Here is a 286,182-nt window from a genome sequence, read left to right as displayed (position 1 = left end):
GGGTCACAAGGCACCATTCGGTCACTCATCTTGTCCAATGCACAGATGGGTCTCAGGAGATACGGAATCATAAACCTTTCTGAAGCAGGCTGCCTTCTTAAAGAGTAGAACTACAACTAACCTGAAACAAGCAAGCAAGCAAGATTTCACACAACTTGGGTTTCCACTTTTTTTTCTGCCTGAAAATCTCTATAGATCACAGCAACACGTATGAGTAATATATGTTACAGGTAAGCCTCTCAATACATCACAGCCTGCACCGCTTCACTGTCTCTGCTAGTGGCTGTGATAAGAAGGATGAGGCTATCCAGTCTCAGAGTTTGAGGCATTCAGTTCCAGAGTTTGAATGTATTTAACCTACATTGTGCAGCTTTCCTAATGCTTAGCTGAGAAAGAGGCTTTGATTCATCTGGCCATCTGCATCAGTTAATTCAGATACGGAAGATGATAGGATATTATAAAAAAAGTCAAAGGAAATGGCAGAAGTCATACCTGCTCTGTAATTTTTTTATACTAACATTTGCAATTACCTGTATGTTTTTAGCTTTTTCGCTCCTTCAACATATTCAAACAGTTGTGGTAGGCAATGGTAAATTTCATTTACCAGTTTTTGAGGTAAGCGGCAAAAGCTGTTCCTTTTCCAATTAGACATTATTTATTACCTCTCGGCCAGGATAGACTGCAATCACTCCAGTGAAACACACTCTAGTGAAAGACCACTCTGAAATTGTAACTAATGAAGAACAGTGCTGCATGGGGGTCATACTTTCATTAGTTTGAGTACTACCTTCTTCTCTGTGTAGCACCACTGCTTTCATCCTGACTGAAATGGCTCAGGAGGGCAGTGCCCAGATATAAACGTGGGACAGGGTATTCTTAGAAAAGAGACTCCCCAGCCTCAGACCCATCAGTCTCCCTAGTTATCAGCAGAACAGAAGCACATTGGCTTCTGGGGCACAGTGCAGGTTTGGTCTAATTTGACAAGGGAGTTGTCTGAGTGCCAGAGAAAAAAAGTCGGAAGCTCTGAGTGACAGGGCAAGAAGCACTGTCAGAAGCTGAAGCCCAGTGGAAATACTTGTATTTACTGACTTGTCTGTTGTGCAGAGCTCTGGAAGGGTAATTTTAGGAACTCCTATATATTATTTTTGAAATTATTATCCCTTTAAAGCATGAATTAGTACTACCAAATATCTCTCATCCAAGTACCACCTGGATTGCATTTATTAGTTAAATCTGAGTATGATGCCACAGAAATAATGTCTTAATGCATAGGACAATGGATAGAAGAGCAGTATATACTACATACTTGTTTATATACTCTCAGGTCACTGCTAGGGTGATAAAACACTCATAGGCTGCTCTCTGGTTCTGTGACATGACCAGAGCTCTTTTAGTGAATTATGATATTGTATTAATTCATTCCAGGTCCAGCTGTTAGCCAGCACAGCTACAGTTCCATTTTGATGTTCTGAGGTTTGCACATGTAATAAATCACTGTGGCAGCACAGGAATTTATGTGAGCAGTTCCTCATGCACTTATACAAATACATACACCTATCAAAGGGTCTTGTTTTGCAGCTCACCTCAGACACCACCTGCAAAAGCTTGCTAAGTTTCAGGATCTGACACATTCATTGGGTCAATTTATGCAACAAGAGAGATTCAGTAGGTCCAAAGATTCACAGGACCTTTTGGAGAAATGCTTAACATGGAGACTCTTATTGTTACCTCCTTGTTCGCCCTTTACAGCCTCAAACACATTCAGTACACTCATGTACTGAAGTCAGAGTTACAGTAACCTATGCATCTTGACTGTCCCCACATTTTAAGGCATTGACCATGTCCCAGTTACACTGGCATGGCAGTTTCAAGCAAACAGAAGAACTAAACACGTATTCAGCAAAGCTGATGATACATAGAAGAAAGAAATTCCTCCTGGCTCAGAGTTATGCTGAACAAAAGGGCCAGGACAGGATTTTCAGAGAAGCTCAGGGCTCTGGACACCCAAATCCCATTAAAAATTGGCTGACTTCATCTTCTTTAAAAATACTAGCTGTAATTATTCAAAGAACTCATCAGTTAATACATTTGGATGTCATGACTCTGGTTCATAAAAATAGGGGCCTAAATCAGGCTCCTGAGCCCATACTGAGGCATTGAGGTAAGCATCCTGGTTTGCAGAAGTGCTGAATACCAGCCACTCCCACTGACTCACCAAATGTGCTCAGCACCTTGCTAGCAAATCAGGCTCAAATTAGAGCACTGACACAAAGCTATTAATCAGCCAAGTCTCAAACCAAAAACAGTTCATCAGGGGAAGCAAGGAATGGAGAAAAATTAAGACTACAGGGAAGAGTGAAGAGATTGCTCTGCAAAGCAGCTTTAGATTGTTCCAGGAGATTTTCCTTCAGAAGTTTGACATTATTAATGCATGTAACATAAAACAGATCCACAAACAGAAGCTCCTTGCTTGAGTCTGCTCCGACAACAATAACACCAGTTTCATATAATGCACAAGGCTTCCCCAGAGATTTGCACTAAATCATGTTGACAAGAAAATCAAGATAGAAACCATGTGGAAGAGCTTTGAAAAATAAATCAAAAAGGCTAGGCTGATTCTGCAGCACAGCACTGTGCATAGATAAGCCAGCTTTCTCCAAAGTCATCTTGGATTGCTGCTATGGCGTGTGAAAATATAGAAAGACAGGACAGGGGCAATGTAGAGATTACATGTCATTTAAGGCTATGAAAAAGAAATAATCTTCACTTAACAGCTTGGGAATTCTGTCCTAACTACATCAGCACCACTGTTGCTTCAGTGATGGCAGGATTGGGCCCCTGTTGCTGAATATAGCATGTTCCTTTAAAATATTTGAACTACCACTAAATTAATTTTATGCTTTCTAGAAACAGATTTTCCCAAACAATGTATTTTCTGATTTATATAACAAGTTTTCTTTACAGATTTATGTGCTTCCCACTTACCTATTTCCCTATCTTGCCCTAATATAGTTTTATAAAAGGGTAAATGTTTGGCCCCTTTCCAGAGACACATGGCAGCCATAAAGCTTTCCTGATATGTCCCTTGAGAAGTTTCTGGACAGAAGAGTCCCACATGGGACAGATCTACCAGAAAAATCTGTGTCACACCATGCCCCATTCTCAGGCACCAGTACAGGGGGTTTAGCCATATGAAAGAGGATAAGTCCCAAAAACGTCAGAGCTCTGATGCACCCTGAGAGCTGAGAAAGACAAGAAAATTCAGAAAAGCTTCAAGGTTACCCTGAGTTAGATGGAGGCTTGCCTAGCTTTGAAGTTTGTGAGTGATTTAAGTCACCAAAGTCCTTCCAGTCTTTGGCTGGAACAGTGATTCTGGCCTATACATTTTGGTAGATATGTCTTCCTTTGTAATTCTATTTGATATAATCTTGCTTTGACAAATACGCACTCCAAACATATTATTTCTCAACATATTTTTCTCAAAGTTCTACATCTATCTTGCACCTTATATTCATTATTTTAGGCAGTTCCTACCCCAGACTCTTTGCTCTCCATATTCCCAAGACAAGAAATGGAATGACTAAGGGAAAAACCTGTGAAAGAAGGTGGCATGAATAACAACGAAGATGGGTGTGCTCACATAAATCAGCAGTCACCATGGTCACAGATGGCCTCCAGCTTCAAGACTGCCAGGTGACAGTGATTTGTAGGCAGTGCAGCAAAGACGGGCCTTGAAGAGGCTTTTGGAGGACAGTTAGGGGGTAGTTGAAGTTTGGCAGAGGAGTTCCTCCCATTTACAAGAGAAGGTGCCTGAATGGAAAAATGCAGGCAAATATTGGTGGAATAAAGCAGAGGCACAGGAAATCAGGTATTGCATTACATAATGGATGAGGTCTTAGCTATGAAAAAGAAACTGCTCCTTTGGCTTTGTTATAAGTACCAGAGCTGCTATTTTTTCTAATGAAACATGATTTTTGGTTTGGTTTTAAGTGTCCAGCTTATACTACCTTAACAAGCTTGTTGGGTTTTTTTTCCACTTGGAGAAATAATGAACACCTACATTCTAAAAACAGTAAGAACTTTCACTGGAAGAGTGGTGGAAGGCCAAGTATATTTAGTGTATTAAGAACCATGGTGCACAGGAAATCAATCCGATACAACAGAATTTATACTTTGTGTCCCTGCTTAAACTGATCCTACCTTTCACTAATACCATGTTTTAGTAGTTCTTACTGAATCCTAGGTAGTCACTAATAAAATCCTTCAGGGCAAGTTTTGTAGGCAAAGGTAGTACTTCTTCCTAAATTAACTGATACAGTTGAGAAAAAACAGACAAGCTTCTGGTAATGTCTGCTTCCTAAGTCTTTGACAGAAACAATCCATCATTCCCAGTGGATTTACCTTCTCTGACCCTCTGACATAAACATTTGAATATGCCATTTAACTTACTAGTAACATAACTACAGAGAATAACAGTCTTGGGTGAGACATGGACATGTTCAGACTACTTTACTTCTGTGTCAAATTTGTTCTTGCCAGCAGCTGTTCACTGAAAGAGTTTGTTCCTAAAGACCTACCGTCTGAGGAGCCTAAATATGATGATCCCAGTAAGCATCATTCTAGGACAAATTTGCAAGCCTGGATCCCAGCCTGTTTAGGTCCTGACAGAGACCATGCCTTTCATTTGCATCTGGAAGTGATCAAGAAGAGGGAGCACTTGCAAAGACCATTGAAGTATTATTGAAGATCTAGCAAACTATTACTCAATTTCTCTATATATCAGTGGAGAAAGGGGGGGGAGGGGGTGGAACTATTCATTGATTTCTGTAGATTTCTAGGAAGGCAAAGAGAAATTTCATACCACGTATTGAGGGCAAGTATCCAAGCATAAAACAGTTTTAGGAGCCACTCACTAGCTCATTGACTTGTCCCAGTATTATGCAAACCTACAGAACCAGCTCTGTCTTTGCAAGATGAAGATTCTGCTTCTGGGCATGTAGCTGACTTCAGAAAGTGACTGTTTAGAGCCTGAGTGGAGTGTAACTGTTCAAAGAGAAACTTCAAATAAGCTCACTGTGTTTGAAATATATACACTGTACACCGTTACCTAAAAAAAAAAACAAAAACCAACAATACAAACAACAAAATCAAAGAAGAGAAAGAGTGCCTAACCATTAGTGACTTGGTAAGAAGGACTCTTCCACTAGCAGGTATCTGGTGTTGTGACTTAATGACCAACCCTAACTTCAGCACTTTTAATGTGGGAGATGAGTTATAGATCATTGTATTGGTCTGTTATGAGTGGGAGGAAGCAGGAGCTCCCCAGGAGGGTGCCAAACCACAGGCTCCTCTCACATATTCAGGGCACAGAGCAGGAAGGCAGGGGAATGCAGGAGATCCCTGTTCCATTTGGGGGGTCCAAACTGATGCTGAGCAATTCACAAATGCTGTGCAAGGTTCACAGACTATTTGCTCCCTCCTGCTCCAGTGAGGGAAGATCCTGTAGGTCCCTGGGGCCTGAAACGCTGAGTCCATCTACTTTCCCTGTCCCTATTACTCAGTACTTATAGTTTTCATGAACATAAGTAATTATGACCTCAAGAATCCCAAGAGAAAAGTTCAAACAGTGAATGCTCGCTTTTTCCTCACTATAGTAGAAGCGGCCATATAATTGCCAAGTAATGGCTAGCGTCTTAATTGCTTTTATATAAATGACATGTTCTGACTCTTCTTTCATCTTTCTTTTTTTCCTGTTTCCTTCTATACCAAAAGTCATGTTTGCTTTCTGCCACTGCCTGGTCTCCTCAGATTGGCTTTTTCATGGTGCTTCTGTACATAACAGCACTTCCTTTATTCTAACAGAAAGAATTTTGTCTCTACCTGCAAACTCTCCTAAATAGAACAGTCTTGCTCTCTGCTCCATGTGATTATTATTTCTGTAAAAATGAGATCTATGCAATATAGTTGCATTCACATTTCTGACAAACATTTCTAAGTACTCTTGCAATTGCAAGAAGGCATCTGTGAAGCACTCAGCACAGAGGGATGGCTTTGCCACTTGCCAAGTTTTTCTTTTTTACATCAATAGAGAGGTTTTTTTGCTTTAAAGGGAGAAGATAATAAATTTCACACAGTGCAGGGTCAAGCGCACAAGAAGCAAGTGATCTATCACACGTAGGCTTCTTTTTATGTTCTGTTATCAGATCTATCTCCTTCAGAAGCTGCCAATGCTGTAGATTCCTGTTGCCAAAATATAAATGCAGGGCTACTTAGTTCTGCACCTCGAAACTTAGAGCCTCTACAGCATTTCAGCCTTAAAAAGTTTTCTTGTAATCACAGATAAAGTAAGATTCTGTTAATTACTCTTGTTGACAAAGGAGGAAGCCCTTAAAGAAACAGGTGAAACTTGTTCAAAGCCAGTTGGTAAGTAGCAGAGCTGCAACAAATATCTCCTGACCTCTGATCATGAACCTCAAAACTCCTCCCCCTCTACTCTGCCCTGGTGAGGCCGCATCTGGAATATTGTGTCCAGTTCTGGGCCCCTCAGTTCAAGAAGGACAGGGAACTGCTAGAGAGAGTCCAGCGCAGAGCCACGAAGATGATTAAGGGAGTGGAACATCTCCCTTATGAGGAGAGGCTGAGGGAGCTGGGTCTCTTTAGCTTAGAGAAGAGGAGACTGAGGGGTGACCTCATTAATGTTTTTAAATATGTAAAGGGCAAGTGTCATGAGGATGGAGCCAGGCTCTTCTCAGTGACATCCCTTGACAGGACAAGGGGCAATGGGTGCAAGCTGGAACACAGGAGGTTCCACATAAATATGAGGAAAAACTTCTTTACAGTGAGGGTGACCGAACACTGGAACAGGCTGCCCAGAGAGGTTGTGGAGTCTCCTTCTCCGGAGACATTCAAAACCCGCCTGGACGCATTCCTGTGTGATATGGTCTAGGCAATCCTGCTCCGGCAGGGGATTGGACTAGATGATCTTTCGAGGTCCCTTCCAATCCCTAACATTCTGTGATTCTGTGATAACATGCAGGCTCTGGTTAGTCTGAGCTGCAGGTCAGCATATGCAGGCAGAGCATAAACTGTAACCAAATGTGATTATAGTTTTATTTTGCAAAGAGCATTACACAGTGAGCTCTCTTTTTCAACGACTGTGTATCAGGATAATTCAATGGCTGTAGTTTCCAAAAATCAGTGTTGTTGAGTAAGGTTTTTTTAATAACACCCACAGCTTTCTACAAAGTATTAAAATGAGAGGTGGTTATTTAAAGCTGACACTCTGAATGCACAAATCAAGTATCTCAGTGACATAACTGTCAAATAAATTAAATGTGGTGAGGTAGAAACATGTCCTGTAGCGTTATTTACATGACACTAGGAATGCAGTAGCATGGAAGTTAACAACAGAGCTGTACTATGTAAGGAAAAGCAATAAGACTAGAGAGAATAGCAGCAAATAGAGTGAAAATTGTTTTAAGTGATTGCTGATTGCAGGTGCCCAATTTTAGTTTTCTTGGGCCTATATTTTTTCCTCACAAGTGCTGAGTGTCGGCAGTATGCAGCATTTTTGAAAACAGCTTTTAAGTTATATGGATTTCAATTTAAATATATCAGGGGTGAGGATTTCTTCAAATGATGGGTTTTTTCTCCCCAACCCTAACATCAGTGGAGTCATCCTTAGCAATTTCTCTCATCTATTTATTTAGTTGCTCTGACAAAGAGACATTACTTAGTTGGAGCTCAACAACATTTTGGTGTCCCTGATTATGTAACTAAATGGACTTAAAACAAACCAAGGATGGGTTCAGCACAGGTAACATGGAAGGGGGAAATGAAGCTGATCTGCCACTGCCTTTTGGGTGACAATGGAAAAGGCCATTCCCTGTTCAACTTCTGCCTTTGCATAGCGCTGGTTAAGGTTTATTCCTCCTTTGTAATGCTTGGGCAGACATGGTTTTTTTTCTTCCCCTCACCCCTCTATGGATAGAGCTAGATCTCACACAGTATTCTGTTCATAGATTCTTCTGTTTCAAGGCTAAAACATACTTCAGGAAATAATTTCTGTTAGCATTTTTACGGAAGGCAGCATCAAGGGCCCTGCCTGGTGGTGCCAGAGTGCAGGGTCTCCTTGTCACAGCCTTCAGGTCACATCACACAAAGCTGTAGCATAAGGAGAATATTGAAGTTGCCCCAGAAAAGCCATTTGATCACAAAGCAGAGTGTATATCTCACAAAACCATCTCTTGATTTACAGAAAGTGCTGAGAAAAAGCTAGAAAGCTCCAGTGCTAACCTATTTTCATCTACTCATGTTTAAAATTAATTTTAAATTTATATATCAAAGGCAAAGTCATCCAGTAACCTATTACCACACACCCCTATCTCCCAGATGCACACCTTGTTTTCACTCAGATAATTGCTACATAAAGACTCTAAGCCTCCCAAATACAATAGGAGTGGGAAAGATAAATATCTAAAAGTCTTGTTTCAGGGGAAGGGGGTTATTATGCATATGCTTTTATATTCCAAACACCATCTAAAGACTGGACTGTACAGATGAAAGAGTAATTGTTTTTAGCTGTCACATCTCACACATGGCTTCTCACAATAAGCACAAACTTCCTTAAAAGTAATTGCAACGAAGAGCAGATCAAGCACCAATCTGTTTGCTTTGTGCTGATCCATACTTAGTACAACACCTAATAAGAAAACTTTTTCTCCAACTTCTGGAGAAAAAAAAAAATGCACTTTGCAAACTTGCATTTGTTAGAAGTTTCTGTGGATTTCACAACCTGAATGAGAGCAGTAGTACTTGAATGAACTCTAGCAATCTGTTCAGAACCAGCAGAGGAAAGAAACTTGTTTCCCAGGTCAGTGCATCGCTGGTGTGATGCTGATGCTGCAGCCTCAGTTCTGGAGGGGAACCTGCACAGTGAAGGGTAGAGTACATCTGAGTGGACGGTACTGGTCCAGCAAATTCAGGGTTTTCCTCTTAGTGAATGCTTTGTGCAGCTACTCAAGGGCCTGCTAGGTGACTGCTTACCTTCTAGTGCTCCAGCCATCACAGCTGCTACAGACAGAGACCTCCTCTCTGACAGAAACATCATAGCCCAGTGTCTTCCAGATAAAAAGGACCAAATCCTTAGGGAGTGTAAATCAGCTCTATCCCACTGAAAGCTGTCCTCTTGATAGATCCTCTAGGAATCTGTTCACACATAAGCAACTTCAGCAGTAATGAAATTCATAGCATAGATGGCATGAACTTTGCCACTATAGTTTATATAATTTTGCCAATGTGCATATCCAATCTCAGCTTAAAAATCATCTGAAGCTTTCAAAGCAGTAAATCACTGCAGTATGAGACTGCTAACATTGACAAAGAGGTGTCAGCCGAGTCTCTTCCATGGGAATTCCAGAGACCAAATCTCCTCCTACTGCAGCATGTCCCAGGAGGCTGCCGAGAATTGCTTTCCCCAGCAAAGATGACCCTGCGTCTGCTCAACAATGATAAGAGTTCAAACCATGGGCAACCTTTCCTGTGTTGCCTTTAGCAACACTGATATCAAAATAATGTTAGATACTATGATGATAAGAACACCTGGAGTCCTGGCTGGGCTATTTTAAAAGAGAAACATGGCTTTCTATTTTGCTAGCACAGATACAGCCCAAATAAAGCCTTCAGCAATGATACTTGCATTTCTTTCAAATGGGCGTGCTGGGAGCTTGCCTATACTGTTCCTATGCGCTTCTGCAGCAGCGTTAGCTGAACATTGCCTCACTCTGTTTAAGCTGTCTGACTTGGGTAATGGGGCAGTCAGTGTTTTTGTAGCAATCTCTTCTGCTCCCTCCCAGTCATGACGGATCTTACAGATACGCTAGCAGGAGAGGTGATTCACTGAGGTCCTCCCACCATCATGTATTGTATTTCCCTGTTGTGACTGGCTTGCAGTCTGGTTTTAGGCAAGCCCCTTTGCCCCATGCTCGTTTCTCTTCCATAGTTCACAGGACAAAAGATGGGATGAAAATTACTGTCCTAAAGACCTTCACGTTGGCCCAGGCCTGGCACAGCATCTCTCAAATGAAGCCACCAGGAACACTGTGCAAGGCCAGCACAGTTTCAGGTAACTACTAGTGCTGTCATCAGGACTCCATCCACTGTGCACTTTCTGTAGCCACATGTGCTGCCACAGCAAAAGTCTGTTTGGAAATCTCTCATCTGGCATGTCTTGATCTGCATTACAAAGTGTTTCATAACAAGAGCTTACAGGAATTAAATACCAGAAAATGTGTGGGCATCATATTGCAGTTTGCTACCACAATAATTATGTGGCTTGCACTGAGGTTTTGCTACTACTTTCCAAGCAAACTACCAGGAAACGCAAAGGAATTTTCTATACTTAAGCAAATACTGTTCAAGGAACAAGACAACCTCCAGCAGGAAAAGGAACTACTGCAGTATTGGCTGGGACAGATGCAACAGTATTTTATTTTGTTAAAAGGAATGGAAATTCGGTGATAATTTTTATCACGTGATCTGTATCCAAACACTAATTAAAATGTTAGTTGTTCAAAACACACAATAAAATTGCAACACTTAGCACAACCCATTTCAGTTGCTCTGACCAGTCTTCTAGAATCTACGGACTTGTTAAAATGTTTTCCAATACGCATAAATATTCTATTTTCATTATAGTTGTTAACTTAGTATCAAGCCTCTGCTGAACATTTTTAAGCCCAAAGATCTGTACCCAAAGAGCAAGGATGTAGGGGCACTGCTAGAGACTTCTCATTTCTAACAAGCCAAACTAACCTCTTGAAGACACAGCAACTGCTTCTGCATTTAGTTTCTGCCACTAATCTCTCTAATTCTTTGTGAAACAAACCCAGTCAATATTATTTATTTTTAATAAAGAAGAGATCACTGGGAATGATAGAAGAAGAAACTAAGGTGAAATAAGTACATAGTGCACATGGATAGCTACTTAGGTCACTGTTAGGAACAAGACAGTCACACAAGATCTAGAGAAGGCAAAGGCAATACATTAAGTTATTGAACAAGACTGTTTACAGTTAGATGAACAGTTTCAGGAAGAGGTTATAGTTTCATACAGTACTCAGGAGGATAAATCCTTTCTGGGGGACAGTAGAGCATTCCTGTCAGAGAGGGCACTATTTACAAGGCCTAGAAACCTCACAGTTATGGATTAACTGTGCTCAAGAACTCTAACCCACATACATAGCGTCTAACAGGACGCACAAGAACTATGCACTGAAATCCATGAGAGGGGAACATCAGAAAAGGTATCCTAGCACAACTTCTCAGAAATCAGCTGTTCTGTATCTAGTGTTATCTTTGAAAGACCCAATTCTGTAGCTGTTACAGCTGCCCTATGTCTGACACTCTGCACTAAGTAGGCTTAAAACCTAGTGAATCCACTCAGCAGGGGATTTTTCCAATGAGAGGGAATGCTTTTGTAGCATAAGATAATTGTAGCTGTTCCTTCCTCAGCTCCTGCTATAGGAAACGCAGCTGAGAAAGTTAGCAAGGCCTGGACAGCAACAATTCCTCTGTTCCCAGCTTCTGGAATAATGGGTTCGCAACCATTCATTGGTTCATTAGCACAGTTTACCACAAAACTGGGAAACTACTGTGTTCTCTGCACCCCTAACCTTGCCCCCAACCCCATTTCCATCTGCATCCAGCACTTAACTACCTTTGAGAAAAGTCATGTAGGATGCCAGTCTTTCAGGGAGATGGTGTTTCCAATTAATTCAGAACCTCGCTAGATAACATCTGTTCAGTGTTACAGTGGCTGGCACAGAGCTCTATGCTTGACTACCATTTCAAATGCATATGCCAAGATCTTCTGCAGAAGGGAAGCAGAACATGATTAAAACGCTCATGAATTTTTTCTAAAATTGGAAGACCCATTTCACAGACTGTAGATAAGCATTTGTAGATATGCCTGTACAAAGAGGAGCCCTGTTACCTTATGCTGGATGACACTCAGAACAAAAAGGCTTGCCCTATTTCTATCAATTAGTCTAAGTGATAGGCAGGGGATTTTGGTAATGTTTTTAAAGATGCATTTACAGCAATAGGGAACACACTACAGTCTTTGGTCCTCCTTATCTCCTACCCATCACTCCAATATGAATATTCAACATCTGCGCTTAACCAAGGCAGATTGTGGGGCTTTGCTCAATTTCAGTTTTCTTAGTTCTCTTGACTTGGATCCAACTGCTTAGGAAATACTGGAGTATTCAGACATGAATTCAAGAAGGGCACTTGAGAAGAAGGGGCTTAAGTCTCAGTAAAGTCAATGGGTCTAAGCACCTGGGCTGTTGCAGCTTTGCTTATCAGCATTCATTCAAGAAACTATACAAGCGATGCATTTAGGCACACCAGAGTTCCTGGTGCAGCATTCTAGTCATGCTCCTGGAATACACAACTGGAAGTCTAGCAAAATTATACTTCTCAGACAGCTAAGATTATTTGGAATGCCAAGACTCTGCAAATTGAGGCTGCTGGTATCCATCCGTCTTAGCTTAGACAGCTCTCTTAAGTAGTAACTTCCCCTCTACTTTCTTCTCTTACATTGCCTGCAATGCAGAAAAAACTCTGTGCAGGATTCTGCCAAGAGCACAAGCAAAACACTAGACAGGACAAGATACATAAGACAAGAAAGTTCAAGCATTTGACTTTTTAAAAAGTGTTTTCAGCTAAGGCGTGGATTAGCCCTTCTTTGACTTAATCAGCCTTTCCATGGTGTCTATGGCAGTCACACTCTAGCAGATTTAAGACAACACATGGGGAAAAGAGAACAAATTCACTTGTAAAGGAACTCCATGAGTGTCTTAGACTAATTCACACCTAGAATAATAAGTAGTTTATCCCCAAGCAATTTCCATTTTCAGACTCCTGTGCCAACTAATACTTTGCCAAAAGCAGAAAACTGACTGCCAAATCTTATCTTGTAGTTAAGCACAGTGCTGCATCTTGAAAACCCATTTTGGGAGAAGGGCTGGGCTTGGAGGTGATAAACAGGATAGGAGAGTTCAATGCTATGTGGCCGCTCCTCAGTTCCTTCCAAAAATAAGCTACTGCACCCTTTAAAACAAAACCTTGACCATGCAAGATATTAAAGCCCTTAGCTCAAGCACTCTTTGTACACAGCAGGAGGAGATGTTATCAGGAGCAGGCCAGCCAACAGAAACAACTGCTAAAGCAAAATCCTTTTGTGACTGGTCCATTGTTTCTGAACACCCAGCTAGAAGCAAAGGGTCTCCCTCACTGGAATGGAACAACCCTGTGTAATAGCAAGAAGTTTTGCAAATATCATTAGCTACTATTCAAAATGGCAAGACAGTGAAAAAACACAATGCAAGGGCTTACATACGCTTTATCGCTTCTCTGCCATTCCCTCTCCCTATGCATAACCACTGTCCCAAACCATAAAACAGAAGGAGGTTGCTGTCTAGTGAATAGAACACAATATTACAAGGCAGGACCTCCTGGAGCCAGGCTCAGAGTTAAGTGCAAGCCGGTGCGCAGCAGAAGCCTGCAGTCAGACTGAAGTTCTGGCTACGCTGCTGTACCAGGGAGCAAGGACACACAATGACATCTATCATGCCTTGCACAGATGATTTACGTTTGGAATAACACTGCCGCTTTATGCATCTGGGCAGAGACAGACTTTGGCCCATGCAGGTGCACTAATACAGAGTCAAAAGCCATCCATGCCATTTGGAGATGACCATTTCCTCACTGGGGTTCCAGAAACTCACAAGTGTCAGATTTGGTGACTGGTCTTTGGCACATTATCCACAGAACAACCCTCATTCAAAGCACATGAAAGAAGTCATATAGAGGACAAACAAGAATTATGTTGTTACAGCTGATACAGCCAGCGCGAGAAGATGTATAAAACAGGAAAAGTAGCTGGTAGGAGAATGTAAGAAGATACGAGATAGTGCAGTCCCACCCAATGATGTGCTGCCAATATTTTAAAATAACAGCTCCCAGAAGCATCTCCCCATCATGTGATGGATCCCACAGAGCAGGAGTGGCTGTGCTGCAGAGAGAAGTGCTGGGTGGGTCAAGGAATCTGTTTGCTCTTCTCTTGTTTTCCCCATTTAAACAATGTTTTCATAAACACAACCAAGGAGGGAGGTGGCTCCACTTGGCAGACAGGCTTCTCCTGAGTAAATTTGCTGGAAGTGTTTATTCTCTGCTCCTGAAAGCTGTACTGTGCATACTCAATAGCTGTGCACAGAGCTCAGCAGGTACAACACAAAGCCTTTCGTGTTGTACCTGCTGAGGGAATGAGGTTGATCCTTCCTGCAATATGCCTCCTTTCCCCTTCCAAAATACCTGCTCTTCCAGTATAAGATGATGCATCTTAGAAGTAATATAGTTTTACTCCCCAAAATTGCTTGCATGAATCTCAAAATGGGGATGAGTAAAAACGAGAAAATGCAATTTGGCATGAATCACTTTCCTCTTCAACAAGAGCTGGTTCCTGAAATTCCAGTGATCATCCTCCCAACACACAGTTGTCCCAAACCTTGCAGACTTCCACAGATTTACCAAGTGGGATAAGTATGCCTTAGATTCTTTCCCTATAATCCCCTCCTTTTAGGTGCTCACTTCTTTCCTGAGCACTTTTTGAGTCCTCAGAAACAGAAGAAATGTAAAAACCACTGCAGTGCAGCAAGGCTCACCCCTGTTCTCGCTAGGTGATGCAGTGTGGGAGGCACTTGCTTTTAAATCACCCATTTCAGTCCTCTTCCCCGCCCCACATATAGATGACGCTTAATTATAACTGACACATATTTCTGCTGCAGGGATTGCTTTATGTATTTCAGTTACCTAATGCTAAAAAAGCCCAATCTTATTTTAGTCCCAGACAGGGTTCCCAAAAATCACAGCTAGCCAGCTCATTTTATGCTCGGTATGAAGGAGACAAATGTATCTACCTTACACACCTCTGTCTTTTCATACTAATAACCAGGTGTTGTCCTCTAGGGAAGAGTCCTGCCAGGGCTGAGAGACTGAGGTATTACAAAGCTGCTTACATTGAGGCCACTCATGATTTATGTGCCATATGATTAGCCAGAATCAGTCTCTAGGGTGAAGCTTGCAGATACTAGTTTGGCATAGACAGAAAAAGTAAGTGATCTAATCAAGTATTTTGCTATTTATGTGTAGTCTAATTAAGATATTATAATATATTCAGGAAGTAACATAAGGTCCATGCCCTGTAAGAGATTTCTTGTAATACGAGAAAATCACTTTTTTATAGGTTTGGAGTGATTAATGAGAGGAAACTAGCATTAGAAAAATAAATAAATAAGAATCAGAAACATGCAGGAATGTTGGCAAAGAAATACAGAGGCCCATCAGCAAATAAAAGCAGCACTGTGATCTGGGCTGAAAATAGTTCCCGAAGTAAATTTATCATCTTTGGTACATTAATAAATCCATGTGGATGGCATTTGGAAAATGGAACACAGTGCTAAAGATGCTGAAAGTACTGGTAAGGGAAACAGTCTGTGTTACTGTCGGGTATTTAAAAGGGCCAGGTTCTTCACTCTAGGGTGAAACAAAGGTGATCTTGTTTCAGAGAAGGCAAGCCAAAAATGGATTTGTACTCTGCGCAAGACTGCTATTCATTGCGGGCAAAACATAGTGACAGCAGGCGAAGTCCTTAGTTCCAGTAGCTTAAAACATAATCTCCTGTTCTAACAGGCTGAACTTGTCCAAAGGGTCTGAGTGAGGGTGGGAATCAGAATCCATTGTCCGAGAGGGCTAAAAGTCAGCTCAGCATCCTTATCAGAGGGTTCAGCCTTGCTCCCACTGGAGCCAGAAAAAGGAAACCTATCACTATAACATACCGCATCCACTCCATAATGCGTGTCTAAACCCAGCTACAGTGCAGCCTGAAGCAGGCACGGAGTTCACCTTGCCTAGACAGCTTCCCCCCGCCCCCTGTGCGAGGACTCACATCAGGCCATGACATTCCTCATTTTAGGACTCTGACCCCTCTGGTCTGTGGTTTGGTTACAAACCACTATTGACAGCCGGCAGCCAAGACCCCCAGTGCGCAAGTAAGTCACACAAAAAACACGAAGCAGTCTCCAAAAGGTGTGCTAATTTCCTGTACTTCAAACTGCAGAACATCTGTATCTGCAGGAGGCCACAGGCTAGGTAGCTAGGGACAAACCACAAAACCGAATGAGAAGACTAATGTGCAGTTTCCCATGGCTGGCATCAACTTAGGCAAACAAAAATTACCAGAGCGAAGCCACAACACTTCTTTGGTATACCATAATCCAACATTCAATCTTTCAGGGAATCACCTTCCCCCACCCCCTTAATGCTGATAGTGACACTGTTTTCCAGGGGGTCGGTGTTACATGACTGCAACACAAAAATACCATGCACTCACTGTTAAGAAGAAAGACGACAATAACTCAACTATTTGAAAACTTTCAAGTGAGAACAAGTCTTGATATAAGGATGTCAAACTATGCAAAGTCCACTGCATTCTAGGCACATTTTGCAATTGTTCATTTATCCACAGTATTAACAGTTTACCTATCATTTCTAGCTTAGATTTGCTGACCTCCACTTACCACAACTATCTCTCTGTGCTTTAGTCTGAGCTACCTAGATTGTTTTTCCTTTGTGAGATATTTCACTCTGCCAACTTCAGCTAAAACCATGAACCCCAAGCATATTTCATTATTCAGACTGCATCAGATTTGTACCTAATGTAGAAAATTTCAGAGCCTTACTGAAAAAACATATTCAGTTCATTATATTTTGTAATAGCAGTTGGTAGGAACTCTGACATATAGCTGAAGAGCAACTGGTTTTTTTTTTTAATCAAGGGGTAAATTCAGCTGCAGGAGCAAGATAGAAACTGAGTTCTGGCTTATTTTGGAGACTCCACCTCCATAATTCCCCCTGCAGGATATGGAATGGCTACAAACAGGACAAGTTCAGTGCCTGATAACAGCATTAGATTAGAAAACGTTACTGACTGCATATCTCTATGCACAGAGTAGTGTTATAGTTGTGGGGGTTTTTTTCTTTTAAATACAGTGACCTTGTCTAGTTATCACTTGCCTTTCAAACTTTCTCCTTAAGCTTTTGAATCCTCAGTTGTCTTCATCAGACCAGTAAGAGGCTTTCAGTTGGTTTGCACTTTTTTTAAATTAAACTGGTCACCATGGTCAGCTTAGAAGCTTTACCCAAAGTATAGTTTAACACAATTACGCATGACTTGCCAGGTCTTAGTAACTCAAAGGCAAAATGTTTAAGTCAATTTTCTTCTTGAGAGATAATCCTGTGGTACATGGTGATTATCATGGCTTACTAGACAAAAGGAATGTCTAGTAAGTGTCACCTCATGATCTAAGGTGTTTTGTATTTAGGATTTTAGTCTTGAATCATTTTTCAATGTTTCAAATGCTCAGAAACACATTTAACAGGCAAAGGAATTGACACTTGAAAATTACAAAAGACAAGAAAAAAGTTTTCATCTATTGCTTTGTGCAAATTCTGCAAGACAGCAGTGGAACATTCTTGTCAATGGTGCTCACTGAACATCTTTTGCAAATAAAAGGTAAAATTAAAAATGGCCATCATTTTACCCTCATCACAGATAATGATACAGCGACTATTAGCACTAAGCCAGTCTGAGTGGCATGTTGTAGATAATGAGGCCAATCTCAATGTTATCAGCATCTCAGTGTTACCTCACGTTAGAAGTTAAGGAATGAGTAAGCATATTAACATAGTCACATATTTTTTAAATATGCATTTTAAGTGTTCCCTGAGTCTAGTAAGCCTTAAGTAAGCAATCCCTGTAGAGAATATTCTGATAGCTGTTTCGTGCATTGATGTTACTAGGCAACATTCATATCATCTTACGCAGTTGGCCATACTGTGCAAGATCACGCAAAGAAGGACGACATTGCAAAACCGTAGGCAGAGCTGGATCGAGACACTGAAGACACTGGAGCGATGCAGCAACATGACTGTAAAAGTATTATGTGACTGCCAGTTTGTGTGCATTAGGTAGTACTATAGGAAGCCTATGGACTTTTTAGTCTCCCACATCCTTTCTTCTGATAAATTTACACCTACTTGTACAAAAAAGACTGATTTCTCACAGGCTGTCTCTTGTGAAATCATTTTTGCCTCTGCAGTTGAGTACAATGTGACCCTCTTTTTAGGCTTCCTATTCACAGCTGCAAAAAGGTGCTAGCACATTAGATTCAGAGAATCTCAGTGAAGCAGGTAAGAAACATTTTTCCCAGAACTTTTGCATCACTCTTGGGCACAGGTTTTTATGACCAGGTAAAGACAGACATCTGCACTCCTTAAGATTCAGCTTTAGAGAATGTAAGGTCAACTCTTATGGGAATGTGAAGCAACATCCTATGACAAAGTAGCAGCAAGTCTGTAATGTTACTGTTACAATGTACTTTATGTGAAAAGCATGGAGAGAACCAAAAGAGTTTATAATAAATCGCAGTGAGTATAGAGGATGCAATGATCACAGCAGATCCACACCCCCTTATGCCTGCAACACTTGTCTCAATCTGATGTTGCACACCTGTGTTTAGCTATAGCATTTGAAACATTTTCTTACAGAAGTCTCAGCATTAGACCATATTTTCATTATTCAATAAATGATCCTGTTGAATTCAGTGGAACAGTTCCTGAAAAGTGGTCCACTGCATTGGGAATGATAATAAGAGTAAAAATCTGTTTCCAAAAGTTCTTTTGATTCAGATTTTTAAGTGTGCTCTTCTACGAAGTCATGGTTCTAATAAATTTTGCAAAATATGCATGAAAACTGATGTAAATAATTGCTCACAACAGAAATCTTCAACAAACATTTACTATATTTTTTTGTAGAAAAACATTTGACCAGACTTTGAATTTAGAAGCATGTTCCTTATTCATTGTTTGAACTCCTAATAGCACAAGTAAACTGATGATTTTATGCCAACCAACTAGAGGCTGTTTTACATCAATCACCCACCATTCATGTTCATTCCCCTATCCTATATGGTATCTATTTGTGGCTCACTGCATGATTCAAGTCATAGTGACTACACAAAATCATGCACAAGTACTCAGCAAGCAGTTTTTGCAAATATTTTAGTCTTCTCTTTCTAGGAATGTTCTTGTAAGCAAAAGTTTACACGGATAAATACTAATAGAAAGCAAAGTAAGATTCAAGGGTTGTCAGGGGGGTTGTTTGTTTGGGGGGGATTTGCAGGTGTTCGCCAGCCTTCATTCTTGCAGAAAAAAAAATTGTGGCATTTTCCTATTTCTGCCATGCATGTATTTATATCCTACACCAATAGAAGTATTACCAGATGCACAAGTGCAAGCTGGGAGTCAGCTGGGCTGTGTCAGAAACTAAGCTGGTAATCATTGCAGCTCTTTTGACTCAGCTGAGGGGTAAACTAACATCAGATGAGGATCCGTCCCTTTAAATGCTGTCAAAAAGGGAGCGCTGTGGAAAGTGATTCCCACAGAATCAGGTTTTGTGTACATTTCCTGCCATTCTTTATCTGTAGTTTTCCATTGGTCTAGTTCATAATTTTATGAAATGTCCCTCCAATTATATTTGTTTTTACAGTCATACAATTCCCCACACCCTCCTCCACCCCTGAGTCCACTTCTGCTAAAGATTTAAATAAAAATAAACTCTGGAAACTCTAGAAACAATTCTCTAGCTTTTAGGCACTAAGGAATTACATTCCCTTCTATTGCATGGTAACTAGCTGGGCTGTCAACTGAAGAGTTAAAAACAAAAAAAGAGAAACCCAACTGCAGACAAATAAAGGTTTTTGAATCTTCTCCTGTTGCAGCACTTTCACTATCTGTCACAACAACAGAAACTAGTCCAGACTTGCTAACTCCAGTAGCATAAGTGTTCACTGTTATTGCTATGCAGATAATCAGATCCATGAAGACAGTAAGATGCGCTATGCTAAAAGGATATTTACCACAACAGTTTCATACACTAAGAAGTCAATGTCCCACTCCTGCAAACTGCATGTCTTCTGCAAGGCTCCATAAAGAATCAAAGACTCAACTGCATCAATTGTTTATATAGCAGAGCCCATTTTTTTCCTGGATTCATGTCCTAGGTAGAACTATGGCCTCAAAAGAGACCGATATCTCCGTCCACCATATCCATTAACTGCAGCTTTAATGATTTTTTAAAATTATTATTATTTTACAAGTCTTTGTTAAAGGGTCTTGCTATAAATATATTCACTTTAGGAGTCTTTAGGATTTCAGCCTCTTTAAATGCACAAATAATTTTCCAAATCTTCTGACCTAGCCAGCCAACCTTATTAAACCATCAAGTTCAGAGAAATAAAGGAAACAAGACTCATGGGGTCAAGATTAGAATTCCGCGTGATATGCAGAAAGGCTACAGAAGCAAATTCCAGATTGAAGAGAACTGGCAACTACCTTATGCCAAATTCATCACTGGCATAAACAGATGCAATTTCCAAACTTACACCAAGTTGCAGCCACTTATTCTGAGAACATGACCTTTTTCATTTCAGTTATTCCTACCTCCCCCTGCCTCCCAGTCCCTTCTTTATTTTGGCATACAGCCCAAGACCACATGCACCAGTTGTGTTTTTATAATAGTCCAATCTCAGTTTCCAGTAAGAGGTAAGAACAGCCAAAATGCACATCACAGGGCCTTATAAATAGTTAAAATCTAAACAACACTCTCAAAAGAAGAACAGATTGAAAATGGCAGCAAGAGGCTAGATCTTACAACTTGTAAAAATGCTGAAAATTGAGGAATCAAACTTAGTTTGACTGAGGAATCAGGGTGCACAAGATAGTGCAGTTTCAAATATGATTCTGCATTGATTAATATCAATGAGCTCAGCTATGTATTATTAGTTTGGTCAAGCACAAAGCACTGAGCACTTGTAATATCTAACTGAATCCCTGTTTAATCTTTAGCATGCTGTTTAACACGTATTTACTACACAGAGACCTCATTAATCCATGGATGTCTCATCCAGATATCTAGGTATCCAAAGGCTTAAAGTGCAAGCAAACCAATAGGTCACCAATGTAGGCTTTTCTATTAACCTAATAGGGGCTTTAAAAGCTATCTGGATTAGCCAGGCCTGGCTGTCTAGTCATCATTTAAAGATTTTGCTGTCTCTTTTCTTGCCAAGTCTCAGATTTCTCCAGGACAAAACTGCTGAAAATAGTAACTTTGAACAAAGTTATGGCTAAGGATGTTTGTTGCTTGACTTCAAGCTCACTTAAAGGCTGGATCAAAACTCCTCTCTTACATCCCTTCACTTTCAGTTGAACAAGGATTTTATATTCTCTGTTGCAGTAAGTCACTTCAAAGTTATTTTAGTTTTATATCCTAGCACCTTAGTAAGATCTCTATTTCAAGTGACTTTACACAAGAAGTATTGGACTAACAGCTCTGAAGACAAAAGACCTGGCTACAGACAGCACACACCACAGTAGCAGAGCAGCCTTTCATCCCCCTAACCATGATCCAGCTGGTGGATATAAAGTTGGACTTTATATAAATGTGGACTTCAACTTCAGCAACATGTCTCTCTGCATATTATAATGGTAGTCTCTCTCAAAAGCTATAGATGTCTAATTTGCAGATGCACTGAGCTGAACAAACCCACGGGTGAGAGCAACGAGATGACACTGAGACTTAAAATATTGTCCTAGAAATGGAAGGTCCACATGCTGCCATCCATCATTTGAATCAGCTAATTGTTACCACATAGAGGGTCACTCTAGATCCAGTTTAGGAGCTGAGCTGTGGAAGCTGGTGAATTCAGCTATATATAGCTTTTAAAGAGTGAATTGAAGTTGGCCTGTGACTGCCAAAGCCATTTGGATGCAGATACTAAATACATAATTGCAGCCTATTACTCCTTACATATACCTGCAACATCAGGACTTGGAGTGACGACTTGTGTGGAGTGATCCCTAGCAGCTAGAACAGCTAAAGCAAATGCAGAGTTAACCACAAACAACCCATTTCCAGTGTTAATCAACATTAGGAGGACAAAAAAAAAAAAAAAGAAATCGCATCACATAACTATTGTTACAACTAATGTTGCATATAAAGGCTTAGAGCTAACAAAACGTCATGGGCTGCATTCTTCAGCAAGTTTCAGTTCCAGTTTCAGAAGAAGTTTCTATGGCAACTGAATTGTTAATCTACGTGGTTTATATTACAATTCATGCTACAGATCACGTTTGACAAACCTCATAAGCTATCAATTTAGGTCTAATTGATTCCTTGTTTGGGGATCTAAAGTGCCATTTGCTGGGCTGCAGGGATTACAGGGTTTTTGTATTTTCACACACTGCTTCTTTAAATTACAAAGATGAAAACCCAAATATTTTAAATGGAACTTTAGTAATGCATCAAAGTACAACTTAAAAGAAGAAAACTGGTTCAATATTTGTGATATTGAGTGCCTAGAGTGTCCCTGCATTACTTTCCCTGCTCGTTTCTTCTTGCATAGGCATCAGCAGGCAATCATTAGCAGTTGTTCTAGTATGAGCATGTTTCTTTAAAAATAAAAGGTGCCACATCTCTTTTAAGGGATATTTTATAGCAAGTGTACTCCCTTTAAGAAATTACGGTTATTTCTCCCCATTCAAATGTCTTTACGAGCTTCCAACTATGAATTATTTTAAAATATTAAAGTTCACCAGTTGTAACATTCCAAAATATTGTAATCAATTTCATAAGACTTCTTAAAAGTGAAGTTAATTTGAAGCTCAGTCTTGAAAAACAATATTTAGCAGTTTTGAATATTTAGCAGTCTTAAAATTAGGACTTGTCCAATTTTTCCAATAATTAGTATTTGTAGCATAATTATAGTTTGTCTGTCATTTTAGTAATCCTTTAAGAGCTTAGCTGCAAATACAGAGTCCTTATACAATGTAAAAGAATGTTTCTAAACAGTGGAAAACACTCAAAATCCCTTCAGCTACGGTTTAAGAGATCCCCATGGGTGTGGGGGAAATGGGGATGAAGACAACACACACACATCATTTCCAGATATTCAAAGCCTGCAAAATGAAGTATAATTTGAGATCACAGTCAAGTGCCTCCAGAGAGGCTCCATCATTCAGAAGTTATTTGGGATATCAAACATTTGGTACTTTCATCTTTCCAAAACTTATATATAGCCTGCTTCTCTGAATGTCCTCAAAGTCCGACTTTCAGCTCAGCTCAATTTTGGAGGAAGCAATATTGTTTTCCCGTTCTATCACTTGACCCTGAACCTTTTCCTCAGTTCACTTGTTATCAGCATCGTACCAATACTTATCGGTATTACCTCCCCCAGAGGTAGTTTTCCCCTGTGATAGCCTCTGGACCCAGACAAGCAATTCCAGAAGGCCTCTACCTAGAAACTCTGGCCCAGTCACGTAAGTTATTGCAAACTCATGCCTCCAACAAGCCCTATCCTGAACATACTATCAGCTGAAAGATTTGAGGCATATCAGTGTCTGCCTGCCGTTTACATACTCATTAAAGAGCTTTTTCAGAAGTTTGTACACAGTATGCCATTTCTTTGTCTGAGTCACAAGTACAAAACATGGTATTAGCCTGACTTGTAATTTCAAGGGCAAAGTCTCAAATACATCCATGATTTATTACCCCCACACAATTTCTACTATTTTAAGTGTAGTCTTCAGACAACATAAGAGGAATACTTGAACCTAATATAGGTAGTTTTATTAAGATCAAACATAAGGCTTTTTCAGGCAGAAATCTACACTGTGTGTTCAGTAACTATATTCCTTAGTGGTTTTCTGCAGAGTTCAAGCTACTGAACAGCTAAGTCATTCATTTAGCATGTGAATAAGAGATATCCCTTAAAATACAGGGCTTTTCATGCAGGCCAGCTTAAAGCTGTGGGGATCCATTGGGAAGTCTGTTCAGAACTGTAGTTAAATTTCTGGGACAGCTCTGTTTTCATGGAGTGGAAACTACATTAACAAATCCAAGGTTCAGTACTTTTGTTCCTTCCTAGTCTGCCATAGCTCTTTTAGTTCAGTGCCTCTCCAATTTCAACTACAACATCCTTCCAAAAGCAACATTTCTGTGCTCATATTTTTGCATGCAGCATCAGTCCTTTAAATGCCAAAAACTAAGAATTTAAATCACACTGCAGAAATGGAAAAAGTGTTCTGCAGAACTCGGGAGTAAAAAAAAAAAGGATTCCTCATATAGCTTTTCAACACAGCTATACAATTTGCAAATCAATTTTGTCATGCCAACCGCTAATTTGTGCTTTTATACTGTGATATTATTCCGCAGTTGCCAGCCAGCTTAGCAAGGCAATGCTTCACCACCTGGTCAACTACTTTAGAAAAATAACAGCATCAATCGTTTAAAATGGACAGTAGATTACTTAGTCTTGGTATAATTTCGGACATTTACTTCACAACAAATATTTTCAGCTGATATTCCCCCTCAATTTCCTTCTCCACATAAAATGATGCATTGAAGACAAGGGTTCGATCTTTGAATGAAAAGGCAAACTGGCAGTTTAGAGCTCTGAGAGACTCTCCTCAGTCTGTGGAAAATATTGAGAGCCTAGTAACAGTAGAAATCACTAAACAGAAGGTCTGCTATGTTATAGGGGAACCAGGCAATTTTATGCTCACCAGCAAGTTAGAGTTCATGCTGCATGATGAGTTTGGAAGTATAATTTCTGAGAAGGGGAGGAGATTTTGAGTATCAGTAACTAGCTGCAGTAAGTGTTCTCAATAGTCCCAGCTACTTTTTCTCTTCTGAAAATAGAAAAGGGGGGATGAAAAATCCACAAATGGTATTAGTTTTTCTAATAGAATTCAACAGATTTCTGGAAAATGTTAAATAGGAAAAAAAACACACTTACAGTAACTCTAAAGCTCATAAGCAGAGTCATCTCTGTGCCAGAGTTTCCTTAAACTGCAGTACATTAATAATGTTATGTACAATGTTATGTAAGGTGTGACATAAAAAAAAAATAAAAAGAACACAGCACCCTTTCAAATTTCAGACCATGCTAAGCAAGCATAGATATCAGTAAGTGTCTTCATTTAGCCCGCACCCAGGGCTAAAAAATAACAATAACAATTTTTCTCTCACCCAATATCCCTTTCCCAACTGAGGAAGGAAAGTGGGAAAAAGAGGGAGACTCGTGGGTTAAAATCAAACAGATTTAATAAAATAAAGAACCTAACATAAATGCTAACACAAAACACACAAAAGTATACTTAGCTACCGGTTGCAGCAAGTTGTACAGGAATAACAATCACCAGCAATGAGGGAAAAACAGACACCAAAAGAAAGAAGAACAAAAATAGCCCCACCTCTCCCCAGCAAGCCCTCCCTTTTATAGTGAACTGATTGTTAATGATATAGAATACACCTGTGGGCCAGCCTGGGTCAGCTGCCCTGCATTTAACTGCTAAAGGCCTTGATCACCGTGGCTGGCCGCAAACTGGAACCAAATCCCAATGAAACCAGGACAGTAAGGAAATGCTATTCAGCATTCAATGCTTAGCCTTTATTTCTACATGTCCTTCTCATTCCTTTCCAGCTGCCCACTTGGGACAAGATTGATGAGGGAAAGCTTAAAAGTAAAAGAAATCAGAAGGAAAAGCAAGAACAAATTACCACTTAGGCTACTTCTGCAGTACGTCTTTCACTCACATTGTGAATTTGGGCAACTCAAGATCTTGCTAAACTGGGGAAGTGTGGTCTGGATGATCGGGTAGTGAGGTGGATTGTGAACTGGCTGAAGGAAAGAAGCCAGAGAGTAGTGGTCAGCGGGACAGAGTCCAGTTGGAGGTCTGTGTCTAGCGGAGTTCCGCAAGGGTCGGTTCTGGGACCAGTTCTATTCAATATATTCATTAATGACTTGGATGAGGGATTAGAGTGCGCTGTCAGCAAGTTCGCTGATGACACAAAACTGGGAGGAGTGGCTGATGTGCCGGAAGGCTGCGCAGCCATTCAGAGAGACCTGGACAGGCTGGAGAGTTGGGCGGGGAGAAATTTAATGAAATATAACAAGGGCAAGTGTAGAGTCCTGCATCTGGGCAAGAACAACCCCATGTACCAGTACAAGTTGGGGACAGAGCTGTTGGAGACCAGCGTAGGGGAAAGGGACCTGGGGGTCCTAGTGGACAACAGGATGACCATGGGCCAGCAGTGTGCCCTTGTGGCCAAGAAGGCCAATGGCATCCTGGGGTGTATTAGAAGGGGTGTGGTCAGCAGGTCAAGAGAGGTTCTCCTCCCCCTCTACTCTGCCCTGGTGAGGCCGCATCTGGAGTATTGTGTCCAGTTCTGGGCCCCTCAGTTCAAGAAGGACAGGGAACTGCTAGAGAGAGTCCAGCGCAGAGCCACGAAGATGATTAAGGGAGTGGAACATCTCCCTTATGAGGAGAGGCTGAGGGAGCTGGGTCTCTTTAGCTTAGAGAAGAGGAGACTGAGGGGTGACCTCATTAATGTTTATAAATATGTAAAGGGCAAGTGTCAAGAGGACGGAGCCAGGCTCTTCTCAGTGACATCCCTTGACAGGACAAGGGGCAATGGGTGCAAGCTGGAGCACAGGAGGTTCCACTTAAATTTGAGGAAAAACTTCTTTACTGTAAGGGTGACTGAACACTGGAACAGGCTGCCCAGAGAGGTTGTGGAGTCTCCTTCTCTGGAGACATTCAAAACCCGCCTGGACACGTTCCTGTGTGATATGGTCTAGGCAATCCTGCCCCGGCAGGGGGATTGGACTAGATGATCTTTCGAGGTCCCTTCCAATCCCTGACATTCTGTGATTCTGTGATTCTGTGATCTTTCTTAACTCATGCCACTGTCAACTACCCTAGATAGCCTTTTTCACATTAGGCCTGCAGAAAGGCTGTGCAGATATGTACTGCTGCCAGACTGGTTTCCAGCTCCTTTCGGGCAGTACATGCAGATCACCTAAACAGGCATCCAGGTAGACCTTAAAAAAATCTAGTGATGACTTACTCAATGTGCTACTCTGGGTTTGCTGTGATGCATCCTGAAGTATTCTGTAACAGCCTTTATCCATCTATTTCCATAACTAAAGCTCCCTCCAACACATATACACTACTTCCTCCAAAACAAAAATCAGCTCACAAGAAACTTGTCTCTTATTATCTACATTGGCACTACCTTAAAAATCCACAGAGGGGAGACACTTCTAGATCTCTAGATACTGCCCTTTGCCTTTTGTTATAACAACTGCTCTTAATATGCCCTTGGGACTGCTCAGCAGTGGAGGAAGACACTCGTGGGGGGCTTGTCACAGCATCCTTGTTTGGGAATGGGGGACTGGGGGTGAGCAAGAGGGGGCTCAGTGGGATCCAGCCTCTCCAAGCGGTTGCTGCAGTGGAGGGAGGGGATGTCTCTGCTTCTTTGCCCACCATCCTGTTTTAAAGGGGCTGATGGGAAGGTGGGAGTGCTTGCCCGGCTCCCAGGTGCCACGCTGAGACACTGCAGAGAGCGCCCTGCTGCACGCTTGCGAGTGGCGGCGGAGCGGGGCGGGGGTGGGGGGCTGGCCCCTTCCCAAAGCCCCGAGCAAACCCCATTGCCTCCCGAAACAGGGACCCTGGCCGGGCCTCAGCCCCTGCTCCGCAGAGGGCAAGGTGGTTTGCAGCCTGCAGCTCTGCATCCTTCCATCCCTGCACCCCCGCGCCACTGAGAGGGGGGGTGGTTTGCAGCCTGCATCCCTTCATCCCTGCATCCTTTCACCCCTGCATCCCTGACCCACAGAGGGTGAGGTGGTTTGCAGCCTGCATCCCTGCCCATGGCAGGTCCTGCCCCTGCCACTCTGGTCCTCCTGTTTCCTAAGGATTCCCTAGAGCTGGATGAGGCTCAGAGTGGCGCTTCAAGGATGTTCCGTGCAGGGAACGGCTGCAATCCCAGAATCACAGAATGTTAGGGATTGGAAGGGACCTCGAAAGATCATCTAGTCCAATCCCCCTGCCGGAGCAGGATTGCCTAGACCATATCACACAGGAATGCGTCCAGGTGGGTTTTGAATGTCTCCAGAGAAGGAGACTCCACAACCTCTCTGGGCAGCCTGTTCCAGTGTTTGGTTACCCTCACCGTAAAGAAGTTTTTCCTCATATTTATGCGGAACCTCCTGTGTTCCAGCTTGCACCCGTTGCCCCTTGTCCTGTCAATGGTGGTCACTGAGAAGAGCCTGGCTCCATCCTCATGACACTTGCCCTTTACATATTTATCAAGATTAATGAGGTCACCCCTCAGTCTCCTCTTCTTCAAGCTAAAGAGACCCAGCTCCCTCAGCCTCTCCTCATAACGGAGATGTTCCACCCCCTTAATCATCTCCGTGGCTCTGCGCTGGACTCTCTCTAGCAGTTCCCTGTCCTTCTTGAACTGAGGGGCCCAGAACTGGACACAATATTCCAGATGCGGCCCACATGGATGAAGAAACACCGAGGGGAGATGATAGAAGGTTAAAATATCCCAAGCGGCAAGGAAAGGGTGAGAAGGGGTGACTGTTCCTGCCACCTCCAACCCAAGCGCGATTGGGGCAGCAAATAGAGACTGAAGGCGGAGACGCGAAACAGGCGGCATAGGTCACACAAGGGCTCCCCACAGGACTCCCCACTGCAGGAGGCCCCAGGTGCTCGGAGGTTTGCACGTGGCCGATAAACAAGTGGACAAAGTCATGGAAGAAAAATCCATGGAAGTCTGCTAGATACAAAAGCTCCGATGTCCCTGTGCTGCCAGTGGCCAGATGCTGGAGGACCACCTGGTCAATCCCACCCTGCGGGTCCTGCTTCTGCACTGCTCCCTGCACATCTGGGAGACATCCAAGCTGGCTACCATGGGGCAGTGGTGGGATGGACCTCTGGGCTGCCCCACTCTACCCTTCTTCTCTTCTCACAAAGTCTGGATTTCATGCGGCCCTATGTCCTACCAAGCCTCCCTCCACATTAAAAGCTAATGTGATTTGCTGGGCTTATTTTTTGCCCCTAAAAGAAGCCAGTTGCTCCTACATGGGAATACCTGTCACATCTGGCCTCTGGGTTGCTCGTTTTCATTGCATGAGCGAAGGACCAAGAAATAGACCATAAAAATAACTGTCTGCAGCTGAACCTGTCTGGGAAGCTGGGATACACAAAGGAGGTGGCTTTAGGGGAAGCCGGTTTCATAGGATCTAGACTACAAACCACCTCCTTCCACTGCAGGGACAGAGGCCAGCATTTGTGCAGAGAAAAGATCGGTGCTGTAGTTCAGATGCTCTTGCAATTGCAGAGTGTGTCAGCACTGGGAAATCCCCAAAGCCCATTGCCAGATTAAGAATTATCTCCAGACTGTAGCAAGACGGATCGGCATCCCGGCACGGTACCTTCTGGCAGCCCGTTGTAGCTGGCGCTACGTGATGCGGTTGGTCCCCACTGCCTAAAGGAAGGAAAAGTTGGGGTAGGAACCGAAACAAGCAGCCAAGGAAGCAACACCATGCCCTCGGAGTCTGTCCTGATCCTGATGGCCCAAGCCCTGAGCTGGTCACCAGCAGCTTGATCCTTCCTTTAATGCTGCAGCCTGGTGCCCGCACAGGGCTGCCTGGGGGGAGCCGGCTGTACCTGGCTGCCTGCTTGCACGGATGTAGTTGTATCCACCTTGGCTTTGCTGGCTGTGCGTTGTGTTTCTCACCTTTCCTGGTGATGAAGTGCATGGGGCAAGGAGAGAGAAAGCTTCATGCTAAGTCACTCTCCCCTGCCAGCCCATGCTGCCCAGGCACCCTGGCAAGCCTTTGGCCATCAGCTTGGAGGCCAGGAATAAGAAAGCCAGGCTCAGGAGTGAGAAAGGTCCCCTGGGGACAGGACTGGGATGACAAAGGACACCATGGGAAAAGTCACTTTGCAGAAGGCAGCGCTTGGGAGGACAACGGCTGGCGTCACGGCGAGGGAGCAGGCAGGATTGTCCACGGGCTGTGTGTCCTCTCTGAGTAAGAGCCCTCTTTGCTCTGAGATCCCCTCCATCCTCCTGCCCTCTCCAGGGCTGGGACACAGAGAAGGTTTGCTGCAGTTTTCCTTGCAGGATTGTTGGCAGAAAATTTTGCCCAGCAGGAAACTTTGCAAGAGCCCACGGAGACACACCAGAGCAGGCAGGGAGGGGTGAGGGACATCCACCCCAGGGGCTATTTGGCCCCGAAGAGGAAGGAGCCCACAGAAGGCCAAGCAGACCACCCTGTATGTGGGCTCTGGTGCCCCAGGCTACCATCTCCTGTTTGTAGAAGACAGCCCACTGTCCCGGGCCTGCTGGCCTCTCCTGGCAGGCCAAGGCACACTGAGCCCAGACGGGCTGTGATCTGAATCACAACAGCCTCCCGACTGCCTGCATGCATGGGGAGAGCAGAGGACACCGCTTTGCCCTCCTCTGGGCTCCCCAAGCTGCCAGGAGATGCTCTGGGCTTTTCCTCTCTCTTGTCTTCACCCCCCCCACGTGACTGCTTGCAGCTCCAGGCTGGGAGGTTCCCACACACCCTTGGTCAGCCTGGGGCTGAGGGATTTGTTCTGGAAAGGACCCCCTGTCCTTTTTCTTGCCCCATTTCTCGCCCCACAGTCTGGCCAGGTGGCAGTTAAATAGCACACACACCCCATGCTTGCTGTGCCACAAGGTGCCCATGGTGTCTAGTCCAGTGCTGAGACACCCCAGGGAGATCATGAATTTGAGGATCCCCCAAACAGCCCGGGGAAAGGGGGAGAAGCTCCAGACTGGGAGGTACCTGTGCCCCAGTGCTGCCCCAGCCCAGCAGATACAGCTTCAGGGAGAGGCTGGAGCCACCACAGAGACCTTCTTGGAACCCAGACAAGTGATGCCACAGACATATGGAAGACAAGTAGAATTAAAGTCTCGGGCTGAGAAGTGAAAAGTAAAGAGAGATGTTTAAATAGCCCAGGAGCTATAGGACATGCTGTGCTTTGTCCTGGAAGAAAGGATGGGAGATGCAGTGGTGAGGCCAGGTGGGATTTTGAAGTCATCTGACAAGAGTTTGTTGGTGTTAACACACATCAGTATGGTGTCCATGGAAGAGAGTCCAAGAGGGATTTGTAGAGACTCTTCCAGTCCCAAAAGAAAAGGAAGAAGGTGTCAGACGTGACTGGCTGCGTTGGCTTTGTCAGATGAAGCCCTGGGCTGTGCAGGAGGCAGAGCTACACAGATCGAGGCTCTGCTGGTGACTGCCATGGCTTTGAGACAAGCTGGTGACAGTCTGAGGAAGGATTGGGCTGACAGTGCAAGTCAAAGATGCTGAGGAGATAAAAGCAGTTGAAAGACAATGTGTTATCAACAGAGTGAGCCCATGTGGCAGAGGACATGGCTGGAAGAGATCTCGGTTGCATATATCGCATATACGGGTTCGATTTGTGCTTACCAAGCCAAAGGAACGGGAAGCCCTCCCTGATGAGAGAAAACTTGATGCCATTGGTAGGAATGAAAGCCACTGGTATGGTTCACATGAGGGGAACTGTTTCAGAAGGACAGTCTGCGTGAGAGCTGCATGAGAGGGAGCGCTTTATGAATGGGCTGTTTCCTCAGTTTAGAATTATTGATAACTGCGAAGTGCGAGATCTGGATTGCACGTGCAGCGACATGCTAACGCCAGCCCCTGAGAGTGGTCCTGACTGCCAGGCTCTGCACCAGGCAGCTGAACTGGAGAGCAGGAGCAGTCCATCACTCCTTTGCCTGCCACCAGAGGAACTGGGATAAAACACACTGGGTTGTTCGGAGAAATTACACCTGGGTGAAGACCATCCTGAAGGTCTTACATGTCCACTAGTAAAAAACAAAGAAGGAAGTGGCGTTCCTCAGGGGTCGGTATTGGGACTGGTCCTGTTTAACGGCGACATGGACAGTGGGATTGAGTGCGCCCTCAGCAAGTTTGCCAACGACACCAAGCTGTGCGGTGTGGTCAACACGCTGGAGGGAAGGGATGCCATCCAGAGGGACCTTGACAGGCTTGAGAGCTGGGCCTGTGCAAACCACGTGAAGTTCAACGAGGCCAAGTGCAAGGTCCTGGATGTGGGTTGGGGAAATCCCAAGCACAAATACAGGCTGGGCAGAGAATGGATTGAGAGCAGCCCTGAGGAGAAGGACTTGGGGGTGATGGTTGATGAGAAACTCAACATGAGCCGGCAATGTGCGCTTGCAGCCCAGAAGGCCAGCTGTATCCTGGGCTGCATCAAAAGCAGCGTGGCCAGCAGGTCAAGGGAGGTGATTCTGTCCCTTTACTCCGCTCTCGTGAGACCCCCCCTGGAGTACTGCGTCCAGCTCTGGGGCCCCCGACATAAGAAAGTCATAGAGCTGTTGGAACGAGTCCAGAGGAGGGACACGAAGATGATCAGAGGGCTGGAGCACCTCTCCTATGAAGACAAGCTGAGAGAGTTGGGGCTGTTCAGCCTGGAGAAGAGAAGGCTCTGGGGAGACATAGCAGCCTTCCAGTGCCTGAAGGGGGCCTACAGGAAAGCGGGAGAGGGACTTTTTACAAGGACAAGTAGTGACAGGATGAGGGGAAATGGTTTTAAACTGAAAGAGGGTAGATTTAGATTAGATCTTAGGAAAAAATTCTTTACTGTGAGGGTAGTGAGACACTGGAACAGGTTGCCCAGAGAAGCTGTGGCTGCCCCCTCCCTGGCAGTGTTTAAGGCCAGGTTGGATGGGGCTTTGAGCAACCTGGTCTAGTGGAAAGGTATCCCTGCCTGTGGCAGGGGGGTTGGAACTAGGTGATCTTTAAGGTCCCTTACAACCCAAACCATTCTGTGATTCTATGATTCTGATTCTAAATAAACAGTTGGTTTACAAGTCTGCAGGAAACTCAAGATAATTCTTCACAGAGCTGTAAACACAATGCTTTCCTGCATACAAAAATGGTTTGACAGAGGCAGAATTTTCTGGGGAGCAGCAAGTATTCTAATTAGAGGATTTAGCAAAATAGATACACTAAGACCAACTTCATATTTCTTAGCCATGTCAAGGATTCTTGCATACCTCCATCTCGTAGCTTTGTATGTTTCCTTCTTCACAGATTTATCTTCTTGCTGTTAAAAGATTCCCAACAGCAATGGAAACTGGATCTTGATGTTCATCCAGAATCTGACAAAAGCAATCTTGGTTACAAGTTCTTTCATCTCTTTTTGTACTCTTTTTGCCTTTACCTTAGCACCTGGGTCTCCATTGAAACCAAGAAGAAAGCTTTCTCACCAGATATATTAAGACCTTTCACAAACGAATGCCCAGAGTGCTTCATTTTGATGTCTTAACACTAGCACCATCACTGCTACCTCAGTTATTCATTAGACTGGACACACTTCCTCCAATTCCTGGCTTGCTCCTAACCCGCAGCTCTCCAGGAAACCCTTTTATCCCTTCTCTATCCTAAGAAGCAAAATGGCCTACTAGGAAGAAAAATTACAGTATACATCTTCAAAACAATGGCACTGTACATATGAAGTTGACAGACTGCAACATCCTACCTTTCTACTATCATAGCTGTGTTCTCTGCTGTAACTGCCCTCATGTATTGATTTTTAGTAGTATCAAATACCATCTCAACAAAACTGAGGCCCACTGAGCTGACTGTTGGTCTCAAACATCTGGTGATGCTTTGAAGATCTGTCTAAATATTTCTAACAGTGCCTGCCATAGCTAAAACCAAGCCTCACAAAATGTGGATAAACAGCTTAGCCTTACACACACAAAGCACAACTTAGAAGGTTCTTCATATGCTGCAGATCAAATCTCTCAGTGCCTCTGGCTCATTATTACATCTGCCAGCTCAGCCTTGCCGCTCTCTGCTGCAAGTATCCCTTCTTGTGGGACCTCAGCAGTGCCACACACCACGGTGTTCCACAGTACTTTGCAGAAGAGATTAGAAGGCACTCCTATTGCCCTCCCTGACGTGTAGAGAAGGCAGCCAAAATTCATCAAAGTGGAGGCAAAAAGTTTGGTCTCCTTAGGGAGCTGAAAACATCAAGATCACCTATGGGAAATGCTTTGAATGCCTGCATGCTCAGGTTGCATGAGATTGGGGAGTGTGCTCCCAGAATTGATTCCCTCCCTCTGAGCACAGGAGAACCACCCAGAGATGTTTGGATTGAGGGTGGATCTATCAGTTATTCAGATGTTCAGGGAGCCATTCCTCAAGCTGCATCACTCAGTTTGAAAAGGCAACAGATGACATACAGTGGAACTTGTTATTTCCTATTAGTTTTGGTGCTTTAGATAACATTGTTTTATTCCTTTGGGAAGGCACTTTCACAGCACAGAGTACCTTCCCTTGCAATGGTCAAGAAGGAATTGCAGGTATGTATTATTGGAGACAAGAGTGCTGGCCTGTAAACCCAAACCAACCAAACGTAGTTCCTATTCACTTGCTTGCTCTGCAACTTTCGTCTAATTCAGTCATATGGGCAGAGAGCTAGAGAGCTGACATATAACTCTCATTATTTTCCTGCTACAACTAAAAGTGACTTAAAGACCCACCACATGAGGCTGTTGAGTTACAACATAAAGGAAGGTAAACTCCTTAACTGATCCCTGTAGGACAGAAATTCCACTGAAGTCCATCAGGAAAACTGAAACCAGGAAATGTCAGCTAAAACGGAGGATGCAACACAAGCAATGCCATTAAAAAAAAAAAAAGAGACAAAAACCTCAAGATAAGTTTCTCCTAAGTAAGAAACAGCTTTTTTTATTCAATGCAATCTCACCAGCTGACTTATGCTGATGTTGTATTCCCATAGCCAGGTAGAGGTACGATAGCTTTTCATGGAAACACATAAGCAGTTACACATAGAGAACACTTGTACGCTTTTGACTAAGTTAGTGCTCAAGGAACATGTTGAAGACCCCAACAAAAGCTTTAGAAGATTCAGATGAGTAAGCCCAGGCCTTCAAAAATCCTTGTATTGGAACAGGATACTTCAGAAGTAAGATTTTGGAGACTTAAAAGCTCAACTAGTTTTCATAAAAGGGGCAAGTCTTAGATCAACCAAAAGCTGTTGAAACTCTGTTATTGCTTAGATAAAGATCAGCTGGTAGTGCACTAAGGACTTCACTACCCTAAAACACATTATCCTATTCACAATAGCTAACCTTATGTAGGTATCTCCCACTTACAGTCAAAAATTGCATGAAGATAATCAGAAAAAATGCTTATAGGTACGTTTGTTATTAGCTTCTCTTTAAGAGAGAAAGAAATTGGTTTAATTTGTGTCATACTAGAGTCTGTAAATATGCCCTGTCTTGCTATGAGCTACAATAGCAAAGCAACCCTTATATTTATATGTTTATGCATCAGTGTCCTCACCCCCAACTCACGCACCAAAACCAGAGAGCAGAACAGGATCACAGATCCCCGATACAAGTGTGCATCCCAAGTCAGGGGCATTGCTGTATTTAATTCTTCTCCAGTTGCCAGTGTGCTTGTCTGTGCTAAATTTCAATCCAATCTCAGGACTGAGAAACCCAAGCACCTCTTCAAGGAAAAACACATATAGGACATAGAAAGCAACAACAGAGCTGGAGTACAGATCTGATTTTAAAAAGGAGCCTCAAATGGCTGAAATCTCTGGATTTGGCAGGGAAAAAAAAGCAAAGCAGATTTTTGTTACCTTTTTGGACAGCACAACACATCCTGTTACAGTTCTATGTACACACAATATGTCTGTTTCGTCAGTTGCTAGAGGACCACACAGCAGGTAGGACCTCACTGGTAGATCTGGTCAAAAATTAAAATCAAAAGTAGCCCTGTCTACTCTGATTTCTAGTCTCCTCTGACTAGTCTAGTAATCTAGTGCACTAACCAGGACTACAGACAGTTAGGCCTTTTAGGCTTCTTTTCCAAGGTAACCTACAACCTAAAGAACTCAAAGCAAAGCACAGACTCTCTGGGCTTCCAGTGCTCCTTCTACCAAAGCAGAAGCTCTGGGCTGGAAACCTCAAAGCTTCCAGATTCTAATCAGCTGTTCTGCCTAGCTCAACACTTCATTGTGTAATAAGCAAACAAGTGATTTAAATCAACAACTGCCATTTCCAAGAGGATATGTAAAAATTTCTGATTTGCAGATTACTGCAAGCAGCATTTTTATTCTGAGCTGGGATAAACTTGAGTCAAGATTTTCTATGAGCCAGAAATACTGCAAGTTAATAATGCTCAAGAATAAACAGTGCTTGTAATTTGGTTTCGTAGAGCATCAGTAAGTGTTTGGGGCATTGCAAATGACTTCTTAAGGCTAGCACTCGAAAACCCCACAAACACACCAAAGAAGTTAACCTCAGCAATTCAGGTTTTGTTGAATTAAAGTGTTTCCAATTTCAGAGGTGAACTGGAGAGAAAAACTGAAACGAATGATGCAGGCATCATTTAAAAGATGATGTCTTGGGCTTACAGATCACCAATTCTGATAACAGAGTGAACAATCAATCTGAGGTCAAACCAGACTGAAAAAAAAATTCCTCCCATTACAGAGAATAACATGCCTACTCCTTGAGCCACCAAATTTTTTCATGGCATTTTCTATGAAATGATCAGCATGTCTTTCTTGTTGTGATTTTGTCTATGCTTACAGAGAGACAGCTGGTTTCAGATTAGTCCCTCTGTGAAGATACAGTTCCTTATAGTTACATTAAAGCAAGCACATCTAGCTTCTGCTAGATGGAACCTGAATTGCTTATTAAGGTCCTAGACCCCTCACTGGTAAATGCAGAATCTTAGCCAAACTTGTAAGAGTTCTTTATAATCAGGTATTTGAGGTTTATTCCCACTTTCACAGAGATTAAACAATTCTTGATATATAGCCTGTCAACTGCTGCATCCCACAGCATGTTGCTATGGTTTCATTAACCTGAAACTGAAGCCAATACCCCAGTTCATTAGAGCAACCCACTAGGGCTTCTTTAAATATAGGATGGAGAAAGCCACCTCTTCTACCAGATCTCATCAGATCCGGACCAGTGAGCAAAGCAAAGCTCACATGTCCCCCAAAAGCAGTTCTAGCCAAGCCATACAAACCAAGCAGTTTGCAGTGCAGTGATCTTGTTCAAGATGCGGCCAAACTTACTCCTAGGAAATACTGGGAAAGAGATTTTTCTGGCCGTGCTCTTTCCCAAGATGTACTCTTGGTAACACAGTGCCGCCACATATTTAGTACAAAGTCAGAATTCTAGGGACAGTCAGATACTCTTAGTCAAGTTGAGATTTTTCAATGGATTTCCCTGGGTTCTAAGTTCCCAAGAGCTTTCCCTGCTATCACCATGCTCATACCACCTCATATCAAGATAATAATTTATCAGGATTGTGACAAGCCCAAGTCAGTGCTTTTGGAACCCTCTTTGTCCTATAAAAGATATCGAAATCAGTGTGAGCCAACACCTTCCAAAGGATATCTTCTGTTCATTATGAGTACTTTTTGGCCACTAATGTTGTCTTAGTCTGTTATATATTTCTCCCACCACTATTCTCCACTGCGATCCTGGATTTCAGATGTTAGGAGTTACAGTCATGGAATGAGATTACCTGTTCCTTGCATTCAACCATGCTGGAGTTTATGAAAAGGAGCATCAGTCATATTGTGTTTTTTCCATGGGCACAGCCTTCACAGGAGCAGTTAAGGCAAAGCTCCTCCTGAATTGTGTCTAGGGAAGAAACCCAGAGTCAAAGCCAATCTAAATAAATAAAGCCACATACACAAACACACACCTGCTCCTTTGAATTTAGAGGTTTATGAACAGAGCTGGTGTCCTCACCACTTGCTCTCCTCTCTGCCTCAAGCTTTAGAAAATTTTAATTTCACAAGACACCCTAGTATCAATTACACCAGATAGAAGGCCTACTCCAGGCATGCATCAAAGTCAATGAGATAAGAATCTGTCCCAGCCTCTACCACAGCATGCAGCACAACTAGAATTTATTTAGCTTTTCCTTTGAGCACTGACACTTGGTATTTAACTTGAACAAAGCTATCTAGACTGACTGACTGTTTCCAGAAGAGCAGTATTAGCTGCTTATATCCTGGTGATAGGTGATATCTGTGACTACAGCCTGACTTAAGAACCCAGGACTTCAGTTCTGGTTATGGATCAGGCATCTCTGTACCCCAGGAAAGCTGTTTAGCTGGTTTGTCCTCACCTCTTCTCACTGCCAGGATCTGGAAAATGGCCAAGTACTTAAGCTGCAGTTTCACAGAAACCGTCATAGAACAGCATCATCAGGCAGTACTTTTACAACAACCTGAACCAATCCAGCTGCTGGCCACCACAGTCCTGCTCTGTCCTTGCCTCAGAGTCCCACACCTCTTCTTTGCATTAACAGAAAAGACACCAAGAAAGTTATTAACTTTCTCACCAGATCTGAGAGCAAAGACAGCATTACATGTGGATAGATAAAGGCCAGAACCAGCAAATGGAAAAGGAAGGAGGACTGTGTGGCCAATTAGATCAACCTCAGTCATCATAGGAGCACAGATTTTGCAATTCTCCAATCTCACTAGCATCTGAAACTCTTTTTTTTGCAAGTTCAAGTATTAGACACAGTATGGAAAGTGTGATTGGAAGGCCACAGCAGAGCCTCTTGATCCAAAGAGTTTTCGCTATTCAAGCTAAACAGAGGCCATTAGGAAAGGACAAGATTAGACTCCTAGCTATTATTAACAGAAGGAGGCCTATTGTTGACTACAGCAGTAGTTACAGCAAGAAACGGATTAAGCCCCAGAAGCTGAAGTGCGGTGGCAGACAGACGAAATAGATAGACAGGTCTTCCAGTTGGCAGAGCGCTAGGACAGAAGGGGTGCAGCTTGCCCACACAGCAAGTCAGAAGCAGAACCAGCTAGGTGCCCTTCGCTTTTCCTGTATAGTCTTTCAACAATTTTAGCCATTCAGTCTAGTGCTTTCTAGGCTAAGCATCTGCTAGAGCTTGTTTTGGCTCAGCTTCAGGTCTCAGTCTTGTTCTTGGGAAGGTATTTTGCCAAATGAAATAGCAACCTTTTGGCTCCAGTGCTTGTGAGCAGATATTTAAAATATTGTTTTTGTCAAGGACAACTTCTTTTGATGGGCTGCAAAAGAGCCAAATTCAACTTGAGACATTATTATAATCCCTTACAATCCCTGGAAGCTCTGTTTTGCATTTGATTAAAGTGCAATGGAAACCAAAGATTTCATTTTAATGGAACAATCTTGAGCCTTTGCAAAAGTTCTACCCAAAAACCAGAAGAACTTCTCCTGTGGTGACACAAACTGGACATACCACTTAAAACAATTAAGTACCATGTTCTGTTTGCATAGCACACGTCCCGTAATTTGACTTCAGCTGACAAAACAAATGCATTTAGCAGCAATTAAGATACACGAAAATCAGTACTGTTATGAACCCATGGTCAGGATTATGTCTTAGGAAAGGCTTGCTATTACATGGGAAATACAATTCCAGTTCCCATGCTGAACAAAGATGATAAAGACTGAAGAGTATGTTATGTAAGCCCTGTTAAATACTATGCTACAAGTCACTAGCTACGCAGGCAGTCATATTTGCTTTGGGTACCTCAGTTGAAATAGAATATTGAACTAAAGTTTTCATTTGAAGGGATACTCTTCCAATGCTATTGACATGAAACATAACAGCATAGAGAGCTTCCATGAGAAAGCAGAATGAAAAAAGCACACAAAATTAAAAGACTTTAAGGAAAAAGAATAAAAAGAGAAGCAAGAAATGTTCCAGCCTAAAAAAGGTTTCTGCAAAGCTCTGGCTAGCATGCAGTCTCATCACTTCTGGAGAGTTCTGTTATAGGATTCACAGTTACCCAAGGGTAACAAGCACATCAAGGTGAAGCTTTGCTAATTTGCTGTAGCCAACCATCAGCAGCCCTACAATTCTTAAACAACAACTTTGATATTTTTGTGAGCCTTTGTATACCTGTAAAAAAGTACAAGGCTCCCACAGAAATGAGAAGTACGTTCCAAACACTGCCTTTTTCCCCACAGCCCTCGGACCTGCTGTAGATCGTAGTGTGACTGATGATTTGACTACCATCTGTCCAACATCTGCTTTTTGGGGAATCTACCCTGCAAATATAATTAGCTTGCTCTAAGCTAACATTATTCATAATGATACCTTGTCATATATTGAAGCTATCAGTAATGCTGTTCCCTTAAAAAGATTTAGCATACTGACTCAGGGCCTGGGATCTCTGTTGAGGATGTTGTTTGTTCCCGTGTGCATGTCCCTCTGTGACGTTATATGCCTGCATTACAAACATTGCCATACAGTGATAGCTGTGGTACCTGAGCAAGTGAGCTTGGGTATGGGAAATAATACAGCTGCCTGAGCACAGAAATTAAGTGGCCCCACTGAGAAGGGTGTATTAGTCCAGGGAGACTGCTGTACTAACATGGCCTTAGGGCTTGTCGTGTCTAAACTATTTTGAGTGTGTCTGCATATCAACGTATTTGCCATGTATTGGTCTAACTTACATAACACAAATACATGTACGTTTGTGTTTTAATTGTTATTACCTTCTTGACAGTGATGCTCTATTGTGATCAGCTTTCAACACTCAAACATCCTATGTAACGATCCTCAAAACTGTGGAAGTCGTTTTAAAATCTGAAGAAGTGCGTGAAACAAAAACAATACTTGATACAGTATTCCTATAGACATAATTTTCTTTTGTAACATTGAGAATTACAAACATAATATAAAACATTAAAAGCTGATATTAGCACTTACTTTAGGACTCCAGTAGCTTGTCTTAAAAAAAAAAAAAAAAAAGAAAACAAAACCAAAAGCCAAACCCAGCAATTATTGCAAGGTGTGCAACAAAACGTTGTGTTTGGCATCACACTTTTGGTGGCAATACAGTAGCATGGCCCCTTACACAAGAGAGAGAGTTCAGGGCTCAGAACAGCCATGGACAAAACTGCACGTGCTTCAATCATTTTATTGCCCAGAGGTTGCTACAAACTACATTTAAGATTCCCCTCCTCTCTCCTAAAGGCATAAGTAAGCTCAGCCAAACCACTGACTACTCCTGATTTCTATCTGGACTGCAGACTCTTTGGAGCTATATATCTTTTTGTGCCTGCATAGCTCCATCTGAACAGAAATAATAATCCAGGCTGCCACAAACCCAGATCCCAGACTCAAGAAAGCTACTGAAGCTTTAAGGTGCCATGACCCAAATTCTGCTTGCAAAGTGATTTTCTTGCAAACTCCCTCTAGACTCATAAATATAGTTCTGTTTCCAATAACGTGTTTCTATTTAACATGTTTTCTGCATTTAAAACCATAATCCTTTGATAACTTTGGGAATATTTGGAAGATATTAAAGAAAAAAAAAAGATTAAAAAACTCCAGAAACCAGTTGGACATCCCTGAAGTTGATTGTTTATATGAATAAGCCAAAGAACAAATAAAAGGCCAGACTGACCACGGTAATAACTTCCAGTGCTGATTCAAAGAAATTAAAAGCAGGCCAGGAAGCTTAAATCTAAATGTGTTTTCAATTGATCTTTGTTCCTGACTGTGTTTAATGGTTAGCTGTTTGAGAAACCCTCTAGGGTTCTACTAGTTGATGTCAAACTGAGGAACAGCAAACAGCACCATAGAGAGCGAGATGCTTTTCTTTTCAAGAGAGTGAATTTAAACACTGCTGAAAGGTTGCAGACTGCCAGTCTCAGAAATGTTTTACGGAAGAAATACAGAGAAGCTTTTTCACTCCCTTTGTTTATCTACGGTACTCATACATCTCCCAGGACAGAATATCCAAGCTTCTAACAAACTAAAATAATTGTCTCCATAATTCTCCTGCAAAGCAAGGTGGTGTTATTATCCATAACTTACTCTGAGGCAGAAAGCCCCTAGGCTATATTCACTATTTCATTCATGCCCCTAAGCTTGGTGTTTTCTACAGGCTAGGTATCTTTGAAGGCCACATCAGACAATACAGTGCTCAGTGCAGGGACTGACGTAAAACCTGACTCAGTTCCAGTGGGCACAATGTGCTTCTAACCTCTACCACTCTGAGAGCATATGTTTCTAAGTCCCATGCTCTAGACTTTCATTTTGCTGGAGAGATGCTGTGCTACCCCCAAAACTAGTCTTTAGCTTCTGATCTTCTGCTTCTAATCACTTCTTCAATTCTTAAAAAATAAAAATATTTTTAAAAATTTTAAAAATACAGAAACAAACAAAGCCCTTCACCAAAAATCAGATCCTTGATAGAGATTTTTTTTTTTTGCTATACAGAAAAGAGATATTTGAAGCCATAGGGGCAGGCATGCTCAGAATGAGACAGAATACATTAATGAGCTGGAGCACAGCGATTAGAGTGCAGAAGCAAGAACAGAAAAGCCAGCTTCTAGCCCAGCCTCCCCATTCCCAACTACTCAGAATTCAGCTACGCCACTGCTGGCCAGCAGTGTCTCAAGCTGATGCTACCTCAGTTCTTTGTGCTGTAATCTTGTTTTCACAGGTTAGGGCTCTGATGAGATGGCTTGCCTTAAGCAGGTAAATTAGATGCTTACATTAGACATCTAGGCTCTGTGGACTCTCCATACGATCAGTACTCAGAGTGACAGTTGCCTTAAGACGGCAACTAAGAGCATCTATATTAGACTTGAGCACGGTGACTGAATTGCCTTCTGGAGGTATGTCCCTTACCATTGACCACAGAGGGAACATACAGAGTCCAGGCTCCAAACATGGGCAATCACCCAAGACAGAAGACAGACTGTGGAACTACTTCCCATGCTTATGTCCCTTGGCCAGAAGTTAGAAAAACATCACCTAGTAACTTTTGGCTACCTGATTTTTAAAACATCAAATGAGGTACAAGAGGAATGAAAACTGAATAGTACTCTTAAAGGCTGCAACACCTACATATTCTTATCTTTTAAAGCCATTGGGAGACTTCTTACTAGGAAGTCAAAGCAATGTCTTTTTCTGGGTAGGTTTCTCCTACCATTCAAAAATCCTTTCTTTCAGAAATGAGGAAGGGATTTGCTTCTCGTATTTGCTAAACCGGGACAAGACATTAAAATGCAAAAGGTTGTGTCTTTAAGATAAGATGTACTTACTAAACCTGACCATTCTGTTAATAAACTCTACAGAATATCCCAAGCCATATACAGATGAAGTGTGAGATACTGGCACATTTAAAAATGAAGAAATTTATTCCTATTTGGTAAGAAAAAATCCTAACAACAAAAGGATCTGAGAGTGAAGTTTTACAGTATTTTCAGAGAGAGACAGGATCCGCTGTAGACTTCAGAGGGCAGAGAATGAAAAAGAAAGATTTCTAGACAGAGCTAGCTAAGGGAAGATGACTGAGCATGGTGAAGGATATCTTCCATAAATTCTGCCAATAGCAGAAGGCAGCCTTGCTGGCAGTTATGGAAACAAATGACTGAGATGATATTTCAGTGATGGATCAGCTCTTGTTATTTATTCCCGTGCAAAAAAAAAGAGATGCAAGGGGTTGTAATTCAGAATAGTAAGTGGCAAATCCCAAATGTTTGACAGAATTAGAACAGAAAAACCTCAGAACATCTAAAAACAACTCTGGAAATTCTGAACTTTTCAGGTCAAATTACACTGGGTGAAAGAAATCAGCTGTGAAGTTGTAGTTGCAAACAGAAATTTGACTTTTCAGAAGGAGGCTGGAAATCTCACCTGAGCAGCCTAATTAGTTGTGTTTATGTACTCCCCTATCTGCCACAATAACTCAAGTTGAACAGAGCTGTAAAGGCTTGTGATTCAGCTGGAGTACTGGGCAGCTTGGAATCAATTCTCTGTGCAGACCAGTCCAACTATGCTGTTCACTCAGTCAATGCTGTATCAAGCTTTCTGATGCAGAAAGACAAATTTGCAAACAGAATATAGAAGGCGAATTTATGTATCAGCACTTGAGGTATTTCAAATCTACAGACAGATTGGTTAGGACAACATTAGCAAAAGCAGCCCTTGCAAATACTATAGTATAGTCCAAGCTTTCACGATGAACAGGTTTGCTACAAAATGCAATCAAATTTTGCTGCTACACCTGTCATCTCAGCAGCATGAACTCCCCTCAGCTAAAGAATTATTTCTATTTATTATTGGAAAATGGTACAGAGACAGTTACTGTTCTCCTTCTGCTTAGGCTAGTTGAACACTTCCTCCCTCTCCAAAGAGCACAGTCTCTGGGTCAGGAAATGCACTCTTCAGCTTCCTCTCAAAGATGATTCCTCAAAGGGTAAGGTCTTTCCTGCCTTTCCTCATCAGACTGTCTGTGCACATCCTATATACAACCCCAGCCACTACAATATCATTAGTCATGTTTTGCAGAAGTGGAAAACTGAGATCTCAATGTTAAATGTTTTCCCCGAAGTCAGTGGCACAGATAGGAAGAGAATAATACTATCTAGTTGTTATCAAACACTTCACATTGGAAGAGCTACAACACTACCCAAAGCATGTCTCTGTCATTACTTGAGTTGTATGGATGACTTGCTTTAACATCACCCAAGATGCCAGTAACAGAAATGCAATGGGCCCTCAGGTCTCCCAGGCTCCTACACAGAAAGTGTCCCCTCGATTTTATTACTACTGTTCCTTTCTAGCTTGCATTTCTATATGTAAATTATTATCTTCTTACCTTCTCCCTCACTGCCCGCTTATTCATCCAACACATCATGATGCAGCTGCCTCGTACCGGAAAAAAAGCACAGAACTGTGAAGAGACAGACAACACGGTCAGACTCTGGTGATGTAAAATCATATAATCCTTGGAGTTCACAAAATAACATTTTTGCCATTCTATCTCTTGGCAGGCTTCCCTACATCATCAAATGAAATATGTATTTTCCAGTCTAGTTACTTCACCTCTGCATGCAGATTCCATCTCAAGACACCAAAGCAAATGTTTGCTGAGTGACAGCTAACAGCACCAGTCCCAAAGGTCTAGCTCAATGCTTCTTGGAACACATGCAATTTTGGTCTGGGCTGAAATGTATGGAAAGTGGTGATTTGACCCATGCTGTAAAGGACACCAAGGAAAAGACAACCTTATTGATAAGAGAAGTAAAGGTTTAAAGTGATTTTATAAGAACAAGTGACTGGGAGAAGAGATTATTTTCCCAACAAATAGCACACTGATACATTAGCTGTTACAAGTGTTAGTAAATTTTCATATTTGAAATCTGCCTGCACAAGAACTTTCATACTTATCTGCTATCAGTGACATTACACTTCATTTTATTTGGATGTCAGTAGATATTCAAGGACACAGCACTGCTCTGTTACAAATGGCTTTAAGTCAAGCACAGTAGCAGCAAGTTACCAGACAAAGGGATACTGTGTTAAAGGCTGCTTGCCAGAGATTACTTATTCAAGTTGATTACACGGAAAGGACAGTAGTGCTGCCACACTTCTGCCCCATACATCCTGGGAAAAAAAAAAAAAGAAAAGCCAGGAGTCATAGGTAGGTTTTGTTCAGTTCTCATTGCATGGGGTAGGCAGGAAGAACGTAATATAATATAATGACACAAGGTTCAATCTCGCAAGGCAGTGTACCTAACTGTTTTGCTAGGTCATTGCAAGGACATTCTTTCTTAGTTTTAAGTACAAGTAGTATATAAAATGCCTCTCACTTGAAAGCTGACTCTGAACATGATTTGAGTCAAAAGCAGAAAATACTCACGATCATAGATCATCAAGCAGGAATGTCCTGAGAGGTTGGAAAGTTTGTGCTTTCATCAAAGACCCAAAATACCTTTCATTACCACATATTTCAGTAAAATTTGGGGTTGTACAGGACATCTTAGGATTGCACTGCCGTAACATGCATAAGTGAAGCCCTCTGTGACGTTCTTATGTGAAATGGCACAAAAGAATTAAGGTAGAATTGAGGCAAAATTAATGAATTCCACCTCATTTACTCTACCTTAATCTTATTAAGTGAAGAGAGAAACTGGCACGTCAAATACATATAATAAATATCGATGGGAAAAGTACTACGCACAAACTCCCACTTACACTACTTACTTCAAACCAGGCAGAGTTAAGTCACTGCTTAATCAGCATTACGTGATTACGAAGGATGTGGTTTGTAGACATGACTATCTAATTGCTTTAGTATCAGAGGAAAATAAAATTGCATCTCTCAGCAATAATCAGTAACTCCAATTAAGCGTGAAACTCGCGTGCAGGCCGCGGGCGGCAGGGCTGCCGCGAGCCACCCGGGCCCGGCAGCGCCTGCGCGCCCGCGCGTGCCTGCCGCCCCCTGGCGGGGAGCCGCCCGCTGCAGCCCCGCCGCGACCGGCCCCGGCCGCCGCCCCGCTACCGAGCCGGGCCCGCTCGGCTGCGCGCCGGCAGCCCAGGCCCTGGCAGCCCTAAGGCCGTGGCCTTGTGTCAAAGAGGCCTTCGGCGGTGCTGGGAAGCGCGGCACAGCAGGCTCTCGGTCTGCAAACGTCAGTGGAAACACGGAGCAGGAAGCGGCTCCCGCGTCCGTCCCTGGAGGGCCCGCACAACCAGACCTGTCCGAGAGCACCGGGATGAGTTACCTTTCCTCTGGCCGGTGGGAGAGGCAGTACCTCTTATTACATCAATATCTTGCTGGAAAGAAAAGCAGGCTGCCTTTCCAGCACGTAAACACTTATTCTAGGTCTGTCTTATGGGAGCCGCCACAAGATCTGTCATTTCTTGGGTCATAAATCTCACATCTCAAGGAGCTTCACATTTCCCAAACATTCCTATTTCTGGTTATCCAGTTTCTTTTTTTTCCGTGTCCCACATATATTATTCTTATTTCATCCTTTCATTTCCTTTCTTGCATTTTTCTTACATTTTCAAACCCAAACCCTAGACAATAGCACACCTCAGGTAAGATTCTGTTTCTGATGTCTTTCTATCCACGTACGTGTGGCACTCGTGATGATCTGCACAGTGTGATTTCTCATTAAATGTCTAAAATGACAAAAATGCCTCATACACAATTGGTCCAAAAAGCAGGAGTCTGCTCTAGGAACATCTGGCAATAGCTCTCTTTATGCAAATCTCTGCAATATGCACACGTAAGCTGGGGCATCGCTATTAAATATTTCTGATTTTCCTCAACAAATCGTGGTATGGCAGTTGCATTAAGCGGCAATGCCTGCACAGGCATTATGCCTTGTAAGCTCTTCCATTATTGTCTGAACAGCTTTCATCTTGCCATGGGTGTTCAAATATCCTGCAGCCAGTAGAGAGAACGGGGTGACAGTGGATGCAGGACTACCTTTCTATGCTCCTCGATTTAAAATCAAAGAATTATATGATCTTGACGCGGCCCTGAAAACAGCTGAAACAAACTTCTCCAAAAATAATCTAGCCAAGGGTGTAGCCTCAACAGTATAAATATAAATTTCATAAGGGCTTTTATGAGTTTAGTCACCGTTTTCTATACACAAATGTGATGCGGATCTTCATGATAAAACACATGCTTGCTTTTATATAGAATATTAGGGCTAGCATTGTCAGTCAAACTCATCTGGGAAAATAGGGTGAACACACGATTGTACATACTCAGGGAGAGGCACCGTATGAGACAACAGGAGACTTTTGGAATATTCTATAAACATTTGGAATAAAAGCAGTTAGCCATTGATCCCAACAGTGTGCACTGAATTAAAAAAAAAAAAAAAAGCACACCAAAAACCATCCTCTCTTCAGGAAAAGCCTGTTCCAAGTTATTATGATACATTCTCACTGAAGTCTGAGGGGTTACGGTACTGCAACAACAGAAATCTGCCTTTTAGATCAAAATGGCTTTTACTTGTAGTTCACCTCTCTTTTTTGACAGATCTCTCACTGGTCACCAGAAGCAAAGGAACTGATACATACAAGAACCATGAGCAGCTAAATAAATTGTTTTGGGACATATTTTGACAATTTAAAATTTTCAACACTTGTCTGAGCCAATTAGTTTCTATCATTTGAGGGTTGCTAATGTTTGGGGGTATTTTTTTATTTCCACAGCCATCCTTTGTTCAGTACACGTCTCTCTTCCCTTCATCAATGAGTAAAATTCTGACCATGAAAGTATCTTTTGCCTATACATGCCAGCCTGTGGACATTTCTGTCTGTTACTTTTCACTGCAAGTTATTCTGTGAAGTTACTTGTACTTTAGATTGGACTTCTGTATTTCCATATAGCAACTGAAAAGCATATGGCAGTCCCCAATGTGCTATTTTTGAACATCTGATGATAACCTCTATTGCCACTCTCACTTTACAGAAGGTACACTCTTCTATCAGTGTGGTATGCAATTAACACTATGCCTCATTATTTTTATGTAGTATTCGGATTTTCACTCTAAGCGTTACCTCAGTAGTCCCATGTATCAGTGTTATTTCTCTGATAATTACAGTAGCCCCACAAAACATTACACAAAAGCAGGGAAGGGCTTGAATCCCTCTTGCTAATATGAAGCTGAATCAACTGACACATTACGCTGGGAATTGGCTGCTGCCAACAACTGTCTTTCATCTACTGGCAATCCCAAATGCACAAGAAGCGGATGAGTATCTAAGACATTCCATTAAGACTAAACAAGGGAACTATTACTTTTTTTTAATAGGGAAAAAAAAAAAAAACAACCTGAAAGCATGCACATGACCACACCATATAAAATCCTGGATAGAAGGCAGAAGATATGGATCCTGAAAAACACAGATAACCAGTAGACAACTAAAGTGCTGGTAACATGACGGAGAGAAGGTGAAGCGGGAGCTCTGTGAGCACAATGAAGGCTGGAGACAGAGACCTGAAATTCCAGGCAGGGAAACAGACTTCTGTCCTTTGATCTCAAAATTATTTGGAAAATGAGACCTGATATTAATTTTTTCCTAAATAAGCATGATTATAAAATAAACATTAAGTTCAGTGACAGATTTTTCTCTTGGCAGAAATAACTAAAAGACTCTAACAACTTCTTAGACAGAATGCACAACAGAAAATTATTTTTATAATAAAGGAATAAAAATGTCAGATTCAATCCCATGAAACTAACCAGATAAAACTACATTTTATTTTACCTGGAATGTAAGAAATATTTTTCCTTAGAGCAAGAGATGATTTTGCTTCCAGTAATACAAGCAAGATGAGAGGATAGCTACTGAGAAAGAAATTATATATCATCTGTGAAAATGCAGCTGACATGATAGCAAATGCAATAATAATGACAGAGTCACATGTAAGGATTATAAAGAGAAACCATACAAGAGCAGAGTTAGGAGGTTAATTATATTCACCCCAAAAGTTAATTATATTAACCATGCAGGGAAACCAAGCAAGGAAAAATGTAAAATCAGAAGGCCCTGAGCTACCCTGCTGATCCATGTTCATGTGCAAATGTGTCTTCTGTTTCTCCTCCAGGCAGATAGATTTTGCTCTAATGGGGAAGTATCTAAACATCTTAATCATCTCACTAGATGGATGCTAAGTTTTCAACAACAGGCAACATTAGTATGTGTCACTGGTAACTATTGTCCTCTAAAAGTAAACTGATAATATGTGCAACAATAATAATTATGAAGGTCTCTATTTTTCACTAGTCATTCAGCAAGGAAAAAGTTTTGTAGCTTGAACACATCTGCTCCAAGCACTATCACATGATTGATTTTCTTATAATTAGACAAAAAGATTTATACAATCTTTGTATTAAGTGGGCTTTGCATGAGCCAACCACTGGCTCAAACTGATCTTTCAACTTTTGAGATACAGGTTATCCGTCTCTACTCACTACATACACTTTCCGGCATGCCATCCAGCAGCTTGATGTGAACGTATTAAAAGGTTATCACAGTTGCCAGTTTTGAAGCACAACTGCGGCTCCGTATTAAACTGCCCAGTTTTAAAGGAGACAATGTAAAGGTATAATGGGCAGGTCTTAAAGAGCCTCGCTTGCTTCACCTCAATCTGCAGCTGACTATGTTAAATTAAGCACCAAGGGCAGTTTGATGCAAGGAAAAATGAGATGAAACAGCTGCTCTCTAACAAGAATGCCTCACACATTAGACTTCTCAATGACACATCAAAGCTCCAGGAACAGAAACATTTTAAAGCTTTATGCAATTTGACCCAGACACACCCACAAGAAATGAAGGCTGCAAGGTGAAAGCCTAAGAACAGGAGATCCAGTTTTTACTGGTATACAGACTAGGCAGTGCTTCTATGAAGAGACAAGATCCGTTTGTGTTCCCATGCATTAGCTCTGCTTTGTGGCTTTGACAGGTGTTCCCCACTTATGTAAAAGAAGCAAATTGCTAGTACATGGGCAGAATGTATTATCTTTTTATTGAGCTGCTTCTTTTGTACTCAGGAGCCTGTCTTCAATGACTGAGGTGAAACTGCTCATCAACTGATGATGTTCACCCCTCAGCTAACGAAGCTGAAAAAACTCCAAAAGTCACCAGTCATGATAAAATTGGGGGCTTTTATGTTAAAATTACTTTAACTGGTAACTAGTGTGTCAGGAGCCCAAACTGGATCTATAAAAGAGTAAAGATCATTGCACCTGAGGAAGTAACCACCACTGCACTTTTCTCTTTGCTACACCTGGGAAACAACTACCTGGAAATGTTCTCAATTATTCAAACAGCCACCTGATTGACAAAGTGGTGTCACAAAACTGATTCAGTTTTTGACTGACATAGTTTCACTGGAGTAAGCATTTTATCCAGAGGTAAGACTTCTAGATCTTCCAGTGTTTATATATGCACATACACACACATACAAACAGTTTACTTGTAGGAAAAGAACAGCTTGAGGCCAAAAAACATCCCAAACATTTTAAAGATACCTGAAGTTCTCCCTTAAAGTTTGTCAAACTAATATTAAAAACTGTGGTAAAAGGTTTTGAACTAACAGACTTAAGAGGCAAGTCTGTCACTATGTTGCTACACAACTGTTAAGGTAACAGCTGCAAGCATGCAGCCAAGAAAGGGAAAAGAAGCTCCAAAAGAATCCAGTCTCCTTACCAGTTATCAAAAGCATACACACTTTATTTTACAACCATACCTGCTCCACCCACACAGGTTTGTTGCCTGAGTCACACAGGGCACTACAATTAATAGGCAAATTAAATCCAAGAAGTCAATTTGTTGGGTAACCATTAAGCCTCGGATAGAGGCAACCAGCATTTGCTCTCTACATGATACTTAGCAACTCCTTACTCTTCTGTACCTCATTGGCAACAAAGACCTGAAGAACACAGCTACCACCACCTCCCTGCCTCACTTGGCCAATACTGTACGGGCTGCATAGCCCTCACATACAGCACTACTGGGTAACCTTCTTCACTGTGGGGGCAGCTTGGTGCCATGCCTGGGCAGCAGGAGAAGAGCTGCTGCCTCTACCCTCACCTTAGGCGGGCCGAGGTGGGCAGCAGCGGCCCTGCCACCACCCAAACGCCTCAGCAGTGGCCCACAGCTGATGGCAACGCAGGCCTGAAGCATGACCGGGAACGCGCCAGAGAAACGCAGCCAGCTGAGGCGGCCCCGCGTACGGCAACACCCCCAGGCTACTGAGGTGGCGGAGCCTGGAAGGTCACGGTGAGCTCCGGGACACCCGGCCCTGCTCAGCCCCAGGCACCGTCACGCCTCCCCGCTGCCGGACCGGCCGGGCGACTACGCGGCGCTCCACAGACAAGCACAAACCCTGCCTCCACCTGCCATGCCACAGCCAATAAATAAGCCTCCCAGCCCTGACAGACAGAACGTAGAGCGGTGCCAGCCAATGCGAGAGCAGATAGGCACGGAGGCGGGGGACGCGAGAACTCAATCAAAAACCTTTCCGCCCCCGAGAGGGTGGGAACAAGAGTAAGCTTCAGTCACCTACGGTGTGCTCTTCCTCCAACCAGAGCGTCTTCCTTCATCGCTCTCCCCAGATTGGTTAGCAGATGGCAGGAGGGCCTTAGCACACCGCTTTCCCCAATAGCAAGGTAACACTGCGTGACAGGCGTTCAGATCAGCCAATTACTGCCGGCGCAGACTCCCCCCACCCCTCTCTCTTGCAAAATGGCGGCGACAGCTCCTGCTCCGGCTCTGGCTCCTCCCGCGGCCGCCCCGGCGCAAAGCCTGATGGCGGCTCCCGCCACACCGGCGGGAAACGCTGTCCCCGCCGCCGCGCCGCCCCCGCCCGCCGCCCAAGCACCGCCGCCGCCGGCCGCGCCGCTGTCGGCCGCGCTCTCGGGCCCCTTCCCTGGCGGCCGCGTGGTGCGACTGCACCCGGTGGTGCTCGCCTCCATCGTGGACAGCTTCGAGCGGCGCAACGAGGGCGCAGCGCGGGTCATCGGGACGCTGCTGGGTAAGAGCCGCCGCCCCGTCCCGCCCTCCGCCCCCAGGGCGCCCACCTAACCGCACTGCCCTCCCGCAGGGATCGTGGACAAGCACTCGGTGGAGGTCACCAACTGCTTCTCCGTCCCTCACAACGAGTCCGAGGATGAGGTACGGGGAGCGGGACCGCCCGCCCGCCCCACCGCGGAGGCGGCCCCGGCGGTGGGCGGCCGGGCGGAGCGGGGCGGGCGTGCCGAGCCCCTCGCGGGGGGCTCCGCGCCCGCTCCGGCCGAGCCCGCCTGGGGTGTGCCGCAGAACTGGCGGCGGGTCTCTCGGCGGAGCGGCGGCTGCCGAGGGGTGCGGCCCCGGTGCTTGCCTGCACTCCCTCTGATGGCGGCGTTGGGGCTTGTGCCCCTGTTGTCCTCCGCTAAGGGTTAAGCATCCCTGTCACCAGCTGACTTGGCCCTCTCCCGTTTCTCAGGTGGCAGTCGATATGGAATTTGCCAAAAACATGTATGAGTTGCACAAGAAGGTGTCTCCTAGCGAGATCATCTTGGGCTGGTAAGTTTTCCTTCTGCAAGAACATGCAAGCAGTTGTGTCAGTCCCTTAAACTACTTGAAATACATACTTGAAATTTGCCTTGTCACAGGTTGAGAAGCAGAAGCACTTAATGCTTGTGACAGTAAGATCTTGCAATTCTTGTAACAATTGTAAAGGTCCTGCAATTCATAATGGGAACAGATGGTATTGGAGACTTACGGGGTTTGTTTTTTTTTATATCTAGCAAAGGTATCACAGAGGAGCGATGAGTTAGAGAATGCTTGCACGGATTTGTTAGAAGAACTTAGCCACCTATCATACAGCCTGCACCATAGCAGGTAACTGGTTAGAAAGAAGGGAGAACACAAAAAGAGTAGTTCTAGGTACTGAAGGCCTCAGGAGGAATCACTGATACCAGCTTGAGCATGCAGAAGTTCTCTGCTGAGAAAAGAGGTGGAAGTACTTGTGTGGGGGATGCGAAGCAAGATCAGTAGGGTGTTAAGGGAACAGTCTGTCTCTGAGTGTGTGGATAGATAGCTTTATTAGTCTTTTCATGCTTCTCTGATCCTACAAAATAGATAAGTTGTGTACCTGTGGAGCAAACTTCCTCAACAACCTAATTGCACAGCAAAGTGCAGTTCTAATGTCAGGAGTTTTTCTTTGTATGTGAGCAGCTAATTGCAGAGCAGTTAAAGGAGCTAGATTAACAAGTTATACCTCCTGCCAAGAGATGTTTGATTTGTGGAAGATCACTTGGTTGGTCCAGATTTGTTTGGCATGCTTTGACTTACACAGAAATAAAGAGTTGGTCCAGAGCATAGTGACAGATAACTGAATCTTGGGTGTCTGATGTCAACTGTACCGACGCTTTATGCCTAGTACTACAACACTGGCCCTGTGTATATTTTGGTCATGGCTGTGCTCAGCCTGTGATTCCTACAATTCTAGGACAGCTGGCCATAAAGCCACAAACTCCCTACTTAAAACACTTGTATTTAGCATGCTTCTGCAGCTCAGTGTTTGGAAACCAGTGTTTTAGGATACAAACCTGTTAAAATACCAACAATACCGAACACTGGCCACTTGAATGCTGGAAGAATGGCTCCTCAACCTGTACTCTTTTGAAGGTATGCAACAGGTCATGACATCACGGAACACTCTGTCCTGATCCATGAGTACTACAGCCGAGAAGCGCACAATCCAATCCACCTCACTGTGGACACGAGTCTCCAGAACTCACGCATGAGCATTAAAGCCTATGTCAGGTACTCAGGGAGGCTGCGTTTCTGGGAGGGGAGCTGTCTGAATTACTGAGAGAGACCACGCCAGGGTAATGAGAAATGTAGTGGGCTGCAGTGTCCCATTTTGGATGATAATGTGCAGTAGCTAAAACACAGCAGGGAGCTAGGGATCATAGCTTACTTCCCATTGGAATGTCTTGACCATTGTATGTAAAAGTTGAAAGACCTAATCTTTCATAAGGTTAGGTACGTCTTTGGGGTGGGGAATTGTGACTTAATTAACAGTGTTCTGAACATCTTTGTGACATTTCACTGACATTAAACTTCCATTACACTGTCTGAATGCTAGCCTGTAGTCACTGGGCTTTATTGCTTGGCAGTTTATTTCTACAAGCTTGAGGTTTAGTGCAGTTAAAACATAATTGAAACAGCATCTTCTTGATCAGTCTTTCTTCCCCTCAACCCCTTCCATTTTTATCAGTTAATGATGGAGGTTAAATATTGAGAAATGAAACTATTCCACCTCCCTGTTCTTCCCAGCACTGTCTGAAGAGCTCTCTTAAAGGATACAACCCTAGCCTTTCTTTGTAGTGGATGCCTACTGCTTCTTGACTGTGCATCTTCAAAAAGGAAGCTGTTCCATGACATCTTACTTAAAGCATAAATGAACTTCAAATACTTTGAATAATAGGAATAATAAAGGTGCTGAAAGTGCTTTGTACTTTAATTTTTGTCATACTTATGTTTGTTCCTTAAGTAATTTCTCAAAGAGCATGGAGTATTTCAGGATGGAAGAATATCTGCTCTCTAAGCAAGAAAGAACTGTGGCTAAGAAGATAGTACTTAGCTCTTCAGGCATTCATTCTGACAAACGTCAGACCAACTACAAATATTCGTGGATGAAAATGAGCAATTAATAGAATGTCAGGTCTGATTTCCTGTCCTCATCCTGTCAGATTTCCTCATGGTCTTAATATTGCTGATTTTGGTGAGAATGAGTAACCTACTGAAGTTCACACTTCAGTGCTAACAGAGATCATTGAGATGGAAATCTATTACTTCCTCCCTTAGATATGTCCATGCCGAAATGATTTTTTGTTGTTCTTTTTTTTTTTTCTAGTGCCCCAATGGGAGTCCCTGGTAAAACTATGGGCGTGATGTTCACACCTCTAACAGTGAAATATGTTTATTATGATACAGAGCGGATAGGAGGTGAATGTTTTCTTCCTATTTTGGTTATAACCACTGTTGTGACACCATTTAAATGCTTTTTTTACCCTGGTAAAATTGCCATCCTACTGGGAATTAGACTGTCTCGCTGAGCTGTCGTAAAAGTCTTCAAGAAATTAAGGATCTAAGCTGTTTTCTGTGGCAGTCAGGTTTTTTTCACTGATCCTCCTTTTGCTTTCAGTGGATCTTATCATGAAGACTTGTTTTAGCCCTAATAGAGTGATTGGCTTGTCCAGTGACTTACAGCAGGTGGGGTCAGCATCAGCCAGGATTCAGGATACCCTGACCATGGTGCTCCAGTATGCAGAGGATGTATTGGTAAGGCCAGCTTTTTATGAGTCAGCTGATAAGTTTGATGTAAGGTTGTGCATCTTGTTTTTCTTTTTATATATTCTCTTTCTGGGCCATAAACTTACTGAGTTTTACTTTACATACTGAGTGTATGTTTTTTATGCTTAGTCTGGCAAAGTGGCTGCTGACAACACTGTCGGGCGATTCCTGATGGATCTTATTAACCAGGTGCCAAAGATTTCACCAGAGGACTTTGAGACAATGTTGAACAGCAATATCAATGTAAGTTCATCATCTGATTTTTTTCAGTCTTTTGCCAGCAATTTTGAAAATTTGTCATACAGTCACAAATTTGTCTGTGATCAAAATAATCTGTCTTTTCATACAAACATGTTAATAGAAAATACAGCCCTTTCTTGACAGTAATCTGATGTTTTAAGAGCTGAAGGTGGTTAAAGGAGCTCACCTTAATAATCTTGCAGGCAACTGCAAATGAGAGAATAAGTTTTTAGAGTACTTAGGAATTAAGCAAGTAATTGGAAAGCCAGCACCAGTTCTTTTAGAGTGGTTGGACAATATGAATTACCAAGCTTAAAGCAGTATGGATTTCAAGGACAACTGGTGACTTGCCAGCTTCTTTTGCCTGAGCTGAAGTTCTGTTTCACAGAATCACAGAATGTTAGGGATTGGAAGGGACCTCGAAAGATCATCTAGTCCAATCCCCCTGCCGGGGCAGGATTGCCTAGACCGTATCACACAGGAACGCGTCCAGGCGGGTTTTGAATGTCTCCAGAGAAGGAGACTCCACAACCTCTCTGGGCAGCCTGTTCCAGTGTTCGGTCACCCTTACAGTAAAGAAGTTTTTCCTCAAATTTAAGTGGAACCTCCTGTGTTCCAGCTTGCACCCATTGCCCCTTGTCCTGTCAAGGGATGTCACTGAGAAGAGCCTGGCTCCATCCTCTTGACACTTGCCCTTTACATATTTATAAACATTAATGAGGTCACCCCTCAGTCTCCTCTTCTCCAAGCTAAAGAGACCCAGCTCCCTCAGCCTCTCCTCATAAGGGAGATGTTCCACTCCCTTAATCATCTTCGTGGCTCTGCGCTGGACTCTCTCTAGCAGTTCCCTGTCCTTCTTGAACTGAGGGGCCCAGAACTGGACACAATATTCCAGATGCGGCCTCACCAGGGCAGAGTAGAGGGGGAGGAGAACCTCTCTCGACCTGCTGACCACACCCCTTCTAATACACCCCAGGATGCCATTGGCCTTCTTGGCCACAAGGGCACACTGCTGGCTCATGGTCATCCTGTTGTCCCCTAGGACCCCCAGGTCCCTTTCTCCTACGCTGGTCTCCAACAGCTCTGTCCCCAACTTGTACTGGTACATGGGGTTGTTCTTACCCAGATGCAGGACTCTACACTTGCCCTTGTTATATTTCATTAAATTTCTCCCCGCCCAACTCTCCAGCCTGTCCAGGTCTCTCTGAATGGCTGCGCAGCCTTCCGGTGTGTCAGCCACTCCTCCCAGTTTTGTGTCATCAGCGAACTTGCTGACAGCGCACTCTAATCCCTTATACAAGTCATTAATGAATATATTGAATAGTACTGGTCCCAGAACCGACCCTTGCGGAACTCCGCTAGACACAGGCCTCCAACTAGACTCTGTCCCGCTGACCACCACTCTCTGGCTTCTTTCCTTCAGCCAGTTCACAATCCACCTCACTACCCGATCATCCAGACCACACTTCCCCAGTTTAGCTGCGAGGATGCTGTGGGAGACCGTGTCAAACGCTTTACTGAAATCGAGATAGACCACATCCACAGCTTTACCATCATCTATCCACCGGGTTACGTCCTCATAAAAGGCTATCAAGTTGGTTGAGCAAGACTTCCCGTTGGTGAAGCCATGCTGAGTGCCCCTAATGATCCCCCTATCCTTGATGTGCCTAGAGACAGCACCAAGGACAAGTTGCTCCATCACCTTTCCGGGGATGGAGGTGAGGCTGACCGGTCTATAGTTACCCGGGTCCTCCTTCCTGCCCTTTTTGAAGACTGGAGTGACGTTCGCTTTCCTCCAGTCCTCAGGCACCTCTCCCGTTGCCCACGACTTAGCAAAGATGATGGAGAGTGGCCTAGCAATGACTTCCGCCAGCTCCCTCAGCACCCGCGGATGCATCCCATCAGGGCCCATGGATTTATGGACGTCCAGGTTGCTTAATTGGTCCCTGACCCAGCCCTCATCAACCAAGACAGATTCCTCCTCTATCCTGACTTCTTCTGAGGCCTCAGGGGTCCGGGGCTCCTCAGGACAGCCTCCAACAGTATAGACAGAGGCAAAGAAGGCATTCAGTAACTCCGCCTTCTTTTTATCCTCTGTCTCCAGGACCCCCACCTCATTCATCAGTGGGCCTACATTGCCTCTAGTGTTGGCTTTACCTGCAATGTATTTGAAGAAGCCCTTTCTGTTGTCCTTGACCTCTCTTGCAAGGTTTAATTCCAAGGAGGCCTTAGCTTTCCTAGTTGCCTCCCTACATCCTCTGACAACAGACTTATACTCCTCCCAAGTGGCCAGCCCCTCCTTCCACGAACTGTACACCTTCTTCTTCCACTTGAGTTTGCCCAGCAGTTCCCTGTTCAACCATGCAGGTCTCCTGGTACCCTTCCTTGACTTCCTACCTGTTGGGATGCTCTGATCTTGAGCTCGGAAGAAGCAGTCCTTGAATGCTAACCAACTATCTTGGGCCCCCTTACCTTCTAGTACCCTGTCCCATGGGATTTCCCCTAGCAATTGCTTGAAAAGGCCAAAGTTGGCCCTCCTGAAGTTCAGGGTTGTGATTCTGCTAGCTATTCTGTTCCTGCCACATGAGATCCTGAACTCTACCATCTCATGGTCACTACAACCAAGGCTGCCCTCAACCTTCACCTCTTCAACCAGACCCTCGTTAGTGAGGATCAGATCCAGCAGCGCTCCTCTCCTAGTTGGCTCATCCACCATTTGCATCAGAAAGTTATCATCAATGCACTGGAGGAACCTCCTGGACTGGGGATGGCTGGCTGAGTAGGCCTCCCAGCAAATATCAGGGTAGTTGAAATCCCCCACAACAACCAGGCCCTGTAATTGCGAGACTGCTCTCAGCTGCCTGTAGAAGGCCTCATCACCCTCCTCATCCTGATCCGGTGGCCTGTAATAGACACCCACAACAGTATCACCCCTGCCAGCCTGCCCCTTAATTCGCACCTTGCGTAATACTTAGCACACTAAAACCTTGTTCATGTCCTACCTTATTTCTGTAACAGATTTTTAGAAAGCGAAAGCTAAGTTTCTGAATGTGCTGTTCACCTACACTCTGCAAGACCAGAAGTAATTTTTAATTTTCCTTATACCCTTTGACTTGCCTGGTTAACATGCATGAACTCAAAGTTAAAATTTCACAAGCAGTGTTTCATATTCTAGAAATATCAAAACCTTCCTGTGAGGGAAGCATTCTTCAGGATAGGACTTTCAGGACTAACAATATTTCTAGTAGCTGATTGTAAACTGCTTTATAGGTGTTAAAAATTCAACTCCCTAATAGGCTACCATCTTTGTTAATATTTCTGATCACTTTTTTCTTCCCCTCTCAGGACCTGCTGATGGTAACCTACTTGGCAAACCTCACACAGTCACAGATTGCTCTCAATGAAAAACTTCTGAGTTTATAAAGGAACTTCTGGCACTCTACACTTCAAAGAGCCTGAAGAATGAGCAGATACACTTTTCTATGGTGGTGTTACAAATTGCCATGGACGATAATTTAATTACCTAGATGACTTGGTTTACATCTTTATTTCCATTGCCCTGAAAAATCCCTAACATGGTTCAGGAAATGAATTGGAAAAGCTGCAGTCTAGTTGAACCCAGTATTTTACAATGGAATATGTGAGTCTTTTGTCTCCTGGGTTTACCTACTTGTATAACAAAATGCAACTTTATTGTAAGCATACATTTGAAATAAAAGTTCCGTTGCAAGGGCAAGAATGCCTTCTGTCCAGAAAAAACTGTTCTCATTTATTGTATAATGAATCCCCTTTTGAAAGAAAGGGGGGATAACATTGCATCAGGAAGGAGAACTAGAGTGGATGCAAGTCAACTCCAGTTCTGCAGACTTCTTTGCGTTTATTTTTTGCCACCTGTGTTAAAGCACACAAAGCATGGCTTCTTGTGTTGCACATAATATGCTTTTCCATAGAGCACTACAGAATGGTCACTGGCTTATTAGTGCTGCTGTGTATATGCCCTTCTTCAGCAGGGAACTGACAGGCTATGAGACAGTGAATTCAGTTTGCATTGTGGTGTTTCTATGCATATCTGATCCTTTGGGAAATGAAATCAAGGTCAATAGCATTAGCCCCTCATAAAGTGCGGGTTCAGAGAACTAAACTAGCAACTGAGTTCACGGTTAAAAGGGCTTGAAAAGCATTTGTGGCTGAACAAGTGGGGCTATGGAGTTGCCAGCTTTGCAAAAGAAAAGCACAGAAAAACTACAGGAAGTTTTGAAGTTAAAAGTTGCGTGTCATCAAATAAGAATTTTCTATTTTGTGACCCTGTAGTGCTGCTAAAATTAAGTGAACAGAAACTTCCATTTTCTCCCCAAAACCTATTTCATGTTAAATGAGTTCTAGCTGAAAGAAAGCCAATACCAAGCTGAGCTGTAACTTTTTACAGACTTGGCTAATACCATTACCCTTAGAAGACTGTTCAGCTGTACTGAGGAGGCTTTGCCTAATAGAGTGAAAGTATCCCTCTTCTACAACGTAACTGTTACCACCTAGTTACTAATGACTGTTTCTGATGCCTCACATCTGTTTTGGTAAATGAATTTGAAATGTTCAAGAAGCCTGCAAAGCCAGTGTTCCCCAAAATAATTTTTTGTGCTAATTTTCCAGATAAATCCAAGAATGGGACTTAGGTTACAGATCTGTAGATCCTGTACTGGTTGTTCCAATCTGGAGAATTCCCCCAGTGACTCAATGCTGAATTCTAAGCTCTGATTGCAAGGACAAGGTACATGAAAACTGAAATATAGCAAAGATTCTAATCTCTGAAAATGTTATTCTTGAACATTAAATAAGTGTTAAAACTCAGCTCTTGATTTTTATTAGTCTGAATAAAAAGGTTTTGTTTTCCCTTGTCTTCTTTAAAGTTACTATTTGTAACTTTAGCCATTTAACTATTTCACAAATTTTCAGGTTAAGGTGTTTAAAAAAGTAAGCCTTGAAATAGGTGGAGGAAAAGAGCAAGTAGCAAAGCTGGCTAAGTCTCTCAAAAAAAATTGCAGGGGAGAAAAGCATAATATTCTTTCCCTGATCTCTCCTCTGCAGTAAACTCCTGCCATTCCCTGTTAGGAAAACTGATAAAGTGTAAGAAGAAAGATTTTAAATGCTCTGCAAGTTGAATAGCTATGCTATTTAGTAAGCTGCTATGCACAAAATGCAAAGTTCTGAAAAGAAACATCAATTTGTGATCATTAATATAGAAATGGTATTGTGGAATTTGCCAGTCCTTACAAGTACTTAGAGACTAATGATGTGTCATAAGGGACTAAGGTTATGTCTTCCTAGGTAGAAAGATTCACTGCAAAGTAGAGGTGTCAGAAGAGCCCACAATCCATAGGTTCTGTTGTATGCCAGACAAGAGTGACAAATGCTTGAAACTGGAATAGGAAAAAAGTTGCCCTTTTTTAAAAACTACCCGATCCCATCCATTCTGTCCCTTTTTACTGGCTGAACAGCACATCGTGAACCTTACTTTAACTGGAATTTTGAATGCCTGATTGCGAATTCCAGTGGCCACTCTTATGACGGACAGTATTGCAAACACAAACGTAATGCATCATTTTGCTTAATTGTAAAGCCAGGGCTGTATTATTACCTAGCAAACTGAGGCATTCCTTCTCTGGAGTCTGAAAATCTAGGCAGGAATTCCTAAAGGGATTTTATTCAAATTGTTCCACTTTACAGAAATCTAAAAACATGAAGTTCAACATCTGGTGGGAAAAGCTTGGGAGTTGAGAAACACCACCAAGGATTTCAAGCTTTAACTTGCTATTGATTTGTAAATCAGAGACTGCTTGGATTTATTAGGGGACTTTTTCCCTTGTTTTTGTTTGTTTAGGATGTGTTGCTCCAAATAACTTTGACAAAGTCTAGCTTTGTCAAGATAGATAGTTCTCTGGGTATGCTTCTATATACACTGTATATTATATTTAGTCATATTAGTGCCCTCACTAATATATAAAAAACTTTTCTATCCTCTGTGACACGTTCAGTCTTTTTCTTTTCTTAGATGGCTTCTCTGAATGAATACAACTTTACTGGACATTATTGTATGACATGTTTATTTCTGGCAATGTGCATGTTTTCCTGGTAAGTATTAGGCTTTAAAATACCTTGCTGAAATGGCTCTACCACTCAAGTATTTAATTGCTCAAATGATAAGATCTTCTTTTTGTATCCTGGTGTAGTTGAGCTGATCTTGGGTTTTCACCTCAGCATGAAGTGCTCCTTGAAAGCTTCTTTTCCTCAATATACACAATATTCAGAACAGAGTTTACTGTCACAATTGATTCTCTTGTTCCCTTTGGGTATACTGTGTACTTAGAAAAGTTGGAGGAATATATAAAATCAGTCCACCTTGCTGCCTTGGACCCTTCTCAGACATGTGATCTCAGCCTTAACAAAGGAATGGAGTTGCAGCAAAGCATCTCTTTTGGCAGTACAGAGGCAATGAAACCTTGTGTTTTTTCAGTGAGCATGGTGACCTCTGACAACCCACAGTTTAGTTAGCATGCAGACGTTACGCTTTGTTCTGACACCTTCCTAGCGTAGTAAGACTGTGCTTATTCCCATCTTTGAGCAAGTGCATGTAAAACCCACAAGCACATGAAAGTACTCTGTGTTACTTTTCAGAATCGATACTTGAACGATAAACTATCTTTAACAGAAATGCCTTCTTAAAATTGCAGGAGGGAGCTGGTAATGCTCTAGTATTTAACTGATAACAGTCTCAGCAGTAGAAAGGTGGAGTAACACAATGGAAACTGCAGATACCTGATGGTAATTAGCTTCCCTGTGCTCTGTTGTGCTGCACATCTTGCAGATGACATTTAGATGATTCTTCAAGGCAGTACGCAACAGTCAGGTTTCCTATGACTGCTATCAGGTACTTAGGATCGATGCTGCACAGAACAGTTCTGGTGGTAACTAGGATTAGAACAAGATCCCAAAGGGAGTCCTTGCAGACTGTATTGTGTTACTGTCTGCTGGTTAAGCTAAAAAGCAATTGAAATTTGACATTCTAAATTCATGTGACTGAAGAAAAGGGTTAATACTATGTGTTTCTCTAGGTAGGAAAAGAAGTTTGTGCTGCTCCTCTGGTTCCCTGGGTCCACTAACTTTACCCTAGACGGGGTCTCCTGAATCACAAATTCAGTTCTTTCCTGTCTTGACCAACCATATCTTAAATTCTATTATAAATATACCTAAATATAACTCCTCTGTCCTTACTAAAGTTCTTGTTTCATACTCTTCCTGGGATTTATACATAACCTGTTATAGGTAGCCATCATACTGTAGCTTTCATTTTACTAAACATATTAAGCTTAATCTCCTTTCTTATGACGCACTGTTTATGCCTTGATCACTTAGCTGCGCACTTTAAACTTAATTTCAGTCTTTCTTGAACTTGAGTTGGTAAAGACCATACCCATATCAGCATAAAGATCAATGAATATAAGAATATATTAATACTTTCCTCTTATAAATTCCTTGTTCAGCTCTTGGTGTCTGTCCTGTATTGTGATTGAGCACTCCAATATCTTGCCCCTGCTGTCATTTGCAGCAGAACTCCAGTTTGCTAGGAAAATTAATTTAAATGCATGACCTGGCACTATAGAATCATAGAATAAAGATCATCTAGTTCCAACCCCCCTGCTGCAGGCAGGGACACCTTCCACTAGACCAGGTTGCTCAAAGCCTCATCCAACCTGGCCTTAAACACTGCCAGGGAGGGGGCAGCCACAGCTTCTCTGGGCAACCTGTTCCAGTGTCTCACCACCCTCACAGTAAAGAATTTCTTCCTAAGATCTAATCTAAATCTACCCTCTTTCAGTTTAAAACCGTTACACCTCATCCTGTCACTACTTGTGCTTGTAAAAAGCCCCTCTCCTGCTTTCCTGCAGGCCCCCTTCAGGTACTGGAAGGCTGCTATGAGGTCTCCCCAAAGCCTTCTGTTCTCCAGGCTGAAGAGCCTCAACTCTCTCAGCCTATCCTCATAGGAGAGGTGCTCCAGCCCTCTGATTATGACAATTTTTAATAAAAAAAAAATTTAGATCCACATACATATCTCCTGGTTTGGGTTATTCTCAGTATTGGTGACACCTCACAGTTTTGTCAGCGGGTATCATTAGCTTATTCCTGACTTTTGCACCCTACTCAGTTAAGAAAAAAATTAGAATTGATCCCTGACCAACTTAACAGAATTCCACAAATTCCCTTTTCAACACAGCCTTAGTTCTTTCTTACAAGTTGTTTATCCTTGCTCATGCTAACTCCTGTTTTCTGTAGTTTAACTAATTATGGGTTCTTCTCAAGCCTTCTGTGGACATCCAAGTGGTTTATACTGAATTCCTCATTTAGAATGTACATTTTGTCAAACTGGCCCAGTATGTCCAGTCATTGATCTTTGATAAAACATGTGTTTTGATTGTAAGCCTTGGAAAGTGGAGACAAGACTAACTGTTCTATATCCTTGAGAATACCAAACTTTTTATTTTGCTATCTGCAATTTCATACTTAAAAAAATCCTTGCTGCCAGAATTACAATTTCATTTGCTGATTATTTCCGTATACTGGGATGAAGGTCACTAAGTTTGCCTTGTTAGCTGAGTCATTTAAGTTTCTTGGCAGAATACTTAAGTCTGCTGCAAAGAGGAAGTAGTGTTTTGGTGTGTGATTTTGTGAACCTGTGGACATATGCCATCTATTAGTAACCAATCTGAAATGCATGGGTTTAATCATAGGGATTAAAAAGTTGATGGTGAAAAACGTTGGACACACTGCTCTTTTAAGTAGCATAGCAGAACAACCTGCTGTTCTCCTTCTGTGCTTTAAGGGTGAAGCTTCTATTTTTAGTGTGATTCCACACAACAGAACTGGTTGCTGGTGGCAACTCAGTTGTAAAGTTTGTGTGAAATCTTCATGTTTGGACTACAGTGGCTGGAGCCCTAACATGATTTACAGGGTAGTGACTCTCACTTGAACAGCTAACCAAACACATGGCTCTGAGTGAACTGAACTTGCTCTGCTCCCTCTGCACAGGGAAGGCTAACTCAACAGCTAACTTTGACTATCTGCATTTTAATTACTACAGTCACAAGGTAGTGTAACAGGAAAAGTATTTAGTACAATATTTAGACTTGGATCACTGCAGTATCCTGTTGGTTTGTTATACTTTGACCCACGGTTCAAAGCTGACCAGGTCTTGTTGCTTACGACAAACTGTGGGAAAGTTGGTTGTGTTTTTTTTTTTTAAAAACACACTTAACTGTATTGGCTGAAACAGAACATCAAAAGTAATGTTTCATATTATTTAAGTGGGAAGCAGGATACATGGCACAGAGAAGCAGCAATGCTTTGGTGACCCATGTCACCAACAATAAATTACTCTGAAAAAAGGTTTTGTTTCAGCTCTATTGATAGCAGTCACTTAGCATGACTATGTAGTTGAGAGCCAAGTCCCTCCAGACCAGAATTCTGTCCACTATCATGTCTTAGCAGGATACTACAAAAGTGGGGAGCAAGAGTTTGTCTCCCAACTTCACTAAAACTAAATTTTCTAATAGTGAGAAGTTGCCTTAACTCTGCATAGGGTTTTGGAAGCTTTCCTAAACGTGCTGGCTCTAGCTATAGTAACAAGCCAAGGGATTTCTGTCGATACAGGCAGTGAAACTAGATGATCACAATAGTTTCATTCCATGCTTTAAAAAAGTCATTCCAGATATTCTTGTTAACATATAAGCATGCAACACATTTAAAATAGATTCTTCAGACATATGCCATTTTATTTAAATATTTTCTCTTGTTCTTTTCCCACTTCTTTGTGAAAACAGATTGTTCCTTTCCTGAACAGCTCAAATCCAAACAGTCCACTAAATGGAAGAGATAAAGAACTGTGTATTAAAAGTCCTTGGTTCCCATGGAAACAGGGATTTAAATATATACCTGTCCTGAAAGAAATGTGCATAACAGAGGTGAAATAGAGTAGACGTACACTAGGAGTGTCAGCTGAAGAACGCTGTGAGGATTAAATTCTTAAAGCTACTCCTGATGTGTTCTGGGCAAACAAGGAAGAACAAGCCCAATTTTGCTGAAGACGATAGGTCATTTATTAGATTCTTTATGTGGCTTTAGGTGCTCTTCATTTGAAGCGGGCAAGCATGGTAAATTATTATCCACCTATTTTCTGCTGCCTGCACTTAATGCTGTTTTACAGACAGAGCAGTGGCAGTTGTTTCATCTAGAGCTCAAGTGCTGCACCAGGTTACAGGAAAAAATTGTTTGCATTTTAATGATCTCTGAACTGCTAACATGTTTATCATAAAAAAGTAGGATGTTATTTTGAATAATCTCAAGTAACCAGTGCATAACATCATGGGTAGATACTTCGTAAATTGTAACTTGCTGGTCCAAATCTCTTAGGAATAATTAACCACCAGGTAAAGGAAGGACTATGGATATGTAGCATCTGTTCTAACTATAATATGAATAAACATCACAATAGACAGAAGCAAAACACTAAGTGTACTTCCTACAATTGCATACAAATGACTATAATTAAGATTTCTTTCTAGAGAAAGGTATGTAGCAGTCAGAACAATCTTACCTTTATGCCATCTTTTGATCTAGATCCTGATCTTGAGTAACTACATAAGAAGGCGCAACTCCTCCAACTCCACTTATGTCCTTTATATACTTCGCCTGTTACACACTGTTCTGGTGGCCTAGATGACTTGGCTGACTACCTGCCAGCTACTGAATGATCTTCATCTAAAGACTCAGTGTTACTGGATAACAGACTCCGCTTAGAGCTACATGCATTAGGGCCCAACTCCATTGCAGTGGTGCCGTGGAGAAACGGCAGTGTGGACTTCTCCTTTCCTTTCCTCGGTGGGTGGCTAAGGACTCCCGCGGGATGGCATCGCCTGGCGCTTCCCGGGCTGGATGCTTCCCCTGACAAGCCGCTCTGTGTTTCTGGGGCACTTGTGTCTTTGAGCTTACCTCTCTCTCAGCCGTTTTGAAGGAGAACTGGGCATACTGCAGCTTTCCTTCAGCAAGATGGGGCAAACCTGCACAGACAGGAAAGGGGTCCCGGGTTAGCGGGGCGGTCACCACCGAGAGCCGCTGCCGGGCCTCGGGCGCGGCGCTCTTGCCCGCGGGGAGCAGGGCCCGTGGGCCGGGCCGGGGCGGGCTCGGTGCCGGGGGCGGGGCGGGTGCCGCCCGGCCCCACAGCCTCCATTTTGCGGTGTAGCTGCGGGAGAGAGGCCGGAGGCTCCGCAGGGTTCCCCTCAGGTGAGGCAGCTGGAGGGAGGGACTCGGCCGGCCGTGACTCGCGCGCCCCTCGCCTCAAGCCTCGGCCCGGCCCCGCCGCCGCTCCTCACACACCGCCTCTGGGGGGGCTTGGCCCCAACCCGCTGTCCCCTGCAGCACGGGCGTGCTGGGGCCCGGGGCGACCCGAGCAGCAGCTCTGGGCCGGGCTCCTGGAGCCGCGGCCGCCCGCCACCTCGGGGCTCGGCAGGTGTCCGGCCGAGGGAGGCGCCGGCCCGCCCCAAGGCGCCGCACCCCCCTGGCCGGGGGCTGCCCTGGCGGTGCGGAGCGGGGACCAGGTCCTGGTCGCCTCAGGAGAAATCAGTAGAGTAATACCTGCCTCTGCCCGCAGCCGTGCCTCGCCGGAGGGCTCGCCGCGCCGGCCCGGGGCTGGCGGCTGAGGGAGCGGGGAGAGACGAAGGCGATACGTGACCGCCCTTCCCGCCCCGAAACAGAGCGGGGCGGTGGCGCGGGCGGGGCGGGGGATGGTGGCGGCCCCACCGGGGCCCTTTAAAGGCTCCGGGGGCGGGTGTGGTGCTGGCGGGGGCGTCCTCGGCTGGGGCCACAGGTGTGCGCCGGGCGGGGCCAGGCCGGGCGGTGCCTCCTCCGTCCCGCCGCGTGCGGAGCTGGGTGGGGGGGCCGGGCTGCGGCAGCAGAGGGGAGGCTTCGGTGTTTTTAGCTGCGGAGCTCCAGCCCAGCGCCGCGAGTTCAGCGCGTCCGCTGATGTTACACCGTCTGAGCTCCATCTGCCCCACAATAAAAGACCCTCCCCTCAGATCTCGATGTCAGCCCGCAGAGGAGAACCGGCGGGTGCTGGCGGGTGTTGCGGCCCGCAGCCGCCCTTGGCCGGTGCCGCCGCTGACTCACCCCCGGGCGGGCTGTGACAGCGCCCGGCCGCGGCTTAACCCGCCCGCGGCCGGGGACATGGGGTGGAAATTAAAAATCTGATGGGGAAAATCTGTTGTTATTTTGGTTCTAAAAGCAGTAATATCAGAGCCTCTGTTCTGCTTGAGGATGCTTGCGCTTGAGATAAGCGAGGCCATGCGCTATGGCAGCGGCAGTCCAATGTTTTACTAAGTACTTCATATTCTGTAAGTGACTTAATTTATCTCCTGGAAAACCTATCTACATACTGAAAGAGGTTTCAGTAAATATTGCTGTCTGGTCATAGTCAGTTTTGAAGAGACTCCTGTAACTGGTGTCAGATGCAAGTCTGAAATCCCAATTTAGCGTCGTCCATCTAGTTATAAAAGGCCTGAAGTAATTGAAGCAGTGGTCCTTACTTGACACTTTTATTACTCTAAAACTATCATTTTTTCTAATGAAAAAGAAAAAAAAAAGATCATCTAGATCAAAGAAATGCAAAGAAAACATTTTTATTTTGTTTTTATAATTCAGAAGAATGACAAATAGGAATCAAGGTCTTGTTAAGAGCGGGATGATTAAATGAAATACCACGATTTCCAGTACTTGACCCAAAAGAACTCGCATCACAAATTGAATCCTAGAAAAGGAACCAATACAACAGAAGTAAGGAAAGTGTTAAACAATTTACCAGTGCAGCGTAAGTCAGAGGTTTGCACAGGTAGTTAATTTGCTAATCAAAAATACAACATAGCCTTGATGGCTTGTTTGCTTGAAAATGAGATGTTGGAAACTCATGCCTTAAAAACCTTTTGCCAGAATGTGTTTGCTAGTAAATCAGAGACATAGCTGAAAACCTAAATTCATTCTAAATTAAGTATCTTACCAATCAGTCTAAAATTTGGTATATTTTAATACGGTTAAAAGATTGTTAGGTCCCATTTATTGTACAAATGAAACTTTTTACAGCTGTTGAAACAGCTGAGTTGCTGTCACCAGCTGTTGATTTTGCATAATGAAAAACATAGTAAGTTGTAGAGTGGAAATGATACAGTGCACCTCAACACGAGTTTTACAGGCTTTACAATCCTGTCTTCTTAATGGTGTAACTTCAGTTGAATTACATGAAGCTGAAAAGCTGAAGAAGTGTTTGTTTGTTTGTTTGTTTTTTGATGTTCCATTTTGCTGACACAATATTTTCCTGTAAGTGGAAAGAGTGAAACTGAGATCAGAAGGAACTGCTGCTGGTCATCTTGTTCCTGAAAGGAGTTACAATTAGTGTTAAAGTCAGAAATACCAAAAGAAATGTGCTGTTGAAAGCCAAATTTAAAGTCCATTCAAGGAGCTGTCAGTAATAAATACTGTACAGGTACTGGTTTAAGGTGTTTCTTCTTAGGGAAATAAGTAGCCGCTAGCAGTGTTTATGGTTAAAGCATAGATTTACAAATATGCTTCATGTTGTTCTTCCCCCTTTATTTATTTGGAAGTGATGATCCAAGTTTATCAGTGAGACTGCATAGCTGTGCTTCTTTGCAAGTTGTTTTTGGCTCTTATTTGAAGTAACCTACACAAAGTTTTAATGTTTTCCACGTTAAGTCTCAGATGTTTAATTCTATGACCACCTGTTGCCTTAATGGTCCAATGCAGTAAGAATTCTGCTTTCAAATCCATTTGGTTTGCCCAGTGAATACCTAGAGATGTGAGTAATCATTCACTGTATTGCATTCATTTTTACATTTCCCATGTCCTTTGATTTGTGCAGCTAAGGTGCATATTGCCTTAGAAACATGCCGTGAGTAACTTCCAGGCCCTCCATCAGGGAATCTGGCTGGTTAGTATTAACATGATTTTTCCTCCTGCCATTGAATGTTTCGTAACCTGGCTAATGGCCTCAAAACTCCCTGCCCAACTGGTTGGCAACATGGGGGATGATCTCTGTCCTGTTCTGTTCTTACTCCCCAAGCCCCTCTATTAAAAATGGGACCAAAATAAACAGTTACTGGCAGGAAACAGAAGTCTACACAAATGAAGAAATGCTGGGGGATTACACATTTCTATTGAATTATCATTTTACACAGGATAGATAAGGTACTGCTCTTCTCACAGGAACTACCCCTCTGAGCGGAGGAGCGCAGGGTGATGGGAGACAGGTGCTTGGTGCAGTGCAGGACTAGGGCCCTGCTCTAGCCTGGCCCTGCTGGTTCTGTTCTGGCAAAGGGCTCAGCCCCCTCCTTCTGGCACCTCGAAGTGTACCCTGTATTTCAGAGTTCTTTTTTGGAGGTTCAGGCCTCTTACCGTGCTTCAGTGTTTATCTGACTCTAAATAGGAGTGGTAGTTAATTACAAAGTTGAAGATGCTTCCCTTCTGAATCCTGCTTGCTATGGTCATGTGTAGGAAAAAAAAGGAAAGGTTTTGTGGGTTTAATAGCTGACAAGTACTCCTGAGCAATTCTAAATCTACTAAACATACTGTTCAAGTGATTTAACAGGTAATTAGCAAGCAAATAACTACTACAAATGCATATATAGTGCCTGGACAATGAAAATATCTTTTTTTTTTTCCCAGAATGTCATACCCAGGTTATCCCCCTTCGGGCGGCTACCCTGCTTTCCCTGGTTATCCTGTAAGTATGGCTCTTCAGTGGGTTGCATTCCTAATGTATTTATATTCTGTGACTACACCTTCTTACTATGCTCTGTGTGTGTGTGTAAGTAGTAACTGTCAGTTCATATACAGTATTCTCTAGAGATTATTGTCTTTGGTTTTGTCTATATGTCCCTGAGGATGACTTCACAGTTGTAAGAATTCCAAGAAGGAAGTTTAAATTTTTTTTTTAATTTTGCGTGTTGTTCCAGAAAGGTTTTTTGATTGTTTGGTCTTGTTTTAGTTTATCTTTGACTTGTGAGTTTGTTTTTTTTAATATAGCTAACTATCTCAGCAAATCATTTCTTTAAAGTATCAGTAGTTCTTACATAACTATGAGGGTCTTTAATGTTTATTTCTATGACCACCTGCTGCCTTAATGGTCCAACACAGTAAGAATTCTGCTTTCAAATCCATTTGGTTTGGCCAGTGAATACCTAGAAATGTGAATAATCATTCACTGTATTGCATTCATTTTTACATTTCCCATGTCCTTTGATTTGTGCAGTTAAGGTGCACACAGGCTCAGAGGTAATCTCTGAACGAGTCTCTACCACAGTGTCTACCAAATATTCCACATATCCATATCCCAGGATTTAAAGAGATGCTGAACAAACTTCAGTGGCCATTGCCCTCAGGAAGAGCTTGGAATGCTTTACTCAAGTAGCCCAGCTTTCATACGACACCAAGTAAATATTTTTCTGAGGATAAAGGACACCGTATCTTGACTTTGACCCTCTATCCTTCAGCTGCAGGACTTTGTTCCACCTTCAGCTCATGACTGAATGGACTGAAAATTCCAATGAAACTTAATGGAAGGCTGGAATGTATCAGGTGTGGCTGATACTGCAGTATTTTTGATAAACTAGCATCGTTTTTCAAAGCTAGATGCAACTGTGTGCTTTTATTCGTGTGGCACTGATCATACTGTAATTGTGGGAATTTTATATGGTCTGTGTTTTATGTAGTACAGAACTAGACTTAAGCATGGAGCTCAGCCTGGATCCCATTAAGACACTGAAAAGCTATAAATACATGCAATAAACTCTCTGATTATTTTGCTTTCCAGTTTACCCTTACTCACTCTGAAAGACTAAAGTCAGCCAAGCTAAAGACAAACATGTTAGAAACCAGACTTTTTTAACTCCAGGATTTCTTTTCTCCCCTCAAGGTTCTGCTGAACCCTCATGATGGTAGCTGTGATTGCTTTTTAACTACATCTGAAAATATTTTTTTTTCTTAGCTAGCATCTAACATATAGCCAACTTCAATGGATGAATTAAAAGACCCTTTAGATTTGATATCAACGATTCTAGGCTTCCTAGTCTCATTGATGATGCCCAAAGTGATAACCAGTGCAAAAAACCAATGCGAAATTATTTTCTCCTGCAATAGTGATAGTTATCTGAGCAGGGCTTTTGAGGATCCTAATTTTGGATTTGTGAATCTAAATTCCATTAAAATCTTTTTGCTGAGTCTGGCAGAAAAGATTAGACTGTACCACTGGGGATGAGAGTATTATATAGCCTGGGCACAGTAATTGGGGGGTAGAAATCTTGGGGCAACCAAATCTGAGGAGAATGTTTTGAGCTAGACTTTACTGCTTTGCAGTTTATTTCTGTTTTCTGGGCTCAAGAATGAATGTGTACTGTATGTAATGTGTGAGCCATATTTCTAAAGCTAGTTGGTAAAGATGATTCCCAGCAAGTGAGTAATGAGTCCATACATTATGCTTTGTTATGAAGCTGATTTTAAATACCTGAGTTTTAAGATCAAGTATATGACTTTTATAGGGTTTTCCCTTAGAGATCCTGGTCAGTCAAGTAAATATTTCTAATGTACGTTAACGCTAATAGCAACCTTTGTGGTGTGGCTGGTAAGTCATACATGTAGCAGAACAAAGGCATACAGATGTTTGACTTGTTCATTTAAAACCTGTAATAGGTGTTCAGTTTGACTCAGTGGTCCAGATTTAGTCATTCACTGTCCATGCTTTATAACCTGGATTCCAAAGGCAATGGAAAAGAAAAACCCACCTCTTGTAAGTTCTCACCATGTAGCATTTGAAAATACTGGTTGTGCAAGAGAGGTAGAAGTTTCCAAGATATTAAGCTCTTAAGAGTCCTATAAAAACAGAAGGTGAGCGCCTAATGATTCATAGAGAGCAAGCCTAGCTGAGCTCACCTCTTACTTATGCAGGATAGAAGTAGCAGCTTTCCAGTAAAGGACCAGGTGTCCTGGTGGTTGACAAGTTGAATGTGGCTCAGCAGTGTGTGTCCCCAGGACAGAAGGCTAATGACATACCAGGCTTTAGCAAAAGCAAAGCCAGCAGGTCAAGGGAAATTATTACTCCTCTGTGCTCAGTGCTTACGAAACCACATCTGGAATCGGTGTCTAGTTGTGGCCTCCCGGTACAACAGAGACGTGGACAAACAGGAGTGTGTCCAGGGAGGTCTGCTCGCCTGGAGAAGAGAAGGCTAAGCGGAGATCTGTTCAGTCTTCTGCTATGTAAGGAGGAGTGATAGAGACATTGGAGCCAGACTCTTCTCAGAGGTACACAGTGAAAGAGCAGCTGGCACAATCACGGGTTGTAATTGTAATTTGATTTGAGGGAAACATTTTTCACCATGAGAGTAGTCAAACACTGGAACAGGGGCCCAGAGAGGCTGTGGATTCGCTGCTCCTTGGAGATACTGAAAACTTGACAAGGCCCTGCGTGACCTCATCTAACTCTGAAGCCGGCCCTGCTTTGAAGGTGGATGGGATCAGAGGTGCCTTCCACCCTGTAGCACCCTCTGATTCTGTGTCAACATGAGAGACGCATCAGAAAACCCAACCAGGAGGCCCCCATCCAGGCTTCAGGAATTCTGCTGCTGCCACTTGAAGTGCTGAATCTAATTATATAATTCACATTATTATACACGTGGACATTTTGGTAGCTTGAGAGTTTTTACTCTAATGTCCTGTTAGCAGGTGTACAGACATCCCATTTTTGTTTTTCAGCCGACAGGACAGGAGTCTGTCTATCCACCAGCTGGTCAGTACTCCTATCCCGCTGTTCCTGGAGTATACCCTCCGGCAGGAGGAGGGACCTATCCTGCAGCACCACCGAGTGCTGGGTATCCAGAGGCAGCAGGATATCCTGCCCCGGGGGGCTTCCCTGGAGTTCCCCAGGCTGGAGGAATGCCACCTTATCCTGGAGGTAAGATCCTTTGTTAGAGTACCCCTCGGGAGTGATTTCTGATGTCACCATTCCCTGTGCTTGGTAGAAGCAGTAAAGAAAAGCAGCTTTGTTCAGTGATCAGTTTAGGCAGCTGCATTTAAGCAGCCAGGCAAATTGCTGCCTAGCAGTGAACACCTGCTTGCTGATGGCAGGGCCTTGACGGTTTTGGGCCACTGCACAGACAGAGAAATTAGTCTCTTGCATAGCTTTGCTCAGTAACCTGGCTCATGTTATGTCAGAAGTCAAGTACAAAACATTAAGTGTGCTGGTGTCCTTCTCCTAGCTCCTGCAGGCCCTGGATTTGGTGTGCCTCCCGCTGGCCCTGGCTTTGGTGGCTATCCGCAGCCTCCTGCCCAAAGCTACGCTGGAGGTGGACCAGCACAAATTCCAGGTACGTCATATATATGAAACTTTAAGCATCCGAGGTTAAACCAAGAGATCCCAGGATAGGTAGTAACAAATCAGGCACTTACCTTTGTTACTTTTAGCTGTTGAGGTTTGCATGCTGTACACCTCCTACCACCCTTCTTGACAAGACCACTGAAGAGCTGATGAGAACCATCTCTGTGGGTGCTACATCCAAAAGGGATGGCTGTCGCTGATTAATGGTCATCATGTAATGGTTTAGGTGCTTATCCTTCTTCAAACTGCAAGTATCTGATGAGAACTGTGAAATCCAGAGTCCACATTCAAGAGTATCTAGCTGTTCCGTTAATGTCAAAGAAATGAATGCATTTTTCAGATCTGAGTGTTCATGGTGATCCCTGGCATAGTGGGGGAAGTGGAAAGGAGAATGACACAGTTGCTTAAAAATGGTGCACTGTTTTTAATGCTTTGAGTGGTCAGTTACCACCAAGATGATTTTTGTCCTGGTATGTGTCAGTTTGTGTTTGCAAGAAATTCAGAGCAGAAAAGCCTTTTTTTTTTTAAGGATTGCTTTGTTAACTCTAATAACTCTAATAATAACTAACCTGCTGTTAAAATGATAACAATTGTAGATATGTATTACAGATAAAAATAAAATTCCAGTACAAAAAAATGTAATTATAGCTTTTGTATTCACAGTGCACAAAATGAGATTCCTTCAATTCTTGATCACTAAATGAGATTCCTTCAATTCTTTTTGCACCAATGAATTCTTAATATTTATCCTTTATATGCTTGACATTTTAAAGTGTATAACGTGACTTTAAAAGAGAGCACAGGACACACATTCTTCATTTGCATGGGCTATCTTGCCTTTGTCAAAGATAGATAGCAATATTTAATAAGAGATCCTTCCAGTTCCCACAGCCCCAGAAATTTAGTACTTCTAGAATTGCCTTGCTAGTGTATGTACCAGCAATATGATTGCTTCTTCCCATCATTCCCAAGGGCAAGAAGTTCAGTTACTGATCATGATAGGTATCATTACTTAGGAAACAGGTTTTGTGCAGTGGTAGGTCTGTAAATGGCTTTATTTTCAGATTAGATAGATAGCATTTACCTAAGAAGAGGAGACCTAATTGATTCCTTTTATCTTGTTCTTTATTTTCAGTAGGGTATGCTGGTGGACAAGCACCATCGCCAATGCCTGGTCCGGTAGGTGCTCTATCCTCTTCTACAGTCTTAGGAGGCTTCTGTTTTTACAACTGGTTTTTAACAATTTACAGTGTGTTCTGCATCAAGAGCTCCCAGCTACACTCAGGGTACAACCTGAAAAAAATCATAACCCTGTATCTGTGTATGCTCGCTTATCAAGTAGATTTTCATCCATACAATTGGGTAAAACCTTCGATTTGGCATTGGTGGGCCAAAGCTGTTCAACACAACTAAATGTCGCCCTGATTCTGTGTTAAGAGGAAAAATGGGGAACGAATAGACAACTCCTTCTGAAGTACTGATTCCAAAGTTGTGATTTTAATTTGAATTTATATTGTGCAGGACAGCTAGTTACACGACTCTTATTTTCAGCCTGCAGCAATGATTCAGTCTACCCAGGGCACAGTTCAAGCTGCTCCAAACTTTGATGCTGGAAGGGACGCAGAAATTCTACGCAAAGCTATGAAGGGGTTTGGTAAGTAAGCAATAGAAGCTTAAATTTCTATTGAGCTAACTTCTTAACGCCATTTTGTCCTTTTCTTCAATTTTTATTTAACCATACATTTTTTCTCCCCAAGCTTTTCAAAAGTCACACTTTCAAAATGACTTGGGCAATTTAATAGGAGAAGTTACACAGAAAATTTGGCAGACTTAAATGGTAGTCATTTATTATGCAACTCTGCCCAAATGCAAGATTATAAAATACATAGTCTCAGAGGGCTTATTGCGAGTTCTTACATGAAATTGCCCTTCTGTTTCCAAGGAACCGATGAGCAGGCTATCATCAATGTTGTTGCTAACCGCTCCAATGATCAAAGGCAAAAAATCAAGGCAGCTTTCAAGACTATGTATGGCAAGGTATGTTCACTAGTTCTTTCAATCAGTAAACAAAACCGAACTTCCAGCTGCTGCTTTAACTGCCTGATTGCATTTTAGTCTTGGGGAGTGGTTTGGGCATTTTTAAAATGCACTTCTTTTGGTTACATTCCTTGTGTACCGGGGGACAGCTGGTATTTAACACAGTGGTGTCCTGATACCTGGCAGACGCAGGGGTGGGGGAAGGTTGGGGGCTGGTTCTGTCCCTGACCAAACAAGAAGCTTCTCTGCTTTTGTAATGCTTGATAGATAGAAAATAATCAAGCTTAAACTGTCCTTGTATTAGTGTCTGAAACTACTGAGTTTTCTACGCATACAAACCAGCAGCTGAGAAACTGGTTGAGGATTGGTTAGTCAATAAAAGGTGGAGATAATTTAATTTCTTCCCTCTGTCATTTTTGGAATTTAAAGTGAAATTTTACAGTCGTGGCATTTTTCAGGACCTGACTAGGTCCTAATTAGTGAGGAGATAATGGAGAAGAGCTGAGCTGTCAAAGTTTTGTACAGAGGGTAGTTCTTTATAAGAAATAAAACAAAGCTTTACAGGAAAAACAGCACAAAGGTAGAAATCCGTCATGAAAGTAAGTTCTAGTTTGATCTTTTTTCAGTATATAATCTACATGGCTAACACTCTCCAAAGCCCTTTTTGTGTTTATAATTGAACAGGATTTAATTAAAGATCTGAAGTCTGAATTAAGTGGAAATGTGGAAGAATTGATTCTAGCACTCTTCATGCCTAGCACCTACTATGATGCCTGGAGTTTACGTCATGCAATGAAGGTATGGTTTTTATGTGAACGAAATAAGTTTAAAACCATCTTAAAACACTCATCTAAGAAAAGGGAATACCTGATCCTTGCAGCGTTGAAAAATCCTGTAGTGGCCAACAAATGTGGGGACTGTGGGGCTTAACATTCTTTTCTGCTGCGTCCCTCAGTTCCAGTCAATTTCTGCAGGATTAGCCAGTTCAGAGCAGCTGTCCATGCAGCAGAGGATGAAACGCTGCAGGACGGAACTTTGCTCTCTGCCACTTGGTCATAATTTCTGCTAGAACCTAGGAAGGGCCATGGTGCCATTAAAACTATAACCACTGTTTACATTGAAGGTATGTACTTCTCCTTACTAGGAACAAACCATTGTTACTGAAACATATTTTCAGAGTATCCCAGTTTTTTTCCAAAAGGACAACAATGAAAAAATATTTTCTTAAGGTCTGATGATGCATGTATCTACGAAAGTATTAAGACTGCATTAGAAATTAGGTGAGCTAGTTGCTTTAACCTTTTTAACTCAAGTAAATTGGTACATCCAGTTTATCAGAATTTCCTGCTGCTTTGAGCTGCAGCAGCTAGCAGGTGGCTGATACTGGAAACACGTAACTTAACCCTCATATGAATGCAGACCTTCTAAAGAATGGGGAGCTTAAATAAAGATCTGGCTTTAGTGGAGGCAACAGCCACTCCTGACCATTTTAAAAAAATTATAATACAACATTACCTAGAGCCTCACAGAGATCCACTCCTGTCTAGTCCTTGCCTGAATAGAGATGACAGTGCCAGTAAGATCTCATTATACACAGAACTCAAGAGTTAATTTTTACTCTGGGGAGAGGGAAGCATCTATGAAAAGTTCCTGCCGGTGCTCCATGCTGAGGAAGCAGACACATTTGGAATAGGAACACACCTGCATGCTGACCAAAACAGAATTTACATGTGTCTTTGGCTTTAATGATTATCATAAGGCTCTACCTTCCTCCAGTATGTTTCCAGATAAAGGCTGCCAAAGAATTTCCTTCCTAAACTATTTTCCAGTTAACTTTGGCTGATGTCACTATTGTGTGGATGTATAGTTTTGGGTTATTTTTTTGAACTGGTGCAGAATCGAATGTTTGAGAGGAATCTTCATTCCATTTTAAGTATAGAGAAGATCGTGTGCTTTCACACTGCAAGGATACTGTGCTTAAAATGTAGATTGTATTAGGTTTTGCAATAATAGATGACTGCTTCATTTCACAGTTGAAGAAAACTGAATAGGTAGCGCTTTGTAGTTATGCCCTCTTCTCCTCTGCCTACAGGGAGCAGGCACTCAGGAGAGAGTGCTGATTGAGATCCTTTGCACAAGGACAAACCAGGAAATACGAGAAATAGTGAACTGCTATAAATCAGAATTTGGAAGGGACCTCGAACAAGACATCAGAGCAGACACTTCAGGACACTTTGAACGATTACTTATATCTATGTGCCAAGTGAGCTTTAATTTTCTTTTTGGGGGTAAGATAACGGTGCACAGTCTGACTTTGATGCATGTAGTCATAATGGCTCCATAAATAGCCTGTGTATGCTTAGCAAGAGCCAGGTTTTGAAGAAATTAGTCCCAGGCCATTAATTTATTCCCTGATGACAAGATATGACACTTCAGTCCCTCCTCAAGGAAGAGATACTTCCTGTCTACACATCTATGATGAATTGTGTGACCTAATTCAGCACCCTGTATTCATCTCAGAGAACTTATGTGTAAATACTTTATTGTGCAGATGCGATCAAGTGGTACTGTAAAGCAGTGCTCCACACTGCTGTTCAGGCAAGATGCTTTTTATTTTTTGCATATGTTAAGAAAATAATTTGGGTGAATCAGATAGGATAACCTTTGTGGTATGTAGAATACCTGTGAGAATCCCTACAAACAAGCTGAGAGGCACGGCAGGGCAAAACCTATCTCCCAACTTACACCATACTCCCTTCACGTCACCAGAATTCGGGAGGTGCTACTATTGAATTCAGGTGAACACCGGAGCTTGCTTATCCCATATCATTGACTAGGGCTCTTTTTGCGTTGCAGAGTAGTAACTTGCAGTTATCCATGTTTAGGAAGAAAGATGTACTAATGCAACTTCCCACATTTCTCTGATCAATCTGCCTATTTGCTGTTAGAATTTCTATGACACTTCTCTATCTCCTTTGCCTCTGCCTTTGTGAGAGTTCAGCTATGCAAAAATCCACAAGAAAGAAAACCTTGAGAAGCTCATGCTGCTAATTTTATTTTGATAAATCCAGTACTTTACAATAATTGACAACCACATCATTTAAATATTATATTAACCACTACAGATACAACAGTACTGAAAGCATGTATTCAGCCTGATCAGCCAGTGTATTTAGCAGTATCCATCCATGCACTGGGCAGCAAAAAAAACCAAAACCAAAGCACATAAAATGTCACATAAGCCCTACTGACATATTACAACTATAGTAAGTGCTTTCTGGAGACATTCTTACTTGAAATTAGCGAATTCTAAACCAAATAGAAGACCTGAGATATTTCAGGTGTGCATAATTCAGTAATTCATTAGTTTGGGAAGATTCTTTGCAACTTGATGCCTAGAAACAAATCAAGAGAAAGCTTACATTATTAAGTAAAATAGAGCATTAAGTACAGTACTTAATTAGAACTATGAGATGATATGTATGGGTGAAATTATCTGAGTCAGTGTATCTACAGTTTAAAGCATGCCCTACAGATAGGGTTCTGGGCCACTTTTGCATTTGTTCCCTGTAAGAAATATTAAACCACAAAGTAGTTTTAAAGCAATGTAATGTATTTCAAACTGGTATTACTTTCTGCTTCAAGCTTTGAAGATACATGCTTGGCGTCTACTGCATGGCCTTCTCTGTGTAGTTTCATCTGACATCTGTTGTCTTTGCTTTTAGGGTAATCGGGATGAGAATCAAACTGTGGATTATCAAAAAGCTCAAGAAGATGCTCAGCGTCTGTACCAAGCAGGTGAAGGAAAACTTGGGACTGATGAATCTTGCTTTAATATGGTTCTGGCAAGCAGAAGTTTTCCCCAACTGAAAGCAACAGTTGAGGCATACTCCAGGGTAGGAGTTCTTCACTGAGTTCAAATGAGCTTGGTCAGTGTATTTTAAATTAAGGTTCCATTTGTTACTGCATTTCATTATCCACATATTCATCTCATTTATTTGTAGATTGCTAATCGTGATTTATTAAGCAGCATTGACCGAGAATTTTCTGGAAACGTGGAACGTGGTTTGAAGACTATTTGTAAGTGATATGTTCTTCCCTCCCCTTATCCCTTAGGAATTAAACCTTCTAAACGTAATTGAAGAATAATCCAGTTCAACACTGGCCATATGGCAAATGAACGCACAATCCGAGACTCTGCTAGCGCAAAAGTAACTTCAATTATTCAAATTATTCACTTTACACTTAATAGGAGAAAATAAGCATCCACCATGAAGAATTCAGTTTGAAACAAGAAAAGGCTCCATAGAAACTACTTGTCACTTCTCTGGGAAGGCAGGCAACTACACAGAAACAAGGGTCACTGGTTTGTGCTTGTAGCTCTATTTGTCAGAGCCCTGCAAAATGATGCAAGTGTAACACAGCCAAGACTCTGGTTGTGTGGCACCTCCACAGAGACAGCTGAGCCACCCCCATACATGATCTCAGAACCAACATGAACCTACTTGAGGCACAGTTCCCTTTCCACCCTCTTCCCCACCACCACCTACCCCCAAAAAGCTCAGCATTTGCTAAGGAAAACTTCAGCAAAACAGAAGAACTGTTTTGAATTAACTTTTTCCTGCTGACTTGTTATAGTAAAGCAGTTCAAATTTAGCACAGTTTGCTGATAGTGAGCATCAGTGTGATTTACTAGTAAATCTGCAGACAGCCGTCTGCAGAGTTTTATGGGAAAAATTCAGCTCCGAGAATCATGTAAAAGTAAAAAGGCTCGTCTCCGAGAGTGAACAACCTGAAACAAGATCCATTCTGTAACTAGTAGAGTGAGAACTTTTTACAGTTGTACTTTTCTTAGTGAGATTCTAGCAATGGAACATGAGGAAAATACCTTGTATCCCAGTACCAGCTATCCAAGGAGAAGAACGGTTTTTAAATTACCTATTTGAGAATTAAGGTTTCAGCCCCCTTTGCAAAGCACTTCCAGAGAAGTTAACTGCTAATAACCACAAGTTTTCTTGTGAAGGAATAACTCATTTGGTCAGTGTGAAAATAAGCTTAGGTCTATAAACGAGTTTCTGTCACCCACAGTAACTGGATCTTCATCAATACCTACTTGTAGCTGTCTATAGCAAAAGTCCTGAATTGATCCTAAAAATGTACTTTATTGCAGTGCAATGTGCTTTAAACCGCCCAGCCTTTTTTGCAGAAAGACTTTATTATTCTATGAAAGGAGCTGGCACGGATGATTCTACCCTCATCAGAATTATAGTCACTCGCAGTGAGGTAAGAAACTTTCTCCTCTGTGAATGTCACATGTAGCAGAAAGCTATCCACCCTAACCAGCTTTTCACTTAGTCCTTTCACAGCTGCAGAAATCATGTATTGCAATGAAGCTTTTATGGGGTTCAGATTTAGATGAATGTATTAATTTGTTTTAAAGCTAGCTTTCATATAGTGATTTAATTATCTTGGGCTAATAGCAATACTGCTTGTCTTCCTTTTTAACTGTGGTTGCCTGTCCATGTAGCAGATAAGCACCTTAAGTTCAAAGGTTCAGCTGAGTTAGGATACTACAGTCCTGACAAAGCAAGGAACAACTGCTAGACTCTCGGCTTTGGGAGCTGCTCCTCAGTCCTTAGAGGGACCAGCTGGCTTGTGAGACATGCCGAGTTAATCAATTGCACGTTTCACCCTTGGCATGTGTTTTGTAGTCCGTGAGGGAGGAGATGCAGGGTGACTGTCTAGGGGTTAAAATCATACACTGTGTTTAAATTTTGTGCTTTTTTTTTTTTCCCTTTGCATAGATTGACCTTGTGCAAATTAAACAGATGTTCACACAAATGTATCAGAAGACTTTGGCTACAATGATAGCAAGTGATACGAGTGGTGATTATAGGCGTTTGCTGCTGGCAATTGTTGGTCAATAGAAGAGGATTATCTCGTTTTTTGTTTTCTTTTTTAAAACAAACTGAAGGACATGTAACATGCTTTATGCAGACACTGACTACCCTTGTGTGTAAAAGAATAATTTTAAATTTTGTATAATCAAATATGCCTTCTTGATGATTCAATAAGCTTGTTCCACTTACAATTGCCTTAATTTACAGCACATAATATTCTTTATTGTATAATAAAAGATATATCTTGTCCATTAGCCCCTAAGCCGTAGTCCTTTTGACCCAGACAAAACCTCTTCCCCTCTGCCAGAAGCCCGCATGATGAAACTGTTTGTCTCAGACAAATCTCCAGCACAAGTTTCTTGAAATACCTAAATGTAACTGCTGAGCTAACTGTGGATGACAAAAAAAGCCTGAGGCTGTGATGTCAAGCATTTTACACCCCCCCTTTAATGTCTTTCTATCGTAATGTTGAAAAACATGCAAGTGCTCGGTTTAAGTCATATTACACTGACAGTTTTTCGCAGAATCTGACTGTACCCCCCTATTTAATTTCTTAAATTAGTTACCATTAGTGGTTTGTTACCATTATGCTTAAGGCAGCAATGGAAAGGAGAAGTCATCTTGGATCTAATTTTGAAGTATCTCCTTGTAAAGGAGCGGGTTATACAGCACGTGGCTGAGAATGAAAAAAGCCAGTATCTAAATGCTAACACTATGGAACACGTGTAAATCCAAACTGAAAGCGATCGTGACCTAGACAATATAAATGACTATGTGGATGTTTTCAAAGGGTTTAAAAAGAACAGCTTTGAATAGCACATTTGGTTTTTTAGAAAGCCACAGGGAATCTGTCCCCAGCCATAAATGTAACAGAAGCTTCAAGTCCAGCAGCTAGGAAGGTGTTCCCTAACATTCCTGAGCAATGCTTTAACAAGTAACAGTTGTGTTATAGGACACCCTCACACAAACAGCAAAACCCTGTTTCTATTATCCCTCAGACAAAAACAGCTAGAGCTGGTAGAGTCGATTCTAGTACAGCAAACCTTTCGCTCTTACACAGCACGTACATAAAGGTTTTTGCAAAAGAACAGATACCAAGTTTACCATACCAAAAAAAGCTTAAGTACTTCACATACATCAGTGTTCTGCAACCTAAATCTGACTTTATAGTCTAAACTTTTTCTGATATTAAACTTAGAAATACAGTTCAATTTAAAATCCCTGGGTCAGATTAAAATTAATTATTTCAAATATGAACAACAGACAGAAGTTGATTTGGGGAGACTTAAGACGTTCCACTCTGCATTACTTTGGTCATCCTTGGTGCAAATATCCACTGATCTATATATACACACACACACATACACGCATATAGATGTAGCTGTCAATAGCTTTCCAAGCTTGACCAAGATTCTCATAAGCTTTGGTTCTTGTTTCTTTTCTCTTGAGCAAACTTCCTTACAAGTGCAGAGGCTTAGCATTTAATAATTAAAGCATATTAGTGCAGCTCTTTTTACCTGACTAAAAAAATCCCCACCACTTGTCATTCAAAGCAGAGTATCAATGAAGTCTGACACATACATACTACTACTCACAAGAAAATGAAGAGAGGAATAGGGTTCTGAGTTCTATGTCCTAATGACATTCACTTGTTTTACGGCAAAAAGCTATTTTCATTACATGCTAGTAACAAAAAATTGTTACATGGGTAACAAGAACTTAATGATTGGTAATGAAATTGTAGCAAAAAGTAGGCAAGGAAAGAATGAACAGATACCATCTATCCTGCCTCTGAAAAAGCTTTATTTTTCCACGTAAGTAACATAACAGTGTTTCAAGATTAAATGTTAAAAGAAATAAAGCCATTTATGAGACTATTCCCCTCAAGAAGTGTTCAGACTGAAACCAGAACAGACCTACCTCTTTCTAAGAGAAAAACAGCCCCAATCCCAACTATTTCTCTTTTTGCTAGAGAGGCCAGTCTTCACAATTCAATAGATACGACTACAGCAATTTTTCCATTTCACAACTGGAATGTAGTAAGGTTTGGAAGAAAGCTGTTGTTTAAGGCTATAAATAATTCTGGGTGGTGAGGCCGTGCATTCGCCATGTAACTGAACACAGGCAGGCTCTGTGGGCTGGGCTGGTCCCCCCAGTTCGGCTCAGCAGGCGGCAGCAAGCTCCGGGCAGCCCCAGTCCCCACCGCACCAGCAGCCCCCAGACCCCTCCCTCAAGCGCGTGCTGTGCTGTCGCTGCGCAGTGTCACTAAATGCACTTACACTCCTCGGAGCAGTCAGACCCCACAGCCCAACGCTGAACACCCCTCCGCCCTGCGCTGCCCTACGGGTAACAGCTCTGCAGCTGATGGTTTAATCCAGCCCTTGAGGGAAGAAGGGGCCCGTTCCCGGGGACCCCCATGGTGCCTGCTGAGCAGCGGGCAGGGCAGCAGTGGCTGCTCCCTCAGCTTCTGCTACCTGTGTCCTTTGGCTGACAGAGCTGTTTCCAAGCCTTCTCCCCTCCCTACCCAAGAACAGACTAAGGACACATAGACTTTTTTTTTTTTTAATCCCCTCCTTACAACGCTGAAAGCATAAAACAAGCAATGCAAACTACTTACAGTTTTCTGGGAGGGAGGACGTAATTTCTTCTCCCCAACAATGCAAGAATTAGAGACAGCTCCAGACTCCACCTTTCAGAAACACAGTAGCAAAAAATTAGTAGCTACCTTCTAAACAAAGAAAACCCACAGACAGAATCCTGTTCCCTGACTACTTGCTTAAAGGGTGACAGGAGACACACAGCATGAGAAATCAGGTCAACAACTGCCCAAGACATTCTCCTTTATTGCAGATCTGCCTTCATATCTGGCAAAACCTACTACAGACAACGGATACTGCAAGGGAATCCTCAAGGAAGCAAAATGTTTATTGCAAGCGAATCCTCAAGGAAACAAGCATCATTGCAGCTGGGCACTTAAATGCCATACAAGTGTCAGAACCAGTTCTCTCCAATTTTAATGAGGTCTTTCCAGACAAAGATTGAATCTGCATTTTCTCTACATACACAACTCCAGCTAGTCAAACAGCAATCTCAACTGAGTATCAACTCATGAAAAATACTGTCTTGCAAGGTTGAGAAATTTTCCACTAGCGCTTACAAGGAGGAAGGTGCCATCATAACATTCACTCATGTTTGTTCTGCTCTAAACAACATCATACATAAGAGTATACAGTCTAGTATGTAGACTAGTATGGGAGTGCTTGATTAAAAAAAAAAAACCAAAAAAACCACAAAACCAAACCAAACTTACCATTTTTTAACTTGATCTTCTGCACTCAAACTTGGAGAAGAGTTTCCAATCAGAATGCATCTGCAATAAAGTAAAATCAAACATTAAGACTCCATTAGCAATAGTGTGTTTATTATTTTTAGTGTGCTTATTATTTTTATCTTTTATCTTAATTCTCATCCTCTTCAGCAGCTTGTCCTTACTTTCAGAAGAATACACCAGAAAGACTAAATCAGGTATCTGTATTGACTGTCAAAACAGTCCGTCCTCCACCTCTGCCCATAAAGCAGCCCCAATACACACCAGTGTCTTCAATGTTTTGTTCAAATGAACACGTAAGACGTAGCTATACCTAACAGCCTTTCTAGAATCAACTGACCCTGCTCTTACAAGCTTGTACAAACCAACAGTGGATGTCCAGTTTAGTGGACAGAAAATATCTAGGCATTTTATTTATGAGAGAGAACTCAAAAGCAAAAAAAGAAGCAGCAATAACAGTTAGATAGCATTTACATTAAAGTAGTTCTCTGCAAGCTATATCTGACCTTTTTTTCAATAGCTTAAATTTTGAAGAGTACTTCTAAACAATTTTCAAGGTCAGATTAGACCTACGTATGCCAAATAAAACCAATACACAATGATAGGAGCCGCAGCCCATGCACAAAATTTATTGTGTGCTACTGTTTATAAAATACTCGAATAGTTCAGAACATGCATAAAATTTCCAACTTAGGGGTATGTACAGATTGTACTTTATGGCAAACAAAAAAAAAAAAGGGAGATGAACTCTAGTGACATTAAGTTTCAAGTTGTGTTCCAGGGGATGAGAAGGACATGTAGCAAATGTCAAAATAGATAACAAAGTACAGTGGCAATCAGTACAGTCCATTATTTGTGAACAAATTAGCATAGGGCTTCAATTTTTATTTTAACCAAGCAGTCCTGTAGATACCAAAATACATGCAGTCTCGAGTTTACACTTTCACTAATGCCTCAGCAGTTGAACAGAGCAATTGCTTACGCGCCGCTTTGCCTAAACAAAAATATGTCCGATACAGATTCAGTTTCCTTTACAGATTTAAAAATAATAAAAAGCTTGCAGCTATGCAGCCCAGTGATTATTAGCTATTTATGCAACCGTAATACTCACAATAAACTGAAAGTACCCATAACATCTAGGTAACCTATAGATGTACATCATAGGTCTATATATTAAATATTTGCAAAATGAAAACATGCATACACAAAATACAATGCCAAGCTTTACAGACTTGATATGAATCAAAATTTACTTAAACAATGTACAAAGTTCAATTAAAAGTACCTTAAAATTAACACTTCCATATTTTTCTTACTTTTAAAATTAGTATATATAATAATTTTTTTTTTAAAATTCAAGGTGGGGAAGAGTCTTGAAAAAGCTGGGCAAAAAAGTTTCTAAATTAAATATTTCTTTTAAATCTGTGTTCAAGTAATAAACATTCCTACATAGAAATCTTCTGACAAGCTGTAACTAAAAAATACAGTGAATACAATATAGAATTAGCAACATCTAAGGAGTAAACCTGAGGTCAGCGTTTTACAGAATGACCAACTGCGATTTTTTTTGGCATTTTTTCTGTCTATTGAAAATACAGTTTTTGCAGCCTCAGATATCTTAAGACCATTCTAATCTATCATTTTAAAGACATTTCATGAAACCGATGTCCATTAATAAATAGTTAGCTCTTAGGGTTGTATTTGAAAGTCTGATTTAAAAAAAACAAACAAACAAGCTACCTCTACTGAAAGAAAAATCCCATTTGTAAACTTAAAAGTGTTGATAATGATAAGCGTAAGATGCTAGTCTAGATGTGCTTTAGCGATAACAGCCCAATTCTCTCCCCAGATCTCTTCTGAAGCTTCAGCAGCCAGTGATGGACTTTGTGTAAATAGGCAAGGCATGCTCCCAGGAGGTCGGGTCACCACGTAAAGAGAGGGGCTGTTGTCTCAAAAGCTTTCTTCAGCGGGATCAGGTCCGACAGTTTTCTACCTCCTATTAAGTAGTCACTTCAAGCGATCCCCCTGGCTATTTCATCTGTTGTCACATCAAAAAGCAGTAATCTAGGAATTCTCAGGCAAGACATGAGTGAGTAAACCAGAAGCTGACGTGGTCACTGTGCATTGTTGTTGCCAGTTCCATTGTTTCCATTGGCATTTGTTGTGTTTATAGTATTAATACCATCTTGCTGAAGAGCATCTTTTCTTGGTGGCATTCTCTCATTGATCCTATCCAAACCTTTTGCTTCTTCAAAACTGCAGATTTTATGTTGCGGAGAGAATCCTCGTATTGCTTAACAAAATGCAAATTTGATATGTCAGTAATGGAAAAATAAGTTGAAAGCATATACTTTTTCTAACAAATGATGTTTAAAAACAGGTAAGAAATCAGTCAGAGAAACTTATGGCTCTGCATCTGTATTAGTAAAAGCTTCTCTAACCTGCTTTCCTGCAATGTTCAACAGCAATCATGATTTCAGTTGGTAACAAAAAGAACAAAGTATGGCAAATATTCTGCAAGTAGGAATCAAGGGGTTTAAGCCCAGTTGATTGCTTCTGCATGTCCCTGGCGTGGCCAGCTATCAACACCAACTGCTTTTGCTGCCCAGCACGTCAGGCTTATCTTAACATCCCCCTTCTCTTTGGTGGGATGTCAGTAAGACCTAAGCAGCACAGCAAGTGCAGCGGAGGCAAAGCAGCAAAGGGTTACAAAAGTAAGAGTAGGTTTACATCCTGCACACGCATCGACGGCCCGATCCTGCAGTTTTCATGCAGGCAAAACTGCGGGATGTGGTTCACGTTCTGTGCTAATTGTGCGGATGACGGAAACGGACACAACCACAATCGCTGAGTTAGCACTGTGGTTAAACAATGGTATCACTTAAATACAAATGTATTTAAAGTAAGTAGAGAAAATAGGTATTATTCTGCTACTGATTATTTTAATGAATGAGGTCTGTAGTTGAATTTAGACCTGAAAATGGTTGACCACATAATAAGACTGAAGTCTTTGGGATGAAATAATTCTTTGGAGATTTAAGTACAGCCTTCCACTCAGAACAACGGGACCTCTTGCACGTGTGTGTGAGAACAGAATATGGCACTTGTTTATATTTTTGGAGATCTGACTTCGTTAATTAAAAAACAAAGAATACAATCATTAAACGGTGCTTTGCGACCAAATCTGAAAAACTCCGAAGGCAGCTCTCTCAACTGCTATGCTGTCTGTCATTCACTTCACTGAATATTGAGCAAGAGGAAATTAAAGTATCTCTGAAAAGACAACGATCTGACGTTGAATACTCTGAACACCAAATAATTTCATGGCATTTTGCTCAATACCACTAGCAAAGGACGTATATAAAACTTATTTAGCACAGAAGCACTGATAATCCATGGAATTTAATATGCCTTCTACTGGCAGGATGGCATATATACTGGAAATAAATTTGGTCAACTAGTTATGTTGAAAATCTATAGAAAAACGTAACATTTATACATCTTGCACTACCAGATGTGTTACAGAAAGTTTTAAAAAAATATGTTCAAAGCCATTAAAATAGATTTTACGAGAAAAGGCATGCATAAACAATCCTCCTTCCACATATAACCCACCCACAATCAAACAAAACCTTGCAGTTGAATGCAAAAAAAAAAAACACTAAACACTACCATTTTTAAGGACTTCAAGACAACACCACATATCACAACATGCTACTATACAAAAAACCTACTGCATATTTTGTAAAAACAAATAAAAAAGACCAAAAAAACCCCAAGAATTTCCCTAAAATATTAGAGAATCATCATCCTAAAGCCAGAAATGAATGTTACATGTAAAGGGGATGAATCAATGTCGTTGATTCATCTCTGCTTGTGCAAGTTGAAAGTAAAACACACCCACACAGAGTACTTTTGAATTCCCTCCCAGACACCACAGATCTCTGCCAATGGCAAAGACTCTGATCATACCTTTTTCAGCCTCAATTGCCTCTACAGTGGCTGTACAGAAGTGAGCAGATGCATGCAAAATGAATGAGAAAGATGAAGAGTGTAATATCGCATAGCAGAAAAGGCAATGATCAATTTAATATAGTATGCTACGCCAGATTAGATTACAATTATTTAAAATGATAATTAAGGTTTTGGGGGGCTGTTTTTTAAGTTTAAGTGAAACTTCTCCTAAATTTTAACTAATACAATTTATCAACTAAAAGTATATCAAAGCAACACTAATTAACTGCACATTTCTAGAAGTTTTTTGGTTGGTTTTGTTTTTTTTAAGACAGCAACAGAAAAATTCTACTGATGTTAAAGTTGTGGTATGGCTTAAAGAATACTAAAAATCTATTTCAGACTACTATTTCTGAAGATTAAAATGCATTAATGAGCTTCATTAAATTACCAGGAAGGACACTATAAAAATAACACTAGCAGTGTTCTAATAGTAAGAAATTATTTTTCTCTTTATGTTTAGCTCCCTGAAGTTTTACTAGTACTTCAATTTCTCACCATATTTTAAGCTAAAATGCGTATCTCTGAGAACTGAACTGTGAATTTAAACCATAAAATACAAATCTAGCAAGTCATATTTACAAAGTCTCATAAATTGTTTAGTTGAATCAACAACAAAGTCTAGAGCAGGAGCAGGTCTGGATTTAACATAGTCTTGGTGGGTGAATTAATGTGAATACGAAAAAATCTAGCTTACTAGTTGCTTTTTGAACTAAATAACCATGACATCTGCTGTAATTTTTTAGATGCAAGATCCTTCCCAATTGTTTTAGCTCTAGAAGTCAAAGCTTTAACATAAGATTAGGGTACCAAAATGAAAATAACCTTCTGTTAGGGCAGACTTGCTAAAGAAACCACTTTGTAACTATGCCTTAACGTGTAGCTAAGTTTCAATAATGATAACAACTTTTTACCTCCCCTACTATGTGCCATGCTTCTAATATCATAATTTCAGAAATATTAACAACAAATAGCATACATAGTGGTAAATCTACTTGGGTAGTGCTTGATACATATTGTTAACAACAAAAATCATAAGTAAGTAAAAAAACCCCACACTGTAAAGACTCAATTTGGAAAATGATTTTGTTGGATTCTCTTTTGCAGGTACATCTAAATTAAAACTATATTCTTTGTAAACTCTGATAAACCTCAAATAAATACTGTATCATATGAATGTAACAGGTAATCCTGAAGTCTTTGCTCAGAAAATTCTGGACTTGAGTGCAAATTTTAAGCAACAGGGTTCAATGGCATTTCCATCCTCAATTCCAGCTCTCTCCCTGCTTTACTTAGGGGACAGATCTGATACAAAATCCTTGCCAACTTTCAACATAAAACCAAAAAACTACCTTACTGCCCCTCTGACTAACAGCAAGGGCAGCAATGAAAGATAAGTATTTGGCCAGTTCAACTGATTTCCATGGAAGGACTTACAATTTTTCATTTAGGCTTGTGTTTACTATGTTGCTGAATAAGGCTTTAGGTGTTTGGAGGGTTTTTTCAACAGATGTTGACTCAATTTGGGAAATAATTTTCTTGGATTCAGTTCACAGAATATTCAGTTCACAGAATAAGTCACTAGGACATGCTACTTTAAAGAACAGTACTTAATATGGTCTTTAATGCTTCAGCTACTATAATGCAAGCAACATAAATAATAAAACCCATAAATCTACATTAAAAAAAAATTTAGAAACGTACAAAGGCCATGATTTCCCAAAGTCTATTTTTATCCTAGTATATTAAAGCTACCTAAAAATAATCTATGATTAGGTTTTCAAAAATAATTCCATATATTTCTAGAAAAAAAAAAATCACATATTGACTTCTTCCATAGGATGTAGTTTTGCACTTTTCTCCAAAATTAACTGACTTTGTCTTTCTTTAACCCTTTCACTACAGTTAGAATTTGTATTTCACCCTCAGACTGCTCTGTTTTGCAGTAAGAATCTGTTCAAGAGTTGCCCATGAAGCAGTTGTATTAGACTGACTAATGCGTTTGGTGCCCTGCTCTGCATTACATCAATGCCAACAAGCTTCTCCCCTCCGAGAATGGCCAGTATCTCCCAAAAGATAGCAGGTGTGGCTGAACAAAGTCCTGAAACAGTAGTGGTATTTGCTAAGGTCTAGTATAGAACATGTTTCTGACATTAAGAATTATAACAGGCATATATGCAAAAATTGCATATGCATTGCATTGATGGTGACTTACATCTATATGTCTATATACATACTTGGCCTGATTAAAAAAAATTTCAAGCCCAGCCCTCTAGAGAAATGTAGATATACACTCCAATTTCTTAGAGCTTTCAAATCTTAATAGATTTAACAGCAACCAGCACAACTAGACCTTTTCTCAACGTGCCATTGAAAAATGAGCACTTTTAAGACTGAAACCTGGAAAACCCATAACATACTGGTCAGTTTTGTGACTTTTCAAGCAAACAAAAGAATAGAATAAAAAAAAATGCTACAATTATTATGTTGTTTTATTTTCTCAAACCTAGACTAGTTGAAATTATTGACAGTATATTGATCAACAGAGTACAATATACTTCAAAAAGTAATTAAATATTTGTAGTAAGAAATCCTACTATACTACCAGTGACTACATTTTTGCCAAGAACATGAATTCACTGATATTCCGATGGTTTATAAAAGTGTCAATTAGTGAAGTTTTATTTAATTTTTGGTTTACTTCTAGCTTTGCAATTGAGCATAATTATTTGAAAACTTCTACTTTTTAAAGACTGAATTAATAAAATTCTTATCAGTAAAAAGAAGTTACTGCAATTTAAGGAGAAGTAACAGCTGGCATGAGTTATTTTGAACAACCAACATGACTAAAACAAATGAGATATATTAATGTAGTGCATCAAGGAATATTGCCATCAAAAGTTCTAGTCAAGAAAAAAACACACCCACAAAAATCCAAAATGCATTTTTCATACTTTCCAAATGCCCCACATTTTCAGTAATGGTAGAGAGTCATATGTTTTATGTTAAAAGAATTTTCTAGTCAGTTTGATCCTCTCTGATATTTGTAATGCAACATGGATAAAAATCTGTTAAACAAGTGAGAGGAATGCAGACTCATTTTTTTAAGCATAATAAGGTACCTTATTAAACAATGAAAATTAAAACTAGAACATATGCTTTTGGAATAGTTGGATGGATTAGAAAACACACACCATTTCTTGTTATAGACATTCACAAAACAATCACATACATACACTGGACATATAAACTTACTCGTAGACATTATATGTCCACTGAAAAATGACTTAAAATGTGACATTCATGTTTCAAAGCTATTAAAAAACAGCTTTGAGAGTTTAATAGAAAATGTAGTGAAAGACTTTTAAAAAACTACACAGAAAATTTTAAAAATTCAAATAAACAGCCTAAATCACAAGATGAGAGAAGCAGCTACTCTTGGAAAATAGATTGTGTAATAAGTGGTATTCATATATCACAATCTTTCAATAGTTATGAAATTCAGTGGTCCCATACAACAGTTTTATACTTTCTATTAAAGCCTGAAGATGGCCAATAGAAAGTCTTTGAAGAATTTATGTTAAGAGTGCTACTGATATGAAGTCCAGTTTCAGACTGGTATATTCTAGTTATCTACCATTGTGAACAGAAACCTGGACTTCATTCTTTTTATACATTTGGTACAATCGCATAGCATTCTCCCTAAGCCTAGTTAATCATTTATGGGCCTTGTGAAAAATATGATCCAATGATCCAACAAACTAAAAAAAGAAGAAAAACCTTTTACAAAATATTCAATGAGCCAGATTACAGGTATATTTTGTATAGAGTTCTTTTTATTTTCATGCAAAAAAATATATGCACACTTAATAACACCCTTTTATTTGGATTTATTTACAAGTTTTAAATTCAATCCCTTTATTCTCAACTGATTTTATAACAATTACTGAGTATTTTTCAAGTACATTATTGTTCAAAATGCACAGACAATGTGCAGCAGCAAATGCAGCAAACCTCAAAAACAAGGTGCTACAACATTGCTTCTACATCAAGAGACAGACAAGTGTCTGGGATAGTGGTTTAATTTTAACACTTATACAGACATACATCTATACCTAGAGAGAGACAGACAGATCTAAGAAAGCAGCTACATCTGCAGAGGAAGGAAACAGCATGTTACAAGGACAATTCAGGGAGGTCAATTATACATAGAACATTTGACAAACAACATAGAGAACAAACTTTGGCATTAATTACCAGGGTACAAAACGTAGCACATTTCAATCTATCAATGGACTGTAATATGTAATGCTGCAGCCTGTAGCTGTTTGTTAATATTAATATCAACAAGTATTTGACGTAGTCAATGAAAATACTAACACGTCTATAATAAAACCATTTTAATGGAAAGCAGACAAGTAATGATGCAAAATTACATTGCCATTTTTGTATCTGTAATGATCAAATGCCTCAATACCAGATCTATAAGGTCACCCCACTTCAGGCATCCGCGCCACCTGAAAAATTGTAAACTAAGGAAACTCAAAGTCTGAAACATGTGGCCTGATACTGCTGAACTCATTTGCTTTTAGTTTTATACCCTGGTTAAGTATCCATTTCACATTGCCTGATTAACACATAACACTATGCTTGTATCAGCCGCTAAGACAAGAACTGAAAAGCATAAGAAATTCCCTGCATGCATTATGTGCAGTGTTAGCAAAAGAGTGAGATGTGCCCCAGTCCATCTGAGGCACAGCAAGTTGCATAACATCATTACCACTTTGCAGGGTCTGTCGTCCTCCAGCCAACACTCCACTAGGTAACATTCCAGTGGGAGTCAAACCCTTGAGTGTCAGCACACTTTCACTCTCCTCCCTGGTGTGAGAAAAAAACAGTAACAAACCTTAAATTTCCATTCATGAAAACCTGTATTAAAGTAAAATAAGGGATGGGGAGATGGAGAGCCTATTTTTGCTGTGCTTTATGCATGTAAAGACTGAATGTAAATTCAAACTCAAACAACTAGAAAGGGGAAAATATTTCTATGCCATACCAGTCTTTCCTCTGCCTAGGAGTTATAAACACTGATTACGTCTGAACCAAATTCTGAGCAATTATTCACATGCAGGCTCATTAGCTTTGAAATGAGCACTGAATGCCTCATGAGGTACTGAATATATCTCAGTGCCATAAAACAATTCACAATTTTGTTCAAAGTGTCTATGCTTCAGGAAATATAAACTTTAAAAAAAATATCCCTATTTGAACAATTATGGTCTGTGGAAAACAATACATTTTGGGTAAATGTGATACTGAAACCTCTAGATCTAGACAGGTACAAGAAAATGGTATTTTTTCAAAAGCTGAAAACAAACAAACAAACAAAAACCTGAAACAAAATCCCCCTAGTCCTCAACTTTCTGGTATGCCAGAAATTTTCCAAGCCAGTCCTGACCTCCTCCATTACACCCTTGATTTCAATCTCTCTATTTTGATATTGTCTTTCCAACATTCATAGTTAATGGCTGGACAAATAACTTGTAAACTAAAGATCATGTTCTCTAATTTCTTGAAACATGTCTCAAACATTACTTAAAAATATTCTTTAACCAAAAATACCAACATCAGTGAGGTGCATCAATATGCCAAACAAGATTCTGATGCATAATGATCTCCCTGAAAAATGTTTGGCATCTATTATATGTTTTCCTAATATACATAATAAGAGAGGTTTTAGGAATGCAAAAGTCATGCAAGTACCTGAGAACAGAGAAGACTCTTGCCATCTTGCCAATTGCACGGATTTTGTTTCTGATTATTTCTTTCCGAGCAGCAGCTGTACCTACTTTCAATGGAATAAGAGAGAGTCTCAAGCTCATGAGTATTTACAGGGTCACCATTTTAAAGCGCATCGAATTCAACACAACTGTTTAAGTTCAGTACTCTTCACAGGAGGCCAGTACCCAAACACTTTAGGGCACAAAGCTACAAAATTATGACTTCAGAATGCCATCAAAGCCACCATCACCTCTGTGTCCACAAAACAAACACAAAAAAGTTTAGGATGTTCACAGTGATTTCCTAAAGCTAGCAAGCATCTAAATTACCGCGAAGACAGCGTAGTAACTATCATAACTCATTTGCCTAAATTTTACACTTGAAATTCTTCATTGACATCTGTGTCTATCAAGATGTAGGCAGGCAGCCCAGTATAGAAGCCAAAGAGATATTAAAGCCACAAAAAAATAAAGATATGTTGCTAATTCTTACACATCTGTCTGAGAGAAAACAGTAGTCTGCTTGTTTTTATGTCAACTCCCCAAAACACACCGCCACAAAATAAAATGCCAAAGAATTGCAGTGTTACCTCCCCTACCACCTAAGCCTGTGTTGCGTATCATCTTAGGTTTGTGTCATCTGCAGAAATTACAAATACCAAAGATCTGGAGTAAATACTGCATATTCCACAGAGCAGAGAGATACCATTTGTGACAGATAAAAGTGAAGACAAAACTCTGAAGAGAGGCTTGTGATTGGGAAGGAGAGCCAGCTTTGCCTGCCTTGACATCATAAAAACGGGAGATCCATTCTCCAACACTAGGTGTTGCTCGTTTGTTTCAATGTATAAAAGTAAAAGCAATCCTTCCCCTCATCCTCCTTTCCTTTTGCTGACTCCTCAATTCCACTGTAACAGTACAGGTAGATGAGGAGATATCAAAACTAAAATCCTCACTTCTCCTTAGCCATTGGGGAAGGAGAGTATAAACCACTGAGTTAAGAGTAACTTTGAATTCAACCACAGGGGACCAACAGTGAACAAACTCAGACAGCTCTGTTAGGTATTCCAGATCTTCCATATATCATTGTTCTTCAACCCTGGGAGAAAGGTACTCATTAGAAAGTTGCCAAACTAATTTGCAAGAGTGTAGAAGAGAGGATCACAGAAGTGGGCAGAGGAAAGCTACATATCCACATATTTGTCTACTCACATTCAAAAAAAGGCAGCTGTGGAAGAAGCCTTTTTTCATCCCTGCTCACTAGCATTTACCTTCCACATGAGAGTACATATACTCTAGCACAACAGTCACCCTTTTCAGACCACAGCTGCAAGAACGCAAGGCCTTCTGTTGCACAAGAGTGGGTAGACTTCCCACCCTGAACACCGAACCGAATAAAATACAAAATATAAAGCATATGGGGCAAACAACAACAACAAAAACACACAAGAAGGAAAATGTATAGTAGCAACAAAGAAAAAAGGGAGCAAGAGACAACCTCTGGATGAACACAACGAAGGAATCTCAGGGTATGACAAATATCTGCCAATCCATTTAAATAAAATGAAAAGGCCAGGAACTACCGAATAAAGGTTTTTTTAGAAAAGGAACAACTTTAATGAACTGCAGACACTGAATTAAAAAAAAACAAAACCAGAAGGCTCAGGAAAAACTTTGAATAGGATAGCCTGAAACATCCCATTTTTACTGAAAATACTTTATGTTAAATTTTAAATTTTAATTTTTAAAGGTCTAGAAGTTTTTACTTTCTGTCTTTGAACACTATTAAATAAGAGCTTTACGATCCAGAATGAGAAGGGAACTCTTTCAGAGTTTTTGAAAAGGCTAGGGCTAAATGAGGGACTATCAATCTTTTCCTAGAAGTCCCTCAGTTTTCCTCCTACCAACACCTATTTGAGGGCTACACTGCTGCAGAGCTGTAACATCCAGGCTGAAATGATTTCAGGCAGTGCTAGTACCCATATCTCAACTCTGGAAGGTCCCTGTGCCTTGAAAGGAGAAAGGCTGGTTTTGGGTAGTTTTGGTGTTTAGTTGGTTTTTGGTTTTGGGTTTTGTTTTCGTTTTTTTTAACATGATCTTTCATTGTCCCAGCCCTTCAGAAGCAACATAGCCAAGCCAAAAGCTCAAACGCATTACTCCAGACTGCAGCACTGCATTAATATGGCCATTGAATCCTGGTTAGTTCAGAGAAGACAGTAAGGTGACATCTGCTTGAGAAGAATGTCTTGATTACACCCTAAATTAGAGGAGATATGACAAAGAACTCTCCCATTCCCCATTCCCTGCACAAGAAAAAAATTCTGAAACCCTCATACTATTATGCTCCAAAGAATTCACATAACCTTTGGAAACATCTCTATAATCTAATACATTCCCACGTATTAGAAATATTCTCTGGAAGTGACAAATTTATACAGAGAGCAAATTGATTATTAGCTAAGTAATGGTCAGAAGAATTTTTCTGCACAGGAGTATCTACCCTGGGATTTCTGAAAAACAAGTGATAGACCATGAATTTAAGACCATGAAAAATGTAGGCTTCTTTTTACATTTTGTATCCAGCTATCTTCAAAATTGCGCATACAATCAAAAAGTACCTTTTTGACATCTTGAAGGAAACTAAAAGTACCATACAAACCAGGTTTTGGAACATTGTATAAACACAGTCCATGCACAACCTTAAAAAAAGCTCATGATAAAAGTATTAGAAAGCAAGACAGACAACTGAACGCTCCCTACACATGCAGGGCCAAAGATAAAATTTTAGAAATAGGTAAAAGAATGAAATTCTACAAAAAAAGGAATGGAAGAAAGGAGGAAAAAAATTCATGCACAGAAAGACAGATGTCTTGGAATATGACTTCTGATAACAAAATACACAAGCCTTTATAAACATCCCATTAAAATGGGTAATAATAATAAAATGCTACATATGTCTCTCAGCAGAAAGGTATTTTCTGCATTAATAATTATACTGCCAGGTTCCATGAAGTCATATTTCAAAACATTCCTACTCTGTCTGGTCTGTACCTTTTTTATTGCCATATATGAGTCGCTCTTCAGATGGAGAGTCCAGAAAAAAAGGAAGTGAACGATGGAGAGAAAGGTGAGTGAGACAAATAAAATAAAGATATTTAACTTGGCAGTGGTAATAAGGAAGGAATGGAGAAGAAATGTGAAAAAATAAAATGGAAAATTGCAACACTTAAAAATGCATTCATCAAACAAGAAGTGGAATTGTTGAGTATATTTTAAAAATTGATGATAAACAAGTGAAAGCTTGAAAGTCAACAGGTAAAAAAAAAAAATGCATTCACATAGAAAGATAAAGCATAGACAGTACCTAGGTGGCATTAAGAGATGCATCAAGCAAAGAAATTGTTAAAGGAGACAGAAGAATAAAATAATTCAAATTAGGAAACTGCAACTATTGTACTAAAGACAGGGCATATGCAATCAACTGATGACTGCACTTACGCTGGACAATGTAAATCCTAACGTCTCAGAATACCACCTAACCCTACCCTGCAAATGCTTGGTGTAATTGCTTCATGCTCAATTTAGTAGGATTACTTGTATGAAAAACATAAATTGTTTGCAGGCTCACATCTGAGACGATTTCTAAGTTTTCACATTTCTGGCAACAATCTAAATGGCAGCAAAGTCCAAGTGGCTCATAACCAATGCATTACCATCTAAAACACACAGCTGCTTAGCACAACACTATTCTCCTACTGAATTTGAACACAGTAGTTATCAACCATTAAGAATGGAGTCATGTCTCGAATATCGTTATAAATGATCTTTAGTGTTCCTCAAAGGCTGCTGAAAATTTCCTTCCTCCTTTCCCATCATCAAACAATCCACCAAATCAGTTCCGTTATTGGATAAAATGAAGCAAGTAAATGTAAATGTAAAGTCTGAGAAACTTGTAGGTGTGACATTAAGCACTACTGTAAAAAAACCAACAAAACAAAGTGCGATATGCTAGGTCTTCACGTTAATGTTGCTTCTTAATCATCATGCTACAAACATCTCCTTAACAATCTACTGTATCATAGTTTAAAATACAGAAAGATGCTATAATTCGTTACATACATATTATACAATGTACATACAAAAGTTCTCCTTTAACTTTTAAGCTTTAAGCTCAAACACCAAGACTTAAACTTGTATTTCATACTTTATGTATAGTACTTTGCCATAAGAAGTATTATATCTTTCACCTACATCACCTCTTTCTTGAAAAGCAATCATTAGAAATTTAAGATCTTATAATAGATTTATACTAAGTATTAACAAAGTAAGTTTAATATGTTTCAAATTTGAAGTGCCAAGAAATTCTGACAATTTTCCACAAAAAAAATCAGTTTTAAACAGGAATCAGATATGAATATTTGCAAAGGATACCATTACTGCTTCTTCACCACAAACACAAAAATACAATTCCCTTCTCTGCCCCCACAAAGTGTCATTATCTAAAGAAAAATCTGAAGGCAATTTTATTCAAATTCCAGGTAATTTTACGTCTAAGTTAACTACTGTTTCACAAGTTATTACCATTAAAAAGATTTATATATCTTAAAGTAACCCCTACCGTCAAACTGATCTTCTCCCTCTGTCATCAGTTCATCATCAGAGCAAATGCTCAAAACATTCACCAACATTTCTGTTACTGTACAGGAAAAAATAAATCTTACTTAATTCCCTGTAGAATTTTAAGTATTTCCATGCACACAAGATATAACTAGTTACCAGCAACTACAGTGAATGAACTTCTCACATTATAGCCATTGCTCAGTAATCTGGTTTCAAAAATACATCTTCTTCTTGATGTGTACCCTTCATAGAATTATACCACCTAACAATCAAAGAACACAGCAGAGCTTTCTCTCCTATCTTACAAGGAGGTCTTTTAGATAAGAATTATCTTCTTGTATATTAGCATTTTTACATTAGAATAAGTATTTGAACTAGATTTTATGCAAAATTTACTTAAATGTGAAAACATTTTGACTGCTCAAATTTAGGCTTAAAATGAGAAAGCTATTCCATTCCTGGCACCTGCAGGCATGTAGCAGAGGCACTGAAGCAGAAAAATATTATTATATAAATGTGGTACAAACTACATGTCTTTTCAAACTTCCCTTAAAAATATTGACATAGGGGATACACAAACTCATCTCAAAAAGCTTGTATTTTCTTTCTCCAGGAATCTCCCTATTCTGCCAACTCAATCTTTCCCACATATAGCAGACTCTTTCTTAAAACAGTCAAACTTCTCCTCCCCTAGAGCATTCAGAAACCTATACCAGAAGTTCAATCAGATAGTTAAAAACCCTGTAAATTGCTGTCTACATTTATTCATGACTAATTCATACCATCTCTATGTCATCTGCTATGGTGTTCTGCTCCATTCTTGGGAAAGAGTTACTCTCTACTTTAATTTAAAAAAATAAACAAATTATTCTGATTTTGATCTGTTAAAAGCAGACCAGACAATATTGATGCTGTATTCTTCATCAAAAGTGGAAGCATGTATTTGTCCAAAGGCAAGACAAACTACAAGGGCCATAATTCCAGCAGTCTTAAGCACATAGCAGGTCAACGAGCAACTTATTTAACAGTAGTTGGGTGTCTCATTACTAGCATCATTACAAAAGCAAAACAAACAGTATTAACCCTTTGCTATTGAAACTGTTATCTAATGCATCATCAGGGAAGAGAGATAAAAACAAAAATCTACCTTCAAATGTCAGGCCCCTCCGTTTAAAAATAAAGGAATTGTTGAGTGGGTTAACCACACTAAAAAGTGGCCAAGTTATTTGCATTTAACTACTCACTAAAGACAAAACAAACAAATCTAGAACCCTAGGTTTATATGACTGTAAATGTATCATCTCGAGAATACTCTTCAAAGAAATTTAAAGAGCTTTCCAAATCTCTCTTATAAAAAGAGCAGTTCCTGTCGTGGAAGGATTTTAAACAGACCCAAATAGCCTCTAACCTCATTGCTTTTTAACTGAAGACTACTTGGAGCCCCAGTGTCCTAGATTCACAGTTACCAACTCTAGGGGGAAAAAAAAAAAAAAAGAAAAAAAGAGGATCTGTGCTAAATTATCTTTTTTACAAGAAACATTATAACTGAAGTTATCTTTAATGAAGGTCGATCTGTTATAACTATATAGAAAAGTTAAAATAATACATGAACATCTCAATATAATTTATAACTATAACTATACAAGATTAATAATATATATAACCTAGCATTTTGTAGAATATGAACAATTTTCATATTGACTTCAAATGCAGTTCAAAGGTACTGCTTAACAATGCAGGTATACACCCTCAATGGAAATTATAATTTCTGTTAACACCTCTGCTTTATTAGATGTAGTTTTAACTATCTTGACTAAAGCAGGTGAAGGAAATAACCAAAATCTGTAGAACAGGTTGTATTTCAGTCTATCCTTTCCCAGAAATGGCATTTTCACATGCCAAAAAACCCCTCCAAATCAGTTTAACAACTCCACCAAATCTTCTATCTGATAAAGACAAATACAGATACCCATTTTCACAAAAATTATGCAATTAATCTCTCATTGGTAAATATATTTTTAAAAAAATATTCCCAACATCAATCCGGGAGAAATAGGAAAGATATTTATTGATGTGTAACTTTTGCCTACCTTTTTCTCCAACAAATGGCAAAGACCATGTGAAAACATCCATAAAATTTGGTAGCCAGTAAGGATGAGGAGAACAATTGAACTGACGAATATTCATCACATTGTTTTCATATTTTAATACAGCAGCTAAAATAAAATCCAGACATTTTGAAAAGAATGTTTAAAACTTGTGAGTACCACAAATGCAAGGTCACAGGTTTGTTTTAGCTCTATTTTATACTATAGATAAAATAATCCCAGAGATACTCCATTCTCTTTTTCACAGTATTTACAGCACAGATTTCTGATAGAGAACTTTGGATTTTTATTGCACATGTTGCCGTTTAAGGTACCGTTATATGTCAATATAGTTCTGTACTATCCTATTATAGGTCTATAATGAACAAAGATTTTAAAATGTCCTGAAAAGGTATAATTCCAGCAACTTTAACAAAATCCTAACTCAGAACAGCAGTATATCCAGTATATCCAGATTCAGGTTTACTTGCTAGCCAGGCACCACTACTATGGAATTATCTAAAGTGGCTTAGGGATCCAGCAAAGCAAACTATGGTCCTGAGAGGATGATGCTCCCTGTAGTCTGGGGCTCAGCTGCCCTTTCATCCTCCCTTACACCTCTTAACATGACCTATTCTTCAGATGTGTCTTCCCACATTGTAAGCCTGGAATAAAACCATAGAAATCTAAAGATCAGGGAGAAGGGGAAGCACAGAGAAATAAAACAGAAAAACTGAAGCATTCTAAAGCCAAATAAGCGTTGATTGCATTTTTCCACACTTATGCTTGCATTACACTGGGAATAGCTGATGTGAAAAAGGATTCTTAAAATGCAACATCCACAGAGATGGTAAAAAAAATGTAAAAAACCAGTTGAAGCTATTTTTATTTCTCCTTTACTTTACAATTAGTGTAAGTGACAACAGCACATCTTTTCCTCTATACAGTTAATCACCCTGCATAAGTGGTATGGGTGGTTCTTTGGAGGTGGGTGGGAGAAAATATTGTATTTCATAGAAAAGAGGTCTTGGTTTCAAAGGAACACTATTTGAACATTTGGAGATCATTCATTCATCACATACTTGAAATGCCATACTTTAATGTCATACTTGAATTTCAGCAGGCTTTATTTTTAATTATGTCTGCTGTTGAACTTTGTTCTCATCTATGAAAAATATTAATTCACAGCTAAGCTCTTCTCTGTAATTCTCATTTGTAGATCTTTCTCCACACTATTAAGCATGCTTCTCCATGCAACTTTATCTTTAGCAGAGGATGGACAAAAATTAATTCCTTCTGTTTACATCTCCCTAATAACATTTCCAATGGTGATCAGTATTTAGATCAGTACTTGCTCTTTCTTGATCTCCCATGCACAGTCATTACGGCCCTGTACCATCACAATTAGACTCGCAGATGCCACCATACACAACACAGACTACCTTATGCATAGACTGCTGATCAATGCTTCCTCCCTCCCTTCCTTAGTTCACTAACTAAAGACAACCAGAGGAGTGAAAACTCACAGCACAGGAAAGCCTCGCCTGACTGGAAATCACCAGGTGATACATTTATAAGTACTAAACAGCAACAACTTATACAAAGGAAATGTTTGCCCACACTTGTGCTTCAAGGTACTCTTAGAGGAGATAGTCATTTATGTCATGTGCTCTTCTTCATAATATAACTTTTATTGGATTTTTTTTGTCCTGGCAAAAATATGTTGATATTAGATGACTTAGCTAGTAAGACATTTTTATTTCATTATTACATACAGTTATTAATAACAAGTTCTTACCTTTATTATTGTAGACATCCAGGTAATTAGGTGCTGAAAAAATTGTTATTAATGATGGGAACCCTGTAGTTTGACTTTTCCTGTACATTCTATAACTGCAAAACCAAATAGATTATTTTACATCTTACAGCAATAAGCAATTAATTTTTATTTTACACTGTGAATAATTTCTTGAAGGACACAAAGTACTTACCCTGCATCTTGTGCTTCATGTGCTCTAATGATTGACAACAAATTATTATTTTGCAAAAATTCACAAACTGCTGGATAGCTGTGAAATGAAAACAACTATGAGTAAAAGAATTTCTCTTAAAATATGCAGCAAGAGTCAGCATTAAAACATCAAACAGATCATTGCATACTCTCACCTATAAAAGTATGAGCATCCTCTGACTGTATTGTGACTGAAATGCTCCTGTGAATTTTCATTTCCAAAATCTTCTGAAGGATCTGACCACAATAAGTCACACATTGGTCCAAATGCTGGAGGCTCTTTGAATCTATCTAACTGTTTGAGAAAAGGCAACAGCACAAACACTCTTTTAATATTAAATCAGTAAATTTTACACATTTGTTAAACTACATATCCATCAATACCAAGCACTTTTAGAATAAATCCCAACCATATAAAAGAGAAGTAGTTTCTGTATATTTTTTCCTCTCTTCCTCATGAAATAAGGCAGAGGCATGCCAAAAGAACCAAACCTGTTAAGAGCAATAAGATTTATTAGTTGTAAAAAGAAAGGAGATAAATTCCAGACTGATGGACATGTGTAATACAAGGTCAAGTTACAGACAAGGAACAAAATGGTCCTTTTTCATGCACATGCCATATCTACCAATCTGGAGACACTACCAGGAATTAGCAAAGAGAAACAGTACAGAAAACAGGAATTATACAAGAAAAGCATGAATAATTAGCACTGACTAGAAGAGACTAAATACATCATTTTAAAAAAAAAGAAACCCAACCAAAAAAAAAAAAAAACCCTGAAACACCCATCTCCATAATGGATCGTTTAACAATGTAATGAAGAGGTGACTAGCTTAGCTGTCTTGGACTTCTTTCATACAGGCTTTATTTCTCAGCTATAGCCCTGGTGTAATGGGCCACAAGCATTTTGGGAGACATCTTTGTTTTCTTTTCTCTAGCTGCTTCTTTACAGATTTCCACTTGGGAACACCTGCTTTAGCAGCCTGCAACTTTCCTAGTAACCACAGTGAAAAGGGGCAGAGGGAAGGAGGACAGCACATTTGTTAACATAAAAGGAAAATACCCTGCTTAAGTAAGTAACAGTCAATCAATCTCTGATGTCCCAGAAATTAAATTAGATATCGCAGATTCAATGTAAAGTTTATTTCATCTTTATGTAGCTGGAGTTTGTTCACAAGATGATTTTATCCAAGAAATGTAGGAACAGTTCTTTGATGGACAGTGCATTTATCTCACTTTACCTCCCATACCAAAGAAGATGACTTTGATGATACTAAAGAACACTTATCTCTTCATGACAGGTTCGAAGGGAGGTTTGGTGAGCACCTGGTGAATTTGAGTCTAACGGTCCATAGGAATCCATTCAAATATGGAACCAGCAGTAGTGCCAAGCTCTCTCATGCCCTGGAAAATCAGAGCTCCCGAGGCTGCCACCTGTAACATAAGTGGAGAGGTCCAGATCTTTACAAATTCCTGCCAGATAATGGCAAGGCAGGTATTAACTGAAGTTGTTGTTGGAATTTATTCAATATTGAAAATCCAGTGGTTTAGCATTTCCCACACTGGATGATAATCCCGGTATGGAATATTTCTTCAGATTGAAGAAGTCAGTCCATCAACTTCTGCAAGTACCTGAATTTCTGTAGATTAAACCATCAAGTTTCTAAACCTCCAGCAACAAATTTGGGTCCAGAAGCTAACAGAAGCATTTACACAAGGAAGATTCAATTGTTTGCCAATTGACATTACCTGCAATACAGAAGGCTAAAAGTCTAGAAAGCATTTCTAAGAAATTTTCTTGAGTTATTCTTCAAGGATTTTCCTTATGACTTTGGCCAAATGGATAGAGACATTATAAATAAAAAGTTTTGGTTGCTGTAAGCAATGAACCTCTCTCCCAAACTACCTTCTCATAGCATTGGAACAATAATGTAGCCATTTCTTGAAGGAAGCAGGTCAGTTTGTAAAAATTAAATATACTTACATACACAAGAAATCAGTGTCTCCTTCACTAGACAGTCTACCAACTGGCATGGTTCTCAAGACATGTCAAAATTTAAGGCAATGTCACTGCCAGCTACTCAACCCGAACTACATTTATCAAATCAGAATAATCAACTCAAGGGTTTCTCTACACCAGGACAGCAAGAAAGTTAACAAAGGACATGAGTCAATTCAAAACACTTGTTACTGATTAACTATTTCTGAATATGTTGCGACTACAGCAAAACAGAATCTCAATACAAATTAGCTTAACATAGTTCTGAATATGATTAAGGTAACTCAGAAAGACAATTTTATTCAAGAATAAGAATCACTACACCTGGTGTTAAAAAGGAAATAGGTAGTATATTTTTTAATACATACGATAAGATATTTAAATCTAAATTAATTTCTAGCTATTATGCAGCCAGGGCTACCAAACTGAAGTGCATCATACCTCCACATGGATGTTCAAATTCAGGAGTAGCAAAACCTTGGAGGTAGATCAAGGTACAGCACATTAAAACTATTTTACTTTTGAGGCAAAAGACCTTCACAGAAGTTTCACATACTTGAAGATACAGACACCAGTTTTAATTAATCTGTTCTAATTTTCCTGAGAACTATCACATAGTAAAGCCCTAAAAACAATGTGAAGGCCAGTGAAGAATGGCAGTCATCTTATATAAAGAAAAAAGAAATTTCAGCAGACCACAGGAAGGAAGCAAGGTATTATAAAGACAGATTCCCAGTGGCACCCCCATATATTTCAAGGCACTTTGCTGATCAAGCCTTAGTATTACCAAGAACTAAACAAAAGAATGACCATCTGTTGTAAATGAGGAACAAAATTCTCTGTCTGTCTTCTTTAAATCAAGAGTCCCCATAATCCTATCTGGACACTTCCCTCCTTATAAATCACTAGTCTTAAAATCACATTCCTGGAATTCAGTTTCAGCAGAAGCCTTGGCAGTGTAAATGAAATCAATTAAACAACACCTCTAAGTTGATGGACATGTGTCTGAAAGAGACACTCTTTACCAACACAATCAGAACATTTGTGTAAACAAAGTTCAAGAATAAAAATCACAATACTGCAAGTTTCACAAACTTCCATTTTCCCAGAAATAAGAAGCACTCGGAGCAATCTTTCTGGTTAGGCTTTATTGTCATAGCTACTATGACAGCTGTCCTCTACTGGAAATAAATTTATGCCAGCAAAAATAATCATGTAATTTGTGTAGTTTAACCACCTTCCTGAATGTCAATAATACTGACAAAAGACTTCGTCCAGAAGTGGCATCTGCACAGAATTTTTCTGTTTTTCTTAGGTGATTCCTACACTGTTTATAGAGCTGTGATTTCCCTTCTTATGCCAGATGATTATTCCTACACGTTTGCAGAGAAAATCTCTCCTTAATAAGAACTTAGCTAATAAACCAGAAGGCTTGTAATATTATACAATTGTCTCGACTGTTTACAGAAGTCATTTCACACACCACAGTTGTACCACAAGTATATGATATTTTCCTATATATAAAAAGAGCATTTCACATCACCCATTTAATTTAAATACATTTACAATATCAGTGCATGCCAAGCTCTAATGCAGCTATTGAAGCTGCTGCCAGCCCATGAATAGTGCCTTTTCCAAGTTACCAGATGATTCTTAAAAAAACAAAAAAGGCCCAAAGAACAGTTCTAATAACACTGCCTTACATTTATAAACATGGCTTTCATCAGAAGCAATATACGATGCAGATTTTCATATATACATACGTAAACATACAAGCTTATATTTCATCCTAATGTAGCCTAGAGCGTTATAGCAGCACATATGAAAGTACAGGCCAAGACGACAGAATTACCTTTTAATGAAATTTACTTAACACTTTGAAACCTGATTAGCTGCAAGACTGAGATGAAAAGAAAAATGAATCACAATCCTATTATGACAGTGGCTTTCCAAAGTGTTTTTCCAGACTGTTTCCTTTACACTATTTTCCAAAAAAGCTTTGACCATGTTTTTTTTTCATCTGTAATGTGAGAAGCGTTAAGGCCTTCTCAGAATGGTACCGTTTACTTGCTTTGCTTTCTTACTTCTCTTTCTCTGCACAATGCATATACATTTCTGTACACGTCAGTATTTGCTCCGAAAATGCAATGTGCCTTGGTACATTTTCCCACTTACACCACAGAGCTTGTAAATTTGCTTCCTCTCTGTTTCTACCATTTTATTCTCCTCTCACACCATTCTGCTTGACAGTATAGTAAGTGAAATAAGCTGACACTCCAGCCTCTGAAATTGTCCAATCAGTACAAAAAAATCTGGTGAATTCAGTACATGACAACATGCTAAGAAAATGAGAAATACAATAAATGAAGATAAAAGACAAAATGAGACATCAATATTTACATACTATAAAACTAAATTAGGAACATAGAATTTCTTTCTCTCTGATATTTAGATCTTTTTTGAAATAGGCCAACGCATACCTTCCATATGTGGAAAACCAACTTTTTTCTTCCATCCACACCTATAATCCCAAAGCTTTCTTAGAACCACCTGTTTATATTTTAAGCTGAAAACAACTACACTTTAGCTGTTACTCATCATAACAGGAATAGTTTTGATTTCCAAATGCAACAGTCAAGATGTCAGCTAAGTTAACTAAAATAAGTCAAAAAGGAGTATGCAAAAAGGAAAGCAGCTGAGTTTGAAAATTCCTATCCGATACAATCTTCACCTGCACATCATGCAAGTTGAAACCAAGTTATCAGAAACAGATACCTCACGTCACCACAATCTTCTCCCCTTTAAATTGCACCACTACTTTTTGTTTCCATTGGATAATTTTTAAAACTTTTTTTCATTCTTCTTACCAATATACTCAGCACATTCACCACAGTGAGAAGCACTCCACAGGTGTTACTCAAATGCCTACCAAGTTTGCCATTTTAAATAGCAATCTGAATTTCTATTAAATACTGCAATTTCACTCTTTCATAACCCAAATCTACAGGATCAAGAGAATAAAAAAACCCCAGTTTTCAAAGAAATATAAGAATAACTGAAATACGATGTTTGATACACCAAAGAATTTTAAGACTACAATTAACTTCTAAAAGTTTTTTCCTGAAAGCCATGAGAACGCTAGCTCTTATCTGGAAAGAAATACAAAGCATTATTTCGATTGGCTACGAAGCTCTTTCCATGTACTACCTGCTCAGGAAACTATGTAGAATTTTTGAGGGGGTTTTTTGTGTGTTTTGTAACAGTCCCAGCCGTCCCAATGAGATCTACTAATGGAAAATGCACTACATAACCCAAGTGTGTTTAATTATGATAATGCTTAGCCTACATTTCAGTTCCTGATTTACACTTCCAAAAGAGACAAGAACAGAAAACAATATACTGACAATTTCACAAACATGATTTTCTGTAGTATCATATAAATATCTGTATTTCCACTTATTTTCAAATACCCAAAATACTCACTCTCCTAATGTCATCTAGTGTATTAATTTCTGGTGAAAGGCCACCATGAACACAAAGAAACTGTTGATTTAAGAGAGCAGCAAGAGGGAGACAATCAAAAGCTTCCATATTTTCAAATACCCAAAATACTCACTCTCCTAATGTCATCTAGTGTATTAATTTCTGGTGAAAGTCCACCATGAACACAAAGAAACTGTTGATTTAAGAGAGCAGCAAGAGGGAGACAATCAAAAGCTTCCATACAAGCATCGTAAACTCTTTCTGAGTACTTTATTTTACCTGCAGGAAAGAAAATATAAAACATTAAGAAATTCGTATTACATGGAAGAAGTAATCTAGTGGATCATAATTATAAGAACAAATCTTAAAGTGAATGCTTAAAAAAACCCAAAGCAATGAATATTTTTGGGTTTAAATGAGCATTTCTAAACACCACAACAGCAAGCACATTTCTAAGACATATTCTCTTCGAGCACTATAAACTTTTTTCATTTCTTCTTCTGTTATCTCAAGTGTGGAGATACTATTTTTGATTTTTAAAAAATCACAAATTATTTTGCGTTATACAGTTATACAGCATACTTCAGTGTAAAATACTACTGAGAAGTTTGTGATTTTTCATTTACAGTGAAAAGCTAAGAACTGCCTATAGATTACACCACTTTTACCTACATCAAAGAGGGTTCTACCAGGGCAAACAATCCATTTATCACTGGATCAATACTTACACAAGCCTTCAAATGGAGGAACAGCTTCCATCACCAAAAGAGTTATCTTACTAGTGCAGCTGAAATCAATTCCCCAAATGGAAAAATTGCTCAGCAGTAGGGTTTTCTTGCTAGCTTCAACAACGCTGCTCAGCAAGTTACTTTGCACTCCCGATTACAGCCGAGATAGCAAAATAACTTTCCTCTCTCCAGGACTTTAAAATCAGGATTGATATATCAAAATTTACTCCATAATGTTATCTTTAGAGACAGCAGTCCTCTACGTAACTTGCAGTCCAATGCCACACTTAACTGCATGCAATTCTATGGAAGTCAATGGGGCCTCCAAACATTTGCAAGACCTTAATTAAACTAACAGGCAAATATCTCTCAAGCAAAATGACAGACCGTAGAACAGCAGGTTGGAAGTAAGCTAATTTTACATTTTTAGACAGTACTTACATTCTTGCTTAAAGGTAAAATACTCTGTTAGGTGTCTGCATTCATGATTGCCCCTCAAAAGAAATAACGTGCTTGGGTAGAGAATTTTCAGGACCCATAAGTACAGCACACACTGTTGAAACACAAAGATATCCAGTAAAATACACTAGTTTATAAGAACTTTAACAATTATTAGAGAAATATTGAATAAGAATGTTAACAGCTTCAAAAGCAAGTACAGCTTAATGTGCCATTTTAAAATACAGCATGACTTCCCCGAGTCCAGTTCTAGATATGAGTTATGCAAATTGCTCATTACTTTTCTTAAGAACAGACACACAGAATGCTTAAAAAATATTTATATTTACTGGACACTCAATAATAGAATAAACTCAGCAGAATTATACTGCAGAACACTTTCATCTAGACAAATTATGTGTTTGTGTCTCAAATGTGATTTTGTAATATGATTCTGAACACTGGCATAAGAAGGAAAGTAGACATTTATTAATAGATACTGAAGAAAAAAACCCCACAAAACTATTTACATTAAAGTCAACTACATCATTTGGATACCGTTTCTAAACTAAGAATGGACAGAGTAAACCTTTTTTTCCCCCTAAAACCGGGAAAGCTGGTTGTTTATTCAGTGTTCAAGAAGCAAATTCAAAGAATTATACTGAGTTTCCATATATGATTATTATTGCAACATCAGCTGCAAACAGAGTTGAGGACAGAGCTACAGAACATGCACAATTTTTTCAGTTTAGAGTCTGTTACCACCCAGCAGTCTTGAATGCCCAAAATGTATTTCTTAAATTTCAAATCTGATTCTTGTATTTTTAACTTGTATTTTTTAACAGAAATCCCAAAACCCCAGAAGTTTTGGACTACATTGAAGTCACCTGCAAGTTGTTATAATTGTTCTTAATCAATACCAGTACCCTGAAGCTATCATTCTTCAAAATTATTTTGCATAGAATGGTAAGTACATGAAGAAGAAAAAAAGGAACGCTTTAAAAAACACAGCAAACATGGAGAAACACATCAGAGACTTCTATTGTGAAGTTCAGCTAAACTAATTCCTGAGTTTTTCTTCTTAGTAAAAATATGCAAAATAGTATTTTTTCTAATGATACCACTTGCTTCCCGATGTTTCTATAACTCTAAAATATCCTGATATATTGCAAAGTCCCCAGACTCTTTAAAACTGTTTCCCAGCAGAGAGCATAACCAGTTTCTTACAAAACAACTGCTTATCATCAAATGAATACATGAATTAATGTGGCAAATTCTACAATTGTGAACTGTTTTAGTTAAGTCAGTTTGTATGAAAAATTTATAAAAGCTGGCAACCTTGAAAACACTTAATAGAAAAGTGGCAAAATAGTGCCCTTCCTTCCAGTGAATGGTTACTACATTTGATTAAATTGCTGAGATTTGCACATTCTTACCTATTAAGTCCAAAATTAATTTTTTTTTTTCTTTTCCTGTACTGGCATTTTTATTTTTTATTATCGAATATAGACAGACTAATGTCAAGAGTTCTCTATGTCCTGTTACTTCCAGTACAAAAAAAGAAGAATTCGCACACGCTTATGTGAAGGACTCCATCTTGATCCCAGCAGTTTGTTATATACAATCACGGTAGCATGTAATTATCTTTCCTATTAGAAATTATGACATTTTAAAATTGGAAGTGGGTTATGAGTAAAGTATCAATGCAATTAAAGATGCTTCAGGACAGACTGATTAAGAATTTATTAGTGAAAAATCAAATTTCACTGTTTGCACATTTTTAGAAAACTTTTCTGTGAAAAGTCAAACATTCTACCAAAAGTATATGATATTGTCAATCACTAAAAAAGATTTTAAAGTAACCATATATGAAAATACTTGGATATCAACTTAAACATCCTAAATGTTAATTAAGGCAAAAATTTATGTAGGAAAAAATTTTTTAAGGTTAAAATGGAAAAAAAATGGTTGATTTTCATGTACTATTTTTTTCTTTCTCCACTGGACCACAAAGCATAGCCCCACACTTGCAGCAATTCAACTTCATTCAGATAATCTGTCATGTACTTCACTGATGTTCCACCAGCCACTCAGCATAGAAGAGAGCAGATTATCTCAATGAAGAAAGACAAGCCTTTTAAGAGTCCTGGAGTGGTTTTCAAGAGTATATTTAGCATATCTTTACATATTCTGCAAGTATATTTAGCATTCCAAATATTATATTAAGAATTAAATTAAAATAATATGAGGAAAAAAAATTGAGCCTGTTCTTATTACTATATTCAAGAACATCCATTGTTCAGAAGTTTTTTGTAAGTGTAATGGTTGAAAAGCTTTCATAGCATGTTTTGATATATTAACACATAGTGTTGCTATGTAAATGTTCTTTTCAAGGACAATTACATTATTTATACTCATCAAGAACAGGCCAAGAAGATTGAATTAATAAACAGGGAATGTCTGTTGAAATTTTTCCTTATAAATGACTTTGAGGCAATCGCTCTTGCTCCATCTCCTGTTTGTCTACCATCCCTAACAAACCCAAAAGGCATTGTGCATGCCCTTCACAGTATATACCCACACATGTTATTAGAACAGCATAATTTTAATACAGAAATGAAGTCTCATACACCATGACTTGCAAAATACTATTTCAAATGATATGCCACTCTATTAGATTTGGTATCTATGAAGAGATCCTAAACTGAGGCACTTTCCAAGCTGGTTCCAGAAGAATGATTAACTTAAAAATCCTAGCTCTCAAACCAATTGATATGAATAAGTGAATATCTCTAGAATGTAGCATACTTAATAAACATGCTGAAAATGAAAAAATTATTTGAATTAAAAATACCTGAAAAATTAATGGTAGAAACACAGCTCATCCTTAGGGAATATCTATAATCACCCTCAGAATTTTAGTAAAGAAAAATATTAATAATTATTTTAAAACATTTGATTACATAAGTAAAATGAATTTACTTTATACAGATAAACAGCTATAATAAATTAAAAGACCTTGCAGTCATGACTCACCTGTTCTCCAAAAACATACAAACACACCTTCCTGCATATTACCAGAGAAGCAGGGTTATGTATAATAATGCTATAGAATTCAACTTTTTAAAAACTAACTAAAGAAAGAGGAGGAAAAATGAGTAAGTCTGGTGATTTCAATAGGACAGTTCAAACGGCTGGTCAATATCCTCCTGTAAACAGGCCTTTGTCATAGGAGAAAGCACAGCAAGGAAGAACACATTCACATGTTACAGCAGACCTAAAATTGCATTTGAAAACCTCTGTGAAAGTGTGCTTATAGAAAAATTTAGGACAAAACAGATTAATATATTCAGTTACCTCTATACTAAAATAACCTCTGTCTACATAGTCACCGAGGAAGAGGTATCTTGTGTTAGCAGGTGATCCTCCCACTTCAAACAGCTTCATTAGATCAAAGAACTGGCCATGAATATCACCACACACTGCAAGCAAAAATTTTGTTCAAATTAATTTAAAAAAAAATCTAACAGAAAAGTTACTAAGTCATAATTACGTAAACAGCCACGAAGTACTTCTAATTAAGAGGAAAGGCAGGTATAAAGCAGGAATAACAAATTTTTGAAGCTTCCTCCTTTGCTTTTCATTAAGATCTGGTCCTCACTACCTGTGACAACGCTGATGACAGCCCTATTTGAGCCTAGCAGATTGTGGAATATTTTTCAAACAGAGTTAATACACTGAGCTTTGAGGTCTTGAAAGCTGTCAGCAGCTCTTTACTGTCCTCCCCAACCCCTTAGATATCTTTGCAAATTCCCCTTGGTATGCATATTTGAAAAAGCCTGCTGCTTTGCAACAACTTGCTGTGTCCATGTGCGACTGAAAAAAGCAGGGAGTGTGCTTTTGTTTCTGAGTCAGGCTAACATACCTTTTGATATCATCATATTTTCTCTTTGCTCAGCTACTTTTCTCCTTCAAATAACCATGTTCACTATTTAAACAGTGGATTTTCCTTGTGTTTTTAGAATATGAGACAGGACAACACCAGCAATCTAAGGCACAAGTGCCAAAGATAGCAGATGGGAAGACTTCGGAGAGCATACAGCAAAGCCAGGTCATCTCACAATTTAAAAAAAAAAAAAAGAAGTATGGCAGAGACAACTGCTCCTAACTCCTCATTTCCACAGGAGTTCCCAGCTCAATGGGAGTCAGGAGCTGCCTTCTCACTTCTGCATGACATATTGCTCATAACAATTAATACAAATTTGAGAGACTATGCCTTCCATTGATGCAAAATGTAACTGATCAACTGACAGCATCTTCCTGCTTCTCAGAGTTTATCAGTAAATTTTTTTGAGGAAAAAAAGTTGTTCTAATTTTGGAATGAAATATTGGATATGGCACACCACACTTTAAAAGGCTGTTATTCCCTTGGAGCACACCACTGGTCATGACCTACAAAATATTAGACTAAATGGAATGTGTCCTCTTTTATGTCACTTTTCTTAAGATTCCAACTCAAACACTGCGAGAACTTTCCTTCTTTTTCAGCTGCCAATGTACCAGTAGCTCTGGGTAACTACCTGAATAAATGGAAATACAAAAATTCTAAACATGTGGACAACACTGTAGTTTTGATCTTTACCTGGAGCTTCAAAAGACTGAGTTTAGACACTCACTTAGTGGTTTCCACCATTTCAATCATTCATTTTTTAAAAAAAATATCAATAATAATGATGTACTGTTTAAATGTTTTAATTTACCCGATACTAACAAATTAAAGCAAGCTGATGCCCTAAAAGGAGGTTTTCAGACACTAATTTTATATAGGTCCATTAGAAGAAAACACATTCAAATGAAAGAAAATCTTATTTGAACACAAAAAAAACAAATTTACTTTAATTATCATAAATAACAGCCATGCAACATAAACTATTTTCTATGAGTCTGGATTGTTTATAAATAAAAGTACTAAAGGACACCAATTCCACCTTTCACCAGGTCAAACAGAAATAGAACTAGTCAAACCATGAAAATACTCCAAAAAACCCTAAAAATCAGTTTTGTATCACAGTGGATCTGGTCCTAGTGCATTAAAGATGCTAAAACAATCTTTCAACACTTCAACACAAGAACATGGTTTTATATGCAATCGTCAGTCTCACCTACAGATGAACTATAAAGGTGTATTTTTCACTCAGAATTCCAGTTCACAGTTTTTGCTTCAAACCACAGCATTAAGCTTCTCTTCACATATTTAGATTTCAGGATAATTCTGAGTTAATTTTTCAGTTCCAGAGAGATGTCTTTATTCCCACTTACAACATTGCAGGAATTAGAAATCCATAATCCAGCAGCATTTAACTACTTTCTATTTTGTCATTTTAATACCAATCGTACTATTGTTTTCCAATAGGTTTAATGCCTTCATTTTGCAAAATAATGTGCAGCCTATTTTTTTCAGACCATTTGAGTACTGTTAAGCAAATGCAGTTGTGAGGGTTAATTCAATAAAATAATACAGAAATTTTATTTTAGCAATTTTTAAGACAAACTCTACTACTGAAAAAATCCATTTTTTTTTCAAATTTAATTATCAATGAAATTATCTAGAAATATTACCTGTAATTGGAGCTTCAACTTCTATCATAGTTTTTTCCCTCCGTAATATTGCAGCACCCTCATTGATGATTCTAAGTGCAATTTCTTCATCCACTCGACCTTCTTTTATCAAGTGGTTCTTCAAAATGTCAACCCTTGGCCTTCCATCTGTGTCAAACACTTCTTCAGATGTTAAGCGATGCGTTGGTGGAAAAGGGACAGCTAAAATTTAGAAAGAAGGAACAGCAGTCGCAACAATGCTATTTTAAAAATATACTCCATCTAGGATTTGATCTATCAAATAGCTGCTATCCAAAGTAGCAAATTTGTCTTTCAATCAACCAACTTGATGACAACATTAAAAGCTGTGTGGAATAGTGCTATCTGCGTATGTATTTAAAAACATTAACATAATAATCTGCAAGTTCGTAGAAACTATAAAACAGATATTTAGAAGGCATAATAATATGTCCAACATTTGGAAGAGTCAAAACTGCCTTTGCAAAGGGACATCATCTCTCTCCAATATACTGCCATTCTCTGAAGGACTCAACAGGTATTGACAATGCAGGAGATCCATTTAATATCCACTCAAGACTTGCAAAAGGCATTTTAAAATAAGCCCATCATGAAAGCCTCAAAATAAAAACAAAACAAGGAAACCCAACCAAACAAAAAAACCCACCAAAACAAATCTAAAGCTAGCAAGAAAAGGACACAATACTGTTTAAAGGACTAGAAATAAAAGGAGGTAATGGCCAGCACCTGGAAAGGAGGAAGGTCACTGGAGGCCTGCTAGAATATGTGCTATTTAATAAATTCATAAATTATACTGAAAAGAAGGTAACTCATGGAGTGATGCAGCCTTCAGGTGACAGTAAGTATTCCAGACAATGAGGAATAGGGCAGGCTATGAAGAGCTACTGAAGTCGTCCACGCTACTGAGTGGCTCAGCAAAATATAACACATTAAATATTAATAAATGCAAATTAATGAAGGAAATAAATCCTAACTTTACATATCAAAATCACAGATTATAAAATTATTATTACTATTCAGAAGCAAGGTCTTTCCTATAGTTCTAGGAAAATACTCAACGCTGACAAGTCAAAGAAACCCAGACAACTGAATGTTTAGAATTATTAGCAAATAGAAAACAAAAGAAGATGCAATTACGCCACTGATAGATCTAGTATGCAACTCTGGTTTCCCACCTTATTAAAAAGAAAGAATAATTTAAAAAGGATTCAAGAAACAATAATGGAAATCAAAAAGTTAGAATGATCTCTGCTACAGGAGTAACTAAGTAGACCAGGATTCTTCAGCCTAAAACCATGAAAACTAAGCGGGACTCTAACAGAGGTCTATGACAGCATTAATGGAGAAGGTGAAGGGAGAGCAGCACCCGTGTGCTCTGAGCCCCTGAAGGGCAGAAAAGGGCAGGAGGGACTCTGCCAGTTTAAAGTTCTGTCAAACCTCTGACTAAGCAGCAGAACAAGTCCATGCTATCAGAAAAAACTGTAATTTTGGGAGCCTACAACATTGCCATTGTAGGCTGAAATTCCTTCTTTAAGCTTGTTTTCCTTATTTTCCTGTTGCGCTGTCTCTAAAAAGATTAAACTAAGAGTAGAGGCTGTCCATATACTAGACACAACTTTAGAAATTACTGGAAGTATCAGAAAACCTCAGATTCTGACTCATGGGTCAAAAGCAGCCATATGTGATCCACATCTCAAAGAAGTGGAACAGATGAGAGGTCTGAGTTTGCGGACCAAACCAGGGTCAGCAACTGCCCAGACAGCACATTCGATGGCCTGCAGCTTACAGGAACTCAAACAATGGCAGCTCAATTACTGCACAAATAAAATATGTATGTGGGACACGGGAGAAGAGGATACACCAAAATTGCTACTAAGCAGTGCATCAGAATATCATCGCACTCATGCAGGATTACAGGAAATAAAACTAATCTAACACCTTCCCCCCCAAAAAAAACCCAAAAGCATACCACTTCTGCAAGAATGAAATAAAAGAGAAAAGGAGCAAACCCATTCAATTTCTCTCCATTTAAATATTATTTCAAATATGTTTAAAAAGAAAAACTGGAGAAATGCATCTATTCAAAGATAAGAACTAGTAGCATGAATACACTTGTAGATAGATTATTCATACTTTATTTTCTCACTGTCCAAAGTTAAAATTTGCATTCCAAAAATCAATGCTTAAATACTAAAATATTAACTAACTTCATTTAAATTGGCTTCTAGATTACTAGCAACAAATTGCTACTGTTCTGTTTTATGCAACAATAAAAATTTATCAATAAAACACTGATGCATAAATCGCACAAATACATCCACCGAAATTAAATTATACTAGAAAATAAACTGGAGAATTGTCTATTCTTCCTCTTATAAAAGTTTCTAAGTATGAAGAAGCTGAAAAATGTGCCTTGACATTACAGTGTAGAACAAATTTGGCACTTTATTTTTGGACATAAGTATTTTATTAACAGAAAAGAAATGGCATGCCTTTCCTTCCAGTCTCCTCCAGTAATGATTCAAGTTTCATTTGGAAGTGTTAAAATTCCACGTAGTCCAAATGTTAATAAACTTAACGTATTTAAGAAATCAAAAGACAACCACTTCTGTTCCATGCACAACAATTGTTTAAAAACATAAACCTGTCTCTGAAAAGAGAAATCCATTGTTCCAACAAGATAAATTTAACTAATTTTTAGGAGCACTTAATCATGACCATGCAAGCATCAACTCTAGCATTCACTGTTTTTTTGAACTTGACTTTCCAACCTTCATATTCTATTAATGTTATTTTTGCATTATTTGGAAATTTATACTAATCTGTACATAAATTAGTCTTAGGCCATTTCTTCTCTCAGTTTTTTTAACACATTATCTGTGGGCCCACAACTGCCTTCAGCGATGCGAAGTTGAGCTTATCCTTTTATGAGACACCAGACAATTCATAAAGTAGATTTCTCCTGCTTTAATTGTTGCAAAAGCACTAGAGATAACACCTTCCCAGAACCAAAGTCAATCACCTCCAAGACACAGTTTTGTAGGAATTATGCTTCATTAGTTCTAGTATTATTCCTAGATAATGACCTACTTAAGGGAAAGATGACCTTTTTTCTTTTTGGAGGTTTTTTTGGTAGATGCAAAGTGTAGTAGAGAACGGTCTGTTGAGCTGACGAGCTCTTACGCGCAAATAATTACTGACTTATTATGACTACCAATGGCTGCAGAATTCAGAAAGATGGCGTTGAACTCTTCCTTATGAGAGTTCAGAAATATTCCAGGGGTTCTAAGCACATCAGATGAAATTTTCTTCTCTTAATAAAGTTCTTATGTCCACGTAATGTATTTCAAATCGGATTTGCACAAAAATTATTCTGTCTATTTTAACAAACTACAGCTTTGAGTTCATCTAGCAAGTTACATTTTCTGGGAGGCTATGAAAACAGATGTTTCCATCCAGTGTCTGGAAAGAACTGTCTCAAATTATTTGAATTAATATACTTATGAAAATTCAAATAAAACACTCTGTATATCCAGGGGTTATCCATAATGTCCAAAAATCACGAGTGTTAGTATCAGAAGTAGTTAAGCACCCATAAAGTTATATTTGCCTCATGAAAAAATGAAGTCTTAAAACTAGTTCCTCAGAGTTTAACAAAATCCTTTTCACACAATACATGTATTTTCCTATTGCTCAAGAAGGATTTTTTTTTTTTAGAATAATCTTCAGAGAAGTCAGAACAAAACATGGCTAAAGATTTTATCTGCATCATCTGGTTGAATAAAACAGTAACACTTAGTACAAAAACTGTTTTTTTTCCATTTTATACTTTAATTTTTGTCTCAACAATAGTTAACACTGTATTAGAGCTCACACCTTCCAAAAATATTACAAATAACATTTTAATAGGCTAAGGATGATAATTTTTGAAGCATGTAGACAATTTCTGCAAACTAATGGGTTTAATTAAACCTTTGATGAAGTAGTAATAGAATGTTATAGCCTAAGGAAAAAGAATTGCAGCATGATGTGTTCCAAGACAGAAATATAATCCATGTTTCAAAGACTTTGTGCATAACCTGCACTCTCGGGACTGTAATGGAATGGTAATTAAGAGGAATTACCCTAAGGAAATAACATGGTGTTGGTCATTAAAGGATTCCCTTCTTCCATTCCCAGCAAAGCTAAGCAATAGAAAAGCATTTAGAGATGAATCTCTAAAGCAATACACACTGCAGTACAAAATAACAGACCATACCCTACTAGTAAAAATATAGATACTAATAACAAAGATAACACATCATGATTTACAACAACATCAACATACACCGTTACTTACTAGTCAAAACGAATCAATGTCACTTTTAAAATATGTACGGATGATACAATTTTACCTATATCGATTCAAAATTTTAAACAGTAATGCTGGGGAAAAAAAACAGTGACTAGCTTTTAGGATTTGTCAACAAAAAGGTTTTGGTATATGCATTTACAAAGAGGAAAAAAATCACCTTTCCTTTATACTGCAGTACTACTTAAAACAGAGATATCAAAAGCAAAACCTCTAAATCTAGTTCTACACTGACTTTCTACAAGCCTCTGGGTACATTTACACCTTTCAATAAAGCATGCTACAGAGATCCAAAAGTCAGCATCAATCTGAATGGATAAATTCACAGTACATTGTAAAGAGGTTCAAAAGTAGAAAAACTACATTAACATGGCACTTTACCCAATATAATAATACCTGCTGAGAGGTGCAGTATGGCAACTGACACACACACGCTACCTCCAGACCCAAAGCAGATCTCACATTGCCTAGTAACTGAGTACAACAGTAGCTGCTAATAAAATCTTACATGTAGATACTGTAAATTTAAACCACGCTGATATATATGCCCATTTTAATAACCTTGGTTAAATCTGGCATGTATCAGAGACACCCTGTTGGAACAGGCTCATGAAACAAGACGAGATCAAAGCCTCTAGACTAATGGCAGGAAAACATATCAACCCTACAACGTACTGTACTTCCACAAGCAAAGTATTTTCTGCTCTTAAGACCTTAAAACTTATATAATTCTTTTCCTCTGACAGTAAAAGAAAATTAGCCATTTTTTCTCTATAACCAGGAGCCCATGACATGTTCTCTGGCAATAAAAGCATGCTCAACATCCCAGATTTAATTTTCTTTTTTAAGAGTGTTTTTGATTTCACAGATAGTCTCAGCTCACATTACTAAGGTTAGTAAACACAGGCATTGTGTCTGCAAAGAACTTGTTGCTTTGGTGGTAGGTATATGTGAAACAGTATACAATATTTGTCTCCACCAAGTGATATCATATATCAATACAACCATGGTGTTCTGTGAAAAGACAGGCCAGTATCCTTCATTTTGTCAGCAGGTTTATTACCACGATAGCATAGTTGTCTGCAGTTTTTCTGTCATTTGGTCAGGTTTTGTGGGCTTTTGGTTTTATAAAGGCATTGCTGGCTATATATTGTCACTCAGAAGAATCACAAAGTCTAACACCTAGCATATCTTTCAGTCTGTCCCTGCAGTTTTCACAACTCTGACAACATCTACACAGAAGAAAGAGATGTAGCACCCCTGACTGCTATGAGGACAGAATATATCCAATTATTCTCCTGCATTTGGCAGAACAGATTTGAAAAGAAATAGCATAAAGACATCACAGATGGTCTATGGACCAGCAACCTTGAAAATATTAGTTAAGCACAAATACACAGCAGTGTCTACTTGAATCAGAAAGCCAGAATCAATAGTTGTCAAAAGATATGAGTTACCCTATTCATCCCAAACAAGAAAGCACAGATTCAGCAAAGTCAGTTTCTTGCAAATTACGGTATTTTTCCTAAACACCACAAAAACTATCCCTTCACCAAGTTTCTTTGAATGCATGCCGCCTGCTATATTAACATGCATTCCAGAAGCAAGGAAAAATGATGCCAGAAACCTTGAAACCCTACAAAATCACTGCAGGCACTATTTATTTTATGCTCACTTGCCATATACTTGCAGTCGTAAAAGTTTCATAGAATTTTAAATCTCAAATGAAACTACTGAGATACCCAGTGTGCCACGGTGCGTTCATCTTTTATACTGTCTGCATAATTTCTCGATTAACTTGGTTGATGCTTTTGGAATTTTGTCTCAGGAAAAATATAATTATTTGTTTGAAAAGTATTCAAAGATGCTCCTCCCATTAAAATGTCGGTAGTGTGTTATGACAAAAGATTCTTTAGTGCTTAAATTCACTTCTGGCAATTATGGATTCATAGGTCTTTCCCTCCCCATACTCTCTGTTTTCCAAACAGGGTGGGTTAAGGATTTCCTCTAGAGTTTCATCCAGACCATCATGTTTATGATCACTGATAGAACTATTTTTCACTATTTTGTCCAGATCCTGAATAGACACTTTTATACACTGTGCCTTATTGCTATGAATTCCACAATTTTAATTACACGTTCTATGAAAAAGTATTTCACCTTTCCTTTATATTAATTTCTGGAAAATTTTGTTTAGTACGGCATTTCTCCTTTCCACAGGGAGACAAGAACTACAGTTGCTTTCCTATTCAGCTTTTCCATTAAATACCATTCATGATCTAAGCAGTATCTAACTCTATCCCCAGCTCAGCTACCTCTTTTCCAAGTCACAGATTTCTCATCTTTGTTGCTCCACCTTGCATGAAAGCCACTCTGTGCCCCTGAACATATCCTTAGATAAAGAAGAAAGTCAGGAAGGGGGACCAAAATTACACTCTGCTGTTCAAGATGCACATATAACACAAGATGCATATAAAGGCATGATGGTGCGTTCTCTTTTTTCTAAACTGGTCTTCCAATAATCCCTAAATTCCCATCAGCCTCTTTGACTGCCACTGCACTAACGTTTTCAGAATGCTAACCATACAGACCCTAATGCTTCTTTCCCGAGTTCACCCCCCTCTATGTTTAAGCAAGAATTGTTCTTTCCCTTGTAGAGTCTGCTTTGCCTTTATCAGAACAGTGTCTCCAGGCACTCAGTCTAACAAGAGCTTTCTGAAACATCTCTGGAGGTTTACTATCCCGAATAAGTGTTATTATTTGCCATTCACTCTGTTTTCTAAATAAGTTACAAATACATTTAAAGAGCATGTTAACCTCCCTCAACCATGGAAGTTTATTACCTGTTAACATCCTTTCTTTCCTAACTAATTTTGATCCAAGAGAGGATATTTCCTCTTTTGCCTACTTTAAATGCTCCAATGAAGGAACCTGATGAATAGTTTTGCCTGAATCAATCAGCTCACTGGCTCCTCCAAAATATTTTAACAATTTCTCTTGACTTCCATATATGAACATTGTACTACCTCTTTAATAGTATATTTCCCCAGAGACATAGTCCACTCTTTCTTACAAGTGCTACGAATCTGCTTAAACTAAACTTTCTGATCTACAGCTCTCCAGTTCAATCTAGAGCTTTTAAAAAATTGCTGCTGTGCTCCATTTCTCAGACTCAGAAGATGAGTTATGCCACAGGCTATGGAAAATAAATCCACAATTTTGCACCCAAAACCCCCAAAGAATTCCTTTAGATCCACTAGACAAATATCTTCTGGTCTTGGGATATTTTTTTTTGAGCATTTGATTCTGAAACCACTTACATTTCAATGAGACAATTCTTTGGTCCCATTCAGCAATAAGAATTGACTCATATGTGAAAGAGTCCTTAGTTCCTTACACAATAAACACACATGTAAGTAGTTGCCAGATTTTTCTGCTCTGGCCTTACCTTCCCAAGCCTCCACTGCCAACTGGCCCTACTGAAATTAAGTCAGGCTTCCATTTTTGGGTGGGTTTTTTGGGGTTTTGTTGTTGCTATTTTTAAGATTCATTCACTCTAACCATCCTCTCTCTCTCAAAAAAAAAAAAGTATAAGGCCAGTCAAACACTAACTTATCAGAATTCAGTTCTATTCCATTGTGTCTCCCAAAAGAAAACTGTGATTATCTTTTTTTTTAAAGTATGACCTTTTAATACTCTCTTTACTCTGCTGCTTTTCTGTATCATTTAGAATCATTTCTGACCAGCAGCATAAAGGTATTCTAAGTGCCTTATAATATTTTTAAAGCAGCCTTCATGCTGCCTGCAAGCATTTATCCTTTTACCTGTCTGGTTTTTTTTTTAACAGACTCTGAAATTTAAAGTTAAATACTGCAATGATTTCTTTTTCTCCTACATGGAAATCATTGTTAAAAAGTAGCTATTAGTATCTTAATTTAGGACCCCACACAAGGCTATGAGTTACTTCTCTTTGGGATTCTCTGAAGAGTTGTTTCAATGAGCTGCCATTTAATAGCCAAAATGACTGTTTGTCAATCAGACAGCATCATGACTTTTATCCAAAACAAAGGAATACGGAACTTCCTGTTTCCACAAGAACAGATATAATCTCCAAATTTAGCAAAAAATACCCACCAGCTCAGCACAACAAGGCCCTGTGGATTGCTTCCCAAAGCCTAGTAACACCCGTGGTGGGCAAAGTGCAACACCAGAGAGGGTAGAGTACTTCGAAGTACAACTGCGGCGTAGCTACTCACAGGTGGGTCAGAGAACCCTGGAGCTTTGCCGTCAAACGAAAGCCAATGAAGGTTCATCCCTGCCATGCTCAGGACCACGCTATCAAACTGACTGAGCTTACAAGCACTCCTTCCTTCCTATCAGTGAAAAACACCTTACTACAAGGTAGCGAACCAGTTGTTTCAGTAGAGAAGATACAACACATTGACAAATTTAAAGTATGAGTCACATGCACTGAAATGTCTAGTGCGCTGACTGAAGTCAGTCAATTATCATCCAAAAAGAAAGGCAAACCCAAACCCAAAAGAACCGGATACAGCAGTTAAATATCAACTGCAGTTTAAAGAAAAAAATATTCCCCCCCTGCCCCACCCCCATGATTTTGACAGAACATGACAGAGGAAAATGCTATCTTCCACGAGGCAGTAAAATACTTCAGTATCCTTCTTCAAAGATGAAGAGGGTGCCTTAGAAAACAGTGAGTCAAGATGACAAGTGCATTTTCTCATCTCTGTTAAAAAAAAGCCGTAACAAAAGCCTCACCACAAGACACGTTTTGGGAACCAAATGCCAAAAACTGACTTTAGACATTTCAATTCCATAGCTAACCATTAACTTATAGGAAACTCTGCAAGTACAAATTACTTAGACAATTTACTAGGCAATCCTGCTCCGGCAGGGGGATTGGACTAGATGATCTTTCGAGGTCCCTTCCTATCCCTAACATTCTGTGATTCTGTGATTCTGTGATTCTGTAATTTAGCTAAGCCATGAAAATGAAAATCTGAGCTTTTTATACACTTTAAAAGCACCCAATGATCTCTGATGATACAATCCATACTTGGGAAGGTATGCCAGCCCAACAAAGCCATTATTATATTTATTATATATATGTCTAACATGAACATTACACCTGATAACCTTTCAGATATTTTTCTAGATATATGCACTTCCCACTAACTGCTAAATATACAGGTCAAAATATAAAGGGGAACACATCCTAATTATTATCCTACCTTATTAGAAAAGATTAGTTACTGATGATACAATAATTTAACCATTTTTTCTTGGGTGAGCATCTCTTGCCCATTTCTGCCAACATATATTATTAGTGGTAAAGGATTTAATTTCTCATGGCCTCTAAAATTTAATGGTTTTTTATTTTTACCTCTCTTCCAGTAACGCAGAGGAAGAAAACAAAGCTAAAATAAAAGCAAAAGATGAAGCACAAATACCAGCAAGCATTAAGTCCTGAATTCACATTTTGCTCCAAAAAGATCTAGTATATGGAGAGCATGAAAGCTGGAATATGGACCAACACACAGATACAACTGATAACATTACTACATTTTTCTCTATGGCTGTTCTCAAGGACCTGAGACATTGCAAATGAAATGTCTCAGCAAGGAGAGACAGAAAGCCTGGGTGCTCCAAGGATTTTTTTTCTTGGGAACAGAGCTGGCACACAAAAAAGTAACATTTTCAGAACACTTTTACACTTTTTTTTCCCTATAGTGGATCGATTTAAACAAAATAAACACAAAAAATTATTGCCTCAAAAAGAATCCCCAAACCTTATTCCAGTAAATACATTCACTAATAATTATCAATAAGTGAATACTCATGAAAAAAAGAGGCAATTTCTACAGTGATTCATAAGCGTTATAGAAGTTAAAAGTGTAAGACATTCTGCAACCATTTGAACCGTTGTCTTAACAGTTTCACCAGCACGCCTGGTCCATACATTGCCAGTATAAAAAATTAACACTTTTGGGTCCCCTGGTATGACGTGTTGTCTTGACAAAAGCAGAGAGCCCACCTTAAGAGAGCATCCCCACATCTGTAACCTGTTCATCGTACAATAGGTAAGAGTATAGTAAACATTTCTTGGTATGCAAGAGGCAACGCATCTGTTTGTGAACCGGGATGTGACACAGCTATCACGTTTTAACATGGTTTCAACAAACATGTTACATAGACACTCGCACTTAGCACCGACATAACCCACAATCTTGCACCTCTGGGGTCTCTGTCTGAAAAAAATATTTCCAACTGCAGTGCACCTAATGGGGGAGGGAGGAACCAAACCACCCTGTCCTTCATATCAAGAAGACAGTTTGGCACAGCCGTCCCAGCTTTCTCCAGAAGCCAGTGATTCAGCATGATAGAGGTATGGACAGGACAGATCAACAGAAGGAATAGAAAAATGCTGCTATATGGACATTTAACTGGTTGTCATTATGTCAGATAAAGCTATCAAAACCTGATTACTTTTACAATAGTTCTGTATCCTACACACCCACGTTCAAAGAAATACTGTAACCCCAGGCTATAATCCTGTTAGAATGAAGCAAGTCTTAACTATGATTTTAAACAACCATATGCGTAGGTCACAGTTAACAAGCTGCATTAATAAATGATTAGAAATCAGCAGGTTTTCCAGTGCACTCTAAAGTATCTAATCACTTACCATTAGTTCTCCTGTAACTTGATTTGTTACAACAAATTGCGGTAAAGGTACAAAAATTCAGAGTGTCTAAACACTAAATATTAAAGTAGCACTAATGAGTACAAGTTTCCAACCGACTAGTTATAACATTTTCTGCTTTTACTACTGCAATTTGTTCAAACACATCAACAGGTTAAGCAATCCAAAATGAGTAACAACTTACTGTGAGTAAAGCTTTCCAGCTTACTGGAAAACATGCTGATTTCCAAAACATACTATGGGATTCCAAGGCTTTAATTAAGACCTGCTGAATACAAAGACATCCTTTTAATTTCTCAAGACCCCCTATTATATAAAAAGTTAAATGAACAGATCTCCACCCCTTTGAAATCAGTCAGATGCTGTGTTCCTAGGAATGCCAATCTTAAAAGCAGACTGCTTTGTGTACAGTCATGAACTCCAGCAGCCCAGGTCTGCTATCACAAATGTCCACACTACTGTAGTCAAATACAGTTCAATATCAAAACGTCCAAGATCATAATAAAATTAGCTGTAATTTGAGTAAACAAAACCTAGAAATTCTTTGACGTGTTTCCTATGCTATCTTCTTAATTAACAATTTAGACCTAATGAATATATTTTAGGATACTTTAATGACAACTGATTATTCTCTCCACGAATACTAAAATGACACACTTGATGTGCTCTGGAGCAAGGATCTTGATATTATACAGCATTTTGGTCGCTAGACTATCACTTTTACAGAGAAGTATCTACTTTAAAACGTTTTTTTTCTACTGAGAAGTATAACGTTCGACTTTTAAAGGCTTCCCATGAGATTGTGCTACCAAGAAAGGCCACGAAGAAATAGATCAAGGTGAGTTTTTTCCATCAGAACCGGGAACCTGAGACGAGCAGCCAATGGAAAGGGCGGCAGCACCCTCCCACTCCCTCCTCCCCAGCGCCGTCAGCTTCTGCAATTACAAGGATCTCCTCTGCGCAGAGGAAAAACCCCCCAGAGAACGAGGCGTGGAGGGGCCAGACCCCAGGCGGGGAAGCCGGAGGCCCCCGGCCAGCCCCGCACAGGCACACTCGTGCCAACAACGCCCGAGCAGCGCGTCCGGGCGGGACGTGCCAGGGCCGCAGGCCTCGGGCACTGCTTCCACCGGCGGCCCCACGGGCAGCTCCAGGAGACGGCCTGCCCCGGGGCTCACGGCAGGCAGGGCCAGCCCCGCCGCCCTCCCGGGCGGCGCTCGCGCCTCCCCGCCTACAAACCGAGCCGGCCCCGGGTACTTCCACGCCCGCGCGGGCTCCCCACGCCTCCGCAGGGAGCTGGACGGCCCTCCCGCGGGCACGCCGCTCCCACCCCCGCCCGTGGGCAGCCCGGCACGAGTCAGACACCCGCACGGCGAGCACACGCGAGGGCACCTCTCCCCCGGCGCGGGCGTGCCGCCTCTCCCAGCCCCGGCGCCCCCGGACACTCGGGCGGGGGTCGCCGCCCCCGCCGCGCCGGGCAGCCATGTTCTCCGCACCCCCGCCGGGCCCGGGCGGCGCCAGGCCGCGGGTCAGGGGGACGCTCACCCTTGACGGCGCGCTCGCTGGTGGCGTGGGGCGGCAGCAGCAGCACCTTGCTCCCCTCCTTGGCGGACATCGCTGGGCGCTGCCGGGCTCCGGCGGCGGCTGCTGGGCGCGTCAGCGCCTTCGTCCGCCTCCTCCGCCGGCGGTGAGAGGGGCGCGCGGCGGCCGGGGGAGAGGCGGGGCGGGGGCGACTAGAGGCCCCGGGCAGCGGCGGCCCAGCGGAACATGGCGGCAGGCGCGGCTCCCAGCTCCTCGCGCAGCGAAGGGACAGTCCGCCTCGGGCCCGGCATGCACTGCGCCGCCACCCCACGAGGGGACTACGGGAGCGTGGCGAAACTCCTGGCTCCGCCGCGCCGCCAGCGCGGCCGTTAGGGAGCGTGGCGAAACTCCGCTCTCCCCGGGGCGGTGCCTCCGCCGGGGGGCGCGGGGAGGGGCGGAGGCTGCGGCCCGGCGCCTCCGGGTCTTCCTCCCCGGCCGGGGAAAGCGGGCGAGGAGCAGGGAGCGCCCCGCCGCGGCGCGCCCCCGCCCCCGGGACGGGCGGGCGTCAGGCCGAGCCTGGGGGCGGCAACGGGGCCGCGCGGCAGGGGGAGAGAGGGGCGGTGCGGAGGGCGGCCCGGCCCCCAGCGGCCCCTCAGCGGCCGAGGGCCGGCGGCCACCATGGAGAGCTCCATGGCCGCCCCCCTGCTCCTGCAGCGGGAGCAGGGCGAGTCCCCACCGACGGTAGCACGGCTGGAGGAGCCATTTTGTCAGGCCGCAAAGCCTGCGGGCAGCAGAGGGGCCGCCGGCCCCGGCCGTGCCGAACGAGGGTCCTCAGGCCTCCCCGGCACCACCTCAGAGCAAGGGGCTGCGTCAGTTCCTTCACGGGGGTGCCTCTCGCCTACAACACCAGTGTAAGGGGCCCCACAGCCTCACCTCTCCAGCCTAGGACAGGAGGCAGAGAAGGAGGAGGAAGTAGTTTCCTACTTCAGCCAATCTTCTCTGCTCCACCCTTGGAGCAGCACAACAGTGGACAAGGAGGCAGCCAGAAACAGTGACAGCCCTGGGTACTGCAGCACTAGCTGCCCCCTCCCAGTCCCTGACACCCTTCAAAGCTGCATGGGGAGGCAACTGCACTGCATCATGGGCCTGATCTTTGCAAATGCAGCAGGCCATGGCCCTTCCATTATACACAAATCATGCAAATTTTGTGTAGAGCAATAGGTCCAACCATATGCATGGCTTTGCCTTGGCAGAAAGGTTGGTACAACTGTACTAAATCTAAGATAATCTGGTCATTTTTTATGACTATTCCATATTAAATAAACTGTACTGATGAGAAAAGCTAAGTTGTTCCTGCTCCCCTTTGTACCAGCTGTTAATTTCATCCTCTCTCCTCCAATTTAGCGTATCCTCAGTTGTACCAGTACAGGGTGGCTGTAGGACTGCACTGTAATCAAGATCACAGAAACTAGCTGGGTTTAAAAAACAAACAAACAAACAAAACCAAAAAACAAAACCAAATGAAAAAAACCCCAAACAAAAATCTCTTAATTTGGCATCACTTAAATATCTGCCAACAAACCCAGTCAGATCTAGCAAACATCTAAACATATACATATAACCATATTTAATCAAATGCAGTAGATCTAAAGAGTTGCTGCTTTGCATCTCAGCTAATAATACAGCTCTTACGCATTACTTGTACTGAGCTGTGCAAACTACTTCATGCAATAAATCAGGAATTTAAGAAAAGCTGTTCAGAGGTAATAGTTTCCAGCAAGGTCTTGGTTCTTGCCTCATTCAGGTTCAACGGAAAAGGATGACATCTGAGGTAAGCACTTGCCATCTTGAGCATGAAAAGCTGTTTGGCTCAAGCAAAAATACATTAAAAGTGATGGGTTACACAATAGCTTGGTTTGACCTTGCTTTTTTTATTACAGGGGCAAGCCAGTCCAAGCAAGAAACTTTGAATGAAATATCACTGGAAAGACATTCAAGGAAGCAACTGAAAATTTTAAGGGAATCAATTATAAACTCTTGGGTTATTTATTAATTACACTTGTAAGACTCCAAAGTTTTGGAAAAACAGAATTCTATTAATTCCATGTCCACAAGTAAAATGTGTGCATGCACACAAAAAGAGAGCTGGGATACATTAGAATATCATGGAAGAAATCCTGGATGACTATTTCTGATTTATCGCTAAGATTTCCAGTAGCAGGAATTACTACTTTATACCACATGTTCTGCAAATGTCTGCCATTGTACAGCCAATTTAAAGTGCCCGTTTTTTAAACAGAACAAAAGCTCATTTGCTTCAATAGCATGCACGTGATCCATTCAGAATATGCAGTGAGAGCATACGGTAGGAAGGGCATTAAGTAAATATTGCTCCTGTTGACTTAGCATTACAGAATCACAGAATGTTAGGGATTGGAAGGGACCTCGAAAGATCATCTAGTCCAATCCCCCTGCCGGAGCAGGATTACCTAGACCATATCACACAGGAACGCGTCCAGGTGGGTTTTGAATGTCTCCAGAGAAGGAGACTCCACAACCTCTCTGGGCAGCCTGTTCCAGTGTTCGGTCACCCTCACTGTAAAGAAGTTTTTCCTCATATTTATGAGGAACCTCCTGTGTTCCAGCTTGCACCCATTGCCCCTTGTCCTGTCAATGGATGTCACTGAGAAGAGCTTGGCTCCATCCTCATGACACTTGCCCTTTACATATTTATAAACATTAATGAGGTCACCCCTCAGTCTCCTCCAAGCTAGAGACCCAGCTCCCTCAGCCTCTCCTCATAAGGGAGATGTTCCACTCCCTTAATCATTTTCGTGGCTCTGCGCTGGACTCTCTCTAGCAGTTCCCTGTCCTTCTTGAACTGAGGGGCCCAGAACTGGACACAATATTCCAGATGTGGCCTCACCAGGGCAGAGTAGAGGGGGAGGAGAACCTCTCTTGACCTACTAACCACACCCCTTCTAATACACCCCAGGATGCCATTGGCCTTCTTGGCCACAAGGGCACACTGCTGGCTCATGGTCATCCTGCTGTCCACTAGGACCCCCAGGTCCCTTTCCCCTACGCTGCTCTCCAACAGCTCTGCCCCCAACTTGTACTGGTACATGGGGTTGTTCTTGCCCAGATGCAGGACTCTACACTTGCCCTTGTTATATTTCATTAAATTTCTCCCCGCCCAACTCTCCAGCCTGTCCAGGTCTCTCTGAATGGCTGCGCAGCCTTCCGGTGTGTCAGCCACTCCTCCCAGTTTGGTGTCATCAGCGAACTTGCTGACAGCGCACTCTAATCCCTCATCCAAGTCATTAATGAATATATTGAATAGTACTGGTCCCAGTACCGACCCTTGAGGGACTCCACTAGACACAGGCCTCCTACTGGACTCTGTCCCATTGACCACCACTCTCTGGCTTCTTTCCTTCAGCCAGTTCACAATCCACCTCACTACCCGATCATCCAGACCACACTTCCTCAGTTTAGCTGCGAGGATGCTGTGGGAGACCGTGTCAAACACTTTACTGAAATCGAGATAGACCACATCCACAGCTTTACCATCATCTATCCACTGGGTTATGTCCTCATAAAAGGCTATCAAGTTGGTTGAGCATGACTTCCCCTTGGTGAAGCCATGCTGAGTGCCCCTAATGATCCCCCTATCCTTGATGTGCCTAGAGACAGCACCAAGGACAAGTTGTTCCATCACCTTTCCGGGGATGGAGGTGAGGCTGACCGGTCTATAGTTACCCGGGTCCTCCTTCTTGCCCTTTTTGAAGACTGGAGTGACATTAGCTTGAAGTAGATCTGCTGGAATAAGGAGCAGGGGGAATGGATTCAGTGTATTATTTAGAATCAAGGGAAGCTCAGTAATAAATGCAGTTTGAATATTTGACAGCATGAAACAGCAGAGAGATTCTCAAAGAAATTCATTTGTCCATACATTTCCAAACACGGAGGGAGCCCGAGACCTTGCTGAGTGTAGTCAGGAATCACCTCTTCACCTCACCTGAAGTGCAGTTGCAAGAGAGGTGCCTCTTACTACTTTCAGTTGCTCACTTCTCTCATGAGCCCGCAAACAACATGCGTCTTTTCTCCTGGGGTATGAAGTAAAAGGGGCTGATGCAACTGGTTGAGGAAAAAGCATAGCATAATTTTATTTTGTTATGATGCCATGCCAGAAGGAGACATTATCAACTTTTAGGCAGCATACCTAGTGCCCTGCACCCTGAAACACTTCCAGTCATATGCAGGCATTACCTAAAGAAAAGGCTCATACAGATGAAATCTTGCTGGTTTCTCCACCTCCACCAAATATATCAGGGTGATGCGATAAATGGTGTTATGTCTCCCTACAAACCACACCTCCTCAAAACATTAAAAATAATAATTTGAATGACCATTGTTTTGGATAACAGCAGCTCGAAAGAAAAGTTAGCTAGCACAGTTATCTTGGGGTTTTATTGCTGTCATTCTAACATATTCCATCTTGCCTCATTAAAATACAGAGCATGTGCCTTGTCATTAGGACAATACCAAAACCTACATCAGGGAGAGAGAGAGCTACAGAACTGTACCTAAGCCCTTTAGCTTGTCATTGAGGCTGTTTATGTAGTATTGTCTCTAAATCTGCTAGAGACTCTGGAAGGGGCATTACATTGCCCCAGCTTACCTCACAGTGAAAGCAAAGCTGATTGATTTGGTACATCTTGTGCTCAAGGTACCAAACAATTTCTACTAGCACCACAAGTAGCGTTATGATTGTAGGAACTAGGGAACACAATCACAAACAGAAATGTGGCCTTGCAGGTAGAAGTCAGTGTGCCTTTGTAATCATGACAGTTTCCCACAAATCTCCCCCAAATGCCAGACTAATTAAAGTATTTCTGAAAAGCAGAGTCACATTTTACTTCTTCCTGTTCAGCTTTGCCACCAAGTGGCCATTCCATTCCACACATTTTAATACCTAATTTAAGGGGGGGAGGGGGAAAGAATAAAGCCCAATTCCTATTCTGACTGGATATTCCAAACCATTAGCTGGCAGCTAGCACTAGGCTGCTTTCGTAACAGAGAAACAATTCAGCAAGAGAAGCACATGGAATAATCAAGCCAATCCATCTCATTCTGTACCAGGGGGAATGGAGCCATTTGGGATGCAGATGATCCCTGTCTTCCTTCTGCTCCATCTCAAAGCAGTACACTGAAGCTGCATGCAAAAGATGTTTAAAGAAAAAGGTGTTATGTTAAAAACTATACTTTTCTGATGCCCCCCCTGACTGAGCACTGCAAGGTGTAGTAGCAACTATATTGTAGTAAACCGTTGCCTCAGACAAGTGCATGTATTGAAAGTTCAGACAGAAGTTAGACATAAAAATGACTATGTGAAATTCTGTAACCATCTCATACAGGAGGTCAGATGATCAGAACAGTCCCTTCTGACTCTAACAGCAACATATCTTTAAAACTGGCACAATGCAACGTCCCAGAATCAGCTAATTACCCAACAAGGACTTTTTGAAAACTCTAAGAAGGAAACTGACTCACAGGAGAGAGAGAGATATATTCCAGATCCCAAGAGAAAGATGCATAGAGCAAATCTTGCAGAGATAAACCAGGTCTGAGAGGGGAAGATGTGCTATAAGCAGGAGAATAAGATGAGGAAGACAAAACTTTTAAGAGGTTGTTCCATTTCATTGACTCTCACTAGTGACTGCTTGAAACTGTCCTTTCTGTATTGCCAGAAATGGTATTGCGGTTAGTATAAACTGTGAGACTGCCTCAGAACAAGCCACATTTTATTTTAAGTACATTTGGACATATTGCTGTACTGAGTTTCAATATGAATCCCTGAAAGCTTTAAGAGGACACAAGATTTCCCTGCTGTCCCAAGCCAGTTTTTTATGGCAAACCTTGTTATCCATAACATGAGGGCATCATTCAGAAAGGTTGAAAGCGTGGTCTTAAGCCATTTTCTCCAGCATCACAAAATCATTATCACTGCAATACTCTAGCTGCCAACGTTATCCAGTAGTGAGAAGCTGCACTGACTGAAAAAGAAAAAAAACCAAAAAAGGTATAAATTACAGGTTACTTGACTATTACAGTTCTATCATGTTACACTCTGTTCCTGCACACATTTCCTTCATTCCCCAATAACCCCTATGAACAGGCTATGGAGTACACACTACATTTAAAAAGCTAGTCAGGGCCACAGTCATTCCTTGTATCATATCACGACTGTAAAAAACAGGCTAAGGCAACCCAGACTGTACCACTTAGCCTGACTCTAGACTTTTAGGTGATTTTTTTTCATACCAAAACCTACCAGCCACATGTCTAAGTTAAATCTTACACCTCTGGAGGGATGGTACCTCAAACTCTTCCTTAGGTTCCTCAAAATATCGCTCACTTGCTCTGCTTAAAGCATTCCTTCCCCTGCCCTTATTATCTAGTTCAAACTTTTCCTTCCTTAGCCTTAAGCGATTGCTCTTTCTCCTACCATCTGAGACCAAGAAATTCCCTCTCCTCATTTATCTTACTACCTTGATGATATTAATAGACTATGATCAGTCACCTCTACTCACTCTAAAAATTGAGTTCACTCTGCTTTTTGCTGCCCTCCTTTGTGTTCTCTCTAGTTTTCTCAGAGCTTCCACAAGCAAGGGATTTAACTGACAAAGTATTCAAGGTAAGCAGGTCTACATATAGGACCTTATTAAAAAACAACTATCTTGTTGCTCTATAACAGGAACTATGATGTAGAACAGCGTAATTTTTTTTTAAACTTTGCTGAAGCATGTTGATCCATGAACACGATGTCCTACAGATCAGAGAAATCCCATTAAGCAATTTTAAAGGAAACTGGGGGGGAACAAACCCAAAAAAGGCAGAGATATGACAACTGAGTTGCTGAAGAGTACATGCACTCTTTTCTCACAAACACATCTGGCCATCATTACCAGATGGCAGAAGTGCAACTATGCCTCCAGCCTACCCCTCTGCATCCCTTTACCAAGCTACTGAGACCAAGCACCATTAAGTATTAATAAGAATTAACTGTTCCATTGGGACTGGATAGCTTAAGAAAGGGCTGAACAAAAAATGACCCTCATAACCAGGCAAACCTGAGGTCATGAATAATAGGTAAATGCATGCAGAAAAGGATATCCCCAGATAATCCCACATGAGGATTTAAAAGCTTTTCTACTACGTATTGTTGTCCCAGTAACTTTATATGCAACTAGAAAATTATAAAACCACTGGAGAGATGTGGGCTTTTCTCCCCATAAACTATGAGAAGATGTTATGAATTTATTTTCTAGTCTGTACCATCTCAGCTATTATGAATTACATCCTTGTGTTCAAATCAGTAGTTTATTGTGAAAAATCAGCTGAGACTCCTTCCTCTCCCTCTTCAGATGAGTAAGGTGTCATAAATAGCTGTTTTATCTGCTATAATAAATAGTCTATGTGCTATACTTTTAAGCCTGTAAGGGCAGTCAACCAAAACCAGTCTACAGCACTGAAATGGTTAACATCAACTGAGTTTCTTTTCATCTATGTGGAGAAACTAACTGAACTGCCAAAGCAAATGGAAAATTTATTTATGTATTATTTCATCTGATTAGGAACAATACATAGGGTCATGAACAGTCAGTTATTTCTTCTGAAATGTACTTGAAAATACATACCTGATTTCTAAAAACTTGTAGCTGACTTAATGGTATAATGTTAACTTGCATTTGATTGACATATTTTATATTTAAAAAAAAAAAAAGTCAGTCTCTACCTTAAAAAAAAGCTGAAGTTTAGCATGCTGTATCGGAACCACAGGAATTTGAAAGCAAATTATTTTCAAGCAATAAAACATGTAGCTCCATAGCAAACAGAACTCAAGAGATTTTTCAAATAGCATATAACCTAGGATGGTAGGTTATACAATTACATATATGTGTATATATATATATGTATCTCACAACCAACACCTTGTCAGACAAGAGAGGTAGAAATATGCATTCATTAGTTAAATTAGCCTTACGTGCAGCATTCCAGCCAAGTAATTCAAGGTTAGTAAGTCAAGATTTGTAAATCAAAGCAAGTTACTTGTGTTCAGCTACCATTTACTCTCCACATGGATGCTGCGTGTTACCATGTTCATGCTTTGATGTGCTTTAAACTACTTAAGACAATCTTAAATAGTTTGGGTTTTTTATAACTAGCAAGAGTTCTATGCTTGGAACTCCCTCAATTGACAGTCACATAACAATCAGCTGGTATAAATTTTGAGTAAAAAACCTAGAATGATAGATAACCCTAAACTGACATCAAAATCAGTTTGCCTGAGTAGTAAAAAGTCAAGTTAAAATTTAACAATATGAAATTATTCTTAGATTTGATTTATTACTAAAGTGCAGCTTCATTGTACTCACTTTTCTCATGTATTCATATTTTAAATTATTTTGATTAGTGATACATGCACACATAAAGCTTCTCAAGCCTATGATTCACTGGTGAATCATCCGGGACTGGGCCATCCCAAACTCAAGATAACCCTCCTTCAATAAACCTAATGTAAGTTAGTTTACAAATAGACACTTTATCTTCTTATTCATGAGTATATTCAGTGCTTACTCATTCAAGAACATATACTAAAACAATTCTATTGATGCCAATAAGGAAGTTCAGGTTTCTTCAGCTGAACTCATCTATTTGCATCTGCTTCCATAAATACACTAGCCAACATATTCAGTGCTCTGACGTGACTGTATAGCTGGTCTTAGTTGGTATTTTTCCATTAATCAAATAGCAATCTTAAAAACATTTCCAAGTGGTATTTTTTTCAGTTTTAAAGGATAAAAATATCCTTCAATGAACTAGAAGTCTGATGCAGATATAAAATAATTTCAGCAGTAGTGCAAGAGGGTAAAAAAAATAATTAATCTAACATGCTTTTTCTAAAACATTTTCTGGAACTTCAAAGGTAACTCCATCAGTGATAGTGAAAGTAATGGTGGAAAAACTAGCATAAAAGGAGCATTACAAACTACACTTAAAAAGGTTCTGGACTATGCAGTGATAAAATGCTAGAGGCAGCAAGCACAGATGGATGAAAATCTCATACTTTTGCTTTTTGCCACCCATAGTGCTAAACAGGAGACAGCACAGTGGCAGGAGACTCCAGAACGCATCTAACAAGTCGAGGTATTTGTAAAACCCAAGCACATTTTTATCTGTGCCCCAGCTGGCATAAACACTAACTTAACCTACACTGTTTGCCCAACATCTGTCTATTTATACATATAGCAGCAGTATGTGTTTCTGCAGAGTTTCATTTACCATGGCATGAACGTTATTAAAGATTCCTACAAAGAACATTGCCTACTCTCTGCATCGGTCAATCTTCCCTTCCCAAAAGCTTCAGCGGCAGACTGGTGCTGAGGACCCTCTCTGCACAGGAATCTATCCATTAAAAGAAGAAAATTCAGACAGACCAATTACTGTGTGTTCTTTGGAAAGACGGACACCTTTGAATGAAGATATGTAACACACACATTTTCTTTCAATTTGTTGTCTTCACCTATCCATCTGTTCCTTCCTATACCAGTCCACCCTCTTGCTCTTGTCTTTTGTTTTCCTTCTTCTCCCCACATCCCTACCCTGGCCCTCTCCCAAAATGACATTAGATGCAAAATCTGCATAACTGCCAGTTATCTGGAATCCTGCCAACGCTTTACACATCCTACCCCAACCATCACTAGTAAGCCAATTACAGCAATGTTAGCAATCACGGAAAATATCACTAAAGACAGTTTCTTCCCTCCTCCCAAATTCCCCACACTTTAACATGGGTGCAGCAGCCTTCTTTTAGGAATGACCAGACACTTACCTTGCACTTCTGTAGCTCACTTCTCTAAAGCAGAGTGCATTTTCGTTAACTCACTAGTGCTGTACACTCCAGCACATAGTCCATTTCAACAAATCTGCTGCTCAGCAGGTCCAAGTATGATTGCCATAAACAGCGTGCACAACTCTGTTGCCTTCAAGAGAAGGAACTGCACTAGGTAGTTCCTTTTCCATATACAGGATTATATTTACACAGATTTGCTATTGCTAGAACACCAAGTTACTCTTCGTTTTATTATTGCTTTTTTTTGCCCCCTACACAGCTGGGTCTAAATGAGTATTACAAACACAATGAGAGATCATACAAATAAAGGGAATAAGAACTTTATTTTTAGGAGAACTGAAATTAAATTATTTTAAAACATAAATTTGAGTATGTGAGGGTTTCATTTCACTTAATTCCATCCATTAACCTACTCTGCAGCCACGGACAGATATTTTATGAAGAAAGCCCTGGTTATGTTGCATCAAAGCTTACAAAGTTTATAAACTCTAGGAAGAAAGACGGTTTCAAAATAGCTGCCTAATTCCTTGTGGAAGCTCACTCCTCACCCTTCTTATAGACAACAGTGAACTTTGATGAGCTATTAAACTAATACAGAATACATTTTTCTAGGGTTTAAATAGCCAATAAATATCATCGAAGAGACTTACAGGTTAGCAGTTAGTCAAATGAATTACAAGGTAAATATTGACTTACTAACCTCATTAAGACTTGCAGGCACAAGCCACAGATGAAGTAAAGGTATTTTTCCAGCTTCACATTTTCTCCCATGTTAAATATATTGCTGAATCTACTTCAGTTTGTTTCTGTTCTGATATACTAACATACTGCTTGGTATGGAGATATTTCCGAGGCTATGTCCCAGCTTTTCCTTTTCAGGCCTCTGGCTGAGTTAATTTCATAGTAATTGATACACACAGGACATTGAAACCTGGTAGATAGAACTACAATGATGGAATAAAAGCAACAGTTCCCTTTATAAAGAAAAACTGGATACCACCAATGATTAAAATGAGTTGCATCAACTCAGGATTATTCTGCAGAGCTTTATGGAAGTGTATTTCCTCCTTCCCAGTAACTAGGACTAAAATAAATAAATAAAAACCCCTAGGTATGCACATTTTCTTGATTTGAAAATGTTTCATACTCCATATTGACTCTTGAAGAGGTGACTTTGTACTTTATTTTGGCAGATTATTTTTTTAGATAATTGAGTTCAAGACTACTTAAGCCTCACTCTGCAACCCGAATTTTTTAGAGCCGTAGTCAAGCAAAGTGTCAAATACTTATTCACGTCCTCATTTGCATCCTGGGGCTACTGTCACTTTCTCCAACTGCTGAAGGAAACAAAAAGCTGAAAACAATCAGGGGCTGCTTCTGCCCAGATTCCCTTTACTCCAATAGTATTGTTCTACCAAGGAGAGACAGAGAGAGAGAGACACAGGGGGGGGGGGGGGGGGGGGGAGGGGGTGTGGAACTGCAACAGGAACATTTCTGTCCAGATATCCACCTCTGCATTGCAGTCCCTTCCTAAAATTGTAATTTCTATGGCTAGAAAATTAGCAGTTGGCTATGGCATGTCCATGTGCAGCCAGAGAGATGAACAATTCCATATCTGTTGGGAAACCTTAAATACCATCCATTATTTTATACTTAGAAAATTAGTAAAAAATAACATTTATTAAAATGAATGAGACTCAGTCTCAGACTAAACAGCAAAACCTGATGAAATTCCATCAAGCACTGAGGTGCAAAACACGAAATTATAACGAAGACCCTGAGCTAGAGCAACAGCAAGAGCAGGTCACCAAGAAGTACCATGCACTAGAGGGCAGTCCAGACCTTCCACTGGCTGCCTGGGCTGGAACCACCACAGCTGCAGTCCCACTCAATACAAGCAAGTAACAGAACGCTCCACATTTTTAAACAACTTGTAACCACCAGACCTGAAAGCGTTTGCAAGAGCAGGAAGTGCAACTCTTATTAAAATGACACTTCTCACTACACTAATAATTTCTAATTACTTTTTTTCCACAAGAGTCCTGTTTGCATACACTACCATCTTGCACGGATTCTGTAGTTTTCCCTCCAACAAAGTTAAGTCTCAAAATACTTTTCAAAGGACGCTGTTAATTACTGTCTATTATGAGGGGAAAGTTAAGCACAGAGTAGTGATGAAACATCAAATTCAGCGACAAAATTAGACATGTCCTCCAATCTAACTAAATATCTATTACATAAATTTTATTAATGAACTAGAATAAACAATTTACTCATGTTTGTTAGTGTATAAGAAAATAAATCAGCAGTTTCAGGCAAACTGATGAGTAAAGCCAAATAGCAAAGAAAGCTCATACACAGACAGGTAAGTAGAACTATTTTCATAGGTTTATTTGAAAAATACTTACAAAAGCAAGTACGTTTGACACTAAAATAGTTAAACTTATTCTGTGTTTACATTGGTGTGATTAAGCGTGCAGCATTAACAGTCTTTTCTGTTTGAAGCATTGTTAGTTTGCCTTAAGGAAGTGGGGAAAATTCTGGTTTACTCATGAACAATGTCTCCCTGCCACTTCCTCAGCAGCAACTACAGCTGTGATCTCTGACCGAGATCTCAGCACACTGAAAACGGGTTTTGCGTTACTAACTGCCAGCCTGCCAAGTGCAGATTTACTGGAACCTGGAAGCTGGGTCAGTTTTTTTCCCCTAGGAAGGAACAGGAGAGAGGAAGGAGAGGAAAACAAAATGATTGGGTTTTTATGTTAAGAATTTACCAAAGCTACATTTCATGAAAGAGAGTCCTTAAAAATGTCCTTTTGTTAGTGGCCATCTTCCTTCAAAACATGCACATACTTCTGAACTTACCCGTAAACCAATGCCCCTGAGGCTTACCATTCCAATAGCACTTTTTTGCTAGGAGAGGCCAGGACTAGAATAGCTAAGATTCCCCATCCAGACAGCAGTTCAGTAGTGTCAGAAATGAAATACAGTGCAATTAGTTTCCACATACTGTATAGCTACATTTTAAGACAAAACTGGCACAGGTACTGATTGAAAGAGTTTGCTGTCTCCATGTAATCCATACTCTGGCAACAGCTATAGTCTGTTTACAGAGCGGCTTATTAGGGCACATGGAGTGGACAGGATCTCACCAGCCATTATTTTGCATGGTGCCAGTAGCTGCTGCTGCTCGAGCCAGCATATTTCTGTGTGCCTCTGAAGCAGAAGAAAAAGTCCCATCCATCACATGCATCGGCAGCATTCGCCTTCTGCCAGGCTGAGGGGTGTAGCTGTTCTGTCGCCAGTCTTCTTCTGGGGGCATATCAACTCTCCTTGGACCCGGGGCCTTAACGCAAGAAGGTGGCACAGGACAACCTTGAGAGGCACCGGAATCACATGGTATTCTTAAAGTGCTGTAGTCTGTGCTGGCTGGTAGCCTGCAACCAATGGCATAAGACTCACACATTTGACGTTGTGAAGGCTGCTGGAGGAAACTCTTGCCTGGCTGGCCAGTGTGTTTCCCCCAGAGTGTTGTTCGTTTATCTGGTAATGTGCCTGTTTGCCTGGCAGCGTAGCTTGTGTTCAGCCAATGGCCAGAGACACTTGATGCTCCACCTCCTAAATGTGGATTAACAAGAGGCTTTTGCCCCTGGGAGAGGGTGCCTTTGGGTGCGCAAGGGAGACTTCCATAGCTCAGTGCCACACCTGGGTAGTCTTCACCTTGGAAAGCTTCACCCCTGTCAGGCACAACCAAAAGTTTCTGGATGATGTTCTTCTGATCTCCTGGGGAAAAAAAAAAAAAAGGTTTCCTTAGTGACATTCTTTGTTTCATCCTCTCGGATCTTTCAGTTGCGGCCAACAGATGACAGAAGAAAAATGAAATCGCTAGTACATCCAGTTACTGGTTGACATGCAATTCTGAGTAAAAACTAGCTGTACCCTTTCTAGCACTCACTTTCCTCACTGCATTTCTTCCTTATCTTACCACAGCTGCTGTCACAGATTTCAGATTTCTTTAATAGCCTTTGTGTCATCAAGGAGGAGCCCAACAAAATATTTCAAGGCTGGCAGATCAAACTGGTTTTGATGGCTGTCACAGAGAAAAAAATTCTCATGCAGGAATTAGTTATTTCTATTGGCACAATTATGTGTATGAATGTGCTGGAATGAGTAACTTGCGGAAGTACTCTAATACATGACAACAAGGTGGTGGGTCTTACTGCTACTTTCACACTAAAGAAAATACCTCACAAAAATGTGAATATGATTTTATATAAAGTCATCATAGTGTTTCCATAAAGATTATTCCCTTTCATTATATCCACTTAGCACAGAATCACAGAACAATTCAAAAGGGAAGAGAAGAAGCAGCTGATTTGTCCTTCCAGATTTCTGGAGGAATTCAGACAGATGGTGAAACATCACTATGAAAGACAAGATCTGAAGAGTTGTATTTCAGCAATATTTCTGATCACGAAGGAGGATGAAAAGTCCTGTGATTACCTGACGGTTTACGTGCCTTGCCCACCATGCTGGGCATCAGTACATCATGGGGTAGGTGCTGCACCTGGTTTGGGTTGTGCTGGGGATCAAAGGGAAACACAGGAGGATCATGGGGGAAAGGAAGGGAAGTGGAGCTGGAAGAACGGTGGCTGGTGTCCACTGGCATTTTCCTCGTATTTGGTGCTTCCTTTTATAAAATGAGAAAGGAGAAGAAAACAACATAAAATGATGAGTAAACACAGAGCTGGGTTGAATCAACCAAAGATGGCATTGATCCAAGGGAAGGGATGAGTCATCGGAACAAAAACATGCATCTGTATATGAAATACAAATAAAAACTGCATCAATCCAGGAAGGCTCTTACTGCAGCAGTGGGCTACTTAGGAGGATCATTTGACTGGAAATATACTAAGGAGAAAAAGCCAAAACAAACACAAACCACTCACAGAGGTTTGGTTCACAAACTGAATCCACAGAACGATGGCAGGCCAGTCAGCATTGGAAGTGCCATGCTACACAAGCCATGAAATAAAGAAGGGTATTGCTGAACCTTCCTCCCAATTTTCTAGCAGGCTTTACTGAAAGCTCTGATTCCAGACTATAAACAGATTTACCTGTTGCAGCTGAAGTATTTACCAGTGCTGTACCATTTCCCTCTATTAGGAGGTACCTACCCCAAAGCAGGGATGGCTGAATGGCACAATAACAAACCATCACAGACTTGAGCCCAGTGACTAACTTGAAGAGTGGTGACAGCCAGCCATCCTATCAGCTGCTTCTGTTGTGGGGATAAAAACCTTCAGCAGAGAGAGGGGTCTTGGACAGCTATAGGTTTTTAATTGCTTCTGCCAGCACCTCCAGGTATGCATTAAAGCCCTCAACTAAAGCACGCTGAAGAGTAAACATTCAGAAGTTGACATATTCTTAGCTTATGGTACACAGCAGAAAGATAGAATCAGACCAACCAGTCTAAATAACTGATTTTGCAACTGAGACTCTCTACATTTATTACGCAGTTGGTTTCAAATCAAAACTTAAGCACAGTTCGCAAAAAAATTCAATCCAAGCCAAACCTTCACATTTTATCTGGCTATGTTACTAAACACCAACAATAATCTGTTACTGTTTTCCTCACTGGCAGTTTTAACTTGCACCTAAAACTACTTAGCAGAGATAACAAAGGAAAAATCAATCTCCCTATTTTTAGTTACTTCCTGTACGTAACTGGCTGCATTTTATGTACTAGGTCTTGAATTGTCTCCCCTTTATACTTACTTTTACTCTCTAAAAATGCTACTTGCTGAATATACCCACAAAAGAGCAGAAACTTTCACATGGTTAGTAGTGTCTTTTTAAAATTATAGGTGTATTAGAAGCTTTCTTGAAAATACTCTAAGTCAACTGAAAAAAATGTTTATACTGGGTATCTTTGTGTACTGTCAAGTAATATTAGCTCACATGCTTACCAGCTGCAGCAGGTACTACTCTGCAATGACTCCTGAAGAAGAGGGCTTTGTTACTTAAATAAAACCTCATTCTTCTTCCAAAAAGAGAAGAAAAATTCACAAAGATAAGTTTTCATCATGGCTTATTATTCAGTTGTCTGCTGTCTTGTTAACTACTAAATGCAGACAGAGAAATAGCAACCCTACACACAGATGAAGGCTCTTTGGAAAGCTGCACATCATTGTACTTACAAAACTGTGAGAAGAGACTAAGGTCTCTTCTCTGTTTGAGATGACTGTCCCACTGAGACTGCGAGCAATGCGACGGAAATTCTCTGCACTGTACATTTCCTCTTCTTCTGGTTCCCTGCTATGTTCTCTGGTGTATGTGACCTGCAGACAATATCACACATTTCAGAAAAGGCTCTCCATAGAGTCAATTTTGTATAATAATGTAGGGAAGAGATCAATATAAATTTAACAGACTATACTTCAATACAACTCCATGACCTTTTCTTTTTTGAAATCCTTCATTCAGGTACTACCTTGAAAACTTAAAGCAAATGGGTCTGTTCGGATTTGGTGATTAAAAATATTATTCCTTACAGTCTTTCTTTCTTTAGTAAATATATACTGATTGATTTGTCTAAGTGAGATTCATTCTTTTATAAATATCTAAAGCCAGGACAAATGAGATTCATCTCTACCGAGATGAATCTACCTAAAGGACTGACTGCTACTACAGGCATCACTGCCCCTGGAGAGATAATCATGCCTGCAGCTGACAGCCATCCTATGATAAAGTACTACAGTCTTCTCATAACCAAAAAAAATCTAGGATTATTTAATGAGTGCTGGAAGCTTGTTAATCTTACGTTAGCAAGGGAAATGTTTATTCCTTCTTTTCCTCTGTTCTATATAAGCAAGACCATTTAAGCTCCCTTTAATGAATATGGAAGTACTATAGGAAATGGCATTTCCTCTTGAAAATACTTGTATGTTTTCACGTACAAGCACTGATGTAACTGCCAGTTATTTAAACAGTTCCTCCCCAGAAAAAAAAAAAGAAAAAGCATCTTCTCCCACTCTGAGGTGACCAACTACTAACTGTGGCAAATATCAAATTATCCCCCACTTTCAAAATATGTAGTGACACAGTAAAAAAAAAAAAGTCTGTGCCCCTGCAAGTGGTAACATCAAGAATCAGTTATCATAAGTCATGATGCAAGGCAGTTCATGTCAATATATTCAAAGAGACTAGATCTTAAAGTTTTCAGGGATATGTTCCTGAAAGTCAAAATTTAGATAATTCGATTGCATACAAGCTTCAGGTAGCATGACTCATTCATTTTTTAGCTAATTAATCATGAGCTAGACTGCACTTAAAATTCTCTCTAACATTAGTATCAATGACCCCAGGACCTTTTCGTAACATATTCCACTTCTCCCATTGTAAATTCTTTCACTTGCCCAGGCTAAGCCCTTCCCCCCTCTAGCACATCTTAAGAAACAACACGTCACCTTGGAGACAGAAGAGACAGCGGATCCACACAGACTGCGCTCGATCTCTGCTGTTGGGGTTTTCGAGAGACCCATGCCAGCTGTAGCATGCAGCTTCCTCATATTCAGGTTCGCAGAGACTGGGAAGGAAAATGCTATGGTTAAATTAAATGCTTCACTGCCCATTATGGCATGCTTCTGACCACCTTAGGTCCAACTCCAGCAAAGACAGACAGACTATACACACAGAACGAGAAGTCACCAGAGATCCTTTGAACATTAATACATAAGCTAACTCCCAGCATTTCAAGGGGAGACAGTCTATCAGGACAGTCGTGCCTGCTTCACTTGCCCTTTTGCAGGCTTCTGGGGAGCAGTTAATTGAACTATTTAAGAGTTAAATGATTTAACTGCACAACAGCATTTGTTTGATACAGAGGCGAGATCGTTTAGGGGGCCTAAAGGGACAGAAAATCAGCTACCAGGAGCAAGTTACCTAAACTTACTTGGGATAAACAAGACTCATCAGCTTTAAGTTCCCCACAAATTCACCTTCTTGTTCCCACCCAATGCTACAGTTTGTCAGCCATTTGTTGTGCTGGTTAAATAGATAAAAGTGTTCTTTTTAACTAGGATTGCTACAGTTACATCACTTCAGTGCAATCCCCACCAACCAGCTACAATCCTAAAATTTCGCATGGAACAGACAGGCAGATCAATGCCCTAATAAAAATGGTCACAAGGAATCTCTCTATAAAGGAAGAAAGGCGATGTGCTGGTAATGACACATTTTCTGCATTGAGGTAGCATTTGGAGGATCAGGTCTTTGTTTAAATCTCTGTTGTAAAGCTCCAGTATAGAAACAAGAGGCATTTTCACCACGATTCTGAACGCAAAGGCCTGACAAAACCAGTTGATATGGGGCAGAAAGCTTAAACAGCATTTGCAAATGAATAGGTAATTCAAGTTAAAAGTGAGAAAGAGCTGTCCTAGACCCACTCGGATGATTTCCATCTAGTTCATCACAGTAGATGCACTGCTTCAAACTTTTTGTCTTTATACAGAATTTCCAGAACTTAGGAAGAATCATCTGAAAGTCACAGCAAACCAGAAGTGAAGATCTCAAACACAAACTTCACTTTAGAAGAATATCCATATCTCATATCCCTCATATATGTAGTGGGAAAATAGGCAAGAAAAGTGTCAGCGTAAGAAACAGGGCATTTGATGATACAGCTCTGAAGCTCCAGCTAACACTAAAGCAACCAGGCTTTATCCTGTTTGATTTCCAGAAAAAGCTTCCAAAATCGGTAAGCTAAGTAGGAACATGTAAGACCTTCTGATTCAAGCCCATGTAAGAGTGTATCTGCAAGGTTGTGAGGTCAGATCTTGCCTAACTCTGAAAGAAAACCAAAAGGACAACAAATGGGAAATGGCCACCTTCAGATGTGTCACCTGGTCTGCCACTGAACTGCAAGACAAGAGAGTTTCATAGAAAACTCAGGCTGTCGAATAAAAACCTGTTCAAGAGTTTACTGCAGTATTCACTCTGGTCCCAGCCAGTCTTGGTTTGTCAGGAACGATGAAGGCTCCACCTCCACGGGCACAGGGCAGGGGAAAACCTGTCTTGTGTATGTATTGCAATATATATAATTCATCTATCTATCTATCTCACTTCAGTACCCATCAAGTTTCAGGCTGCTTTGTATTTAACCAGGAAATTCATAGCTCTAATGCTATGACATGGATTATACAGAAATTTGCTTCACTTGTGCTAAGCAGAGCATCAAGGTTGCCCTGTCTCAGGCAGGAGACTAGATCAGCTTAAGTGGAACTGGATTGCTGTCATCAGACTCTAATTGACTTTCCAGCAACAGCTGGATGTTCTCACCAACAGCAACAGTATCTGTTCCGTTTTCTTTCAGCACCAACTAATCCACAAGGTCTCAAGGATCTTAGTGCAGATGGTGTGTCCCCAGTGCTGCTTTCACAAGTAATTTTCCAGAACTTAAAGCAGGTAGTCCTTAGCAAAACACAAGTTTAACTCTCATAGATCTGGAAACGCTTTTAAAAGTTATTCCCCTCAACCAGGTACAGGCTAAATTCTCCAATACAATACAATCAGTTAAAATTCACAAATGTGGAGAACATTAACTTCAGGCATAGAAACAGTTTAATAAATTCCAGAGGTGATGTAGGACTTTGAAACATCAAAATTCAGCAGCCTGACCCAAAGCAGCTAGCTCCTTACTTGAAAACAGGATTATTTCTATGCTCCTCTTAACAGATGTTGCTCTCCATTTGCCAAGATCAACAGCTACTCTGCAGCCTCCCCAGGCAGTGCTATCACACTGCTTCTCTACCTATATAGTTCAAATGTTTTCAGAGTCCACAACCCGAATCTTTCTGCATCTATGCACAAGTTCATGCCCTAAATGAAATCAAAACTAAATCATGCCCAAAACTAAATCAACTGGAAAACATACCTTCACCTATATTGGAGTACACAGGCAGGTCAACCAAGAAAAACAGCTGCATCATTCTTACCTGATTGGTCAAATGGATACCTAGCACTGTCCTGTCTTCCCAAGAAAGGCCTAGTGGCCTGAGATGCCTGCAGACTAGTCTGATAGAGGGATTCCAGTTCTGAGAGCTCCTGTTCTGTGTCTTGATTCCACTGTGGATGCAGACGTACTGGGATCCTGCTCAAGTCATCTCCAACTGCTCTCTGATCAGAAAGGGGTGGACTCCTCCCAGGTACAGGAAGCCATTCAGTATTCTTATTAGCCTTCTGAGCACTGTAATACCTAGTAACATTATCCACCCAACAGTCCACAGGCATAGAGGCAACCATGCTACTAGTAGCTCCATCATCCACCTGTTTCATTCCTCCATCATGACAGTGCCTTTCCAGGTAGGGCGCAGAGTCTGCTATATTCTGTCCACCTCTTCTACACAGCTCTTCACTGTGAAAACAAATACTCTTAGAAGCAACATGCTGGGCACTAAAACCCTCCAAAGAAACTACCCCATCCCTAATATCCACAGTTGAGCATAATTTTTCAGAAGACTGGTTTTTGTTCTCTTGGTTTTGATGGATTAGCTGTCTGTAACCAGAGGATGAAGGGTTGATGAAAGAATTTTGTGTTAATTTTGGAGACTTCTCATCCTGACACACTGCAGCAATCCAGCCTTTTTCATGAGTACCTTTTCTCTGGGAGACTGCATGCATTTTCTGAAACTGCTCTGCCAAGGAGCGAACATGTCCCTTTGTACTAAAAGCCTCAGATTTGCAACCTTCTGTTGTGCCATATTCATCCTGTGACGGTAATAAAATCTCATGGCTGTTTGCTCTGGAGGACTTATTTGTTTTCTGCAAAGGATCCAAGGAGCACTGCCGTGTAGGGGATGAAGCTGCAGGGGTCACTGCATGATAGGCCCCTAAATGATCAATGCTGGGCCGCACTGGAGAGCTTGCAAGTTTGGAACAAGGACTGTGCTGGCTGTCCTTTTCAGGAGATGCTGCTTGTGGTGGATGTGGACAGGGAAACAGTGTAGGCAAAGACCCAGAGTTTACTGTGTTAGCCTTGGATTTGTACTGAGGTGTGAGAATAGGCGTTATGGTATGAACCTCTTCTAACTTGCTGCTACTGCAGCATTCCCTATAGTCTTTTGGCCCTGTGGCTGTGGTGTCAGCAAATTCCACGCTATGGTGGGCATCATTCTCAGTTCTTGCAGACCTCTCTGCCAACCCTTGCCTATAGGGAAAAGAGGGAACTTGGTCATGAAAATCAGCAGAAGCAGACTGGAAGTTTGGAGAGATCCTGTTGGATGGATTGCTTTCAGAAGGGGGCAAGGAGGAAGACTCTGGATATAATGATGAGTGCAATTCATGGCAGGAAGCAGGTGGGTGGAAGAAAGAACTGGACCCAAATTCCACTTCTTTGTTGGGTTCCAGTGGTACTTCCTGGCTCAGCAGTACTTGGAGCGGGCCAGTCTGTTCACTAAAACACACAGAAGGGTAAATGATTAGCAGTAGTCATTGCTATGGTTATCCCTAGGGTACAGAACTTGCACTAGGTGACATATACCTCAACACACTTTTCTTTGCTAACTGTATACTGATAAAGACCTTGCATTAATTCAGTAGATACATACATGTTAATTCTTTGCTTCTAACCCTCATTTCCTACTACAACTGATCTACTGAATCAATTTCCTATTTTTAAGACTGTTTTGCTACAGTTAGGCTCCATGTAAAGTATTCTTGTACAGCACCCTAGGCACTTTAACCAGCAGACTGAGCATAAGAGTAGGGATAACTGTAAGAATAGTAAAAATAGCATTTATATAAAATAAAACAACTGTTTCCAACATTAACATCTTAGGTATTTTTGAAAATACTTCATACACATTCATGATCTGAACATGAACTGACAATAGTTCCATAAGGTCCTGTCTCCAGGAAACTTCATGAAGAATGACTTGACAAATGGAAGGAACAGGTTGAAATTTCTCTCACATCATCTTTGTATTCTGATCTTTGAGATATTTATCCCATACATTAAATAAAGTTCAAGCTAAATATATAACTATTATTTCATAATGATTTGTATTCTAAGTATACTTCTAAAAAATACTTTTTATTAGTTTATGTACCAGCGCAAGACAATTATATCCTTGGGTCATACATGTCCTTGGCATCTTTCTGCATTTAGTTAGCAGTTTAATATGCAGACAGAAAAAACAGTACCAAGTCCATGTGCCTCTGAGAAAATGACAGGCTACAAACAGCTCCAACAGAGAACTTAAGGAAACCGTAACATCGTTGCTTTGTTTCCTCCTTGAGATGCACAGAATGAAAGTTATCATGAAGATCTAGTTGATATGTGTAGCAGAATGACCTTGTCTGTGAGCAATCGCCAAAGCTTTGCACTGCCTACAATGTTATTTATATCAAAGCAAGAGTAAAGAACTCTGTCTATGAATAAATTCTTTTCATTGGCTACAATATTAACTTTTGGTTGGATATAACCTTTTGCAAAAGTAATGTTCTTTTCACAGAGCAGCAGTGAGCAAGTTCGGCATTAATAAAATTAGTTTAGAAAGTTCCTTTCTTTCATTTTCTTAGAATCTGCCAAAATGCATAGTTGGGGCTCTGCATTTCTCCTGTAAAAGAGGATATAATGGACCCCTGACTGACAAAAAGATCAGCCCTCATTACATATAATTCAGCTACTGCAGGAAAAGAAAAGAACATTATGAACTATAGCCTGGCAGGTGTGCAAATTAACTGAGTTTTAGTATATAGCTGTATATGGCATTTTAAAAAAAGGAAAAGAAAAAGGATTCTCATCTGAGATTTCATCTAAGCTTCTGATAATACAACATGTAAGAAAGGGGAGAGGGAAGAAAAGTAACAGTTCAAGAAACAGCCTCGAAATTAGATAGGGATGGTCTAGTGCTAGGAGGGAATGGCATGGGAAGAAAGAAGGACTAAGCTGCATGCTAGAGGGTAGGAAGAAAGGATCAGTTACAGCAGAGAGTTAATTATGCTACAGTGAAAATCAGTATGGAAGAAAGAATCATGAAGAGAACTGAAGAGGCTGCTAAGCCAGGCTACAGGATGATGGGAAGCACAGAAAGAAAATGGAGAATGATACAGCATCAGGGAGTAGTCAAGGTGACAGGATCAGGATCCAGATCCAAGAGTTGGTGGTGTACCAGTGCACCACTAGAGAAGTGGACCAGAAAGAAAAGATCAGTGTACTTGACACTTTTTAAACTACAGAGCACTAACACACACTGGTTGCTGTTCCCAACATAAAAGCAATTACAGCAAGATTTTTACTGTAGTACACTCTTTTACTGAGTCCTGAAACTGCTCCTGATTATACACAGTTGCACATTTTATCCTAAAACACACCCCCTTTTTAGCCAGGTTATTGTCTATTGTATTCTTTCCCTTGGTGCATAAAACATCGATGCTTCTAGGCACTGACTGCTACAATTCTCTGTCACAGATGACATTTTGAACACGTGCACATTGAACTATTCTATAAAGACTGGGGGGGTGGGGGAAGAGTAGTTGACTGTCTTGTAATAGGATTTAACCCAAAGAAAAAGGAATAGAGGATTTGGACTATCCAGGGGAATATATATAGTTTGATACTTCTTTCCAGACTGCACTGCTCATAGGTGCAGCTCAGGTCTGGGTCTAGGTGATATACTTGGACTACCTTGTAGACTGGGCCATGGTGCCGCCCTGTGGTGGGTGGCACGTTGGAGGCGGCAGCGGCTGCGATGGCTGTTGGTGCTGCATGCGATCCTGGAGGCTCCGGGCTTTTCGGATACTGATTTGCAGCTTCTTATCGACTAGGGCTCTGCTGTGAGTGCTAGCGCTGGCATCATGCATGGCAAGTCTTAGTTTAGCTAAAATGCAAAAGAAAACATAGCAGAAAACAAACAGAAAAAAGGAATAAAATTGAAAAAGAAAAAAAAAGAAAAGAGATGCTGCAAGAACATAAAACATGGACCATGCAAATACTGCCACAAAAGAGTTCACAAGGATGCTATTGTTTCCATTAATGCACAGTCAGCTTAGCCAGGTGTCCAAACACATTAATTGAAACTAAACCAAAATAAAGTTTAAAAAAAAAATTATCCATGTTTTAGCCCAACTTGTCATCCCCTTCACACAGGCTCTTTCCAACCCTACCATACTGATGCTTCATTCTGTCATCTACCCTTCTCCTGTATCCTCCAAACCTGGGACTCCCTTTATGTCCTGGAATACCCAGCTGGGATTTGAGATAGACCATATACCTTGCTGGAATGGAAGCTAATAGAGCTATCACAACAGCGGTATGCTATGCCCCTTATTCTGCAGTCCATAAGAGCCAATTTCTAAATGCAAATGCACAAGAGCTACCCGCTCTGTGTGCAGCCATTCTATGCAGACAGAGGGGAGCATGGGGTGAGACAGCCAGCCAGTCATAATGGAAAAAGCCTGAAAATAAAATGAAATCACATAGCACACATTCTCCAAGGTCACAATGCATTTAAGCACTTTAATGTCCTAATGCTTTCTTCTTCATGAAAGGCAGGTACAGCATAGCTCATTTCTGTTAATCCAGAGAACTCAAGAGTGGGCTACCATTTTCTTCCTATGCTACACCCTCCATGAGAAACAGGGGAGCTTAATGCCCTTTGTAATTTGGCCTGAGGATGGGGAAAAATTGTTAATCGAGGACCGAGTGGCGGGGGGGGGTTACCTACTAGATGCTTGCTGAAACGCATCATTTAGCACCAAAAAGGGCACATCGGCACCCCAGTGCTGTTACTGCCATAGCGCTGGAGAGAACAACAAAAATGGACGTAAACATGAAAAAAACAGAGATGAAGAGGAATAGGACTAAAACCCCCAAAAGGGAATGCTTGTAAAGATTCTGTCTCCCTGCATGTTCCTAAAGACCAGCTAGATCCCCACATTGCTACCTGACCATTTAACATGATCCAATGTTTCAGACTTTTTTGTATGTTATTAGTAAACTGTCAAAAGCGCGATAGCTCAGGCAGTTAGAGTTACTTACATATAGCTTCGTTACAGAGAGCCAAAGCTGCAGCACAATCCCCCTTCTGCTCCTGATTCAGCGACTCTTCAAAGACTGAGTCTGCCTCCTGCATCGACTTCTCAAAGCCATCACTCCTCCCTGCAATGGGCAGCACCCTTCATTTTGGTTTCATTCAGTGCAGAACCTTCATTTTCCCTCATCCCACTTGTGATTGCCAAATTCTTCCACATATGGAGTCTCCCAGAAGCTGCACAATATCCCAGACCGCACCACCTAACCTTCCCTAAGCAGAAGTACAACTTGAGCACCCCAATATGCTTGACATCCACACGGTAAAAAAATATGAATCTGACTTTTTCCCTCAAGTTTCGTTTGAGAGTGTTGTACTGGCTTATTATATTATTTTCAACAGTCTAAATCAGTACAAAAGATGGTATAGACAGATCGGAGTCAGTTCAGGTGACTTTTGTCAAGTAGGAATTAATCTAAATTTAGAATTAAATCTAAACCAAAACATCAGTAAAAGAAATATAGCAGGTCAGGGCTTTCCTTGTACGTTAAGTCCCCTGCCAAAAATCACCTGTCTCTTCTTCAGATATCCAATTACTTCCATACAAAATGGAAACAAACTGAACAACTGAGATGTCTGGGGAACAAAACTCAGACTTCAGTGCGAGTGTAAATGCCTGCACAAAATACTTCTACAAACATGTCTTCAGTTCATACACTCAGCTGCTGAAACAAACATGGAATATGAAAACCCAACGGTCTTGCACCTTTAGGAAGAAAAACACAGGTGTAAGATGCTGAGAAAAAAGGGACAATTGTCAAGAATTCTTTTTGCAACAATTTAGAAAACAGAGTTGGAGAAGAGAAGGATAAATCATCCTTAAGACACAAAAGAGAAAGATGAAACACTGTGTCCTGGCACCAGAACACCCAGTTCTGAGAGAAGGAAACACCCAAGCAATCTGGTGTCGCCTATAGGCATTATGCAAGTTATGCACTAAAATGTACACATTCAAATGAGGCAAGGGAAAACAGAAAATAAAACTTGACTTTTTGTTCTGGGGGGGTGGGGTGGTTAATAGAATGTCTCTGTCATTGTGGTAGAGAACATGAATATCTTTATCAGCTAGCAATAAATGACGTTTTCTCAACTTGCATAACATATGCTATGACCTGGCCTGCTCCCCAACACCCTTGTGCACAGATGCAAACACGAACTCTCTTATACCATAAGACTCTCTTATACCATAAACCCCAAAGAACTTGCATGAAAATCAAATACTGCAGAGAGAAGTGAGAGTTGTTAGAGCAGCGAGTTAATCAAGCAGCACGTTCAGTTTCAAAAATCAAGGCTACTGAGGCTTGTAACCAAGGCCAGTATACTAAAGTTAGCTTTCTTTGCATTAATTTAGCAGTTTACTTGAGGGGAAATGAGTCACAAGTGTTCTGGAGTTCTGCGTACAAGCAAGCCTTCCAGGCAGTCAAGCAGTCTGTTAATGTTAAGCTATTACATCTCTGACTGGGGTGGGGAAAGACTTAAAATGAATAAACAAAAACTTTCCCAGATCTCAAGTCAATGCCTGTAAACTCCTCAAACACTCTACTGAAGTTTTTTTTGATTAAGCATTATTCTGCTTTACTCTCTTTTTAAGAAGGAAAAGCTAAGCAATTTTTCTTCTACCAGCTAATAAAACAAGACATCAAAGAAGGGCAATGTCTTCGAGAATATGTTATTTTCTTTCGGGCAGCAGAAGCAGAGAAGACAACATCCTCATGCTCAACAATAGAGGTTTACTTTTCAATTTTTACACCATTAGCATTTGTGTTACAAAAGTAAACACTAACATTAATGAAAAAAGATAACCATCTACTGTGGTACATCAGAATTTTTCACCTGGTTACTGGCAGGTCACAGCAGGACTGTAAAGGATAACTATGTGGCTCACTGATGGTCAGCAAAAATTATAAAAACATTCCCACAGTCAGACATTCTCATAGAGATCATATTTTTCAGCTGCCATTGGCACAGTGATATTCTGGCTGCTGAGCAGCTGGCATGGCTGTAGGCTGCAGAGCACTGGCTGTACTGTGCCTAGAGCTGGCACTGCTGTGGGGTGCCCCTCTCCTTCCTCTCTGTCCTGTCACAGCGAACCAGCACCTCAACTCTTATCTACAACAGGTTTGAGCAAGTAGCATGGGGATGCCAGGAGGCCTGGCAACAGAGGAGGCCACAGTAGGTTTGCCCCAATCACGCATGCATTTCTGTGAGCAGAGCCTAGGTGTTCACTACACCTTCCTTGACTCTGCTGACCCACCAATGATCCTCCAGTTAAATGCTCTACCAGGCCTCAGGCTTCACTCTCGACTGGGTCAGTACACTTCATCCTACCTTCTCCCTGACTCCCCTTACTGGCTAGTGCAGATTTTAGGGCTAAAACAAAGGCACTACACTTGAACCCTGTCACCAAGTTCCCTCTGCTGCAGCCCCATCCTTCCAATTAAATCTCTTCTGCTGCCACACCCTGCCAGAAACATGAGGAGTCATGGAAAAGACAATCAAACTTAGTATTTGGCTTTTAAAATTGTTTTTTTAATTCTTTTTCCTTGGAAAAGATATGCAAGCTAAACCCAGCTCAGCTTTTCAATTAGATCCAGCTTAAGCCTGCCACAGTACTTGTTCCCACGCCTGTGCTGCGGCTGCACAGCTAGGCAGGGAGAAGGAGCAGAAAGTACAAGGGCAGGAACAAGCAGAATTGCTTAGGGCAGTGATGCTACCAGAAACAATCAGAAACAAAACAATGGTCTAAATGAACGAGCTATGCTGCAAGTGGACCTGAGATATCTGAAAGGTACAAACAGCCCTGCACATTCCAAGATGTTGGTTGAAGCCTTATAGCTAGATCTAGATAACAATACTAGTAATAGTGCATACCACCATAAAAATGGAAAGGTTCAAATATATTAAAAACATCTCTGCATTATTTTGTTGTCTCATTTAAGAAGGAATTTGGTCAAAATACCAAACAGTTTTTTCATAACTTACAGGTTTGAAATTGATGGTCTTTCACTAACTGAAGGTACAAAATTGTAATGGAGGGGGAGAGAAAGAGAGAGAGACAGACTTACAATAGGAAATTAAGTTCAAAGGTTCAAAAATCTTCAGCACTATAATCTTGCAAAATACACTGCATTCAAAAAGTTACCCTGATTCTGCAGTTCATCTAGATCCATGAACCTGCTGGGACGGGGATTAAAGCCCATTGCTGCCTCCATTTCCTTTTCTCTTTTTCTGCGTAGTTCTTGTTCACGCGCTCTCCTTGCCACCTCCTCTTGCAGTTCATCCAGTTCACTCTTTAAAGGGACAAACATCTCCCCACCTTCCAAAAAAAAAAAAAAAAAAAGACCTTTTTTGATAGTAAAATCTCTTAAAGTATCCCTTAAAAGACAAAGAAATATTAATGGAGAATACAATTAGAAAATAACAGACTGACCAAGCAAAGACCACAGAGTTTCAGATCACAAATTTTGCTTTGTTAGATTTTTCTTTTAAAACCCTGACCAAGCCATTTGGTTTCCAGTTGCCTTCTCTGTGTCAGTGACTGGCAGAAATGCTGCAGTATTGCTTCAACCTTCCCTGCAGCACAGACCATCCCTGGATTCAATGACCCAAGAAACAGCAAACGGAACACAGAGAATCATTGGAAGAGATAACCCTAAGCTGATGCTGAAATCTTGAGGCTTCTTATTGTGCTTACAATTTGTAAATAATGTTATGTCAAATTAGCCAGATCATTAGCTTTTGTAAGTAAAATGGATTCCAACTAAGAGGCTTTTCATCTAACTGCATAAGCAGATGAAAATGGGAGAAAATAAAGCATATCAATATCCCAGTCAGCACAGCAGAAATCAATCAGTCATCATTCTCACTTCAGCTATGACCTGTATTCAAAAAATGTCTCCCCTCCTCCCTTTCCCTTCCCCAGACATTTTCTGGAATAAAGTATTTCCTCAGAACAATACATAATCAGAATGCATATCTGCAGAAAAGCTCAGCCTTAGCCCAAACATCTTGTAAATATCCATTCTCATTTCTGACAATTTTGAATTTTGTATAGCATTATGAACTTGTTTTCAGGACTCATCAATCCTACTAAGTTATTATGAGTTATGCTTGGGAAGGTATTTTCCACTGATGGCAGAATACTGAGTTATGGGAAAGAATAGGAAAAATAGCTTTACTTTATCAGTTAAGTCAATACTTAAAGATGCCGGAGCAATATGATCAAAGGAATATTCCAACAAAGTTTTTTGCAACCCTCTTTGGTAAATCTTACAAGTTACATCTTGTAAAACTGTGTTATGTTCCTCGATGTTTCTTTTCCCTTTTCTCATAATTTAACTGTGAAGATAAACATCCAGAAAGTAAAGAACAACTCCAATACAATTTACCTTGCAAAACCACTGCTACTGAGGAAGTGTATCTTACCATTTCCAATGGCGTGTGGGCTGTTTGCCCAGCTCCCAACTGATGAACTAGACTCCACTTCCAAGATGCTGCTACTGTGAGACTTTGGGATGTTACGCCAGGCAGGAATGAATCCACCTGCTCGCTTTATAGGAACGTCCCTCCAAGAAAAGAGTAATTATAGTTCACCATTTTACTAATCTCTCCAGGAGAAATGATATTTACATTTTAATTAAAAAAAAAAAAAAGTCTACCATAAGAAAATCTTGGGAGAAACCGGGAAAGAGAAAGTTAACAAGGGGGAGGACAATAATTCTATTCTCCTCCGTAAGAGTATGCAACGCATATTAAAACTGGTCTGAGAGCTGTTCTCAACAGATTCTTACAGCTGAAAATCTATTATTCTGGCCATAAACACTCTCAGTTTGTAATTGCCTGAAGCTCCCGAAGCAAAGGAGAGAAACACATTGTGCTGCCTATTTCTTTTTGCATATAAACATTGCAAGTGTCTTGCAAGACTTCAATGAACCTCTCAAACTGAAAATGTCAAAGATTTCTATACAAGACTATTGATTTCTCATCTTGTACAAGGCTTCTATCAAGAAAGGGTTTAACTGAAACAAAAAGGTCTATGAGCTGTTCAAAGGACAAGCAAGAAGTTTGATATTTTAGTTGAGTTTTCAAATCATGGACTAAAGGTACGACTACTTCAGATGCATCATTTCAGTCAACGTTTCTCATTCAACTGAACCCCATTTCTCTTCCTATGAACTAGCAGTAAGCTATCAATATACTGACAAGAAACGGAATCAAACTCACTCAGATTCCTGTTTCCCTTCTATTTCTTCCCTGCCCCAATAAACGTGTATTACAAGCTAGGAATGCCATTTTGCATTTTAAAAAAATGTTCTACACCATTATGTAACTACAAAAAAGAAATCAAGACTTCAATCACTCCAAAAATGAAGTTTGTTGAGATCTACCTGTGGGTGCTTGAGCTTTCAGACAAGGGCATGTCCAGACTGACTGGGCTGTTGCTATTGCGTTCACTGCTTTCATAGCCAGACTCCATCCTTTGTATTAGGTGAGGATGTTGATCCACCACATGATGCTGGGTGCCCCGACTTAGCACGCCACGCTTGTATCTGACATTTGACTGGCTTGACCTTGTTTCTTGAACAGCATGTTCCTTCACCTCATTCTCAATAAGCTCTTTACCTGTCAAGACAAAGAATACAGTCTGGTAGAAGATCCAAGCTTCAATACCAGCAAATCATCCATACATATGTTAGCTTCTCAACCATCCTTAAACCAGAAGCGCTGCCTTTAATTTAAACTAGCAATATTAAGCAGAAAAAAACCCAAAACTTTTACAGCATTCCTAGTAGTATTAAGCAATAATATATCCAACATATTTATGTTTTAATCTCTCCCCTTTAGTACAACTTACCATATGCCCTCCCAGGTAACAATCAAGTCTGGAAAGAAAATCCCTTCCTCCCCATAACAATTCGTATTTGTACAAGATCATTTTACAGTATACCCAACTGTATTTCCAGTTTATATTTGTTATTGTACTCTGTCATACCTACTTCAGATGCTGCACTTTTTACATTGTTTATTTTGCCATTTACGATTTGATTAGGCTTATATAACATTAGTTCATAGAGGACAGGAACTCTTTATCTTCTTTTTTTAATTCTTCCTTACTGATTTCACTGTGTCTTCCCACTTGCCTCTTGTTTGCTCCCCTTGCTTTCTTCCCTGGAGCTGTGTTCTCATCTCCCTTCGCCTTCCCTATACATATTTCTTTATGCTTCCCAATTCTTTTCAACCTTTAGCTCCTTCTAGTTGGTATCATCTGTCCCTCCTTCTCTCCAAGCCCCCAGATTTCTTCAACAGCATCCTCACTAACCACAACTCTACTGCCAGTCACACAAACCTCTTCCTTCTCATCCACACACTGTCCTTCAAGCACTCTGAGATGGGAGCACAGAAGCTCCACTAGCATAACACCATAAAACCCAGGAACTGGTAAACATCTGCTCTCCACATTCTTTACAGTTTCAGGAGTACCCACCTCTTGATAGGGAGCAAAATAATTGTGGACTGGGGAAAGGGAAGCAAAGGGCTGGGACAGGGGCAACAGAAGATACCCAAAATTGTTTCACAACAGATTTTATTAGCGTCAAAAATAGCAAAGCTGAGGACAAAGTCTCTACATACAAGCTGCATAGCTGCTACAGTGTAAAATGGTCCCAGATAAATCATCACTGGCTGCCAGGCTCTTATCCTCACAACAAGAACTCAGCACTGATACACAAGGTATTCGCCGCACCATAGTCTGAGCCATCATGCAAAAATACCATGATGAGCCAGAGGAAAAACCAGACCAATACAAAAGGCCATTCCAAGGGATGAACTTCCAGATACTTAGCAGTCTAGCCTTGGGTCCATTTAAGTAGCACAGATGGTAATGTATCCCTTATTATTTCCTTACATGTGAAATTTAACACACAGAAAGCAAACAGGAATATCATATGTGCAACATGAATACCCACACAGAAACTAGCCTTCAAGGACCTGACTCACCACTGACCTAAGTGCCATGTTCAAAATTTCACTTTCCTACTTAAACAAAACTGGATAGTGGAGTATTATAAATTCCACACATCCTGAAATAAAACTTTCTTCTCAAACTCTTACCTGCTTCTTCAGAGAAGGGGCTAAGCTGAGTATAGCCACAATGTCTCCTCTTGTCTTTGCTGAAGATGCTGTCTATATTGAGAGACTCTCTTTTGGGTCTCCAAGTTGGACGGTACCTGCTAGACGAACTGGATTTAGACTCACTACCAGTGCTCTCCACTTCCCAGTCGCGAGAATGTGCAGACAGGCTTTTTGAGGGTCGTGCTTCTGCCTGATCTACACTACTCCCTCCACGAGGGGAATTCTGGATGGTTTGAGAAATCTGCTGTGGTCTGCTGTGAATCATATTGCTCACTGTCTCTTTAAATTCCCTCAGCCTGCTGGTGCTGCTGGATGGTTTAGGGGCAGTTCTGGGGGCTTGTTTCTCCTTCAAGGTTTCTCCTGCAGTTTATAGAGACAGCAAAAGCCACAAAAATAACTTCAGATTAAACTAGCAGCCCTACTTGCAGCATCTTCATGCAGACTTTGAAAAGCAAAAAGCAAAACAAAGAAAACCCCAACCAACACCCCCCAAACAAAAAAAAAAAAGCAAAGACAGGACAAAATACAAATAAAGATGTAAGAAACAAGGAGGCAAATGCATGTACACACTGAGGATCTTAAAAACATGCAAAAAGAGATATTGATATTTGAAATAAAGTAACATCTCTTGCCTTCACTATGGTATCCTGATGACTGAGCCTCATCTCCTTTTCGTCGAGACCGGCTAGAACTCCTCTTGCGGTCTGCCAGCGAGCCCTTTTTGGAAACATGCCTCTGATTGCACTCACTGTCAGTCAGGTGCCCTGGAAGGACAGAAGAACACAGTAGAGATGACAAGAGGCTTTGGACAGAGTGTTCTGTGCGTTAAGAGCAGCAGGGCTCTCCTGCTCCTTAGAAGCTGCAGATGCTCCAACACTAACTGGTAGGACTGGGAAAGCTTTTGTATCCAAAAGTTTTTGGTGTTGTCTTGGGGAGAGGAAGGTGTTCTGTTTTTAAGGTCATAAAAGAGCAATACAGCCCCTCCAAGGACTCTGGTTAATGACAGCTCATCCACAGGGAGAGGAAAAAGTTGACTCTGCCTTGTCTTCTAATGGTCTAAGGACATCACTTTCCTGCTGTCTGAATACTTTTTCGGTTTTAACAGCCACGAACACGAAACTCCTGAGGACAGCTTGCTTGACATTACTCTGTTGAATGAAGACTCAAACACACGAACGAGTTACCACGTAATAATAAATTACCGCACATCATCAGCTGCTCTGCACTAACTATCCATCTGCGCTTTCTTCGCCTGTAGCAAATACTAAGTAATCTGAGTTAGCTTAGTCTACAGTGAAGAAGCCTCAGTTGGCTCTCAAGGGCTAAGCCAGCTAATTCACATCTGCCACAAGCTAAAAGCACACACACAAACCATCAACATGGATCGGCTGACACATGACAACGTTCCCTTACTACAGGTCATGTGTCTGAGTGCTAATATTTTCTCTTGCACACAATTTATTCCCCATTTCCTCACATCAAATGTGAATTAAGAGTATTTGACATCGCAAGCTTTCTGTATTGCCTTTTCTTAATTTTATGGTTCTCACACATTCACAGTCCTAAAATCTGCAAGCACAAACACACGCGTGGCTTTACTCACGTGAGTAGTCCCAAGCAGAGATGCAGGACAAGAAGGGAATTTATGAATAAGCTACAGAGACTTTTCTCTAGCTTTTATAGCACCAACTTTCACCTTGCATAGGATGATAGGAAAGGAAAATCTCTACTAGACAAGAGTGGATTAACAGCCTCCAAACTAATAGCTGGCTGTTCTGAGCCTTCCCCCTTCTCTAGAAATTAACATAAAAATCAACAACGTTTAAAGCAGATTTTACATATGAAATTGTACCCTTCGACAGTTGGAAAAAAAGTTCACTTCAACTATAATTGCTACAAAGATAGTATAATAAATGAGTGGGAAGGAATCCAAACAACAAAGAGCAAGCTACACAAGACTCGCTTTCTTTAGAAACAAGCAGATTATACAAAAGAAAAGAAATTAAGCAAGTAAAAGAGAAATGCTGGTAGTGAAGATAGATGTGCAGCACTTGGGTGACTGAGCATGAGTCAGTGCTTTGGGAGATTTTTTTTTTCCTTCACAGCATGGACTGTCACATGTCTTTTAGGGACTGAAAGAACAGTATTATTTATACCTTGTAGTGGCTCCTCTCAAGATAGAAGAGGCTTATGTTTCACTTCAGAGTGTACAACTTCTCTAGTTAAACATTTTTCCCCCAGAAGTTCTTTCAATCTGATGGGGAGTGCTTTGTTAGCATCTTTCAAGTACTGTAACAGAAACTATTTCAAGATATTTAGTGCTACTGGAGCTAGTTTAGGGTCTGCATAGACTAATTAGAGCCCAACTTAGCCTTGTAGAATGAAGGCTGCTAGCTTTGCATAAATATTTTCTCCTCCTTTCATACATTGCAAATTTTGTCCTATTGTCACTTGACATTCAATAGTCATGGAGGAGATGCCAAGAATCAAAAGTTTGCAGGACACAGAATTTGTTGTCTTTACTTGGACCCTCTGGAACAAAGACTAAATCCAACATAATGTGGGAATACCAAGAACACTAGCTAACACTTTATACTAATTTTTTTTAATTCACTAAAATAACAAGCCAGGATTTCTGTCTGAGTGCCCAATCATATGCTTAAAAGGTGTCCCTTGCTGAATGTATCACTTAAATACCTCATCCTCCAGAGGGGGGATGGCTTCATAAGCAGTGACATTCAAAGGAAAAGTTTGTTTTTGTAGGGGTTGTGTGTGTGTCTGAGAATATGTTAGAGAAGAGAATGAAATCAAAGAGGTTAAGACAGAATGTCCCCTACTCCCTCCCACTGAAATCTCAGTTGCATGAGTAGTGCAGCCAGAATACGCACATTTTTCTCAGCAGCATAGGTTGGTAGGAGCAAGAGAGGGCTTATGCAGCCACTCTTCACGCCCCCATTCTGAAGTACCCGGGTGCCTGAGGTCATAGACCCAATGGTGGTCCTTCCCCAGAGGACGATGTGGGATAGGGTCCATAATTTTCTGGGCTGGAGTAGTGGGTAAATGGCCATTAAATGAAGAATCCTGCTCTTGCCCAGAACGATTCAGTTGACAGGTCAATGTGGTTGGCTTCTTTACAGCCCCACGGGTCAGCATTTGATGACTGAGCAGTTGTATGAGTTGGCAGACAGACTTTTTTGGAAAGGTTTTGGGTAGGTAAAAGAAAGGGGAAATGCCCAGACAGATGGCTAGCTAAGGGGACAGACTGACTATAGCTAAGGCTGAATTAGGGAAGATAAGGACAACTGAATTTAGGTGGTGAGATGGACTAAGCTGAAGGGAATAACATAGGATAGAATCAGTAGGAGAAGAAAGAAAAAGAAAAGGACAAAGTCACTAAAAATTACAGAACAAAAGGTTACATGCTGAACTTCATGCTTACATGTTTGCAACCATCCCCCTACCCTCCCTCTTCTACTGACTTCTACATGGCAAGTTTTGCAGGGAGGAACCTAATCCAATAAACTCTGTGCCACTTTTGCAGACTATATAAACAATATTCCACTAGCATTTTCAATTTTGTCATCTTTGTACTCTCAAGATCAATGTAAATTTTGTTTCCTCATCACTCAAATTCTGCTCCACCTTTCTCTTCTTTCTCACGCTCTACCTAGGACTATGACTGGAACCTACAGAGTTAAGTATTTGCTAAAACATTAAAAGTACTGTCAGGCTATCTAAAACCATGGACCTCTGATGAAGAATCAGAGAGTACTAAAGAAACCAACACGAAACATTTTTTTCCAGATTTTGATGTGAAAAATATTTGTACCATAGTTTCAAATGAACCAAATACGCATGTATCATCACAATACAAGAGAGCAACTATTTTGCAGCTACAAGGACAAAGTGGTACGATAGCTGTTGACACTGGTGCAACAAACAGTTGCTGATTCAACTCTTATGTCTTCTTAGAAAGTCTATTTAAAGCACAACAAAGTAACTTTTCAAACAGACTTAGCAGATCATATTTCTGATGCTCACAAAGTCTGACCTTAACTTATGCACTACTTTTTCTGAAGTGATGTTACAAGTTATTGTATGCAGAAACAGGCTGACTAGGGTCGCTGGGCATGAATAATAGGAGATCTAAGCCTTCAGACTTCCAGTTAACCTCTTTTCAACTAAAGAGTGTTCCAGTCAGACTGTTCAGCTGCCCAAAGGAACATATATACAGATTGTCTTCTCATTGCAGATTCTCACTTAACTTGCTTCCATGGCACAGGCAGGAAATCATCTTATGCTCCTCCCCGGTGTGGTAAATACTACCAACACCCACTTAGATAGAAATTCCTTAGTGCGGAAGTACGAGAGATTCTGGTGATGAAAGCACCTTTCCCAGGCACCTGCAACTCCTGAAATGAAGTAACTGCCTGTAGATGAGTAAGTAGCATGCACTACACGTACAAAACCATACAATGGCACTGTACAGACTCCAACCTACAGAATTATGTAACAAAGAGAGCAGGTAGGATTGTGGATAACAGAAAACATGTCTGTAAATGTTTGTCTGCCTAGATACAAGTCTACAAAAGCCAACAAGACATTTAAAATTATGCTTATTTTTTGTGAATGCCAACAGTTCATTACAAATCAAAAACATTTAGGATACTAAACACTGTTCACTATTCTGTTATAGATTGTATATATAGAGATTTTTCACTGGAATCCACTGCATATTTAATGTCAATGATCACACAGATATAATGGTATCTGCTACCTGTGTCCCTGCTGCTTTGTGAAGCTGCATCATTCTCCACGTTGTAGATGACTGTCCCCTGCGAGTCAGAGGAGAAGTGACTGACCACAGACTCATGGTGCGCTTGTTTATAAGGATAGCTCTCTGTAGAGGAATCTGTCCTGGTGTCACTTGAGATGGAAGGTTCTCTCCCTAGGGAAGGAAGGAGTGTCAAGAAAGAAACGTCAAATTTCAATCTTTTTAGGCTATTACAAAAGTCAGGAGTGGCTAAAAAAAAGAAAACAGGAAACTACACAGAAGTTAACAGAAAACTAGAGTACCAAACATACAAACTCAGATTCAAGGACACCAGAGCTTATGGAAAAGGTCCCCTCCTTTGGAAGAGTGGAGAGAGCATCATTCCTTCTGCAAACCTTTCTTTCTTTCTCTTTGATAACTCTAAATTTATCAAATTCTTTTATTATGCAAAATTAAACTACACCCTTTGGACTGAAAGTACACATTAGTACCCCGCTGAAATTATTCTTCATTAATTTTCGACACTGTCGAGTGTAATTAAAATACGAAATACACTGCTTCAGGGGAAGTCAAAGTTAAAAAATTAGTCAAGTGCAAAATATTAATAAGGGTAACAAGAACATCACAAGTTATAATAATTAACACATTTCATCTGTTATGAATCAAAAGCTTATCTAGTAAAACTTTATACTGAAATTGTAGTATCTAAAGCAAAGTAACCTGCTCCTTCTCAAGAAGCTATCATTGATCCCCTGCACAAGTGGGATACTGAAAAGGATGAAGCATCATGCTTCAGCTTCAGTACAGTAATTCCTAAACTCATTAAAAGACGAGAAAAAGACAAAGTCCTCCCACCACTTTCAGTGCATAAAAGTAAAAACCTGAACAGTTTGAAGACTGTTGGCCATTTTATATATATGACGTATACACTCCTGAGCATATAGGATGTTCATTTCATACTCATTTCTCAGTGGAGAAATTAAAGAAGAAATACGAAATTAAAGAAGAAAGTCATTCTTATGTTTAATCGCAAACACTCAGCCTGACGGCACTTCACATTTTCAGTGAAAGCAAGTCCTGTAGTTGACATCCTATTTAAGGATACCTAACCTTTTGAAGTCAGAAACTTCCCCCCAATTCCTTACTCATTAAAAATCTTATTGTTCTAAAGAAATACAGAATACAGCTGTTAATTGAGATGACAGTCACAGAAAGAAAGGTGAACGTAGGCAACAAGAATCAGTGTTACGGAACACAGTACTAGAAAACAATTTGTAAACTGAAGCCATTATTCAACAGAAAATCAAAAACATTAAGAGGAGTTGTTGGCACTTAGCTTCACAACATTTTGTACCAGCGTCTTTGACAACCTTTCCTCTATAATTTGTAGTATCAGATGCTGATGTGATTAGATGCATTTATCAGATTCCCTTGACAAAAGTTCAGGTACAATATTGTGATTAACAACCTAAGAAGCAGCAATCTCTGTTCATTTCTGAATTATGGGCTGTGGATACCTGATAACACCGAGGAATCCAGAAGAAGCTGTAGTTATACTTAGTGAGAAACAAAAAGGCCATTCTGAAAAAGGTATATTAGTGTAGAAAACACTGAATATCAACAAGGCTAGAAAATAATTCACTTCTATTTGACAGGAAAATACGCAGGGTATGATTTCTCCTGGCACTTCAACCTACAGTATCTCACAAATTCTCCCAAGAGTTTGGTATCGATGTTGAACACCACAGACCACAAGAGTAAGCCTTGAGGACTCACCAAATGTTTTTGAAATGAAAGAGCAAGTTACTCACTATAGCCTTCTGAATTTTATCTGAAAGGAAACACCTTTTTTATAGATACATTTTTGTATTCAGCTTCCTGGAGTCATTTTAGAACACAATAATATTAGATACTGCAGAGACAATGAGCAGAAGGGTTATCCAGGTATTTCCTGGAGATCAACCAGCAGAACACAGCAAGGCAAATTTACAGCCTATCTTGACCTGAAGCTTGTAGAAGTGCTCACAACTGATATATAGCACTGAAGGCCTTCCTCTCCCTCCTCCAGACTTCCCATTTTTTTCAGAACAGGAAGACAGGTTTAGAAATTGCCAGGCATCTTGTCAAGCGAGAAGTGAAGGTCATCTTACCAGTGTTTTTATTTGCATTTATTTTTAAGAGGAGTTCGAGATTTATTTCATTACTGGTAAACTGTCAACACAAAAATAAGGAGGCAGCAGATGTTCTCTACAGATTCATTGACCAGGAAGCATAAAGTTAGCTATTGGCCAGGAAAACCATAAAATATTCTTGGAATTACAGTTGTATAAATAGGCTAAAATCCTGGAAGAAAGGTTGTATTTCTGGTTTTAGTCTCGCCTTGCTGTTCTTGGCAAGTTATAAACCCATCTCTAATTCTGGATACTCTCTGCAAATATCCAAAAATAGAAACAATCTTCTTTTGCAAAGCCACTACAATATAAACTTAAACCCAGTTTTTATTTTCACCCTATCTGGCTTGCAATTGCTTATCTTTCTCAGAATTTATCTATTCCTCTTTAAATAAGGCCTCAACCCCCAATGGTGTGACTAAATGTCCAAAATTATCCAGAACTTCAGTAAACCAACAGCCTGTTCAGACCACTACTGACATCTTGAGCAGACCAAGTTCTAACCTCTGAAGAACCTTATTTGGACATAACCTTTCTAATTCAACAGACTACCATTAATACAAAGAATTCAGGAAGGCACAACGTGTTGAAGTCCTCCGAGATGTTAAGTGCTACATATCTATAGCTGTAGATCTTTTTTGATGCAAAACAGACCATGAGAAATGAAAAAGTAAACATGATCAATGGGCATAAGTCTTTGCCAATCCCTTCCCCTTCAGTCTCCCACAAATCAGTTCTTATCTCTTGCGCTGCTTTATCCCAGTAAAAGACAAGCCAAAGACTGAAGATAAGCTGCACTGATTCTGTCTTTCTCTTTTTTTAATAAAACGGTATTTCTTCCCCTTCCCCCCACATCCCTTCACCATCCTAGCAAAGGATTCATTTAAGACACTTCCTTAATATTTCTTTTCCCTGACCTCCCGCCTGAGTTTAATTCTGCAGCTTCCTTTAATTTCTGCGTGTTCGTGCATCTCTAGTCTTGTTCCCTTCCTGTTAAAACTGCTGATGGATTTATGAATTCAGTCATTGAAGTCATCAGTTGTTGTTCCTCTCTATGTCCACACCACAACAGGTCCTTTTTTTTTTTTTTTTTTTTTCAGTTTTTCTCCAAACCTTTTTGAAAAAGATTACCACTCAAACAATCAAGAGTCTTGAACTGACAGAAAGGTTCAAAGGTGAAACACTGGAAGTCCTCTTCAGAATTCTAGATCAGTTTTGACAAACAACAAGGACCCCTGCTAACAAAACACACTCAAAACAGAAGAAAACCTTTTCACATGCAGCATTACAGCATAAAGGTATAAGGCATATAGCCCAGACTGCTTACCTGAGTCTTCACTATCATAGCAAGTCCTGCTATATTGCTGTAAATCCACTTGAGGGGGCAAGTCTTGTGCTGACACTGGAGTTCCTCTTGGATCTGCATACAGCAGCAGCAAAGGCTGATAGTGACCCTTAATGCACTTTGTCACAACATCTTTCCATTTTGGACCAATCTGAATTAACAACAATAAAAAAATGCACATGAAAGGTTTTCTGTCATCATTTTCTATAATAAGCTCTCTTTTTTTCCCCTCGTACATCTTTCAGAGTTTGATTTTCCACTGACATTCTTGAACTCCTTCTATATCAAGCATTGAACCGGACTCACCAAGAAAACTCTGAAACCAACCCAACTAAAATCAAGGTATTCACCATCTTATGTCTAAAGAAAATAAAATTTCTGCTAAAAATATGACTATAAAAACAATCCTTCCCTTTCAGATTTTTTTTTTCATAAAAAGCTTTTTATCCTCTGAGATGTTCCAACTTTGCGTCATTCAAAAAAAATCTGTTAACAAAATTTCTTAATCCATCCATGAGCATAAACAAAATGAACAATAAAAGACATCAACAGCATGACAGCAAATTCAAGTCAAAGATAACCACTTTGGTGTGTGAATATTTCTGCTGTTACAGAACCTCTGCGAGCATTCTGATAGGCCAGGCAATAATTCATACAGTTATATTAATCTCAAAAATTTTCCCCATGCACTAATACAGTAGTACCGTATCTGAATACAGTGAATATCTATAATACACTGAACACCTATTCCAACAAATCTGCTCCATACATGAGTACTCTATTAAAGCATGGCAGTACCTATCCTTGACAAAGTTTTGCTGCTGAGAAATGAGACTGTGAACAAATGCAAGGATTAGTTTTGCCTTTGAGACTGTGCTTGGCATGACTACAGAAGAAAATTTTCCTCTCTCATCTTTGTGCTTCCATGACTAGAAGGAATAAAAGGAGAGCGGTGTGAAATAATGCCAAACAAACTAATGGGATGTAATAAAGGTATGCCAAGATCCCAGCACCCGTATCTTTAATGTCAAGGACCTCATGCTTGGTGCACAGGGAAAAAAAAAAGTACTAACAGAAGCAGCAGAAAATTTGTTGGCAGCAACCACTAGGGAAGACTGGCACCTAGACACTTCAACAAAGAACCCAAAAAGCAGGCACTAGATAGCTATACTGTTGTCAGCAAGGGAGCGAGAGGTATGTTAGTTGCGTGCACAAGCAAACTGTAGGTTTTCAAACAATAGCATAAAAGAAGACTGGCAGCCAACAGAACAGAACTAAGAACAGGGCTTCTGAGATTTCTGGTACGCTTTTTTGAGAAAGAAAAGGAGCAACAGAGTTACAGATCTTGAGTGGAAAACCAGTCAAAATTTCTTTAAATCTGTAGAAAACAGTATGGATATACACACAAGTAGCTAACAAATTTCTAACATTTTTCTGAACATTACTTTCTCACCTCTTTGACATGAGCATCATCAAAGTACATCCACTTGCGGATTTTAGTTTGGAAGAAGAAGGTAGAATAGTGTTTTCCATAGTAACAGATCATTCCCACCAAATACAGCTCTGAGTGTTTTGCTCTGTCATCAGTTACTCTGAAGAAGAGCTTTAAGAAGGGAGGTAAGAAAAATGAAAGGAAAAATTAATAAAATGCCCAGAATTTTACATACTGCTTTATGTTTGAAGACCTCAAAGTACTGTAGAGAGGTGTCAGGTTTTTACTTCAAAAAATAGAGAAAACAAGACAATAAATACTTAAGTAATTAACCAATGTTTAAGCAAACCCAGTGACGTAGACTAGGAACAGACTCCTACCAACTCACCAGATGCTCAAGAATCGAGTCAGTCTTGGAGACTGTGGCTGTACTTTACGGAAGATGTTTACAACAATGATAAAATACCTTTTCCAAATTTGAAGAGTGGTTCTATTCTGAAAATTTGTATTCTCCATGTCATGCTTCCTGATTATATCAAATACTGTTTAAAACATTCATTCCTCTTTGCTCTGTAGAAACAAAGTGGTTCTGCCAGTGAACAGCTGGCATTTATTCTGACTTAAGCAAAGACAATTTTATGACACCACCACATAAAAGATGAACTGAAGACATTAGTAGGTTAAAAGAATTCAGCACACAGAAAAAAGTGTTTTCTGACTATTTGACCATGTTTTTTTTAAAAATGCACAGGACTCGGTTTTTAGTGCATTACCGCTTTACCACGCACATAGTAAAGCACACTGTTTCATAACCACATTTTCCCATTAACTCGCACTAATTTCGGTACACTGTGCACTGGCCAATGCATTTTTTTATATATGTGTGTGTGTATATATGTATATTTTAATTACTTTGATGTAATACCTCAATGCTACAGTAAGACACAGCTACAATTTGTATACCAATAATTCAGCTCTAAAGCATCAGCTAATGTAGAATAAGTGAATCCTCTAGGGGAGAAACCTCCGGATCCCAAACACTACTTAATTTAAACTATAATTGAATCACACAGTGCCAGCCTCCATCTCTCAGAGACTGCTCAGTTATAAATAACTCTTAAGTGGTATAACCACACACTTCAATAAAAAGAGTATTTAAAGAAGATTAAAAAAACCAAACAACCCTAAACCACGTTTTGTCTTCAAAAGAAATAAACTTCAGTTCTTCAAAATGAAAGAGTATATGTATTTTCATAGAAATAGCACAAACCCCAATCCAAAATTTCCTTGCACTTGAAAATATTTTTTGATTCAGACAAGCTTTGTTTTCTGGAGTAATTTTTAATTTTCAGTCATTTCAGAAGTTAGAGAATATGCAATTACACTAGTACTTTCACAGGTTTTGTGAAGCATTCAGAAACAGGTCAGATCCTTGGATCTGCCCTCTATTCCTCTATTTATGGACACCAAAAAGATAAAGGTGGTGACTTTTTATTTTTCTCAGTCTGCTACTATAGACTACCATGAGAAAGACTGTGTTTGTAGGTAGTGTCAAAATACAAAAAACTCACATCTCCCAGTTTAAGGCAAGTGCCCAGGCTGTGAATCACATCCTCAGCCAGATCAGAGTGGTCTGAGTCCCAAACCAAGCCAATGGTGATGATCTGTGGAGAGTTCATCAGCACACGACGAATACGGATCTTCTCCCCACAGTTACTCTGAGGATATAAATAAAACAAAACTTTGAATATAAACCTTCTTTTATTACAATGTTAGAGCAAGGCACTAACAAGTATAAGTCTCAAAAGTACAGCTTCCAAAGAGATGGTGGTGAAACACAGCAGATACAATATGCTCAGTGTCCAGATATGAGCTTCTTATGTCACAGATGAGGAGCATTAATCAAGACTATCTGGTATTCACAAGCTTTAAAGAAACACTGATGACACCTGGTCTCCTTCTATGACCAAGTGACCCGCTTAGTAGATGAGGGCAGGGCTGTGGATGTAGTCTATCTAGACTTCAGTAAGGCATTCGACACTGTCTCCCACAGCATCCTCCTAGACAAACTGGCTGCCCGGGGCTTGGATGGGTGGACTCTTCAATGGGTTAAAAACTGACTGGATGGCCGAGCCCAGAGAGTGGTGGTGAATGGGGCAAAGTGCAACTGGCGGCCAGTCACTAGCGGTGTTCCCCAGGGCTCAGTTCTGGGGCCGGTGATGTTCAACATCTTTATAGATGATCTAGACGTAGCGATTGAGTGCACCCTCAGTAAATTTGCAGATGACACCAAGCTGGGTGGGAGTGTCGATCTGCTGGAGGGTAGGAAGGCCCTACAGAGGGAACTGGAGAGGTTAGATAGATGGGCCGAGACCAATGGCATGAGGTTCAACAAGAACAAGTGCTGGGTCTTACACTTCAGCCACAACAACCCCATGCAGCTCTACAGGCTCGGGGAAGAGTGGTTAGAAAGCGGCCCAGCGGAAAGAGACCTGGGGGTGCTGATCGACAGCCGGCTAAACATGAGCCAGCAGTGTGCCCAGGTGGCCAAGAAGGCCAATGGCATCCTGGCCTCTATTAGGAAGAGTGTAGCCAGCCGGTCTAGGGAAGTGATCGTCCCTCTGTACTCGGCACTTGTGAGGCCGCATCTTGAGTACTGTGTCCAGTTCTGGGCCCCGCACTTCAAGAAAGATGTTGAGGTGTTGGAGTGAGTCCAGAGGAGGGCGACCAAGCTGGTGAAGGGTCTGGAGGGTCTGACCTACGAGGAACGGCTGAGGGAGCTGGGGTTGTTTAGCCTGGAGAAGAGGAGGCTCCGAGGTGACCTTATTGCAGTCTACAACTACCTGAAGGGAGGTTGTAACGGAGTGGGAGTCGGCCTCTTCTCCCGGGCAACTAGCGATAGGACAAGAGGACACAGCCTCAAGCTTTGCCAGGGGAGGTTCAGGTTGGACTTTAGGAAGCATTTCTTCTCAGCAAGGGTCATTAGGCATTGGAAGGGGCTGCCCAGGGAGGTGGTGGAGTCACCATCTCTGGATGTGTTTAAGAAAAGACTGGACATGGCACTTAGTGCCATGGTCTAGTTGACATGGTGGTGTCAGGGCAACGGTTGGACTCGATGATCCCTGAGGTTTCTTCCAACCTGGTTGATTCTGTGATTCTGTGTGATTCTGTGATTCTTCCTCATACTACTGATATTGTTTAAAAGGTATAGCGCAAAAGTAGGCTTATTTAAAAAAAAAGATAAGCAAGCATACATGAAAGATCCCAAAAACATTCTCAGGAATTGGAGGGAAAGCTCACTTTCTTTTGGTCAGGATCTCCGATTAAAAGTTTTATTTACAGAGACTGATGCTTTATATGACAGTGTCAGAAAAACCTTCAAGGTGCTGCTTTGCTGTTAAAATTGGGTAGTTGTTCTACAAGGTATCTCAAGCATCTCACCTTAGGCTAGTTAGGTCAGTATTCATATCAATATGAGCGCAGCAGCTGGAAAATTAGTAGAATAAGAAGAGGTGCTTCACTAACCCATAGCAGTTCTTAAATTTCTTAATTTTTGTTTCCCTTCCCCCTCCCATTTTTTATTTTTTAAATACTACCAGTGCTTATTGACTGGCCAGTCTCCCCTCACTCTCTAGCCAGAGTATTTCTCGGAGATAAGCTTCCTTGTGAAGCTAAGATACTTCTCAGTGGTCCTTCCAATCCACCACCTGTTGGAATTGTAGGCATCTTTAAAACATCATGAAAAAAGTTCACCATCTGAATTAAGAGATTATCGGTGCAATTTTAGCAAACAGTGCTTTACCGTTTTTCTTTTTTTTGGGGGGGGGAGGGGGCAGGGGGGTGGACACAAAGTGGCAGGGACCTGTGGCACATCACAAAGGCACCTCTGCAAGATTCCAGAAAAAAAAAAAAAAAAACAAAAACGTTTTCATACTGAGAATTAGTTTCTCATCTCTACAGAGACTAGTTTCACAACTGGATGTAGTAATTTCTGACACTACAACCAGGGAAGAGATCATAAAGCACTTCTTCCCCACAGCAATCTAGAAAATTAACCAGAATTTCAGTCCCAATTATCAATGACAGACAAAGATGAAAAATTAAAAAAAAAAAAAAGAAAGAAATGAGCTTAACAACAAGGCAATGAAGACAGATTTTTTTTTTTTTTTACAGGTAGAGGACTGTAATGTTTAAATGTAGATAGGAGGTTTTAATATTAAGATGACTATATTCACACATATTTGCAAGGGTCACTCAAAGTACAAGCACTCCTGTGGATTACCTCACAACAAACCTATCTTATGCTCACATTGTCGTATTTGCTTCAGCTAGCTAACATCAGCATTTTCTGCAAGACAGGAGGAATATGGCATCCTGATAAAAAGCTTCCCTTGCATGACTGTTAGGCTACCCTCAGAAGCCTCAACAGCAAAATTGCCCAAATAGAAAAAGAAAGGGGCAGCAAGTACTGGCAAGCAATTTTATCCAGCCGATTATTTCACAGTTAAATAGCAGTTCACCCTCTTTCTTTAATAGAAAGAATGTCTTTCTATTAAATTTCCCATGCTTTGGTTATTACATAGCTGGACTCATATGAATCTTTTGAACAACAATACAATATCTTCACTTTTCTTACGCAGGTAAGTGAGCCAGTATTCCAAAAAAAGAAAATGTTTTGATTGGGACTAAAAGTGAATCTTTCAGAGTTATAAGTTACAGAAAGTGAGGGGGATAAAATGGAAATACTTACACTGTCCCCAGGGAACAGGCACACAAGACATTCCTGTTAGAGCCTGTATTGCTTCACTGAAGACTGGTGAGGCGTCTAACAGTGGTGTTACATGAAGCAGCAATTATGCAGCTGTTTCCTGCCCTAACTATTAATTAATATGTAAAACACTTTGATGATAACTCTCCTTGCATACTTATCTAAAGCTCTGGATCTGGACATACTCAAATTAGAAGGTAGAACAAGATATCAAACTCTTGCTTTAGAAATCAAGCCCTTATGATTTAAAAAAAATCATTTTATATTTACATGCAAAACTCTCTTGTTTTTCTTAACCCAACTGCTAAATGGACTTAATTCAGCTGAATTTTGTCAGACTTTTACTGCATAGCAGAAGGGAACATTTTTAAGAATAGCAGCCTGTGACTATCAACTGGGCATATGCAGTAATTGTTTTTAAGTGCTTAAACACCAGTCATCACTCACAACAACTATAGCCTACACTTTCTGGTCAATATCTCCCACACTCTGAACAGAAAACCCCACTTAGAAAAACAAACCAATACTCCCCCAAAATTTTCTGTGATGATTTCTGCCTTTGGCATAGCTCTTGCAGATACACTGTGTAGCCTATAAGCCCATCACTGTTGAGATATTCTCTGGCAGTGGGAAGTGGCAGTCCTTTTCTCTTTCCCTCTGAGCAACATTTTGGCTGTATGATGCAGGTACAGCAGTTTGGTCAACAGTTCAATTTATTCCAACTGCAAGGTAGTAATGAAGTTGAATGGAAGCTTATCTAGGCAAAACAACTGATCTTGTACACATGATTACAGTGACTGGTACAAAAGTTCTGCTCTCTCTGCCATACCATGGTACTGCTGAAAAGATTTTACAATAAGTATATTTCTTTTCTCATACTATTATGAGACAGAGCACACTACCCTCAACAGAAGTAATCACCAGAGAAACTGGGATGAACTGTGGGAACACTGTTCCAAAAAGCCTAGCTAATCAAAACCACTGTCAACATACAGAAATCTCCTATAAAAAGATACAGCCTCCAAATTCTTTGTCATTTCTGTTTCTTTAAGTAAGATCCCAGAACTTCCATCATAGGATGAAAGCAGCATGATTGCAGCTTTGTGTAATGCTAGTGTTGGAGGCCTCACCAACTCTCAGCGAAGCTTAACAGCAAACATATGATAGGTATTTCTAGCAGCAACGCAGGCTTGTACAGGAATGGATTGTGTGGCCATTTCCCAGAAACAATGTAAGCATTTCCAATTTATTTCCCCTCATCACCTTTTTTTTGTGGTTTCTAACTCTCCAAAACATTCATTTTTAGTTTCCATCCAAACACTGTATCTATTCCTGGTCTCACTACTTGTGTCTAGTCAAAGAAGCACTCAACATTAATAGTTTTTCCCTTCCTTCATTGAATATGATAAGTACTGAATTCAAACCCAAAGAAAACTCCCTTACCTATCCTTTTCATCATTATGATGAGCTAAACCTTGAAAATGCTCATGAGTTAAAGGTACACATCAGTGTAATCTAACTAAACCTCTTCTGTCCTGCCCGTCCCCCAAAAGGAAAACTAAGGATACTAACTGGACAGTTTCGCAGGTCTCCCATAGTGCTGGCGTTCTGTAGTAGCTCTCCAAACATATCTGGAGTGGGTTTCTCTCGTCTCTCCAGCATACAAATAGCTTGATTGCTTCAGTATAGAGAAAGCATGGAAAACAAAAGTTTAATAATAAAGTAAAAACAGAAACCCACGTTAAGTAAGTATGTTTCACTTAAATTTTACAAAAAGTTAAGAACCTCAAAATACACATCACTTTTTTATATTTAACATTGAGGTACAGAAAAATCACATAATTATTAAGTGTGAATTACAACACCTTCCATGATAATACTGCATAAAGAAAACAAGTAAAACAGAAATAGTTTCTAGTTTGGCTTAAAATTTACGTCTTAAAAGCAAGCTTTAGCATTTTGATAAATACTTGATTTCAAAATGAAATATTTGCTTCCAAATGCTTTCCTTCGGTAACCACAACCCTAGTAAAGTAGCACAGGAAAGCACATCCTTAATAACAAAACTATAGAGAAAAAAATAGCATGGTACCCAATTGATTCCACTGTCCAAGTTGAAAGATGACAGCAAGTACTGAAAAATACTAGTGCTCAAAAACATGTTCAAGCTTAAAATGGTTTAAGAGGTAAATAAATATATCACTGTTCATTGTTGTTTTTAAAATAATGTGCCTTAAGATTTATTGAGATATTTCATATAAAATATTGAATACCATTTACATAATTATTTTCCTGTTTTTCTAATAAATATTCTGATACACAGCATCTGCTGGTAACCTAAAGAAAAACTACAGCTCGATGGAACGGCAGGCAGAAGCCACAAGGGGGAATGCTTTACAATACTCCTGATACACTGGTAAAGCTGTGGCTTTTAACAGATACCTGCATGAGAAGAGCAACTAGCAGTTTTCAAGACAATTTTTTCGGGCTCTGTAACTACATGTCTCACATGCAGGACAAGAAATAAAGAGAAGTTTTCATCCCAATCAAAATTTCAAGACAGAAGTGAATAACAGACTCCTGCCTCAATCAGATTTAAGCAGCTTTTAACTGAGCAGCCACCTACTAAAAGAAGACAAGACTTCTCTAGCATTCATTCAAACAAACTACTACACAGCTAGAGCTATTGTTCTGTGCACCACCTCCTTTAATGAAAGGTCACTATGACCAAGGGAGTTCCCCAATAACTAGAAAAAGCAAGAGCTACATCCATCCAAGAAAGAGGATTTGAGGAACTACAGGCTAGTCAGTCTTGCTCCAGTACCTAAGGCAATGCCAGACCAAATCTCCTTGGAAATCATCTCCAGGCATACAAAGGACAAGAAGGTGAGTCAGAGCAGCCAGCATGGATTTACCAAGGGCAAACTATGCCTGACCTACTTGATTATCTCCTATCATAAAATGATGGGTTCTGTTGAGGAGGCAAGAGCAGTAAATATCATTTTGTCTCTACCAAGGTTTCCAAGTCATCTACAGCGTTCTTGTGGCCAAACTGGGAGGCGTGGACTGCACAGGTAGAATACAATGCGGACAAAAACCTAGCTGGACCTTCAGGCTCAGAGGATCAAAACATAAACAGCAGTCAGTTAAGAGTTGTGTTCTTCAGGGCTTAATACTCGGGCTGATGCTATTTAACATTTTCATTAACAACCTGGATGATGAATCAGAATACACCCACATCAAGTTTACAGATGACACCACATCGGATGGATCAGTCAATACACAAAAAGGGAGTGCTGCCATCCAGAAGGATCTTGACAGGTTGGAGGAACGAGCTGACAGGACCCTCATAAAATTCAGTAAAGGAAAATACAAAGTCTTGCACCTCAGATAGAGCACACTCAGTGCAGCTGTAATGGCTGGGCAATGAACGGCTGAAGAGCAACACCGCAGAAAACTGGTAGAGAAGCTGAACATAAGCCAGACTCTTCACAGCGGCGAACAGAGAAAGAACAAGAGGTAAAAGATGCAGAAAGGGAAATTCTGACTGGATATAAGGAAAAAAAATTCACACCGAATGGTTAAGCACTGGAACAGGCAGCCCAGAGAAGTCATGGAATTCCTGCCCTCAAATGTTTTCAAAACTCAGCTGCACAAAACCCTAAGCAGCCTGATCTAGCTTTGAAGTTAGTCCTGCTTTGAACAGGAGGATGGAGTAAATATCCAAAGGTCCTTACCAGCATAAATTTTTTTTTTTCTTATCTCGCTTTTTAAATCACCTGCTCACATACTAAGGTCTTTCAAAACGTACGTGAGTCCTTGCCACTACAGCTGTCAGGTTCAGAATCATAAACAAGTAGACACACTGATCCATGCCTAAACTGGTATCTTCTGTTTCACTAAACCCTCATGTTCTTTATCATAGTTATCAAAGCTCCACCAACTTTGAATAAACCATGTTCTGGACATTTAATCTTGCAAAGGTAAAGATCAAACTGCAACACCAGTTTAAAAAAAAAAAAAAAAAAAAAAAAAAAAAAAAAAAAAGAAGAAGTTCTCTTCCCTGTAAAAATTTCAACTCACCAGAGTGACGTTGTGGAAATATAATGTACCATCTGGATGAAAGGTAACGGGTCAGAGGTGGCACCACAGCTGGTACAAACACACTAAAGAGAACGAAAACGTAATACGTTGACAAGATTAAACTGGTATTTCCACAGCAACACTTCTGCTTGTATCTTTTTTAGCATGGCAATGCATGTCTTAGGAATGAAAGTTTGAAACTTGAGAACTGGTGATTTGTATAAAGCATGTATCATTACCTCACCTGTTCAAACAAGGTCATTGCAAACTTCTGATGGGAAACACAATGTGACGCAGTGCAAATATCTTCCTTTGTCTCATCTGCAATGTGGAAGTGAATTCGCATTAACAGGTTTTCCTAGCCAAAGAGAGAAGAGAAAGCAAAAAGAGCATTACATCATTTCAAATGTAAATAAAAGTTAAAATATAAATCACAGAAGCACGTCAGATGTAATAATGTTACAAGCATTATTTAGAAACAGAAGGCTCCTGCAAATTTTTGGAAGTTGCTTAGAAAACAAAGAAGTTGGCATTTTTTCGATGTAAAAGAAAATGGCTACCACTTCTGATCTGAAATGCTATGCCATGTAACCATTTATTTTATTTACTAGAACAGCTAAAGATTCTGTCACTGATTATTCTGTCCAATTCTCAAGCACTAATGGATTTGACCAAATGTAACAGGCAGAGCAGCTCTGCAGTTTTAAATTCACTGGGTTGCCACTAACTTCTCCTCATCAACACAAATTAACCTGGATCAATTTCTATATTCCACAAGGGCTTGGAAATATGGCAAATAAGCTACATCCTATCAAAAAGGGGGAGAACTAATAAACGAAGAGGCAGACTAAATTCTGCATGAAACAAAAGCACTGAACATTTTCAAGATATTATTTCACACAACTCCATCTCTTTTCAAGTTCCCAGGAGTTCTTGTCTTAAGAGCTCCTCTCCTCCCACTGTTGCCAACATTAATCTGGGGGTGCCAGAAGTCTACTGACACCTCTTCCAGCAGCACACTTTTCACTATCACTATGAGCTGCCTGGATGGTTTATAGGCCTGCAATAAGGAGGTCAAGATTAATTATTAGGCAAAATAGCTCTGACTTCATACAATTTCCCTTCAACTTTAGAATCTAAGGCCTTCTGCCATTTAAATTAAATCTCTGCCTTTAGGGCTGAAAAGGTTAATTAAGTAAAAAGTTACAGAATTATCTCTGCCTTAAAGCTTAACCCCAAAAGGGAAATTGTACCCATTTTAACTGTCCTTGTGCCAGTACGGTTAACCTAACAAACCTGCTTGTGGGAACTCCCACAGCAGTCCTAGATGGGCTATTTAGATTAGCTCTCTCAAGGAATAAACTGAATCAAAGTTTCCATGTTCTGCTACATCCAAAACTCTGTTCAAGTGCTGGACTGCATACACAGATTTGACATAACTGTGCTCACAGGAGCTGCTGTGTAGGCTGATGTAATTTATTTCACTTTGAGGCCTTATTGGTATGGTCTACTTCCATTTTAAGCGAGCTCATTAAACTAAACTATTTTGCTATATTAGTATGCTACAAACACAGGACACTTTCAGCTACTATAAGCTCATTACCAGTCCACTTAGTTTAAGAGAAGAACTACAACAGCTATATGCATTTATCCCATTTCTATGATCTCTTACAGTGCAAGTGTCAAATGAGGTAGGTATAGGAAATGAAAGATTTAACATATAGAAAGGACTCTGCTCCAATAGGTGGTTTACCTGAGAGAAGTTTTACCTTGCAGCAGTAAATCCAGTATGTTTGTACTTCGGTTAAGAATTAACACCTTTATTAACAACCAAGTAGGATACAAACACACTCGAGCCACCCTATGGAAACCACCATTTCCAAAAAGGGGAGCAGCCAATAGGTCAGCAAGACAAAAATACCCCCTCATTAAGTTAAAGAGATTTAGGAGACTGAAGAAGGAAAAGAAGGAAATGTGGTAAGAATAAAATCTTAACATAATGGATGCCGAGAAAGAGTTTGAGTATAAGAAGAAAGCAGGTGGGTAAACCTAGGGATGCAAGATTTGTGGAAAAGCCATCTCCCAACCACACTGGTGAGATAACCAGCCTAAAAAAAATATTACCAGATGGATTACAACTACAGCAACAGAAATATCTGGAGATGATCCATTTTACTGTTGCTTACCTCAACTTACAAACAAACAACTGTGTTGGGTTGTGTGTGGTTTATTTACTTATTTTTGCTTTCCCTTAGCTAGAGTTTGTGAAAACAATTTCAGAATAACTGGCAAACAAAATGTCCTTTTACCCTTTGAGGTGATCCTTAAAACTTGAATCCTGGATCATTCCGGCAGTGCAATTTTTTTACAATTCCTATTCAAGACACACTTGAGACTGCAAGAGTTACATATGTAAAAGTAACTGTAAAAATGGATAACATTCACGTTTCCATTTCAAAATCATTAGCGATGACTCTCAAACCAAATACTGTTTCCCCACTGGATCACTTCAAGCTTGGGGTCTCTCTGTGGGCTTTTTGAGACCACACATGCAAGCTTTGTTGGAATCCGGGGAGGGGAGGAATGGGCGGGGGGGAAAGGATTGTGTAGTGAGGGTCCACATCAATGCCTGTCAAACCATCTTTCAGTTATACTCACAAAACATTCAGCAGCATCATCCATGATGCCCAGCTGGAAGCGTTGCTCATCTTGAAATGTCTTTGCAAGAGCAGTGCGCAGGGCATCAGAAGGCAGTACCTTCTCACTGCTACATTGAAACTGGTTGAAGATACTCTAGTAAAAAAACAAAAAGATTGCTAAGTTACTGTATTTTCAAAACATTACTCAAGTTATCTGAAAACAAACAGCAAACCTTTAACTCACTTTGATCAAGCAAAACACAGATATTTGTATTGTACAGGGACTACAAGAGAAAATCCTAGAAGTTCCTCCTTTGAAATCATATCCACCTTTGTGTTTTCCTTCCTTTCCTCTCACATATCCAAGGGAGGGTGGGGAGCTTAGGCGTAAATTTCCCTCAGTGTCAATCTCCCTTGGATCTTCCTCCACATTTGATTCCTGAAGCAAATACAACGGATACCAAAACTTTCTCACTTTTTATTCCTATTTCTCCCTCTCCAGTTCACTTTCTCACTCCCACCTCGGTAGCTTTTTTTAAACACGTTGCCTTATTTCCTTTTTCAGGCAACTCTTTCCAAATGTCTTAGCCCTTAAACAGCTGCAACCTGCTGTCTGTACTCTTTAAGGAATTTACCTTCCACTAAGTCCAAGAAGTGGGTAAGACAAACCTGCATTTTCATAACTCTAACTCACAGGTCATCTGGGTAATCATTTGCCAGGACAAGTAGCTCTATGACAACATATTGTTTAAAGTGTGGGTTACATACATGACAGTTCAATACATATTCCCAACTGATTAAAAACCCACTTTTATTTTGTGTGTGTGTATGTGTGTGCACATGAGATTTTCAAAAGATTTTCTGAATAGTTATTTAACTTTCACTGTGCCCTCACACAAAAATAGGAACATAATTCTGTATGCAAGATACTCAGTTTAAGTAAAAACTTCTAGCCCTTGTTTTCATACAAGACCATTCTGTCTCCATCACCACTCTGCTCTACTTTCTACCTCATTTCATATGACAAGCAACCATCTTCATCAGTGTCAATCTCAAAATTCTGCTTGTCCTTTCCTATAAAACTTTCCTCACAATTTCCCTAAAGATTGCCAAAAAGCTCCATTCTTACTGCAAGAGAAAAAAGGATCATCTTCAGTTGTGCACCACTTGGCTATTCTGTCTTCCAAACTTAGTGAAACAAGGAGCAAGCCAGCCTCAAACTCGTTTGCTGGTCTGGGTTTCTTTCAAATCTATACTGAGAATGTGTAGTGATGGCAATTCATGTATCACTTTCCCCCTTAATTACAGAAAGCTTCTCCCCAGTATACTTAGGATCTATATTAATTGGAAATAAATAATCTGAATCTTTCCCTCCTTTAACTATTCTTATTTGTTTCTTACCAGTAAACGAGCAGGTAAACTTGGAGAAAGTTTGACAAACTGTACAATCTTGGCTGCTTTGAGGAAGCTGAAAGAGCGCAGAACACAGCTGTCCCTGCACAGCCAGCAAACCAACCTCCACGCCCGTGCCGTTTCTGGCTGTAGGAATGGTACAATTTATAGTGTTGACATATTATCTAATACAGATGTAAAGTGCCCATCCCTCTTTACTGCTGTTTTTATTTTGGTAGTCCTTATGGTGCTCATTCATGGGTGAGGACCCACTGTGCTGAAACCCATAACTCTTCTAATATTGCCTTTATTAGAGCATCAAATAATGATGAGGAAAGTGGTAACGAAGAGAAGGCTGCGAGGCAGCAAGTGTCACACTTCATGAATTACAGACAATACCTCTCCTCAGTTACCTTTTTTATATGTGTGTATATATATATATATATATATATAAAAAATGGAAAGAATGACAAAGTCTCTGTACTTAACCTTGATTCCCATTTTTGTCACTGTAATAACAGAGCAAGTTTCATGTTTCATTAGTAAATTTTCTCATTTCAGTGGACCTCAGAAAAAAAAAAGCAGTGAAACATAATTCCATCCTGCTTTAGCACTTTAAATAATTTAAGAGCACTTGAAAATATTCATGACTGTGCTTTAGAAATTGTTTATTCTGGTTATCATCAGTCTCACTTCATAGATCTGGAAACTGAGGCACTTGCCTAGCAACTGGCACGCAACCTCACTGCAGGGAACTGATGGACAGGACCTGTTTTACTTCAGTGAGACCTCTGAAATGGCTCTGCAGTCTTGGTGGGGAGGAGAGAATCAGTGCAGGCTCCAAACTAGGTAAAAGCAGAAGTAAGCAAGCAAACCAAAACTCTTGTTTTAAATTTCCATCTTTAAAGAAATAGTATACTTTACTTCTAACTGTAACATACCTACTAGTTAACATAAAGAGATCCAGTAAGGAAAAAGTGATCCTAATTATTATAAGAAACTTTCACAATATCCTGCTTTTTAAATTTTTTTGCATTACAAAATAGTCTTCACAATCAAAACCAAAAAACTTTCACTAAATGTAAACAGCAGGAAACTGTGACATCTGTTACCACAACCACAGAACAGAAATAATTCAGTAACATCAAAGAATTCTAATACTGAAAATCAAGGAGTAAAAGATTCCAATATTATAAAGAATGCTTCCCAAAATTTGTAGTGACATAGCACACAATGGTGTAGTCTTATTTAAATTACGAGAAAAAAAGTCTTAAAACCAGTGAGTAATTGCACATTTTAACCTAATAAAGATCAAATATATCATCATGTCTTTGCACAGTGCAGTTTAGAGCACGTTGGAACACAGTGCTTGTAGGAAGTCCCAAAAGCACCTCAAATGGAGTTAAAAGCACTTTGAACACAGGGGGCTTTGGGTTTTGGTTGGGGTTTTTGGGGTGGGGGGTTTTGTTGTTTTTTTTGGGAGGGGGAGTGGGGCTGTTTCCCCTTTTCCTTATTTTTCAAGATAGGTTCTTTGCTCACCTTCAGAACAGGTCTGTCTTGTCTTTCAGCCTTAGATGGACAGGTGTGGCATTTCCTGAGTTTCATCACTTTAAGTTATCTAAGTCAGATCTCGCTCCTTAATTTCAGGTATTGCCCTTGAGCGATACTGTTAATCACTAACATATTTGTTGCATATACAGGTCTGAAAGCCAGCTGGGTGCAAACCAGGAAAACCCTGCTGATTCTGCCCCGGGAGTTTTCATGACACCTTTTCCCCAAGTGCTTCTGGAACTTATTGAGAACTTTGTATAGGAAACATTCAAACTTTGTTATCTTTCAAAAACTTCTCCACCTAAATTTGAAGATAGTGAAAACCCCATTAGTGTATTCACCACACTGATTATCTCTCTCAATGGCTACATTCCAACACAAATGACATATCCCTAACGGCAGCAACAATATGAAAAGACACTGCTAAAACCTTCACAGACAAGGGAAGTCTCTCCTATTTTACCAGTTTTCAGTAACTAAAATCAAGGACGTAGAACCAAAAAAACCCAAACATATATTAGCTTAACATGAAGTCTGAGCAATTACTAATATTGAATTAGCAGCAATACTTTGATTTCTACACTGATGACCTATTCTTAGCATGCTGGTAAGTCGACAAGCCAAGACAGAGAACAGCATGAGCAAGGGATGTTTCAGATAGGAAGTATGTCTTCTAGTTACCCTGCATTCCTGAGGGCTATATAAAAAAGCAGCCCATATCCCTCCATATCCCCTTTGCTACAGATCTTCAAAGGTCTGGAAAGAGTAGCAGAGACAGCAGAATTAGGAAGCACAAGTGTTCTTTAAGAGGAATAAATTGCTAAAGTCCATATAGTATCTAGTCCTCCCCCAAATACTAAGTCAAGATCAACGACAATTATATAGCTCGCTCTCAAGGCATCAAAATCTGGAAATTCCTTAACCATCCCAGGCAATCTATTGTAGGGCCTCGCTTGGCTTATTACCATTCAGAAGGCTTTTTCCTAGTTTTGTAACTGGAAGCTTCCTGTCCTTTCCTACAGCTCTGGGCTTCTGACGTATGTCAGAACAAAGGCTTGCAGAGTCAGTGGTCTCCCAAAATGATCTCCTCCAGTTTGGGAAGTGTAGGGATCAACATAAACTTTCTAAAGCTTCAAAGGAAAACAACCTAAGGTGCGAGACAAGGAACCTTTATCATAACAACTATGCAAGTTAAAACCTGGCTTTCTGTTTCAGAATGCTAAAATTGACATGCATGATCATAAAACGAGTTGCTCTTCATTTGGTTAGAGAATAAAGATAGCAATTATTCTTTGAGGTAATTCATGGGATTGACATTTTAGAGTTCTTTTAAACTTTAAAGATTTGGAAGCTGAAATATCTGTGAATCCCCTCATAGTTTACAAGATCTGCTCCAAGTTATCTCCAAGAGTGTTTGGAATCCATTTTCTCCCTAGGAGTGTTCGGAATACATTTTCTCCTAGGAAAGAAGTATTCAATTTATTTGGGGTAAATTGACATATGCAATGTGTATCTAATGATACTGATGAAACAAACCCCAGACTTGATATACATGCACATATGACTTTTTCATCAAGCATGTATAAGCAGGCTGGCATAAGAATAACTTGATGGCTGAAGACAACAGGCAACAGCTACTGAATCAGATCAGTGTCCGCGCATTGTAAATTTGAGTTCTGTCCTTGGCAGCTTTCTGAGAAGTAGTTATTCTCTTCCAGCACTGTGCAGAAGTTCCTTCTGGATGGGGATATCACTGCAGCTCTAGCAGTGTGGTACTTCTTTCAAAGAACAAAACATGTTCCCTCCAAACACTTCAGTATTCCCTACATTAACAGTTTCTGCCTTTTAGCAAAAGCTACAAATATTAACATGGCTAATCCTCATCCTTCTCTCACTGCTCAACATAGCATATTATTCTTACTGTCACTCAATTGTGACAGGATTTTTTTTAAACTTTCTCTCCATTTCCATTCCATTCATTGGACTTTTTTTTTTTTTTGTCGACAGTACCTAATCTCTCATCCAGAACATCACACTCTTCTCCTGATGCAGCCTCTTACTCAGTACAACGTGTTTCAATAAAAATTCTGGCTGCTAAAATAATTTTTCTCCCATCCAACCACATCAGCCTCCACCCACAGTATTTCCAATAGCTCACACTTCTTCCCCACATTTCCTCGTTTTGTATTCGCCTTCAAGGGTGCAAGTAATTCTAGCTCTATTTGGTTTTGTGTCTTTGGATCTCTTTCCAAACCTCTAAGTCTGATAAGAATCAACCTAGATTTCCATCGTTCTTTTCTTTTACGGTCTCTCTTCCATTTTTACTTGCACTGTGCCCTAAACATTAACATAAGGTCCTCAATATGGACTGAAAAGTCAGGCACCCCTGGCTACTACCAAAATCAAATAAAAATATACTTTCCACGAGTTTTGTTTAGGAGGGTGTCAGGAAAAGAAACCCAAATCACAGACTGCCCACATCAACTAGGCAACAATTTATTAACTGCTTGATCAAGATCAAAAGAGGCAGTCATTATCTGGAAGCTTCAATTACCAGTTTATTAACTCAGAAAACGGTACTTGCTGCTAGTTTATTCGTCAGGCAGTTAACTGCAAGTGCCAACTGAAAAAAAAGTTTAAATAATAAAAGTAATTATTTTATATATTTTTACTACTGTTTTACGCTGAAATACTACCCTGATTGAGAAAAAAAAGCACAAAACAAGGATGAAATCTTCGCAATCAACCTGTTACTGTCTGAAACATATAATGAGCTTTACATAACAAATCCCTCCATTTCAATCAAGTGGCTAATCAGAACCATGAACTATAGTCATTGCACTTCTTTAAACCACTCTAATACCCTATTGTTCTGTTTTCACCTTAGAAAACAACATCATTTCTACACAAAAAAACTCACATTCTTCCTGCTTTTGTTGCACATGACTAAATTACAGAAAAGACCAGCCCTACTGGAATTTATCAATCAATAGAGCATTCTTCTTTGCAAACTACAAAAAACTCTCTGTCCTGTATCCTGGCACTACGGAGCTCCCAGTACAATCCCTGGAAGAAGAACGAGCTCTCTGTGGCATGCTCAGTACAGTGGACGGATTTCCCCCTTCCTGCCCTCTTCCAGCTGTGATAAACAAACACCAAAGCAAAGTCATGCTCTAGAAAAAGGAAAATAAAACAGAACACAGTAGACTTCAACATTAACAATAAATCAAAAAGCTGTTCCAGCGTTATGGCAGGCAAACCACATAGCAGTAAGGACAGCTTGTGTACTGAAAAAAACACTTAAATAATGCCACATCTTAAGGAACAGTGTTTGGGATTCCAGCACAGAGTCTGCAGCTCTCCCTTGTCTTTTCATAGCTGTTGATGCAAGGTTCCTCCAAAATAACCAATGAACGTATGTCTGGAATAATTTCAAGGTTCATTTTGTAATCACATAAACATAGCCAGGTAGCACAGCAAGTTTTAAAATCACTTCAAGAATTTGTGTAATGGATGTCTTCGCTGTGGTACAAAAATAAAATGTGACTGGATCTCAAGTATGACATCACTGTCCTGTGATCTCTCATTTATAAAAAGTAACTTCAAATTACAAGTAATATTTATAGAGCTTGCTGAGCATCTACAGTAAATACTGTGCATGACATCAGAATCCCTAGAAACAGTTGCAGCAAGCCAAGAAAGTGTGGAAGAAATACAACTTCTTTGGTGTTATTCAAAGGCTAAATTTAGCTTAGTGAAGACTATCTTCCTCTAAAGTCAACGGGAAGAGAACGTCGCCTTTAGAGCAATGGTTCAGAGTAGGGGAAGAGCATGAACCCTCTCTGTACAACACAGGAGGTATCAGGTATCCCATGACAGGACCATGGAGTGGAGGGGGGACATGACCCAGACTCTTCCCCCCAGGTATTGCCCCTTCCCCAGGCCAGGCTGGAGTCTGATCATGCCAGCATGCTTTGGAGAAGTGTAAACGTGTCCGGCCTCCACCTTGCTTGGTCTGGACAGGTATTTTGGGCAGATCCACCTGACAGCATGCACGGCTAATTACCTCTCCCCAGACCCTAATGGGAGATTTTCGCATCGTATAGATTTCCAAATTCTTGTGTTCCCACTGGATCCAGCCACATCTTCTCCCTCATCTTAGCAAAGCCTAAGGCAAGATTCAAGAGAAAGAAGATGTCAAAGACCTGTAGGCCAAGCTGGCATTACCCTGGCAGGACAACAGTTAAAGGCTTCCAGAGCAGACAGGAGGGCTGGCGCAGGGGAGGAGATGAGCATGGAAGGGAAGGGATGGTCCTGCCACACTGGGACACAAAACATGCTCTTGGTGATGCCTGCAGTATTAAGTACATTATCCCATTTGTCTTACACAGATTTACACATAGTATGTGCCAGACAGCCAGACTTTTACAGGAGGAAAAAAAAGAGCAGTTTGAGAACACTGATCCAGAGGGCAGCAGAGAACAAGTAAACACCTTAAACGGCCTTTTTCCCCCCTCTACTGCTTGCTTAAGGTGTTTATGAAGATGAATGTGACCATATCCACAGTTTGGGGCTATCCCTCCTGCACACCTTTATCATTTAGTATCCCTACCTTTTCAGTTGCATGCAAGACAGACAACCTATGCTTCCAGTGTTCGGGTTTCTTTTTCAGATGATGAGGGGAGGTTTGCCTCCTTGATTTCACTTAAGAGTTAAGTGACACCTTTTATTACTCACCTTTATAACATTATTTGACTTGATAACAACATAAAACCGGAAAATTTTCAAATGTTTATGTACACACATCAACGTTTTACACAAGTTAATAAAGGTGGAAACTTGTCACGGTATCACCCAGAGAAAAACATAAAATTGTGTGTTGCTTTAGGAACATGAGGGAACCAGGAGTAAAACAGTTCTATAACTTCTAACAAACAAATTGCTACATATTTTTTCTCTTGTATAGTTTTACAACAGATGTCTGTAAACTTTCCGAAGGTTCTGGAATAGGCTTGGGTAGAACACACTGAAACTTCCCATGAAGAACAGACTGTAGATAAAGAAAACACTAACATTTTGGTTTGGATTAAAGCCAGTTGGAATTCATCTATTTACTTTGTCAAGTACTGGTTACTGCCCATATTCAGAAATAGTTGTTCAGCTAATTCTTTACTTGTTTACACATTTCTGCAGAGTTTTTCATTGTACATTGAGTTTTACGAGCTATAGGAATTCTGCACACAACCAGATGCAAGTTTTCTAAAATGTGCAAAAGCACTAGAGGATTTGGTGCAATGTTATAGCTTTGTTGGAAACTAAGGGTTGTAACACCTTCTGGCTAGGCACGGTTTTGGTAAGAACTTTAGATAAGAAACAAACCAAAAAAATCCTTGCAGATATCTGGGAGCAAGAAGAAACAGCAGCAATTTTTTTCAAAGGCTGCTTGATTTAAAAAATAAGCATATGGCTGCAAGCATCCAATTTGTGAATTCTGCCACTCTACCTGTCACTTCCAAGTTTATAATAGCATACTGCACACTTCAGCAAGACATCAAAGGCAAGGATTTTATCAAGAAAAGTAAATACTCTTCGACCCAGTGTCTGCTTTTAATATATATATTTCAGATATCCTGTCATCTTCCAGTCTTACTGTAGTGCCGTCCCCTCTCAGACTGGTACCACTAATCCAGATGCATCTTTGTCCAGAGTTCATCTTTCAATACCAGTTCCACAAAGGTTCATCCTCTCCTTTTTCCTGTAACATCTTTTCTTCCCTTCCTCTTTTTCAGTACTCTCATTCAGAAAAAGACTTCTTAACTATTATCTTTATATTAAAACATCTCAAGTCTGCCTTAGAGTCCAGTCTACTTTCACTCAAATGGCAGAACTTGTCTGATCTCCTTGCCATATCTTGCTGTTAGGTTACATCCCAGAACAGCAAAAGATTACATTCATGATAATTTCCTAAATCCTCTTCTTTCTGTCCTCATCTCAGCTCCCAAAGAATGCCAACAAGCACTTGCAATATTCCAGGGCATGATCCAAGAATTAGCTTCAAATTATTTATCTCGCTGAACTTAATGAACTCAAACCAGATCGTGCCTAAGTCTTGCCACTTCCCTATAAGGAAGGGCATGTATTTAATACTCAATCTTTTCTTCGCCTAGATAGCTGTTTCTCACTTCAGATCTGCTATCTTGCTCCTAACACACTGTTATATCCTCTTCTGATGATACTGCTGTAAATATCACCCTGTCTCATCATTTCAACACATAAGTCCAGGGACAAATTTCCCTTCAGAAGGAAATCACTTATCTTCTTTCATGCCTTAATAGTCTCCTCTTTGCTGTTCTTTGGCAAGGGAAAACCCCTCAACAACAGTCCAAAAACTCACTAGGATAACTCACTTCAAGCCTGTCTCTACCAGAGCACCTGTAAAGTCACTTAATGGTAGTAAGACAGCTATTATACTATAAATGCTGCCTGTGAACTTCACATGATCTTATTTTACACCTTGCACTTTCTATTTTGCCATATTTACAAAGGCATGCTGTCTGTCCTTTTCATTACTGCACACAGAATTGATGACACAATAAATTCTCCCAAAATGAATTTAAATATCTAGCTGGATTTTACAACCCATTTGTGATCAAAGAAAATGTCTCAATCCCAATTTCAGAAAGAAAAATCACTGCTCAGGATGATTAAAGCTAGTATTTTTCATTGTGTTTGCATCGCGTCCATTTCTTCCAAAAGGTTAGAGGGAGCCGTGGGTTTGAAGCTGCAAAACTTAGAAAGGAGGGCACAAAAACCCAAAAGCACTAAAAATTAATGGGTACAGACAAACAGAGATGTAGGATTGCACAATTTACTTAAGTACATAACAGCAATCAGAATCCGAGCTAGCATCTACATCTTACTGCCCAAGCAGCATCTATGACAGTCAGTTACTGTATCTGCATCTACAAACAGAATTGATGTTTTTTAAAACAGAGACCACAAAGAGCTGAGCCATTTAGTGTAGACATCAATATTTACAGTAGAAGATAACTTTTAGTTGTACATAACAGTTTTGAACAGAAAGGCTTAAAGCTAAATGGCCTTCTCCATGCTGATGTTTAAAGTTGCTCTGAAGGAAAGCTAACTCCTGAATAGCATACTAACTGTATAAAGTATGATATTTATAAACCAAATGATACATTCGAAAAAACAAACCAAACTGATGTTTTACTGGCTGAACTAATCTTTCAAACAACATGGAGGCTCACAATGATCCACACTCAATTGATATGAGTCCTTGTATCTGAAACTTTACCTACAGTATTTTGACAATTTATTGGCTTGAACATATTTTAAAAACAGTACTATGAGTGTCTTGGGTCAGTATCTATCAGATTTACTTTTGCTCTCATAAATTTCCAGATGCTAGTTTGATTACACATATTAATCAGTTATTGGAAATATTTCTGCTCTTTTTTTTTTTTTTTTAATTATTTTAATTTCTTTCCAACTTTTACCTTAAGAGCACAGAAGATGCAAGAATCACCCATACATTTGTGCGTTGTGATTTGCCGGAAACTGCGGCGAAAAATGTCCAGATGCCACAGAACCTGAAACACAAAAAGGGCACAGCCAATTTTATAAATATATGAAGTACTGCATAAAGCTCTGACTAAAGCTGCACACGCTAAGTAATCCCAGAAGTACACTACTGTCAGTGAACATCACTTCTAAAATGGGATGACTTATCTAACAGCAAGCTGACATTTTCATCTTTCTTCCTCAGCTGTAGCATTCAAATACATTAACTTACAGTAGCACATTTCTCACCATGTGCTTTTAGATTACAAAACTTGCTGCTTTGTCCGTGTGGCAGTGCCAGCTTAAACAGCACTTGCCCTGATTGCTCCCCCACGCCAGCACCACGGCCGGCCACTGTGAAGCCGTACCGTGAGGCTGGGCAGAGCTGTCAAGGACACCTCACTGACTGCTGGGGCCAAAACTTGTCCATCCTTCCATGTTCTAGGCAGCCTCTTTGTTCTGAGCAGAAAGCCCAAACACGGGGAAAAATGGAGCACCAACAGCATTTATATTAACAAGTTCTTGCAAGTCAAAACGACAAATTCCTAAAAGCCATTATGCCTAATATTATCACTAGCAAGTGTGTTTACATGCTGTGATTACTGGCAGATTTCTAACCCTGATCTGTGTGGGCAGTTATACTTTTCTCTCAGGACAGGTATGGTGGTAATACCAGGTATGCGACCAGGTATGGTAACAGCATATAAAAGCAAGCAGGCTTTTATATGTTCCGCTAGCAACAGCAAGAGGCAACAACACCAAGTTTTATCCTTAAGTTTTACCACTAAAAAAAAAAATCTGTGCAATCTTGGGCAATTACCTAAATTCAGATCCATAAAATAGCAACAATACTGATCTCTGAGGTGCTTCACAGCCATCTCTTTATATATAATGTGGTTGGTGCTGGCTATTTCAGCTTCAACTAACAGTAACTGGACCTTATTGTAAGCCTCAGAGCCACCAGCCTTTCAGGAGGCAGAAGCTTGCACTGAAAGAAGCCCTGACCTAAATTGCATCCTGCCAGGTTCCGGACAGGGCAGCAAGGTCCAGGCTGGCATCTGACTGGCTAAATGCCTCGTTAGCATTTAGCTAACACACAGGGACCAAACGTCTTATTTCTGATTAATCTGTCCAGAGCAACTGGCTAGAAAAAATTCAGCACTCTGAAAAAAGCTGTGCTGGTTTCAATAAGTGTTTCCAGCTGGAACAATCTGTTAACTAAACCATAGCACACAAATGTTACCTGAAATTATATTTAAAACCACATTTATTGAGTATGTAATCTGTAAAGTTTCCCAAAACTTCAGAATTGTCACGGCTATGTTTGCACTCAAACTCTCCCTATACTTAAGGGCCTGGGAGGCAACATAAGCCTTGGAACCATCTGATGACACACAACATTCCTGAAGAACTACTGCAGACTTCACAAAAGGACAAAAAAAATACATTTAGGAATGAGTCCAATTTTTCGATGTAATTGCCTTTGGAGTTTAATCTTGAATGTTTATAGAAATGCTTAATAGTAAGGAGCAACAAACGTTCAAGAGCCTCTCAGACTAACGCTGAATGTTAAAAAATTAAGATAAAAAAACCAGAAGTACGTATTTTATGAAATTATTATCACAATTTTTTTTTTAAATTCAGCTTTGACTGTAAATATTTTTGGTATCCTGTCTCTCTTGAGCTTTAGAAGAAAATGGCTCATGTAGAAGACTGAAGGCCAGGTTGTAGGCTTTCATCTTCATGTATGGCATACAGCTGATGTTAGGGTCTACTTAGTTCTGACCGAGGTTCAATAACTCAATATTATGAGGCAGACAGTGATTACAGCTTACAACTTAACAGAAGCAATTAATACAGTACATCACTGGAAACCCCAGTTTTCTTATTGTTAAGTTCCCTTTGTACCCAAGTCCTGTATTTCATGGCATATTAAAGCCTATTAAGGGTCACTGGTGTTTCTCTTTGTATTATTTGCATCACAGAGGTATCCTGAAGCCTCAAGTTAGTTGAGAACCTAATCGTGCCCATGGGAAAAAAAAACACAACACAAAAAACCTAAATCCAAACAAAACAGTGACACAGTCTGTGCTACACAGACAAGCCATATGAAGATAACGAAACTGAGGTGGAGAAAGGGTTTTAAACCCTGCAGCCAGAAGGACTGAATCTCAAACATCAGGCATTCAAAACATCTAAATGGTGACAATATCAGTGTAGCAGCCATACCACTTCACTAAATTTTGATTTAGAAGAAAAACCTTTTTCTGTGGCAAAAGGTAAAGAGTCACTCATCTAAACTAAGCTACACATCAGCAGTTAGAAAGAAAACTGGACTACATAGAGAGGATCTTGTATACGTATTATCAACACTTGAACTTGCCTGGTTCAATAAAAAAGTTAAATTTACTTTTAAGTAGTAGACATACTGCAAGCTATGCAATATTCTATTATTTTAAAAGAAATTTTCTGCATATATTTTCATCTTTGGTTGACATATTACAAGTTTACACAAACAAGAGATTCAAGTACATTAAGTGATGACTACGTGAATGCTGTTGATTTCACCAGGAAAACCTGAAAACTAAGAAAAGCTGTTCTGTAACTCAACTAATCTGCATTTCCAAACATAGCTTTATTCTATATAGGCCCACAAACAATTATGTAGGCGAGCCTAGCTATATTCGTTGCACAGTCAAGCCTAAGAAAATACTGCAATAGACAGAAGACAAAAAAACATTTTTTATTATGTGCTCTTACCTGTAGTGCACTATTCAGGAAGCAACTGTTCTGTCCTGGTTCATTGCTGAGACCTTTACTGGGTGCTATTGAGGTTGTATTTCGTGGAGTAAACATGCCGTGTACATTCCCTCGACCCACAGAAAAGTAATTTCTTTTCCAAGACATTTTCCAGTTTCAGCTGTAGAATATGCAGGTTGAGGCTGGCAGAGTATTTGACTTGATCAGACCCTTCCTTTCTTTCACCAAAATTCAAAACTGGAACAACATCCAATCTTCTTTAAATTCTAGTTTAAACAGAATTTATCCTTTCACAGGACACAAGCAGTTTGCTTCTCTTAAATTCAGCCCAGGATGCTACTCTTCATTTCATGCTTATGTATGCAAAATCCTCTTTTACAAGCAGCCACATACAAAGTTTGCAAAGGGAAGGAATCCATTGCTGTGCAAGTTCATCTGTTACGCTGCTTCTCCCTTTTCCAAACAGGCAGTGACTTCAGGGAACAAATGGCAAATTAAGGAGGTCCCAGAATCGAGAGGAGAAAAACAACAGCTACCTCCCACACCCCAAAAACCCCCAGCTTCTCTAATCCTTTTATAATCCTCCTGCAGAAGATGGGAAAAATCCAATTAGTAAGGGAGCAGGGAAACCAAAACCAAAATAAAACCTTGGCAGCTCCTGTTCAGTTAAGTCTATCTTGGGTGATGAAAGACACATTATCCTCACAGTGGAAAAAGAAGCAACTTCAGGACTTGAGAGCGAAGAGCTTTAAAGCAGCAAAAAGTCTCCAATACAGTTCTTCTAATTCTACGTGCGATCTTTAGACGTTTCTTCTCCTGATCCTCCTTTTGCAATCGGAATGCCCAGCCGTGCCAGAAAGCTTGAGAGAGAAAAATAATCAAAGGCTTGCGTCATTTAATTACTCTCTTGGTTTTGTGGTGCTCTGCCAAGACCAGTGTTGCCTCACCTCCCACAATACACTGAATCTTCTGAGACAAAGCAAAAAATATAAACCTTCCTCCACACAAAAAATAAAATAACATGGAAAAGTACAGAAAATTCCGAGAAAAGTATGTGAGAGCAAGATGGCTGGAGTATGTTGGAAGCATTAAAGAAGAAAGATTAAAAAAAAAAACCCACAACGTTCCTATGAACTCCATGGCAGTTTTCATACATAACCTTTAGAATCCTGAAGTGTTAAATTTCTTTAAGATACCTTAGTCATTCAAACAGTAGTAAGAGGATTAGTGATTCTGTGAATACATGCTAGCACATTGTCCACCCTAGAACTGGGATTCTGCTCTGAACTTGGAAGGCCGAGAAGACACAGGCACGAGGCTCTACCCCGACTCAGCAGCCCACAGCTCTCCCCAGAACAAAACAGTCTCCAAATTTTCTTAATCAGAAACTATGTGTATCTCTATAAGAAGTTACTTAATTTAGGTACAAGGGATATACAATGTTTTCCAAAAGACATTGATGCTTCTGAAGAAGCTGGAAGAATAATTCAATAGAAACTGCTCTTCCCACCACAAGTTCACTTCTGCCCTTATCTCACAGGAAATGCACAAAAGAACTTGATCTAAGAACTTCCTAGAAACAGGAACTACAAGATTCAAGAAAAAACATTTTTTAAAGTTCTTGCAGGTGTAGCCCACCCATATTTACTTTACAGACAACTGCGTAATATTTTCCAGGGACATTCCCAATGACATTTAGGATTATCTCATTTTTTTATACATGTTCTGAAGTAGTAATTGCATCATGAAGTCACTACAAAATAGACAAAAAAAATAGATGTTTGTGCATTAGCAAAAATTAACTAAGAGAATAATTCCTTACAAAGATAACCTGGGTATCTATGAAAGCACATTTTTCACCTTCCACACAATTATAAATTCTTCATCTCCTGTCAAAACACAGAAAGAACTTCCTCAACACCTGTGAATGTGTTAGAGCCGCCTAATCCATTCCCTTCTAGTAATATTTCGTTTGTACTTCTATTAAACTCATTCTACAAATATTAATGAAGGCTCAGCATTGCTGTAAGGCAGGCAAATACCTATATACAGGTGAATATTCTTCTTGGTTGCCACTGTGCCATGCAAAACTTTCAGATCTGCTTGCAAGCCTGCAGACACAGACCATTACCATGCTCATCGTGCAACATTCCTGAACGCTGAATACATATACAGGATTCATTTCAAAGCAATTTCAGCCTCAGCCCCCTTTCTTTGCTCAATCCCTTAATGAACCATGAGCCAACCATGTGTGAGGTAATTCAGTTTCAAGCAACAATTTAAGGATCTCTGTAAGCCAACACCACTTGCAATAGGTGCACTGGCTAAGCCTGCACCACAGAGATGGAGCTGAACGCTGCGTGGAATGAGCTGAAGCAAGCAGGCTCTGTGCTCACTCTTGGCTCACCCTGAGCAAAGCACTCTTGTCTTCTCCTTTGCACAGCACCTACAAAAAGATGGAAAACACAATCCAAACATGCCCAAGATGCACACGTGTGAGGAGCACCTATTCAGTGGACTTCAAGTTCAACACAAGATTCTGCTCTCAAACTGGGCTATAATAAGTACTTTTTCAGCCAAGCTGTCTCAGTTACGATAAAGTGAATAAATTTTTTCTATCGATTTTTTTTTTGCTTTGGAACCAGGATCACATTAGAGGCTTTGTAGTTCGCCTGTCATTGCAGCAAGACTATTGCAAGCTGGCCAGACTCTTACAGTAACTGTGCAAGCTTGCTACCTGCACTGTATTTGCACTGGCTTAGCAGAACTGATTCTTGCCACACATTTGCTATGATTGTTCACAGGAGCAAGTTCAGTTTGCTCATTTCACAGAATCACAGAATGTTAGGGATTGGAAGGGACCTCGAAAGATCATCTAGTCCAATCCCCCTGCCGGAGCAGGATTACCTATACCTATACCTATTTGGCTATATGGCCTTTGCAGCGCAAAGAACAAGCAGAAAACTCTTAAGTTGGTAACCACCGAGCTGTGACAAAACCAGATGCCTGGAGATAAATGGCAGCTTCACACTTTGCCAACCTCTAAAAACTTACCAACATTGTATAATAGCTACAAAATGGAATCCTGATTAATCTGAAATATATGTAAAGACACTATTCATACAGATAATGTACAGCCCCACTTAGCTTCCGCTCTACCATAAAAAGGGTAATAAAAAGTAAGCAGGAAAAAAGAATTTTTGTAAAAACCAACCATCAGTATTAAAATACCGTGTTTTGTTTCCACCACCACTGATGAACCATCAGTAGAAAAAAAGCTAACCCTCCCATACTTCGAACATCCAACATACAATCTCTAAGAAAAGAGCAGTGATCTGCAAGGCAAGAGGAAGGCTACTGTGGCGCAAGCCTGACAGCAGATGTAGGTGTTCTCCAAACATGCTGCTTCTCCCAGATACTGTGTTAGCTTGTAGGCAGTCCCAACCACAGAACTAAAGAAAAAACAAAATTTACTTTCTGAAATGAAATCACAATAACACTTGGTGATACACACCACAAGCTTCACAGATTACATAGTTAAGTGAGAAGAAAACTTTTCTTATATGGTTTCTTATTAAAGAAGTTTTTGAGAAAGACTGCACCCCTATTAAGAACACATAGAGGCCAACAGCTTTTTAATAGTAAAAGGAAAACCCCTACAATTGAATTGCCAATGGGGTTTCCCAGCCTTCTGTAGCAGGCCCTGGTTGTCGTGGGGGATTTCAACTACCCTGGTATTTCCTGGAAGGCCTACTCAGCCAGCCATCCTCAGTCCAGGAGGTTCCTCCAGTGCATTGATGATAACTTTCTGATGCAAATGGTGGATGAGCCAACTAGGAGAGGAGCGCTGCTGGATCTTATCCTCACTAACAAGGAGGGTCTGGTTGAAGCAGTGAAGGTTGAGGGCAGCCTTGGTTGTAGTGACCATGAGATGGAGGATCTCATGTGGCAGGAACAGAATAGCTAGCAGAATTACAACCCTGGACTTCAGGAGGGCCAACTTTGGCCTTTTCAAGCAATTGCTAGGGGAAATCCCATGGGACAGGGTACTAGAAGGTAAGGGGGCCCAAGATAGTTGGTTAGCGTTCAAGGACTGCTTCTTCCGAGCTCAAGATCAGAGCATCCCAGCAGGTAGGAAGTCAAGGAAGGGTACCAGGAGAGCTGCATGGTTAAACAGGGAACTGCTGGGCAAACTCAAGTGGAAGAAGAGAGCTTACAGATCACGGAAGAAGGGGCTGGCCACTTGGGAGGAATATAAGTCTGCTGTCAGAGGATGTAGGGAGGCAACTAGGAAAGCTAAGGCCTCCTTGGAATTAAACCTTGCAAGAGAGGTCAAGGACAACAGAAAGGGCTTCTTCAAATACATGGCAGGTAAAGCCAACACTAGAGGCAATGTAGGCCCACTGATGAATGAGGTGGGGGCCCTGGAGACAGAGGATAAAAAGAAGGCGGAGTTACTGAATGCCTTCTTTGCCTCTGTCTATACTGCTGGAGGCTGTCCTGAGGAGCCCCGGACCCCTGAGGCCTCAGAGGAAGTCAGCATAGAGAAGAAGTCTGTCTTGGTTGATGAGGGCTGTGTCAGGGACCAATTAAGCACTCTGGACGTCCATAAATCCATGGGCCCTGATGGGATGCACCCGCGGGTGCTGAGGGAGCTGGCGGAAGTCATTGCTAGGCCACTCTCCATCATCTTTGCCAAGTAGTGGGGAACAGGAGAGGTGCCTGAGGACTGGAGGAAAGCGAATGTCACTCCAGTCTTCAAAAAGGGCAAGAAGGAGGACCCGGGTAACTATAGACCGGTCAGCCTCACCTCCATCCCCGGAAAGGTGATGGAACAACTTGTTCTTGGTGCTGTCTCTAGGCACATCAAGGACAGGGGGATCATTAGGGGCACTCAGCATGGCTTCACCAAGGGGAAGTCATGCTCAACCAACTTGATAGCCTTTTATGAGGACATAACCCAGTGGATAGATGATGGTAAAGCTGTGGATGTGGTCTATCTCGATTTCAGTAAAGCGTTTGACACGGTCTCCCACAGCATCCTCGCAGCTAAACTGAGGAAGTGTGATCTGGATGATCGGGTAGTGAGGTCGATTGTGAACTGGCTGAAGGAAAGAAGCCAGAGAGTGGTGGTCAATGGGACAGAGTCCAGTAGGAGGCCTGTGTCTAGTGGAGTCCCTCAAGGGTCGGTACTGGGACCAGTACTATTCAATATATTCATTAATGACTTGGATGAGGGAATAGAGTGCACTGTCAGCAAGTTCGCTGATGACACAAAACTGGGAGGAGTGGCTGACGCGCCGGAAGGCTGCGCAGCCATTCAGAGGGACCTGGACAGGCTGGAGAGTTGGGCGGGGAGAAATTTAATGAAATATAACAAGGGCAAGTGTAGAGTCCTGCATCTGGGCAAGAACAACCCCATGTACCAGTACAAGTTGGGGACAGAGCTGTTGGAGACCAGCGTAGGCGAAAGGGACTGGGGGGTCCTAGTGGACAGCAGGATGACCATGAGCCAGCAATGTGCCCTTGTGGCCAAGAAGGCCAATGGCATCCTGGGGTGTATTAGAAGGGGTGTGGTCAGCAGGTCAAGAGAGGTTCTCCTCCCCCTCTACTCTGCCCTGGTGAGGCCGCATCTGGAATATTGTGTCCAGTTCTGGGCCCCTCAGTTCAAGAAGGACAGGGAACTGCTAGAGAGAGTCCAGCGCAGAGCCACGAAGATGATTAAGGGAGTGGAACATCTCCCTTATGAGGAGAGGCTGAGGGAGCTGGGTCTCTTTAGCTTGGAGAAGAGGAGACTGAGGGGTGACCTCATTAATGTTTATAAATATGTAAAGGGCAAGTGTCATGAGGATGGAGCCAGGCTCTTCTCAGTGACATCCCTTGACAGGACAAGGGGCAATGGGTGCAAGCTGGAGCACAGGAGGTTCCACTTAAATTTGAGGAAAAACTTCTTTACAGTGAGGGTAACTGAACACTGGATCAGGCTGCCCAGAGAGGTTGTGGAGTCTGCTTCTCTGGAGACATTCAAAACCCACCTGAACGCGTTCCTGTGTGTCATGATCTAGGTAATCCTGCTCCGGCAGGTGGATTGGACTAGATGATCTTTCGAGGTCCCTTCCAATCCCTAACATTCTGTGATTCTGGGATTTTAATGTTAGGTGACAAGAACTGCAGCTCCACATAACTCTTGTATTAAAAAACAAACAAACCAACCAACCACCACACACAAAAGAAGAAACAATGAAAAAAACACCAAAAACCCACAAGAAAAACCCCAGATGAAAGATTCATAAGCTACAGCTACTGTATGTCCTCATGGCATCTTGGGATAACTCCAGAAAACTGAGTCTGAAGTAAAAAACTCTTCTTACAGAAAAGAGACAGGATCCTCATTGCTCGAAATTTTACTAATACAGAAATATGACCAAAATAGGAGTGCCAGACGCAAAAGCATAAATGATGCTCTTGGTTCATTACTCAAAACATTATCTTAGAGACACAATAAACCGAGGCAGAAAGCCTAAAAACTTTTAAGGTACTTGAATTTTGTTTATCATATTAAGAACACTATTCACTGGAATAAGGCACAAAATTCATCTGGCCAGCGTGTTTAAAAAAGCTATCTATATCCCTGAAAGGTTGCACAGCCTTATACTAATGTTATACAAATATTATAATAGAGTAAATAATAGATAAAAATATATAAAGAGTATATAATTAAAAAAATGGAAATCCAGCATTCTAGATCTTCCCTTGAATTCATGTTATCTGGCAACAGCTTTCTGCGGGAAGGAGGGAGGGCTCCCAGCTGCAGAGACAGGCTCAACAGACAAGAGAAGGGCATGGGGCACCACTCCCATAGCACCTCCAGTAATGCAACCCCAGAACAAAGATGGCCATGGTTCAGCATGTACTTCTGGCCTGAAGAAACCCCAGTCTGTCCTTGGGACAGCAGAGCACAGCACTCTACAAGGCATGTACCACAGAAGAATTCAAGTCCCTGTTCATTCTCATATTCACTTGCTAAATTAATCACATGGAAACATAACATTTCAAGTTGCATCCTTCATCCTCTGTTGAGGTCCCACTATCACTGTTCATTTTAAGGGGGAAAAAAATTGTAACACTCCCCTCTTACTGCAGTCTCATGTCTCACCAAACATTTTAGGCTATTGCTTGATGAACCATTCCAGGCACATGGCTGAATTAAAACAACCCATTTAGGAAAGGACAAGCTTCTATTTAGCACGAGGTATGGCTGAAACCACCAAATAAGTATTGATCACACTGTTAAATAAGAGCAGAGGTGCAGAATTTATTTTTCATTACTTCCATTTCTGAAGAAACTTTCAAAACACACAACAAAGTAAGTGCTTCCATGTGTGAATGTGTGTGTTTGTTTAGCAGAGTCCCCCCCAGCCCCAAGATCCTACCACCTTTTCTGGTGTAGGGAATAGATTAATGGTGTTGAGGGCAAATTGTCCTTTCACATGCCACAACACCTCTGAAAGCCTAAACAGATGAGAAATGGCTTTTAAATCCCTTATTTACATATTTTTCATTAAAAAAAAAAAGAGGAAAGAAAGAAAGAATTGTCCAAGACAATGGATTTTGGTGAAAGTTTTCACTCCCATGGCTCCGGGCAGGGTCACTCTTTCGGTGAGGAAGCACAGGAACAATCCCCTTGACTGATTCTATGGCTATTCTCAGCTAGAGGGAAAGTGTTTTCACAACTAGACACTTGAGAACATAACTTTCTCCACGTAGCTGAAATGATGAAAGTATTTGCTAATTTCTGCATGGATTAAACTATATTTAATTGCAGAGCTATCAATATTAAGACTTTCATTTACAGTTTAGACATCACAAAGGACAGCCAGCTTTGCAAGTCAGTCTAAATTCAACCTTGAAGGTGATGAAATAAAATAGAGGGACAGAAAAAGTTCCCATTACCAAAAAAATCATGAGGCTGGATAAAGAAAAAACTTTCTCCTTTATGCATGCATTTTCTCAGTCTTGATTGCTATGCTGGAAGAAAGAGGGGGAAAAAAAAGCCTGTGATGTTTTTGCTGTCATGCTTACACCCATTTGTCAGTCTTCCTCTTAAATGAACAACTTAATTACCCAGCTCTGTGATACTTGTGCCTACCAGGTGGAACGAGGAACTGACAGCACCTGACAGCACCGCCCGTGCCCACGACAGACTCACACTGGTCTTCCTTATTTTTCATTCTGCTATTGCACAATTCCTAGTCTGTGAAGTGTTGTAAAGTTACGACAAAGCTGTGAGTATCAGAGACCTTAGGCTAACTCCCCAGAACCATGTTAGAATATACACTCAAGAGTTTGCGTAAGGTTATGATAAATGGTTTTTCAGACACCAGGGAAATGTTTCCACTTATCTGATGCAAAAGTAATCATCCAACTGTTAGGCTAAAAGCTGCTAGTAAAGACCAGCAAAATTATCTTGGAGTAAAGTTCAGAAACAAGTGTTTCCCCAAATCCACAGCTGTACTTCTTCAGAGAGGAAGGGTACAACAAGCCTGTGACAAACATTACGGGTTTCCCAGAAGACACAATGAAGGCCACTTCTGAGAGACCATCTCAAGATAATGGAAACCAAAACTGAAGGGACTAGACAGTCCCTTCAACAGTGAGCACATTGGGATAACACACATCCTTGACTAAAACTGCAGTAATTTTGGTCACTACCACTATTTGTACAGCTTACCAACCACTAGAAGAAACCACAGGCAGGATACTGACGGGCCAAATTGCCTCTTGAAAATAGAGCTCCCTGAAGAAGCAACGTTGGCATTTCCGAACTAGTATACAGCTTACTGCTTCTAAAGTGACTGCAGGGAGAAAACTGACAAGTTTTTTATGAAGAAAGAATTCAAACAAACAAAAAACCCAAGAAAAAAACAAAAACAAGCCTGCTCTATGTTCCTGTTAACTGCTCAGACCAACAAGGGGCATGGAGAGACCATATTCTGCAGAAACACCCCAAAGTGAGACTCTGCAAGCTGCTGGGGTCGAGTATAGCTTTATACTGCATGAAGATTCTCTTTAACAGCAAGCAGTTCTCCAACTTCTTCAACCAAAATGCCTGTGAATTTTATAATAGCATTGTGGACTGCCTCTTAAAACAACATAATGAAATCTTGCAAACACTTATCTAATCTGAATCATTTGATTTTAAGCCTGACAGTCAGCTAAATCTATTTAAAGAGCATCTCTCACAGTAAAAAAGCAGCAGAAAGCCATTGGCTTTGAACTGCAGAAGGTTCAGTGATGGTGGAGGGCTGGAAATTTCTACCTACTCAAGCTTGAGGGGAACATCTCTGCTTCTTTCCAACTGCCTGCAGGTGCTTCTCCAGGGTTACAAAGTCTTAGCAGTCATTTCTGCAGTCCTTCCTGAAAGAAGGACATCAGCTGATAAACACCTGTCTTCTGTGCAAACCTATGACCAGACAGACTTTTGTTCAAAATAGTGGGAAAAGTACGTAATTTATCCCACAGAGCTACCAAGAGAGAGAAGAGTAGGGTAGCCGTGTCTAGATTTTCATAAAGCAGTTAAGAGGACTCAAAGTATCCAGCTGGCTCTCAAATAATTGGAAAAGATATTAAAACCCATCTAGTAGAGAGCTCTAATACAACATGACATACATTCAAAGGCAAATTACAATAAAAAAAAAATAAAAGAGCCAAACACACATCTCTAAATATCTAAAGCCAGCATTACAGCCTTTTCTGATCGAAAATAACTTAACCTGCAAGATGACCTAGAAGTTTCTGGAGGAAAGCATCTCTTGTTGGAGACTGCAATTTATAAGAGCACAGTGTGGGATAATTGAATAATAAAGGGCTTCTGTTCGAAGACAAACAATGAGAGAGATGAGGTCAGAACTAGAGATGTAAAGGCCACGTTATTTACTTTGTGTGGGGCTTATTGCCAAAACACACTTCACTCCCCAGATAAAACTTTCACCCATATCAAAAACATGGTATTAATAACCACTGATCTCATGCACCACGGTACTTTCAGCACACGCATTTGCTGTGGAGGTTACAGAGATGAAGGCAGACAAGCCCACAGCTTTGTGTCCTACTTCCAAAGTCCTTCGGAAGCAGCTGCCCCCACCTTTCTGTTACACAGCCCAAAGGATCTGTTATCTCAACTTTTCCCTGACAGTTGAAGAGAGAAGGAATATATATAAAATTAAGGAAGTCTGCCCAGCCTGAAGTAAATTCAAACCATTTCAAAGCAATCTGCACTCCCTTCAGATTTCCACTTCACAGTTGCCCAGCTCTTTAAGACTGCCGTACATGATAATAAAAGCCTGCATCTTGACACACTTGGATTTCCAAAGTGTTTATCCTAAAGTTTTGTATTACTTTCTACATGAAATCTAAGTTTATTCTCCCAAGCCTGTATTTAAAATACACCCTACCTACCCCTAGGCTTGGTGCTGGACATTTCACAAGGAAGAAGGGTGGGGTGAAACCAGCTTTTCATCCCACTCCATATGGAACTTGTGGAGTTTAGGCAAACAGGGAAAACACGGCAGCTTCAAATGTTATGCAAGTGCTCAAAAGCAGCTAAACATCACCAATCAATCCTGTGTAACACAGAAAATCACGACAAACAGGAACAGGGCAGCTGTCAACCATATGGTGAAATGGAAGGTTCTGGTTTGATTCTAGCGAACACACAGCCAGCTTCCTGCTGCCAGTTATTCCCTTTCCAAATCTTCACCTTGGCTCTCCAAAGGGGAGCTTCAAGATGAATTCAGTATTTGATTCAATCTCCAGATATAAACAAACGTTTTCATTGCAAAATTCTCTATTTTATAGCCATCAGCTATTGAAACAAGATTTCAAGGCCCTTCTTCCTGTGGCACCTTATTCAGAAGAAAATAATCTCACCTCTCTTCCAATAATACCACTTACCCAAGAAAACAAGTGTTTTCTACTTTGGCTTGCGAACTGCAGCCCAACAGTGACTAAAAAGTTCCTAGAAGCTTTCAAAAGTAGTCAGTAGTATTCAGCAACACAAGGCTTAATGACTGACAACTTTTTAAAACCTAAAATTCTGCTGCCATTCTCTTCCTGACCTTGCAGACTTTCACTGCTGAACAGCATCAAGAAATTTTGCAGAAAAATTCTTCCTCTGCTATAATAGCTACCTTGTTTTGAGTTCTCCTGTCAATCTTCGCATCCCTTTCCTTCCTTAAAACAGAAGTCAGTAGCAATCAACTCCCAAATCATATACTGTTCACATTACAGCACCACAAATGCCTCTGTTTCATTAAAATCTATTTCATTATATCTTGATTTCAGTAACGTTTGAAACAACTGAATGTGTTAACACACACACATCCACACAGAATAAAAACCACAGATAAGCAAGAAATGGATTTTGCAGGAAAACAAGCAAACAGAACTCCAGCACCATTAGTACTTCAGTTTCAAAGGAAAGACAACACAGACTAAGCAAAGGCAGCAACACATGGAGAATAGCAATAGAATTTGACCAAACAGACGGACAGCCTTTGGGCAGAAAAGTAGGTCTTTCCGGTGATGTGTTAAGAACCCCAAAGTCAAACACTGCAATGCACTCTTCTCTCCAGGTAGCTCTCAAGGGGAAGATGACACTCAGGGCAAAAACCAGTTTCCTCAACACAGGCACATAATGGACTTTTTGATACCGCTGGCTAGTGAAAACCTCCACACAGGGTGGGCAGACACAATTCCCACCTCTCTCGTGATCAACAGCTGGTGCCAGACAATGTATTTGATAGTACCATAGAATCATTTACTCCCTCCCTCTTTGCTCTTACCTCAGGATAGTATTTGGTATTAAAATAATAGTTATAGTTTATTCTCAAACTATTAATTCACTGTATTTTGTGTTTTATCTATACCACCATTACCACGTAGCAAGATGGCTTATAACACTCATGTTCTTGCCAGACTAGGAACATACCAAGGTGCAAAACTAAAGCAGTATAGAGGAACTCGCGCAAACAAAGCATAAGCAGAGAGAGTCAAGAAAGAGCAAGCAGCAGTTTAAGGTGCCTGTGCTGGGTCCCAGTATTAAATGCTTACATCATTTTTTCCTGCCTTGCTGAAACTGACAAGCAGAAGGAGTGCTGCTGCACCAGAGAACATTATATAGATTAATACTTCTACATAAAAATATAAACCCATACACCCAGCATCCACAACATGCTGATTATTCCTCTTTTTTTAAGCAGTCATCTGTGCTGTATAGCTATAAATAACACTCCAGCAGAATCACGAGTGTGCACACACATGCACAAGCACTTAATGATCTCAACTTGGGTTTAAGATCATTAGTATTTAGTTTTGGAGGAATAAGCATAACTAACAAGAACAGGGAGACTCATCTTTGCTTCATTTAGCTTTGTGTACAGAAGCATTTACCCACAAAACCCACTGAAGACTTTAGAACCTGAGCAGGAAAAACACTTGCATGTACCACAAGAAAAACCTTACTGAAATGAAACATCCTGTCTCCAACAGCACCTAATAGTATGGGAAGAGTAAAACAAACAAACAGGTTGGGGGAAACATACCATGATACCAGACACCTCACCAATAACCTGGAACAGACAAGGAGGGGGAGTAGAACTTAAAGCGTGATTTCTTGTTTTCTGTACAACTAGGAGACCAGCAGAAGAAAACATCTAATCAATGCATTTAGGGAAATTACAGAGGAAAAGACTCTCTGTGCAAGCTGATGAGGTGGGTTTTTTTCCTTTTTTAAATAGGAAGCAAATAGACATGACCAAGCCTCAAAACTTTACATCCCAAACTTGCACATGGTGCTCTTGTCTCCCACTAGCAAATAAAGCATTTGTAATATGCTGCCATGGCTTCCCTGGGGCTCCTGCACCCCAAGAGCAGGCCTGGCTGACTGGGCCGCTGCTGGCTGAGCCGACAGCCGTGGACATACCTCTCCTCAGCTGCAGCCCCAACCCACCACGCAATCTCAAAGTGGCCATTTTGCAGGGCTCTGCGTGTTTTAAAGAAGAGGATAATGACAACTGAACCCGCAACAGTCCTGAACTCACAGCTAAACATCAAATACAGGCAAGGTCATGTAATGATTCCTGCAAACACAGGAAAGGAGCCCTTGTGTAACAGGATATGCAGCTACCCCCGTTACCTGAAATTTTATTTTAATTGAGAAGCCCCTTACAAAGAGACAATTTATTCTGCTTAAATTCTCTGGGTATAAGACATTCTGAAAGACTTACTCGAATAAATATTTTTTATTCTAGTAGAACAAAAAACCCTGTTATCTTCTTACCAAGCAGTTGTAAAAAAAGTCTTTAAATCCAGTTCAACCTACTTCACTGTGTGAAATTTGGAGTAGATGGCTAAAACAGGCAAAAGGTACTTTTTTTGATTTTCGTATACGGTCTGTTTGTCAGAAATACATTTCAGAAACAAAAGCATTACGGAATACACATGGTATACACAGATGGAAGTTTCATGTGTGCAAAGCAGATTGTATCCTACAAACAAGTTTTCTGAAATACATATCTTTCACTTTATGTTAGAACTAAAAGTAAGGTGAAGCCATAGGATTTGCATATGAACTTCACAAAACTCTGGCCTCTTTGAATTCAAACTTTCAAGTTATGGTTCAAAGAGACTGTTTATGTAAGTCTTACCAGATACTACCATAAAGAACCACTTCCATGCTGATTTTAAAAACTTACACAAGACTTTCCTTACACATTTTAATATCTTAAAATCTTGGGATCTGCAGTGAAAAAAACTGCTGTTCATTCTATAAAATGCAGAAACAATGCTACAATTACCTTGTATCAAAACCAGGCTTATGGAGATGTTATTGTTCTCATTCAGAAAGGTTATTTAATTTTCACCAGAAAAGTACTGTGAAACTACCAAATGCAAAAGGGATTATTTTGTGTCCTGCTGTGGCCTGGAGAGATCCACAAAGCATGAAAGAGACTCTTGTTAAGTACAAGTAGGCTCTGTCCTAATGGGTCACAGAAGCTGTGCAAACGCGGTATAATACAAGCTGAACAGACCAGTTGGGTGTTGGGTTAACAACGTGTGTCTGGCAGAAACGACATACCCTTCCAACAGTGACTCCCAGGAGTGCTGCAAAGTTAAGCACAAAGGATTACACAGCTTCTGGCTTAGTCCAGCCAGAACATATGGAATTTACAAAGCACAGCATCCTAAACTGGTATGTTATATTCTGTGTACTCGGTTTATCTTTTTTTTCCCCCCTGTAGAGAGAAGGACCTAGTCTAAATTGTTGTGTCTCATCCCTTCAAGCAGGGTGCCTCAGGGTGCGGGGCTGGGGCGGAAGCACAGAGAAGCTTTGGGGAGAGGGCTCGGGCAAGAGACAGAGAGGCTCTAGGGGCTCTTCTGCTCCATCGCACGCAGCAGGGGATGGGGATGTAACTGGGTTTCAGGATGATTGCTTATGTAAGTATTTGCTTTCTTGCTTCTAATTACGTGTGTGATCCTTTACAAGTGTGGCCATGCCATGGAGCACCCTTGGGGGCAGGGGTAAAGCCCCATCCTGCCCTGTCCCCCTTGGGGAGGTACCAAGGGTGTTCAAAGGAGAGGGCTCCAGGGGCTGCACGGTATGGCTGGCCTTAGGCATGGCACAAAATTTCTGATAGACATTTGGGGCCGCTCAGTGACTGACAGGCTGGGAAGCAGAGACATAGTGAGCAACAGGAAAGTTGCACACAAGCATATTTCCGTTTTGTTTTCCCTAGTTCTTTGGAATTTTCTCTTTTAAAAAGGCAAAATTTCTAGTACTTATTTAAATAAAATTTGACTTTTTTGATGTTAAAATCCTTTCTGTCTTTTGGGGGTTCACCACAGGAGAAGGGTTAGACACATTCACCTCAAACCTGTGGAGGACTCCATATCTTGCTATGGCAACCCAAGATGGTCTCCGATGCTTCCTTCTTCCCACAGCCCCCAGTCCAGATCACACGGCCGCCTCCACACCAGCACCACCTGGAGCTGGTCACAGGACAGAGCCTTCACCTTCCAGTTGCACAGCAGTCACATGCCACATGCTGCCCACACCTCCTCTTGCCAAATCCTGTTCAGACAAGACCTGTTGACACTGCTCCAGGCCCATGTCTCCGAGCACTGTAACGCTGTACAATATAACTTGTTTTACCCAGAATTCCCTAGACAGTGTGCTGGCAACACAAAAAGCTGCTGCAGGGACAACTCTTGCATTTGACAGAAGAGGGTCTAAGAAAAATCAGCACCTTGGTACAGAAACAGATGCAGATCCAGAACACCAGCAAGGCAATAAAAGGACAAAACCAAACATTGTCCTGTTTAAAAGTTCTCTCCCTCAGAATAACCATCCTTCAAGGAATGATCACCTGACATCTGGGAAAGCAACATCTGTAAAAGCTATCCTTATCAAGAAGGGTTACCATACCATGATGGTATTTTCAGTCACCTCATTACACCACAATAAATGCTTTGTTGAGAAATCAATTACAAAATTTTCATTCAATACTAGAAGAAAGCATTCAGACACACTGTAGCTATTATTATTATCCATTGCTTAACCAGCATTACAACATATAACACTTCCTTATACACACCTGTAAGGGAGACAGGAAAAAATAAGAATATTCTATCCAGATTAAGAGTCTATGCATCCTTCCTCTGTGATTAAGAAAATAAATCACACACGTGTGTGTGTGCACATGTGCAACCAAGCAGCTAACCTGGAAAAATCTTACATTTCTGGTCAATTGGGACTGAAGTCACTCCATTTGAAGCTAAACTGATCTGAGCTTGAGCCAAAATGCGTGGTGTTAGATGTATTTTCTTTGCTAGACTAGAAGGAAATTTTTCTTTTTAGCATTCTCATTTTTTCCCAGTCGCCCCAAGTTCTCCAATTCCAATATAGTCTAGTGACCCAGCTACTCACCAATTAGGACAGCAATAGTAACGCACATCCTCTTGTCGAATCAAATACATTAGAAACCTGGAGAAAACTTGTGGAATTTCATACATATTAATACATCAGTTTAAAAGATTATTATTATGATCCAAAACATCAGAACCTGAAAAGATGCAACTGGAGAATGGATGAAAGTACATGGCTGTGACACACTGTTCTTTGGGAGTAGTAATCTTGTCTCGCAGCTTACATCCGTGACGACTCCCAGGAGAAACAGCAACTGATTAACATCACTTAGCTCTTGGCAGAGTTGAAAACTGTGTTGTACTGCAAAACCTTCCTACAAACGCATTTGATCCAGCTCTCCTCATCTTGCTTCTTGATTACTAGAAAAACTCTTTTTCTTGAATAAAATTATATAAATATATTTATACCTATTCAGAAGGATAGTAGAAGCATAATTTTCTCTGACACATTTTATTGACTATATCCCACTATTCCCCCTTCCTGTGGTACATCAGTCTCCCTGCATTCACTTCTAAGGGCCCTTGCATCTATCATAATATGGACTTTCACATTTTTAAGTGCATTATTAAATCCTGCCCCAAAAGCTGATGGTGCCAGCCTTCACCAGCCAGTTGTCACTTTATAAAGCAAGTGCTTCTGTTTTCTCTCCCTCAGAGACGATGGAAACACACCAAAAACATCTACGAAACTATCTGGTTATCCTCCAAATCACTCCTTTCCTGCCAAGCACAGAGAAGCTCAGCAGCGAGGCAGCAGGTGTGCCAAAACCATTGTTCATCGTGACAGCCACCACAGTCTGCTTCCTTCGCTTCTCTGGCTGTTTGTCATGTTTCTTTGCCCTTAGATGGGGAACACTCTAACCCGGAATCAGCCTGTTTGGGATTTTAAGACACCTAAAACACTGAGGTTACTGACTGTAACCTACAGGCGTAACTACATTAAAAATGAACATAAACCCCTGTATATCCACCACGACGCATCTCCATTCATCAAAGAAAAGCAAGAGGTTTCTTCAATTGCCAGTTTAAAAAAAAAAAAAAAAAACAAACCTAAAACATTCTAAGGCTTCTCTAACTCCCACCAAGTACCATGAATCAGAAGAAGGACCCATCACCTCAGACAGGGGATGTCTGAGAGTGACCTTTTTATATGGAAAAATGAACCCAAAATCTCAGGGCCACCAAAGAAGGGAGGAGGGCACCACCCCCACCCCCCACCCCCCACCCCAGTGCTCCGGGGCAGTCAGTTAACACCTCAGCCCTTTGGCTCACAGGAGCCAATTCAGCTCACAAAATCATCACTTTTGGGGGATGGGAAGAGAGCAGGAGAGAGGCTTGCTTTATTTCTTACTGGTTTAGTGAGCTGAATCAACTCATCAAGAAGTTAGAGCCAGGGCAAGGAGAGCGGGACTTCCTCTTCCAGGTGTGGATCAGCTGAGCCCTGCCTCAGCAGACTATGATCAATATCTCAGGCAGCCTAAAACACACGGCAATTACAAAGAACTTATTCCTTAAAAAAAAAAAAAAAAAAAAAAGGAATGCGTTTGAACAGGCAGAATGTGTTTATTATATTGAATGATGAGCAGTGGAAATGGTACATAGATTATTTCCCACCCCCTCCCCGGTGACAAACTCTAGAACCAGATTCATCATTTTGTGGAATTAAAACCTGTGCTTAGTATCACCAAATGTATGAAAATAGTTTGTGTTTCTTCAAATCTACAAATTTAAACAAAGATGTACTTTATGCTAAGCTGAAGCAGTGAGAATTACGGAATAGTAGTGGTAGGATTCCAAAATTCACAGAATAATTACTGTTTATTTTGGAAACAAGACACTTTACAGAAGGCAGGGGATCAAGAAACCAGCCAAAGCAAGTTGACTTCCACAAATCAACACATTAAAATAATAAATTAAAAAATAATAAAAACCTCTACACATATTTAATACCTCATTTCATTATCAACTTTCTAACACAGAATTCAACAAGTAGGAGGGAAGCAAAATTTCATCTAAATTATCAAAAAAAGCAGTTCTGAGAGCTTCTGACTCGGTAATAGTTACACTGTAAAGTAAAAAGGATGGGAAATGAACCACCAACATCCCTTCCAGCTGTGACAAACGTTAATCACAGAATCACAGAATCACAGAATGTTAGGGATTGGAAGGGACCTCGAAAGATCATCTAGTCCAATCCCCCTGCCGGGGCAGGATTGCCTAGACCATATCACACAGGAACGCGTCCAGGCGGGTTTTGAATGTCTCCAGAGAAGGAGACTCCACAACCTCTCTGGGCAGCCTGTTCCAGTGTTCAGTCACCCTTACAGTAAAGAAGTTTTTCCTCAAATTTAAGTGGAACCTCCTGTGCTCCAGCTTGCACCCATTGCCCCTTGTCCTGTCAAGGGATGTCACTGAGAAGAGCCTGGCTCCATCCTCTTGACACTTGCCCTTTACATATTTATAAACATTAATGAGGTCACCCCTCAGTCTCCTCTTCTCTAAGCTAAAGAGACCCAGCTCCCTCAGCCTCTCCTCATAAGGGAGATGTTCCACTCCCTTAATCATCTTCGTGGCTCTGCGCTGGACTCTCTCTAGCAGTTCCCTGTCCTTCTTGAACTGAGGGGCCCAGAACTGGACACAATACTCCAGATGCGGCCTCACCAGGGCAGAGTAGAGGGGGAGGAGAACCTCTCTTGACCTGCTGACCACACCCCTTCTAATACACCCCAGGATGCCATTGGCCTTCTTGGCCACAAGGGCACACTGCTGGCTCATGGTCATCCTGTTGTCCACTAGGACCCCCAGGTCCCTTTCCCCTACGCTGCTCTCCAACAGCTCTGTCCCCAACTTGTACTGGTACATGGGGTTGTTCTTGCCCAGATGCAGGACTCTACACTTGCCCTTGTTATATTTCATTAAATTTCTCCCCGCCCAACTCTCCAGCCTGTCCAGGTCTCTCTGAATGGCTGCGCAGCCTTCCGGTGTGTCAGCCACTCCTCCCAGTTTGGTGTCATCAGCGAACTTGCTGACAGCGCACTCTAATCCCTCATCCAAGTCATTAATGAATATATTGAATAGAACTGGTCCCAGAACCGACCCTTGCGGAACTCCGCTAGACACAGACCTCCAACTGGACTCTGTCCCGCTGACCACTACTCTCTGGCTTCTTTCCTTCAGCCAGTTTACAATCCACCTCACTGCCCGATCATCCAGATCACACTTCCTCAGTTTAGCTGCGAGGATGCTGTGGGAGACCGTGTCAAACGCTTTACTGAAATCGAGATAGACCACATCCACAGCTTTACCATCATCTATCCACCGGGTAACATCCTCATAAAAGGCTATCAAGTTGGTTGAGCATGACTTCCCCTTGGTGAAGCCATGCTGAGTGCCCCTAATGATCCCCCTATCCTTGATGTGCCTAGAGACAGCACCAAGAACAAGTTGCTCCATCACCTTTCCGGGGATGGAGGTGAGGCTGACCGGTCTATAGTTCCCCGGGTCCTCCTTCCTGCCCTTTTTGAAGACTGGAGTGACGTTCGCTTTCCTCCAGTCCTCAGGCACCTCTCCCGTTGCCCACGACTTAGCAAAGATGATGGAGAGTGGCCTAGCAATGACTTCCGCCAGCTCCCTCAGCACCCGCGGATGCATCCCATCAGGGCCCATGGATTTATGGACATCCAGGTTGCTTAATTGGTCCCTGACCCAGCCCTCATCAACCAAGACAGATTCCTTCTCTATCCTGACTTCTTCTGAGGCCGCAGGGGTCCGGGGCTCCTCAGTACAGCCTCCAACAGTATAGACAGAGGCAAAGAAGGCATTCAGTAACTCCGCCTTCTTTTTATCCTCTGTCTCCAGGACCCCCACCTCATTCACCAGTGGGCCTACATTGCCTCTAGTGTTGGCTTTACCTGCCATGTATTTGAAGAAGCCCTTTCTGTTGTCCTTGACCTCTCTTGCAAGGTTTAATTCCAAGGAGGCCTTAGCTTTCCTAGTTGCCTCCCTACATCCTCTGACAGCAGACTTATATTCCTCCCAAGTGGCCAGCCCCTCCTTCCACGATCTGTACACCTTCTTCTTCCACTTGAGTTTGCCCAGCAGTTCCCTGTTCAACCATGCAGCTCTCCTGGTACCCTTCCTTGACTTCCTACCTGTTGGGATGCTCTGATCTTGAGCTCGGAAGAAGCAGTCCTTGAACGCTAACCAACTATCTTGGGCCCCCTTACCTTCTAGTACCCTGTCCCATGGGATTTCCCCTAGCAATTGCTTGAAAAGGCCAAAGTTGGCCCTCCTGAAGTTCAGGGTTGTGATTCTGCTAGCTATTCTGTTCCTGCCACATGAGATCCTGAACTCTACCATCTCATGGTCACTACAACCAAGACTGCCCTCAACCTTCACCTCTTCAACCAGACCCTCCTTGTTAGTGAGGATAAGATCCAGCAGCGCTCCTCTCCTAGTTGGCTCATCCACCATTTGCATCAGAAAGTTATCATCAATGCACTGGAGGAACCTCCTGGACTGAGGATGGCTGGCTGAGTAGGCCTCCCAGCAAATATCAGGGTAGTTGAAATCCCCCACAACAACCAGGCCCTGTAATTGCGAGACTGCTCTCAGCTGCCTGTAGAAGGCCTCATCACCCTCCTCATCCTGATCCGGTGGCCTGTAATAGACACCCACAACAGTATCACCCCTGCCCGCCTGCCCCTTAAGGGTGAGAAGGGTTAAGGTGAGAAGAGATTCTGACTGCCTTCATCTTCAAATTTATCATGGATACCATTAGTCAGAAGAAGACACGGTGTGGTGGACCAGAGGCAGCTTATGGCTTAGGAAGTGCCTTTCACTCAGGTAGCAGAACATAAATAAAATGTACATGTATGAACAGCATTAGACAGCTGACTAGAATATTGAAAAGCAAACTATTAACAAACTGAAGCAATACTCTTTCTTTGCATCTTAGAAACAAATACAATGCACACTGAAAAGCAATATTTTCTACCTTTCAGTACCTTATACAAGAGAGAATTCCTGTGACAACTTGGATTCAATCAAAAAACCAGTCGTGTCACAGCAGCGGTGACACTGAAATAAAACAACAGATGTAAAAATCAGAAAGACCTACCTTCAGAAGCCACATTCTATTGCGTGAGCTCCATACTAGTATTGCAACAAAAGCTGGAGATCAGAGCGGGCTGGGAAAACCCTCAGAGGACTCACTGCTAGAGTAACTGCTCTGAGTAATACTTGCATGGAAAAATTATTTAAGGGAGGAAGAAAGAGCCAGAATAGCGTGGGAAGGGACAACCTTACATTTCAAACAATAGGAAGCTGTTAAAAAAACAAGGGCCTTCCACAGCACAGGAAAGTCTCATTTGAAAAGCGTTGCCCTCGCTGCCACCTACCAGGCAGGCGGCTCTGACAACAGAGATAAGGCCCCGCTCACCGACAATTCCCTTCAGAAACAGGGCCAGGCAAGAGGGAGGAAGGTTTTCCAAACCCTTTGATAAAAGAGACCACATTGGAGGCAGAGGAGGGGGCTGTAAGGGATGACTTCATTTTACAGCAGCAGCCTGTGCAAGGCAGGGCTCCTCTCAACACGACAAGGGAACTGGTAAGGTTTCTGCAAACTGTTTAGTTAAACATGAAGGATGTTTTCTCATAGGAGAGGTTGATAACCACGAGCGACATGTAGCCATTTAACAGAAAAATGCAAAGGACTCCAAAGATGGCTTCAGAGCCCCATGGTTGCAATGCAAATGTAAAAGCCTTTTTTCAAAGAACAATTATTGCAGGACAATTCCTGGAACCATCCCCTGTCCTTCAAAGCCAGTGATACTGATCAAGCAAAAAAGCAGCTTGTTCAGAAAAACAGCTTCCTACCCCCAAAACCTCCCATAAACTCAGTTATTTAAGCTCAGAAGCAGAATTACCACGATTATTCCCAGACTCTCTTACAGTACAGCTCTAGGACACTGGTGACATCCGCATTCAGCATCAATTTGTTCTAACATGGTCACATTCATAGCACAGACAGGGAGAGTTACTGTATATCCAAGACCAAAATAACTTTAAAGAAAACTTTGGTTATGTTACAAAAAACAATGCACGCCTTTATCTTTCTGTCCTAGCACAATACAATACTAACAAACAGAATCAGACTGAAATATAACAACATTTTGGACCACACAAGGTATTGAAGATACTATCCCCACGGGGACCATTTACCTAATAGAAACAAACAATGCAAAAAGGAAGCAGTTGGAACACAATTAAATCGGTTTGCCTTAAGAACAATCCCGTCTCGCAGGATAGAAGGTGCTCAGCCAAGTTTTAAGTATGTCTTTCCATAATGATAGAGTTTTGGTGAGACAAAAATAGGAGTTAGAACAAGAAAGGAAAAAAAATATAGCAAAGGCACAATACTCTAAGCAGTGTTTTACCTCATGATGCTTCTACATACATTTTTTTTTTTTTTGCTATTTAGATTTATGCGTGCAAATTTCAAATAAAATAATTTTCTGAAGTGTACTAGTAGTGGCATAATTGTGAACAACAAACAGTACAATGTTCAGTAACCACGCTGGGCTCAAAACCTGTTCCACAGCTGTGTGGTTAAAACAGCACGTTAACTCTGTAGCACTCATTCCTCAAACAGCTTGTTTCAAGGAAGCCAAACCACTTAAAAGCACAGTTTGCAATACCAACACAGACCTTTCCCAGGTAAAAGCAATATGCCAATCCTCATTTGTATCATACAGAAAGAGTGACTGAGTCTTCCAGGTGCCTTGCACCATTACTTGCATCTGCAGGTTTCCTTTAAAATATCCGTACAAGTCTTACCAAGAGTTAGCAAGTCCATTTGTTCAAGTGGCATTACATCCATGGCTCAATGACCTGAGGTTGGCAAGCACCCTTGCAGAGAAAACACTAGTCTCTATGCTCCCTTTCTCCTCCTCCTTCCAAAGGACGAAGCATTCACCTTTCCTCCTCAGACACAAAGACCACATAGATGCTCCTGTGACTCCACTGATTTCCTTGCTGAGGCGGGTGTGGGCCAACGCTCACAAAATGGCAGGAGCACCTAAATCAGCAACACCAAGAGTTTTGTAGTACTGATGTTTACAAATTCTTACTTACTTCAGCCTCAGTTTCCAACATTTCAGAACTCTTTCTCAGCTTTTTGCTAAAATGCTTCAGGTGACCACGCGTACTTGGGTAACTGCTAGAATTATGGATCAAATTGTGGACATTTTCAAGTACCTGTTTTGACACCATTTTATGCAGTCCCTCAGCACATGGAGAGCTGAGACTAACAGTTACCTGCCTAAAAAATATTCGGTTCTTCAATACTTCAGCGCATGAAGAAAGCATGAAAATGATTTCTAGAAGCTCTCCTTAAAGCAAGATCAGTTCTGCTCCATAACACCTAAAATTAAAACTTTTTAAAATCATACAGCAGCAAAGGACATGTAAGGGTTTTACCACTAAAACAAATCCCTCTGGACCAGACAGAAAAATAAGATTTCATTCCCCACTGCTGATGGTCAAACAGTTCAGAGAGCAACTGGAGCTCCATGCCCTGAACAGAAGCAAAGGGACACATCCCCAGCCAAAGCACAACAGCACTGCTGTGCTTACAAAAAGAGAGCTTTGCCAAACACACCAGCTAAGCATCCAACTCACTGCCCCCAAAATAAGAAAGAATTCAGAGCAATTACCACATTTCTGCACAGAACAGGAAGAAAGAAGAAAGAAAAAGAGCATTTCCACTCTTCTAACATTTCACCTAAATTAGGACAGCGCAGCAACCCTCAAACAGCTCTGGTCAAGTACTGCAGCCCCCAGGGCTACTAGGGCCTGATAGCAAAGCTAGCAATTACACAGCCATCCACACAGCTGCCTCAGACTGAAATGAGGCAGGAAAACCAGGCAAGATGAAGCAACAGAAACAAGCCTGGAATCTCTCTCTCTCTCTTCCTTGATTTTCTGCTTTGGTTCAGATATCAGCAATATGAGAAGCAAACGTATTTGTAGACAACCCTATCTATTAGAAGCACGTATGCCTACAGCATATGTTCACAGTTGGCAAGATAGACTGTCTAAGAAAATGACAAAATAATAAGTTAAAAAATTTTTTGAAGAAACAATGTATAGATGACAGAGAGCTGCAATAACCATTCTTTCAATACTGAAAATAGTCCTTTTCCCAGCGTCTGCAGAGTCATATGCTTTCAGCTTCCTTCTGCCATTGCAGATCATGTAGCTTCCTACCCAGCAAAGGCTATGCTAGCCCTTCCCTTCACCTTTGAATAATTTTCCACCACAGCACTCCTACTCACAGAGCTGTAAATGTCAGCACATTTAGTACAGTTTAAATATCATAAGTTTGTCTACATGGAGAGGCTTGTCAGGAATAAGTGCTATGTGGTGAAGATGTAGTTTCTTGACTGTCTTCAAGAAAGAAACTGTTTGCAGAAATTCCTGCTCAACTTTCACAGATCACTTGTTCCTGTTCTCATCCGAGGCTCTGTTCTGCAGATGGCATCCTGTGTAGGACCACATTACAAATCGCATTGTGAAAACAACATTAAAAATAACCAGGAAATAAAAGTATGAAGGGGGCTATTTTTATAATTTCAGTTATTCAGAATACAGAGCGGTCCTGCAGTAAGCAGTTTTAACTGACACACACAGACCAGCAAATTACAAGGGGTACAGGAGCAGAGAAATAGTAGTTACGGCAGCTTCCTCTATGAGCTTTGCCACCAAAGCCAAGAGACCATGTATCACAGAATCACAGAATCAATCAGGTTGGAAGAAACCTCAGGGATCATCGAGTCCAACCGTTGCCCTGACACCACCATGTCAACTAGACCATGGCACGAAGTGCCATGTCCAGTCTTTTCTTAAACACATGCAGAGATGGTGACTCCACCACCTCCCTGGGCAGCCCATTCCAATGTCTAATAACCATTTCTGAAAAGAAATTCTTCCTAATGTCCAACATGAACCTCCCCTGGCGAAGCTTGAGGCTGTGTCCTCTTGTCCTATCGCTAGTTGCCCGGGAGAAGAGGCCAACTCCCACTTCACTACAACCTCCCTTCAGGTAGTTGTAGACTGCAATAAGGTCACCTCGGAGCCTCCTCTTCTCCAGGCTAAACAACCCCAGTTCCCTCAGCCGTTCCTCGTAGGTCAGACCCTCCAGACCCTTCACCAGCTTGGTCACCCTCCTCTGGACTCGCTCCAACACCTCAACATCTTTCTTGAAGTGCGGGGCCCAGAACTGAACACAGTACTCAAGGTGCAGCCTCACAAGTGCCGAGTACAGAGGGACGATCACTTCCCTAGACCGGCTGGCTACACTCTTCCTAATAGAGGCCAGGATGCCATTGGCCTTCTTGGCCACCTGGGCACACTGCTGGCTCATGTTTAGCCAGCTGTCGATCAGCACCCCCAGGTCTCTTTCTGCCGGGCCGCTTTCTAACCACTCTTCCCCGAGCCTGTAGCGCTGCATGGGGTTGTTGTGGCTGAAGTGTAAGACCTGGCACTTGTTCTTGTTGAACCTCATGCCGTTGGTCTCAGCCCATCTATCTAACCTGTCCAAATCCCTCTGTAGGGCCTTCCTACCCTCCAGCAGATCGACACTCCCACCCAGCTTGGTGTCATCTGCAAATTTACTGAGGGTGCACTCAATCCCTACGTCTAGATCATCTATGAAGATACTGAACAGCACCGGCCCCAGAACTGAGCCCTGGGGAACACCGCTAGTGACTGGCCGCCAGTTGCACTTTGCCCCATTCACCACCACTCTCTGGGCTCGGCCATCCAGCCAGTTTTTAACCCATTGAAGAGTCCACCCATCCAAGCCCCGGGCAGCCAGTTTGTCCAGGAGGATGCTGTGGGAGACAGTGTCAATGCCTTACTGAAGTCTAGATAGACTACATCCACAGCCCTGCCCTCATCTACTAAGCGGGTCACTTGGTCATAGAAGGAGACCAGGCTGGTCGAGCAGGACCTGCCTTTCACGAATCCATGTTGGCTGGCCCCGATGCCCCGATCGTCCTGCATGTGCCGTGTAATGGCACTCAGGATGATCTGTTCCATCACCTTGCCTGGCACTGAGGTCAGGCTGACAGGCCTATAGTTCCCTGGATCGTCCTTCCGACCCTTCTTGTAGATGGGCGTTACGTTTGCTAATTTCCAGTCAGCTGGAACTTCTCCAGTTAACCAGGACTGCCGGTAGATAATCGAGAGTGGTTTGGCAAGTTCATTTGCCAGTTCCTTCATTACTCTAGGGTGAATCCCATCCAGGCCCATAGCCTTGTGGGTGTCCAACTGGCACAGCAGGTCACTAACCGTCTCCTCCTGGATCATGGGAGGTTCACACAGCCCCCCGTCCCTAACTTCAGGCTCTGGGGGCCGAGTGTCCTGAGGACAACCGGTCTTGACATTAAAGACCGAGGCAAAGAAGGCATTGAGCACCTCTGCCTTTTCCTTACCCCCTGACACTACACTACCCTCCTCATTCAGCAAGTGGTGGAGGCTCTCCTTGACCCTCCTTTTGCTGTTGATGTATTTGTAAAAGCTTTTTTTGTTGTCTTGGACTGTAGCAGCCAAATCGAGCTCTAATTGAGCTTTGGCCCTTCTAATCTTCTCCCTACACGACCTGGCCACGTCCCTATAGACCTCCCAAGTTACCCGACCCTTCTTCCAAAGCAAGTAGGCTCTCTTTTTTTCCTTAAGTTCTAGTCTAAGTTCCCTGTTTAACCAGGCCGGTCTTTTTCCCCGACGGCTTGCCTTCCTACAGACTGGGACAGCCTGCTCCTGAATATTTAGCAATTCCCTTTTGAAGCATGTCCAGCCTTCCTGGACTCCTTTGCCCTCCAGGACAGATTCCCAAGGGACTCGGTCCACCAGCCTCTTAAACAGGCTAAAGTCAGCCCGCCGGAAATCTAAGGCAGAAGTTCTACTCTTGCCCCTCCTTACTTCCCCCACTATCGAAAACTCTAACATTTCGCGGTCGCTACTCCCAAGACGGCCACCGACCCTCACATCTCCCACTAGTCCTTCTCTGTTCACAAACAACAGGTCAAGCAGGGCCCCTCCTCTAGTGGGCTCATTTACCACTTGCATCATGTAGATGCACTAATTCCTTGCACGGGTAACTTGAGTGTATTTTATGATACAGCTATGCCAACCTGACAGCTGCTACCAGGGTGGATCCATTCACCACCACGTGCGCCTTTTGCTCCCCTTAAGCTAACACTGGGCAGTCTGCAAAATGAGCTAGTATAGGGCGGTAAGTCAGCAAAAAACAACTCTACCAATGGAAATAAAAATGATAGGTTTTCCTCATCAGCTAGCTCACTCAGGATTCAGAAAAGCAGGCCTGGTGAGCAAAGCTTCTTGACAGTGGCCTGAGGTTAGATTCTCTTATCCAGATAACAAAGCTGCCCCTCCATCTGCAGTCAGACGCCTGTGTAGCAACCAGTAACACAGACTAAAGGTGTGGTTTCATTTAACTGTGGGAAACACCAGACCGTGTCAGTCTGTTTACTTTCCCTAGCCTCACACTCCCACTGCTTCCGAGTATTGCGTTGGGTTGCAAGCCAGTTACACAAACCACTTCAATGGAGAGCAGACACGCCACACGGCCGAGCAAGAAGAGAGCAGAAGCACCCAGCCGAGACCCAGCAACTCGCCCAGCCCTTTCCTGAAGCAGCCACAGTGAAACTGCATTAGGTTAACACCACACTGCACTCCAGGAAAGATCAGTTCAAAACAACTGCTGCCAGTTAAAACCCCTGGTTAATCTTTTCTTGCCTCTTTGTTTTAAGTAACTGCATTCTTCTAGGACAGTGGTTTTTAGTTTACAGTATGCGTCCCCTGGACTTTTAAGAAGTCTGAAAACAGATGTTTGCCCCTTCATTGAAAACCTTTGAGGTCAAAAAAGTTAATTCTGTGAAGTGGATACAGTGACCATCAACAATTTTTGTTTTGGAGGGTGGAGAGGGCAAGTTGAAGAAGAGCAGCTCACGTTTCCACATCAGCAGAGCATTTTTCAAGAGGAGAGAAAATAGACAACAAATAAAAACAGTCTAACAAACTTCAGGGCAATGTGTTCAAACACTGGGCAAATACATATGCTGTACTCAGTTGACCTTCTCCACATGGCAAGGCAATTGTTTAAATACTGTCTGTGAGGGGGAAAGCACAGCAAAATCTTCATTTTACTTTGTCGACACAGCTTGCTTTGGTAGGATGGACACAGTCTTAAAGCTGAATGGACCCATATCATGAAAACTGATAAAAATCAATACTGCTTTCTCCCTTACCATGTGAACTATTCTTTTTTTAAAATCAGGTTACCTAGAGCTATTCAAGTAGCTGGTAAATTATAAGAGAAGCAAAAAGGGTTTTTTTGCCATTTCTCAATATTTCTAAAGAATGACGAAACATAGTGTTGTTTTGGTAGTTATCAACAGAGAACCAGAAATACTTTTCAAGACTATTCAGAGACTGGCTAATATGAGGGCAGAGTTTTTATGCCCTCCACTTTCCTTCAGCCTCCCAGCTGCTCATTCTGATCCTTGTGCAACTCTTTCCAATATGGCAACACAAGCATTCATGTGGCCACAGAGACAACGAGGGTAAACAGCGACCGGGTGGAAACAGAGGCCAGGGTAGTTTGAAGTCAGATCTGTTCCTCAATGTTCCCTAGAGAGCCCCAAAAGTATTTGTTGTGTACGGTGGCTCAGCATGGTAGTACCAGTTAAATTATTTAAGAAGCTGTGGCCTGTAGTCTAAACCAAAATCTAAACTAGCTTTAAAAATAAGCTTAGGAGCAATGAAGTGGAAAGGATTCCTTCATATATAAAGTCCAGTCCTTGGCTATCAAAAGCATTAGCTGTGATTCTGTGATTATCGTCATAATTCCATTTCCAAACCTTATGGTTTCACAAATGAATCTGGCCCATTTACAACTTTAAGAGTAAAAAGTTTGTATATACAAACAGTTTGTATACATGCTCAATATTTTCCACTTCACTGAAAAAAGCTGTCTTCTTGCTTATGTGCATGTACTATAAGGCAGAGTGCTCCCCACTGAAACCAGTCTTCCATTTGGCAGATGGCTCAAAACAAAAAAAGAAATACTAAGAGAAAAAGAAAGCACTAGTAACCTGAGCACATCATTATGAACATATCCTGCTAGCAGTTTGACTTTTCACATCTAGGAACTCTAATTCAGTGCTTCAAACTAGTTTTACCTGCAGCACTAGGAGGTTTGGGAGTCTACAGAACAGCCAGGGTTTAAAGGTTACCAAACACAAGCAGGAACCAAAATACCACTCTTTACCAAAGAGGTACTCCCACAAATACCACAAATAACTGCATATCTTGTTGCCACTACACTCCTAAAACCAAAACAAAACCAAGAAAAGGAATTCTATTGCATACTTATTCCCAGCGACTGCAAAACCCAGTGCACTGCATTTAATCCATCCTGCTTTCTGTGACTTCCACCTCAATACGTGGACCAGAGCTAAAGGAATGTTTTATAAATATCCTATCAAAAAGAGATGGTAAAAGGTCTTCTTGACTACAAGTAACAGACAAGGTTATAGATGCCTGTTAATCAAACAAAGCACTAAATTAAATTTATTGGTCAAAGCACAAGCACATTCTTTGAATGAGTGTGATGCCATGCTGTGTCCAAAGCCACAGACAAGTCTCCTGTCACCTGTGCAGGTGGGACAGACACACACACAGTTTTATCCTCTAAAAGGCATGGCACAAAATTTGTCTCTCTGTAGGAAAAATAATTTCCTATGATTTAAATATGACCCTGACACGTTCAGGAATTAATTTACAGTTTGACTAAGTTGGGAATCAGAAAATAACTTTTCCAATGTAAAGCACACACATGGCATTAGACCAGCGTAACTGGAATGACAAATCCATATCCACTTTTCCCAGCATCACCAAGAACTTAAATAATTTTGTGACCCTAAATTATGGCACCCAACCTGTAAACCTTGATACACCAGGATCTTAGCAATGCTGTGGTCCTTGACAAAAGGCCTGCAAGAAAGTCTTGAGAAAGAAGATCATACAAGACTGCTTCATCTGCCTGCATCAAATAAAATCTACGCTTTTGAGGCTCTTATCCAACATTAAAAAAGGAGAAGACAGATTGGAGGTGGAAGATTCACTTTGGAAACTAACTTACATCAATGTGAAACCAAAAAGAAAGTTCACGAAAAAGTTCTCCCTACCTATAGTCATTTGTCCCCTTTGATATCCTAGTTCTTCGGCTTTATTAGTTTACTTTGGTATCACTTAATTTAACAACAGAAAAAACAAGACCACAAATCCACAGTTATAAAGAAGGTAATAAGACTCATAAAATTTTATCTTACACCATTTTAAATTTGCTGCACTAATTATTTTCCATTCTTATTTTTAGTGTTTCTTATATGACTGAACCTTGGCAGACTGACATGCAGTCAGGATGTATAGACAGAACTCCCAAGAGCATTTAAATCCATACCATGATATTGAAGAGCTGAAAACAGAAGTCAATGACACAGGGAATTCCAGGAATCACACAAATCACTGAGGGGAGGATATCAATATTTTAAAACAATTATGAATTGATCTGCCATTAGAAAGAAGAGGGGAAGTAACAGCATTTAAGTTACCTTTCTTTCTACCTTCAAATGTTTTCTAATCATTTCATTAGAACAGCCAGTATTTCTTAAAACTGCACGCACCTACAAAAGCTGTTGCAGATGCTTAAAATCCAGTGACTTTTTCAATAGTATATACAATCGCATATATAATAGTATATACAATCATATATACAATCACAATGAGGGTTATTGTTTGTTTCACAGCCAGTGAAATTAAGTTGTCTTAAAGATGCTAAAACATCAACAAGGAGGGTGAGAAACAGCTGATGACTTCCAGAGGAAACAATGAACCACTCGCTAAAAACCTATGGAAAGTCACATCCGCCACAGTAATAAGTGCTGCAATGAAAAAAATATACTTAACAGTTAAAGAGATTTTCAGGTCGAAAAGTAATTGACCAGATTTCACCCTGTAGCCTAATCCTCTATGTCCTGGATTACTTACTTGTGCACCTTAGCCTGGCGTCCCAAAGCTGCATCACCCCGTTGGACTACAAAACTGCTTCTGACAGAACACCGGTACTCTCTGCGTAAGTATGTGAAAAAATATTACTAATTAAACGCTGTAGCAATGTGACATGCACTCAGGAAGTTCCTCTCTCCTGGCTGTGAGGGACACACAAAGCACAAGCACACATTAATATACCTAAATATAAATACTCTATTGGTCTTAAACCATGCTAGATAAACATACTTCACCCCTTAAAAAGTCCCACTGTTAATGTAAGTCAACTGGGACAATGCGGATTCCAGGATGAAGGCCATTGCAGCCCATCTATCCATGCAAGGTGCCTGCTACAAACAGCAATACAGAATACCAAGTACAGTATGAACATCAGCAGCTAAATTTAGAGAGTAAAAACATCATCTGTTGCATACTGATTAGACTGAAACACTATCAAGGCAACAGATGAAACCTGCAGAAAGACGGATTCATAGGTGAGCATTTGAAACTAAAAATAGCACATATCATAACAAATACGTATTGCCATATATTAAAGTATTTTTCTTTATTTTAATGAGTAGTTACTCCAGAATCCTGCTCTGTAGATTTAGAGACTAAATCTGCTTTGGAATCTAATGCAGAAATTAGATGTGGTAGAGATGGGCCTTTCCAATTCAAGACTTCAAGGGGAAGTCTTAGCCTACATTTTTAGCATAAGAATACCAGAGAGACCTTCGTCTAGATAGGAGTCAAGCCTGATAAAGCCCTGCTTTACTTTGTCACATCCTTCTGCTACCCAGAAAATTACAGAGGCCCTCCTGCCAACTTTATCTTCATGTGATAATTCCCTTGAGCACAGAATTTTTTTTTTATTTCTGCCAATTTGAACTTATCTGGTGAAAAGTGAACACATCAGGCAAGAAATTAGAACTGCAAATATAAAAGTCTATTAATCATGGAGGATTAAATAAATGTTCAAAAAAAGGTTTCAATGTCTCCTCTACCCTTATTAAAAAACCAAACAAGAACAAAAAACCAGAACTCACAACTAAAGCCACAATCAATACTTTGCCTTCCTTCATCAGAACTAGTAAATGCAATTCCCGTGCATATGAAGATTTAAGTGTTGTAAATTCCATATGGCCTTGCAGATTCCCACCTAACTGGCAAAGGGCACGGTCATTACTCTTCTCCATACAGGTGGGCTATAATATTCCCATTGGCAAGGGAGGAAGAGCAGCTGTAAGACGCCTTACATCCCTCCTATACTCTGAAGTCTGGTGTTTTGAACTGCCTTGATTTACTCAAGTATCATGTGTTAAATTTAACGCAGCACCTTCTACCAAGGACAGTAAGTACACAGCGCAATTCATCACCATGAGAAACACAAACAACGAAGGCAGTATCTGGTGTTCATTCACTATCTCAGCAACAGTTTAAACAAGTAAATACAAATGAAGCGTTTAACGTTATGTATGCCTATACAAAAAAAGCTAAAAATTACGTCTGCAAATAATTAAACACCGTGGATGCAGCACATTTTTCCAGTCTAGTTCGCTGACGGAGAATACCTTTCAGTTGCTTGCACAACCCAACCCAACCCGACACCTGCAGCAAGGGACCCGCACGGAGCAGCCTTGCCTTCCCCCCCCGCCCTCCCGGCGCCGGGATCCGGCTACATCTAACACGCCCTGCCCACCCGCCGCTCCCCGGGCCGCGCTCCGCACCGGCACCTCCGGCCGCGCCCCAGCACACTCACCCGCAGGCCGGGCCCGCCCGGGGAGCGCCGCCGCCCCGCACGCACGTGCGCAGCCGCCGCTGCCCTGTCCCGCGGCGCGGGCAGCGCGGGAGCGGCAGCGGGAGCCAGGGCCCCGCCCCCGGCACCATGACGTCATCGCTCCGGACGCGCACCTGATCCCCGGGCAGGTCGGGCCTTAAAGGGGCAGCGGCGGGGCCGGGGCGAAGAGGCCGCTGCCTCCAGAGCCCCCGTGGGGAAGGTCGCCAGCCGGGAGCGGGCATAACGATGATGGCCGCGCTCAGGTAACACCTGGGGCCCGTCAGCGTCCCTCGAGGGCCATGTCTGTGCTGCCCGAGGCCTTACACCACCTTCTGGAAACGCGGAGAGCCTTCAGTCGCGCCCCGCCCTCAGCGCCAGGCCCTCCCGCTGGACGCTTGCTGCCCTTCTCCCCAGAAAAAGTTATTTCGGGGTGCTACTTATGTAATAACGTGGGTAAGCAATCCGCTCTCCCGGTGGATTTTAGCAGCATACTTCAAATCTGTTCCCCTTCTTTTCGCAGCTCTTTTCTTTAAGAAGGCCCACGGCCACCACGGGATGCACCTCTCTGACACACTTGTCATCCACGAATCCAAACGGCAGCAGTTCTTAAGCACCCGAAGGCCACAACTTTCCTCTTTCACCCCAAAAACGCAGTGCCAGTTTGACCATCAGCGAAGGGAGGCTTGCTCGTTCTCAGCTGTGTGTACAGAACAACAACAACTACTACTTTTATGCTAGATACTGTATTTCTGCCAGAAGAAACCAACCAACTGAACGTGGCACAAAACCGGTTACTGTTTAGTTTGTACCATCAACGCCTGGGAAACGAGACCCACTCAAAATGTAACTGGGACAGATCAAACTGTTACCACTATCCTCTTCCCTAATCAAAATCAATTGTCCTCTTACCCAGCTCAGTGATCCTCTCTACTAAGGAAACATGCTGGAGGACAAGAGACCTTTAAATCAGTATCTGCATCACTTCCACTCAGCTGGGCAAATAACATTAAATGTGGAAGACAGAAGAATTAAATGGAGGATATGAATACTAAAATTTCCTATTCAAGAAGCAAATTTGAACAGAAACACAGTAGTTCCTATACTGGTCATCCTTCCTATTTATATCTAATCCATACAGAAAATATTGTATTGCCATATACCCAGTCATGAAAACACATCAGCCTCACTTAAACCCCAAGAAGGTTGCTGGGAATTCTCAAGCTGCAGCCATGCAGGCACTTTATTTCTTTCATGACTATTATTAGCATGAAGTCACCAGTCTTAAATGCCATGTCCTCCAACTTTCAGGGCAACTTCATGCAAATCAATTCATCTCTGTCTGCTCCAATTCCTCATCTGTAAAACACTGACAAATGATACTCACTTTCCCCAATTTTCAGCTATGCTTTCAGTGATAGTTCTTACTTTTGGATATCAAAGATGAAATTATAATAGAGGAAAGTGTCACTCATTGCCCAACTAATATCACAAAGGTTTTACTTAACCTTCGACAGATATTTCCAAACAATGATTTGGAAAAAATTCCTCCTTTTTATTTGTTCCGATGCATGGGTTCCATCATCAAAAACAATGTTGGCCTTTGGAAGTGCAGCATTCAGAGCAGATGATGAGACAGCATTCTGGTTTGCATGTAGGAAAAAGCTGAGTTACGCTTTAACACAATATATTATAGCCTCATACACAAAATATTGCTTCTTGCTTTGGTAGTAAGGAAGATACTGTAGAAGATACACTTATTAAAATACCCGAATTACATTCAACGCTCATTTTCCCCTATAGAGATTACTCGTTTTTTCCCCCCCTGACATTTTTAGGCATTCATATATCTAAAAACATTTTCTTCATGTTTAGAGCCTTTTTCCCCCCCTCATTTTCTGAGTATTTGCAAGATTTGTGTCTCTGCTTTACTGAGGTTAGTTATCTAACATTACTATACTAAGTAATCAGGACTATCTGTCAGAAAATGGTGAATGTGATATGGCATGTTTTCTAAAATAGAATTTCACATTCACACTAATCTCAAACTTCACATGGACAGAATTTATATGACATTATTTTAAGTACTTTTTAAAAAAAGTTTTAGAGTAATCTGTATTAAATCGATATTGATGGTAAGCACCAATGCCAAACACTTTTAGAACTAGGGGATCTCATCCTCTCAGCTCTCTAGGATGTTACTCAAACATTAAAAGTTAAAGTTTATTGCTTTTTCGTCTTTCATTGTAAGCTGAGAAACAGTGTGGAACAATCAAAACAGTTACATCTACACTATAATTAAAAAAAACACTGTCAAAAGCTAGGTTGTCTGTTCATTAGTGCTAGATTCAATTTAGCATCTCATTTGCTAAAATTTTAGTGGCAAACAAGCAGTGGGATTTTATTTTAAAGTATATTTAGAACAGATTATCTTAATTATTGATAGTATTAAATGTGGAATTTAAACACAAATACAGTTTTCCCTCAATAACAATAATTTTAATCATTTTAAAATGTCACATTAAAAAAAAAAATCCTTTGGTTGATTGTTACTCATCCTGTTTGGTGCCCTTTTGATCACTGAGCTCCCACCCTTAGAGAGACAGCTATGCAGCTTCAGTTGGAGCCTGGAAGTCAGCTCTTCACAGCTGACAGGTCGACTATCGTCTGTAGCATGTTTGCAGTGCTACTGCTTATCCAGACTGTTGTGTTGCCTTCCCCTAGAACCAACTATTAAATGAAACCTACATATTTACACATATTACCATCCAACATAGCTATCCACTGGCAATGTTGAATATTCAAGACTGAATTAAAATTACAGCTCAGTTCTGTTTTGCACAGTGAAAGCACAACAAAATCACTTCTAAACATTATTTTATGTAAAGACCAATGGATTTTCCCCCAAATCTCAGTAGCCTAAATAAATTCAGTGTCCTTTTAGTAGCCTAAATAAGTTCGGTGTCATTTAAGAGCACTTAGCTACTAAGTTTCTAACATAGGACAAACTTCATTTACTTCTATTGCAAGGAGACAGTTCAAACTCCACTCTACAGTGAAAGTGGGTGTATCTGTCTCATAGTCCATGTTTAAGCACATAAAAAAATCTTACACTGAAATACTGCTGAAGAGTAACAGAGTAGTACAGTTTAGCACGGTGGTCTGTGCTCAAGAAAGCAGAAAGGACTTCTAATTCTTTAGAATTCTCTAGAATTAGAAGTATCTAAAAAATTTACACGGGACCAACCGACTTGTTAGCCTTCATTTTTCATATCAGTCACCTATAATATTTTCAAACAACAATAGTCTTGCAATAAAGATGAGCCACATCCCATTTTGGAAGCGTATCAGCACCCAGTGCTTTGTTAAGAATGGACCTTCATCCACTTCCTTCAGAACTGAAATGCACCACTCAAGCTTTAGACTTTTTGAGACATCACTAAATTGCAAGTTTGGGTTGTAATTCTTCTAACAGATTGTCCACAGCACCACATTTGAACTTGTGCTTATAAATAAAGCTGCTCTTATGTATCTTAATGTTGCAATTCTACAAAGAGACAGACAAATACTAGGTACTTTAAAAGGACATCCAACAGCCTAATCCAGCATTCCATGGTGAGAGGCACCCTTCCTTCCTTTACAGAATAAAGCAAGGCAAAAGTAACTTTTGTTGGTCAAGAGTAAGTTAATTATTATCTTCATTAAGTCAAGAACAGAAAGTGCAACATGATGCACCATAAACAATGACAGGTGGTCTGTGCTTCCTCAGTAGCTTTTCAAGGGCAGCTAAGCAAGGTAGAAGTCCAGTTCCACGAAAAACTAAATTATCTAAGGCATCCACATTCCATCTTGTTAAGAAAAAATAAAGCCAAAAGTTTTCTGATCTACCTATGGCTTCCAAAAACAATAGGTAAGACACAACATGAAATTATCCATTGACCAACAGCCCTCTGCTGCTGTAGATTTCATTGCTACTCAGCCATGCAGGGGAAAAGCAGCTCTATCGCCCTAACCTGAAGGGCTGGCACGAGCTCAGTGCTCAGCTCAGCAGCATCGCAGCACTTCCAAACCCCAGGCATTCTCAACTAGATCATCTGAATTGCACCAAATGCTGGTTTTGCCTCATATACCCAGAAGCATCAACACCACTTACAGCTGGTTGATGAGGTTGCAACATCTTGCAACTTCTATGCCATGATATGTCTTTATTATACATTCCTCCTACATAGTAGTCTCATCCTTCCAATTCCAGTGGCACATGCTATTGGCATTCTCTCAGAGACTTAGCATTTTTGGCATATTTTTCAAAGATTATTTTATCACGAGTATTCATTGGCAACAAACTGTGTTACTTTGCATTCCACTACAGTTAGGAGCCTCCTGTTTATTCCAAATATCTGTATCACCTGCTACGTTCATACAGCTAGCTCTACATTTTCAATTTAAAAGCAAGCATTTCTGGGTCTGATGGTTAAAAAGAATACCATTGAAATATGACCAGAGCCTGAATAAGCACAATCCTGTGAGTTCTCCCACACATATTTGTCTGGAAATTTGAAAGCTGAGGATGAACATTTAAATAATCAATGTCAGCAATAACTTCCCTTCCAGATAACATGAATATGACCATTCAGCTAGGAAAGCAAGGTATGTCATGAAGGAAAAAACATTAGAATTTACAGAATTTAGCCCAAATTCACTGTGGGATAGAGAAGTAAAATAGTAGGATAAGAGCAACCAGTGATCTAGCAGAAAAGAGAGGAGTTCAAATCATCCCCTTGTATCCAAACCAATAACAAACATATCTTTCAAATCACCCCGACCCTTTCTCTGATACGCAAAAAACCTTCACCTCTTAAAAGCTCCAGAATGTTTCCCTGCAGGATGTTGGACCCCTAAAATTTCCACATCAGACATCTGCCTTGCATTTAAAGGCTGCTCACCACCCTTATCCAGCTGTCAGAACTTCCAGGTTCCCCCACATAAACATCTCAAAATGGCAAAGAAGTAATAAACAAATAATAAGACCAAAAAAAAAAAAAAAGGTAAAAAATGTAAATTGGAAGCAGGTCACAATAAATATTAGAAAGAAGGAATACTGAAATTATGGAATTGCCTTCACATTTACTTAAAAAGCCCCATTAAAAAGTGCTTGAAGCTGTGACAAACTCCACTCTCAGGCGCAGAATTCAGGTTTGGCCGGCTACACTGTACACAGGCTGTTGGCTTTGGCTCATGCAATCACTTATTTCTCTTTGAGAAAATAGAAACTGAAATTACTAAGCAAGGTAATTTCCAGCTGCAATGATTAAAGACATGGGTTCTAGGGTATAACAATGCAAATAGAGACTCATGTATGCTAACAACACCTGTTACAGCCTCAGGTAACTGAGGCTGCACTCATTTCTCAGTGGAGAAATACACAATGGAAATTGGGAAAGATTTTATAAACAAAACAATTAGCTACAGTGCACTCCTTGTTTTCTTATGATAATAATATGTTGAGTCCCCAAAGTGCTGGACTGACAACTGAAGTCATTATGAAAATGACAAAGAAATAAAAGTTGACTACTGACCGGCTTGTCAAGGGCATAAAGTAGGAAAAACAAGCTGAAAATCTAGCATGGTATACCTAGTACTTATGTAGTACGGTACCAATAAAAACAAGATGAAGGCTACTGAGTTAGACAACATGAGAAGTGGAAGGACTGGCAATATAGAGGCTGCCTGCATCATCATTTTGTCTAGTGGATACTGTCTCAGGGTAAATTGTCTCCATGTACAAACTGTTCATTTTTTAATCAGTAACACTCCAAAAAGTCAACACGTACTGTTCATCAGTCTTAGAATACTGTTGTTATTAAAAATACAGCTAAATAAAGAAAATGCTTTACGAGAAAAAACAGTTAATTATCTCAGGAACTGGTCCTTTCTTCCTGGTCCAAGACCTAATCTGCATTTTTTGCAACAACTTAAGATCACTTGTCTTGCCCTACCTCTCATGGATGGGCCTTACACTTGACAACTTCCTACCTTCTTGAGACAGCCTACTACATACACACACACACACATACAAAATGATGCCTCCCAGTTCAATTTTTGAGGCTTGCACACTCCCCCCTCTCCCCAGTTCAAATTATTTCAGTCTTTCCTATTAGGCCCCATTTTCTAGACCTCAAATTATTTGCTTACTCTTCTCCCAGCCTCTGTTCAGCTGAGCTGTATTTTCCTGGGGCATTTGCCCTAACCAGATGCAACACTTCAACTGAGGACTTACCCATAGATAAAAAAAAGATTGTTCTGTATGTTTTACAGCCTATACTCATATTTTTATCCCTCTTGATATAACGTTTGCCCTTTTACAATGTCAGGAATTCTGGAGAATCGTCACTTCATTGCTTGTTCCCTACCCTGTATTTGTGTATTTCATTATTTCTGTTAAGTGTAGAACGTCAACCTGTCCCTATTTATCTCCTAAGATTGTCCCAATTTTCGAAAAATAACTCTGTGCTTTTAAAACTTGCGTCCTATGTATATACATTCCCTCCAAGTTTTGGGGGCATTTTTAGTGAATCAATTTTGTAAGCACACTCTCTATTCTATCATCAAGGTCATTAACAAAAAGATTGAAGTAAAGCAGAACGAGTACAGACCCAACAGACCGTGGCAGATCCACATTCAATACAACCATTTCATTTTGACAGACAATCATTAATAACCACCCACTAGGCACAGTCATCCAACAAGTCTTGCTCCTACTCTACAGTAGTTTCTTTCAGGCCATGTTTTTCCACTTGTTTGTACGATTATCACATGAAACAGAGCCAAAGAACTCACTAACATGAAAATATTAACATTCACACTTTTCTTGTCAATTGACAGGCCTTATTGTCACGTTACAGAAGAAAATTAAACTGGCATGACTATTTACTCTTTCTAAATTTGTGGTGGTTGTGACTCATGTTCTTCTTGTCTCCCAGAGGCTTACACTTTGTGCAAGAATTTGTTCAAAACGTGAAAGATGAGAGGAATGGTCTATAATTTCCTGGCTCCTTTCCCCCACCTCTCCTTTTCATTTTCAAGTCTTCCAGCATCTCAAATAGCAGCTATTGGTACCAAGACAGCTTTGGTCACTTTTTTTTTTAGTTTAACACATCAAAGGATGTATGTCATCAGGTCCAGCCTAATAAATAACCTACTAAGTACTAAGAAGTATGCAAAAGGCTTGCTTCAGATTTGCCATCCATCTTATATGTCCTCTCTGCTTTTTATTTCCTTCTCGTGCTAACTGCTGCTCACTTATACTCCTCTTCTGCTAATATTTTGAGAATATTTTCATAGTACTTACTTCAAATACATCTCAAAAAATTCTGCTGCCTATCAAAAACCCCACATTACAGAGCCCTGGATACACTGGCAGCCAGAAGCACACTGCAGTGAGGGCAGCTCAGCAGGCAGCGGAGCTCCAGTGCTGCCTGCAGGCTGTGCAGCCCTCCCAGACAGGCCAAGACAAGGAACAAGTACTTCCAAACAGGGTGCTCATTTCTAGTTCAACAGCAATACAGAGGAGATCTACAATAAAACAGTAACATGAACAGAACTGCAGCTCCACAATCCAGACTTGCAATCAGAGCAGCTAGGGAAGACCAATTAGCAGATTGTTTGCAGCTTCTGTTTCAATTATGAAATCTGTCTCTATACACCCAGCAAGGCAGATACAGCTGGGTTGGATGGGGGGGGCACATACTTTGCTCATAGTCATGCACATATACTGAATAAGGGATTACAGATGAAAAACGGGATTAAGCCTGCCACAGATGATCCTGCAGATACTGTGGCTCTCGCAGCGTATCTGCTCTGATAGCACAGTGCACAAAACCAGCGACCCTTCTGTACATTCCGACATTGTTGCACCACTTTGTTTAGAAATGTTAGTTACTTGCTGTCATTGCCCAAGATTAAACTACATAATAACAATCTCTTATTACAGTACATGCATATGTGGCAGTTTAAGATGTAAATGTTTTATTTCGTCATTTTAAAATAGCAACAAAGAACGGGAAGAAAAAAAGTTAAGACATCAGCAGCTCTAGGGCAGCTCTGCTGATTTTTGCCAGATAACTAATACCTACGTTTTCTTAAGTGTGTTGTAGGGTATTCACTATGCACTCAAATTGTTTATTTCCTTTTCACAAGAATTATACAATGATTACACAAAACTGAAAACCATTCGTTATCTTCTGCGTACACTAAGCATACTCATAGCCTTCTAGCCCTTCCCTTTATTGAAAAATTTCATTTTGCCATAAATACCAGAGACCAAAAGAAGTAGGATACTGTAATACAATTGTAAATTTTAAAAAATTGATAGGATGCAAAAATACCTTTACAATTAATTAGTGCCCCTAAGATTATCCAAAATTTATCTGACACAGAGTATAATTTTATGACAATACTTTATAAATATCAAAGCAAAATCTAACAAGTTTAACATTAGAAGAAAAAGAATGAAAACATTACTTGTGTAGGTTCAGATGGTAAAGTAATACTTAGCTTTTGGGGAGTATCTGACTTCATGTAGTTCATAGTACAAATACTAACATTTTTTGAAGGGAAAAAAAAAAAAAGTACAATTCCAGACATACCCTGCTTTGTCCACTATAGAAGGATGCTAAAACACTGATTTACCATGACTTAACAAAATACTGACCATCAGCTGAACTTCATTAACTGACTAATGCACCTCTTGTCCAATTACCCTAGGAAGAAAAACATGTTAGTATAAACCACTAGTGAATTAACTATATATACTCAAGGGAAATCCCAGACAGTATACTAACAAAAGAAAGTTTATGTTGCAACTGCTCAGTCACTAATTTACAGATTACCACATTTTTCCTGATGAGGCAAAGTAATTTATGAGGACAAATATTCAGGCTTCAACTGGTGGAACTGGTGGGATGGGGGCAGTGGTTGGTTTGTTTGCTTTTTGCTATAGGCACACTTTGAAAAAAAGATTAATGTTTTGGAAACTAGTAAGAATGTTACAAAAGTTACTCTTTATTGATCCTCTGAGCAATACTGAACACTAATCACTATTAGATAGCATTTTACTGGTCAATTTGAAGTGGCCTGGCATTCAGTATATTTTGAAAGAAACATTAAACAACTGTGTTTGATTTTCTTTTACTTGAAGTAGATTAATTCCTATAGCTTCCATAACATCATCATTTCAACTCAGAGCTCAAGAACTTAATGTGTTTAGGAAAATTAACAAGGTAAGAGGCATATCTTGCAGACATGATTTGCACTGCTGCTTCATATATCACAGCTATTTCCATCAATACAAAAAAATGACATTGATGCAGGATCCTAATATTACCTTTAAACTTGGTAGGAAGGAAGAGCTCTCTCATACCTAGTTCACTATCTGCTATATGATTAGCTTCTATGCTCTATTCACAACTACACTGGAATTCAATCCAAGTACATATTTAGTTTAACAATTCTATAACAGAATTTGAATGGTTACACAGAATCACAGAATCAATCAGGTTGGAAGAAACCTCAGGGATCATCGAGTCCAACCGTTGCCCTTACACCACCATGTCAACTAGACCATGGCACGAAGTGCCGTGTCCAGCCTTTTCTTAAACACATCCAGAGATGGTGACTCCACCACCTCCCTGGGCAGCCCATTCCAATGTCTAATAACCATTTCTGAAAAGAAATTCTTCCTAATGTCCAACATGAACCTCCCCTGGTGAAGCCTGAGGCTGTGTCCTCTTGTCCTATCGCTAGTTGCCCGGGAGAAGAGGCCAACTCCCACTTCACTACAACCTCCCTTCAGGTAGTTGTAGACTGCAATAAGGTCACCTCGGAGCCTCCTCTTCTCCAGGCTAAACAACCCCAGCTCCCTCAGCCGTTCCTCGTAGGTCAGACCCTCCAGACCCTTCACCAGCTTGGTCGCCCTCCTCTGGACTCGCTCCAACACCTCAACATCTTTCTTGAAGTGCGGGGCCCAGAACTGAACACAGTACTCAAGATGCGGCCTCACAAGTGCCGAGTACAGAGGGACGATCACTTCCCTAGACCGGCTGGCTACACTCTTCCTAATAGAGGCCAGGATGCCATTGGCCTTCTGGGCCACCTGGGCACACTGCTGGCTCATGTTTAGCCGGCTGTCGATCAGCACCCCCAGGTCTCTTTCCACCGGGCCGCTTTCTAACCACTCTTCCCCCAGCCTGTAGCGCTGCATGGGGTTGTTGTGGCTGAAGTGTAAGACCCGGCACTTGTTCTTGTTGAACCTCATGCCCTTGGTCTCAGCCCATCTATCTAACCTGTCCAAATCCCTCTGTAGGGCCTTCCTACCCTCCAGCAGATCGACACTCCCACCCAGCTTTGTGTCATCTGCAAGTTTGCAGAGGGTGCACTCAATCCCTACGTCTAGATCATCTATAAAGATACTGAACAGCACCGGCCCCAGAACTGAGCCCTGGGGAACACCGCTAGTGACCAGCTGGACTTTGCCCCATTCACCACCACTCTCTGGGCTCGGCCATCCAGCCAGTTTTTAACCCATTGAAGAGTCCACCCATCCAAGCCCCGGGCAGCTAGTTTGTCTAGGAGGATGCTGTGGGAGACATTACAGTTAGTTACAGTCTGTATTCACAATGCTTGTTTATGCTTAGTTTTAGCTACAAGCTCAGTTGCATCCTGTCTATACTGTCAGGACCCATAACAAGAAATAATTGCTGCTGATTAATCTATGTCCAGAGAAAGACTGAACTATGCAGGTGAGGTTCTGAATTAAATACGATTTCTCTGTTGTGTATAGATATGCATACACGTTACATTAGCAAAATCATCTGCTAACTCATAAGAATTCATTGTAATGTAGTTTAATTATGCTGCTTTGCATATCCTCCAAGAACTTGCCGCTCCCCGCCCCGCCCAAGAAGTTAACAGATTTTAGAACTATTTCTGTAAGAAGACTGAAGACTGCACAAGATGTGGCTCCTCTTCTCACTGAACTGGGGATGTGACAGTGCTGGAACAACCAGAACACCCAAATTCTATTCCCAGTTCTATGCTAACATCCTCCAACAAGACAAGCCCCTGTGCCTATCTGTTCTGGCTACTTATGATACCATGCCAAAGTAAATTTGTTGAAATCTCTGGACTGGTAAAAAAACAAAAGGTAAAAAACATGCTGAGAACTGAGTTCAACTAGATTAATTTGAACTTTCAAACAGTAAAATGAATACTGCCTGCTTATGTAGCAAAGACAAGAAATAAATCCTCAGCCCCTTACTTGCCAGAGGAAGCCTTGTTTCTGGACATCTGTCACAACAAGCGGTGCCATATAAAGCAGATGACCCTGATTCCAACACATCTAAGCCTGAGTAACAGCTGCATACAATTTGACAGGGAAGGCTGGAATGGAGGCTGATGTAATAAATACCCAGTGGAAACTAATGCTGTAGTGGTCCAGTTCTCATTCCTCTAAAATTTTAAGTGCTGTCATCTTTTCCATATATCAGCCCACCAATGGTTACTATTTGAATGGATAAGCTAAACCTAAAGACATTGTTGAAGCAAAAAAGTTGTACATATTCCTTTCCTAAGTATTTACCAATAAACTGAGCCCACCAGCATGCTCTCCTTTGTATTTACTTCCCCTTCGATGGGTCAACAGTTTTACAACTTAAAAACTGGCTACTTGGAAACCACAAAATTTAAACTGATTACATTTTAAAAAATTAGATCATGTCCATAGCTCCCTTTAAAAACATGCTTATACTTTACTGAGTACACACAACTTTTGCCAATGTTGTTACTTCTGCAGACACAGATGTTTGTTATCCCTGCTTAATTGGGCACAGCAAGAATTAATCGAGAGCCAGGGCAAAGACAGGAAGTTAGACACCATACTGTTTCACTAACAACACCTTCCACAAGCAATCTAGAAAGCTGTGAAATTGCATAGAACACAATGGGATCATTAAACACAAACATGCTCCCAGCAAGGGCTCACCTCCCCTGCAAAGAGCAAAGCTGCAGTCAAACTCGTTGGATAAAGCTAAAAATTTGTGTGTATCGAGGACAGTAGACCACATGGTTCTGTACACAGACTTCAATGAGATCTTCCTGGGGCACATAAAATTAACAACTATTGTACGCATAAATCCATTGTGCTTGTAAAGCTTGACTCATATATATAATTCCTGCCACCACATCCCTGAAATATTAAGGTAGAACCGCAAAAGATACAGCAAAAGAAGAGTAGATAGGAAGGGAACAAGGGGACTGCAGTAGGGGTCTTTATAATCACAAGTGATTATGCATTATTTCACAATACTATAACCTGGAAAGCAAAGAAATTATGAGGTAACAGGTTTAAAAACAAATATAGAGTTACAAATTTACTACACATCACAAATTGTGGAATTCCCTACCACAGAATGTTGCCTATGTCAAAATACAATTCAGTTCAAAAAGACTAGATTTATTAACGGACTACAGGTCAATCAGAGGCAATTACAGATTATCATCTAGATCCAGTTCAGGATACCCCTAAACTACTGACAGTTGGAAGATAAAAAACGAACAAGGGAAGACACATTCTAGACTTGCCTTGTTTTTTCATAATCTTTCTCCATGCATTTTCTTTAGGCCACAGTTGACACTGTTTGACCAATAGAAATGCTGTAACCATAGCCAAAAGCCCTTCCTAAAAAAACAAAACAAATAATAATGATTAAAAAAAACCCAAACCCCCCACCAAACAAAAAGACCACATAACAAAAAAACAACATGGAACAAATAAAAAGCCATAAAAACAAAGACAACTAATTACCAATTGCTTGTTGGGGACAAAGAATAAGAAAAAGTCATAGAATCATTTTGGTTGGAAAAGACCTTTAAGATCATCGAGTCCAACCATTAACCTGACACTGCCAAGTCCCCCACTAAACCATGTCCCTAAGCACCACATCTACTCATCTTTTTAATACCTCCAGGTATGGTGACCCCACCACTTCCCTGGGCAGCCTGTTCCACTGCTTGATAACCCTTTCAGTGAAGAAATTTTTCCTGATATCCAATCTAAACCTCCCCTGGTGCAACTTGAGGCTGTTTCCTCTTGTCCTTGTTACCTGGGAGAAGAGACTAGCACCCTCCTCGCTACAACCTCCTTTCAGGTACTTGTATACAGCAATAAGGTCTCCCCTGAACTTCCTTTTCTCCAGGCTAAACAATCCCAGTTCCCTCAGTCGCTCCTCATAAGACTTGTGCTCTAGACCCTTCGTCAGCTTCGTTGCCCTTCTTTGGACTCGCTCCAGCACCTCAATGTCTTTCTTGTAGTGAGGGGCCCAAAACTGAACACAGTATTTGAGGTGTGGCCTCACCAGTGCCGAGTATAGGGAGAGAAAAACAAATTTTAAATGAGACAACCAGAGGGGGGCACCAAGCAAAGTTCCTTCCTTTATGAACCATTCTCCCTGCCATCAACTACCAGTCTACCAACACAGAAAGACAATAAAGGAGGTATGATATTAAGTCCAAATACATGAACCCTGGTAGCAACAGGTATAAGCCTACACTAAAAGAATGACCACTTACAACCCTGCCATAAAATTGAGGGCAAGGAGAAGGATGGAACCCCATAAAGCTGAAAAAACAAGTGATTCTGGGGAGCAACCAATGAAAATAATGGGGTGGCAAAAATTAAAAGATTCAGAAATGTAAAATGTGTGAGCTGGAGAAGAATGCCAAACGGAGCACTCCCTTACCAATTACGATCAGAATAAGAAACTGGGTTAAGCAGATTCTCAGTCTAATTCAGCATGGTAGCTCTCATGTTTTTCACTGAGATGGCCAGGAAGACTGAATGTAACAAGCAAACTCAGTATTAAGGCTCACAAATGTTTGAAACCAAAACACCAGACTAAAGTTCTCCTATATTTTCCTCTGTATTTTTCTTCTCCTTACTGCAAAGGATTTGAAAGAGCTGAGTAAGCAAGTGATGTCATTGGACTTTATAAAGAGGCAGATCTTGTATAAAGTGTAAATATGCAAGGCACATCAATTTATTTCGCAATTACTTATATAATAGATATTGTTGCTTTTTATTAGTACATCTTGCAAATGTATACCATTTTGAAAATGCATTCTAATACTTTGCCTAGCAATTCTACCTGATTATCTTTTCTACTAGGCAGAGTTATATTTCTGATCAAAACATAACTAAATACACAGTCAAGCAACATAAAACCTGTGTCATTCATAACACAAAGCTTTCAATGCTGGCATCCTGGCTGCATCCAGAAATCTGAAGGTACCAGCAAACATATTTTCCTGTTACTTCATTCAATGGGAATAAAAGACTCACAAGGCTGAAGTTTAAACAGCACAAGAAAACAGGACTGATTCTGGCTGTAAAAATGTCTGTTATTTCCAATCCTGGGTTGCTGCCTAAGGCAGCAATAGCCACAGAAGTCACAGAAATTCTCTCCTGGGAGAAACTTCTGTCTGCAAGAGAGAGGTTACTCTAGTTGCGGAAGCAGGAGAACCGACATCATTAAAAAGACAACAAAAGCTGCTCTACATTATCCTAGTATAAATTCTGAATAACTTCTGCAGGACCAGTATGCATTGATAAAATGCTAGTGCAACAGAGGAAAAATTTCCCTAACAAGTAAAGAATCTCCAAAGCAATTTTGCCTTGAAAGTACACAAATACGCTGGTATTTCCTCCAGGAAGATAGGTTTCTTTATAAAAATGTCAAATGGATTTTTGGCAGTGATAGTGTTTTCTTATTCCAACTTCCAATTTTCAAAACCATGACTTCAAAGATCTCAATCTGCCAAGAGAGCAAGAAGATAAATAAGTTGTGACTTTAAGTCCAAGTAAGCTTAGAGGAAGGCACTGGATTTGGCATTCTATTTCCCAAGGAACACGCACATGACAGGCAAACACATACACATGCTTCCCCCTCTGCCCCCAGATTCAGAAATCAAGACATTTAAGTGAATGCTATGGAGGCAGAAGAATATAATTTTCCCTCTCTAAAGTCATTTGGATAATTATAGCCTGCAACTAGGGCTGAACACTTGAAGGAACTAATTAGACTTTGCAGGTGTGTCATTTATTTTGTAAAGCCCAAACAGGAGAAAAAAAAAATTAACTCACACACCTGTTTGACCATAAGCTTTTCCAGGAAGTTCCTACTAATATAGAAAGTTACAAGTGTCCATGTTTCAAAAGCCAGAAGTCAAGTGATTGGCTTTGTCTAGACTGAGATGTGTAGTGCTCCATTAGTATTATTATGTTTTTACAAGATCAATATTTAAATCCTCTGTGAAAGCTGACTGGAAAACCACAAAGAATGGTTTTCCAGAAGTGCATGGACAGAAGATAAAACCGCCATAATGGAAAGTCCTACATATCAGCTACTGTAGCAAACATACTATTTGTTTGAGTACGTTATGCTACTATTTCTTTTCCTTCTGAGGAGGTAAACTGCTTGTGAGATGAAGGATTAAGGACAGCACTATTAAAGACTTCATGCTGTCTTGAGCTAGGGCACCTATGGATGATAAGGTAAAAATCCTGGCTTTCATTAAAAGGGACTGAGGGTTTATTACCTTCCTGAAGATCAACAGTTTTCCCACAACCTCTTTAGAGCAGCCCAGAGCTGGCCTTCACCAGTCCTTAACAGACTCAAAATCATTATCACTGCTTCTCATTAATGTGATAATATTATCAGTTAACTGAAATTCCTTTGGTAAGCAGCTAAGGCAACTTCTCCCCACTCTGACAAATAAAAAATAAACAAATTAAAAAAACCACACTAACCAAACAGATTAATACTTATAAAAAAGAGGGGAATGGAAGACTCTTCATTTCATTTGACACCACCTTCCTCTGTATTCAGTAGTTGTTGGGTTTTTTGGATTTGTTTTTTTTTTTAAGAACAAAGAATGTTGGCAGAATTAAAACTGCATGACTACACACCTAAATAATGGGAATGTGCAGAGGAAGGAAAAGTCAAACATTAATTTATGTGCTAAAATTCTATTTATTGCCTACGGTCATCGTGGGGGAGGAGAGCTATAAGATCATTGTGAGGGAAAGTGAGGCGCAAGCTATTTCTTGAACTGCTTTTCAGCTGTTACCAACTGTGTGCGTTCCAAAACAAGCAGCTGGATCTCACTTCAGCATTCACACTAGAAAGCATCGCCAGCACCTACCTCATATCAAAGCAATTTGGCAAACTGGAGCAACTATACAGCACCAGCAGCTCTGCTGTGGCAGTCCGGCCCTGAACCTGGAGCTCTCAAAGATACATAAATGAAAATAAACTATTTGATGTTCCTCCAACACCAAAGGATAATACTGAAAGGTAAAATAGGTATTTAAAACAAAACTGATCTCAGTTAAGTCTAGGACCAGTTTCATCAAGAAAATATTACTACTAAATAAGTAAGATTTCTTCCTCCCCACTGTAACTTTAAGCAGGTATTAACCTCTTCATAAAACTATACTTACTATAGAGGCATAAATTATGATAGTTTCTATATTTTTTCCTTTCTCATGACATAACTCTGACGACAAAAGGATTTTTTTTATAGTCTCAACAAAATTTATTGTTAGCCTCTTCTTTGTTTATACCCATAACAAAAAAAAAACCACGAAGAATTTTAAAAAAAAAAAAAACAAAACCAAGTTTAGTTGAAGCAACAACCTGAGCAACAGGCACACAATACAGTGCCTTGGTGTCTTCCTGCTTAAAAGCCATGCTAAACTCATCTGGAAGGTCTTAAGTTTTGTCTCAGTTTTATTAGGAGGAACAGTGTGCTGGCTCCCTTGCTCTAATTATTCTTGTATGCATTATATCTAAGTTATGCTATATCCTACCAACAGCTAGAATTTGTTCTGAATATTCTGTAATATGTGTCAGAATCCTCTATTTCTTGTACAAAAATTAGTGTTTGCTTAGTCAAGTTCCTTCATAATTTATTAACATTTAGAACAAAGAATTTCACAGTTTGGTTAAGTCCTCTTAGGAAAATGGCTTGATCTATACTAAATCTTCACAGAAATATTCTTCAAAGCAGGAGTTAATCTGTTCACGGCCTCAGCTGCTTCTCAGGACAATTGAACAGCAATTTCTCTGCACTCCTTTTCTTCCTGAGCTGGTGCCTCTAATTCTTCAGTCTCATGTGATGCCATTCTTACTGAAGGAATTTACTGAGCACTCCAAATGATCAGCTCTGCAGTTAAGAACAAAGAATGCTGAAGAAGTTGAATGTGATCAACAAGAAAATCAGAGTTACAGAATAACTGAGGCTAGAAAGGACCCCAGACGAGGCCTCTAGTCTAACCTCATGCTCAAAGCATGACCAAGAGGTCAGATCAGGTTGCTCAGGGCTTTATCCAGTTGGGTCTTAAAATCCTCTAAGGATGGAGACTCTACAGCCTCTCATTCAAATGCATGATTGTCCTAATGGGGTGGGGGGGGGGGGGGGGGAGTATTCCTTACAACCAGTTGGAACCTTTGTTGTTTTAATTTATGTCCATAAATTCATAACACATTTCACATGCTTCCTGGTGAAAGTTCCTACTGCTTATTTACGAGTGATTTTCACAAACCAAATAAGGACATTAGTATGACTAGACAAATGAAGACATTATTATGTCCTATATAAAACAGAGACCTATTGGCACTCCCGTATCAACTCAATAGTCTGGCATGACACAGAAGTAGTGAAAACTTAGTACGTAGAAAACAAGGAATTGCCACTGAAAATTCTGAGAGTTCACCTCAAGAACAGCATTTCCATTGCATTAGTGAAGTAATTATCAAAATTTGAGTGTTATTAATACGCATTTTGCAATTACAGACAAGATGAATATCATAATTCATTCACATTTTTGAATAACAATACGGGCCCCAGCATTTAGCATTCATGTCATTACTCAAATAAATTCCAGACAAGCTGGAATAAGAAGAGGAAGGGAAGCTCAGGAACAACCTGGAATATTGTTTTAATGATGGAATATTTTTTTAATGATGCCATCAAAATAAAGTGGGAGGGTAGAGACATGAGGAAAGAAGCACTACAGCTAGCATAACCATTTTCAGACCTGCCAGAGACAGGTAAATTTGAAGTAAAACAATACTAAAACAAATTAGTATTTAACGTTTTCTGCTGTGAAAATCCAAATAAAAAAACATCCAAAGATGTTTAAAGAGCTTTGGATTAATTAGAAATATTATGTTAGGCTTTGGATTCTTGTTCAAACAATTTTACATATTTTTTTATTTACTATGCATACATGAGATAAAATATCTCAAAGGTTAAAAGTTATTGATAAATGACGTATCAATCCTAACTCCTGTACAAACAGTACATATACTTCTTATCAGAAGAAAAAAGTGATATAATTTTGTAATTGATACTTGAAGTAATATTTTTCATGGCAGAATTAAGCAATTCAGTTGGGCATGACACTGCAACAATCATACATTTTCCACATTTTCTCTCCCAAAACCTCACGTATTCCTTTGCAGAATAATCCTGAAAAATAAGATCTTGCTAGTACTGCTGCTTCTGCCTAGAAATGTTCCCAGAGCTACACAGCCAGAAAAAGCAACTTCAACTTGAAAATGTCACTCTTTATCCTGAAGCCCGAGAAGCTCTCTGTTCTGGTAGAGATGACAAGACTCTACCACCTTGGGTCTGTGAACGCTGACAGTTCCAAGGAGAGCGAGAATCAAATACAGTGGAATTGCCCGGGTACCTTTCCATGCTGCAGCTGCGATACCAGACAAACAGGCAGAGGAGAACCCATCACAAGCAAAAGTGAACAAACACAATGGAGAAGTGGTAAATAGCTTAATTTATGTGATAATTATATGGCTGGATATGACTGCTATAATTATTAACAACAGTAAATGGACTGATTGAAGAAATATATTACTGAATTAATTAAATTACCTTTCTCTCTTCCCAAAAAGGAAGAGCCCTTTAAGAAAATACATTTGCACAACAGAAGGTATTTCTTCGCGAAAGATTGCTATTTCCGTGCCAAACTGACACTCTTAAACACAGCGATCTAAAAGGAGAAGATAATATACATACCTTTTTGCTAACAGGAAAGCTATATTCTCTCCTTGCCCATCCTCTCCTGAAACAATGTATTTTAAGACAAATGTCTAAAAAGATGTTTTAAAAAGCTTCCCTGAAAAATTTGTGGAAGTTGTCTAGGTTTGAAAATTAAAACAAATTAGGAGCACCTTAAAAACAGCCCTTTCAGTGAAAACTGTTGTTCATCCTGGAGCACTGCCAAGTTCACACTGCATTCTTTCCTGGTTCTCTTTGAGAAAAATAAATAAATCTATATTTAAAAATCTATCAAGCATCCATAATCAAAGGATCTTAAAGTTTTTGTTGGCAATGCCTTTTTAAATATACTTCAAAAGTATTTACAGAAACTCCCCAGGTATCATCTATTACAATATAAGTACTGCATAGATTTGTTCTGCATAACAATGTCAATAGTAGACATTGCAGAGAATGCTGCAGTTCATTAATCACAAGTTTTATGAAGCTTTGCTGTCTATTTATTAGCATGCCTCAGGTACAGTATAATGGAAAAGTTTCAGGGAGCAGGCAGAGTACACAATCAACACTTTCTTTTTTTTTTTTTTTTTTTTATTTTCCCTCCCTTTCCCCTACCATGACCTATTTTCTTGAATAACATGCAGACCTAGTGAGGACATTAACCTCTTTCCATGTCACAGTACAGCTCATGTACCAATGTACTGAGATGCATTAGCTGTTGTTTATTGATCCATTTATAAGTTTCTTCTACTGGAAATACTAGCTGGAGGACCAGCAAGTCTTGCTATCCTCTGCTTCGTGACACACTTTACTGATTAACTATTTCCCAGAATACATTTATTTTAACATTTTGTGGAAATACAGAATATTCCTCCTCTTCAAACAGTCTCCCACATCTGAATCACTCTTACATATTTTTAGTCCATTCATTATTTTGAAAAGTCAAAATGTAGTAAATCACATACCATTTCTTTTAAATAAAAACATAACAATTACATGCACCAAAGATTATCTCCTACAAATACTGATTTACATTTTACCAGGTATTAGAAATGAACAAGCTAGCTGTCTTTACTCAAGAATGTAAAATGCCAAAACACGTTTCATGAAGATAGGAAAGCAAAAAAAAAAAGCTAGTTTCCCCTTGATTCCCTACAGGCTTCTCATTTGTGAACTATTCCCCCCACACACAGTGTACAGTGTGTACTTCTTTATAAATTCTGCTGACCCAAACTGTACCATAAAAAAAGAATTCTAGACAAGTCACTAATATGTGATCATTATTTATTACAGTTCATCCTACCTGCTTCTGCCTTTAGCATTATTAACTTTTGAACCAGCAATTACTTACTGCTTATTTGCAACGTTTATAGTCAAAAACCTACCTTTGTACCAAGAAGTGTTTATACCATTTTGTCAGCTTGATTGCATTTTAAAAATAGATATCTACAATAAACCCACATTCACTGTTTTGATTTAAACAGCATGGGAAAGCAGCTGAGCTTTAACTGTCTGAATTTTCAGAGCTGTAAAAGACGACAGGGGAAGGTAATTCCAAAATCCAGGCTTGTAGCCTTCAAATTCAAGGACTGTAAGCTTGACCAAATCCACGCATCAAATCAATTATGGCAATGTAACAAGCCAGAGCCTATTGCAAAATAATTAAGCAAAAGATCACCACGGTTCATGTCCTGTCACACTTTCACAGCCAACCACAATTCAGTGGAGTCTTATCTGCAACATAAAATGGCATCGTTTCAGGCTTCAAGATATGTTCAAAAGAAGGAAACATTCACAATTTATATCTACGAGTTTTAAAAACCTGACTTCTCCAATTCTCAAAAAAACCCCAAGGATTCAGACGTTTTACTTTTAATGACAGAACCCCTGAGAATTAACTGACATGCAATCAAAGGAGTGGGAAAAAATGACAAAGCAGATATGGATCACATCCTGCATACCAGTGTTCTGGTTTGGCCCAAACCAGGCCAACTAGTCTTAGAGAAACCAAGGTCACTGCTAAATTCCTCACTGCTTACGAGTGAAGAGCCAAAGGGGGGTCGCAGCTGCAGGGGGGAGCAGACAAGGCAGGTGACCCAAGATTGACCAACGAGGTATTCCATCCCACACACGTCATTCTCACTTTCCTATTTATCACTAACCCACTGCCTCCTGGAGGTGGGGCCCAGGAGGGAGGGGCCCTCCTGTCTCCCACTGATTGGTACCAGCTTTGCCAATTTTCCAGTTAAAAGCCTGCAGGTGTGATGGCAGGGGGAGCTTTTGCATTTTGCCCTCTGCCCGTGCTGGGGGGAGCTACTGCATTTTCCCCTCTGCCTGTGCTGGGGGAGCAACTCTGCCTGAGGAGGATTTCCAAGCTCTCAGTCTTGGCTTTGTATATATTTGTATATATTTGTATATATTTGTATATATTTGATTATTTCTATTATTATTGTTATTATACTCTTTTTCATTATTATAGTTTATTAAAACTGTTTTAACTTTTCAACCCATAAGTCTCTCTCCCTTTTCCCTTTCCCTTGGTGGGGGGGAGAGGGTTAACAGAGAGCATCTGCCACCTGGTTAATAGCTAGCCCAGCTTTAAACCGTGACAACCAGAAATGCTGTGCAGAAAAGGAAGATACTGCTCTAAGTGTGATCCTCTGAGAAAGGGGGAGAAAACAAATGGGACCAAGGATACATCAGACAGCATGATCATAAGCCTCATTTCATTAATAACCAGGCAGCAAATTATTTTTATTGCCCGCAGAAGCATCTGACCAAAACAGTTTTCTTCCAACACCTTTTGAATCAGTTGGCCAATTTCCAACATTGGAAAATCTCAAAATTTTGAAGATCTCAAAAAGATCTCAAAAATAATCATATTCCTATAGACTACATTAAAATTGATGATCAGGTACAGGAAAAAGACCCAATTTGCACTATTAGTGAAGGGGAAGTAGGAAAATTCACCCCATATATTTGATTTGGCAGCAGGTCAATCAGTACAGACTATCCACAGCACTGTCCCTTGTTATGGAGGATAATGGGATTAAGGATTGGAGGAGAAGGGATAAGGAGATAAAAAGACAATCCAAATACATACAAATGTAAATTTTATTATTTCCGAAGCTCACAGAAACTATGACCTGCAGACAGTAACTTGTTTTAATAGCCTTACAAACTGAGAACAACTTGGACAAGTATTTACATTTCCTGACCTCCTCCTGTTAGGTAGGTTGCCTAGAAACATCTTACCTCAGAATGAAAGTGAAAATGGATTATGCACTCCTATCTGCGTATTTCAAATATTTTGTTGAATCTATTTTATTAAATCCATGGCAATAATTTTCCATTATGCTTTTTACAGCATTGAGAACAATGAAGACAAATGAAGTAGACATGTAATAATGCTAACATACTCTGAAAAGGCTTCCATACATAAATACAAACCTGGATACAACATGCAGAAGTGTTGGTGGGATGACTCGGCTCCTAATGATATTTCATTTAAGTTTATTCTCTTAGCAGCCTGAAGTTATTAATAACTCCCAGTATGCAACTTAGAGCTGTGGATTCATTTTTCTGTTAATGGTAGCAATAGGTTCTTTGTTAATGGTTTTAAGACAATGCTGGGTTTTGCCATATGGTTGGATTTGTATGAGGGTTTCTCATGAACAGCCAGACTGTGTAAGAAATTGTTGCTATATTTAACTTCAGTGTCCTCACATGCACAGCAGACAATTGGAATGGACACTGTTCTAGTATTTACAAGTGCAAACGATGCTCAATATTTACTGCATGTTCTGTTTAACTACAGGGACTTTAAACAAGAGAACATATGGATAGATCAGAGGATTCGTAACGCAATACTGAGCTTTTCACCTCTATGTCATTGGTTCAAATATAAACTGGTCAGTAATGAAGGCAAGCTATTATCATCTGACAGCTCTGGCCTTTGCAAATCGATTTGTCAGGCTCAGTCCAGTTCCCATCAAACACAAAATTTACCATTACAGTTTGCATTCCTAAAACAACTTCACCCAGGCAAAATAACAAAAAATTGAGCAGAGACAGAAGTAATCTTTTCCTCCTCAGGCACCATCTCCAGACCAGGACCTAGTGAGAGTGCCAGAGGAACAGTGAAAATTACATCACCAGTAGCACAGCACATCATTCTGTGGATAAAGATTAGTTCTGCCTCTCAGATACCCAGTTATAATTACCTCTGTACCAGTACAAAGCTTTCAGGTTTTTCATTACTAGAGAGAGAAGACAAGAAAGAAGAGACACCAATATGCAGGTTTTAAAACTGAAATTTCACAGTGCTGCTTAAAGATTTCTTTGTATATCTTGTTCAAAGATGCATTTCATAAGGCTGAAGGTTTTGAAGAAAATGGTCACAGTGCTCTATAAAGAGAATATCAAATTTAATATCCATTTTGTTATGATGTATTTGTAGCCAAAATGTTTAAACAACACTTGTAACAGCAACACTTAAGAATTGTATTCCTGCAGATGGGTTTAATTCAGAAACGGATTTATTTACAAGTTACTATGAATCATACTGGAGAAGTCATGTTTTTATATTATTTCTTCATAAATATGTTAGATGGAAAATGTATGGATTAGTCCATAACAGCACATAACTTTCTGCATGCTTTCATAATTTGAACAAAAATGGTTTTAAGCCTCAAAACCCGAAGTCTAGCCTCTTCCTTTGCCTCTCAATAGTTTGGCAACAATCACAGCAAACGCTCTGCAGGTACGGCAGTTCTCCATTTTACCAAGTGATAACTGTTACAGAAGTGAATAGAGACACCAAGTTTTAATATAGCACCTTTAAGATCACCTTTAGTTCACATATTTAGGGCACTAGACAACAAAATCTACTGGAAGTTTTACACTCTATGAACACAAAATGTTACTTCTAACATTTAAGACCACACAAAATATATACAGCTCACAAATCTTGGAAAGTGTGTAAAAAATAACTTAAGAGCCTCCTGTCTTCCTTGCAGGTTCCTTGGTTTTTACTAAGGTGTTGATAACATACTGAAGTTTTTCCTTCCTTTTCCAACAACTCCAGAAATAGAACACTTACTGTAACTTTAGGAAAGCCACAACAGGTTAACTTCCCAACTGAATGATTGCACGTAAGTTCAGCAAGCTGAATGACTGAGCTGACATGTAGTCTATTGCTATAAAATCAGAGTAGCGTAGCCAAGTGATACCCTAGTTCAGCCAAACACTAGTCCTGCGTCCCATAGACAATGGCTGGTGAGATCCACCCAAAGCTTTTAACTTTCTCAGGTCACAGAACAGGAAACTCCATACATCAAGTGACATAATGGAGAGAAAAGAAGGAATAAACTGCCTGCTAAACTTGCATGTCAAGAGACACGATAAGAGACCTGTACATTGTGTCACTTGCCTTAGAAAGTGTCCAGGCTGCAGCCAGGAGATGGTCTCTCCTAGCAGTCTCACATACAGGATGCAAGCCTAGAAACGGGGGCTGCCTACAGATGAAGGCAAAATCTTAAAGACTAAAGACTGCCTATTACATGACTTGCAGTTAACAGGAACAATAGAGAGATCCGTGCAAGATGATCAAAATTCCTTGACAGTCAGTAACAAGATTTCTTACTGCTCCTCTCTGCCATCAAACACTGCATATCTGGGCTAGGGAATGACCTTCAGTAACAGAAGGACACAAGAACTTTGGAATAGTGACTGCAGCCACTACTGATAGAAAAGAAAGAAATTAAAAGGTAAAGTTTAGAGAAAGGCAAGAAGTGGAGTATTTCACAGAACAAATTAAAATAAACCACTTGAATAAGTGCGGGTGGAACATACGTTAGGAAACTGAAGGACGTGTAAGGGATTTAAATTTCAGAAGGTTGCATGAGAAAAATTAAAAGACTAATAAGTTCTACAGGTGCCAACAGGCATGCTTATTATAAGACTTATACTTTTATTGGTTCTGAACAGTAAGGTTAGCAGATTTTATAAAGAATAGCCATGACTTTATTATTCTTTCATTCTCTTACCTCAGTTTCCTTTTTGTATCACCTGCTTCATTTTGCATTGTTGCACCAAAAGTTATTTGGGACAGCTGCAACTGTTCTTTATATAGATATGTTTATAGAGCACTCAAACACAATGGAGACTAAATTCTGATTAGTGTGTATAGAACCTACTATAACCACAATAATGTCATACCTAAGAGCTCTTAGTATTCTTTCATCTCTAGGTAACGAGGGTTTTGAAGCTCCACAAACTGGGAAATAAACACACTTTCTCTTCTATGTACTCTCCATGAAAATTCACATAAGAAGGCTTAATGCCTAATAACATCACCAGGACTGGATAAAGAAGGATTTAAATTCCCATTATCCTTTTTAATGAACTCGTGACTACATTCTCAAAATAGACTGTTAACCCAGAACAGAGAGAAGAACTGACATAATTTTTACCTGCAATGACTGAAAGAAATGAACTCAAATGCTTTTACAGCTGTCACTAGCATAAAGAAAGCAAAATTTCTAAATTCTCTGGGATAACTGTAAGTTTGTACTGGACAAATCAGGCACACTCTTACCACTCACCCCACCCCAAGAACACTGTGTCAAAAGACTTCCTGGCTGGCATCATCCAGGTGGGGGGTGGGGGGAGAAAAGGCTCCTTTTTAATTCAGCCTGAATGATATGCAGCATGCTTGATTAGCTACACTCTTGATTAGGTGCTGGAAGAGAATTTAAAGAGTATCCTGTCTAGTGAAATAATAATGATTTCTATCATTTCCTAAACAAGAACAGATTTCAACAGACTAATTCAAATTTTTTTTAGCCCATAATACATTTTTGGTAATTTTTTTAAAAAGCTGTCATGTTCAAGTTATGTATTACCTCACCAGTTTAGTTCTCAGCACAGCAGTACTTTCTTTCACTCTGGAAACAAACACACACAAGACTATCTATGTTGCTATTGTTGCAATTGCTATTCTTGCTATTGTTTTCCAAAACTGCTATTCAACGTCAAGTACATTGCAACACAAAACCTTTCAGATTTTCTTTTTCAAGCCTGAAGAGTGGCACAAGCTTAGAGAAGTTTGTTTTCAGTACATACTTCTTCCTTTCAAACTGCATGAGAAATTACACAACTATTTATCCTCCCATTTCACATGCATATTTTTTCCATGATTACACTCAGAATTTGTTCTGAAATTTGAAAAGCTCTTTGAATTCTTTTCACACGCACGATCAGCCACTACAATACTCAACAACTACTTCACTCAGCTGAAAGACCAGAAAGCCATTGTGTCTGCAACTTTTTGAAAGCAGAAGGTGTGTATTGTTATGGTTTCTATTTAGGGCTGTAATCCTCAGGAATCCTCACTCATAATCCTCCTACTGAACGAAGGGTTTCAAGCTAAATCAGATCCTGGAAAAGCAAACAGCTTCTGTTTTTTAAAGCGCATGCTTTTGCCTACCTCGGCCCAACATAGTAAATACAACTGAGCAGCTGCTTCTAACCAACAGCTTCCACGCAAGTTTAACTGGCATTTGATCAAGTCTGAGTTATTAACCAACATAATGCAATGTCAGTGATATTAATTTCAAAGCTGCCTGCTGATAAAAGACCTTTTTAGCCTCCAGTATCCTCTTTTTCTCGTACCTGCTATTCCTTTCCTCTTCTGAAGGCGGCCAACTGCAGGCACGCAGAGGGGACCCTTCACTTACAACGACGCCGGAGGTGAGGCCCCGGGGCCCGGCACAGACACCCTGCTGACCGCCCGCCCACGCGTGGGCCGGCTGCCCAGCCACCAGCAGAGGCTGGGCCGTGCGGGCACCCGGGGCTGCACGGCTTTACAGAGCTGGAAGTCACTGGTGGGTCCCCAGGCACATGGACAGAACAAGCAACCAGTTAACGGTTGTGTTTTTTTTTCCTGAGGGGACGGGACAGGAGGAAAGAAACCCCCAGCACTCCCGAGAGCGGTGGATGCGGGGTTCCCGCCGCGCCCCGCAGGGGCCCGGCCGCTGCTGGCACCGCGGTCCAGGCTGCCCCGGCCCCTCAGCCAGCCCGCCAGTACCGCTGAGGGGAACGACCCCTCCCGTCCCGCCGCCGGAGCTACGGCCCCGCTGCCGCCCAGCGCCGCGAGGGTCAGGACGGCTCCCGACAGTCGCAACAGGACCCCACTGAAGGGGAGCACGGCGGCGGTGCGGTGAGTCCCTACCTGCCGGCGTCAGCTCCCGCTGCGGCGCGCAATATCCCCTCCCCTCAGCCACCGTCATCCCCCGCTGCTATAGCTACGGGGAGCCGCGGCAGCCGCCTCTCGCGAGAGGCGCCATCTTCCCGCGAGAGCCGCGGGCCGCGCCGGCGGCGGGGGGCTCCTCCTCTCGCGAGAGGTCTAAGGCGGGCAGTCCGGGGCAGTGTGGTTCGGTCTGGGCGGGTGGAGTTCGGTCTGGTCCGGTCTCTCCACCGCCATTTCTTATTCCCTCAGCCCAGTGCAGCGCTCCTCTGGGTCGGGGCGCTTCGGAGGGCAGGCGGCCTAAGCCAGTGTCCCGTCCCAGAGAAGGGGCGAGAGGACTTCGGTGTGTTTAACTAACCCCCTCGTTGGAGGCAGCCGGTAGAACTGTCCCCAGACCCGGCCCGAAGCCAGGGCGTAGCTGGGGATAACTTCAGGTGTGTGCGGGGCTGACTGAGTCCCGGTAAACCCCCTCACTCTGTGGAGGTGGCGGCGCTCGGGGGTCGGTGGCTCCCGGGTCCGGAGCGGGGCGGGCCGGGTGAAGCCGCTCGGGGCGGGCCCGGCCCGGCCTCACGGCGCTCGTAGCGCCCAGGCTCGTTCGCCCGGAGCAGCTGCTGGTTAAGCGCCTGAAGCCGGTGCAGCAGAGCTTGCTCGATGGAGCAAGAAAGATCTTTTTCTTGCCAGAAAAGAAATAGGTGGGCCTGCAGAGTGTGTGTAATCTCTAACAATTGCAAAGTATGGGCTGTGATAGCTGTGGGATGTGACTGGAGCCAAACGTAACAGACCCACACATTCACATCTAGCAAAAGTGTACTAGTAGTTCATGTGAGAGCTGGCTTTCCTTGCAGGTTAGAGCCATAACATCATATGTTCAACATCGTCTGTCCAAGTACTTCAGGTATGAATTAGACTACCTCAGGATCTGGGAAAATTTGAATAAGATCTTACACAAATTTATATTTTGATTTTCTGAATGCTAGACAAGGTGTAAAATTAATATTGAACTCACATTCCCTGAACTATATCAGCTGCGCATTGCAGTATGTGATTTTCCTGTCATCAGTGCAGAGTGCTGGTAATATTAACTCTGGTGTAGTATTTTTGATGATATCCAACAAACACATTTCAAGCCCACTGAAATAAATGGGTCCTTTCTTATGAATTCAGAATCAGGCATGGAGAGTCTGGAGATGACTGGGTGGACTGCCATTTCCATGAGCAGTTGGTATCTCAGTGCTAGCACCCTGGATAAACAATGTAATTAATTACTCAAACTGAAACATAAAGATATGAGGGCTGATACACTTTTTTTTCTGCCCTTGTATTTTAGTGCTCCAGACATCTGAGACATATGTCTTTTGCCACAATCCTTAGAGGAGTGCCACCAGCTCTGTAAGTTATGGAGGAACTTCTTTTTATTCAGTTGTTGAGCCTCATTTTCACATACAATAGCAAGTGGGTTGATGCGTAGTGTTCTGTGTCTAAAAGATGTGTTTCTGTATGCCAGAATTACCAGCTGCTGATAATTCAGGTATACTGTCAGTGGTATACCAGGTGCATAGAGTATGCCTGGAAGACTGGGACTGCCTTTTGTTGTGCCCAGAGCAAATATTTAGAGAATACTATTTATATATATGGGTGTCTGCAATACTGTTTGTGCTGCTGCTGTTAATATGGCATTTCTAACACCACTAAAATAATAGAAAAAAATGTGTGTGCATTTGGAAGAACGCTTGTTTACTTGTTGTGACTTCCCATCCCATTTCAGTCTTTTGCTTTGGGAATCAAGCCAATCGTACTGGGAGAGAGAGCAAATGAGGAAGGCCTCAAGCCTCCCTTAGGGACCAAGGATAATTAAGAAAAACATTTAGAGATAGTATATATAATGAAGCCCTGAATCCATGCTAGCTTCAGGCCCATTAAAGTATGGCTGGTTTTATAATAGAATGTGGAAGTAATTAGTCATCTCAGCCAGGCACTGTGGAGTTTGACTAAAGCGCTCTTCAGTGTAATTGAATTTGTGTAGCATCTGTGAGCAGGGGAGGTCCTGTGCGATAAGGCCCATAGGTTGTCCTTAGGCTGGCCGGCTGAAGGTTTCTCATTTGTTTGTTCCTCCTTCCAAGGGCCACTGTGTTTTCCCTGCAGTGAATGATGTATAAAGACATTGTTGTTTAAGGCAGGAACTTCCGCCAGTAAGAAGGGGAATTCTGCAGAGTCCTTATTTACCCTTTTGTGTAGACGCATGTTTTGGAGCACAAGTAAAGCATTGCTTAGTGCGTAGCCTTTTTCACTGCTGTTAGTGCCCTCCTTGTATGTTTTTTTTTCTCCCCAGCTACAAATGCAGGGACCTGGAGTAAAACAGTGGTGCTGCCGTTGGCTCATGTCTGAGCCCGGGAAGAGCTGAGACCTTTGTCAGCCTGTTATAGTATGGTTGTACCTTCCCTGTCCAAATTTCCCCAAAATCAGTGTTCCCAGTAAGCATTGTTAGAAAAGCAAAGAAGAATAACTATTTTGGTTTGGCACTAGAAGAAGAACTTATAACCATAAATTAATCTTGCCTTATTTATGCATTTATTTGTTCACTGTGGATTTTTGAAAGGCAAATGTTCATTATAGCTCTGGCTAGAGCTATACCTATAACTTCCTATTTTTTAAAGGGTAGTGGTCCCTGTCTGCAAATTATTTGTGTCAGTTCTCCCTGAAAGTACATCAGATGGAATTTTCTTTAAATGAAAAACAGACTTTTAAAATTAAAGCTCTTTGCACAAAACATTTTGTGGTTTTTTTTATTGTTAATCAAAAGGTCAAAACAAAACAAAACAAAAAAAAGCCTGAAGGTTTTCTTCAAAAAAATTGGAAAATGTGTATTAAAATTTTTGATCTAAATAATGTTTCTGAAAAGTATAATTGAAAATTAAAGGAAGAGTTTATATTTGAGAATTTGTTTATTAAGCTGACTGGAGTTTAGGTTGCATTTTAGACCATTGCATCAGGGTGGTTTATGTAGTTCTCTTCCCTTTACTGCATGTGTTAATTAACACAATAGATATCTGAGTGAGTACTTGCGCTCATTAAAGCATCATGTAAGCTGTACTGCAAGCAGAAGATGATCATCAGAGAGAGAAAGACACTTCCTGTGTGTTACTTAGAGAGAAAGAGGTACATCATAAAGGCACTGCTAATTAATTACATCAGCTGAAGAGACTTTTACTAGTAGATGTATGATGCCATGAATATAATTAATAGTGTCTCAAATCTCACATACTCAGCAGTTCACAAAAGTTGTAGGGTTCCACAGTATGTGTGCAATCGTGCTTCTGCATGTGTCTGCAAATTCTGCTTGATTATCTGTGGTCCTGGTCAGGCACATCTCCAAGACAGAGTAGGCAACTTGTCTAAACTGGTTTGTAACTTGCAATTTGAGGATCTGGGCATAGATGAGATTGCATATAAATGTATTAATGTGCTGTGAGCCAACAGGCTGGATTGCAAACTTCCCTAATACTCATTCAAGAGAAATTAGCATATGTGCTGCTGATGGGCAGTGGTGGACCGCATAAGTTGCCAGAGACGTGCTAACAGCACCTTGTTGTGCCAAGGGACAGTCCTTTTGAAGTGGGGTGTTTGCCAGATGATCACACCTGCGGCAGCCTTCTGTGGAAGAGAACATATACTTGCAGACGAGCTAGGCAGGAAAAAACCGCAGTGCGGTGAATGTTCAAGCCTTGTGCCACAAGTCAGCGCTTCCCATGGAGGGACGGCCACGTGCAGACCTCTTTGCTCCACGACAGAACAATTGTGTTCAGGTTCTTGGCTGTCTGGTGCTTGCCATCTTGTATAAGAGAAGTGAATGAATTTTATGTATTCACAGTATGATTTAAAAAAAAAAAGTCAAACAAGACAAAGCCCATATTCTACTAACGGCCTGACACTGTTCCGAATTTTATTTCAGAGAGTCACTAAGCTTAATGACAAAGCCATCTCCTCTAAATGCTCTGTCAATAACAACATCAAATGTAATTCCCAGATGTTAGTTGAATGAATTATATCATCATCATCATCACTAATGGCAAGCTGCTTACAGGAGAGAGACAATTATGGGATGCAAACCTTTTGATTAGGGAATACATTGCAGTCAAACGGAAGATTTTCTACACAACACAGAGAAGCATACCAACTGTGCTACTATCTGTCGAATATTTATGCCACCAGCTATAACTTCAGGCAAGATTTTAAAACATATTACTACATATTTATGGATAGTATTGCTGAGATTTTGTTAAACACCTTTCTTTTACATTAAAACATGCGCACTATTTTTTACGCCTTTTCAGTGTGGCTTGGATTCTTTATACAAGTTGCCTTACATGAGAGAAACATTTCAAAGCTTGAAAAATATAAAATAATATTCCTAAAAATAACACTGTAAATAACTAAAAAAGTAAGAACTTTCTGTTCTGAATGAAAGATCTGGCTGTCACAAAATTCTATCCAACCTGTTTTCATGGGCCAGCCCCTCTCTATTAAATGGATTTTTGGCTGCTGTTCCGTGGAGTATAAGCTTAATATCCAGTACATCCTCTATGAGGCAACTGTAGCCTGCCTTTAAAAGAGGATGGGCTCAATAATTTGTTAGTTCTTTTTTATCTCTAACTACAATGATCCTGCTTAAAAGCAGATGACTGAGTTTCCATTCTGTAGCTCCTAGTATGTGGGGGACATGCACTGTAATTAAATCTTATAAAATCCTCTTATTCCCAATATAAATAGTTCTCTGACATAGGCGATTCCCCTGAGTCTACATCATAGCCCAAGGAAAACAAAGAGCAGGAGCAGTTACTTACTTCCTCTCAAATATTTGATCATTTTGGACAAACTTCTGCCCTGATTACAGTAGCTGCAAGCCTCGCTGAAATTAATTATTTTTGAGACAGAATTTGGATTACTGACTTTTCTCACTTTTAACATTACTTGAATAATGACTAAACTAGCATGTATTTAAGATATGTGAACAGCGAGACAATAGTTGTCTGAATTGTTCTACAAAATGTAGTGTCATATGTCCCATTTTGTTCTAGAAACAAAAGCACATAAATCCTGCTTGACAGGATTCAAGACTGAAAGTGTACAGGCAAAAGAAGAGCTGTATGCCTCATTAAGCAAATTTACCAAAACTGAAGGATCCTCTTAGCTTACAAGTATGAATTATAGCCATATTATTAAAAATTTGCAGTGATACAATACTAATTCCAAGCACATTGCAACTTGTTATTGCCATTTAGGGTTGGGGATAATGGAGTGCACAGACAAAAACTCTTGTCCAACAGTACATTATGAACCAGAGAGAGCTTTAGGTATATACCCAGTCCTTTGACCTGCTTGCTGGATGATGCTGCCTTCCTTGTACGTGGGAACTTTGAAAGTACACCACCAGAGATCCCTGTGCTATTCCTGCACGGTATTTCTTACATTTCCCTGCACGTTTAAGAACCTATTTTATTTAGTCTTTTTTTTCCCATGCTCCAGTGGAACTCAAATGATTGTTGTAATTACATTGGAATTCCCAGACATTTTGGTATCATTGCCCTGTGTGCACCAACAGCCCGTAGTTGCCCTGACCAGCCTCACCAGGGACCTTCACCCCACCCATGGCCCAGAATCCCCATTCAAAGTCAGTCCTGGGCCTGGGGCCCTCGTCTGAGTTATGTTTTAGGGGTGCTGGCCTGCACTCTTGTCTTCTGGGTGGACCTGAGACCTGTGCTGTAGCTAGCCTGTCTCCTAGATGGACTTTGGACCCACAGTGTAGCTTGTGTCCAGCCCTGTCTCCTTTTGCTCCTGACCAGACTCCCTGGACAGCCCTGGTCCCTGATTCTTCCTCTCACCATATCTGGGATGATTGATGGACCCTGTCACTAGCACTCAGCTCTGCCTGCCATGCTCAGATGTGGTGGGCTCATGTGCTGGTTGGTGAGGGCACTGCCTGTGCTGGGCTTCCCTGGAGCTCACCTTCCTCAGAGCAGCGAGCCCTCTCTGCACCTTGACATGTCTAATTGGCCCATGATCTGGAACACTGGCTACTGAAAGTAGACTTTGACAACCAGGTACCAAACTGTCTTGTTTCTGCTGCTCCTGACATAATTACCATGAAAGCATCCTGTATGTCACTGTGAAAAATAATGTAATTCTGTATTGCAAGAGTCTAAAATCCCTGACAGAAGAGAGGAGGCAATAAATGCCATATTTGGTGGGAAAATATTTTGCTTAGTGTCACCTAGTTTTCTCTGAAATTTGCTCTGCCTTTCTGAACTTATGGCGTTCTCTGTGTAGCCTGGATTCTTGTCATACAGTTAGAATACTTTCCGAACTGGAAAAGAAATCCCTCCCTCTTAATTACAATGCAACTGAAAAAGCTAGATTGATTAAAAATGTTGGAATACCCACAGCAACCTTATCTCCAGACAGAGATCAAATATGGGATAAACTCATAGTTTAGTAGAATATGAGAATTTCCCATTTAATGTCTTTCACCAGTGAAATTTGCATGTATTTATGTAGGCATTAAAAAAGGAACGTGGGAAATGTCTTTTCAACTAATTCCGGGATCCATTTTATCCAAAGAAACAAAATAAGTTTTTCTGAGGATTTGTTTTCAACTCAAACTTCAAATACTTTGTAGGAACATGTCAAAAAAGACAACCTTTTTCATTTTTGTTGATACGTTCTTCAGAAAATCAAAGTACCACCTTTATGTTTTTAAGTTTAGTCACAGATCTGAGTTATGGATACTTCTTAATCATTTAATAGGACATATAATAAATGTTCTTTAGCCATTTCAGCAGAAAGATTAGGAAACTACTCATTCATTACTTCTGCAGCTTGTTATTATTAGCACAATTTTTAAGAGATCTCAGGGTAGCCCTGGCAGTAGCCTTTTAGAGGAGTGTAATAAAGCCAACCTCATAACTATCCAAACAGAATAAAAATCAAATATATGGTTGCAGGGATTTCTAGACAAGGAGGAAAAATTCCTAAATTAAAAGTATTTCAATGGAAGCTGTCCCTGTAAACAAGCTGTTTAGTCCTGTTTATAAGAGGAAATGTTGATCCAAAGAAGGCACCAGGACAGAGAATTCCAAACCAATCTCCATGGAAGCTGAACTAGGGTATGGTAGTGAAATGGCAATCATGTATGTTGTGTGTCAGAGTGCAAATGTTCATGAGACAGAAGGTATTTCATGTAGAAAAATAAAATTATTTATTGTTTTTCCACAGTGCCTGCCTTTCTTCCTATATGCGTGGCAGTGATAAAACCGTTACAAGAAATGGAATACTTTGATTCTGTGTATTTGAATAAGTAATGCACTGTGGCGGGTGTCAAATTATTTCTGCTGTAATTAAAGCTTTTTCTTTATTGCTCTGTAACTATGGGCAAGTAATCTCACTTGGGTGTGTCTCTGTTCCTTCCCAACCCATTGCCTTCTTGGTCTCTCTGTGTGAAAAAAAAAACTGCTTAAGCTATCACCTACTTTATACTCTGGAGAATTGGGGAATCTTAGGTGACAGTGAAATACTTCAGTCTGCCTGTTACACTGACAGGCTGGCTTGCTATTTTCTCTCTGATGCTGTTATGATTACCTGTACCATTTCCTCTCAAAGTCATCATTCTTCACCATCAGTTTTACGGTATTTATCCAAGCCACCTTGATGTACACCTATCTTATGACCAGCCCATCAGTCCTCAGTCTTTCTTCCCATGCTAACAGTCTAGTTGTGAGATGGAAACTTTTGTTATTGCTAATCCCTAAAAGGATTCAGCAGCATTTTTTAAAGAGAAAACATAAAGGCTTTTTTTCCTCTTGGTGTTTTATTACTTGTTAATATATGACAAAACAGATTTATTCTGGAGCAGACAGGCAGCATTTAGCATTGCTAAACAGAAAAACACATCCTAGTTTTGCCCTTTTATGCCCTGGTGAATAAAAAGCTCCTTTCTCTGAAACTGTTTCTGATATGGATTAACACCACAGCAAAGATGATAAATTTAGAACCTGCTAGGAACTTGTCTGGGCTAAGGGCAAAAGAAAGGAAGGGCTGACAGAACTAGAGTTGCACTTTTCAGCTCTTTACTATCAACTTGCAAACAGAAAGGGCTGAGAAAAAAGGAAGGCCTTGGCAGTGGGGATTTACAGCTCCTCTGTTTCACCACTCCTTGGCACATTGACCTCGGTATGGTACTCGGAGGAGTCTCCTGAAGGCATCCAAGGTATTGGGGTTCTGTTGAAGGAGGGTCTGTTGCTGAAATTTTGATTATATATCATGAGAGATTCTGGAATCAAAGGGCAAATATCAAACTGAGGCACTTTGAAGGTCATCCGTTTGGCTGCTTTCTCATAACCCCCATAAGGCATGGCAGTCCTGGCATAGGGGAATACATGGAGTTAGTGAACAGAGCATAGGTAAACTACGGGATTTAGAAAATAAATAATCAAAGTTATCGAGATTGTAAATTTTGCCACTATTGCAGTTGACTGGCCAACAAATCCTTCCCAAGAACATAGATGTATCCATTGCCTATGTACTAAAAAGATTTACAAACAAAAAAAACCTTCTCTGCTCCTGTGCACTTCCTTCACCCCTGTTGCATCAATCTCCATTAAACCGTACATCTTTCACACCTGTTGGTACCCTGTACATGTAGGAGGCAGAGGCTGCGTTATTGCAGAAATGAGTGGGATTTGGGTTTGTCCTGGGTACTGATGTCCTGAAGCTATGGAATTGGGTGGCAATATATAGAGAGGTTAACAGAAAATTGTTGCTGCCCTAGAAATATTTGTAAAACTTTCAGTTCTTATCAGAAGCAGCAGGAAGATTCTGATTCTTATCTGAAGTACTGTGAAGTACATGGCTTCTGATCGTAAGTATTCTTCCTGAACTCTTGAACTTTAAATGGCTGCAGTAATAAACAGTGGCAAGCTAAATCTCCCTGGTCAAATGGGGTGAGAAAGAAAGGAAAATAGGATTAAAGTCCTCTTATCCTGCTGTGCAGGTTTTCTGTCCATAAGCTGAATTAAAATCTCTAGCTCTTAATGTATCTCCTCTTTGTAGGCCTCCAAATGTTTCATCCACAGGATACTGTGCTAAGCAACATGAAATGCAACTAAAACTTATTGACATTGCACAAGACAGGAGGGCTATGGCCAGGGTTATTGTGTTCTCTCATGCTAAATAAACTGAATTGAATATCCAAGAAGACTTACCGGTTAAAAGACTTGTAATGGGGGAAATCAGCTTTGGGACTATATGACAGTAAGTCAATGGTGAACTGACTTTTGTCCTCGGGGCTGATACCCATTGCTCGTTCCCAGGGGGAGATGTAGGTTTTAAATACAGTGATTTTTTTGCCTCCTGACTTTCCATCTGTAAATAGAAGAATGTAAAACACCCTAGTTAGATGACACTTACTCTAAATACATTGCCTTTTTGTATTCTGCTATTGAAGTTGAGACAGCAGCTTTGTTTCCGGATTCTGTAACTCCTATATCAAGTACAAGATTTTATGGTTAGATTTCTCTTATAAAAGACTGTCATATGCCACTTCCGTCCTTATCCACAAAAGCAGGTGTACCACAGTCTAACAGCTGCTCATCCAAGAATTTGCATTAGAGCATATATTTGAAAGCTAATTTTTCATTGCTCTCTCCGGTCACTCAAATAGAAACCTTTTACCCCAAGAGCCAATGTCCTTACCCCATCATCTCTTCTTTCACTACCTCAGAGGAAGCTTTATAAAAGGCAAAATGCTATCTAACTTCATAATTTACTTCTCTCTCCCCTGTCTGATCATAGCAGACATAACCCCTCCACATAAACCTCCTCCTCATCATCAGATGCAACAAACTGCCCTGACTGTAAACTCCAAAACTACGCTCAAACTTTGAAGTTGGCTCTTAACTGACCAAAACCCTTTAATCATCGTATTTCAGGGTCTTGGCAACACACAACCATCTTTACTAACCTCTTCCTCAGTAGTCTATTCTTGCATGTTCTAAAATTACCATCTCCCTTGTCTCAGTATTTTTATAAGTTGGCATTTTCTTTGTGATTACATGAACAGACATTCATATTTTCCCCCTCCTGAGCCAGGATATTAGAGACAAGTCTGGCTCAAACACCTCAGGATGGCTAAAAGCAGTTTGAAAATATGATGGGGTATCTCTCTGGAAGTTAAAATCCTGTCAGTGACAGAGCTGCACTTTGCTGTTAAGTCAGATACTTGATTGCCAGAAATTTTAGGTTAGCTTCTAGCTGCTCCATTAAGCAAATATGCTTAGACAAGGGTTTTCATTCTGTGTGCCTCTTTTTTTTTTTTTTCTTTTTTTTTCATCTTTTTTTTCCTTCCAGTTGTGTATAATACCACCTTGCTGATAAGAGCATTGGTTGTGTATTGATATGTAGCACACTTTTAAGATTCTCAGCCTTCAGAAACCTTAAAACTCCTGAGCAATGACTTCCACTTAGTTTGATTAGGGCAGATGGGAATAATAGGTTAATGGAGTTAGACATTCTGGTGCTTTCATGGTGCTACAGTTTGTGTAGAAAACATAAATCCTCATGAAGTAAGTGGCAAATAATGAACACTATTACTCTTATCTGAAACTTTCTTCTTTATCACACCTTCTTTTTTTGCCTTGCTTGTTTTCTTCAAACCTTGCCAAATCCTGGGCTTTCCTGGTTTCAGAGAATTGCAGACATGTACAAGAATCTAATTTTCATTTAAAAAATAAAAACAACTACCCTCCTCTTTCTATGTGAAGGACTTAAGCTAAGTAGTTTAGAAGTAAATTGATTGCTAGGGTTGAAAAATAAAAGCAGTTGGGATCCATCTCTGCAGTAAAAGCTGTGTGATGATGCTAATCCTCTTCCTTCCAGCACACAGAAATAGGGTAACAATGGAGAAAAATCTCCTGTAAGAAGACAGAGAGTCTACACAGATTTCTTTTTCATAGCGATGCCCAGAAATATAAAAAGCTGATTTTGATATAAAATGCACATTCTTCTAGAATGTAAATGAAAAACCTTGGATATTACAAGTCACTCATTTGGTCACTTATGACAGTGGTTCCTGGTACCCAAGAAAATTTGCTTTTTGTTGTAAAATCCCATAGGGACTGTTAAAGTAATGATTTCACCTGCTGATTCTCATACAAGGAAACTGGTTCTAGAGGTATCTGGCCAAACTAAACAGACAATTAAATTAAGCAAGGACTAAATTTAATGATGAATACTTTTACTCGTAAAGATATTGCTTCAGTAGACCAGTGGTGATTACCAGATAACTTTTAGAAATATCGCTGTTCCTTTCTGAAGATTATCCAAAAAGTGCTGTTCATTTAGGTGAAAACTTTGATTTGAAATCAGGGCTGATATACTCAAGACTGATGTGTCAGGTCAGACTACTGAGCTAAAGAGCTCATACTGCTATCTCCAGTAGCGGCCAGTGTGAAACCCTTGAAAGGAAAGCGTATGTCATACTGACATGCTGCTGTATCAACCTTAGGAGCTCAGTAGTTGAATTTCCCATCATTTGTTTGGTCCAGCCAGGGAAGGTATTTCTGCTTCTTGCCTATGATTGAGCAACGCAGAAGCATGCAAACAAAACTGTCACGCTAAAGGCAGTTAAACTCTTCTAGATTTTGCAATGGAACTTAGTTGGGAAGAATTCAGGTTTTAGTCAAATTAATTTACTTGTCCCTAAGAGTAAGGTTGGCATGAGCTCTGATAGCTTTAGCTATTTCTTGTTCTTGGAGAGATACTTGCCTTTCTCAGTACCTTCGCCTCCTTCTCCACCACTTCCAGCCGATTCCACCACACGCTCCCCTTCGCTGTCCCCAGGGCCTCCTTTGCTTCCAGGCCTAGGAGGAACAGCGGGATGCTGCTGCTTACTGGAGCCATGCTGCCCAGCTGTCATTCCTCCTACCATTCGCCCCTGGGCATAGCCATGAGCATCTTCCCCGTAATGCCCTCCTGGTGGGATGAACTTCTGAAAGTGATCCTAGGGCAGGAGAAAAGAGAGTAGGAATCCCTGTTACAGGACATGGTCCATTCACATTTGCTGGGCTGAGTCCCAGAACGTGAACTCCCGAGTTCCCGTGATCTGACCAGTTTTGTATCTCAGTTACAAAACCAGTGGCAGAACTTTGTGTGAGTTATTCTTTGTGTTCAGTATAGGAGCAGTTGTAGAACAACAGCGAGGGCAATGGAAGCACACCTTTTAATGGACACCTCATAGTAATTTTATATGATCAGAGTGAGAAGAGAAGGATCTGTGTATTGTCACCAACAGTGATCAGTATGAAATATAGGAGGCAGGGAAAGGAAATACAGCTTTTGCCAGAGCAGGTAAAGGTCCGGACAGAGATATATTGGCTAACCTGTGGGAAAGCAAGCTGGACAAGAAATAGGAGGTGTTTTCACGTCAAGGTTAAGATAGCCCAGCAAAGTCAGCTCAATTACAGTGTGGGAGGTAAGTGTTACAAGGCACCAGAACAACAGGGTACCTGTTACACATAAAAGCCTGGAAGATGACTGCCCATACGTCTTTTTTCCATATATATGAAGGTCTGCATGAGGAGAACTATTTACACATTGAGAAAGACTATTTACGCATTGAGAAAGACTGAAGAGATAGCAGCCTGGGAAAATATGAAAGACTTCCTGGAGACCACAAGAGGAAAATGACAAAAAGCTACAAAAAGCTACAGAAGTGTTTGTAGCACTATGTGCATTAATAAACCAAATCTAACCAGCAACAAGGCAAGAAAGCAAGCTGTATCCATCAGTAAAATCAAGTTGGTCTTATTTTTCTGGCCATCCACTCTTCCCAGTCCAGTCTAGAAGGCACAACGCCTGCAGTACATAGTGAAAGAGCAAGCAGTCCGTGCAGCATTTATAGACCCTGTGGTGCCAGCACAAGGTCTTGTCTTTGCACACAGCAATTTTAATAAATACTTGTGTGGAACAGAAACCAATATATGTTTGGAAAAATGTTTTATGTATTGGTCATAAGTGAGATCAAAGCTTGACTCCTATCTGATATAAAAAAGTCTCTCTTGTGTATTACAGCCCACACAACTGTATAATACAAGTAACCTGGGTTATATATCACATATGGTCTTTCCTGTTGGACTAGGGGATTTGCTATAGATGCGCAAAGATCTAACAAATACAGCTGAAGCTGAATGAATGAATCTGTGGTTCCTCATGCTGCAATTCTGCTTGTATAAATTCATCTCAGGCAGTCAATGGGAGACAAGAGTGCCAACCTCAGGGCTGGCTCTCAAAGGCTTAAGGCTTTCTCAGGGCTCTTACACCTAGTACAGTTTAGCAAAAAGAAGCTTTCCAGGCTGTAAACAGGCTTCCAAGGCCAGCTGTTCGGCCAGCTAAAAATAGGTGAGAAGTGAAAACCCCACAAGGCTCAAGGCAGAATTATCTAACCCTCCACTCCCTGTGTCTCCAGGAACAGCGTCCAGGGTTTCACAGCAGGTCACCAGGCTGCAACCCAGGCAGGCAGCCAGCTGCAGGCTGAAGTGGCAGAGCTGGTGCCCTCAGGGCCTTTAGGGACTGTCTGTCCTTCTCCTGGCTGTAGGGAATTCCCTTTTTAGGAACAGAGGAGATAATGTTCCCCTGAATGTCAGGAAGCACTGAGAAGGGAGAGGATTGCACGCATTAAGCTGTACACAGGAGCTAGCAGGGCAATCTGTTCAGTTATGCGTCCGTGGGAGCTATGTAGCAGTAAAAAGGCAAACTGAAAAAAGGGTACTTTGAGGGTTAGGGGCCAGAATGAGGTTATTCTTAAAACGTCGATATACATGCAAGGTTAATGCTTCTACTGGTTTGCTCAGTAATTGCAAAACAGGATTTGAATCTGTTTTCCTTCAAGTTTCACCCATGCTGTGTGCCCTTCCTGAGAATTAAATGCTTATTTCTCTTTTTCTTTGGTTACTTACAGGCACTCTCCTGCAAAAAAAAAAAAAAGGTCACAAAACATCAGCATAACATGAGCTACAGTAAAAAGGGCTGGTTTGATTTTGTGCACAGCAGTATTTGATGTGAGCAGGAAGTGGCATCATTCTCATATGGTGTTATTTTAAATCGCAGTATTATCACTAAGCAGGAGTGAAGTTTCTCTGAAACACAAGGTCTGCCTCAGGAAAGCCACACCTAAATTTTATTTAGCTGCAAATGAAATTAGTTTGATTGGTCTCAGACTAGTTCATGATTCTTCATGGACCTGCTGGGAAAACATCCTACGTTCAGCAGACATCTCCATTCGGATAGGAAAGACCCATTTTCCATGCAATACCCCAGTCTACTCACCTGCTAGAATAAAAATGTAATTTTCTTTAATTTTGGCCACCACAATAGATTGTCTTAGCTCAAATTAATAGGAGAATCTTCTTTTTCTGTAACAGGAGGCGAAGGCAAATCTTTTGAAATCTTGAACCTTGGTGGATTCAAACGAGCTCATTCCAAGACAACGGAGCTCAGGAATGGCAGCCTCAAGCAGAAGTCTCAACATAGTTAAAGCTGGGTAGGTGCAGCTTTGCATCTGGTAGTTACAGCACGCCTCTGGTCAGGGTGTTCAGAGTGAAATACAGTTTACACTTGAACAGAATGCATGTCTTGGGCCATTGCTAACAGGATGTGGAGCTTTTACGTATATGCATATTCACACCACAAAACCGACCTCTTAGTCAGGGTTCATTGACCCTGTTGGTGGAAGTCCCAGGAGAGAAGCCCAGGAGTATCAATTGAGAAGGCTGATAACCTTCTCCTGTTGGCTCTGGGGGAAGATCACACAGTCCCTCTGTGGTAGGGTCTGCCCTGTCTCTTCGTTGCTGGAGGTAGTGGATGTTATCAGTCCCTGGGCGTCCCTAAATCCACTCTAACAAGAGAACAATTGTGGCAAGTTCATGTGATGTGTAGTCCCCTGGGTTGGCTAAACAAATTGGGCTCATGTCTTTGAAGTTGTTAGTGCTAGCAAAAGCCTGATCCTGCAGACTGAGTGCCTAGATGGATGAATTTTGAATTCCCTAGAGCTACTGCATGTGTCTCATGAAAAACAGATAATGAAAGATGATCCAACTAACGGAGCTGAGATCTCTAAGTATCTCAAGGCCCTGACGTCACTGCAGGCAGTCCCCAGGAGGAGACACTGTGTGCTCCCCGTCAGCTTGTTGCTGTGCCCTAAAGAGAATGATTGAGGCTACCAAATGTGTTTCTATTTCCACCTCACTGATGAAGAGCTTCCCAAAGGTTTGATGCCTATGTGGTTACTAACACTTCTGAAGTTACTGTGATGCGTCCTCTCAGTGGCAGCCACTCAAATGCTCCTTAATGGTGGGATGGGAGATTTAAAATTCAGACACTTGGAGAGTCTCATACAATGCCTGCTGTTTTTATCAAAGTGTGTGCCTCGGTCCTTGATTTGGAGTTGCATAGCTGTAAACCTATGATTCACTTAACAAAAAAGGATGAAAATAAAAAGTAACCTCAGCTGTTACAGTATCTTAAGCTATTTTTTTTTTTAAACATGATGCCCGAAGAAGCACAGTTCAGTGGATTGAGCTCCTGCTTTCTATTTCCAGGTCTACTTTCTGACTTGCTGTTTAATCTTAGGCAAATTATTTTTTGCCTCTATGCCTGAATTTTCCCATCTAAATAATGGGAATTTTTAGCAAATACTACCCAAAGTTGTTTATATCTTATTTGTATATTTTATATCATCCTTGCTGCATTTTCTTTGTGGATGAAAGAAATTGACTTTCAGAATTTCAGTCCAAAGTTTTCTCTCAGTGCTCCAGCAAACTGCTGTGGAAAATAAAAGGCTCTTCCCCTCTGTCATTCTGCCGTTTCCAGACCAGTCACTTCTTGAGTAAAAAGGCATCAGACTTCATGTTCACTCTTATACAGCTTTGGGTATAGTTGGGATCTCTAGATCTTCTGCACCAATCCAACTCCAGCATAGCAAGGCTCATTTTGTTAGAAAAGTTACATCTCAGCTGGCTCACTCCACCTAGGTCATAACCTGAGACTCTCTCATATCTCAGCTTGCAGTTATCCTGTAATGTTTGTTCAAGAGGTTTAATATTGCCCGCAGAGCAGACTTCCTAGAAAGAATGCTTTTCCTAACATTTTCCATTTAGTCCTGCCTCCAGTGCTTTTGATTGGCATTCTTCTAAGTACATTAAGGGGCAAACAGAGCCATCAGTGCACGCTTGTGCATTAAACCAAGTAGCTGCATGACAATATCTCTGTTCCTCCATCTTTACGCTTTCCTTCACACACTGTATCATGGCTGGCTATTTAACATATGGCAGGTTGTTGGTGTACTTCTGTCTGCTGTGAAGCACCAGTTTTGGCGTTATAACATAACCACTTCCATTTTCTTCCTGCCACCTCTGCTTACTCCTCTGAGTTCTTGTCCAGCAGCAAAAGGAATATAGGGTAACACCTGCCATTATCCAGAAGAACCCAATTCTTTAACCCTTTTTCACTTTTTATGATTTGTTTCACAGTTGATGTCTTAGCTTATCTGAAGAGACCTCTTGACCTGAAGTCCAGCAGAAATTACTTGCCAACACATGTTCAGCTTGTTTTCATACAAGCATTGTCAAGATGTGGAAACTACATTTATTTTAACTTGTGGGCAAGTCTGAGAAAGTATCAAGGTATGGTTTTTTGTTTGTGGGTCTGGGGTTCTTTGATGTACTGCTGCTGATAATTGTCTACTCAGATATTGGTCATTCCACCTTCCTAATGGTTTTAGTTTAAGATCTGGTAGGTAAAGCAGAAAGAGGGAAAAAAAAGAGGCAAATCAAGTCTTTCTATAAACTGTCTCCTGCATGTAACCCAAATCAGGCCACATGTTTTGACTAGCAGAAAGACTATTTTTAAGAATCCTCGGTGGAAGAAAAACAGCATAACAGCAACACACAAAAAGCATAACTATGGTTTTGTTTTCAGTTTCCACTTGATGATAGCAGGAAGGTCTTACACAGAGGTTCCCAAAGAGGAGGTGGGACCTTGAGAGGAGTTAGGGCAATAATGAGTGGGGCTGTAAGGCTAAGAAACATAGCTTGATGTGTTTGAGGCCAAACAAATTTAACATTATGGAGAAAAGTTCTGTGAACTGCTGATCTATTAATTGCTGAACAGTGAAGTGGGATTCAGGAGACCCAGAGATAAGGCTGAGACCCTCTCTATAATTTTGGGTGATTCATTAATCTACTCCATGATTCAGTTTCACCGTTAAAAAAGAAATGTAGTCATTTCCTTCACGCTATAGCTGGCCAGATGCTACAGTAATAGAGCACATAGCAAGACAGGATTTCATCATGGTCTTTAGTCACTAGTAAATTGTATCTTGCAGCTCCACAGTGAGGTTGATAATATCCTCTGAGACATGGAGAGAACCACAGTTCCTGCGACAGGGTGGCACAGCCTGGGGTGAGGAGAAGAAATCCTGCTTCTGATTTACTAGACAGGGCTCAGCAGAGCCCAGCTTCTCCAGCACAGCCCCAAACAAGGAGGACGTCACATGAACTCTCCCTGTTTGGCAGGATATCAGCGTGCGTGAAGTGTCAAACTCAGCCTTCCCTAAAAACATCCCCTTGTACTGTATATTTGCAAGAGAAGAGGGTCACAGTATTGAAAAAAGCTATACAGTAGGTAGCACATTTCATTTTGCTCGTGTTGGGAACAGTCAATCCTTTTGACTGTGGGTTTAGCTAATGTTTGCCTTTAACTGGATGGGTGGAGCTGCAGCAGCGATAGAGAATGTGGCAGGTTCTCACTTTTGCATGGAGCTGTCTGACGTTCATGCACACACAATATATATGTTTTCTTTGCTAAAAGTAAGGAGAGTGATCTGATTGTCCAGTGTGGTTGTTTGGCTGGAGGAGAAGGAGGAGGAGAGAAGCAGGAGGGTGGGTCAATGACACGTGACTGCTGACATCTTCTCCCTTGTGTGGAAGGTCTATGGCTACAGCACAGGCTATTCTGGGACCCCTTATATGGCTTGGATTTATTTTTAATAACCTTCCTCTTTGTGTCTTTTTATATTACATTACCTTGCTATTAAACTTTTTTTGGGGAAAGAAACAACCAGTACTCCATCACAGACCTTTCTTTCCCTGCTTTGCTAAGTGTCCTGAGAATATTCTAAAAGACAGTTAAGAAATCTATGATATAAAAGCAGAAAACACACCACCAGCTTGAAATCCCTTCACTATCCCACAGCCTTAAAGGCACAAGGACTTCTTTGGGATGGGGAACAAAGGATGTGAAAATTAAGTGGGAGGGGGAAGTAACTGCTAGTAGCAGTAGGAATTCTTTACTCTGCCATTATCTTCCTCCCACAGTTCCCTTTTGTTTAAGCTTTCTTTTCTGCATTCGCCTTTGAGCAGATCCAGGAGTAAGACAGGAAAGGAACAGAAAGCTAATCAAATATTGCAATCAAAAGGGCTTTTTGATGAAGGTTATTTGGTGCTAAGGTCAGGCACTGTCCTGATGGTTTGGAAGATAACAGTGAGGCCACAGATCTGTTGCCTTTACCTGCCCAAGAGCAACCAGCTCTCTGAGAGGATGGCTCAGTTGCTGCGATTGCTCAGCTATTCTTCTCACTGCTCTGACTGCCAAGAAAGGTGCTAACTCATGCTGTCTGTGGTGATGAGAATAGTTATCCACGGAGGCAGTGGATGCCGCCTGGCAGAGTGCTTGCACAGAGCACACAGGACAGCCAGCAAATGGTAACAATTATGTTTGTGATCCTGCTAAGCTGGCCCTGAGCAGGGTCTCTAGGGCAGATCGAAGTCTTCCTGCACTGACCAAGGGAGATTTGTTACCTGTACCATGAATGTGGAGAAAAGATAGCCCTGAAAGTGAATCATGGAGGATTTTAAAGCAGAGTACCAGCTGCTGTTTGGAGACCATGCCATTGTTCTCATCTAGCAAAGCCAGAAAGAAAATCCTAGGCTTTTTAGGGTCTTGTCTAACTCCCAAATATATTTCTCCATAGCACAATATCTTACAGTCTTGCTCAAAGAGCTTGGGAGCAGGGGTGTTCTTACAAAACAGAGGGAGAGATTCACTACAGAAAGGGTATGGAGTGGCAGATGAATAAACAAAGTAGGAAAAACAGCTAACAAAAAAGAAGCAATTGTCATCAGCCTTTGTAATGTCAGTCTCAGAGGGACTCTGCATGTCCAGTTTTGAGTCAGTTTGGCACAACTCATTCACTTTGTGTTTCTCTGATTCGACCTCCTTAAGTGACACCCTCAAATTTTTGAAAGTTTGGACTTCAGCATTTTTGTTCCCTCACATAATTATTTTCTCACTCCTCACTGCAGCAGATTCTGACATATGAACTTGGCCCTCATATGTTTTAGGAGCTCTGAGATTGCTGAATATTTATAAAAACAGCTTGCATTTCTCTAGGATTTTCAGCTGAAGAGTCCAAAGTTCAACACACCATTCATTCTCACATCCTTTCATGATGTTCATCCACATGAACTACTTAAAGCACAAAGAGGTGAAGAAACTGCCTGAAGTCTAACACCACTGGATATGCTTGCTATATCTCCGGTCTGTCATCCCTGATCTGTAATCTGACCTACTGTTGTAATTTTAATGACTTTTTTTTCAGGCATCTTTCCATATCCTGCTTCCCAAATTGTCATTTTTAGAAGTGAACTACAAAGATTTTCTTATTGCAGCTTTTGAAAATTTCAGAGAGCTAAAAAATAGTGTGGTTTTGTATGGCAGAACATTTTCTTCTGCTTGACTTTTATTATTTTGCTTGAGTTTCCTTAGACTGGAAAATAGATGCCATAAAGGGATAAAATGACACTAAACAAATTTTAAAGAACACCAGAAGACGAGATGCTACATCAAAATGCGTATGAACCTGAAACATTTTCTATTTGTTTTACTGAACTGCTGACAATCATGTGAGAGTTTAATTTGTGAAAGTTTAAGTATCTTCAGAAGACTTTACACCAGCAACTAACTGTAGAGAGAAGTTAAAAGATTAAATAACAGTACTAACTCATGGGAAAGGGAACAAAAAGAATGTTTGAATTTATACACCATATCTGATAGGAAAATACTTAAGAAGAAAACAAACGTAGCTTCTAGCAAATAAACTGAAGATATTGCAGTGTCAGGTTAGAGGTTTCTGTCTGAATTTTCATTTATGGAACTTCTTGCAGAAATGAGCAGAGGACTGCCCAGCAGGAAGCGTAAAAGTGTATCCTAGGCTACAAATAGAACCGCACCTCCTGGAGCTGAAGTCAGACCTGGATGGATCATTTCCATCTTGCAAAGAAGAAATGGAATGGGTACAAAAACAATTAGTCCTGCCCTGCCCAGCTCTGAACACCTGCCAAACATGCAGTCCTCCCTCATCACTCAGTACTGAATTTTCTCATGCTTCTGCATGTGCGATACCAAATATTTGCCAAAGGAAACCAATGCTGCTGCCAAAAGGAAATAAAACTTGTATGTTTATACAATTTTGGCTTTTTCTTGTACTTTGCTAGTAGATCTCCCCAGCTCCTGGCCCGTGCACATACAGAGGAGAGCTTGGGCATGCTCCATTCCTGTTTCTCCTAGGTGTTTAGAGCCGCTTTTTAGTTTTAATCTCCGACCTACCACAGAATTGTCGGTGAAGGCATCAGGGTTATTCTCATAAATGAACTTCTCCACCCGCAGCTGACGTAATTTGAACATCTTGGATCCTTTGTTAGTGAGGAGAGAAAGCTCTTCTAGCATCACATCTCTGGGGATGCTGATCTTCTTCCCCAAGTTCAGCTTGGATACCTCTTGTGGCATGACTACAAAACATATGAAACGGGACACTTTAGGAAGTGCTCTGGTCCAAGTCTCTTGTCCATTGCTTCCCAGCACCAGCAGTGACTTCAAAGCAGCCAAATTCTCTTCTAAATTAAGTTTTTAGGAAATAACCTATGCACCAAATTTTTACATTGATGATGATGCTTTGGATATAGATGGGTGGAATTTACTCTGGATTGCAAGCAAGGCAAATCTGCACAGACAAGAGTTGCGTAAGGGTGGAGCTAGATGCATGTGTCCGACATCTGAAGCACCTCACTCAGTGCAGCAGGATTCCTTAGTACTGTCTCAAAATGCACCACTGCCTTGTCTGGTTACTGCCCGACACTTGCCTCCCCTCCTCTGGAATTAGATGAACGGCAGTCAGCTCTTCAGATTGGGCTGACCTATAATCAATAAAGACAACTCTGGTGTGCTTTGGTTTAAACATTATCCTGAAACCATGGGAAGATTCAGTGTTATTATATCCTTTTGTTTGTTTGTTTTAAGGAGAATTTTTAAAGGGAAAAGTAGTTGAAGTTCTCTTCAAGTCTTTATACACTGGTTATTCAGTAAGTCCTTTTCCATTTAATTTGGTACCACCAATTCTCCATCAAAGCAATGGATTCAAACATATTCAGTGTAAAAATCTTGTAGAAATGCAGTTAAAGCTTTTCATTCAAAAAAAAAGCAACTTTTCCTAGGCTTTCTTTTTTTAAGCAAGGTTAAGACCACTTATCCACCTCTACATCTCATTTACAACAGAGAATGAATCTCCATCCCTAAACTGGTATAAAATTGGTATAAGCCCATTCATTTTATTAGACGTTCTCTGAGGAAATTGTTATTTTTTCTAGCAAGCCAATTTTATATAGCACTTTTTCAAAGCACTGGAGGAAATGCCCTTTAACTGAAAACTGGATTTTTACTTACTTGTTTACTTGAATAAAGGATTAGGGACAAACAGAAAAATATATACTTGTACCCTAGCGAAGAACTTTCTACAGCCCTTTTTGGGGGCTGAAGAAAGGGACAGCACTGAATTATTACTTTTCAAAACCTCTAAAAACCTTCCCAATGCTGTCAAAAGTAAAGAGAAGATAAGGATATCACAGTTAATTAAGTCACCCTACCCAATACACAAGTATTCTGTAGAAAGAAAAGTGTCCCAAGTTGTATCCTTCCTGCTGTATTAATGCTTGTAAGAGACTTTGACTTTTTCAAATAATGAGTGCTGGAATCAAAGGAATTCTCTCACATAGAGGAAAAACAAATTAGAGACAAAGGTTATAAGAGAGAGAACAACACAGAATATAACTAGGCACTGCAATATTGATACCCGTAAAAGATCATGTTCTCTTTCCATCCACACTGGTGTGCATCCAAATCAATGCTGCAGGAGAATATGGGTTTACAAAGTGTATTTTAGGTAAAAATTTGGCCTGAGTGTGTGTGCAATACTTTTGAACAGTAAATTAGAAAATGTGACGTGGTTGAAGGCCAAGCTTTAGTAATATTTGTGGCTCTGCCTCCTGGGATGTTCACTGCATGTCTTGCTCTGGGAGTTCAGTCAGACAGGTTTGAAATTTTAAAGGCTGAAATTCAGGATGAAATCCAAACAATTCTCACGTGTGCAGTTTTGCATATCTTACCTTCGTGTGTCAGCTTCCCAATGAGTTTAGTGGACTTTTTCCTTTTAACAGGAGCAGGAGTCCCTGCAAGGGGCATTCCCACAAAGCGTTCTCTGCTTTGCTCTAAACACACAAGGAAATGGAGAGTGAAACACTGGAAAGGTATTTCTTGCCTCTCTTTTAGTTGCCATCTACAGTTAAGAGATACACAGCCTTCATTTCACACACAAGTTCTTTTCTATCCCTTCCACGTGAAGGAGCTAGTGAATGGTATCATCCCGTACAGAATATCATCAGGAGAGATTGTGATGTTCTCTGGAGACTTAGCATTATGACACAAAATATGGCAGCAGATCACAACAGAAGCATTGCCAAGGTGCCATATAGCACTGCCATCCAAAACAGGCATTGTAATTGCAACATGGCAGTCTCCCAGCACCCATGTGTGCCACAGTGGTACTCTGTTATCATCTTCTAGTGCAGTAACAGAATGACAGTTTGAAAATTTCCTCTATCATACCATATTATAATACCACGCAGTTATCATTAGATGGTAATATATATTTTTGTATAAAGACTTTGGGTCTTTCCATGGGTTGTTAGAGGGCATTTTGAATAATGTGCAAGTTTGGTTTGGATACTTAGATAGTCCTGTTAGAATAGGTATTCAGAAAACCACTAGACTGCAAGTTCTGAAAAAAAAAGAAACAAACCAAAACTCTAAGTAATTCTATCTTTTATGACTGCTGCTGTTTTGTTATAGAAGGGCTGGAGCAAAAAGGCTCAGGCAAACTTGTTAAAGGAAAATTTGTTCGCCCAATTGGTTTGAAGTCACTTGCACCCGTATCTTATGTATTGATCTTATTGTATATCATTTTGGAGGAGGGGAAGAGAGAGATTTCTCCTGGTACAGTGTTCCCCATCTCTGTCCTCAGATAGGATGAGAGATCTGTCCTGCAAAGTCAGGGAAAATTAGGAGAAATCTCATCAATTCAACTTCAGGCAGCTTTTCAGAGTCCTTCTTGGGAGTTATTACACATAATGTAAGTAGGGCAAATGTCTTGCCTTCACTTCAACACTGTCCATGCCCAAACAACAGCGTATAGGGGGACAGATCCTCACCTAATACAATACAATACAAAGAAAACTGAGCAAAGAGCTGTTGGCTTCAGCAATAGCAATAACCAACCATCTCAGTCCTTGTGCTTCTTTGCACTTATAGTTGCTTAAAATTTCAGAACTGAAGACATTGAACTATGAGTTATATTTTTAAACTAGCAAGGAAACAGCTGGCTCTAGGAATTTGTACACTGCCCTTGTTGTGATCCAGACATTTTTATCTCCTGTGTATTTTGCAGTTTCATTCCACCATTGCTCCTTTTGCAACATGATTTTCATGTAATGAAGTGATGATAACTGCTAAAAGAAGCCCAGCCACAGCAAACCCCCTCCAATCACATTGGCAAATGCTCTCTTGAATTAGTTTTTCTTTCGGATTTCCAAGCTTTTCTTTTTACTGAGATGCTGCCTATGTAGTTCACATCATAAAAGAGCCCATCCTGGTGTATTCCCAAAGCAAGCGTGAGCAGGTGCAGCCATAAAGCACACGCTGCACATTCTCCTCGAGCAGCCGGACATCTGCTTGGCTATATAAAAGAAGCAGGCCCTGCTTGACAGGAAAGGGGCAATGCTGCCAGGAGGCAGGGGGGGTAGGAGGTTATGGCCCATCTGAAGGGTCATAAGACTGGCAAAACAGAGGGAAATCATCTCTATGCCCCAAACGTGGACTCCATGGGGCAAGGCAGAAAGGGCTGGTCCTGGTGGGGAACTGTGCTCCTCTAGCACACCCATTCCCAAGGAGCAGCAAGGGCGAGTCCGTCCCATTCTGCTGTCCTCCTTTACTAATCCAGCAGGACTGGGGAGTGGAAAACCTGCTGCAAGGAATTGGTCTAGCATAAGGAAAGGGGCAGCGGTCTTTCACTATGGACAGGGTCCGGAGCTACACTGGGACTACTGCTCTTTCAGCCACCCTACTGCGGGGAGGCTGCTGGAGCCTCAGTCCCCATCCTCCCCACTATCCCGTACATAAAGCTAAGGCCACAATTATCCTTTTCTCCCCTGAGCTCTATCCCCTGGTTCAATTCCTGTGTCTTTTTCTGCATCGGTCTTTGCAGCAGTCATTTCCTTGGTTTTGCTGCAAACCAAACCAGCCTTTACCCTCTCCAGCACCTGCTCTAAACTATTTTGCCGCCCAGTCAACTCACCTCAGGCTTGCAGTGCCAGACTCAGACCAGCTCACGCGCCTGCCCCAGAGCTCGGCAGTGGGCTGCTTCCTCCCAGCCTGTCTCTGGGTGCTGCTGGGGAGGCTTGTCCAGCAGCCCCGCTGACCCAGGGTGCCTGGGTGCAGGCAAGCTCTGCCCAGGACAACGTGCTGATGCGAAGTGCTGTGAATTTGACTCCTGAAGGCTGCTCGCACAGGCATCCTGCGGTTATTAATAGCCAATGGCCCAGAGGGCAGAGTCTCAGATAGCACCGCAGCCAGCCCTGAGGAGAGGGGAAAGGAAAAGCTTGCTCCTCAGGGCTCCTGCAGTCACTGCCTCTGTTCTCAGGAAGACCAAGCACTCTATAGGTGCCTCACTTCTTCCTCCTCTCTGTTCAAATCAACATGTCATTCCCCTTCCTCCTCCTATTGCATTTTAATGCAATTCATAAAACCTTCTCAATATCCTGTTTGTCAGTAATGCCTCAAAAAGCTCTCTTGGGTCTTGCTCTGTTTTACACCCTCCTTCTGCCCTCTCCTCACTCCATCATTCAACCCAACATCATCCAGGGTCTCATACATAATTCTTAAAATGCCAGGCATTCAAATAATACATCAGAAAGCACAGAAGAAAAATAATTGTATGCATGAAGCAAGAAGAAGTAAGAAAACCACAAAGTTTAGGAAGCTACTTAGAGAGTTCTAGGAAGTAGCTGTGTAATGTTATGGGAAACCCAGCAGAATCAAATATCAAGGAAACTAATTTCCTGATTCATGACAGAAATAGGGTTGATTGCCTGTATTTGGTGCAGCTTTGTACATGCAGATGACTCCCCCTCTTTAGCTCCTGTTCATTATGAGGTAACTCTCCCTGGTTTTCCCCCATAACCAGCTGGGTTCTGGTTCTAGGATGAAGGAAACATATCTCATTTTACTGGATCACTCAAAGATGCACATACCTTTCAGCTTCTATGTAAAGCAGAAATCCTACAGAAAACATTGTCTTCCTATTTCATACTGGATCAAAATAAAGTTGTCCACTGAATAAACCTAGAGTCTAGGGGGGCAAAAAAACCCCCAAAACACAGTTGTGATTGTAGTAGAAAATCATCCCCACAGAGAATTGCAAGCAAAGCTGATAAAAAGTAACATCAGGAGACAGTCACGTTCACTTTTTCTAAGATTTTGCAGTTGTTTTTGCCTGCACCAAATGCATATAAAACTTCCCAGTGTGATAAGGGGGTTGAAAGCACAAAGGTTAACCCCCAGTACTGTTTGGAAGATCCTGTATAAGAGTGCTGTAACATACCTATGGGCAATAATCAGCCTTTATACCCTGTTTGGAGCCAGGGCATGTGTGGCAATCTCCTGGCCTAAAGTTTCCCATTTTCCTCTCGCTTGCACCCATATAACCACTATGTATACCTCACACTGTGCCTATAGCACAGCTCTTATTCTCCCTCATTTGTATCTACTGTTAACACCGTGCTGTAAGCTTTCCACTGTCCAAAAGAGTGCTCCGTCCTTCACTACGCCCAGCAGATACACCAGAATGATTTGTGGGTGTTGGGTGGCCTGGATCCTGCCCCCACACTCCAATGCCAGTCATCTGGGAGTTACTCCCCAGAGCTGTGCCAGTGTAAAACAGGTGTAGGGGATAGCACAATTGAACTGTAAACACCCAGTGCCTGGTCTGGGGTCCATCACAGAGCTTCACGCATGGTGAAGGCATTTAGATCTGCGCAAAGCTGGGTCTGGAGCACAAGTCATATGAGGAGCGGCTGAGGTAACTGGGGTTGTTTAGCCTGGAAAAAAGGAGGCTCAGGGGAGACCGTATTGCTCTCTACAGCTACCTGAAAGGAGGTTTTAGCAAGATGGGTGTCAGTCTCTTCTCCCAAGTAACAAGCGATAGGACAAGAACAAATGGCCTCAAGTTGCACCAGGCAGATTTAGATTGGATATTAGGAACTATTTATTCACCAAAAGGGTTGTCAAACATTGGAACAGGCTGCCCAGGGAAGCAGTGGAGTCACCATTCCTGGAGGTATTTAAAAGACATGTGGATGTGGTGCTTAGGGACATGGTTTAGTGGTGGACTTGGCAGTCCCAGGTTAACGGTTGGACTCAATGATCTTAAAGTTCTTTTGCAACCAAAATGATTCTATGGTTCTATGAAAGCTGGAGGGTGTCAAATACTACTATCACAACTGACCATCTGTCCACATTTCACACCCGCTCTGCACAAGTGCAGGTGGCCACAGAGGAGCAGGTCTCTTGGTGTTGGCCAAGCTCTGCTCACTGCAGGTTGTACAAAGAGGAGTATTTTTTCACCGTATTTATTTCTCTTGGGTTCGCTTAGCACTGTGCTGGGCATTTGCCAAGGTTGCCCAGTGTCTGCTATGAAGTTCAGTTGTGCTCCTTGAGATGCTGCTTTCCTGTTCAAGTTCCCTGCATTATAAACCCCATTTATCAAGGGAGCTATTGCCTGTCACAAGGTGATGCCATGTAGGGGCGTGCATTGAGAGAACAGACACAATATGCCTCTGTATTGCTTAAACTCAGCAGCCCTTTGCCTCTCCTTTCCCAAAGGCATGAGGTACAGTTACCTCTTAATTTTAAGAAGTTTCTAGCTCCACTTTGATAATCATCTAAGAAATGAATGTGATTTATATTATGGGGTGAGAAGCTGAGAAATGCAGCTACCGCTATATGGCACCTTCTTGCAGTCACTAGTGATGCTAAACTCCGCCTTCTCTCTACTTGCTTCCAGCAGCTGTTTTCAGACCAATATATAGCTGCTGTATTATTTCTCCAGTCATCTCCTGTGCCTTCCTGAGCACAAATTACACCTTAGGGGAAGAGTGTGTGCCAGATGGATATCATATGGAAAACTGCTGGATTTTGAGGCATGGCGTAGCTCCAAAAGTTGATGTAGCAGGGGAGTATGTGGTTGCTCTTCCCTGCCACAAGCATGACCTGCTGCTCCTGTGCTTCCTCCCACACCAGGGGTCCACAGCTGCTCCTGCAGACAGCTGCAGGGAGAGAGGAGCTGAGCAGGCTTGAAGGGAGGAGAGTGCCCCATGGCTAACTGGTAACTGGAGGTAAGCAGGAAATGGATGCGAGCCCTCTTATAAAACTGAAGAAAGACTAGGGGAAAGCAGTAGCAATGAAGAGAAGGCATGTCTAGCATGGTATCTGAGGATTTCAATCAGGATATGGGCAGGCGTGCCCAGCAGTTAGGACCAGGAACATGGCACTGACAGCAATTCAGGGTGAGCCAACTCCAGGAGACAACACCCCTCTGTGGATCCCCAGCCCAAAGGGCAACAGGCAAGCAGGGTTAGGGGCAAGGCCAAGGACCTTGAAGTACAGCTTCAAGGACTGATGGGAACTATGGTCTGATGGGAGCAAAGCATTTGTACGCCAAGTCAAGGTCTCATGTGAAAAGCAGAGTGGTGAGGAACCGAAAACGAGACAGGTTGAAGAGACCTAGGCCACCTCCACTTTGAAAGATGATCCATAGCCCTCATTCAGTGCTATGTGAAGTCCCGTTCTGTCCTTGCAACCCTGATCCTCCAGAGGTTATTTTCCTGTGCATGTGCATATATACATACACCGGGTGAGGCACAGGACCTAAGAGTGCAGCTGGAGTGTACTGCACAGAGCCTGAGCCTTGAACCCAGAAGGAATGTAAGAGAGGATTTATCCTATTAATATGGCACCAGGATTTATAGGGTGATTTGGATAAAGCAGCCTTGCGTCTGACACTTATGCACCAAGGCACATCTTTAACTGAGATTCTCACCTCCTGCTCTACCTTCAAATAAAATTATATGTCTCCATTTTCAGTTACCAGGCTGAGAACTAAGTCCTGCTCCTTTCTCCTCTCTGTGCACAGTTTCTCCTGAGAGATAGAAATATCTAGTTCACTAGTCTAGAAATGTCAATGGTGGGTCTAGCAGAGACTTTACTTGTGCCCTGCCATCGTGTCAGGTTCAGCAGCTCGGTGGCTTTTTCTGCTGGGAATATTGACCCAATCTGATATCTCTGCCATAAGTAATACGATGAAATCAACATAGATAAGAAGTTATGTAGGGCTCTTACTATTATCTCACCCACTCATGTTACTCAGTGCTCAAGGTTTTAAATCATTACAAGCCTTTCTTGATGAGATGTTTTAGTTTTGGGTTGGAGGGGGGGGCCAGGATTTACCTGGAGTGTCGTGAGGTTTGGTGGCTAAATTCAATCTTTGCTTGAGTACATGCAGTTTCCACTTAGGTCAGCACGGTAGTACATATGCTGCCTGTAGAACGTTTCGGCACTTCAGGGAGGAGTTTTTAATCATACAAGGAACTGTCTTATCTCACTGTGACCACCTCCCTCTTTCCAAATATACCCTTTACTTAAGTGGCCTTAGGAACAGACTGCACAAAGCTTTGCTTTCTCTGACTTGTATCTTCAAAATTAATTTATTTTTGCACTGAATTCTTGTGCACCTAATTTCAAATAGTCTAACTTCAAATTGTTGATGTCTGCAAAATCATTTCAAGAGCAGCAGATGAGATCTGCCTCGTTGCACAGCACTAGATGGACATAAGCAGTAGCTAAGACAGGCGTCGTCAGCAGGGCTGTTTCCTGAGCACATTTTGATCATGTGGAAGTATGGCAAACAGTGTCAGTCTGGCCAATAGCTTTCACCATTTTAATTTTCTGAAGATAGAGAATTAAACCTTGACCATGCTTCCCTTTCTCCCTGGAGCCCAGGACTGATCTGTGCTGAAAGTATTCATAAGCAGCAGATTTCAACATGATTCAATCTGTTCTGAAAAAAAGTTGCAAAACTCTTGATTTGTCTTTTTTTTTGTTAAAATACTTCATATGTGCTTAATCTCTTCCACTTCTACACAGATGTCAGGAAGATTTGTCAGTAGCTTATAGCACCACGATAGGAGAAACAGTTAATACCAGGCTCCCTCCTGCCACTAAGTGGGCTTAATGCACGATGAGATGTAGGACTGGGACAGAAATATGTAGGATTTGATCACAGAGCTGGAGTGTGTGTTGAAATAGCTGGTGTGCCCATGGTGTGTTACTTGCTGGGCAGCCTATTTGCCTGCATGCCCCACATGCTACCACCCAAGAATGCCCTCCAAGCTGCAGCAAGCCTCTTGCTGCCAAAAACTCCCTGGTATGAGGCTGGCCTTCTCCTTTGGTATGTGGGACTGAGCAACACCATATGTGAACGCCAAAAGAGAACAGATTAGGAAGAAAGGATTTCCTAAGATTTTAAACCCTTCAGACTTAACACCACGTCAGGCGAATGCTAAAGCCCCAGGTAACTGAGAGAAGAACAGTGGCAACATCTAGTGGCCGTTGAAG

At 40.8% G+C, this 286,182-nt stretch overlaps 5 protein-coding genes and 1 long non-coding RNA gene across 24 annotated transcripts; 2 read left to right on the top strand and 4 right to left on the bottom strand.

Annotated features, from left to right (window-relative positions):
• The first annotated feature begins 52,122 nt into the window (after positions 1–52,122).
• EIF3F (eukaryotic translation initiation factor 3 subunit F) lies at positions 52,123–59,764 on the top strand. Its single transcript, XM_068399865.1, has 8 exons — positions 52,123–52,431; positions 52,501–52,571; positions 52,882–52,961; positions 54,069–54,206; positions 55,303–55,394; positions 55,594–55,730; positions 55,872–55,985; positions 59,328–59,764. The coding sequence occupies exons 1-8, from the start codon at positions 52,143–52,145 to the stop codon at positions 59,403–59,405; spliced, it is 999 nt and encodes a 332-aa protein (XP_068255966.1). The 5' UTR covers positions 52,123–52,142; the 3' UTR covers positions 59,406–59,764.
• Positions 59,765–65,812: 6,048 nt separating this feature from the next.
• LOC137663081 (uncharacterized) lies at positions 65,813–67,761 on the bottom strand. Its single transcript, XR_011048114.1, has 3 exons — positions 67,666–67,761; positions 67,020–67,087; positions 65,813–65,890 (listed from the first exon to the last, which is right to left on the bottom strand). It is a non-coding gene; the product is annotated as an uncharacterized lncRNA (long non-coding RNA).
• On the top strand, positions 67,223–82,643 carry ANXA7 (annexin A7). Of its 2 annotated transcripts, none has more exons than XM_068399947.1 (13): positions 67,223–67,310; positions 70,755–70,812; positions 73,836–74,034; positions 74,339–74,446; positions 75,596–75,636; positions 76,009–76,111; positions 76,400–76,494; positions 77,179–77,292; positions 78,587–78,757; positions 80,220–80,390; positions 80,499–80,574; positions 81,665–81,777; positions 82,299–82,643. In XM_068399947.1, exons 2-13 carry the CDS (start codon positions 70,756–70,758, stop codon positions 82,419–82,421), a joined length of 1,371 nt encoding a protein of 456 aa, XP_068256048.1. In that variant the 5' UTR covers positions 67,223–67,310; position 70,755; the 3' UTR covers positions 82,422–82,643. The 2 variants fall into 2 exon arrangements, with proteins under 2 accessions (XP_068256048.1, XP_068256047.1); XM_068399946.1 differs by having other exon boundaries at positions 75,593–75,636.
• Positions 79,542–129,610, bottom strand: PPP3CB (protein phosphatase 3 catalytic subunit beta). 5 transcript variants are annotated; one of them, XR_011048113.1, is made up of 16 exons: positions 129,138–129,610; positions 116,503–116,703; positions 114,241–114,365; positions 110,887–110,998; positions 109,851–109,996; positions 104,390–104,529; positions 104,215–104,292; positions 104,022–104,116; positions 102,227–102,352; positions 100,135–100,212; positions 98,568–98,594; positions 95,500–95,584; positions 94,517–94,614; positions 85,705–85,764; positions 85,012–85,083; positions 79,542–79,889 (listed from the first exon to the last, which is right to left on the bottom strand). XR_011048113.1 is itself a non-coding variant. In XM_068399941.1 (14 exons), exons 1-14 carry the CDS (start codon positions 129,205–129,207, stop codon positions 87,837–87,839), a joined length of 1,560 nt encoding a protein of 519 aa, XP_068256042.1. In that variant the 5' UTR covers positions 129,208–129,608; the 3' UTR covers positions 86,587–87,836. The 5 variants fall into 5 exon arrangements, 4 of the variants coding, with proteins under 4 accessions (XP_068256042.1, XP_068256044.1, XP_068256045.1 ...); XM_068399941.1 differs by lacking the exons at positions 79,542–79,889; positions 85,012–85,083; positions 85,705–85,764 and adding an exon at positions 86,587–88,015 and having other exon boundaries at positions 129,138–129,608; XM_068399943.1 differs by lacking the exons at positions 79,542–79,889; positions 85,012–85,083; positions 85,705–85,764 and adding an exon at positions 86,587–88,015 and having other exon boundaries at positions 95,500–95,581; positions 129,138–129,608.
• Positions 129,611–134,903: 5,293 nt separating this feature from the next.
• Positions 134,904–256,077, bottom strand: USP54 (ubiquitin specific peptidase 54). Of its 13 annotated transcripts, none has more exons than XM_068397611.1 (25): positions 228,630–228,684; positions 226,871–226,951; positions 195,752–196,611; positions 192,928–193,020; positions 182,487–182,621; positions 180,073–180,186; positions 179,829–179,911; positions 177,318–177,423; positions 172,549–172,695; positions 170,999–171,148; positions 169,528–169,696; positions 166,033–166,203; positions 161,888–162,019; positions 161,235–161,615; positions 159,512–159,746; positions 158,550–158,689; positions 157,267–157,440; positions 154,073–154,192; positions 152,720–152,912; positions 149,028–150,484; positions 146,502–146,620; positions 145,233–145,373; positions 143,536–143,722; positions 142,185–142,815; positions 134,904–135,172 (listed from the first exon to the last, which is right to left on the bottom strand). In XM_068397611.1, exons 3-25 carry the CDS (start codon positions 195,896–195,898, stop codon positions 135,133–135,135), a joined length of 5,265 nt encoding a protein of 1,754 aa, XP_068253712.1. In that variant the 5' UTR covers positions 195,899–196,611; positions 226,871–226,951; positions 228,630–228,684; the 3' UTR covers positions 134,904–135,132. The 13 variants fall into 13 exon arrangements, 11 of the variants coding, with proteins under 11 accessions (XP_068253712.1, XP_068253710.1, XP_068253711.1 ...); XM_068397609.1 differs by lacking the exon at positions 226,871–226,951 and adding an exon at positions 198,159–198,197 and having other exon boundaries at positions 228,630–228,664; XR_011047912.1 differs by lacking the exon at positions 226,871–226,951 and having other exon boundaries at positions 141,898–142,815; positions 228,630–228,707.
• A 7,788-nt stretch (positions 256,078–263,865) lies between these two features.
• Positions 263,866–281,007, bottom strand: MYOZ1 (myozenin 1). Of its 2 annotated transcripts, XM_068398666.1 has the most exons (6): positions 280,808–281,007; positions 278,565–278,666; positions 276,733–276,914; positions 267,838–268,072; positions 265,278–265,437; positions 263,866–264,435 (listed from the first exon to the last, which is right to left on the bottom strand). In XM_068398666.1, exons 2-6 carry the CDS (start codon positions 278,638–278,640, stop codon positions 264,204–264,206), a joined length of 885 nt encoding a protein of 294 aa, XP_068254767.1. In that variant the 5' UTR covers positions 278,641–278,666; positions 280,808–281,007; the 3' UTR covers positions 263,866–264,203. The 2 variants fall into 2 exon arrangements, with proteins under 2 accessions (XP_068254767.1, XP_068254768.1); XM_068398667.1 differs by lacking the exon at positions 278,565–278,666.
• Between the last annotated feature and the right edge of the window lie 5,175 nt (positions 281,008–286,182).

The sequence above is a fragment of the Nyctibius grandis genome, chromosome 4 (assembly GCF_013368605.1).
Source record: "Nyctibius grandis isolate bNycGra1 chromosome 4, bNycGra1.pri, whole genome shotgun sequence".
Classification (NCBI taxonomy): domain Eukaryota; kingdom Metazoa; phylum Chordata; class Aves; order Nyctibiiformes; family Nyctibiidae; genus Nyctibius; species Nyctibius grandis.
Note: the sequence above shows the minus strand (reverse complement) of the source record. Positions and strands in the feature narration are given on the sequence as shown.

Excerpts from the sequence above, each read along its gene's own strand:
- EIF3F (XM_068399865.1), top strand. The coding sequence starts at position 52,143 with ATGGCGGCGACAGCTCCTGCTCCGGCTCTGGCTCCTCCCGCGGCCGCC. Across the intron at positions 52,962-54,068 it reads AGCGAGATCATCTTGGGCTG|GTATGCAACAGGTCATGACA; the intron begins GTAAGTTTTCCT and ends ACTCTTTTGAAG. Across the intron at positions 55,986-59,327 it reads TGTTGAACAGCAATATCAAT|GACCTGCTGATGGTAACCTA; the intron begins GTAAGTTCATCA and ends TTCCCCTCTCAG.
- ANXA7 (XM_068399946.1), top strand. The coding sequence starts at position 70,756 with ATGTCATACCCAGGTTATCCCCCTTCGGGCGGCTACCCTGCTTTCCCT. Across the intron at positions 70,813-73,835 it reads CTGCTTTCCCTGGTTATCCT|CCGACAGGACAGGAGTCTGT; the intron begins GTAAGTATGGCT and ends TTTGTTTTTCAG. Across the intron at positions 80,575-81,664 it reads ACGTGGTTTGAAGACTATTT|TGCAATGTGCTTTAAACCGC; the intron begins GTAAGTGATATG and ends ACTTTATTGCAG.
- PPP3CB (XM_068399941.1), bottom strand. The coding sequence starts at position 129,207 with ATGTCCGCCAAGGAGGGGAGCAAGGTGCTGCTGCTGCCGCCCCACGCC. Across the intron at positions 116,704-129,137 it reads CAGCGAGCGCGCCGTCAAGG|CTGTCCCTTTTCCACCAACG; the intron begins GTGAGCGTCCCC and ends TCTAAATTTTAG. Across the intron at positions 104,293-104,389 it reads GGATGCTCATACTTTTATAG|CTATCCAGCAGTTTGTGAAT; the intron begins GTGAGAGTATGC and ends TTCATTTCACAG.
- USP54 (XM_068397610.1), bottom strand. The coding sequence starts at position 195,898 with ATGTCTTGGAAAAGAAATTACTTTTCTGTGGGTCGAGGGAATGTACAC. Across the intron at positions 172,696-177,317 it reads GAGACCTGCGAAACTGTCCA|AGTAACTGTGGGGAGAAGAT; the intron begins GTTAGTATCCTT and ends TTATATCCTCAG. Across the intron at positions 169,697-170,998 it reads ATGATGCTCATGTCAAAGAG|ATTGGTCCAAAATGGAAAGA; the intron begins GTGAGAAAGTAA and ends TTGTTAATTCAG.
- MYOZ1 (XM_068398666.1), bottom strand. The coding sequence starts at position 278,640 with ATGCCCCTTGCAGGGACTCCTGCTCCTGTTAAAAGGAAAAAGTCCACT. Across the intron at positions 276,915-278,564 it reads TGGGAAGCTGACACACGAAG|TCATGCCACAAGAGGTATCC; the intron begins GTAAGATATGCA and ends TATGTTTTGTAG. Across the intron at positions 265,438-267,837 it reads AGGCGAAGGTACTGAGAAAG|ATGGAAAGTCAGGAGGCAAA; the intron begins GCAAGTATCTCT and ends TTCTATTTACAG.